Consider the following 288358-nt stretch of genomic DNA (forward strand, 5'->3'; position numbering starts at 1 on the left):
AGAGATCCTGGCCCCAAATTACTGTCCATTCTTCCCCACTGGTCGTGATCTTCATACAAGCAGCAAGAACAGTGCCCAATGTCAGCCACTACCCAAAAGAGGTTTAGTCCCTATGTGTTTACACAGAACATTGATTTTTTTATAGAAGCTGTGACCAGGACCCACAATTGGCATGCTTAAGACAATTGTTCAGGAGCCTGAAGGAGAGCACAAGAGGTGAAACATGTGTCTCTGGACTCCCCCCCCCCACCCCCGCCACCACAGCTGTCACATGGGGCTTAGCAAATGCTTTAAGAAGATGACCTTGAAAAAATTCAGGCCATTCTCAGAGTCCATGTAAACTTTCAAAAGTTAGAAAAAAATAAATGACCTTGCTATCTTAGAACTTGTCATGTATTTTAGGGTAGAGCTGGTAATCAAACCTGTAGCCTCACATATATATAAGGCAAATGCTCTTCCACGGAGCTACAGCAATCCAAGAAGTTGCTCAGGGCCTGAGAGATAGTACAGGAGTAAGGCCCTTGTCTTGCATGCAGCCTCCCTGGTTCAATTCCCAACACCACATACTGTCCTCGGAGCCTCATCAGGAGTGACCCCAGAGCTCTAGGCCAGGAGTGAACACTGCCAGGAGTGGTCCCCCAACCAAATCAACACAAAAACAATTGCTCTCAACAGATGGTTTTATATTGTATTTAATTAGGGGTTGCTGTTGATGATGCTATGATGATCCTATGATGATGCATTTATTTTTTTTGCAGACATTTTACTTCTACAATCTACACTGCTCAGGTGGTGACGCATATTGACGAGGTGACCAAGTTGCTCCTCTTTGCGGTGCTCAGACCAGAAGCCTTAGAACTGCAGGACTTCCCTCACCACAGACACATAGCGGCTGTCTGGGGGCGGCTTCCTTTGACTCCCAGGCTGCAGGAACTTCTTAACGTTAGGGATGTTACTGATTCTGGTTTTAAACTTCTGAAACAAGAAACAGAAAACAGGGCCCTTAGCAGCAGTCAAAACCTTTAGGAAAATTAAAACTGGTCGCCAGAAAACAATTCTTAGACTGTGCACTTAAGGATTAATTAAGCTAATTCCTCCGTACATGTTTGCCAAATGTTTTAGGGAAAACTTACACAATTGCTGGTGTGTTTCAGAAGCATGAAGAAATTTTATTTAAAATACCTCAGAGGAGCTGGGAGTGTAGCTCCACAGAAGAGCAGTTGCCGTGCATGTGCGAAGCTTTCCCTGGCTTCCCTCTCAGCACCACAAAACAAGAACAACAATCCAACAACCGGAAAACTGTTATAATTAGAAGTGTAATATCAAAGACTCTAAGAGATGCATAGCCTTTGATCTATAAAGTCCGGTTCTAGAAATCCATTATCCGTGAATAATAAAGGTGTCGTACTATATATAATGATTATCCAAAAACAGTCACAATAAGTCTCTCAATGAGAGACGTTATTGGTGCCCGCTCGAACAAATTGATGAGCAACGGGATGACAGTGATATGATATATAATATTATATAAATATTATATGTTTATAATATATGAGCTTCTAAGAGTTTCCTGCCCACATGGGATGGCCTTGCAAGCTCCCCATGGTGTATTCATATGCTAAATCCAGTAACAAGCTGGATCTCATTTCCCTGACCCTGAAAGAGCCTCCAGTGCTACATCATTGGGAGGGCTGAGTCGAGAGAGACTTCTAAGATCCTAGGGAAAGGACGAATGAAGAGGTTACTGAACCCACTCTAGAAATCAACGATTAACGGAATTTTGTGATCGTGATAATATTATATATTATTGTAATAATAAAGATATCATTATAATAATAAAGGAGCGAAGTAAGAATTGCAAGGATGTAGAACAATGGAAAATAGGATATGAACTGTTTCCAGGAAAAGAAAACTGAGGTATAACTTAAGGTGTATCCCTGCGAAGATCCAGCAATTCAAAGTGTTCTGTATAAGGGACAGAGAGATAGTGCAGGGGTTAAGGCATTTATGTGCCTTGCATATAGCCCACCCCAAGTCTATTCTCGGCATCACACATGGTGCTTAAAAGTGATTCCTGACTGTTGATCATAAACAAACATGCAAACAAAATGTATAAAAAGAAAAAACAAAGTCTTCTTCTTATTTGGCAAGAAACTAGTTCTAGAATTGTTTTGCAAAATAAAATAAAAAGTGTCCTGGAATAGAAAAGAATACATATGGTTTTCCATTTAGTGTTACAACAGGGAGAGGGGGGGAGAAACTAGTACTCAAATTTTCTTGTACCTGCGTGATAAAAAAGTCAGAAGTGTACAAAAGAAAACAAATGCACAAATATAAACTAATCATAAAACAAAATAAAAGCAATTAAGGAATAGGACGGTGGCCCAGCACCTATACAGTCCCCTGAGCCTATCAGGAGTAATCTCTGAGCACAGTGCCAGAAAGAAGTTAGGTCTGAGCACCACTGGTGTGGCCAAAAAATAACCAAAAAGAAACAAAAACAAAATTTTTTTTAATTGAGTATAATCTTAACTTGGGGAAAAAACATAAAATAAAATCCCAAAAAATCCATCTTGTTACATCTACATGGTTATTTTTCTTCCTTCATTGTTACAACAGTCTAATGCAGCTATGTAAACTTCCATTCCTTTTGTCATAAGGAAACAATCTCAGGTGTTGGAGAGACAGTACTTGGTACTCGGTAAGGCACTTGCCTTATATGCTGTTGACCCAGATTCAATCTCCCATACCATATGTGGCCCCCCAGCCCTGCTAGGAGTCATCCCTGAGCACAGAGTCAGGAGTAAGACCTGAGCAGGGGGACAGGAACTGGGGGGGGGGGCAGGGGGGAAGAGAGAGGGGGGGAGGGGAGGGAAAGGATAGGAAGGGGAGGAAAGGGAAGGGGAGGAGAGGGAAGGGAAGAGGAGGGCAGACAAATAAACCAATCTATTTTTAAAAATTTAATGTAGAAGTATGCTATTTATTCAGTCATTGATTAAGCTGATTGAATTGGGCATGAACTCCACATTACTTTTTTAAAAAAAATTTTTAACCAATTTTTTTTTTTTGGGGGGGGTTACACCCGGCAATGCACAGGGGTTACTCCTGGCTCATGCACTCAGGAATTACTCCTGGCGGTGCTCAGGGGACCATATGAGAGGCTGGGAATCAAACCCGGGTTGACTGTGTGCAAGGCAAATACCCTACCAGCTGTGCTATCACTCCAGCCCCTGACCAATCTATTTTTAAGCTACAAACACATACAGACACCTATGAAGCAAAAAGTTCCCGAAGAACTGAAAGAAGCAGGTAAGACCAGGCCAGTGTCAGTGATGGGCAGCACCATCTAGGGAGAAGTCCGGGCACTCAGGGGCCCCTGTGGAGAGCCCAGCATCTGGGAAGCTCTAGAAGACAGAGCTGTATCTGCAGCTAGGGATGGAAATCCCCCAGTCTGCTCAGCCCTGGGTCATCAGAAAAGATACTCAGAACACTTACAAAGGTAAGCATTCCTCGTTTGTGTGAGAAATCAAAATAACCAAATAATGGTTTAAACTTTCCTCCATGTTTCCAGGAAAATGGGAGTTTGGTTGGTCTGGTTTGTTTTGATTTAATTATAAGGGGCTGGAGAGAGAGAGAAGTGAAAGTCAATGTGTTTTTTATTCTGTTTTGTGGTACAAGACCCAGGGCCGTAGGAATGCAAAGCATGAATTCAACCACTGAACAACATTCTAGGTCCTTAAAAATGATCTGCTTTTTTCCCTTTTTAACATATATTTCCGAACAGTCCTGAAAGTGTGAACAGCAGAAAACGATCAAGACGGAATAAAGGAATGGGCCTTAAGACAGTCTTGTTAAACTTCTTTTGTGCTTGAGCTGGAAACATATTTTATTTCAGTCTGTGTGTCTATTGATTTATTCCTGGACTTTGCATGGATGTTAATACACTACCTGTAGTAGAGGAAAATCAGAAAGGACAGATGCATCGAGTTCTTCCACCATCAATATAGCTTCAAACAACTGTATGTCTGCCCAACTGAATTTGTTGCCAACAAGAAAATCCTCTCCGTGATCTTTCAAGATCTGTTGAAAGAAAAATCATTTTAAAAATCAAATTAATGATTATCTTGCCTGACTAGATACTTAACAATCATGGAATCTTTTCCTTGATAATATTCAACAATGCTGGCAAGGACAGGAAGAAATTACTCTCTTATCCATTTCTGTACGTGGACACAATCTTTGGAAAATTGTCAGTGATATCAAGACAATTTTGGGCGTGAGGTGCTAAACAGTCATTCCTGTGGTGAGCTTGAAACTGGTTCCCACCAGCAGAGGAAGACAAAAAAATTAGCTAGATGCTGGCTACTAGACCCCAAGTAGAAGCCACCAAGGAGATGTCAGAAACACGGTCCTGAGCATTATTACTATCCCGAGGAAATCAAACTACCATCCCGTGAGTTAAAAGATTCCTTGGATGCAGCTTTAAGTAGCAAAATAAGAATTTTCCCCACAATGGAGGGAGCTTGTCTTGCACTCGGTCGACCCGATCCAAGTTCAATTGCTGAAACCCCATACAGTCCCCCCTGCCCCACCAGGAGTGATTCCGTGATTCCTGAGCATAGAGCCAGGAGTAACCTCTGAGCATCACTGGGTGTGACTCAAGCAGCACACTGTAGTACGTAGCACTGTCATCCTGTTGTTCATCAATTTGCTCGAGCGGGCGCCAATAACGTCTTCATTGTGAGACGTGTTGTTACTGTTTTTGGCGTATCGAATACACCATGGGGAGCTTGCCAGGCTCTGCTGTGTGGGTGGGATATTCTCGGTAGCTTGCCAGGCTCTCCGAGAGGGATGGAGGAATTGAACCTGGGTCAGCTATGTGCAAGGCAAATGCCCTACCCGCTGTGCTATCACTCCAGTCAAAATTTGTTTTTGTTTTTTTTTTTGGGGGGGTCACACCCAGCGGTGCTCAGGGGTTACTCCTGGCTTTGCACTCAGGAATTACTCCTGGAAGTGCTCAGGGGACCATATGGGATGCTGGGAATCGAACCCGGGTCGGCCGCGTGCAAGGCAAACGCCCTACCTGATGTGCTATCGCTCCAGCCCCCAGTCAAAATTTGTTTTGTGTGACCCAAAACAAAAATAAATATCACTCAACATATAAAAAATAAGGAAAGAATTAGAGGAGTTCTCAAATTCTCAAATTATTGAGAGAAACACAGTGATTAATGAATAGTGTTAAGAAAAAAGTGTCTATCTTCCAAATGATTCTGAGAAAAATTAGGAGTAAAGATAATCGATTAATCTAACAGTACGTAGAAATGAAATGGGGAGCTGAAAAGAAAGAAAGGTGGGTTTGCAAATGTAAAGCAATAAGAGCAAACAAAACTAAAATAAATATATTAATCATAATAAAATATATGTAAGGATAATTTTAGAATGTAAAGTTGATTTTAAATGCAAGGTGTAGAATAGCTAAATAGAATGGTAGTGAGCACACAAAAATATTATAAGATCTACTTCAGTTAAAAATTTTTAAACCACACAAAATGAGGTCTCTATTTTTAAAAACAGACTTTGCTTCAAATTCCTGGCAGCAGTTGCCTCTGGAAAAGAGGAAAGGAAAAAATGTAATATTTGGTTATAGTCCAAAGGTGACTTCATCCATCAGTATAAATTTGTTTTAACGAGAAAGAAAAAGTCCCAAAGCAGGAAAATTAAAGAAAAAAATACTAGCAAGAAAACAATTGACATTTGTTAATAGTCTGCTTTTGAAAATATTTTAAATGAATGAATTAACAGTATATTTACAATTATCTAAATATGTGAAGATAAAATTATACTGAAAAGACTGAAAGGGAATACATAAAATAACTAATATTTGTATTTTTTGGGTGAGGATGTCACCACCTTTTAAATAATATGAACGTCTATTTTCTACAAAATAGTTGCTAAAAACCATAATGCTCAAAAGTGGAGAGTGAGTAAGAGGGTAATTGTCTGCCTTAGAGGCAGGGGGAGGGATGTATACTAGGGACATTGGTGGTGGAAAATGTACACTGGTGGAGGGATGAGTGTTCGATCATTGCATGACTGAAACTCAAACATGAAAGCTTTGTAACTATATCTCATGGTGATTCAATTTAAAAAAAAATAGTCACTAAGGAGCCAGAGAAATAGTTCTGGGGTTAAGGCACTTGCCTTGTACATATTGACTCAGGTTAGATCTCTGGCACCCCATGTAATCCCTGACCGAAGCCAGGTGTGACCACAAAACAAATTGTTAAAGCTTATTTCTTGTTTTCAAATATAAAATTAAATCTTTAACTGCAAGATTTGAACCTATGCAATTTTACAATGCAGCATTAAGTCAATGCATCAAAGAAAATATTTTTTTTAATATAGTATAATCAGTTTGGTTATCTGGGTACATAAAAGAATCTAATCAGGGTCTTCCTTCCTTCCTTCCTTCCTTCCTTCCTTCCTTCCTTCCTTCCTTCCTTCCTTCCTTCCTTCCTTCCTTCCTCCCTCCCTCCCTCCCTCCCTCCCTCCCTCCTCCCTCCCTTCCTTCTTTCTTTCTTTCTTCCTTCCTTCCTTCCTTCCTTTCTTTCTTTCTTTCTTTCTTTCTTTCTTTCTTTCTTTCTTTTCTTTCTTTCTTTCTTTCTTTCTTTCTTTCTTTCTTTCTTTCTTTCCCTTTCTTTCTTCCTTCCTTCCTTTCTTTCTTTCTTTTCTTTCTTTCTTTCTTTCTTTCTTTCTTTCTTTCTTTCTTTCTTTCTTTCTTTCTTTCTTTCTTTCTTTCCCTTTCTTTCTTCCTTCCTTCCGTCACACAGAGAATAATTCTATTCCAAAGCTGCAGAAAGAATATCGCTTATTTCATTTCAAAAGCCTATAGCTCTTTATAATAGAGTGCTATTATGAAGCACTAAAAAGTAGAAATACTGGGCCACTAAAATAGAACACTAAACTTGTATCTCTGATCTGTCAGGTGACATATAACAGAAATATTCTCTTTAAATTTAACACAAGGAAATTTGTGAATTTACATCTAAGATAATTTAAATTAGTTAGCACATCCTTGATGAGTAGAAGTGACATAGCCCTGAGCAATGAGTAGGCTCAAGAATATTAACATCTATTTACTTCTGGAAGAGTAAGTAGGATGTGAATGAATTAGACAGTTTCACTGTGTCAAAGGATTCTCTGGAGATATGCTAGATATGTTATTTTAAAAAATCCAATGCCACCTGATAGGTAACACAGGAATTAGGCACCGCCTTACATGCGATTGATCTGGGTTTGATCTCCCAGAACCTTCAGAGCATCTCCAGGAGTAATCCCTAAGCAGAGTCAAGAATAAGCCCTGAGCACAGCTGGGTATGGCCCCCAAACAAAACAAAAACAACTCCAACCAAAAAAAGAAAAAACTTCTAATTAAAAAAAAAATTCAACCACAAGTTAAATATAATAGTTCAACAACTGAGTGTTCTGAGTAATCCAACCTCTAATTCATGAAGAATGGCGAGGCCAAAATGCATCAACCGGAGTGTTAGGCTTCACTGCTGGGCATGAATGTCTAAGAATGTGAACCCCAGGGGAGAAAGGGACTCTCCTTCACTGCTGGTGGGAATGCCGACTGGTTCAGCCCTTATGGAAAACAATATGGACGATTCTCAAAAAGTTAGAAATTGAGCTCCCATTTGACCCAGCAATACCACTCCTGGGAATATATCCCGGAGAGGCAAAAAGGTATAGTAGAGATGACATCTGCATTTCCATGTTCATTGCCGCTCTGTTCACAATAGCCACAATATGGAAAAAACCAGAGTGCCCGAAAACAGATGATTGGCTAAAGAAACTCTGGTATATTTACACAATGGAATACTATGTAGCTGTCAGGAAACATGAAGTCATGAAATTTGCATACAAGTGGATCAACATGGAAAGTATCATGTTGAGTGAAATGAGTCAGAAAGAAAGAGACAGACATAGAAAGATTGCACTCATATGTGGAATATAATGTAACTGAGAAGTACAAGTTGGCAACGATGCAACTTCTGGCAGATATCTCTCTGGACTTAGTTACTAAAATACTAAATTACAGAAACCCAAAACTGAGAGGCCGCTAAGTGTGGTCATTCGACCTCACACTTCTTCATCCTCAGCAATGGAAAACAAATTACCTAATGCTTCCTTTTCAGCAGGTCTGACTTTAGGGGAGAGACTCTCCAAACAATAATAGTGAGTTTTGTTGAAATATTGTATGCAATCAAAGTGAAAGTAAAGTGAAATTTATTAGTTACACAGGCGGGGGGGGGGCTTAGGGTGGGGGGGCTAGGGGCGTGGGGGTGTTTGGGGTGTGAGGGGGCGGGGTGGAGCTATACTGGGATTCTTGGTGGTGGAATATGAGCACTGGTGAAGGGATGGGTATTCGAGCATTGTATAACTGAGATTTAAACCTGAAAACTTTGTAACTTTGTAACTTTCCACAATAAAAAATTAAAAAAAAAAAAAAAAAAAAAGAATGTGAACCCCAGGACCTGTCAAGCAAGGATCACAGTGATGGATTTACCGAGCAGTCTCTCCTGACTGCCTCTGTCTGCTTATCCTAGACAGTCCTACAAATGTTATCCTTCTCCAGAAGTATCATAATTTGAAAGACTCAGAAAGTATGAAAATAACCAGAGCTCTTGAAGAAATGGCTGACGATAGACGTAGAGATGGAAGTACATATACAATATATATACAAGGTTTTAACCTGGCTGTCCTGTCCTGTCACATAGTGAGGAAGCTGCAAAGAGAGTTAAGGAGTCAGAAATAAATGGCGACATACCATGGGTATGTCTGAGAACAGGGGTGATGGCCTTTAGAGGCAGGAGCCCTTGTTTGACTAGAGCCTATGTTTGGCATGGTCCCTGAGCGCTGATGGGTGTGGTTCCCTCCAAAACATTTTTAAGCTATGTTAGTAAATTTTGGAAGTCATTTTTATTATGCTAAGAGTTAATAATTAATCATTATAATTATCATAAGGGTTCATAAAGAATAAATTATCTCACATAATTAATTCACTGGCCTTCTTTGAAGATGTTAGATAGCTAATTAATTTTGAAAATTGATGAATTAAAAGAAAGAACTCAGTATTATCCTTCATTCCTACATAACCAGAGTAACCTCAAACATATCCTGCTGGGGAGATTTATTTCATAGAAAGTATTCTAGCTAATCAATGAAAAGAGACTGCCAAGATTGGGATGTCAACATTTTGCATTCACTAATAAATCAAAGGTCTAAACATTGTCATCGATCACAATAACATACAAGAATATTGAAATGTGAATTACACACCATACACACACACACACACACACACATACACGACAACTGAACAATATGCACTTTACTTCCTTAATGATGTACTTGGCATCACCAATAAAGTCTGGTCAAAATAATCAAACCCAAAACTGGTCAAGCTTTAAATTCTAAATTCCAGTCGAAGGAAAATCTTGGAACTAGAGAAGGATATTGCAATTAGTGAAATCTAGACTGTGAAAATCTCAACAAGCGTGAACGCAAATAAGCGAGAGAGTACAGTGGGTAGGGCGCTTGCCTTGCATGCGTCTGGTTGTGCTGGCTCGAGCTGCGTATGAACAGAGAGACAGCTCAGGATAAGACAGTGAATTTATTAGAAGCTCAGCGCTGAGGACCCCAGGTCAAAAGAGAGAGACTTGGAACCCCATCTACTTAGAGGGTCTCTTTTTTCTTCTCTAGGAGTTAGCTATAATTTACAAAAAGAAAAAAATGAAGCATCTTTCCCAGCCTCCAGGTGCCCCCCAAAACAAGCAAGAAATGTCTATGTCACTATCTCTTGCCCATTTATTGTCACCTTCTTGTGTGGCCTTCCATGCACTCCCCTAACTCTGGCAGGCCTCATGCTCTCCCATTCATCCAGTGGGCCTTTATCCTACCTGATTAGGGTCAGACAAAGCAAAAAATAATAATGATAATAATAAAAACCTCTTCTTCTCTTTTCTGGCTGACCTTGGGCTTGGTTTCAGTGTCTCAGTTCTCATTACAGTTTCATAATTCTCATTACATAGTTTCTTCATTTGCAATTTCTTATTTGCCATTATAGTCTGACCTGAATTCAATCCCCGGCACCCCATGAGGTCCTTTGAATCCCACCAAAAGTGATCTCTGAGTGTAGGGTAAGCTCTGAGTACTTCCAAGTGTGGCAAATGTAATTGAATGAGTGAACTTCACTTAGATTCTGACTTAAAAAAGTTATTTGAAGTGTCTTGGGAAGAATAGCATTAATACTGAGATTTCAAAATCTACAGTGGCATAGAGCACACGTAACATAGTTCAAGTAGTCATATTTATCTTTTTAATGAAAGGTGTTTCAGCATTGCCCTTCCCAGCATTACATGTTTCCCAAATAGGAACTTATTTTTCTACTAATCTGAAATGGGCAGAAGGCTAAATTATAACTTAGCTAATAACAAATCACTCTTTCCCAAATCTAAAACTAAAGCAAAAAATACCAGACTTATTTTTCCCTGAAAATATTTGTTTAGAGGACCCTATGCATGGTACAAAGACTTTCTTACTATGTTACATGCTTTTACTCCCTAGGTTTGAAAATTTATCAAATGTACTGAAAAAGGCTGATTTTGTAACTGCTCTCTTCTCCAAAATGACTTCAGGAAAGTTGTAATTTTTTTTTTTTTTTTTTTTAGTTTTTGGGCCACACCCAACAATGCTCAGGGGCTGATCCTAGCTCTGTGATCAGAAACAACTCCTGATGGTGCTTTGGAGACCATATGGGATACCTGGGGATTGAACCCAGGTCAGCTGAGCTCAAGGCAAATACCCTCCCCACTGTACTATAGCTCCAGCCCCAGAAAAGTTGTAACTTTAAGAGACTTTGGTTTTGGTACCACATAGTCCCCTGAACACAGAGCTAGGGGTAGCCCCTGAGCACCACTGAACATAACCCAACCTTCATCCCTCAATCTGAAGAGTCAAAATGGACACAAATCATTTCTTTCTCACACTTTAGCAAATATTTGAAAACCTTTTAACATATTTGTTACTGATTTTGCTTCAGAGTTGAAATATTACTTTTGAGAAAGATTAGATTTACAACATTTAACTTTTTGTGTCCAGAAGCTGGAGTGATAGCACAGCGGGTAGGGTGTTTGCCTTGCACACGGCCGACCGGGGTTCTATTCCCAGCATCCCATATGGTCCCCTGAGCACCGCCAGGAGTAACCCCTGTGCAACACCGGGTGTGACCCAAAAAAGCAAAAAAAAAAAAAGAAAGAAAGAAAGAAAGAAAAATGAGAATGGGCTTGTGCTCTCCTTTCATTGCACTTTGTTTGTTCTGTCTGTTGAAATTACTGTCGAAAGTTTCACATGTTTCCACTCCACTTGTCCTGGAATCCTTTGGTTCAAAGGCAGCAAAGTTCTAACACAATTTCTATTGTTCTCTCCCTGCCCCTCCCCCGCCCTCCGTTTGTTTGCATTTTTGTTCATTTTGGGAGGGACCACACCTGACTGTAAACCCCTGGCTCTGTGTTCAGGGATTCCTGGCAGGGTTCAGAGGGCCCTTAGTTGTACTGGGGATTGAACCTTCGTCAGCGGCATGCAAGGCAGGCACCTTACCAACTGCATCATTGCTCTGGCCCCAACAAGGCTTCTGTTTTTTCCGATATTGCTTCTCTAAATATTCTTATCAGCATGCTCCACCCCTGCTAGTCCCCACAAATGTAAGTGCCAGGTTTTTGCAGCCTACCTTTTCAAACACAGGGAAATACCGGGTTTTCGCTTTCTTCACTACAAGAGCCAGGCTTTCTTTCTTCTCCTCGGGGGTTTTAAACGCGGCCACTGCGATCATCAACATGAGGTCCAGGGTCCCGTCAGCGTACATGTCGATCCTGACAAAGCACCATGTGGCTTATTAGAGAGCAAACTTCAGGGATGGGGCTGTTCCCATTCATCCCTGCTGGGGTATAACTAGATACTGGAGCAAATGACTTTTAATGATACCCGCCCCCCTAAAGTTCCCACACTCAGAAACCAGCACAAACCAGGTGATCTCAACGTCTATTGAATAAAGTGGTGTGTGCCTCTTTAAGTTGAAATCTAAAATAAACAATTAGAGTATTTATAATTTTAAAATCTCAATAAATGACACTTATCAAAAGTACAAAGCTATTCTCACAGGTTATTTTCATTTATTTAGAGAGGATTTTTTCCTATAGCCAGGGAGTTAGTTCTTCCCTCCCGTTGTCTCTGTGGATTTTCCTCCTCCAAAATGGGGAAACGTTTGGTTTACTGACATATCTAAGTGGCCCCATCTGAATGAGTGTGGGTGTGATGCATCCTCTAATGGAAACCATACTAGAAATGTTCTAGAGGGCATTGAACCATACTAGAGGGCATTGAACCATACCCAGTGGTGCTCAAGTCTTACTGGCTCTTTGCTTGGCGATCACTCCTGAAGATGCATGGGGAACCATAAATGCTTGCATTAATTGAACCCAGATCATCCACATGCAAAGTAGTTGCTCTACCCATTGTACTAGCTCTGGTGGAAAATGCATGCATGGATGAATAATGTGTACAGATTTTTGTTTAATATTGGAAGTGTTTGTGGTCTTCATGTAGAGATTTGGTCATGTTTTTGTGATCAGAAATATATCCTAGGAAACTTTGTTTCTATTAATTCTTCAATAATGAAATGGGTGCCCTTTTGCCACTGCTGCGGCTCAAGCACGATCGAAGAGCCCAAAAGAGCTACTTTGGACACCAGCAGCCCACTGAAATACTTCCAGAATGTGAACTGAGAGTTTACGCCAGGCTGCGACAGCAGGGGCCGGGTATTTCTCTATTTTTTAACCTCTCTCTCTCCTCCCTCCTGGGCACAGCACAGCTTTCACCGCTTTTTGAGCACAAAATGGAGACACCGATCCAGCTGCGGCAGGACGCACAGGAGATCCCAGGGGGTGGGGGGGTACCGGCCCCCGACCACTGCCGATACTTAAACCCAGTGAACCCACATGCATGCCCCTTTTGCCGCTGCTGCCGCTCGAGCATGATCGAAGAACCCAAAAGAGCTACTTTGGACACCAGCAGCCCACTGGAATACTTCCAGAATGTGAACTGAGAGTTTACGTCAGGCTGCGACAGCGGGGAAGGGTATCTCTCTCTAGGTTTTTCCATCTTATGAGCATCATAAAAGGGTAAAAGTTTGCAGTGATGTAATTTCTGGCAGAACTTTCCCTGGACTTTATACAGAAACCCAAAACTGCGCGGCCGCATCAGCCGCATCAGCGGCCGCACGACCTAATGTCCTCTAATCATCAGCAATATGAAATGGTTCCTTTTTAATGGGTCGGACTTTGGGGGGAAATCCTAACAAGAATAGTAAGCCTTTTGTTGAAATATTGAAGGCAATCAAAGTGGTAGCCATCTCTCTAGAATGAGAACTAAGCCATATCCCCACACCGGCTGAGGAGAAGAAATATCCTTCTTTCTCGGGAAGAAATGCGGCATGGCGTTAGCCATAGTATGATGTCCATTAAGACCTGGTGGCGTGGGAACGGGATATAAGGAAAAAAATTATTATGTACATGGAACAGCGGGACTCTGGTGGAGTCTCAAGCCGGGGCCGATACCAGCGCACTACTTTTGGTTCCAGAAACTGCTTGCAGACATTCTGCTAGACTATCAACTAAGCCATAGCCCCACGCCAGCTGATGACGGGAAATAACCATCTTTCTCGGGTTTTTTCCCTTTGTCAGGCAGCGTGGCGTCAATTATACTATGAGGATTACCAAGCAGGCATGAACTCGGTGGCGTGGGAAGAGGGGGAAAAAAAAGAAAAGTTATGTAACAAACAGCGGGACTTAATATCTCTACATTCTCAGCAATGGAAAGCTAACTATCAAATGCTTCCTTGGCAGTAGGACTGTCTTTTTGGGGGGCGGGAAACTCCAGCAACAATAGTGAGTTATGTGTTGAAACATGGAATGTAATCAAGATAAAGCGTAAACGAAGTGAAACTTATCACTTACAAGGGCGGGGACTGGGGAGGCGGGAGGGGGCGGGAGGTATACTGGGCTGGTTGGTGATGGAATATGGGCACTGGTGAAGGGAAGGGTGTTTGAGTATTGTATAACTGACATAACCCTGAGAACTATGTAACCTTCCACATGGTGATTCAGTAAAAAAAAAGTAAGAAAACTAATAATGAAATGGGTTTTATTACACATCATTTCACTTGTAATTTCAAAAATTCACATTGTGGGAGGGGTTCACTATGCAGGCATGAGCCCCGCAGTACCTGACTCGCTCCTTCAGGTCCTTGCCATACAGGTTGTACTTGGCCGCAAGGTAGCTGAGAATGGCTCTGGTCTGTGTTAGCATCATTCCATCCATTTCCACCATAGGCACTTGACCAAAAAGCAGGCGTTCATCTGTGGTTTGAGCAAAAAGAGGTTAAAAGCTCTTCTTCCCTGGTGGGAACAAGCCTATAGGAGGGTCAACTTCTAATTTTGCAAATAATTTTTGTGTTTTCATCCAAACTGCCTCCACTTCAGATAAAGATATTCAGGTTCAAATGCATTTTGTTTTCTTAGTCAACTTGGATATTAGAAATGGCAAAATATTCACCAAAAGATAAATGGTTTGTTCCCCTTCGATTAGTTTAAATGTACGCTTTCTCTTCTATTACCAATAGCCCACCTGTTAAAATAATACAGAAACTATAATTTTGCATGTTATGGTTGGGGGAAATAGCTAAGTGAAATTCTGTGTTATCTTCTTTCTGTATGCAGCTCTAAACTTTATTTAAATTAAAAAAAAATTTTTTTTGCTTTTTTGGATCACACCCAGCAATGCTCAGGGGTTACTCCTGGCTTTGCACTCAGGAATTACTCTTGGCGGTGCTCGGGGGACCATATGGGATGCTGGTGATTGAACCCAGGTCGGCCGTGTGCAAGGCAAACACCCTACTCGCTGTGCTATTGCTCCAGCCCCTAAATCAAAAAAATTTTCAGTGAGGTAAAGTAATTTTATTGAAATAAGTTGAGAGAGAGAGAGAGAGAGAACTCGAGCTTCTCCACTTCTCCAGAGTGGAAAAAGAAAAGTCACAATGCTAAACTTTAACCCTAAAGTAAAAACTAAAATTTTCATTTATGCAGCAATGGTATTTTATTTTAGTTGACACTAATAAGGTAATATTGAATAAATCGGGCTCACCCTTTAGTAACTTCTCATACTGTTGTCTTGTTTCAAGAAATTCTTCTTCAAACTAGATAAAAGATAAAGAAACTGTTGTTATCTTAACTTTCAGATTTTCAGGAGAGAGAGAGAGAGAGAGAGAGAGAGAGAGAGAGAGAGAGAGAGATTATAACATGCCCAACAGCTTCCAGAATAAAAATTTTTATCTACTTCCCTCCATTGCCACGGTGGAGAGAAACGTATACCTTGGTGGCAGGTGTGGTGTTAAAATGTGTATGTGCTTAAACTGCCGTTAACAGTATTGTAAGTCACAGTCTCTCAATAAATATGTTTTTTTTAATCCCCATAGGGCAAACACTTCAGAAGAGAATTGGGAGTGGAGCGTGGAAGAGAGAGGATTGCAGCTGGCCCTAAGTTTCCAGTTGGCAGTCACAAGTGGAATAAGACTGAGGTACCATGGAAGAGGCGTCAGGAGCCCAAAAAGGCAGCTGATCCCTGAGAGCATGATCAGGCTGTGACTTCCTTTCTCCCTTTATCAAATTAGTCACCATATCACTGTATCACTGTATCACTGTCATCCCATTGTTCATCGATTTACTCGAGTGGGTGCCAGTAACGTCTCCATTTGTCCCAGCCCTGAATTTTAGCAGCCTCTCCTGACTCCTTTTTCCCGACAATTGGAGGTTCTTTTCAGGGTCAGGGAAATGAGACCTGTCATTATGAGTCACCATAATCTTTTAAATTCCTGTGATGCTTCCAGAATAGCTCCCAGGGCTCCCAGTCCCTAACTCCCATTAAAACGAAGGGTATTTTGGGGATGGAGCAATAGCACAGTGGTTAGGGCACTCGGCCGACCCGGGTTTGATTCCCAGCATCCCATATGGTCCCCTGAGCACCGCGAGGGGTGATTCCTGAGTGCAAGAGCCAGGAGTAAACCCTGTGCATTGCCAGGTGTGACCCAAAAAGCAAAAACAAACAAACAAAAAAAGGGTATTTCACCCGTCTTCCTTCACCATTTATAAAAGAAGACATTTTTTCCCTAGTTCTACTTTGTTGGGGTTTTTTGTCTTTACTGAAACACCATGAAATGCAGTTTCAAAGTTGCTCATGATTGTGTTTCAGTCATGCAATGTTGTAAAGCAAAGCATTTGATAAAGACAAGCACAGTTAGATAGAAGGCACTGACTGTACTAGGAAAGGGGGAGAGAATTATTTCTATCCCATTCACACTACCCAGCTTCCTTGTCCCACCCAGGAACCAACCTCCACTCCGGCGGCCGCCAGGAGCCAGCGGATTGACTCCATCCGGCCCCTGCCCTGGAAATAGTAGAGCTTGGGTTTGGCGGCCATGACTCCACAGGCTCGGGGGGCTCTGAAGGGACAAAAAAAAAAAGACAAAATGAGTTTAACAACAAACTCATGCACAACATTTCGTTGTTTCTGCTATTCCAAACAGACGTAATGAAACTATTGTTTAGGGCAGTACACAAGGTGACATCATGGGAAAAGCGAGAAAATAATGAGCACAGAAGCAAGACGATGGTTACCTGGAATGAGTAGAATGGAGTTACGACTGGGAAGAGGCCTGAGGGAAGGTGTTCTAATGCTTTTTTATCTCTTCTGGAAGGGGCGCACTTGCTGGTGCACAGGATTAGCTGCTATCTCTGTGTTTGAGAGTCACCCCTGATGGGGCTCTGAGGACCCTAGTGGGTACCAGGGGTTGAACCGGATTTAGTCATGTGTAAGGCAACACCTTACCTGCTGTACCATCTCTCAGGTCCAATATTTTCTATATTTTTTTTCTTAAACAGGACTAGTAAATAGTCCTTAGAATTGGTGGGAAATAGGGGGCTGGAGTGATAGCACAGCGGGTAGGACATTTGCCTTGCACATGGCCGACCCGGGTTCGAATCCCAGCATCCCATGTGGTCCCCTGAACACCGCCAGGGGTAATTCCTGAGTGCATGAGCCAGGAATGACCCCTGTGCATTGCTGGGTGTGACCCAAAAAGCAAAAAAAAAAAAAAAAAGAATTGGTGGGAAATAGTCCATAAACAGTTTTATGCTTTGATATACACACACACACAGAGACACACACACACATACATACTTTATTTCACAATTGAAGAAAAACAAAAGAACAGAATGAACAAGTTATACCTACAAAGGCATCAAGATGTTGTGTAGATTTGAGAGACTGTTCTTTTAAGTAAAGAACCAGGAGTCTGATGGCATCACAAATCACCATACGAAATAAAACCTTTTCCCTGAGCTGGAGAGATCCTATGGCGGATAGGGCGTGTGTCTTGCATGTGGCCCACTTGGGTTCGATCCCTGACATCTCATATGGTACCCCAGACACCACTAGCAGTAATTCCTGAGTGCAGAACCAGGAATAAACCCTGAACACAGGGTGTAGCCCAAAAACCAAAAAGAAAAGAAAATCTTTTTAAGGATGCCAAGGAGCCATTTGGGTGGAAATCGTCAATGGGTTTAGGAACTGTCCTATCTGTCACAGGTTTCTTGGGTGCGGAGACAAACACAAAGGCAGATCTAAACGGGACTAAAATTCTGGTCCCAAGCATGTCACAAAGAGCAACTGTCTATTTCCCAAAGAGAAAGCGTTGTCCAGGTGGCTCACTGCCTTTCACAGGAGAGGCAAGTGGCAATGCACCTGGACAGCACTTGTCACCCCGTTGCTTCAAGAGCACTGAGCTGCTCTACTCATGGTGTCAGCAGCTCTCAGAGGACTATTAAAACCAGCCAAGGAGCAGACATAAAGGCAAAGTGCTTTGAAAGCACAGTCACTTCATGCCAATTTAGAAGATCGTTGTCTTTTTGTTTCTCCAATCAGCCCTCTGACCACCAAGGTGACAAAGCCTGCTTTAAGGAAGTGAGCAAAATGCCAACTGCTGGCACAGAGCACGAGGCAAAGGTGTTGGGAGGTGCCGGGGGTGCATCAGGGCCAGCACGTAGATGGAGAGATGCTCCCAGCTTCCCTAGGCAGCGCCTCCCAGCATCCTCTGATTCCCAAACAGCCAAATGCCCTGAAGTTTGCTGCCAGCCCAGCAGGGCTCACAAGAAGGCAAACACAGCGAATCAGAAGCTCAGTTCATGGGGAGGAATTTAGCTGCTAATATTCACCATTGTAGGACGGCAGAGTCACTCCAGCTCAAAACATCTCATGGGTGGTTTTTTGTTTGTTTCATTTTGGCCCCATCTGGCAGTGCTCACGGCTTACTCCTGCTCAGGGGACCAGATGTGGTGCTCAAGATCTAACCTGGTTGGGCCTGGCTAGGCCGTGTACAAGGCAAGCACCCTAACCACGTACTATTTCTCCAGTCCTCACAAGTGCTTTGAAGTCACCGCCCCCACAGCTATACTCACAGCTGTACTTTATTTTCACTCTTGAAGAAATTGAATTCCTTTCTTCTTCTTCTTCTTTTTTTTTTGGCTTTTTGGGTCACACCTGGCGATAGACAGGGGTTACTCCTGGCTTTGCACTCAGGAATTACTCCTGGCGGTGCTCAGGGGACCATATGGGATGCTGGAATAGAAGCCAGGTCGGCCATGTGCAAGGCAAACGTTCTACCCACTGTGCTATTGCTCCAGCCCCCTGAATTCCTTTCTTCATGGTCTTATCATACCCTGGCTCTGCTTGTGTGCTTGTATTCCATTGCTGTTAAGATTCTATCCTTTCAGGGGGGTGGGGGGGGGTGGGGGGAGAGAGAGAGATAAAGTGTCTGCCATAGAGGCAGACTGAGGGTGGCGGTAGAAGGAGGGAAATGTACACTGGTGAAGGGAAGGGTGTTAGAACACTGTCTGACCTAAACTCAATCACAAACCACTTTATAATTATGTATCTCATGATGATTTAATTAAAAGAAAGAGAAAGAAAAAGATTCTCCCGTTTTAATTCACTTATAATAACTGATTCTTAGGTCACATCCAGCAGTGCTCAGGGGCTTCTCCTGGCAGTGCTCCAGGGACCATGTGCTGCCAGAAATTGCTCTCAGATACAAAGAATATTCTCCAAACCTTTCCATTCCTTTCCCTGCCTTTATTCACCTTCTAAAACTATGGCATGTGGAAAATATCAGGAGCTTCTTTGTAAAAACAACACTTTACCCATATCCTTAAAAACACACACAAGAAATATCTAGTCTCTGGAGACATGGTAATTAAAAAGGCATAATGCTCACCCAAATCCTGAGTGAGAGAAACAAGATTTAAGTACTGCACTCACTGCTAATGAACCTTAAAACAAGTCTTGAGCAAGGGAGATAGTATAGGAGTGTAAGGTCTTATATGTGGCTGACTCAGTTTGATCTCTAGTACTGTATGTGCTTCCCTGAGCACATCCAGGAGGGAACCCTGTGAATATAGTCAGATGCAGCTCAAGAATAAAACAGGAAGAAAGCGAGGAAGGAAGGAAGGAAGGAAGGAAGGAAGGAAGGAAGGAAGGAAGGAAGGAAGGAAGGAAGGAAGGAAGGAAGGAAGGAAGGAAGGAAGGAAGGAAGGAAGGAAGGAAGGGAGGGAGGGAGGGAGGGAGGGAGGGAGGGAGGGAAGGAAGAAAGGAAGGAAGGAAGGCAGGGAGGGAGGGAATGGAGGGAGGGAAGAAGGGGGAAGAGAGCAATGAGAGAAAGAAGGAAAGAAAGAGAGAAAGAAAGAAAGAAAGAAAGAAAGAAAGAAAGAAAGAAAGAAAGAAAGAAAGAAAGAAAGAAAGAAAGAAAGAAAGAAAGAAAGAAAGAAAGAAAGAAAAAGACAACCTTCTTCTACAAACAAGTCAATAAAATAAAGATGGAGAAATTATGGGAAAAGAAATAAAGAGAAAATGTAAGAGAAGAGAGAAGAGGGGCTGGAACGATAGCACAGTGGGTAGGGCATTTTGCCTTGTATGCGGCCAACCCAGGTTCCATTTCCAGCGTTTCATATGGTCCCCTGAGCACCGCCAGGAGTGATTCCTGAGTGCAGAGCCAGGAGTAACCCTTGTGCATCACCGGGTGTGACCCAAAAAAGAAGAGAGAGAGAGAGAGAGAGAGAGAGAGAGAGAGAGAGAGAGAGAGAGAGAGAGAGAAGAGAGAAGAAAGTAATTGTGCTCTCTTGTATGCCCTGACATGATTATTCATGAGTTCTCCTGTCTCCGTGAAAGTCCCAAGTAGGATGGTAAAGAAGCAATGCCAACAGCCCCTCACACTGTGACAAGTTCAAAGGAGATGAGATGCTTCCCAACACACCAAAGGCCAGTAGGATATTCCCTACACATGGGTCCTAGCCCGGGAGACATTCATGTTCCAGATGTCACTCACGTTCCAATGTCAGGAAAACAGCAAAACTAAATGGGGAATGAAGAAATGAAGCAAGGCCTCACTCACAAGCCTCCTCCAGGTCTTCATTCATTCTGCTGCCTTAGGCAAAAATAAAGCAATAGTGCCAAAGTTTCTCATCAGCGTCTTGGTTGGAACTCCATCTTTATACTCATCTTTAGTGCACAGAGACCAGTTATTTGGGAGAAAGGGTGAGAGGGGGCTTGTGAGCAGTGTTCAGGAGGCCCAGGGGCCTTTCCTGGTGATTCTCAGCAGTTTTGTTGGATTTGAGGACACACTCAGCTATGCTCAGGGCTTATTCCTGGCTCTGTGTTCAGGGATCACTCCTGGGAGGACTCAGGGAACGTTATGCGGTGCCAGGATTGAACCAGGGTGAGCCACATGCAGGCAAGTGCCTCAACCCCTATACTCTACCCTGCCAGCCTTAGGCCAGCAACTAAACCCAAGTGTCCAAGGATGAGTTGCTGCTCAGACTCTCAGGTGTTGGCACTGGGGCCATGCTGTCCTGGTGGTACTTGGGGGCCTCCAGAGCTGCATCAGGTAGTTCTTGGGGTACCATATGGTACCAAGGGAGAAGCAGAGCTGGCCACATGCAAGAGATGTGCTTACGCATGTGCGGCCCCTCCGCAGCTGTACAAGCGTGAATCCAGACCCAGCAAAACCTCTTTCGGTGTGAGCAACTCCTCGCAGAATGTCTCCAGCCTGAGAACTAAGCCTCGGCCCCGTGCCCGCCCAGGAGGGGAAAGGTATTTCTCTCTCTCGCCTCTTTCTCTCCGGAGATGAAGGGCGCGGTGGCCGCCATATTAAGACGACCACAGATTGGGTTTTCAAGCCTGCAATTATCTAATATCTGGAAGAAATCTCCCTGGACTTCTTGTTAAAGTACAGAAATTCAAAACCGCGCGGCCGCTGTATTTGTCTTCACAGTAGGTCTGAATCTAGTGGGGTACTCCTAACAACAATAGTGAGGTTTGTGTTGAAATACTGAATGTAACCAAAGTAAACAGAATGTAAAATGAAAAAAAAAAAAAAGAAAAGTTAGGTAACAAACAGCGGGACTTAATATCTCTATATTCTTAGCAGTGGAGAACTATCAAATGCCTCCTTGGCAATAGGACTGCTTTTCTTTTTTGGGGGAAACCCCAACAACAGTAGTGAGTTGTGTGTTGAAACATGGAATGTAATCGAGATAAGGCGTAAACGAAGTGAAACATCACTTACAAGGGTGGGGACTGGGGAGGTGGGAGGGGGCGGCAGGTATACTGCGGGGGTTGGTGATGGAAGATGGGCACTGGTGAAGGGAAGGGTGTTTGAGAATTGTATAACCGACATAATCCTGAGAACTATGTAACCCTCCACATGGTGATTCAATAAAATTTAAATTAAAAAAAAATAAAATAAAATAAAATAAAATTAGAAAAAAAAAAGAGATGTGCTTAACCCCTGTACTATCTGTCTCACCCTTCAACTACTTCACTCCCTCTCTCCTCCACCGTTAGAGGGGGTGAGGTGGTCCTTCCACCTGGGGCTGGTTGGTTGTTAACCCCTGTGTTCCACTGTCCTGAAACCTCTAGTTTCTTTGAAATAGAGCCTAGTGGAATAGTTTGCTGACAGGAAGTGGTCTCACACAAGTTCTTCACATAATGCCTGCAGTGGGTCGTAGGATGTGGTTTGCTCCTGTGAGAAAAAAACAGTTGGAATGCAAGCTGTTCTCCAAAGATGAGTGTGCTAACCTCTTACTCATACCATAATTCTACTATGTTAGTTAGCATGGGAAATAGCATATCTACTATAAGCCCCATTCTCTGAATCTTAAAGATGGGATTAGTGGTTGCATCAAGTGCCTCAGAGGGTGATTATGAATCATGAGGATGGATTAAGTATAATTGATAAAGTGCATAGCATAATATCTGACTGGTTTCCAGTACAGTCCTCTACACATCTTATTTTAAAATAGCAGAATGAGGCTGGAGCAATAGTACAGTGGGTAAGGCTTTTACTTTGCATGCAGCTGACCAAGGTTCAAATCCCAGCATCCCATATGGTCTCCTGAGCACTGGCAGTAGTAATTCCTGAGTGCAAAGCCAAGAGTGACCAATGTGCATCACCGGGTATGACCCAAAAAGCAAATAAATACATAAATAAAATAGCATAATTGATTGGAGCTATAGCACAGCAGATAGGACGTTTGCCTTACACGTGGTCGACATAGGTTCGACTCCTCCATCCATCTTGGAGAGCCCAGCAAGCTACCAAGAGTATTCCGCTCACACGGCAAAGTCTGGCAAGCTACCCATGGCATATTTGATATGCCAAAAACAGTAATAACAAGTCTCACAATGGAGACGTTACTGGTGCCCGCTTGAGCAAATCGATGAACAACGGGATGACAGTGACAGTGACAGTGACTTGAGCAGGATGTTTAACACAATGTACAAAAATATAATTCATAAATCAGAGTTTCTGGTGATCTAGGTGCTGGGGGGAGGGTAGCACAATGGTTAAGGCACGTGCCTGGCACGCATCTAACCTGTGCATCTGACCTAAGCCCTGGTATGTGTTTGACTCCTTGCTGGCCTCAGGCATCAGAGCTGTGGCATTGGGAGGCTCTGGCACCACTGAGGTGTCCTGGGTATCCCTGGCATCTCGGGCCTGGGCAACTCCACATTCAGTGCCTCCTTGCACTGAACTATCAGCCAGGTTGGCAAAGTTCCACTTGGTGTGGCTTCTGGAAACCTGAGCACTGACTGGGGTGCACCATGCTCCTCCTTGAAAAGCAAACAAAAACCCAGCAGTAATTTCATCGCCCTAAAGGGGCTGAGAAAACATTCTTTGTGACTGTCATGTCCAACTTTGCTCACATACATGGGCCTGTGAGAGTGGCAGGTCAGCCTTGATCCCCACCAAATGGAAGGACTCCTCCAGAATCGGGGTTCAGGTGATGGCTTCTCCAAAGTCTTTCTGGATCCCTGCTCACCACCTGGTAGAATCGATTACTCTCAGCAGAATCAATTAAAGGTACTTCAAGAAATACCTCCCAGTTGCTAAGTTATTCCACCATTTTAATTTTCTTTTTTGGGTCGTATCCAGCGATGCACAGGGTTTACTCCTGGCTCATGCACTCAGGAATTACTCCTGGGGGTGCTCGGAGGATAATATGGATGGGATGCTGGGAATTGAACCTGGATCGGTTGCGTGCAAGGCAAACGCCCTACCTGCTATGCTATCGCTCCAGCCCCTCCACCATTTATCTTTTAATAAATACCTGCGGCACAAATTAAGTAAGATGTAGCAAAGTATTGAAGAAACATAAAATGTATTCAGTAATAATCTTAAAAGTCTCACCTGTCTAGCCTCAGATCCAGTATAATTCCTATCACATCAAAGAATTAGACTTATTTGCCTTCTCGCACGGCAGAGCCTGGCAAGCTATCCGTGGTGTATTTGATATGCCAAAAACAGTAACAAGTCTCACCATGGAGATGTTACTGGTGCCCGCTCAAGCAAATCGATGAGCAACGGGATAACAGTGATGACAGTGATGACTCTTCTCAGCTCATTTACCAGCTGAACTTCACCAGTATAACCTCAGGAAAGAGCTTCCATTCTTATGTGGAAAAAAAAATCTTTTCCAGTAATAATTTCTAAACAATGTATACTTTATGGGAACTGAAAAACAAAACTCTATCAACTGGACAACCACAAAAAGAATGTTATGGTATGTTAGCTACCTGAGAGTAAATAAATATACTTTTGGCACACCTGAGAAAAGAAAAGAAAAGAAAAGAAAAGAAAAGAAAAGAAAAGAAAAGAAAAGAAAAGAAAAGAAAAGAAAAGAAAAGAAAAGAAAAGAAAAGAAAAGAAAAGAAAAGAAAAGAAAAGAAAAGAAAAGAAAAGAAAAGAAAAGAAAAGAAAAGAAAAGAAAAGAAAAGAAAAGAAAAGAAAAGAAAAGAAAAGAACCTGAGCCCCGCCCACCCAACCCCAGAGCCTTGTTTACACTGCTGGTTTGCAGGACAAGAGGAGTTGTGTGGATGGAACAAGTGTTTTCTTTGTTTTGGGGATTAAGATGGTCCTGCCCCTAAGTGTTCATAGTACAGGTGCATTGACATTTGCGAATAGGAGCTAAGACACTTGACTCAATGTGAGAAGACTAGGAATCTAAAAAGTCAAAGTGCTGCTTATACCTTCCTTTTGTGATTACAAGCACAGAGAGAGCTTTTCAGTGGTCTATGAATGTACCGAAGCCTATCCTGGCATTTATGGGGTGTCCATATGCCTCCCACAGTTCCGGCCACATTCTCAAGGCGCCCAGGAGACAGAGAAAGACCCTTTCGAATCCAGAGCCAAATTAGAAGGAACAGGACCTTGTCCCTTCCTACCACCCTACCGCTACCTCAGGGCCTTCTGGGGTACCCCAGGGAGCACTTCAGTGTTAAAAGAGAAGAGACCTCACCTCAGCTCAGCAGGACAGCATTCTCCAGCCTTCCTTTCCAGTCCACAAGAAAGAAACTTTTTCTCCAGCAGGTAAGAAACTGTCACGCTCTGGATCACCAGTCACCGCTTCTTATGAAAATCCCCACCAATATCTGGGTGTACCATAAATAACTGGCTTCGGCCAATAGGCTCCATCCCTCATTTCTCAGTCCAGACTGTGCCATTCAAAAACTGGAGGACTGACGGAGATTGTTCAAAATTCCTCAGCGGGAGTCTAGTTGCAGTTCCTCGAACCCTTCGAGAAGGAATTGTTCCTTCTAGAAGAGCAGCACACCTCATTTTATTACACTTGATTGAGCTGCACAGATTCTGGGTTTCTAAATAGGGCTGGGAGTGCTGGGCCACACCTGACAGTGTTCAAGGACTCTTCCTGGTTCTGTGTCAGGGGTCACTCCTGACGGAGCTGGGGAACGGTATGTGGTGCTGGGGATCAATCCTGGGCTGGCCACATTCACCTTAACCCTTATACTATTGTTCCAGCCCTTTTTGTTTGTTTAGTTTTAGTTACTTTTACTTTGATCAAAGATCTATGGCAATCCTGCATCAAGCCAGGCTGTGGACACCCTTCTTGGTGGTACATGTTCACTTTGTGTCTCTGTGTCACATTTAATTAGGTGTGTACCGAGACCAGAGCCAGAAGTAACCCCTGAGCATTGCTGGTTATGAGCCCAAATCCCAAAAGATATAGTGTGTTATTACAAGAATTATAGAATTTTAAGTGCAATACTATTGCTCAATTAATAGACTATCATATAGCATAATGTTGGGTGTTTTTGGTTTTTTTTTTTGGTCACACCTAGCAGTGCTCAGTGCTCTGCTCCTGGCTCTGCTCTTAGGAATCACATCTGGCAGTGCTTGGAGGACCATATGAGATGCCAGGGATTGAATCCAGGTCAGTCACGTGCAAGGCAAGTGCCTTACCTGCTATACTATGGCTCCATCCATAAGAGTAGCATAATGTGGGGCTGGAGAGATAGCATAGCCAGTAGGGTGCTTGCTTTGTACATAACCAACTCAAGTCTGATCCCGGGCATCCCAGGCCCCTGAACACTGCCAGGAGTGGCTCCCGAGACCAGAGACAGAAGTAACCCCTGAGCATTGCTGGCTATGAGCCCAAATCCCAAAAGGTATAGTGTGTTATTACAAGAATTGTAGAATCATTGGAATCGTACAATACCTTGCAGAGGCGTATATGTCATTGTGTGTATTTGTCTGACCTTCCCTATCTTATCTCATGACCTCAGAGGTTAAGGGCTTGATCCAAGTCATTTCAATTTCCTTCCTTGACCTAACAAATTTCAACAAAAATCAGGATAATCCACAGCTTGGTAATACAGAAGACCAAGTTTGCTTATGCTCCAAAAAGTAAAGCCAATCATTCTCATTGTTTGAAAAAAACAAAAACAAAAAGTATATTGTCATAGCATAAGGAAAAAAAAGGTGCAACGGGAATATTAGATCCAGCATGGGAAATAAAGCAACAGGGAACAAAGGAGCGGTTCTTTCTGGGTTTCATGCAGAATGAACAAAACAAGCCTTCTGAGAGTGTAGCTGCAGAAACACCTAGAACCCAAGGAGTCGAGCAAAGTATGAACCCATGGCCCCTCTTCAAGCTCTGCCGGCCCTGTCAGGTGTGCCCAAAAAGGAAAGAAGGAGCCTGAGTGGATCCAGTGCACAGAGACGCACCTTCCCCAGACTCACCAATCTCACGGGCGGCAGGTTCCCCTTAGGATGGATGCCGGTTGCAGCTGGAAGCCCTAGGTATTCAGGCCCAAAGGGACTGAGCAGAGAGCCTGAAGCAGAGAAGCAAGGTGGCCTGATAACCTCTGGAAAATCCCTGTGGTGTGTGGCCCATAGTAGCAACAGTTTTGGTTCTTGCCCAAAATCTTCTCAAAAATGTGGAAGAACTGGTTTCTGAGGTAGGCGCAGAATTAGGCAAAACAATGGCCAAGTTTCAAATGGCAGCTTTACCTCTCTTTGAAACCAGTTTTGTAATCACTCTGGCGCTGTTTCCTCACTGGCACATGTCTGAAAAGAATCTCTAATGCATTTGGCATGTGGAGAGATGTAAAAGATCATTTTTTGCAAACTGCTGGAACCTGTGTGAGTAAGGACTCCAAAAACTGTTCCTGCCCATGCACACAGAGGCACACATGCATATCTCCAAATTTCAGCAAGCGAACCTCTGAGAAAAGTGGTTAAACTTCTGAAGATGGGAATACTCTTCGGAAGTATGCTTTTTGGACCAGCAGTAGCTGCTTCAATTGGGAGCTCATTAGAAATGCAGAATTTGGGGGCTGGAGTGATGGCACTGTAGGAAAGGCACTTGGCTTGCGTGTGGCCAAACTAGGTTTGATCCCTAGCACCACACATGATCCTTCAAGCCCACCAAGAGTGATTCCTGAGCACAAAGCCAAAAATAAGCCCTGAGCAGAGCTGGATGTGGCACAATGAAAGAAAAACCAACAAAACAACGGCAAAAAGAAATGTAGAATTTTAGTCCCCCAACCAAACCTTGAAACCAGTCTCAATTTTTTTCACCAGATCTCAAGGTAATCCACTGGCAAATAAAATTAAGATTGAGAAGCCAGGTCTAGGGTGAAAATACAATTTAAAGGGCCAGAGAGATAGTCCCATGGGTAAGGCGTTTGCCTTGCAGGCAGTTAGGCAATTGACCCTGGTTTGATCCTCAGCACCACATGGTCCCCTGAACACTGCTGGGGGTGGCTCTGGAGACAGCCCACCTCCACCAGCACTTCTGGGCTGACCCAGGGGATCCTGGATAACTCAGGAGGCAAGCAGCACAGCACTCTCAGGCCCTTGCATTGAACCACCAGCCCCCAAAGCAGGTTGAGTATCACAACCAGGTGTGTGTTTTCCTGACATCCCAACAATGACAATGACAGCAACGTCTAATGAGATGAGCGTGGGATAAAACAGTGGGGTGGGCGAATGGTAAAATGCTGGGGGTGTACGTGGCTAAGAATTGAGAAAAGGAAGAAAGAGATGAGGGGAATTTGGGAGAACTGCATGTAGATGCCCATGCTAATCTCTATGACACCCTCCCCTTGCCTTTGAGAGGAGTGATTGAGATTCAATTCCCATCTTTAATTGCCAAGAGTAATAAAGTACCAGATGTGTAGGTTCCCACTCTAGAGCAGGTCTTAAGCTCTGTCTGGGCTTGGAAGAGAACTCAAAGGCCTGGGAGATGTCCTTTGCATGCACAAGGCCTGAATTTGATCTCCAGCACTGCACGGTCTTGGGTGCATCCCAGGAAGTAAGCCCCAGCACTGCGAGGACTAGCCTCCACTGCAGGGTGTGACCCCAAAACAAAGTAAACATGCAAAAGAGGTGGCTGGTCTCCAAATATAGCACTGTTGTAGCACTGTTATCCCGTTGTTCATCGATTTGCTCAAGCGGGCACCAGTAACGTCTCCATTGTGAGACTTGTTGTTACTGTTTTTGGCATATCCAATATGCCACCTGTAGCTTGCCAGGCTCTGGTGTGCAGGCGGGATACTCTCGGTAGCTTGCCAGACTCTCTGAGAGGGACAGAGGAATGTCTCCAAATATAAAATAAATTTTTTTTTCTATTTCTTCCCTCCATTCTTCCAGAGTTCTGCCTTTATGATCTTCTAATTTCTTGTCTTCATTCTTAGCCCTATGCTCCTATCTGTGAAATGCACACCCTGGGAAGCAGCCAATAGTTGGAGGGGAAATTCCACAGACAACAGAGCATTAACGGTGTTTATTAACAGTAATTCTGGATAATTTAGGCAAAAACCACACGTTCTTTATTATCTGAGTTGTGAAGAAAAAGCAGGCTGCTAGGAAGTTTCTAGATAATGCAAATTTTAAAGCATCAATTTTAAAAGGTTGTCAGAAGTTTAGCAGACATTTTGGGTCAGAATCCTAGATGTCAGTTACATACTTATTATTAAGAGAAACGTCCTTAAAAATTATGTTGTTGTTGTTGTTTTCAGTGGATCAAAAAGGCCTTTTGGAGGCAGGAGCAATACAGTGGGCAAGGCACTTGCTTTGCAAGCTTCTGATCCAGGTTCGATCCCCAACATCCCATAGGGTCCCTGAGTCCTGTAGGAGTGATCCCTGAGAATAGCCAGGTGTGGCCGGAAGAAAGAAAAGAAAGAAAGAAAGAAAGAAAGAAAGAAAGAAAGAAAGAAAGAAAGAAAGAAAGAAAGAAAGAAAGAAAGAAAGAAAGAAAGAAAGAAAGAAAGAAAGAAAGAAAGAAAGAAAGAAAGAAAGAAAGAAAGAAAGAAAGGGAGGAAGGGAGGAAGGGAGGAAGGGAGGGACGGAGGGACGGAGGGACGGAGGGACGGAGGGACGGAGGGACAGAGGGAAGGAGGAAACCAGATTTGTCAATGAGACTAAAAATTGTCCCAGAGAATCCTATATCCTTCAGAAAATTTAAATCTGCTCATTTGGAAAGAGCAGGATCATTTTAGCTCCATGCACATAATGTTTTCAAGTGACTAATACCCAGAGATGTAGAAACAAGGGCCAGGAGGACAGGTCCATGGCAGGAAGCTTGCCACTAAAGGGGAGGAGTAGTGCAGTCAGGACAGAGAAGGGACCACTTTGACAATGATAGCTGAAAATGATTACTCTGGGCAAAAACTGAGTGCTGTAAGGAGGTAAAGTGATATGCATGACACCCTTTCAACAACAGTATTGCAAACCACAGGCCTAAAAGGAAAATAAGAAAGAGGCAGAAAGAGAGAAGGAGAAGGAGAAGGAGAGAGAGAGAGAGAGAGAGAGAGAGAGAGAGAGAGAGAGAGAGAGAGAGAGAGAGAGAGAGAGAGAGAGAGAGAGAGAGAGAGAGAGAGAAAGGTGTCTGCCATAGAGGTGGGCTGTGGGGGACGGGGGGGGAGGGGGTTAGGGGAAGGGGCGGCTGTGCCGGGGCGGGTGAGAAAACTCAATCATTAACAACTTTTATTTTTTTGCTTTTTTTGGGTCCCACCCAGCAATGCACAGGGGTTACTCCTGACTTTGCACTCAGGAATTACTCCTGACGGTGCTCAAGGGGCCATATGGGGCCCTACCCGATGTGCTATCACTTCAGCACCTCATGTTTGTTTCTTTACCTACTTTGAGCACAAAAGTAGCAGGAAGAAAAAAAGTGCCTGCCATAGAGGCAGGCTGGGGGTGGGGGTGGAGGCGTAAGAGGGAAACTGGGGTCTTTGGTGGTGGAAAATGTACACTTGTGGAAGGATGGATGTTGAAACATGGTATGACTGAAATCCCATTATAAACAGCTTTTTAACTGTGTATCTCAAGATTCCTCAATAAAAAATAAATTTCAAAAAAAGGCTGTTCCCTTGCACATGGCTGATCCTGGTTCAGTTTACAGCATTGCAAATGGTTCCCTGAGGACTACCTGGTGTGCTCGCCCTTCAAAATTAAATCACTGTCACTGTCATCCCGTTGCTCAATGATTTGCTTGAGCAGGCACCAGTAACGTCTCCATTATGAGATCTGTTGTTACTGTTTTTGGCATATCGAATATGCCACGGGTACCTTGCCAGGCTCAGCCATGCAGGCGAGATACTCTCAGTAGCTTGCCGGGCTCTCCGAGAGGGGCAGAGGAATCAAACCCAGGTCGGCTGCATGCAAGGCAAACACTCTACCCGCTGTGTTATTGCTCCAGCCCCAAAATTAAATAAACGTTGGTAAGAGATTAGACATACTAAATTTTAGTTTGTTACGTATATTAAAACTCATTTTTAATTAGGGGCTCTATTGCTTAATTATGAGATCTTTCTGAAGTTTGCTTCATTTTACCTATTGTAGCATTTTGAGTAGGGGTAAGGAGATTAAAACATGGTAAAAGTGTAAATAAGAAAATAAATATTTAAAGAGAGTGATTATATTTAAGAGGACCAGAGCGATAGCACAGCGGGTAGGGCATTTGCCTTGCATGCAGCCGACCCAGGTTTGATTCCTCCGATCCTCTCGGAGAGCCCGGCAAACTACCGCTACTGAGAGTATCCTGCCTGCACGGCAGAGCCTGGCAACCTACCCGTGGCATATTCGATATGCCTAAATCAGTAACAACAAGTCTCACAATGGAGATGTTACTAGTGCCCGCTCGAGCAAATCAATGAACAATGGACGACAGTGCAGTGCTACAGCACATAAAAAAAAAAAAGGATACGTGAAAGTTCAAGAAGAGTAATATTAATGGCATAACCAAGATTTCAAAGCTAGAAAAAGTATACAGCTTATGAGTAGTTTGAGTGTTAGATTAACTTTTGGGTTTGTTTATGGACTACACTCAGATCCAGGGCCCAGGAGGTCACTCCTGGTGCTGCTGACCATCAAACTCAGGGCTCCCACCTCCAAAGCTCAGCCCTTTGAACTATCTCACTAGCAGTACAATCTACTTTAAATTATAAATGATTTCTCTTCTATTGTTCTATTTGGCTATGACCTATTCACAAAATAATTAGTGGGATTGATATGCTTATTGCTTAGATTTGATACTTGATATGTTACCAGAGAGAAATCCTTTCATGGAACTAGTCCCTCTGAAAAAAAGAGCTCCAATACTTATAAGGCATTTTTTAAAAATGCTAGCAGGAGTCCTGAAAGAAGTCTCAGTTTCTCCATGCCGGTGCTTCAAGGCAGCTTTATTTTAGCTGTCCCCATCCAGCCTACATTTTAAAACATTGCTGCAAATTCCTGGACTCCATCTGAGACTGGGGAAGTTTGTAGTTTCCCAAGACCATAAATTCTACCCCAGAACCTTGGGCTCACAGAACAGAAAGAGAGACAAAGGAGCAATCTCTGGGTGAATGTGGAATATATAACTTTAAAGGTCTTCAAGAAACAGTCCCACCAGCCTAAGTGGGAATTCGAGATGTTAATCTTATTTGAGCAGCAAAAATAGTCCCTAGATTATCCAGACATCTCTGGGAAACTAATGAGAATTATCTGACACTTTGTTCAATAAGTAACACACAGACCCAATTTTCCTGTAAAAGCCCCATAAATTGAGCCACATTCAATTCCATGCTAAATTTCTCTGTTCTTCCCCTACTGGGGGAGTTTTTTTCTCGTTTAACTTCTGAACTTTTCTGTCTTCAAACTCTGAGCACCTTTACCATGCAACATTTTCACTCTTGAACATTTTCACCTGGGAACCGCGGTGGCGGGCTGGGATGGGACCACCTGGTATCAGGAATCAGATCAAGGGCTTGACACATCAAAGGCATGGGCTCCATCATTTGGGCCTCATCCCTAAACCCAACAGAGCTTTTTTGTTTTGTTTTGTTTGCTTTTTGGGTCATACCTGGCGATGCACAGGGGTTACTCCTGGCTCTTCACTCAGGAATCACTCCTGGCGGTGCTCAGCGGACCACATGGGATGCTGGGATTCGAACCCGGGTCGGCCGCGTGCAAGGCAAACGCCCTACCCGCTGTGCTATCGCTCCAGCCCCCAACAGCGCTTTTTTAATACACAGAGAGTGGAGCCACAGTCCTACATAGAGACTATAAGAGAATAATTCATGGGGGGCTGGAGCAATAGCTCAGTGGGTAGGGCGTTTGCCTTGCAAGCGGCCGACCCACGTTCGATTCCCAGCATCCCATATGGTCCCCTGAGCACTGCCAGGGGTGATTCCTGAGTGCAGAGCCAGGAGTGACCCCTATGCATCGCCGGGTGTGACCCAAAAAGCAAAAAAAAAAAAAAAAAAGAATAATTCATGGAATTACAGGAAAGGTCTGCTCCAAGCCCATATGCGAAGCACCTTCTTCGTGGAGTCAGAGTCACTTCTTGAGTTTCAGAAACTCCATTTCCTCTCCAGCTAGGGTCTAGTGGATAGATTCATGTTCCCGAAACTTATAAAGAGGTTGATTTGTCACTTCTAGGCTTACCAACTTGCTGAAAGGAGAATTTTCCCTGAGCCAGACCTCTTTCACGCCACACTGAAGATGTTAGAAATACACAAAGTAGGGGCTGGAGAGATAGCATAGCAGGTAGGGCGTTTGCCTTGCACGCAGCCGACGGCCGGGTTTGATTCCCAGCATCCCATATGGTCCCCTGAGCACCGCCAGGAATAATTCCTGAGTTGTAGAGCCAAGAGTAACCCCTGAGCATTGCCGGGTGTGACCAAAAAAATAAAGCCAAAAAAAAAAAAAAGAGAGAGAGAAAGAAATACACAAAGTGGTCCCCACATGCCTCTTTTCTGTTTACAGACTGGGGCAAATGCCCAGAAACAGGAATCCCAGCTTGATTAAGAGCCCCCTGCTTTCCACTGGATTAGAACCCCAGCCTCCTTTGCAAATTAAATCCTGCAGGAGATGGACTCTCCCCAGGGAGCACCACAGGCAAGCCTTGGAATCTCTCAGTTCTTTTCAACTTCGTGCCAAACATGAGAACCGAGGAGGAAAAGTGTCATGGAAAAAGAACACATAGATAAAAGCAACACATATTTCAATTCTATGGAGCATACGACACCCAGCAATCAAGAGAAATGTCACCTGATTCCTACAGACTTATTTTTGAAATGACAATACATGAAATGTAGAATCATTTCCTGTCTGACATTGTATAGATAATGCCTAGGCTATAAAAGTCTTCAAAAGGTCCTGTGTAGAAAAGTGCAAAACCTCATTTTAGTTTATATACCAACTCTGCAGAAAAAAAGGAGCTTGTTCCTTTTTTCTGATACACTGGCAAGTCTGTAAATAAACGGCATTAAATTAAAGGCATAGTTAAAAACAACTACTATAAACTGCAAACACGGCCATGAAGCAGACCATTAACCACAATTGTGTAAAAGCTTTTTCACTGACCTTATCTCTTCCAGGTTTCTCTCTGTGCTTCAGGGATCATTTGGGGTTTATAAGCTTTCACTTTGAACTCAAAGCACTGCCCACTTTGGATATTAGCCACTAAACACTCCCGTGTTCTAACCTTTGGACCTCCCCTGGCAGCCACCGTTGGGCGGTCTTAAAAGTGCATCAGATTACCAAATGAAAAAAAAGCCTCTTGACCATTCAACAAATATTCACCGCTTGTTCTCTTTTAGGCTTGATTGCTCTCCCTGAGGCATCTATACTTTTTTAAATTTAAATTTAAATTTAAATTTTTAAATTTTACTTTATCACCATGAGCTAGAGCATTACAAAGCTGTTCATGATTGGGTTTCAGTCATACAATGTTCCAACACCCATCCCTAAACCAGGGTACATTTCCCAACACCAGTGTCCTCAGTTTCCCTCCCACCCCTGAAAACCAACCTCCAACCCCACCTGCCTCTATCTATGGCAGGCACTTCTCTCACTCTCTCTCTTTCTCTCTCTCTCTCATTTTAGGCATTCTGATTTGCAATACAGTTGCTGAAAGGTTATTATGTGCATCTCTGCTTTCAACACTCAGTTCTTGTCCAGAGTGATCATTTCCAGCTAATATTGTCATAATGGGCCCTCCTTTGTTTTAACTCCTCTCCACCCCCCACCCCCACAGAAGTTACCCCTTCTGGTAATTTCCAACCTCTCAGGGGCTTCTATCCTTTCGTTGTGAAAGATAGGCAAGCAGGATAAATAAATGAGTAAATGCAGTGGCTCAGTATCAGAGTAACAACAACCTCTTGATGCTGATGGCTTATGGAGAAGTGAAATTTGTGACGGCATTGTGAGAGGGCTAGGAGAACTGAGACAACTGTTAGAAGACCCTTGGTTAGCTAGTTGCAAAGAGATTCCAGGCTGATTTTCCCCACAGTGGGCAGGTAGCACTGCTCTCTGGGGACATGAAGCAGCAGCCTCGGTGCAACTGAAAGACAGTTTTTGTTTTTTTTTTGCCTTAAGGAAGGTAGATTTGGGGGGTGGGGTGGAAAATGCTGAGTAATTTTCTGTTTCCTGGAAAAAGGTTGATGGGCTGGCCAAAAAGCTTGGGAACCTCTGCTCTGGGGAACTTGTTAATCTTTCTTTAATTAATTAAATTTATTTAATTTTTTGTTTGGGTTTGAAGGTCACATCCCATGGTGCTTAGAGATCATTTCTGGCAGTGCTTGGGGGCCATATAGGATATCAGAGATCGAAACAGTGTCTACCATGTGCAAGGTAAATGCCCGACTGTACTATCACTCCAGACCCTTAACTTTTTTTGACTAATTATTTAAAATTTATTAATTATTTAAAATTATAAGCACTGTGTGACTTACAATACTGTTAATGATAGGGTTATATGCATATAGTGTTCCAGTGGGCTGGAGCGATAGCACAGAGATAAGGCTTTCATCTTTCACGTGTCTGACCCGTGTTCGATTCCTCCTCCCCTCTCAGAGAGCCCGGCAAGCTACCAAGAGTATCATGCCCGTACAGCAGAGCCTGGCAAGCTACCCATGGCATATTGGATATGCCAAAAACAGTAACAATAAGTCTCACAATGAGAGACGTTACTGGTGCCCACTTGAGCAAATCGATCAGCAATGGGATGACAGTGACAGTGACAGTGTTCCAGTACCACACCCCACCAGTGTCTGCTTCCCTCTACTATTCTTTTTGTTGTTGTTGTTTTGGGGCACACCTAGCAGTGCTCAGGGCTTGCTTCCGGTTCTGCACTCAGAAATCACTCCTGACATATGGGATGTCATGGATCGAACTTGGGTTGGCTGCAGGTAAGGTAAAGCCGTACCCAGTGTACTATTGCTTTGGCCCCTCTCGACTATTCTTCTTAAAGTGCCAAAATGAACACGCTTAGAGAGGAGAAAGAGCCTTACAAAACGCTCAGTTAAAACCAGAGAAGTCATAAGCCAGAGAGATGGTCCTGGAGGTGAGGCACGTGCCCTGCAGGAGAGATTCAGCCATAGCCACAGTTCAATCCTAGACTCCTGTAAAAGGTTATAAAATCATCAGGTCTCACTCCTGAGCAGAGTTCGGAGTAGCCCCTGAGTACCGTTGGGTGTGACCCCCAAACCCCCCCCCCCCCACTCCCAAACAGAAAAGCAAAATAAAAAATAAAGAAGGCAGAAAAGGAGCCGACGATAAGAAGAAAATGAATCAACAAATAAGCCCATGAATCCAGAGCACAAAGTACATTTAAACAAACAAACCACCAAAACAGTGTTTTCTACAAGAAACCGATTTTATGTACATTTTATTTTTAAATTTTTATTTTAGGCATTATGGTTTGCAAGACTACTGATGGTAGGGTTTCGTGCATAGAACATTCCAGCACCACATCTTCCACCAGTTTCCACTTCCCTCCACGCTGGCCCAGTGTACCACCCACCCCCTCCTGCCCAAGCATTCTTCTGAAGATCAGTTCTCAGTTTCTGTTGTTCATGGGCATTTGTTATTCCACTAAATTACTTTTTTTTTTAGTATCCCACAAATTAGAAGAATCATTCTGTGTCTGTCCCTCTCCTTCTGACTAACTTTCACTCAGTATGATACTCTCCAGATTCATCCATGTAGCAGCAAATTGCATGATTTCATTTTTTCTTATAGCGGAGCAGTATTCTATGCATATATCATATATCATGCATGAAAGAACTGGCAGAGGAACCCAGGTGTGTGGGACCTGGGACTGAGACCTCCAAGCTTCCTTGGATTGGGACTGGGCCTCTTCCGCCCAGATTCCCCATTTTCCAGTAGCTAGGAGGTCACACCCAGGGACTGCCCCCGGTGCCGTGTAATCCCACCAATGGCCAACATCCAGAGACTATAAAACCAAACTCTCAGAAGTGTGCGGCCCCTTTGTGGCCGTGCAACATCTTATAGCCTAGTTCTCCCTCTGGAAGAACCTGGCAAGCTACTGAGAGTTTTCTGCCCACATGGGAGAGTCTCACAAAATCCCCATGGTGTATTCATATGCCAAAACCAGTAACAATGATGGGTCTCATTCCCCTGACCCTGAAAGAGCCTCTAATGCGGCACCATTGGAAAGGATGAGTAGAGAGGCTTCTAAAATCTAAGGGCTAGGATGAATGGAGACATTACTGAGACCGCTTGAGAAATTCAATGATCAACGGGATGATGATGATCATTTCTTAATTCAGGTCATCTGTTCTTGAACACTTGGCTTGCTTCCAGATTTTGACTATAGTGAAGAGTGCTGCAATGAAGATAGGACAAATGACTTCGGAATAGAGTTTTTGAGCCCTTGGGTAGATGCCAAGAAGTAGTGTTGCGTTGGCTCGAGCCGCAAATGAACAGAGAGGGAGACAGCTCAGGATAAGAGAGTTTAATAGAGTTAATTTATTAGAGGTTCAGCACTGAGGACCCCTATCAAAAGAGAAAGAGACTTGGAGCTCTGTCTGCTGAGAGGGTCGCTTTTTTATTCTCTAAGAGTGAGCTATACTCTACAAATAGAAAGACAAATGAAGGATCATTCCTAGCCTCCAGGTGTCCCCCAAAAACAAACAAGAACCATCTGTGTCAGTATCTCTTACTCATTTGGTGTGACCTTCAAGTGTGGCCTTCCACACACTCCCCTAAATCTGGCAGGCCTCCTGCTCTCCTGTTTGTTGGGCAGGCCCTTATCTGGGCTGATTAGGCTCCTACAAAGGAAAAACTCTTCCTCCCTTCCCTGGCTGACCTTGGGATTGGTTTCAGTGTCTCAGCTATCATTACATTCTCTTAGTTCTCATTATAGTTTCTTATTTGCAATTTCTTAGTTGTCACTACAATAGAGTTGCTGAGTCATATAGAAGCTCAATTCCTAGGGTTTTTGTTTTGTTTTGTTTTTTTCTTTTTGGGTCACACCCGGCAATGCACAAGGGTTACTCAGGAATTACTCCTGGCGGTGCTCAGGGGACAATATGGGATGCTGGGAATCAAACCCGGGCTGGCCACGTGCAAACGGCCTACCTGCTATGCTATTGCTCCAGCCCTCAATTCCTAGTTTTATGAGAGGAGTCCTTATTGTTTTCAAAAAGGGTAGATCAGGGGCTGGAGAGATAGCACAGCAGGTAGGGCGTTTGCCTTGCACGCGGCCGACCGGGTTCAAATCCCGGCATCCCATATGGTCCCCTGAGCACGGCCAGGGGTAATTCCTGAGTGCAGAGCCAGGAGTAACCCCTGTGCATCGCCAGGTGTGACCCAAAAAAGCAAAAAAAAAAAAAAAAAAAAGGGTGGATCAGCAAATTGGTTAAACACAGAAGATTGTCAGAGATTTTCAGAGCCAGGAAAGACAACAAATAGGGCCTGTAAGACAGTTCAGAGTGGAGGTCTTCCACATTTGGTGACCCTAGTTCGATTTATATCGATGCACAGTGTTCCCTCTGTACCGCCAAAAGTGATCCCTGCATACAGAGCCAGGACCAAGCCCTGAACACTGCCGGATGTGGCACCAAAATGCAACTAAGTAAAAGTAGATGAAAAGGTGATGTAGGCAGGTAGATAGGGAAAGGCCCTCGGCAATGAAACAGGTCAGCAAAACTTCTGGGAGAAAAATTCCAAGGCTGATCCACTTTGTGGATATGGATAAGACCTTGAGTGAGCAGCAGATCTGAGGAGACTGGACCCCTCCCCCTGAAGGAAATTCCCCAAATACCCCCAGACCCCTGCCTTAATCTGATTAACTTGAGTGATTCAGCCCAAAGAAGACCATCACCACTCCCAATCCCCCAGGTAACCTCCTCAGCAACAGACTTTGACCTAGGTTAGAAGCCCCATGCGGGGGCAGGTTGGATAAACCCTATAAAGGTCACCTTGAACAGAGGGAGGGCGTGCAATGCTGCCCGAGCCCATCTGCTTCTTGCGCTCACGTGATCAAGCACATGTGACACCTGAGCACATGCATTGCCTGCATCTCCCCTCTTGAGATGTGTACTTTCATGCTTTCGTGTCTAATGCTAGGATGTATGTAGGGACCCTCTCCGCCCTTGGAGAAGCCCTTGGTTCTCTCTTGAGCGCGTTACTCTCTCTCCCTCCACACCTTAAAACCCTCCAAATAAAATCTATTTACTTCACTGCTTGTCTACTCCTGAAATTCCTTTCTGTGAGGCAAGACAAGAACCCAGTGACCCTGGGTCCCGGGTGGCAGAAGCGGATGGGGAGAAAGTGACCATTTTTCTCCTCCCCGCTTCGCATAAGTCACCCATGGGGCCCACTGACATCAAAGGGACTGTGGCAGTTTGAGAGAGATGCCACAGATATCAGCGCCAGGCGGTCTTGGCAGGAGCAGAACTCTGAATCCAGTCTATGGAGCAAAGGGCAAGAGCCATTTGAGCTGAGGGAATTGACATCAGCCAACAGAGGGGACGCCAACAACCACAACCACCTGCTGGCTGCTGGTGATGGCAGATGCTGTCCCCTGGAATTCACTAGGAAGCTGACTTCTCAAAGGGCCAAGCTGGGTGAAGGGCCAGATGGAGTGCGTCTTCCTGCACTCAATCTCCCAAAGTGTGGGTGTGAAATCAATAAATAAAGTTGTGCTCTTTTGCCATGTGTGTCCAGTGGCCATGAGCCACTTCCCCACTCCAGCCGGCAGCCAACCAAGAGGCGCACGAAGGAGGGGCCAGGGCCACCAGGCTGGTTGGTGCTCTGTAGCACTGTCACACTATCATCCCATTGCTCATCGATTTGCTCGAGCGGGCACCAGTAATGTCTCCATCGTGAGGCTTGTTGTTACAGTTTTGGGCATATTGAATATGCCACAGGTACCTTGCCAGGCTCTGCCATGCGGGCGGGATACTCTCAGTAGCTTGCCGGGCTCTCCGAGAGGGAGGGAGGAATCAAACCCGGGTCAGCCGCGAGCAAGGCAAATGCCCTACCAACTCTGCTATCACTCTAGTCTCTGCTCAGTTGTCGTTTATTCCAATCTCCGTCCCGCCTTTTATTTCATCTTAGGTTTACTTCCTTCTTAATAATCTTTCTAGTCATTTTGTATGGACACAGTAAGAGATATATTGAGTCTGTAGGGTGGCTCTCCTGGAAACATCTCGGTATAGAACAGACTACAGTTCTCAGGCCAGATCAGTCCTTCCTAACCCTAGCAGGGTCCTTGTCCAATCACTTTTCTTTGGGTCATGACAGAATTTGTCTATGACCGTGCTCTTAAATGATAAGTTTTATGGCACTTGGCCTGTCCCATTTCAAGCTTATAGCTTGCCCTGGGTCCCATCCAGTCCCTTCGTCGAGACTCTGCTTTTGGGGTGTTAGGAACTAAGGGCAACTGAGGCTTAAGTCGAGTAAATATGACAGATACCCAAGAATACTAGCTGGGTTCCAAAGGTCTTTGGCTGCCGGGGCTCTGCTCAGGGTGAGGAGGGAAACTCAACCCGTCCCCCTCTGAGGGGCCCTGGTGAAGACAGCTAGGCGCGGGGCCAAGACACTCTGCCCCTAGTAAAGAGAGTAAAGAGAGGCTGCCAAAATCTCAGGGCTAGGACGAATGGAGATGTTACTGGTGCCTACTCGAGCAAATTGGTGATCAATGGGATGACAGTGATACCCAAGAATAAATATTATTTGGAGTCAATGAACTCCCAAGTTACAAAAGCATAGCATTAACTGTCTTCCTTCCTTCCAAAGGACATACTCTGGATAAATCTACCTTCATATTTTCTTGGTTTTGAGCCACACCCAGTGCTGCTAGGGGCCATCCTTGTTCTGTGCTCAGGTCCTGGAAGTATGGGATTCCAATGAGGGTTGCAGCTCCAGCTGTGTGCGGGCTCAGCTCAGCTAACCTTAACCCTCAGACTATCTCTTCAGCCCTTGGTCCTCAAAATGCATCTCCTTTCAGCAAACAAACAAAAATGCACCTAAGGCCACTGTGTCTCCCTCCCATCTCATTGTTCTCTGTGTGTGTTCTCTCTGTGTTCTATGTGTGTGTGTGTGTGTGTGTGTGTGTGCGCACACACACAATCGTTGTGTGTGGCCATCCTGAAACACTATTTTTTGAGAATAACCTGGACTACTCCATTCCTCTCGGAGAGCGCAGCAAGTCTCACAGTGGAGACGTTACTGGTGCCCGCTTGAGCACATCGATGAATAACAGGACGACAGTGCTACAGTGCTAACCTGGACCACGGCTCACTCAGTTACTCTGTTGGCAACAGTTACTCTGTTGGGAGATGGAAAAAGGGAGAAAGGGCTTGAGACAGTAGGAATCTGGCCAAAGATATGATGGTGACAAAATTGAGGAGGAATGGGGAGAAAGGGAACGAGCTTCTTTCCAATGTGGGGAATGAACTATGTAAGTTAAGGGCCTGACAGCCTGAGAAGAAAAAATCTGGGAATTTGTCTTCAAGGGCAGTAGCTTGGCCTCTTGTATTTAATGCCCCTAATCTAATACAGGCAGAAGCCAACTTTCCTTCTGGGTTGCTTTCTTCAAGAGCGTCAAAGAAGTAGTTAAGAGGACAAAGAACCTCCCGCTCCAGGCACATCTGTTCGACTCCACTGTTCTTCCTGCACTAATATATGCCTCAGAGACCTGGGCCCTGTGAAAACAGGATGAGAACGCTATTTGGGTATCCCAAAGAGGAATCGAAAGAGCCATGCTAGGAGTATCACGTTTCACTCAAGTGAGAGAAGGAATCCAAAGTTCTGACCTCCATTGACGATCAAGAACCAGGGATGCTGCCTCGTTTGCCAAGGCGTCGAACATCAGATGGATCAGACATGTAATTTGATTTGAAGACGATGGCTGGACTAGAGCTGTTACCGACTGGACTCCATGGAATGTCAAAAGAACTCCTGGCTGCCCACCTCCGAGATGGTCAGACTTCTTCGTCAAGACCCTAAATGAACGGTTTGAGGTTCTTCGTGTTCCTGGAGTGAGCAGATGCCATTGGGCTACACTAGCACATGAATAAGGACGAATGGAGACATTATTGGCGCTCACTCGAGCAAGGGATGACCAGTGATACAAGTGATACAATCTTCTAACACAGGCAGAAGCCAGCTTTTCTTCTGCGTTGCTTTCTTCAAGAGTCAGTCTAGAGGGCCCCCTGGTGTCTGAAACAATTAAACTCCCAAAGGCAACCTTTGCAAATGACTTCAGATCTACCACTCACAGCAGGTTCTTGATTCATGAGCACTGGAAGGAGTGGCAAGCCAGAATGGTGGCATGAAGTAGCCCATCTTCATTAACGCCCCATGTACCCCAATAATACAGACCCCGGGGTATAATGAAGCCAGTGGATTGCTCCCAAGTGTCACTTTGTTCCCAGCTGGGTACTAAATGCTTCTACTCCAACAGCTTAGTCCAAAAGACAATCCTCATTTCTGCAAATCCTCATTACCTGCAAGTTCAGGGGAATTTCACCCCACCCCACAGTGATTCAATAGAAGAACTCAAAGAAGCTACAAAAGCGGTGGTACTCCTAGCTATGGTTTAGGTCGGCTACGAGCCTAAGAAGAGGCACATAGGGTGGAACCCAGGAGGGCCACAAACATGGAGCGTCCGGCTGTCTTCCTGTGGAGCCAGTTGTGGCCAACGTAAATTCCTCCCTACAATCATGTGTGCTAAGGAGCACTGTCAATTGTGAGAGTTTGGAGAGTTCCCTGCGGCCCTGAGGCGTGGTTTCCTGCCCCCTGCATGTCAGAGCTGGAATCCAGGCCCTAAGCCCCCATCAAACATGATGAGGTGGTTCCCCCTAACTCAGTCAACATCAGGATAGCCCCAGGCCCTCAGGCAAACAAAAACCCTCATCTCAGTGCGGACCTCCCAAGGGTTTAGATATTGACTCTTAGACGCCAAGGCTGGACCCAGCTCTGGACACATTTGCCTTCTACTGTGCCTCTCCCCCTTCCTGTCCTCTCATTGACTCTCCTGTCAGAGTTCCATCCTCCCGGTCAGAAGCAGACAGAAGCCCAGGCTGTCTCGCTGTATCTTGGGCTTGGCCACTGCTGCTCTGTCCCCTAAACTTTGCTCTCCCAGGAGTCCCAAACACTAGAGTGGTGACAGAATCACATGGGAAAATGTGAAGACAAAACGTTGCTTGCCCTTGCTGCCGTACTGTTTGTCTGCCCTGATCTATTTTTTTTTTCTTTGCTTTTTAGGTCACACCTGGCAATGCTCAGGGGTTACTCCTGGCTTTGCACTCAGGAATCACTCCTGTCAGTGCTCAGGGGATTATATGGGATGCTGGGAATCAAGCCTGGGTCAGCCAAGTGCAGGACAAACGCCCTACCTGCTGTGCTATCGCCCCAGCCCCCATCTGTCCTGATCTTACTCTGATAAAACACCTCCATGTTCAGGGCTGGAGCAAGTAGGGCATTTGCCTTGCACGTGGCCAACCCCAGGTTCGATTCTCAGCATCCCATATGGTCCCCTGAGCACCGCCAGGAGTAATTCTTGAGTGTACAGCCAGGAGTAACCCTTGTGCATCACCGGGTGTGACCCGAAAAGAAAAAAAAAACAAAAAACAAAAAAACCCCTCCATGCTTACGAGGACTAAGACCCACATTCACCATCTCTTGGCCGCTGCCTGCTTGATTTTGCACAGTGGAACATGAGATGCTTCCCACAAGGAACGAGGTTGATAGACCAGTCATCAAAACCAGGCCCTACTTCGGTTATTATCCGTCTAAGTGTATTATGGTCACCCAAAGCAACAAGACTTCTTTTTCCAAAATGACTTCTGTTGTTTACATGTCTGTCTCCCTGACAGTGCTATGGATTTTTCTAGATTAGGGCTCTGTTTTAAGGTTTGCCTCCTGGACCCCTGGTTAATGAGATGTAAATCAATGCAGGTAAAACAGCATGGATGAGTGATCCTTTTAGTTCTGAAATGCAAAACAATTAGAAGCCTATGAATAACCACTTGGGTATATTTATGTATTCCTATATGTGCACAAATATAACTGGAAGATGAGAACTATGTTTGTTCTCTAGGGAGCAAAAGTGGGTATCTGGGGGATAGAGCTGAAAAGAATGCATCTAACCTTATATTTCCTTACACTGTGTTGAATTCTAAACCAAGTGAACATGTTATGTCTTTTGAACAATTTAGAAACTCTAGCAAACCAGATAGTTATTTGTAAATTATTTTATTTTTGCGAATACTGAATACCATAGATTTAGCACAGTTGAGAAAAGAGCGATTCACTGGATAGTTTGTTGCTATTAGACACCAAAAATGAGGGTTTTGATAAAGAAAGGCATCATGTAGCTTGGGGAGAACATGAGGTCCTGCCCATTCTAGTCAGCAAGAATGAGTAATCACATCAAAAGGCCAATGTCTCCAAAACAGCTTACAGAAAAAAGTTCCATAAGAATCACTGGACATCCCCCCACCCCCCTCACACACACACAAACATGTCAATGTTTCTCAAAGAGTTTTTTTTTTAAATGCAAGACCCAGCTTAGGGACAAGGATGCATAGCACCATAGCAGAGCTGGGGTCACAGCAACTTGGCATCAATTAAGAGTGTGGTGGACAATGAGGTCTGCAGGGACAAGCTCTCACTCACAGATGAATACACATGTTTTTATGGCATAAAGATGTTGTAGACAGTTCTCACATAGATGTCATCAGGAGGGGGCTTCTTCTTGCTACCAGGCTCGAGAAATTTCTTAATGGTGGGCACATTACTTATTTTCACTGAGAACTCCTGAAAAAGAACACAAATGTTGAAGGTGAATAGCCACTAATTACTGTAACAATACCGTGATGCATTGTGGCCCAACCACATTCAATCAATATTTGTTGCAGCTGGGACCAGAGTGATGGTACAGCGGGTAGGGCACTTGCCTTGCACACAGACAACTTGGGCTCGATCCCTGGCACTGGTATGGTCCCTTGAGCACCACTAGGAGTAATTACTGAGTGCAGAGCCAGCAATAACTCCTAAGTGTTGCCAGGTGTGCCCTCCACCCCCCCAAAAAAAAAAAGAATAAATATTTGTTGCAGCGATCAAACCAGAACTGGAATCCAGCATCTCAACTTGAATATCTTGGCTGATTATATACAGACAATGGTTTTAGACCAAGCTTGCTGCAATTCTCACAATATGCCCCCAACTCGGTCTTCTTGCAGAGGGCAAAATAAAAGAAAATATGTAGACTGGGATTATTATACTTAAGGAAAGAAAAATAATTATGGGAAGAACTTCAAATATATTGATCTACTCAGAGAAAATGCAGGAGTCATGTATAAAAAAGGGTTTTATAAAGTCATCAGATGGAGCAACTTATATATCAGGGTTCAGTTTCCTTGGACTTTCCCACTCATTAACAATATTTTGGCTATGTGTAGAAAATGGCCAGTCACATTTTTTTTTGTAGTCTAAAACTCATATACAAGAACTTAATGAAAAAAAAATTCCTCCATTCATAGGGATAAATCTCACCCATTCTCAGAAATTTATAAGTTCACTAGATCTAGTGAAAATTCTAAACCATATCAAGGACCCATTAGCATATTTAACTGTTTTAATAAAACTTTCAAAGCCAACAGACCTTTACTTAAAATACTACCATTTATTGTCAAGTGAGTACAATTGGCTGTCTAAGTATACAAACACATGTAAACATATATGTCACTAATATTCATAAAAACTAATAATTATATCAATTAATTACACATAAATATGGGTTTATTAGTTATTTTAACTATCTATAATATCACATTTTAAATATCACACCAATGTTTAGAAGCTTGTCTCATAGGATTTATCATTCCAGGATTAAGCTATGGTTCACAGTTACCATGTGTAAAACAACTTTAAATACTATTTTTCAAACCCTTTAATTCATCTCATATATCATTTTAGAGTCAAAAGTCTTTTAATGCTGATTCTTCCTGTTAATTAGAGATTAAAGTTACACTTACATGCCCGGTGTTAAGAACAAGATGTTAGCATCGAAGGTGGAAAATATTAGTAGGTTTCTGGGCTATTTAAGAGACTTATTGGTATTATTATTATTTGGGGGTGGGGTACTTAAGAGCTAAATCTGGCTATCCTCAGGGGTTAGTCCTGGCTCTGCACTCAGGAATGACTCCTGACGATGCTCAGGAGACCATCTAGGACGCTGGGGATCAAAGCCAGGTTAGCAGAGTGCAAGGTAAGCTCCCCACCTCCTGTACTACCTCTCTGACCTGAATGAATGTTCAGTTTCTGTATATGCAAGAATAGATAAAGATTTTAAAAAATTATTATCGACGACTTGGTGGTGGAATATGTGCACTGGTGAAGGGATGGGTGTTTGAGCATTGTATAACTGAGACTTAAACCTGAAAGCTTGGTAACTTTCCACATGGTGATTCAATAAAAGAATAAAATTTTAAAAAATAAAAAAATATATTATTGATGATTTCTGTTCTCATTCTGAGAACATGCATTTAACTAGTGGTTGTCTCTACTGGTATAGCAAAATGATATGATAGGGAAAAAATTCTTTTAAAACTTTGTTACTCTGGGCTGGAGACTAGTGCAGAGGCTGAGGTTAAGGCACTTGCCTTGCACATGGCTGACCTGGATTCCATCCCCGGCACCCACCACCTCAGGAGTGATCCCTGAGTGCAGAGCTAAGAGTAGCCTCTGAACACTTCAAGGTATGCCCCCATAACTCCCCACCCCCACAATGTTGTTACTCTTTGGAAATTAAATGTATGTCTCTTTATTTTCTATCAAAGATGTGTACATATGAGTCTATATTGGGAATACCAATTCTTTTCTAAAAAATAGGGAACATTTATGGAAATATTCTAGGCTTTGAGGCTCTCTCCCCCTCCTCCTCTTTCTCCCTCTCTTTCTCCCTCTCTCTCTCCCTCTCTCTCTCTGAAAACCCAGGCTCCTCACAGCACAGAAGTAGTTACAAACATGACCCAAGGGAATGAGTGTGGCTTTGAGCCCATGAAACATATATATGGAGGCTGACATTTGAGCTTCATGTGTCTTAAAGTGTCACTGTTCTTTTGACATTTTTCCAAACACTTAAAAATGAAGAAACCGTTCTTGGCGTGCGGATTGTTCAAAAATAGCTGCAGAACCAATTAGGCCAAAGGGGTTCTGGTTTCCCAACCTCCCAGCACAGCGGCCAGCCTGAGATGGAAGGAAAAGATTCCTGACAGAACCCACTCAGGGAGTCACTTCAGCTCACACTTCACCTCCTCAGTGAACTTATATAGATAAACCAAAAAACTTATATATATTTTTCCTCATACATATATACTTTATTCCTCATATATATATGTATATATATATATACTTTATTTCCTCGTACATGAATTGAAGTCTTTGGATAAGGTTTCATTTTATCAAGCCCCTTTTGTCTTCAATATTCTAATTCCAGGGAACAAGTATATCGTTCAATGGTAGAGCATATACTTTGCGTGTACGAAGTCTTGGTTTCAATCCCTGAAACTCACTCTACTCAAAAAAAAAAAAATTCTAGGATTATCCAGGTACTGCTAGGGTGGTCCCAGAGGCCTCCAAAACCACCTTTGGGCCAGAAATACTGAACCACCTGATTGGCTAAGTATCTCCAGGAGTGGCCCCTAGGCCCCAGGAGCATTGCTTGGGAGCCACCCCCACCCCAACCTGTCTTTCATGAAAAAGAAGATAAAATTCTAGAATCAATTCTGCCATGCATTACTCAGGAGTGTGTCCTAAGTATTAATTATCACGATATCACTGTTATCCATCACTCATCGATTTGCTTGTGTGGGCACCAGTAACGTCTCCATTGTGAGACTTGTTGTTACTGATTTTGGCATATCGAATACACCACGGGTAGCTTGCCAGGCTCTGCCGTGCGGGCGAGACACTCTCGGTAGCTTGCTGGGCTCTCCCAGAGGGGTGGAGGAATCGAACACTGGTCGACCACATGCAAGGCGAATGCCCTACTCACTGTGCTATCACTCCAACCCCTGTTCTGATCTGAGGCAATTTTATTTCTGAGAACAGGAGTCATACCTCAATAGCGACACGAGTTTTGATGCTGACCCTCAAGTGCTCAGGTCAACATATCTGGCGCTAAGAGATGGCCAGACCTTTTGTCCCTATAATTACTCATATGGCGAGTCTCTTTGGCAAACTGAGTATGTCATTTGTTCTAAGAACACAGTTAAGGACAAAAGATAATGTACATGTTACATATCCTAACATGTACATTATCTTTTTAGCAATAATGATCTGAGGAGCAGGAAAACAATTTCAAATTTGTAGCTTTATAGTCAGAAAGATAGTACAGCAGGTAAGGCACATCCAACCTAGGTTCAATCCACAGCACTACACAGGGTCCCCTGCGCCCACCATCAGAGTTCTCTGAGCAGAGTCAGTGAACCCTGAGCACAGCTGGGTGTGGTACCCCTCTCCCAAAATCATACCTTTATCTCATTCTAATAACCAGACTGCAAAAAAAATAACCCAACCAATTATAGAACAAGGCAATTCGAGAGGAGTTTCCTTGCTTTGCTCCCAAGATGTCATATATGACAAACACAAAATTATACTCGATGATTTAAAGAAATTGAGTTTTTCCTCTAAGATTAGGAACCACTACTATTCAATACAGCAGAAGTCCTGGCAAGAGCAATCCGGCAAGAGAAGAATCTAGAAGGTATCCAAGTTAGAAAGGAAGAAGTAAAACTAACACTAGTGCATATGATATGAAAACATAAATAGAAAATCCCAAAAGACTCCAGTGAAAATGTATCAGACATACTAAATACAAAAGGCTATCAGATAGAATAGAGTAAAAGCACGGTAGCACTGTCATCCCGTTGTTCATCGATTTGCTCGAGCGGATACCAGTAATGTCTCCATTGTGAGACTTGTAGAGTAAAAGCAAGTTTTAAAATTAATTTCCAAAATACATTGGTCGGACTTCTTCGTCAAGACCCTGAATGAGCGGTTTGATGGTCTTCGAGTTCCTGGAATGAGCAGACACCATTGGGCTACACTAGCACATGACAGGGATGCCAAGACATTACTGGCACTCGCTCAAGCAAATCGATGAGCAACAGGATGACAGGTGATACAGGTGATACTGTGTTTGTATAGTACACAAATAATGAACTAGCAGAAAGAGAAATCAAGAAAATGATCCCACTTACAATTGCATCAGAAATAATTAAACACCTTGAAGTGAATTTAACCAAAGCAGCCAAAGTCTCAAACAATAAAAACTATAATATACTGTTTGGAGCAACAGAAGAAAACTCAGAGATAAAAAGAGATTCTGTGTTCAGAATCAAATGAGAAAAAAGAACATAGTTAACATGGTTATATTACTGAAAGTGATAATAGATTCTATATGACCCTTACCAAAATCACAAAGGCATTCCTCATAGAAATATAATTTAAATTTAAAGGGATATACTTAGTAACCCTTCAGTATCTGTATTGCAACCATAATGTCCAAAGTGGAAAAGAGAGAGAGAGAGAGAGAAAGAGAGAGAGAGAGAGACAGAGAGAGAGAGAGAGGGAGAGAGACAGAGAGAGAGAGAGAGGCCTGCTGTAGAGGTGGCAGGGGGCAGGGAGGGAAACTGGGGACACTGGTGCTGGGAAATGTACACTGGTGAAGTGATGGGTGTTGGAACATAATGTGACTGAAATCCAATCATGAACAATTTTGTAACTATGTATCTCACTGTGATTCAATTTAAATATAATTTTTTAAATATGATTTAAAAATTATAAAATTTATATGAAAATATATAAAGCCCCAGTAACAAAACCACCTGATAAAAAGTAAAAAATGGATGTGTCATTCTCTGTTCCTTGAAGCTGTACAAAACAATGATAGTTATTAAAACATCATGGTTGTGAAACAAAAACACACAAATAGATCAATGGAACAGTAATGAGAGCCCAGATGTTAAACCACACATATTACAGACAATAAAAGAACAAGTACTACATTTTTAATAAAAAGTGCTGAGAAAACTAGACAGCCACAAGCAAAAGAATGAAACCATGTAATTCCATAAACAAAAGTTAATTAAAAATGGATTAAATGGACTTGAATGTAAGACCCAACACCGTATAATGCACTCAAGAAAATTCATATGACAAGCTCTCAGACATCAGCCTTCCAGCTATATTTGGGCACTCAATTCTAACACAAAGGGAAACAAAAGCAAAACTAAATTGATGGGACTATTATGACAAACTAAACAGCTTCTGCACAGTGCAAGAAATTGGCATCAAAATGAAAAAATTTTCTACTGAATGGGAGAGGGTATGTAAATGCATAGTGTATACATACTATGTACATACATGTACATAGTAGAGGAGGTCAATATCCAAAATATACAAAGACTGGGGACACTGGTGGAAGGAAGCTGACACTGGTGTTGAAACTCTATATGCTTGAGCCTCAACTATGAATAAAAATCACGGTGCCTTAATTTAAAAAATACGTATGTGTTTATGTATATAAATAACTAATAAAACTCAGCAATAATAAAGGGGCAGAGGATATGAATGAAATATCATTTAAAGAAGATACAGATGGCCAACTGCACAGGGAGATATTGGCTCCTATTATGGAAATTCAAATCAAAATGACGAGAAGGGCCAGAGAGGTGGATAGGGTGCTTGTCTTGCAGGTGGCTGACACAAGTTCCATCCCCGGCACCCAATATGATCCCTTGAGTCCATCAGGAGTGATTGCCAAGCCAGAGACAGGAATAAGATGTGGGCACCACAAGGGTGCGGCCCCAAAACCAAAACCGAAACAAAACAAAACAATGAGATATCCCTTCACACCCATAACCATGGTTATGACCCCAAGGCAAGAAACACTCAGTGTCAGAAAAGACATGGCAAGGGGCTGGAGTGATAGCACAGCAGGTAGGGCATTTGCCTTGCATGTGGCCGACCTAGGTTTGATTCCCAGCATCCCATATGGTCCCCCAAGCACCACCAGGAGTAATTCCTGAGTGCAGAGCCAGGAGTAACCTCTGAGCACAGCCGGGTATGACCCAAAAAGTAAAAAAAAAAATTTAAAAAGATGTGTTTAAAAAAAAAAAAAAGAAAAGACATGGCGAAAGGGAACCCCTCCCCCCACTGGTGGTGGGACTATAAACCAGAGCAGCCTTTATAGAAAGCAGTATGGAAAGACATCAAAACACAAAACATGGAATTTCCGTACAATCCAGGCATTTATCCAAGTAGTAACAAAAAAGAATGCTAAGAGATATAAGCACCACCATATTAACTGTAGCATTATTAACAATAGCCAGGAACTGAAAACCACCTAAGGGCCCATCAACTGATGGATGGATATAGAAGATATGATATATAACCACAAGGGAATAATAAAAAATTCAGGTTTTTTTTTAAGATGGAGAAAAAGACTGCATGTTTTCACTCATGTAGAACAGATGAGTTAAATATATATAACAAAAAATGAACAATTTAAACTCTCTCAAGACAAAACAGTGGTAATGAGAAGGAAGAGAGAAGGAGAGTGGAAAATTTAAACAAACAGGGCAAGTGTCACTGTCATCTCTTTGCTCATCGATTTGCTCAAGTGGGCACCATTAACATCTCCATTGTGAGACTTGTTACTGTTTTTGGCATATCGAATATGCCACGGGTAGCTTGCCAGGCTCTGCCGTGCGGGCGAGATACTCTCGGCAGCTTGCCGGGCTCTCCGAGAGGGGCGGAGGAATCGAACCTGGGCCGGCCGCATGCAAGGCGAACGCCCTACCCACTATCCTAATATACTTAAGAATAAAATTAAACTTCTAGTGAAGAAATTAATGTACTATATATAAACATGTTGGTTTGCAGAGATGCACACCTGAAGTTTCTACGTGAATCAATGGGTATATCAATTCACATCAAGCAAAATAATAATAATAATAAAAAAAATACATCCCTCACATGCATGCATATCCACATACGTCAACCAATAGACACTGACAGAAGACCCAAGAGTCTCAGACCAATCTTCTAATAGGTGGTTTTATTTACCTGGAGGTGAGGAAATGCAGACAGGATGTTAGGAATTTTCTCTTCTAGAGCCAAAATGGTTTGGAGCAGAATCACATCTGCAAGGCTCAGCTGATTGCCAACAAGAAATCTTTGTCCGTGCTCTCGTAAAACCTGCACAATATAAATGTTTTTCTTACATAGCTTATAATACTCAATGTGAAGAATCTAACAAAGCCATTAAATCACTGCAGCATCTGAGAAGGGGATGAAATACTGGTCTTGTTCTTTCATCCTTCACAAAATCACTTCAATTCAGGGATTATTTCCTATGGTGGAGGAGTAGGAGTAGGAGTCAGAGTAAAAATAAGAGCAGCTTTGTACCACAATACACTTAATAGGGGAGAAGAAGAAAACATTAACTCTGGATTTAGTGTGTCATATTTTCAAAGAATATCTCTCCTTTACAATAGTACCTACAGGAATGAAAGAACCCTGATGGGACCAGAGAGGTTCAATCTCTGGCATCCCATATGGTCCCCCCAACCACCACCAAAGTAATTCCTGAGTGCAGAGCCAGAAGTAACCCCTGACCCACAAGGAAAAAAAAAGAACCCTAATAAATTCAGGGGATTGGGAGAAGTGATTATAAGAAGTGATTGATTCTCTTCATGGACTCCAATTTCACCCAACAATTGCGCGTTTCTAAGAACATCAGAACCCATAAACCAGAGCTGAGTATGAAAAAGTGCAGGATTGAAAAAGTAAACTTTGTGGGAATCCTGCTTAGGAGACCACCCCGCCCCCTACCAGCCACCATCTTACTGAAGGGGCTTCTGAAATCAGAAAAGGATGAAAGACAGACCTCCAAGCTGGAGCAATAGCACAGTGGGTAGGGCGTTTGCCTTGCACGTGGCTGACCTGGGTTCGATTCCTAGCATCCCATATGGTCCCCTGAGCACTGCCAGGAGTAATTCCTGAGTGCAGAGCCAAGAGTAACTCCTGTGCATCGCCAGGCGTGTGACCCAAAAACAACAACAAAAAAAGACAGACATCCTCTCACATCTTTTCAGACAGAAACCTAAAAGTATGAGAGTTCATCTTTGCTCTGAGAGGAATACTTCGGTGCAGACACTCATTGGACTAAATGTGGATCATAAGAGACAAGGGACCCAAGGTAAAAGCAAGAAGAGTCTCTACAGTGAATCCTGGGAAGCCCACGGGCGAATGTGTTGTGTGTCTGCCTGGCAGGGTTTACAAAAAAAAATTCAAATATAGCTCCTGGAGCCAGCGTGGGAGAGAATAGTGAATCTCAAATTCCCAGTCAGAGTCCACAGTTCCAATTCCAGCCATAGGCATGTTGCTCGGTCTCTGTGAGACTATTTAATTATGTGTCCAAGAGGGGTGAGTGTTTTTCAGCCCGTGAGTTACAAGTAACACCTATAAATATTCCTGCCCCAGGACACCTGTTCCTCCCTGTCACATCACATGGCTGCATAGCTGACATTCACAGAATGCCTATCAGCAAACGTCCTGAAAACTAGTGACAGAAAAGCCTAAGAACATTCCTCTCCTCAAAGTTTAAATCCCCGGTAGAGGGATGGGTGTTCAATCATTGGATGACTGAAACTCAAACACGAAAGTTTTGTAACTGTAGCTCACGGTGATTCAATTAAAAAAAATAAATAAAAGTTAAACAAAACTAAATCCATGATGGTGGCAAGAGGGGTTGGCTGGCATATTTGTACATTCTTTTTTTTTTTTTTTTTTTGCTTTTTGAGTCACACCCGGCGATGCACAGGGGTCACTCCTGGCTCATGCACTCAGGAATCACCCTTGGCGGTGCTCAGGGGACCATATGGGATGCTGGGATTCAAACCCAGGTCGGACGCGTGCAAGGCAAACGCCCTACCCGCTGTGCTATCGCTCCAGCCCCATATTTGTACATTCTTGTCTGATTTTTAGTGGAAAGATTTTTTTTAAATCCTCTTAGGTCTGGAAAGGAGGAATATGACTACCCAGAAAAAAAAGATACAGATAGTAATACAAGAAGGAAAAGAAAAGAAAAGAGTCAAACTGTCAAGAAGAGCACTGGGTATATATGAACAGGATAAATGCTAGAAGGAGTGAATGAGTGAGGGGATTTCTGCTCTCAATTATCTCACAGGGAGAGGCCACCAGGTGAATGCAAGAAGCTCTCAGGCATGGGGTGAGTTTTCCTGCCTCCTAGAAAATGCGGCTCTGCTCAGAGTCAGTGCTCCAAACATCCTGCTTCATGCTGATGGCAACTGTCAGGAGGTGAGAGAGACTGGGCCAGCGGGATTCGGCCTCCCTCTGCCCTGAGGACAGAGGCATCTGTGGCCACTCCTGGAGACCTGGTTATCTCTTTTGTTTTTTCTTTTCGGGTCACACCCAGTGATGCACTCCTGGCTCTGCACTCAGGAATCACTCCTGGCGGTGCTCGGGGGACCATATGGGATGCTGGGAATCGAACCTGGGTGGGCCGAGTGCAAGGCAAATGCCCTACCCGCTGCGCTACCGCTCTAGTCCCAGACCTGGTTATCTTATCTAGGGGCCAAGGTTCTCTGTAACTCACCTTTTCAAACACAGGAAAGTATCGAATTATGGCCTTCTGGGCCATGCTGACCACTTCCTTTTGCTGATCGTCAGGCTTCAGGAAGGGGTGCATAATCAGCAGTTCCAGCAGATCCAGTGTCCCCTCCACGTACATGTCAATCCTTAAAGAACAACCACAAAAAGCAACAGTTCGTCTCCCCTCCCTCAGAACTCTGACTTCCGCAAGTCAATGGAGTCAGAGTGCTTTTCTGCTAAAGGGTCTGTCGACCGAAGGACTCCTAAATTTTTTTTTTGTTCAACATTTGTCTCTGGAAAGCAACGATGCAAAGTCAAGTCCATTTGTGATTTAGAAAAATCCTCCAGAAGAATGTGTCAAAATTGTGGCCTCCTGGCCTCATATCTCTTCATTCTCAGCAATGGAAAACAAATTACCAAATGCTTTCTTTTCAGCAGATCGACTTTAGGGGGGAGAAACTCCAAATCAATAATAGTGAATTTTTTGTTGAAATATTGAATGTAATCAAAGTAAAGTGAAATTTACCAGTTACACATGCGGGGTGGGGGCCTGGGGAGGTGGGGGGAAGGGGGAGGTATATCGTGATTCTTGGTGGTGGAATATGTGCACTGGTGAAGGGATGGGTGTTTGAGCATTGTATAACTGAGACTTAAACCTGAAAGCTTTGTAACTTTCCACATGGTGAATCAATAAAAGAATTTTAAAAAAATAAAAATTAAAAATAAAAAAAATTAAAAAAAAATAGAAACTACAATAGTCACAAGCGCTGTCTCCCAGACTTTCTCCCCTTACCCACCACTCCCACACACATGTTCGGTGTGGGTGGAAACAGAGACATATAAAAATAGTGAGTGTCATTTGTGGAATGCTTGGGGGATGGCGGGCACAGAGCCAAACAGTCTGCATTCAGCATTTCACTAGGTCCCATGGTGTTAGGAGGCCTGTATAATATATTCTTCTCTTCTACAGAAAACTCATCAGGACGCTGGAGTGTAGCCCATTGCCCAGGGCCAGGCATCTAGAGATACAAGAACCCAGACTGGAGAGAGAATAAAGTGGAGAAGGTGCCTACTTTGTTTACAACTGACCCAGGTTCGATCGCTGGCACTCCATCGGGTCTCCTGAGCACTGCCAGGAATGATCCCTGAGCACAGAGCCAGGAGTAAGCTCTGAACATTGCCAGTGTGGCCCCCAAATCAACCTTCCCCAACAAAAGAAGTTAGAGATACAAGGACCCAATTCTGTGTTTAAACTGTAATAATGCATAGCAACCCAGGCCTTGGATGTCATAGAGATTCCTGTTCTTCACACTTTGTAATAATACATTTGAAGAGAAAGTATAAAAAAAAACAGTAAAAAGGGGGCTAGGAGCGATAGCACAGCGGGTAGGGCGTTCGCCTTGCACGCAGCCGACCTGGGTTCGATCCCCGGCATCCCATATGGTCCCCCAAGCACCACCAGGAGTAATTCCTGAGTGCAAAGCCAGGAGTAACCCCTGAGCATCACTGGGTGTGACCCAAAAAGCAAAAAAACAAACAAAAAAAAACAAAACAACAAAAAAAGGGGGGGCTAGAGCGATAGTGCAGCAGGTAGGGTGTTTGCCTTGCATGTGGCTAAACCCGGGTTTGATCCCTGACATCCCATATGGTTCCCCAAGCACTTCTAGGAGTAATTTCTGAGTGCAGAGCCAGGAATAACACCTGAGCATTACTTGGTATAACCCCAAAAGCAAAATAATAATAATAATAATAATAATAATAATAATAAGAAGAAGAAGAAGAAGAAGAAGAAGAAGAAGAAGAAGAAGAAGCAACCATCAGAGCTTGAAACCGAAACAATCCCACCCAAGATATGAGATCAATTCTCTTCTCTCATTTTTACCCAGATTTCCTATAGTACTCCCTTAACTGTGTTTCCTCCCTGTTTGCACTAAAGACACAGAGTACAGGGGTGCGCAGTGGAGGGCACAGAGTGAGCTAAGGCATCAGTAAGACAACAAGCCGGAACATTCTAGAGCAGCCACTGTACAGGGTTCTCTCCTTGAGGTCTCTGCCGAAGAGATGGTGCTTCTCCGCTATGTAGTGCAGGATGCTCCGGGTCTGCACCAACTTCATCCCGTCGATTTCCACCATTGGCACTTGTTGGAACAGCAGATGGTTTCCTGCGAAGGGAAGTGCCGAGTCTGAAGTGAGCATTTTTCTGCTCCTAATGCCCCAAGGCCCTATAGAGTGAGGACAGTGAGGCCAGGGCTTCTGAATAGGGCAGGAGGCACCGGCTCCCCTACAACAGTGCCACCCCAGACAGTAGCTTTAGCCTTACAAGCAGCCTACCAGCGAGCCTTACTCGCCACATCCCCTTTGGCTTCTCACCCTAGGGAAAAAACACAGCCTCAGGCGACGGAAGAAGAAAGAGAATTGTGAAGGCTCTGCAGAGCTGTCTGAGCCGATACAGCAGCCAGGAACTGCAAGGGTCTAAAGCCAACTTTAAATTTTGAAACATTTACAATGGAGTTCCTCATTGCAATCATGAAAGTCTGTAAGTCTGTAATTGAATCTCATGGTGATTCATTAAAATAAAAAAACCTTTAAAAAAAGGGAAAAAATTAAAAAATAATAATAAAATGCAGTTCCTTAGTTCCTTAGACACGGTGGAAGAGCTCTACAGGCACGTGACACCTAAGTCACCAACGAACACTGAGGTTTATGCACTGGCTTTTACCTTCCTTAGCCATGGGTCATTTAATGCCAAGTTGGCAATGACTGGATTCAAAAAGACTCATCCATTGCATCTCCCACAAACCTGGAGCAATCCCTTTCTACCTGCAAAACCCTAAGGAGAGATATCAGTGTTACCCCGCTCTCAGAGGCTTGGGAATGGAGGGTAGGAGAGGGGACTGAATTTAATTTTAAAACTTTCATCTTAAAGAACTGTCTGGCAATTTCTGCTTGTTACGTCCTCTAGCTTATTTGGCTTTAAAATAGAATTCCGATTATTTCATGTCAACAGCATCTTTGCACTTCTTTTTTTTTTTTTTATTGAATCACCGTGAGCTACAGTTGCAAAACTTTCATGTTTGAGTTTCAGTCATACAATGATGGAACACCCCTCCTTCCACCAGTGTACATTTTTCCATCACCAATGTCCCCAGTATCACTCCCTGCCCCATTCCACCCCTCCCCCTGCCTCTCTGGCAGACAATTTCCCTCTTACTCTCTATTTTTTGGGTATTATGGTTTGCAATACAGATAGTGAGAGGCCATCATAGTTGGTCCTTCGTCTACTTTCAGTGCACATCTCCCATCCCGAGTGATCCCTCCAACCATCATTGACTTAGTGATCCCTTCTCTATCCCAGCTGCCTTCTCCCCAGCTCATAAGGCGAGCTATGAATCATGGAGCAAACTTCCTGCATCTTTGCCTTTCTACATCAAGAACAGTTCTTTATAACAAAAAATTATCAGGGCTAGCACTATAGTACAGTGGGTAGGGCATTTGCTTTGTACACAGTCGGCCCAGGTTCGATCCCCAGCATCCCATATGGTCCCCAGCACCTCCAAGAGTAATTCCTGAGTGCAGAGCCAGAAGTAACCCCTGTCCATCACTGGGTGTGACCCCAAAAAAGCAAAAAATATATCATAATCAGTGACAGTTAATCATATTTCCATACTTACCATCCTGCAGCTTTTGCAACTGTTCTTTTGTTTCTAAAAACTCTTCATCAAACTGAAATAAAAAAAAAACATACCCCAAAGGAAGGTAATATTATAACAGTTTCAGGACTTGAAATACCAAATTAACATGCTGCAAATGCAGAGAGAACGAACACATTTAGTGTCCACATCTTGGGTTCTGAGTATGCACTGAACATGGCTCCCAGGAGAAAAGGATGCTTCTGGGTTGTCAGAAAGTAAAGGCATGTTCAGAAGTGATGAGACATGTCATAGGCAAGGATGCAGAGGGCTCTATGGGATGAAGCACCCTCGACTCAAAAGAAGCAACCCCAGCCAAGGGCTGTCTCACATGCCACCACCACCAAAAATACCTGGGCCCATTTTTAAAAGGGCTGGTGTTCAGGCAGGAGATAGTAAGTACAGCAGATCAGGTGCCTGCCTTGCAGAGGCCAATCCTAGTTCCCTCCCCAGTACCAAAGACAGTTCCCTGAGCATGGCCAGGAGGGACCCCTGAGTCAGGAGTAAGTCCTGAGCACAAGCCCCTGTGATCCAAATTGCCTCCCCTCCCCCAAAATGGAGACTAGTAAACAGAAAACTTCCTCAAAAACAAAAAGAAACAAACAAAAAAACACAACCCACCAGAATTATCCCAATTTGCAAGCTGCAATATGAATGATTCTGATAAGAATCAAAAGAGTGCTGAAATCATTGGACTATGAAGCACAAACTATTCAACCCTTTGAAGTCTCACCCCTCAAGCTCTCTATTTAATTCATCCATGTGAAAAACTGATCCACCAAGAGGAGTACTCTGAGATATGGGGTGCTTCCTGTTGTACAGAAGGGCCCAGTAACCATGCAAAAACATCGTTCCAAACATTTCACCTGAATCTTAGCATGAGGTTAAAAATTAGGCACTTACAGAATATGAAACATCCTTGCAATGCAAGTGGCTTGAAATTTTTCAAACCCATAGACAACTTAAAATAAAGCATTTTATTTTGGGGTGTGTGTGTGTGTGTGTGTGTGTGTGTGTGTGTGTGTGTGTGTGTGTGTGTTTAAGAGTCTGTAAGGTACACAACTTTCAGAAACTCTTTTGGGAGATGCATTTGCATCTGTCATCCTCACTCTGTCATTGTCACTTAACCAGCTCCTCTAATCCAGTTATCTATTCCCAACTGAGAGCGTGATCTCTGTGGTCCAGGATCAAATCTTTATTTAAAAAAGACCTAATGGACCAGGTATGTGGCTCAGCGATACAGCAGCTGTCTTGCATTTGGAGGGCCTGGATTTGATCACCACCAACACACATGCGCTTTAAAAATAAAAAGGAATTTTATATCAGCCTGGTATCCTCCTCTGAGGATCCTTTTTGATGTAAGTTCATTTCCAAGCCATGTAGCTGATGTATTTGTACAAAGTCCTGCAGATGCTCCCATTTCTCCTGCACATAATTCTCTTCACTGAAGTCAAGGGCATATAAGAATAGAAAGCAGGTACTGCTCCAGATGAGACTCGATTAACCATGGGGCCAGAGAGTGATAGTACACTGGGGAGGGTGTGTGCCTTGCACATGGCCAACCAGGGTTCGATCCCCGGCATCCCCTATGGTATCCTGAGCATGTTTGCCTTGCACCCCCTCCCCCCCAAAACAAAACCTAGAAAGAAAAGAAGAAATTAAGCACCTTGAGTCTTTTTTTTTTTTTTTGCTTTTTGGGTCACACCTGGTAAGGCACAGGGGTTACTCCTGGCTCTGCACTCAGGAATCACCCCCGGCGGTGCTCAGAGGACCATATGGGATGCTGGGAATCAAACCTGGGTCGGTCACGTACAAGGCAAAAGCCCTACCCGCTGTACTATTGCTCCAACCCTGCACCTTGAGTCTTAATTAGATCCTGGATGGGCTAGGGGATGCAAGGGAAACATATATGACCACTAAATCAACGTAAGTTAGACAGGTATTTGGGGATAGTTGGGACTTTTGAATATTGATAGTATATCATTTTATTAGGCTGCAAAAATGATACTGTGGTCATTAGAACAACTGTTCACTCTCAGGTGGTAAATGTTTGCAATTTACCATTTAAATAACCGAGCACACACACTGAGATAAAAATCAACTTTAGAAAAATGTTGACACTTGGTGGATTTAGTTGAAAGGTGTCCATTGAATTTCATTATTTTTCAAGTGAAAAACTTGATTGCCCATGTTTTCAAATTAAGAAGTTGGGGGCAAGGATGTGGCTCCAGGGTTAGGGCCTGTGCCAAGGTTTTAGGGCCAATCCCTGGCACTGCATGAAACACCCCCCACGCTCACCCCACCCTCACCCCAGCACCACCCAGAGTCGGCTAGAGGTACATGGGGAGTAATATTGTATCGGAGTAATATGGGGAGTAATATCCCTGCAACCATTGAGTAATACTGGGGCCTGGGAACATAGTCCATGAGTATAAACTACGTATCCACATTTCCAACGGCGGGGAGGATGAGTGCACATACTTTGCATGCCAGAGGCCCAGTCTGACCCCTGATTCTGCATGGTCCCCCAAGCCTGGCGTGGGAGCAAACAACTGTCCCACAAGCACTGAGTTGGGAGTAGCCTCTGAGCACCCTGGGTGTGGGCCCCAAACTCAACATTTTTTTAAGAAACAGTAAGTGGAGGGAAGGCGGAAAGAAACAAGCTCATCTTCTGGTCCTGATAGAAAATGCTCTCCGGGTCATCTCCACGAGAGGCGGCACCCTCTCACGAGCCCCCAGGTGGCACCCCTGGTGAGTGAGTGAGGCCCGGCTGATGGCCTGGGCAGCGTGGGTGGTCACAGCCCAGCACCACCTCCCTCCTCACTTCAGAAATCCCCAGCCATCAGTGGGTGGGAGAGACCAGAACTGCGTATTTTATTCATTTATTTATCCATTTATTTTCATTTGGAGCCACACCCAGCAGTGCTCAGCGCTGATCCCTGGCTCAGTGCTCAGCAATCACTCTTGAAGGTGTTTGGGGAACCAGATGTGGTTCTGGGGATTGAACTGGGTTGGACACCTGCAAGGCAAGAACCACGTCTTATACTATCTCTGGTCCCAGAAATACACCTTTTCTATGTGTTTATTTTGGGGTGGGGGCTTGCGGGTCACACTTGGCAGTGCTCAGGGCCTACTTATGGCTCAGGGATCTCTCCTGGCAGTGCCTTGAGGATCATATGTGGTGCCAGGGACCAAATCAGAGTTGACTACATGCAAGGAAAGGCCCAAGGAAAGCCACTGAACTATGGCTTGTCCTAGCACATCTGAAAAAAAAGCCTTCCAGATGGTTGATACTGACGCTGAAACAGTGCCTATTACTCTACCTATCTATCTATACCTACCTTCAGCTGTCTACATTCAAACATAGGTAAAAGGCTCAAGCATGATTCCTGAGGGAAGTGTTCTCTTCCACACTACAGCACCCTCTGCATCTCTTTTTTTTTTCTTTTGCTTTTTGGGTCACACCTGGCGATGCACAGGGGTTGCTCCTGGCTCTGTACTCAGGAATTACTCCTGGCAGTGCTCAGGGGACCATATGGGATGCTGGGATTCGAACCCGGGTTGGCCACGTGCAAGGCAAACGCCCTACCCGCTGTGCTATCACTCCAGCCCCACCTTCTACAACTCTTTTTTTTTTTTTTTTTTGCTTTTTGGGTCATACCCAGCAATGCACAGGGGTCACTCCTGGCTCATGGCTTATGCACTCAGGAATCACCCCTGGCGGTGCTCAGGGGACCATACAGGATGCTGGGATTTGAACCCGGGTCGGCCGCGTGCAAGGCAAATGCCCTACCCTCTATGCTATCACTCCAGCCCCCCTTCTACAACTCTTGAGAGAATTGCCCCAAAGTCTTGAATTAGGAGTCTGGAGCCCTTAATGCTTCTCTTTCACATGTGTTCAGCTGCCGTGTCTCAGGGAGGAATCAAACTCGGTTTCTGGAAGAAAATGAAGCCCCAGATAGCTGAAAAAGAGCATCAAGCAAGGAGGAAAGAGGGTTCTGAGGATTCAACCCAGAAGGCTGAGACCAAGGATTCCGAGTCCCCAGTAGGCCAGGCCACCTGCCTGCAGGCTGTGGTCACCGGGGTCCTGTGGAGGGTCATGACCTCTCTGGGGATCCGTCAGTCTATCCTCTAAGTGTTTCATAACTTTGTGAAAATATGCTTCGCTAAAAATGCCTCTTGGGGGCTGGAGCGATAGCACAGCGGGTAGGGCGTTTGCCTTGCACACGGCCAACCCGGGTTCGATTCCCAGCATCCCATATGGTCCCCGAGCATCACCAGGAGTAATTCCTGAGTGCAGAGCCAGGAGTAACCCCTGTGCATCGCTGGGTGAAAGCAGAAAAACAAATGCCTCTTGGTAAAGAAAAGGGGAGTGAGCACCAATGCTTTCGGGATCTGCCCTGTGATCCATGTGGTCAAAAGCAGTGGGCTCCAGACAGAAGCCCCCTTATCACTCAGCCCATCTGTCTATCCACAGTGCTCAGTCTAGCAGGGTTGGTGGCTCATGGCAAGCACCTTTATTTTTTTTCCTTTCATCTAGAGTTAGATTTCCACGTGAGACCAAGAATCTTGACTCAAAGGGGAGGAAGATGGACACAGTACAAAATGGGTCGAGAAGATAGAGGGCCCATTATACAAACACAGGTTGCATAGTCAGAACTGTCTAAGGCTGACAGAGATAACGTGAATCAGCTGACATCACTCAGGTCTGAAGACTAAGAATATTTGCAAGGGCCTCCTAATATTAAATATTTTTTTTAAAAAAAAGCAATCTGAGGAGCCAGGGAGATTTCTCAAAGGATTGGCACAGATGCACTGCAAGCAAGAGTCCTGGGTTTGAACTCCAGCATGGCTGGGAGTGATCCCTGAGAACCATTGGGTGTGGTCCAAAAGAGCAATTTTTTAAAAATCCAAAAGCCCTGAAGGGGGACTGAGCTGAAGGAGGAAGGTCTCTCGACAGGGGTGGTCCTAACAGATTCAGCAAGGTCTGCACTGTGGAAATGATGGGTCAGCAGCACCAACAATGCCAATTTCTTAACAGAAGTTGAAGGTGGGATTTATAGAACTTAGAAAATGATAAAATGGGGGCTGGAGAGATTGTATAGTAGGCAAGGTACTTGGTGGAGTGAGCCGTGGGCAGAGAGCCAGGAGAAAGCCCGGAGTACAGCCGGGTGTGGCCAAAAAACTTTTAAAAAGAGGGAGGAGAAAGAAGGAAGGAGGGAAGGAAGTGAAGAATGGAGGGAGGGAGAGAAGGAAAGAAGGAAGGAAGGGAGGAAGGAAGGAAGAGAGGAAGTGAGGGAGGAAGGGAAGAAAGGGAGGGAATGAAGGAAGGAAGAGAGGAAGTGAGGGAGGAAGGGAAGAAAGGGAGGGAAGGAAAGAAGGAAAGAAGGAAGGAAAGAAGGAAGGAAGGAAGAAAGGAAGGAAGAAAACATCATGTGGCAAATGAACCCCAAACACAACAATAATCATTTGTCATCCTTGGAAGTTGTTCATTCTAAAAATGGATAAAGACACAGTATAGAGTATTTTTCTTGCCATTATATGAGCTGCACTTCAGGGAAATGAAATAATTAGCACAAGAAAAATTACCCATTATAAAGGAATCTCTGCTAATAGGTTCAGATAGAAATAATCATGGTGGAAAAACAGCCATTTTGTGATTCCTAAGAACAGTGAAGACCAACAGTTGCTACAACCACTGGTTGAAAAGGGAATGGAAGAAACTTTCCAGCATGTGAATTAGGCTGACGTCACCTGAACACTCACTGACCATCAAGTTCGGCTTTGCTGAGAAGCGAGACAGCCAGACATGCATTCTCTGATGTCGTGCAATAAGACAAGTTCATGGTAAATCTCTGCTTTAATTTGGCAGGGCCTGAATGCAATCACATCTCTGGGTCTCGCTTAGCGGTTTAAAGAAAATATGGAGAAGGGAGGAACATGTTTAAAATGTGGGTCATCAGTCAAATCCAGAACGGGGAAATTCTATACGCAGTTTCTCCCACAAACAACTGGCACTAGAAATAAATGCAGAAAAGCAGCACCCAGATGGTGGCCGCTAGTACCATTTTTTAATAGAAGAGCCCTTGAAGAAATTCATGACTGTAGGGCCAGGATTTGGGAAAATAATCCCAGAGCATTTGGAACTGCCCTAAAGTTAGGAAGTGAGAGGAGTGAGGGGGAAGAAAGGAGAAAGACAAGAGGGCTGTTTTATGCCCAGAGCCGATCCCAAAATACAGTCTGGACAACATGAAGAGTTGCTGGATTATAATCCAGAGTACAAAATAATGGACATCTACTCTGATGTAAACAATGGCTAACTAAATAGGTGGGGTGGAAAAGAAAATTTTTTTCTTTTCATAAGAATTCTAAAACCAGATATTTTCCCTTCTGAAGGTCGGAGTTTTAGCAATCCTTTTGTGGGTTGAATTTCATGATTCACTTCCAAAGAACCAAGGTTAAAATAGTCCATTTCCAAAGAAGAAACTGCAAATAGGCCTTAATCAATGACCAAGATAAATAACACTACTAAGAACTCACGTAAATTTTAATTTGATGCCATCAGCAGGGTACTGTGCTTCTGAACCCCCATCTAATTAGGAGGGGGGAAAAACATCAGAGAAGTCCAAATACAGTGGATTTACAAAATAAAAATCCAAAAAAAGCAAACCATAAATTCCTGACAGTGTTCTAAATGGTCAAGGTTGTAAAGTAAAAGAGAAATTAAAAGACTGTGACAGATGAAAGGAGACGAAGGAAAAGTAATGATTCAATATAATGTCCGTTACTCTACAAGAAAGTTCATGGAAAAACTAACTGGGATCAGTCTGCGGTTGACTCAGAATCCCTGTTAATTTCTTAGCTGACATGGCTGTTTACTAAGGAAAATTGGAAGACTGGGCTAGTTTCCAAACTTGTCTATCATCTATAATTATTTCCAAGTATGCAGTTTATTATTTAAAAACACAGAGGAAACTGTTACCATTTAAAAAAAAATACTAAAATACAACCTGCGTACCTGATTTAGATCCAGATTGGATCAGAGTCAACAAGAAAAAGATCTGGTGAGACAGTGTTTGATAACAATAAGGAATTGTCCAGGCATTGCTGAGTGGGATAAAGATATTATGGTTATGGGTTATAATCGGCATTTTATAGAGGAAAAAACGGTACTGCTTTAAAACTGCCACAATACAAACGGAGTGGGTGGTGGGGTGGGTTGGACATTGATGAAACACTGATGGACAAAACATACAGCTAATTGATGATTGTTAGAAGTGGATGATTGGAAAAGAGAGAGAGAGAAGAGAGGAGAGAGAGGGGTGGAGAAAGGAGAGGGGAGTTGGGAAAGGGGAGAGGAGAGAGAGAACAACCAATCCCCCAACCCCAAACTTCCAGGATGGTGGGGAAGCAAAGCCATCTGTAGTCAAAACACAAAGCCTGAAGACAGTAAATAGGCCCCTCACCTAAGGGGCTGGTGAATAATAAACATTTAAGTCCTGGCAGTCGCTAGCAAATTCCAGATTCGGGGGAGCCAACCTCTGAGTCTCCAGCAAAAGTAAAAGAGAATTCCATCGACCGCACCCCGTTTTTTGCTTTTAAAACAGCAGGCAGTGGAAGGGGCGCATCTTCACCCCACCCCCCACCCCCAGAAGCGTTCCTCGGGGAGGCGGCCCCGGGAGGGAGGGGGCCCGCGAGCATCCACGCGAGCATCCCCGAATCGGTACCTCCACTCCGGCGGCCGCCAGCACCCAGCGCACCGACTCCATGCGGCCTCTTCCGTTCGGGTAGTGGAGCTTGGGCCTCGCTGCCATGCTGGCTCAAGGGCTGTCTGCAAAGCAAGACGCAGCTGCTCAGAAGCCACGGTCTTCGATTTCGGCTCCGCGGCCCAAGAGCTCAGCGGCTCGATGAATAGTCAAGATTTAGGCAGAAGAAACATCTCCCCCCGCTTCCCCTTTTAAATTGCATTACAATTTAAATTGCATTAATTTTTAAAAAAATTTTCTCGTCTATAAAAGCACACACATATTTCTTTTAAAATCAAGCAGTGGGGGAAAAGGGGGTGCTCTCTCTCTGTCTCTGTCTCTCTCATCCCTATCTAGTGTCAGTTGTAAAGACGTTTGTACTAGCAGGATGGGACTTCACAGACTCAAAGCATCATAGACGCCGACCTTGAAAAACCTTAACATTTTTCCCCCTCCCAAATTCTGCCAGTATTTACACTTGCCCCAAACCATCTCTGAGTCTCACACCCTCCGCCAGGCGGACGCGCAGGGGAGGACCATTGTCTGCCAAATGATGTGCGTCCCCTGGGCACATCCTTGGCCCGCGAAAGTGCCCAGGCAGGCAGCCCTGGACTCCGCTGGCCCAGCCTGGACCCGGGTCCGCGGCGCCTCCCACTCAGCAGCCCCCAGCGGGCACGGCCGTTGCTCTGCTTGCCCGGGACGGGGTGGGGGGTCGAGTCTTTGCAGGGGTGCACGCATCCGGACCCTGCAGAGGCGGTTCATGAAAATACGCACGAGCCAAGAAGAACTCCAACCTCCACCCAGGGGGCCCTGTGCAGGGTTGGGGGCTTTTGGGGGGATGCTGGGTGGACGACCAGGAGGAGGAGGACAAGTCGAGAGAGCACAGAGGAGCGGGATGGGGGACGAGTGGTTCCGAGAGAGCAGCGAAGCGACACTAGAGGGGAGGACGGGGGTGAGGGGGGAGGGGAGATGCTGGGGTGGGGGGGGCGACACCGACCTGGACACGGCGGGCGGCTATCGGGCCAGGGGTGCAACAGCGCACTGGCAGCCGCGGGCTGCGAGGCGGGACCCGGCCTCCGGGACGACGCCCACAGGGGCGGGCTCCGCCAGAGGTCGCCAATGGAGCGGTCCTATTTAGCATGTCCCACCTCTCTGCAAGGCATTCTGGATAACGCGGGAAGAGCGCCCACGAAGCCCACCGTACACGCGCGCGTGGGTCTCTAGAGGCATGTAGCACCGTGGACGGCGTGAGTGGGACTGTATCCGAGGCGGGACGTGGCCGCTAGAAGGCCACCTCGCTGGACGCAGGTCGCCCTATGCGTAAAGTTGGCGGCCGCACTGGCTTTATATACTCACAGTAAGCCCGTTTACTCTCGGATGTGAGGGCGATCTGGCTGCGACATCTGTCACCCCATTGATCGCCAGGGTTGATTCGGCTGATCTGGCTGGCTAGGCGGGTGTCCCCTTCCTCCCTCACCGCTCCATGTGCGTCCCTCCCGAAGCTGCGCGCTCGGTCGAAGAGGACGGCCTTCCCCGAATAGAGACGGACCGGTCTTCGGTCGAGGGTATACGAGTAGCTGCGCTCCCCTGCTAGAACCTCCAAACAAGCTCTCAAGGTCCATTTGTAGGAGAACGTAGGGTAGTCAAGCTTCCAAGACTCCAGACACATCCAAATGAGGCGCTGCACGTGGCAGTCTGCCTTTCTTTTGAGTTTAAAACTTCAATTTTTTAATTTTAATTTTAATACAATACGTTTAAAAAAGTTGTAACCTTAAAACACTTAAAAAAAACCCTAAAACATTAAAATGGTAACCTACAATAGTTAAAAAATTTAAAACTTTAAATTTTAAAGCTATTTTAAAAATAGTTAAAAAATTTAAAGATACAAAAATTCACATAATTTTAGAGTATTTACCTTCAAAAGTATGTTTTTTGGAAGAATTTTTTTTTAACATGAAATTGCAGCAAGCAAACATGAACAGATTTTATTTTCAGACTTTTCTACTAGAGTGGGGGTGTGTGGTGGAGTCGGGTGGAGAGGGTGCGTTGCGGAGGAGAGCCCTATTAATTGACCATGTGGTTTAAAGTAGCATGTTGAATTGAAAAATGGGGAGGTGTAGTATTGTAGGATAACATTGGTTTGCCCTTCCTCCCTGGTCCATGGGAGCTTGGGTTTGTTGATTGCTCCCCCACCCTGCCAATTACCTTTGCCTCCTGATCAGACTCTGTTGACTTGTAAATATTATTTTTCTCTTCTCCTTAATGTCCTTTGCATGGTTAGTTACTTCAGAGCAATTACTTTTTGTGTGGACACAGAGACACAGTTAAAAAGACATGCTTTTGTAACTTGGGAGTTAATTGACTCCAGATAATATTACCTCCTGGACATCTACTCCCTCGACTTAAGCCTCAGTTGCCCTTATTTCCTAGATCCCCAAAAGCAGGGCCCGAACGAGGGACTGGATGGACCCAAGGCAAGCTGTGAACTACCCTGGCACCGAAATGGGCCAGTCCAAAGTGCCATAATACTTAACATAGTCATGGATAAATTCTGTCATGATTCAAAAAATAATAACCAGATTCAGACCCTGCTAGGGTTAGGAATGATTTAATCCGGCCTGAGCACTGTAGTCTGAGTCTGTGGCAAGATGTCCCTAGGAGAATCAACCTACAAGCCTAAATGTGTCTATTACTGTGTAATAGAGAATGGCAAACATTAGGAAGTAGAATAAAGATCTTAATTAAGTTACTGGTCTAAGGAGAGGAGAAACAGGCCCTAAGTGCTGTTTGCCCGTGTGGGCTGCAGGTGGTCAGGAAGGCTTGGAAAGCATATTGAGTGCACTTGGAGTCAAGGGAGGCATGGTTTGGAAGGCAGGGGAGAGTGAGAGACAGAGTTGCGGCCAGAGTTGGGGGTAGAGTGAGAGATGAGAGGGGGACAGAAAGGGGGAAAGTTGGAGAGAGCATTGTGGAGCAAGTTAGAGATAGGGTTGGGGAGAGCTGGGAGAGAGTTGGGGAGAGTTGTGAGAGTTATGGAGAGAGTTTGGGAGAGAGGAGAAATGGAATAAACAGCAACTGACCACCAACCAGTTTGGCCCTCGTTCCTCTTCGATCTGAGAACATCCGTTAAGGTGTGATTTATTTCGGACATCTGTTAAGGTATGATTACTCCAAGCGTCACCGGAACAAAGAAGAACACACAAGTATTACGGAGGTGAGTTATACATTGCATAGAATTGAGTACGGAGAAGAAGAGGAAAAGTCTAGAATAATCCCCTCCCCACCACAACATATGCAAAGTCACACTCTTTTCTCTTTCCACCCTCCATGTCTATTTTGCAAAAAAAAAAAAAAAAAAAAAATTGCTTTCATAAAACACATTTATATCTGAATAGAACAAATTCCATAAGACTTGGGGATATTCATATCTTCATAAGATCTACTTTTGCAACTGTGCTCCTAGAATGATGTTTAACCCAGAGCAGGAATTTAGAAAATACCAGTTGTAAAATGAAGAAATGAACAGGGTCTTGGTTTCTAGCTCCATAAAAGGTGTTGATGGGGGACAAAGTCAGAGGGAGCTGATGAATCAGGTTGTCTCTTGTTCCTGGGAGCCATCTAAGCTGGAAACTCAGAACAGGGCACTGACATGGATGGATTAAACTGCAAGAAAAGGATGATTTCATCCAAAGCATGTAAATGAGAAGCAAAGTAGCTAGCCACCCCAAGAATCAGAAAAGTCACTTTCAAATAAGCCTAACACTCTAAGACCCATAATTCACTTTCTTTTTTCTTTTTTTTTAATTTTAATTAAAAAAATTTTTAACCATAATTCATTTCCATCCCCTTCCTTCTTATTTAACACAGATTACTCAGTTTAACATTAGCAGAAAATTAAATTTCAGAGCAGGTAGGCACAGCAGAGCCTGGCAAGCTACCGTGGCGTATTCAATATGCCAAAAACAGTAACAAGTCTCACAATGGAGATGTTACAGGTGCCTGCTTGAGCAAATCGATGAACAACGGGATGACAGTGCTACGGTACTATTTTTCAACCTTACTGATGGTTCTTTTTCAATCCGTCTTTCTGCAAGGATTTGCTGAAATTAAACTGGATAGGACAAGTACTATTATTCAATTTCTTGAAAAGCCAAACATTTTCCTCCAGTTCCTTACTTCTTATTGACGGAGTCATATCAAATTAATAACATTTTTACTAATTTTTTTCTAACCTATAAATCAACATTTTTATTTGTTCAACCTAATCTTGTTCACATCATCATAGCAATCTCCTTTACCTAACAGAGAATCATAAGTGATTGCACAGGTTTGAAGAAGTTAGGGAGAAAATGGGAGTCCTGTTATAATTCTTCTAGTCTGACAGGTTTTTCCTGTCAGTTTTCTTCTTGGAAGCCCCTGAAATAATTCTAGTCTTACAAACCTTTGGAGTTGTTCTCAGTGTGGGAAAGTCTTTTTTTTTTTTCATTTGTTTTGTTTCAGGGCCTCACCTGACAGTGCTCAGGGCTTATCCTGGCTCTGCACTAAGGAATTACTCCGCTTGTGGAACCATATGGGTTGAATGGAATCCCAGTCACCTGTGTGCAAGGCAAGAGCCCTACCTGCTCTACTCTCTCTCTGGCTTCCAGTCTGAGACAGTCTTATGTGGTCTGGATTTGTGTGTACTTGATGTATTTTCAGAGTCCTTCCTTGGGGAAGTCCCTTCAACCTTCTGAGTTATATTTCTAGTCATTTTGTATGGACACTGTAAGAGATATATTAAGGTTAAAGGTGGCTCTTTCTGAGAACATCTCGCTATATATCCCAGGCTACAGTCCTCAGGCCAAATTAGTCTTTCCTAACCCTAGCAGGGTCCTTTTTCGGTTACTTCTTTTGGGGTCATGACAGTGTATTTCATGACCACGCTCTAATTTCTTATACTTCTTTTGGCTCTTAATCTGTCTCTTTTCAGGGTTAGCTTTCAGCTTGACCTGGGTCTATCCAAGTCCCTCACCGGGACCCTCCTTTGGAATTGTTAGGAACTAAGGGCAACTAAGGTTTAAGTCAAGTAAAAATGAGAGATGCCCATATTATTCGGAGTCAGTTAACTCCCAATTTACAAAAGCACGGCATTAATTGCTTCCTGTGTCTATAAAAAGGACATTGTACTAAACTTTGCAAAGGACATAAAGAGAAAAAGCAGTATTTCGCTTCACTGTCACTGTCACTGTCATCCCTTTGCTCATCTATTTGCTTGAGCGGGCACCAGTAACGTCTCCAGTGTGAGACTTGTTGTTACTGTTTTTGGCATATCGAATACGCCATGGGTAGCTTGCCAGGCTCTGCCGTGTGGGCGAGATACTCTCGGTAGCTTGCCGGGCTCTCTAAGAGGGGCTGAGGAATCGAACCCGGGTCGGTCACGTGCAAGGCAAATGCCCTACCGCTGTGCTCCATATTTCACTTACATATAAAAAATCCAGAGCCCTTAGAATTTGACTTTACCAGTTACTGAGTCTGACTTAGGGATATAGGTGATTAACAGATAGGGGAAGCAAAGTGCAAAGGAGAGGTTAAAGATAAACATGGAGGATTGGGAGTGCCCAATCGGATTGGGTGTGATGGGTGTAACTCAATTAAACCTGAGCTTCCTGCAGGAGGAGCAAGGACAAACCAACGTTATCCAACAGCAGGCCAGACCCGTGACCTAAGCATTGGGAGGGGGGACACGAGGGCTGTGCCAGGCAGCTTCCGGCTCAGCTCCAGGGTAACTTTGCCCATAGCCTTGAAAGCCTCATCAAAGCTGGGAAGATGCTCTAGGATGCCCCTCACCCGTCATCTTCCAGCTTCCCAGAGGGGCCGTTGAAGTCTTTGGGCAGCAGTGATGGTGTGGATTGTTGTCATGAGGCCCTGTTGGTCATAGATGACCTTGTCACAGATATGGGCAAGCAGTCAAGGGTGCAGGAGGTATTGCTGACAATTTGTAAGTTGTCGACATTTCATGGCTCATGTTCACTATAAATGTGGGGGCAATGGCAGAGGGGATGAGCACTCCTTTGGCTCTACCCTGCAAGTGAGCCCCGGCCTTCTCCAGGGCAGGAAGGCACCACAGGACTCCACGACATAATTCAGCATCAGCGACACCCCATTTAATGTGGCTAAGCTCTAGCTCCTAGAAGATGAAGGTGGGTTTCCCACGGCAAGCAAGCCTCATATTCTGAGCCATGGCTAGTTCCGGGGCCCCTGAGCACTGCCCGTAATGACCCAAGTCTCCCCAACTGTCCACACCCCCCAAATAGTTTTGATTAACCTTATTTTGGTTATTTTGGTTTGGGGGCCACACCTGAGCATTGCTAGGGCTTACTCCTGCTCTGCACTCAGGAATCACTCCTGGCAGTACTCAGGGGACCATATAAGATGCTGGGGATTGAGTCCGGGTGGGCAGCATGCAAGGCAAGTGTCCGGACTCCAGACCAGGGCACATGGGAAATCTCGGGGTGGGGAGTAGATACTGGTGCTGCTCTATGCCCAGACGAGACCCCAAGAGGCCGCCCATGAACGGCTCCTCTGCTCCTGAATAGCCATGATCCCAGAGGCACACAAACCAATTTCAGAACCCAGTGGCTTCTGGCAGAAATCACTCTGAACTTAACTACTAAAATACCAGAAATCCCAAATCATATGCTCTTCATTATCAGCAATACCAAACAGATTATCAAATGAAGACTTTTTGTTAATTGTTAACAAAGGTCTAGTTGTTAGGGGGAAATTCCAAATAATAATAGTGGGTTTTCTGTTGAAACATTGAATGTAACCGAAGTAAAAAGAGTCAAGTGAAAATCATCTGCCACACAGGCAGGGTAGGGGGTGGGATGAGGGGTATACTGGGGTTCTTGGTGGTGGAACATGTGCACATGTGAAGGGACAGGTGTTTGGTCATTGTATGACTGAGACTTAAACCTGAAAGCTTTGTAACTGTTCTCACGATGATTCAATAAAAAAAATTTTTTTTAAAAAAAGAAGTTGTCCTTTTGTGCCGCCACTCGAGATCGACCCCAGAGGCAACTGAACTACTTTGGGCACCCCCAAAATGCCTCCAAACTGTGTGCTCGGAGCTACTGGCCCAGGCGCCGCCAGCGAGTGATGCAATTACCAAAAGAATTTTCCCTGGACTTCATATAGAAATCCAAAACCTCGCGGCTGCGATAACAGCTGCGTGACCTAATATCTCTTGATTGTCAGCAACGTGTAAATGTTCCTTTTTAGCAGGGCTTACCGTGGGGGGAAACTCCAAACAATAGTACTGAGTTTTTTGTTGAAGGGTAAAAGATTGTAGTGATAGAATTTTAGGCAGAATTTTCCCTGGACTTTATATAGAAACACAAAACCACGCGGCCGCGGCAGCCTAATGTCATCTAATCATCAGCAATATGAAATGGTTCCTTTGTAACGGGCTGGACTTTGGGGGGACCATAATAGGGTTAAAGTTTGTAGTGACGTGTAATTTCTGGCTGTACTTTCCCTGGACTTTATACAGAAATTCAAAGCTGCGAGGCTGCTGCCATGGCCGCGCGACCTAATGTCATTTAATCATAACCAATATGAAATGGTTCCTTTTTAACTGGTTGGACTTTGGTGGGAAATCCTAACAAGAATAGTAAGTCTTTTGCTGAAATATTGAAGTCAATCAAAGTGGTAGCCATCTCTATAGACTGAACTAAGCCATATCCCCACGCCGGCTGAGAAGAAATATCCTTCTTTCTCGGGAAGAAACTCGGCGTGGCGTTAACCATAGTATGATGTCCATTAAGCTGACACGGACCTGGTGGCGTGGGAATGGGATACAAGGGAATAAATTATTATGTACTTGGAACAGCGGGACGCTGGTGGAACCTCGAGCTGGGGCCGATACCAGCGTATTACTTTTGGTTCCAGAAACTGCTGGCAGACATTCTACCAGACTATCAACTAAGCCAGAGCCCCACGCCGGCTGATGACGGGAAATAACCATCTTTTTCTTTGTTTTTTTTCCCTTTGTCAGGCAGTGTGGTGATTACTAAACAGGAGTGAACTCGGAGGCACGGGATGGGGGGGGGGGGAATAGAAAAGTTATGTAACAAACAGCGGGACTTAATATCTCTACATTCTCAGCAATGGAGAGCTATCAAATGCTTCCTTGACAGTAGGACTGTCTTTTCTTTTTTGGGGGGAAACCCTAGCAACAATAGTGAGTTAGGTTGAAACATGGAATGTAACCAAGATAAAGCGTAAACGAAGTGAAATTTATCACTTTCAAGGGTGGGGACTGGGGAGGTGGGAGGGGGCGGGAGGTATAATGGGGTGGTTGGTGATGGAATATGGGCACTGGTGAAGGGAAGGGTGTTTGAGTATTGTATAACTGACATAATCCTGAGAAAACTATGTAACCCTCCACATGGTGATTCAATAAAATTTATAAAAAAAAAAAAAGAAGTTGTAAAACACCAAAATTCCAAGGTAGGAGTTAATGATGTTATCTGGTGGTGATGGTGGGGTTTTGTTTTGTTTTGGGGTCACACCAAGTGATGCTCAAAGGATTCATTACTCTGTGCACAGAAGGAACCGCTGGCGGTACTTGGGGGATCATACAAGGCGCAGGGGGCTGGAACCAGCCCGGGTGGTGTATACTGTCTCTAAAATCAACACATTCAAACCAGAACTGAGAGCTCAATGAGGTATTGTACATGTTCTTTATGTGACTGCAAGGTCTGACCCACCTCTTCCACTCCCCCCTTCCAAAATAAGAAAGAAAACCCACGGAGAGCATTACAAGCAATTTTTCTTAAATTGTTACTTTTTATTTGGAACAGGAGAATTTTTCTTAAGTTAACATTCTTCTTCTTTTTTTAAAATACATTAGGAGAAACTAATCAAAAAGCAACATTTTATTTCAGAAGGGATTTGCCTAAGTGGCTTTCTGTCCTCCTATGCTCCCATTTCAATGAATATTTTGCTTTGTCCCAGTTACTCTCTGGTGATCAAGACGAGATTTCATTGTTATCTGTGCTGCAAGATCTCACATCAGAAAACTGTTCAGGACATTTTTAACTCACACTGCAGTGTCTTTAAGAAACTGATAATACAGATTAATGTGATATATGCCTCCAGTTTGTCCTCTTAATAGTTCCCAAGAGAAGGTACTCAAAATCAATCATATATAAAATACAGTACTTTGGTTGGAAATTGTAAAAATAATTCTAAAAATTGACCAGACATATCAAACAAACAAATTGCTACAGTATGCCTTAAGTGATATAAAATATGCATCATGTTAAACATTTTCATATGAACAAACATATTGCTTTTGGTCATACACTGAGCTGAAACACAAAGCCTGCATTCTTTCTCTCTTCTAAATGGCACAAAACAATGGCATGATGGTAGGGAGATGCTATTTCATGAGAAAGCATGGTGCCCATGAATTCCAACAGTACCAGTATTTGTAATGAAAAACAAAAGAACGTATTTTTTTTTATATGACACACGTTGCCTTGGTTATAGTTTCTCTTTCTCTCTCTCACTCACTCTCTATCTTTCTTTGTACCCCAGCTCTGATAACTCTGGAAAATAACACAGCATCAATTGATTAGATGTATACAGTCCTTCAAACTACAGAGGGTCTAAAAACTGAACATTAATTTTCTTCCTGCTAAAATCTATCCAACATAAACTGGGTGAGGGTCTAGTCAGTAATGGAACTTTATTATAAAATAATGATCACACAAGAGTAGCTTTTGTGCCCAGGTGGCCTTCCCTGCTGTGTACACATGCATTCCTCAACACCCCACCCTGGTCTCTAAACCTTTGGGGGTATAGAATGAAAGCCAGCCCTTGTCTTCCTGGAAAGCTTTTAGACCAGAAATGAGGTACAGTGATGGAGAGGTACAGTTTATAATGCATCATTGCTACTGGTGTCTCGCAGTACCTTTTCATTTTGAAGTTACTAAAACTATATATGCAACTGGTAAAATGTTATTTTTACTGAACAAAAAATGGTCACTATAAAAATCCCTTCTGTAGTATACAGCATGTACACACAATCTGCCCTGTGCCCCTTCTGGGGGAGAAGTACTTCATGGGCTCTTACTAATTCTCTAACGTTTACATTGTGTTTTCAGTCTTCTAGTTTTCTCAGCTGCTTATCAGCATCACGAGTTTTCAATAAATAAATGTTAGATACTTCCCCAAGGGAAGTTGTTTGCTGATGAAGAGAGAGAAGAGTGAAATGAAGAAGAGTGAAGTATTTTCTGAGTTTGGGTCCTATTAAAGTTTTAGGGAAAAAATTGATAATGTGTAACTGTAATCATCTGAACATAAGGTAGAATGTGAAGAATAGGGAACCCACAATCTACTTCATTCTCTATTGGGTATTTATAGTTTAAACCAGCCTAAAACCAGAACAATAATGGGAAAGTTTCAGATTAAATTACTTTTTTATACATAATACAAAAAAGGAAAATAAATATTGTTAGTCTCATAGTAAAGAACTCATCTCTGAAAACATTTTTTCCTGTGTTTTTTAGATGAGCGGAGAATATAATACAGAAATAAATTCAGCTTCAAGTTGTGCTTTCATGTACATATTTATTTTCTGAAATTCTGCTGCCAGTTTGCTAACAGGAAAAGATTACCTAGCAAATCCACACCCACTGTGTGCTTTTCTCAGGCCCCCAGGAATCCAAGTGGTTGTTCAAGGGCATTCTTGAGCCAGACTGTCTAAAGCACGAACGGCTCTCTGGTTTTAGGATATGGCTCTCGGGGATTTATTTAGGTTGAAATACACAATTAATACATCAAAACAGTACTGGACCAAATTGTCAGGCTGAGCCATAATCCATGTGCTGATGATGTTCATGTTAATCTATGAAAATGATAATTTCATACAACTTCAACTTGTTCCATCCTGAAGCCTGGGAGCGAAGCAGAAGAGCAGCTAGAGTCACCCTGCGAGGATGTTTTGACACCATTGTGTTCAATGACTGACCTCCTCTCTTGCCTTTAAGGAAATTGTGTGTGGTGGCCAACATGCTCTACAGAGATGCTCGAAGTGCGGACCTTTTGTCCTTTCCTGTATCCATACTAGCTTTGTCGTTTTCAAAATTGCTGTAAACATTCCTCTCAGTGGACTTGCCTCTGTCTAACAAATAGAGTTTTGACGGTGGAAAGAAACTACACAAGGGGTAAGAGTCAAGTGTGGCACACTATGGACCCCGACATCTGGGTAATGGTGATGTCCCAGAGAGAGAAACCTCTGTCATAAATTTTTTTCTGCTCCCCAGATTGCCCTGAGAATTTGGCCGGAGTCGATTGTTTGTTCTTAACTAGACCCGGAGAACTGAATTGAATATAAAATCATACCAGTTATTATAAAAAAAATATATAGACTGACTGCTGCTTGGAAATTTAGCTTTTTCATGAACCTAGACAGGGATCCAAGTTAAACTGAGTATGTTGGCCAGGATGCCAGGGATCCTTTTAACTTGAAAAACTTTTTGTGGGAACTTTTACAACTCGATCTTAAAGATGGAAGAAAACGAATCTAGCATCGTATGATAGAGTTTGGCTTTATGAGATGGCTCCAAACAGCAGAAAGGGTGTCGAAAAAAATCCTCTCAAACCTTTATTTAGACTTCTTTTATCTGGGGAACAAAAGCAAAATGAAGAGAACTACATATGAGTTCTTTTAGAACAGCAGAGTGATTTCAAAGAAATCAAATCAGTAATAGAATACTAAGAAAAGGAAAAGATCATTTTTTCTAGTGAACTTGTCAGTTCAAGGAAGACTGAGGTACCTATGTGCCACATTTAAAACATAACTACTTCAAAAAAAAATAAAGTAAATTTTAAGCACTTTACAAATATCCGCACACCTTGAATAAAGAAGGTTTTACCACGTAGCCTTAAATTGCACCCCTGTTGCAATACTGCATCAATATTATGTTGTTTCTTTTTTTAAATCTGTATAAAATATTATCTGGAACCCCAAAGGAAAATCAATTAATCTTTAAAAATTTTGTTACAAAGCTAACTGTAGAAAATGCTCAAACATAATCCATATATACAAAATGCTGTTGTTTAAGAAAATAAGGGGACCCAGTTTTAGAACAAAATAATTTTGTACAAAAAAGGGTATTGCATTTAAATCAATATTTAAAAAAAAAGACCCTTAAAAAGAATATTGAAATGTCTTAGTTCTGAAGAATAACTATAAAGTGTCCATTCACTCTGACATCCTCCGAGAGTTCTTTGCGGGTGAAACACCAGTGGGCCCACAGCAGAGTCCGGCGTTCTGCCCCGTGAGTCCGTGAGTCACCGCCGAGATGCATACTTGGAAGCCCAGTCCGTCCGGCCGTGCACTGGCTGGGCAGCCGGAGGCCGGGGCACCAACCCAGGAGTGCTTCTAGGCTGGGTGTGGAAAAAAGGTCTCCCAGGATGAGGTCTCACAGCCTTGAGAGAAGAATAACCTGTAATGAAAGAGAAGGGTGGACTCGAGATGGGCAGGAGTTTGCACCAAGCACTGACCTCCTGGAGGGGCAAAATTCTGAGGTCATGGCTCATCTTTTTTTTTTTTTTGCCACACTTGGCGAAGCTCAGGCTCACTCTTGGCTCTGCACTCAAAGATCACTCCTGGTGATGCTGCTCGGGGGCCATATCCATGCCGCGGGGATTGAACCAGTTCAGTCAGTGGAAGGCGAACACCTTATCTCCTGCCTTATCTGTCTGTGCATCATCCCTCTTTTGCTTTTGCCCGACTGCCTTGTAACTTGGCAGCTTCTTCCAATGGGCTGCCCCTTCCAAAGCTCGCCAGAGGGGCTGGACCAATACCACAGCGGGTAGGGCGTTTGCCTTGCACACGGCCGACCCTGGTTCGTTTCCTAGCATCTCATATGGTCCCCTGAGCACTGCCAGGAGTGATTCCTCAGTGCAGAGCCAGGAGTAACCCCTGTGCATCGCCAGGTGTGACCCAAAAAGGAAAAAAAAAGCCAAAGGTCGCCAGAGACTGCCCAGCTCCACCACCCCGACCCTTACTGTGATCAATGCAACAGTCTCCCCATTGGTTTTTCTGCTACTGGCCTTGCTTCTGGCTGTCAATCTAGTGACAACCGGGGACTACTGAGGTGAGCCTGAAGGTGGGAGCCAGGTACCCGAGTCCTGCCTCAAAGCCCAGGCACCTTAGAATCCCACTTGTCCCACAAAGCCAGGTGTGCTCACTCACACCCTTCTGATCTTGTTCCTCAATGTCTCCCTTGCAATGAGGTCTTCTTTGGCTACTCTACCTAAGAGACAATCTGCACCCCAAACTCCAACACTCCAAGCATACTTTTTCCCCAACCTCTGGTCTAGCTGTCTCTGTTTTTCTCCTCTGCACCTAGCATGGTCTGTGGAGTACAAGGTCTACCAGAACAGAGAGACCTTCCTACTGTTACTTTTTCTGGTCCCGGGAATTGAACCCAAGGCCTCACACATGCAAGGCAAGTGCTCTTTCACTGAGCTACATCCCCGGTTCTAAGATGGGTACTTTATTTTATTTTACTCTTCTCAGTTTTGGAGCCACACTTGGGCTATGCTCACAGATGACTCCTGGTTCTGCCCTCGGGGATCACTTTTGGGGGGCTCAGGAGACTATCAGGGGTGCCCAGGATCAAACCCGGGTTGGCCGCATGTGAGGTCAGTGCCCTGCCTGCTGTTCTATCTCCCCAGCCCCTGGCAGTTTATGTTTTGGACTGTGTGTTTTCAATGTCTCAGTTTTATTTGCAGCATTGTGATTTACAATACTGATTTACAACGATGGGGTCTGTGCATATAATGACTGTTCCCACACCATACCCTCCACCAGAGGGTCGGCTGTCCTCCACCACTGTCTATGTCCGTTTCTCCCAAGCCCCCAGACCTAACTTCTTCCTGTTGTGATGCGTAAGTTCCTACATAGACCAGTTCTTGGGAATTCTGTCTGTCTGCATTTAGGGCTGCTAAGTAGACAGCAGTTGTTCAGTAATTGTATCCCGAACCCATTCATAAACTGATGTGAACACGTACTTACCAGGGGGAGGGTCTGGAATGGGCGCCAGGTGTACCCTCTGCACAGCAGAACCTATCTCTTTTTTCAGAAAGGAAGGGATGTAGTTTCCTGTCAGTCCGCTGGAACTCGGGGAGCCGGAACCTACTGATGCGTGGAAACAAAAGCTCATTATTACGCATAGACATGATCCCCACAGGCTTAATGGACAGCAGGGGGACAACCAAAGGTAACTGGGGGGAGGAGGAGAGAATGATAAAAACAATAAACTCTGAGCAGTTCACCCCACCCCACCCCACCACACCACACCACACCACACCACACCTTCAAGGAGCACAGGAGGGACCAAGACGGGGTTGCGACCCCCATCTCCCACCACCGTCCTCCCACACACATAGGGACGTGGGCTGGTTTGCTAAAGAAATAGAACACATGGACTTTTCTTTCTTTCCAGAATAATCAACATAAATTATTCTAAAATTTGCTCCCCTTTGCCATAGCACAGGACAGTTTACCTCCCAAGTCAACCTCTTATCCAATCAACACGTTATTTTGCTATTACGAAGGCTTCTACATGAAATATTCCTATCCATAATTAGAAGAACTTGCTATTCTTTTTTTTTTTTGGCTTTCTGGGTCACACTCAGTGATGCTCAGAGGTTACTCCTGGCTCTGCACTGAGGAATCACTCCTGGTGATGCTCGGAGGACCATATGGAATGCTGGGAATCAAACCCGGGTCGGCCGTGTGCAAGGCAAACGCCCTACCCACTGTGCTATCACTCCAGCCCCAAATTTGCTATTCTTAAACTACATTCATCATATATGATTTCGTTTGAGGGCCACACAGAGCAATGCTCAGGGCTCACTCTTGACTCTGTGTTGAGATCACTCCTGATGGTGACGTTTGGGGGATCATATGTGGCACTGGGGGATCATAAATGGCGCTGGGGATGCGACCAGTCAGTCTTACCTGCTATACTATCTTTACAGCCATATATTTGTTTATTTTTTAATGCTATTTCTATGGCAAGAGTGCCTTAAGGATTAGAATCCTAAGCTATTCATCTTCCTATTCTACGAAGGGATGCCTCAGATGAATGAGGATACGTACATACTAGATGGATGCCAAGAAGATCTTTCATAAGCCTTAGGAGTTAAGCTTAAAGGGATCCATAGAATACAGAAGGATGCTATCATCACTGTCATTCATCACTGTCACTGTCATCCCGTTGCTCATCGATTTGCTCAAGCGGGCACCAGTAATGTCTCCATTGCGAGATTTGTTGTTACTGTTTTGGGCATATTGAATATGACACGGGGAGCTTGCCAGGCTCTACTGTGCGGGTGAGATACTCTCAGTAGCTTGCTGGGCTCTCCAAGAGGGGCAGAGGAATCGAATCTGCGTTGGCTGCGTGCAAGGCAAACACCCAACCCACTGTGCTATTGCTCCAGGAAGGATGCTATCAGGGGCCATTAAACAAACGGAAGATGGGGGCTGGAGAGATAGCACAGCGGGTAGGGCGTTTGCCTTGCACGCGGCCGACCCAGGTTCAAATCCCAGCATCCCATATGGTCCCCTGAGCACGGCCAGGGGTAATTCCTGAGTGCAGAGCCAGGAGTAACCCCTGTGCATCGCCAGATGTGACCCAAAAAAGCAAAAAAAAAAAACAAAACCGGAAGTTACGGCTATTGGGAAAGGAATTCTTGCTCGGTAGAGTTGCTCTGTGCCTTAACCACACAGACCATTCTTGGCCACTGTTTATGGCAGAGTGGAACAAAAATGTGAGGAGTAGCCCTGGGCATCTGGAGCTCATTTTGCATTTCTGGTGACAATATACAGGAAGAAAAGTGGGACAGGGAATCTGGACAGGTAAGTCACAGAGGGGAAAAAGAAGCCCATATGGTCCGCAAACACAAGCAAAGATTCCCAGCCTCGTCAGTGGACAGGACATGCATGTTTAAGCCAGAGTGAGACGCCAGAGCACACCTACAGCATGAGCGCAGAGTTTACGATCTTGAGAGCGCCCAACGGCATCAAGGAGGCAGCCCCACGCCCGCACCCTGCCAGACAGCAATTTGGCCATATCTGTAAGGCTGGAGATGAGCACAGCTAATGGCTTTACGTCACTCCCAGAAAAAACTCACATATATACACAACAAGAGGCTACAAAGCAATGGGTCATTTCCACACTCTTTGCAGCAGCAAGACTCTTCTCAGCCACTTACATGTCCACCATCAAGAGAAGGGATGAATAAGCGAGGCGCTGTTTAAGTATCAGAGCCTGTATTAAATACTGTATGTTTTAAAACATAAACTGTGATCTATAGATGTACACAGACATATGTACGTTATTAAAATGAGTAATATAATGATTGAAAGTATAGTCAGAGAGCTCTTAGCTTGATGAACTAAGAGCATGATTTTTGCATGCCGGTTCAAGCCTGAGCACCTCTGGAAGAAAACCCCAAGCACTGAGCCCAGAGCGGTTCTTGCTCATCACCGGGCAGGGCCCCCAAACAAGCAGGTGAACAAACAAAAAATTACGAGTGACATAGAGATCCAGGGCTATGAGAATGTAAGTTTTATTTTATTGAGTTATTTCGTTTTGGGGCCACACCCAGTGGTGTTCAGGAATGATTCCCGGCTCTGTCTCAGGTATCACTCCAGGAGGGGCCTGGGGGAACCATGCAAGGTGCCAGGGATCAAACCTGGGGAAGCTGTGTGCAAGGCCAGCAACTGACCTGCTTCACCATCTCTCCAGGCCTGATATTTTAAAAGTTTACAATGAAAGTAATAAACACTGAAATGAGGTGTGTATGGGAGGGCCTGGATCTGGTTTCCTGTGTGTTTGAGGGTTAGACTCCTTAGGGGCAGATGGTGGGCACAGGGTGTCGGTGTATGGGCCTTCTTTTTAATATATCTCAAAGGAAATGAATGGGTGAAGGATGAGGGCTGTGTGGATGGGTCAGAGGTGCGGAGTGAAGTGCTGAGTGCGGGCGGCCAAGAGGTGCTACTCTGCGTAAGGGGCTCGTGTCTCCGGAAGTGGGGAGGTCCCCTGAGAGGCTGTGGAAATGGTTCCAGCTATGGAAGAGAATCAAGAGGAGAGGAAGGATAGGGTCTTCCAAACTATCCGTCTCACAAGCAGAGAGGGGCGGGGAGGGCCAGGCTGTGGTGGCTGCCGTCTGGATTGCTCCTGGCTGACAGAGCCGAGTCCCATGCCCACCTGAGGAGGCCACACACAGCACAGAGTCTCAGAAACTGGACTCTCAAGTTATTTTATTTTATGTTTTTGGTTTTTGGGTCACACCCGGTGATGTACAGGGGCTACTCGTGGCTCGGGTCTGTACTCAGGAATTACTCCTGGCGGTGCTCAGGGGACCATATGGGATGCTGGGAATCGAACCCGGGTCAGCTTCGTGTGAGGCAAACACCCTACCCACTGTGCTATTGCTCCAGCCCCTCTCAAGTTATTTTTGACTTCCCTGGAGCCTGGAAAGATTGCACACTACTCTCCTGAGGGCAGGCCTGAGGGAGCTGGCTTGTCCCCATGGGGGGTGGGAGAGGGAAAGAGAGAGAGAAAGAGAGAGAGGGAGAGACAGAGAGACAGAGACAAAGACAGCCAGAGACAGATACAGAGACAGAGATTTTTTGCTTGTTTATTTTGGTGCAGTGCAGGGGAGACTGTGGGTAGCAGGGACTGAACCCAGGGCTCCAGCATGCGAAGCACATGCTCCTTCCCTTGGCATCGTCTCCCTGGCACCCCAGGCTGAGGAATAAGACCCCTTGTCCTGCAGCTGGCACCCTCTCCACTCTTCACCACAGCTGGCCAGCCCCACCAGGATTTACCTGGGCTCACCCAGCAACTACCTTTCTTGTCATCTAGGCATTAACCAGCATTACTCACCAGAATTCATTTTGCTGATGACTGACACGGTCCCTGAAGATTTTCCAGACAACCCAGAACTAGACCACGGATTCGATGGAATGAAATCCTTGCCGGGATTTGGGAGGATGCCATTTCTTATATTTATTCCTAATAGGGAAGAAATAATTTTACAGTGAAAAAAACACTCATGCTTGACCTGGCATCAGATTTCAGAGATAAAATTTATGCAGAACAGAGCTGGTACACAAACTAGATGAGGTGAGAAAGAGAGAGAGAGAGAGAGAGAGAGAGAGAGGGAGGCACGGAGAGAGAGAGAGAGAGGGAGGTGGAGAAAAAGAGGAAGGGAGGAAGGGAGAGAGAAAGAGAGAACACAGCAGATAAGGTGCGGCGTGCCTTGGTTGCAGTGACCTTGTTCGATCCTGGGCATCCCCTACGGCCAGGAGTGGTCCAGGGGTAAGTCGTGAGCCCCACCAGGCTTCTGGCTTCCACACTCAAACTCCTCCCCAAACCACCAGCCACCCCCATCCAAAACAAAACCAAAACCCCAATCTCCTAAGGTTGACTAACGCTGGCTATGACGATGAAGCCTGGCAGTCAGCAGGGGCCAGATGGACAGATGCTGTCTTTGGGTCTACAAGGTTCTCCCTGGTGGATCCCCCGAAATTCTGCCAACGGCTCTGTCCACTGTCCTATGTCTTGATCCCTGGGGGCTGTCGAGACTGCAGTGCTCCCGGCTATTCCTGCGCTCCCCCTCACAGACCACAGCCTTTCCGCAACCCTTCCCCCTCCTACCCCTCCCACCCCACCCCTGCTATTCAGTCCTCGGGGCCCCGAGAGTCCACCTTCTCCCCTAACCTGGGTCGCTATCACTGATTCTGCTCAGGGCCCAGGGACTGTCCCTGACACCCTTCCGTGCCGGGCTTTGTGCCCTCTGCCCCATCACCTCAAGGTCCAGGCCCAGCACTTTCCCCAGTGCTCAGAGGGAGGCCGGCGGGGCAGCTGCTGTTCAAACAGAAAGACTGAGGGGGTTTTTCTTCGGCACTCCAAGGAAATAAGTCTCCTTGGTTCTCTCTCCCAGCCCTCACCCCCCATTTTCAACTTTAGGGATGGGTCCTCCTTAGTGGTCACCGGAAGCCCTGTGGTGGCAGGGGTCAAATGCGGTGCCTCACACCTGCAGGGCGTGCAGCTGCCCTGGGCCTCTCTGTTCCCCTTGCCCCAACCCTCCCAGCTGCCACCGGCCCATGGTCGTTGCACGGCAGCTGCCCTGTCGCCTCTTCCTCGGGTCTCTCGTCTTCCCTCCTCCAGATCATCCTGCTAAGCCTCAGGCCAACCTGACACCCCAATGCCGAGCCTGGCAGGCCATTCCCACCCCCAGCTGCAGCCCACGGGCCCCTCGTCCGCTCAGCACAGAGATGAGGGTCAAACCGTGACTAGCCTCCGATGGAACCCGTGGGAGCTGCCCAGTACTCACGGCCTCCGGTCCAGCTGGGGCCCTGGGAGTCCGGAGTGGGGCACATGTGCTTCCTAGGCATGAGGCCCCCCGGGCCTCTCTCTCCCGGGGTTCACACAGCCCCACAGCCACGGCTGGTGCAGCCCTGCTGGCTCCCGGGCAGAGGCACCCAAGTGTCAGGCCCACACCTCCAGGCCAAGTGTCTCGAGACATCTGGGGGTGCCTCCCCCAGTGAAATTAAGCACGGAGATGCCTCGCACACTGAGCTCGGGCCTTGCTGACGTTCTTCTGCAACGAGCCCTTCCCTGCCTCCAGGCCTCTGCACTGACCATCCCCTCTGCCCAGCAAGGCTGGCCCTCGGCCCTTCCCATCACTGGGGCCCAGCTTGCACGGAGGCCTTCCTGACCATCTAAAAGCAGAGCCTTCTCCCCCTCTTTCCACCGCCCCCCCTCACCCCGTCAACCTCACTCACCACTACCTGCACCATGGGCCATGGTTCAACTATTTCTGTGGGTCGGCCTCCCCTGCTGGAATCTACGGTTCTTGAGCGGTGAGAATTCTGTCTTGCTACCATACCACACCATCCATGATAAAACCCCAAGGACCCCTCCTTATTTTTTTTTTTTGGCGGGAGGGAGGGGGGCGACTGCTGGGCCACACCTCAAGATGCTCAGGGCTTACTTCTGGCTTTGCACTTGGGAATCATTCTCGGTGGTACTTGTGGGGGAACCACAAGGGATGCCGGGGAATAGAACCTGGGTCAGCCCATGTGCAAAGTAAATGCTGTATCCGCCAGCTGTACTGTGGCTCTGGCCCCAGGGGGTGGGGGGCCCCATGTTTAAAAATCTTTTTTTGTCTTTGCTTTTTTTTTTTTTTTTGCTCGGGGTTGACACTTGGCTCTGTGCTCTGGAAATCACTCTGAGTGTTGCTCTGTGAACTGTATGTGTGCTGGGGATCAAACTTGGGGGTGGGGGGGCTGGAGCAATGGCATAGCAGGTAGGGCGTTTGCCTTGCACGAGGCCAAACCGGGTTCGATTCCCAGCATCCCATATGGTCCCTTGAGTGCTGCCTGGAGTAATTCCTGAGTGCATGAGCCAGGAGCAACCCCTGTACATCGCTGGTGTGACCCAAAAAGCAAAAAACAAAAACAAAAACAAAACCCAAAAACCAAACTTGAGTTGGCCATGCGTAAGGCGAGTGCCTCACCTGATGTGCTCTCTCTGCTCCACCACCACACCCCCTCCCCCCCCGGCACTCTGTTCACTGGGACATATTCCCAGTGCCGAGAGCTCTAAATATGCTCAACAAGCATTTTCTGAGTGGATGCCTTTGAGAATGAGTGACCAGTGGGTGGCTAAAGCTGCACGACCGGGACACAGGGATTATGGAAGAGGATGCTGCAGAGTTTGCCCCTAATTCCCGGGCACTGCCAGGTGTGAGGTTCAACTCCCACTCTGGTTCCCAGGAGCCTGCAGGAATGCCCATTTTTCTCGAACTGGATCCGGCACAGACCTCACAGCACGGCTCTCAGCTCTGCTGCCCTGGCCAGGGGCGAGACCCACGTCCTTCGGACCCCTGTCTTACCTTAGGCAACGATACGAGACTAAACGTAAAGCCTGAGCCCCGAGCAGAGCTGCCGTGGCTGCATCTTCCAGTTCTAGGGATTCCCTCGGCCCCAGGCCCCGCACTTGCTTTTGAAAACAGAATCCCGGCGAGAAAGCGACGATGCTAGGGAAAGGACCAGCCCGGGTCACCGCCCAGGACAGTGTGTCAATTACCAGGCAGGTATCGGGAATGCTTCAAGTAGTGCTGCTTGGCTGCGGATCGCAGGGTGGGCGTGTCTCGCCTCTGGTAGGACGTCTGGGATGGGGCACTGTTTCCCGTGCCCACGGGCTCCGGGGGCTTCAGGTCCAGAACACTTTCAAACCTGCGAGGGAGCGAGTGGGGCGCAGAGAGGCTTAGGTGCAGGCGGGACAGCGGGAACCCAAGGGTCCCGGGGAGCCCAGCTCCCTGCGGTCCCATGGGGAGAGAAGGCACACACTTGCCTGCAGAGCGCCTCGTCCGTCTGTCGTTTCTTGTTCTTTACGTCGATCCTGGTGAACGACGGATTGAAATCCAAGTCATCCAAGTCGGCCCACTCGTCCGAATCCTTGGTGGACCGGGACACGAGACCCCACCGTCTCCGGCTCTTTGGCTTCATCTCACCATTTTTGGGCTCCAGGCCAGTTAGGATCTTCTGCGTCTAACGAGAAGGGGCATGTGTTTGGTGGAATTCTTGACACGAATGTGGCTCACCCTCAATTCGTGCCCATTCTGAAGCTTCACAGGGAGGATCCTGGCAGGATCATCATGCCCCAGCCTGCTCCACTAGCCCAGATGGGCAAAGGTGGCAAGGAGCCCTCTGCGCTCACTGCATTGCTCCCATTCATCCGGTGGGCCCACCCGGTCACAGAGGGTGGCATTAACACTGCTCTCCAACAGGGGCTAGTATAGCAGGTAGGGTGCTTGCTTTGCACGTGGTCAAGCCAGCTTTGATCTCCAACATCTCATCCCCAAGTTCTACCAGGACTGAGTACACAGCCAGGAGGAAGCCTAGAGCTGCACCTTGGATGTGGCCACAAAACCAAACATATATATTTTTTTTTCTCCCCCGCCCCCCACCCAAGAATTTTTCATATGCTAAGAAGGTGTTGGGTATTCAATCAGGGTTCATCTCTGAAAGAGTTTACATGATTATACAACTATGAAAAGAGATGTAAGAGACTCAGGGCTAGAGATACAGCACAGGGAAGATGGCACTTGCTTTGTACACTTGCTGGCCTGGGTTTGATCTCCAGAAGGAGATGTGACCCACTGAGCACCACCAGGAGTAATCCCTGAACACAGAGTCAGGATGAAGCTCTGAGTACTGCCAGTTATGGCCTCAAAATTAAAAAATAAAAAAGTTGACGGTGCAGAGAGATAGTATAGTGGGTCAGGAGCTTGCCTGCCTTGCTTGTGGCCAAACCAGGTTCAATCCCTGGCATCCCATATTGCCAGGAGTGATTCCTGAGTGTGGAGCCAGGTGTAATCCCTGAGAGTATTGACAGGTGTGGCCCAAATATTAAAAAAAGAAAAAAATTAAAAGAGCAAGAGGCAGAGAGCAAGAGAGCAAGAGAGAGGAGAGAGAGGGGGGAGAGATAGAGAGAGAAGGGAGAGATAGAGATGGGGGGGCACTAGAGCTAAGATTCGAGTCATTCTGCCCATAACAGGATAACAGGAACAGTGCAAATAATGCCTTGATACCTTCTTTTGTTTGTTTTTATTTTGGGGTCAACTCAGAGATGTTCAGGTCTTACTCTAGGCTCTGTGCTCAGATCACTCCTGGTGGTGCTGGAGGAACCATATGTGGTTCCTGCGATTGAACCTGATTGAACTGACAAACCTTTCTCGCTCTGTGGCTCCCTTAGTTACCTGCTGAGTTGAACTATCTCTCCACTAAAAAATGAGCTACAATAGGACATTTTCCCACACATATCACATCCAGGTCATGGGCTGGGATCAGGTAAAGTCCTCAGGCACATACCACAAGGAGAAGCGTCACAGAGCCGAGAGCTGAGAGCTGAAATGCTGGAGATCTGGATGCAATAGTCAGCTCCAACCTCTACTGAGAACTTTCCCCATGAGTGGCACCATTGTTTTTTTTTTCTTTTTCCAGGGGTGGGGGGAGGGAGGAGGGATCTTGGGCCCCCACCCAGTGATGCTCAAGGCTTAGCTCTGTGCTCTGGAATAACTCCCAGTGGGGCTCTGGGAGCCATATGTGCACTGCCCAGGCCAAACATGGGTCTGTTGCTTGCCAGGCAAGTACTCCACCTGCTGTACAATCTCTCCAGCCCAAGTAGTGCCATTCCTTTGTTTTTTCCATTTCCTTTTTGGGAGTTGGGGGTTGGGGGGGTGGGGGGGTTGGGTTATACCTGCTGGCGCTCAGGATTTACTTTACGCTCTGAACTTTTTTTTTTATTTTTGGGTCACACCCAGTGATGCATAGGGGTTACTCCTGGCTCATGCACTCAGGAATTACTCCTGGTGGTGCTTGAGGGACCATATGAGATGCTGGAAATTGAACCTGGGTTGGCCGCATGCAAGGCAAATGCCCTACCCGCTGTGCTCTCGCTCCAGCCCCCTATGCTCTGAACTTATGGATCACTCCTGGCAGGCTCCCGAAGACCATATGATATGCCAGGGAGGGAACTGGGGTTGGCTGACTGCAAGTGCTCTACCTACTGTATTATCGCACTGGCCCCAAGGTGGCACCATTCCTAGTAAATAGGATCTGTGTGAACTAAAGCAGAACCTGTCAAGTCCCAGGTTGAAGTTCTCACAGTTCCATAACCTGGAGTCACTGGGCTGGGCGTGCAGAAGAGAAAATCTTGCAGGTGATAAGCAGGACGGGAAGGGGACAAGGCAGGCTCAGGGCTCACTGGCTCGTCTCCTCTGCTTACCAAATGAGGATTCTTGGCATGCAGGGATGGGAAGAGCAGCGGGCTGGGCTTGTTCTCGGGAGCGTGGACGGGGTGGCCTGCCCCGGGGGCCTCTGCTTTGTAGGAGTAGGAGAGATGCTGGGAGGGCTGGCTGGCATGGTGCTGTCGGGCAGGGAGCCGCGTCTGTGGCTTGGTTGGGGGCTGGGCCGGAGGGACGGGTTTGACGTGAGGAGGCAGGCCGCCTGTTTTTTCCAGGAGGTCCTTCTGCGTCTTTCCTGGGTCCTCTCCGCTCTGAGTGATGCTGCCCAGCGGGTGCCTGATGTGGAAGTAGGGATAACGGAGTGCCTGGAACAACACAAGAGGCTACTTGAGGAGAAAAGTCTGAGGGAGAAGGCTGACCCCACGGCAGCAGCCTGGACCACGGGGGGGGTGGGGGGGGCGCGGGGTCAGCTGGCTGGAGCTTCTCAGCCCAAGCCAGCCGGCAACATCACCCTGATTGTCCAGGTAAGTCTTCTGACTTTCCTGATCTAAGATACTGCAGGATGTATGTACCCATTACAAGAATTAAAATGATCTGGATGAGCTTGCTGGTTACACTGCTGCCTTCGCTGTTTCCCTCTAGTTCAACAGTTATCCTTGCTTGGTAACTGACCCACGCTATGACTTGAACTCTGATAGTTTAAATTCCTTTCTGTGTTTGCTTTCTAGTTTGGGGGCCATACCAGATGGGACTCAGGGGTTCAAGTGCTTGGGGGTCACTTTCGGTGGGGGTCAGGGAAGGATGCAGTGCTGGGAACTGAACTTTGGGTTCCTGCACACAAAGCATGTACACTAGTACTCTGAACAGTCTCTCTGGACCAGTTTTTTGTTTTGTTTTTGCTTTTTTTTTTTTTTTGCCTTTTGGGTCACACCCGGCAATGCACAGGGGTTACTTCTGGTTTTGCACTCAGGATTACTCCTGGTTGTGCTCAGAGGACCACCATATGGGATGCTGGGAATCGAACCCAGGTCAGCCGTGTGCAAGGCAAATGCCCTACCCGTGGTACTAACAATCCATCCCCCAGTTTTTATTTAGTTTTTTAAATCTTTCTAAGTCCATTTCTTCATTCCATAGAAGAGAAAAATAGTCATATAAAGCTAACAGAGCTACGGGTTGGAGCGAAAGTACAGCGGGTCGGGAGTTTGCCTTGCACGTGGCCAACTCGGGTTCGATTCCCAGCATCCCATATGGTCCCCTGAGCACCGCTAGGAGTGATTCCTGAGTGAATGAGCCAGGAGCCAGGAGTAACCTGTGTGCATCACCAGGTGTGACTCCAAAAGAAACACACACACACACACACACACACACACACACACACACACACACACAAATAAACCCTTGGGGGAAAAAAAAAAGCTAAGAGCTAAATGCAATAATTCTGGAGGATTCTGAAGAATCAATTACAAAATAAGAAGGTCCATCCAAAGTCAGCCCAAGACTGCTAAGACCTAATACGTGGCAGAGTTAACTTACGGCACTTCCGCACCCCTCGTGGGTGGACTTTAGTCTGTCCAAGTGGCTTAGGAGAGGATGACTGGAAACCAAGAGCGGGTTGAGAGTGAAAGTATCCACCATCCGCAGAACTGGAGCTGGCTGAACGCTCTCTAGTGGTTACTGGATGAGCAGTTGAGGGCAAGAGTCACATGAAGCCACACCAGTGCATTCGGAGACAGCACAGTGCTGTCCAGCACTAGTCATGGTAAATGCCCTCGCTCTGTCCTGTCCATGTCTCTATGTCACCTCTACTACAGAGAGACTCACAAAAGGAGCATTTTATGGGACAGTTCCAAACTGCCTTTCAGCCAACAAGGATGCCTTATAAACAGACTGCCTTATAATTTGGACCCACAGAGAAAAAATTTGGAAGCACTCTCCAAGGAGCTAGAGATGGATCTGCTCATTTTCATTTCCACATACTGTATCTATGGTGATGGGTATCGGGTGAGCTGTATGCCGGTCTTAAAAGCAACTACACTATTTAAACCTTCATTTTATTACATGCACCAAATTTTAAACTATGTTTTTCTATAGATGGGGGTGGCTGGAGGGGGGTGGAGGAGGTGTTTCCCAAACAGTGCTCAGGAGATCTGGAAGCCCCTCCTGGGAGTTCTTGGCCAGTGGCTGGTGGTTCAAAGGGGCGGGGGGAGGCAGTGCTGCTCATGTCCTGTGGTGCGGGGGGTTCCCCAGGTTGCCAAGGCATTGCTGAAGACTTCCAGGGCTGTACCTGGCACTATCTGGAGAACCATGTCGTGCCACAGACTGAATCAGGGTGGGTCGCATGCAAGGTATGTGTCTCGATCCCTGCACGCTCTCTCCGGCCCCTTCCCTTCTACCTTAACACAGCACAGCATCAGTGGTATTCAACACTACTTCCACCCGCAAGGCCGACTGACACACGCCCCCGTGGGGTTTCTAGGGATTCCTCAGCCTACAGTACAAAGCAGGAGGACGCAGAAGACCTGACTAGCTGTTGGCCGTTTCTTGGGGTCCCACTGCAGCATGTCTCTCAGCAGCTGGACCGCTTCGCTGCTGGCGTTCGGAATCAGGGTCTTTAAGTTATTGGGGACACACTGGGGCCAGCGGAAGTTCATAGCACTGGACAGCTGGTAGCCTTCAGGCCAGTCCGTCTGAAAGAAGAAAATGAGAAGATTTCAGCTCTGCCCATCTTCGTGACAGGGGGTTGGCTTCCCCGTCAGTTAGCAGCAACGGTGTCGTGACTGTGTGTCCACATCCAACTGCTGTGGCACTTGGCGTGAGACCCAGGAGAGGGTGAGTCAAGAATGTGGCTGCTGGGGAAGAGCAGAAATGACACCGGTCTTGCTACCAACTGCTTTTATAAATTGAACGACATGGTTCATTTCCCGAGACCTGAACCAAATCCATATCTTCCCAACGATATTCCACAGAGCAGAGGTCTTAAGTCATTACTTTTCTTTTTTCATTTATTTATTTATTTATTTATTTGTTTGTTTATTTATTTATTTGCTTTTTGGGTAACACCCAGCGATGCACAGGGATCACTCCTGGCTCTGCACTCAGGAATCACTCCTGGTGGTGCTCAGGGGACCATATGGGATGCTGGGAATCGAACCCGGGTCAGCCTCGTGCAAGGCAAATGCCCTACCCGCTGTGCTATCACTCCAGCCCCAAGTCATTACTTTTCTGATAGCATGTGGGCTTACTCAAAGTGACCCTGCAACAGGATGACTTTCAATTTGGAATAGGAAGACAAAGTCATACACATTTTTTATTTGTTTTTTTGCTTATTTGCTTATTGTTTTTTGAAATAAATAGTGTTTTCACTTATTTCAGATAAATATCTGGAAACTGCTAGATCATATAGTAGTTCTGTTTTTGACCTTTTTGAAAGTTCCAAATTGTTTTCCATAATGACTGCATTAAGGCTGGAGCGATAGCACAGTGAGTAGGGCATTCACCTTGCACATGGCTGACTCGGCTTCGACTCCTCCGCCCCTCTCGGAGAGCTCGGCAAGCTACCCAGAGTATCTCGCCTGCACGGCAGAGCCTGGCAAGCTCCCCGTGACATATTCAATATGCCAAAAACAGTAACAACAAGTCTCACAATGGAGCTGTTACTGGTGCCTGCTCGAGCAAATCAATGAGCAATGGGATGACAGTGACAGTGCTTTTTGCTTATCTTAGGGCCACAACCAGCAGTGCTCAGGGCTTACGCCTGGCTCTGACTTTAGGGGTCACTCTTGGTGGAGCTGTGGGATCACATGCGGTGCCGGGGATCAAACTAGGTTGGCAATAAGCAAGGCAAGCACCCTACCCACTGCATCATCTCTCTAGCCAAAAACACATTCCTCTTATTGAAGGCAGGGGATGTCTCGTTCTAAACGAGCATCAGCACTTTCTGAAGGCCTCCATGAAAGTCAGCCCTTCACCACACAAAGATGCCCCAGAGCTAAGGGGGCCTGAGAGTATTCAATCTCTGGCTGCCTTTTCTGCCTTCCACCTCCTGCCCTCAGAACCGAAGTTTGAGGAACTGCTGAAGAGGTAATCTGGGAGGAAGAATAAAACAAAACACCTTGTTCCAAGTCAAAAGCACTTGCCAAAACTTTACCTGCTACACAGACCATATATTCATGTTAGTGATTCCAAGTCCTGAGAAGTGGGCAGGGCGGGAAAGGCTGCTGCTCTGTATTCTCAAGGTCGGTCAACATTTATCTATTTATTCTTGAGTTCTGGGTAGGACGTTTGCCTTGCAAGCGGCCGACCCAGGTTCAATTCCTCTGCCCCTCTCAGAGAGCCCGGCAAGCCACTGAGAGTATCTGGCCCACACGGCAGAGCCTGGCAAGCTACCGGTGGCATATTTGCTATGCCAAAAACACTAACAACAAGTCTCACAATGGAGACATTACTGGTGCCTGCTCGAGCAAATCGATGAGCAACGGGATGACAGTGACAGTGACAGTGATTCTTGAATTTGGGGGGCCATGCCCGGCTGTGCTCAGGGCTCCTCCTGATCTGTGCTCAGAAGTCACTCTAGGTGGTGCTCAGGGGGTCTTACGGTGCTGAGGATCTGAGGATCGAAGTGGGGTTGGCCTCATGCAAGGCAGGTGACTCCACACTGACCCCTGGCTCTCTCCCTGACATTTCTCTGCATCATATGCCTCACTGACATGCAGTGAGGGACACCGTTAAATGATGGGGTGAATTTAGTGGGACACTGGGTATCCCATAAAATTAATCAATTGTCTTTAATGTCCCTTCTAGTTCTAACATTCTACCGTTTTTCATAAGACATTCTGATGAAATTGCTTTTTTCCCCCCTTTTTTAAAGTGAAATGACACTATATATCGATTATCTCATTCATTCACTTAGTTAATAAGCCCCTCCGCTGAGTGTTGTTGGGTATCCAAAGACGATCCAATTCAACCCTTGCCCTAGAGGATACTGCCATCCAAAACAGAAAATAGCTATTTATTTGCAAACACAACAACCTTTTGTGCAAAATGACTATGGTTATAAAAGAGGGGCAGACACAGATGTCGAGAGGAGGGAGCGATTCCAGGGGGGACTCTGGGACTCTTTCTGAAGAGAAGGCATCAGTGGGCCATTCACTCTAACCCAGAAAGACTGTGAGTATAGTGGTCACTCCCAATGGTATTGGTGAGACCATGTGTGGTGAGGGTTGAATTTAGGGCCTCTACACTTGAGCCACATCTCAAGCCTGGTTTCAAAGACTTTCTTGAGTTTCTGATCTTGCCAGGACAGATGCCAGCACCTCGAAAAGCAAACACAGGGAAACACAGGACCAATCCTTGCCCCGAGGGAGCTGCCAAGCCAGAAACAGATGTGCAGCTAATTCCGTTCCTAACCCAGATCACAGCTGCAGAAGGAAGAGAAGATCAAAGGGACAGGGAGGAGGGAAATGATTCAGGGGTCTGAGGCAGAATCCCGCCTCGAGAGATAAGCCTTCTGACAGAGCACATCCACAACTGCATACTGGGGAGATGCCAGGACACAGAGCCAGGAAGGGTACTAAGTGTGTGGGGGGGACACTGGAGAGCCTAGGGGGGGGGCGGGCAATGGGAGCTGTTCTTTAAAAGGATGAGTCTGGCGGCATCCTGAAAAGGACAAGATTGACAGGAAAAACTCAAAGGCAGAACAAGGGAGACAATTCCCTCGGGGAGGGGCCAGCAGGACACAGGCAGTGGACCACTAGAGTCACAGGCCCTGTGTGAGCTGCTTAGCTGGAGAGGCTATCGGATGTCGGGCTCTGATGCTTGGAGAGGAGGCAAGGGTCAGAGAGGAGGGAAAGCAGAGCCTCAGGCTGGGGCTCTGGGAATCCCTCGCCAGGACAGAAACGGGGAAGGAACGAAAAGAGTCAGCGGGGGAGTGAAACGAAAGCAGTCAGTGGTGTCAGAGGTGCTGAGACTGAGGTGACTGGAAAGAAAGTGGGAGGAAATCTCGCCAAGTACAAGCCTGTGAATGAACTCTGCAGGCAGGAGGGCTGCAGTCAGAGCTCAGAGACCTCTGAACACTGTAAAAGTTGGAGCCGACCTGGGGCTGGAGCAATAGCACAGCAGGGAGGGCGGAAAACAGTAACAATAAGTCTCTCAATGAGAGACGTTACTGGTGCCCGCTCGAACAAATCGATGAGCAACGGGATGACAGTGACAGTGACAGTGACGGACGACCAGGGTTCGAGTCCCCTGAGCACCACCAGGAGTAATTCCTGAGTGCAGAGCCAGGAGTAACCTCTGAGCATCGCTGGGTGTGACCCAAAAAAGCTGGAAAAAAAAAAGTTGGAGCCAACCTTGAGGGCACAGAAACTGGGCATGGGATGGGGGATAGTACAGAGGAAAAAGAAGAAAGTCTCAGCAATTATCTGTTTGTCTTTTGGAGCCAAGGAGGGAGATACATGTGGCAGGGCTCTGAGAGTACTCCCAGCACTGTGCTCAGGGGGCTATGTGGTGCTAGGGATTGAACCTGGGCCCCCTGCAATGCAAGCATAAGGCCAGTAGGGCCCTCGGTGACTATGGGGATGGAAGGAGGAGAAAAGCCATTTGTCTGCAAACATAAGCAGTGAGGGATTTCTTGAGTCCAGAGAGATTCCACTAACATTTGAAATATGATGGTGGGAAGGTGTAATGGTGGTAGGATTGGTGTTGGAATATTAATGTGATAAATCACTGTGTACAACTTTATAAAAATTAAATTAAATTAAAAATATATATATTCCATTGTTGAAAAACTCAGGTATGTGGGTTTTGTGACCGAAATTCTAGGCTCTCACCGAAATCTCCAGGATAGGAGGTGACCCCATCTTCTAGGAGCTGGCAGTCACGCCCGTGAACTGCTCTGGCTCCACATAAGCTCACTAACCAGTCATGATTCAGAAGCTCAAAATAAATATCGAAAGAGATCAGCAGGCTGCAGAGATGCTTCTGGATCCCAAAGTCACCATCCCAGTCAAAATTTTTTTTTTTGCTTTTTTTTTGGGGTCACACCCGGCGATGCACAGGGGTTACTCCTGGCTCTGCACTCAGGAATTACTCCTGGCGGTGCTCAGGGGACCATATGGGATGCTGGGATTTGAACCCGGGTCAGCCGCATGCAAGGCAAACGCCCTACCCGCTGTGCTATCACTCCAGCCCCCCAGTCAAAATTTTAACTCCAGCCGTATCACCCCATTCAAAACTTTAGAGTTCCTGGAGCAACATCTCATTCTGTACACAACTGATACACCAGGAGTGGCACACCACACTGGGTGGGATGTAAAGTAGAAGGCAACCAATCTTAAGAAAATATTAACACACAAGGGTTAACTGGTAGCAACATGTTAGTAATCTCTTCTACAAGGGCTTAATGGCCCCAGGGTGAGATACAACAACAATCTTCACATACTTTCTTCTAAAGAAATCTTTTTTGACCATTTTTAGTGACTTATTCATAACAAGCAATACAAAAGAAATCACTTAAGGCCTGCTATTGGGGCAGATTTGGGTGGTGGTTGGGAAAATTGGAAATAATGGTGGTGGGAAGATGTAATGGTGGTGGAATTGCTATTGGAATATTGAATGTAATCAATCATGAGACACTTTATAAAAATAAATTTTAAAAAAAAGAGGGAGATTCCAGGAGGAGCGGGATGATTGTTAGCTGTGCAAAGCAGGCAGAAGCAGCTGGCTTTGGCCCTTATTGGTTCCACAAAGTTACCTTTTTCGGTGTCCCCAACACTTGGCAAATTTTGAAGATGGTGTCAATTTCGCTGGCCCCAGGGAAGAGAGGCCTGAGGGTGTACACTTCAGCCATGATGCAGCCTACGGCCCAGATATCAATGGGGGAGCTATAGTTGGTGGACCTCAGGAGCACTTCCGGGGCCCGGTACCTGGAGAGACAAGGGTGGCCACAAGTTACCGCCTTCAGCTGTTGGAAATCAAGCCAAGTAACACAACCAATTCTCAGGAAGAGAGTTCACATATTTCTCTGCTGTCTCTAGTTTGGCACCCCATGAGCATTTGCAAAGACAGGGCAACTGCTGTAGCTGGTGGGACACAGCCCTTCACCATTTCACAATGTTTTCTACTGAGGAAGATTTCTCTAGGTCTTTTTAATTTTTCTCTTTGCAAACCTGTTTGAGAAACACAGAAGTGTGTGCAACTGCAACCGAAAGGGGGCTGGAGAGAGAGAGAGAGAGAAAGAGAGAGAGAGAGAGAGAGAGAGAGAGAGAGAGAGAAAGAGAGAGAGAGAGAGAGAGAGAGAGAGAGAGAGAACGGAAGGGAGAGAGGAGGGAGAGAAAGAGAGAGGAAGGGAGAGACAGAAGGATGGAGAGGGAGAGAGAGGGAGGGAGGCAGAGAGAGAGAGGGGGTGTTTAAAAAGGGAAAGAGAGGGGCTGGATAGACAGTACAGTGGATAAGGGGCTTGCCTGAGGTGTTTCTGTCACAGGTTTGAGTCCCAGCACCGCCAGGAGTGATCCCTGAGCAAAGGCAAGAGTAAGCCCTGAGCACAGTTAGGTGTGGCCCCAAACTCAAAAATAAATAAATAAAAATTAAAAAGGAGAGAAAAAAATAAAGCTTGTTGTCTGTAGGCTTTTTTTTTTTTTTTTGTCATAGGCAACTACTTCAATCAAATTGTTAGGGTCTGAAAGTTTTTTGTTTTTTTTTGTTCTGCCACATCTCACAGTGTTTTGGGGCACTATGTTGGTGGAGGTGGGTCCATGGAATTGAGGGCAGGGTCCATGGGTGCAGGGGACCCACCTGCCGCTCCTATATGCATGTAAAACATGTGCTCCCATTCTTTTCAGCCATTTTTCTGGCTCTTAAGTTTTTTTTTTTGTTTTTTTTTTTTTTTGGTCACACCCAGTGATGCTCAGGGGTTACTCTTGGCTCTGCACTCAGGAATCACTCCTGGTGGTGCTTGGGGGGCCATATGGGATGCTGGGGCTCGAACCCAGGTTGGCTGCATGCAAGGCAAATGCCCTACCCACTGTACTATTCCTCTGGCCCCATTTGGCTCTCAAGTTTTGACGATACAATTAATTCAGTGTTTAAGTCTTGGGCGAAACTTTTACACAACTATCTTAGGAAATACTTTTCATGACTATCTGTATATAAAATATATTTACATTATGGAAAATCAAAATGGACTTCTTTCTTATTTTCAATTTGATTTGGGGTTCTGGGGTCACACCCAGAAGTGCTCAGGGTTTACTCTTGGATCTGTACTTTGGTATTCAAAGGACCACGGGCAGTTTTGGGGGTAGAACCAGAATTGGCCTTGTGCAAGGCAAGTGCTTTATCCCTGTACTATCTCTCTGGTCCCCTGGGAAATAATTTAAAATACAACTTTTAACTTTGTACAATGCCAACTTCTCTCCAAACATGTGTCTTAAACAACTGTTTCTCTTAGTGAAAACTTCTCTTGGTTTTATGATAGCAACACTACCCTCTCAGTATAATGCCTATTTTTTTCCCCAAAAAAAGAGATAAGGAGAAAGTAGTCACCATCGGGTGGATACATAGTCTGTGTATGGAGGTCTTGATCGGATCTCTCGAGCCAACCCAAAGTCTGCGATCTTTACCAGCTCTGGTCCCATGCAGAGGAGGTTCTCAGGCTTTAGGTCGCGATGGAAGAAGCCTGCAGGGCCGGGGAGAAGAAGCGTGCATGTCAGCCCACGTTGGCAATCCTCTCTGCAGCCGCGCTGCTCTTTGCCTGACAGCTGCCATCTCATAAGCCCTGTGCATGCTGCTTTGATGAAGCACAAAATCACTCAAAAGTAGATTTTCAGAATTTCCTTTTCTAAGAGAGAGACTTCTCTTATTTATTCATTGATTGATTGATTGGGGGTAGTGGGGAAGAGTCACACCCAGCTATGTGCAGGGCTTCTTCCTGGGATGATACTCAGGGGTCAGTCTTGGCAGGGCTCAGGGGACCACATGAGGTGCCAGGGAGATAATGTGAGTTGGTGCAAAGCAATCGCCTTACCCACTATACTATCTCTTTGGAGACTGTTTAAAAAAAAGTTTTAGGAGCCAGAGTGATAGTCCAGTGGGTAAAGCACTTGAGTACTGTGGGAATGATCCCTAAATGAAGTGCCAGGAGTTAGCCTGAGCACCACTGGGTGTTGCATCCCTAAGTTTTTTAATGATATAATTTACAGAGGTACCACAATTTACGAAGATGCTCACATCAGTGTTTCAGACTTACAGGGTTCCAGCTCCAATCCCACTACCAGTGTCAATATCCTGTCAATATCCTATCTTTCACAATGTCCCCAAATTCCTTCCCCCTGAGCCTGTCTCCTTTTTTATGTTTGTTTTCTGGGCCATACCCAACACTGCTTAGGGGTTACTCCTGGCTCTGCATTCAGGAACTAATTCTGGCAGTGGGATACCAGGGACTGAACCTGGGTCAACCATATGCAAGCAAGAGCCTTGCCCGCTGTACTGTCTCCCTGGCCCCAGCCTGTCTCCTTGACAGGCACACTATGAAAACGCCTTTTATTTGTTTGTTTGTTTGTTTGTTTTTTATTTTGCTTTTGAGGTCACACCCAGCAATGCACAGGGGTTACTCCTGGCTCTGCACTCAGGAATTACTCCTGGCGGTGCTCAGGGGACCATATGGGATGCTGGGAATCGAACCCGGATCGGCCGCGTGCAAGGCAAACACCCTACCTGCTGTACTATCGCTCCAGCCCCTGAAAACACCTTTTAAAATGCCTAACGTCAGTTCTTGTCTAAGATAACTAGGGAAGAAGGACTGTCACTCAAGGAAGAGAGGTCACATCCAGTCAAGTCAGCCAGAGGAACATGAGATTCACACCATTTTCACACCATTTCAAGAGGGAGTTCAAGGGCATTCCCCTGCTTTTTAAAAAATTATACTTTTTATTTTATAAGTTAGCTCACAATATTTGATTACATTTAGTATCCAAACCCCAATCCCACCACCATTACATCTTCTCACCACCAAATTCGGGATGTTTCCATCCCAAGCCCCAATCCCTGTCCCAAAACACAACCAAAAGAATATATTTTGTATTGTCTGTTATGAAGAACTGCTGAACATGCTTACAAAAAAGTTTTCATATAAAGAAACAGTGTGAACATTGTTCTATTTTGGCAGGAGCCATTAAGACATTCTATAGGGTATCACTAACATGTTGTTAAAGTTTGGGTGATGTGAGTTTTGGTGTATATGTCTGAAAATATGTATATATGCGTATTTTCCCCCTATGATTTGTTGCCTACTGTGTGACACCTATCAAATACGGTGTGGCAATTATGGAGAATGGGTAGGGAGAGTCTTATGATGTGTCACGCGACCAAGAAAGCGGCCCAGGAATATGTTCAGTCATATGTGAGACTCGGCCCAGGAGATTGGGGAGTGGCCTGGAGTGTGGCAGTGGTTGGGTTGTGGAGATCAGCTGCCGGGGTGGGGCTGGGTCCCTTGGGCGGGGAGGACCCTGACCTCCCCCCTCTGGAAGGGCGTCCCCTTTTCTTAGTTATCTCCAGCTGAAAACATCGTGGACTCACTCTCAGATACTTCGAGAAGGCCCACAATCACGTAACATTTATCATAATCAAAATTATATATATTATTAATTTTTTTTCTGGGTGGCAGCAGGAATGGAACCCAGGTGTTCTACATTCAAGACATGTGTTTGCCCCTGAATTACATCCCCACACATCAGATTTTATTTTTAACCTCTTACTGTGCCTAATTTGATTTATAATTAATATAATCAACATAATATTTATAATTAATATAATTAATTAATAATTAATTTAATCAAAATTAATATAAATCAATTATATAAATAAATCAAACTATCACATGCACGTATAACTACAAAAGAGCAGTGTGAGTGGAGGCTTCACTCTCCCCAGTTTCAGGGGTGTTTCAGCCGTCCCCAGGGGTGGTAAGGGGGCTCAAACATATATCCTCAGAGATAGCAGAGAATCACCATCATCTCAGGGGCACAGACCACCCACACCACAGCAGAAACAATTGCAAACGGATGCTGAAGAAACAAGGGGCAAAAAAAGAAAAGAAAAAAGAAACAAGGGGGTGTGAGCACAGCAGGATACTACTCCAAGGCCTCCAGCACTGCTGTGTGGAACCTTGAAGGTCTCTGAGCATGGCTGGGCTGGGCTGGCCTGGGTAATTCCTGACACCAAACAGTACCATATCCTCAGTTCTTGCATGAAACTGCAGGCCTCGTTGGCCAAGAATCACCAGGAGGGGCTTGCAGTCTGCCCAAGCATTGCTTGGCCGTCATTCCCCTGCAGACCCCAAACAAAAATCAAACAAGATATGTGCCCAGGGATGAGGCCCAGTGATAAAGGGCATGCCTAGCATACGACAGACCCTGAGTCTGATACAAGACCATTCTCTTTTTTGTTTTCAGGTCACACCCAGGAGTGCTCAAGGCTGACTCCTCACTCTGGTGCTGCCTGGGGAACCATCTGTAGTGCCAGGGATGGAACCTGGGTCGGCTGAATGCAAGGCAAGCTTTTATCCCTAGAGTGTCTCTCTGGCCTTACGGTCATTCTCTTTCAAGAAGAAACGGGAGTTCTGAAGATGACCTACTCGTATCTGAAATTCTGGTGTATGTTTGCAACACAGGTTTAACTGTTAAGGGCTTGCTGCTTTGCCTAAGGAAGAAGTAAAGAAGAATATCTGTAGCTCACGTAGTGAAATGCAAAGATAACTCATCTGATGGGAAGCCCACCTCAGCTTCAGCAGAGCTTTGGGAGGCATGCAGGAGACAATCAGCATGCCAACCCTCCAAGGGCAACCAATGGGGTGCACGCAGGAAGCGATTAGCACGCTAACCCTCTGAGGGCACCCAGACCACCACCAGTCGGTGATCAATGCCTCTGAAAGTCCACACCTTCCACTCACATGTGTGGAAAGTTCCCTTGGTTCTCCATCCCACTGGGAGGGCCAAAATGGGTCTGTGCTGCCATGCCATTAAGTCCTGACTCTCTGACTCAAATGAAAACTCCTAACTTAGGGTTCTCATCTGTTCCTATCCAGATTAGTGCTGTATTCTCCTCCGGGGTGCCCCTTTTCTGAACAAGGTAGGCTAACTCTGATCATCTCCAAACAGACATGGCCTTACTTTTATAAAAGTCATGGTCCTCCAATCCTCAATCCCCAGCGGTGGCTCCTCCGCCATGATGTGTAATGCCCACTTCAAGAAACGGGCATTTAAAAGAAAACTGCCTGCCATAGAGACAGGGGGTGGGTTGGGGTGAGGGTGGTGGGAGGGATACTGGGGACATTGGTGGTGGGAAATGTGCACCGGTGGAGGCATGGGTGTTTGATCATTGTATTACTGAAGCTTAGTCATGAAAGCTTTGTAAATCACGGTGATTCAACCACTGTCACTGTCACTGTCATCCCGCTGTTCATTGATTTGCTCGAGTGGGCACCAGTAACGCCTCCATTGTGAGATTTGTTGTTATTGTTTTTGGCATATCAAATATGCCACGGGTAGCTTGCCAGGCTCTGCCGTGTGGGCAAGATACTCTCAGTAGCTTGCCGGGCTCTTCAAGAGGGGCAGAGGAATCGAACCTGGACTGGCCGCATGCAAGGCAAATGCCCTACTCACTGGGCTATCACTCCAGCCCCAATTAAAAAAAAATAATAATAATTTTAAAAAAAGAAATGGGTATCTTCTCCCTGCTCCCTCTTCCAGTGCCACCACGTCAATTCATAGTCAGAAGTGAGCCATGTTCTTGCATTCTAACACCTCTCGTCTATCTTGCAATGCGCTTCTTGCTTCAACCACTTCCTCTCCTCAGCCTATGCTTTCCCTCACTAAGTCTTTGTTAAGCCGCTTCCACAGAGCACAGGCACGCTCAGGAATGAGAAGAATAAACATCCTGATTCGCCACGTATCTTTCTGCGCATTTTCCCTTTGTATAGATTATACTTCAGGGCCCTAACAAACTAACAGAGGGAAAATGGCTAGGATGAAAATCAAATATACACAAATTCTTAAACGTGAGTGGTGAGGACCCAGAGAGATTGGATAGGAGTCAAGGCATTTGCCATGCACACAGCAGACCCTGTTTGAATCCCTGAAACCGCCTAAGGTCCTCCTAGCACTGCCAGGAGTGATTCCTGAGCACAGAACTAGGTGTAAGTCCTTAGCACTGCTAGCTGTGCCCCCGCACCCCCCCCAAAGAAAAAAACAACCAAAAGCAAACAAACAAATTCACTTGGATATATAGGAAGATCCACTTTCTGTCAAGGAACCATGGACACATTTGTCTGCAGTCTCATGGAGAAGGCCCTGGTGCTATTAAACACTGCTGCAACTTTCTCAAAGCCTCCACTGGCCTTGTTTTGATATGTACAAAGATTGATCTGATTTCTCCAATCCCTGCTGAGATCTTCACAGCTACTCAGTATCACTGTACCACTGTCATCCCATTGTTCATCAATTTACTCGAGCGGGCACCAATAACGTCTCCATTCGTCCCAGCCCTGAGATTTTAGCAGCCTTTCCTTACTCGTTTTTCCCAATGATTGGAGGCTCTTTTCAGGGTCAGGGGAATGAGACCTGTTATTGTTATTGTATTTGGCATATCGAATATGCCACGGGGAGCTTGCCAGGCTCTTCCGTATGGTCCCCCAGCACTTCCAGGAGTAATTCCTGAGTGCAGAACCAGGAGTAACCCCTGTGCATCACTGGGTGTGACTCAAAAAGCAAAACAAAACAAAACAGCTATTCAGTGCATAAAATTTAAAAATAAAAGAAGGGGGGCAATAGTGCTGAAACTGGTAGCTTCAAACATCCTGGTTTGAAGGAAGCTCTGATAAATGGTCTAGAGAACATTGAGGGATGGAGGAGATTTGATGTTGGGGAGGAGATAGGTGAGAATGGCCTGGTGGAGTTCGGATGATCATGCAGTGCTGAGGACGGAGTCCAGGTTTTCCTCACACAAAGCATGCACTCTAGCCCTTGAGTTATGAGTTATCTCCCTGGCTCCCTGGCTTGAGATTAATCTTTTTTTCTTTTTTGGAGTCACACCCAGCGATGCACAGGGGTTACTCCTGGTTTTACACTTAGGAATTACTCCTGGCGATGCTCAGGGGACCATATGGGATGCTGGGAATGGAACCTGGGTCAGCCGCATGCAAGGCAAATGCCCTATCCGCTATACTATCACTTCAGCCTTGAGATTAATCTTTAACATCTGGTTATTTGGATGATTATTTGCATGTTTTGGACCATATGTGATCAATAGGACTGGCATTTGAATAAGACAAGATAAACATGTCCAAAATACAAAGGACTAGTGAAAAAATTGTATTTGTCAATGAGTCACTGTGTCAGTGGCATAACAACTCAATTATACTGCCACATTGTCATCTGTGTGCGTGTGAGTCTATGCCTTTATAGCTGGGAAGTCTTTGTGAGTGGTTCTGTAAAGTAGCTAGTTTTTTCTCATTACTGAATAACAGCAACTCTCTATCCACAAGGCTCTCATGAGTAGTTTTATTTCATTTTTGTTTTAGCAAAACATTCCTCTTTCCCTATGACAGGCAATACAGCATGGTGGTTCAGTGAACAGACCATCGGGTTGCCTGGTTGCAAATTCCTACCAAATTTGCTCACTGACTGACATATCACTCTTCTCTGTGTCTCACCTTTCTCATCATCAAGTGCAGATATAACAGCAATCTACCTTGTGGAGTTGTTTTAATAGAATTCAATGTGCCAATTTTAATAGAATTCAATGTGCCAATATTTTAACACTTTTCAGGGCAGGGCAGGAGAGATTATTATGGCAGGCAGGGTGTTTGCCTCGCATGCAATAAACCCAGGTTTGATCCCCGGCACTGTAGGTGATCTTCTGAGTCCCACCAGGAGTGATCCCCCAGTTCAGGGCCTGGAGTAAGCCCTGAGCACTACAGAGTGTGGCCCCCAAATGGAAACAAACCAAAAAAAAAGCCCCCAAACCAACTTTTCAAGGCAGTATTTGGCACCACAGCACCTTGCAAGAGCATCTCATCATTAGTAGGTATGAACCCTCTCATCTTACTCTCCCTGGAGGGAAGGTAGATATGGCTTCACTTTTTGCTGCTGGAAATTAGGCTCTAATCATGGGAGTCAGGCTCAGAGAGATTGTACAAATGGTAAGGCACTTGTCTTGCATATGGCCAACCTTGATCTGATCTCTGGCTCCACCTATGGTCCTCCAACCACTGCCTGAGCATAGAGCTACAATAATCTCTAAGCACTGCCAAATCTGGCTCCTAATCCCAAAAACAAATTAAAAAAATGCATGGAATTAACACAAATGCCCATCACATCACCAGGTGACTGGATGAAGAAGCTATGATACATATGCTCAACAGGCTGCTACTCTGTCATTAAAAAAATAAAAGACGAAATTGTGCCTGTAGGGATAAAATAGATAAATTTAGAGGTGATCGAGTTGAGTGATCTAATTGAGGAAGTGGAAGATAATTACCAGAGGATGTCAGTCCTATGTGGAATATGAATCACTAAAGCAAACGGGCAGCAAACAAACAAATTCCCAATCTCTTGAAAACAGTAGTGGTTCCCAAGGGAAGGAGGTTGAAGGAGGACATAGAAGGGTATTTTCCTGGGGCTGGAGCGATAGCACAGCAGGTAGGGTGTTTGCCTTGCATGCGGCCAACCTGGGTTCGATTCCCAGCATCCCTATGGTCCCCTGAGCATGGCTAGGAGTAATTCCTGAGTGCAAAGCCAGGAGTAACCCCTGTGCATCACCAGGTGTGATCCAAAAACCAAAAAAAAAAAAAAGAAGGATATTACCCTGTAGTGGGCATGACAAGTTTTATATATAGGCAGAGGTAAAAATAACGCTGATCCCCTAAACTCCCATCCTGTAAATATTAGAATAAATTGGAAATAAACGAAAAAAGAAAAATAAAAGCCCATGAGGCATCATGCAAGGAGGTGGCACTCAGCTCCGATGTGAGTCCTGGCTGGGTTCAGATTCTGTGGACACGCACGGTGCAGTTGATAACAAGGAGGCCACTTCTTCCACTGACTTCTGAGGTCCAGTGAAAACCTTCCTACCTGCGCCATTCATAGATCAGGCCACAGCTAAGGGCTGTTAGGATAAGAGTCCTCCTGTTTCAGACAGGCTTTCAGAAGACAGGAACACACCTTTAACTTAATTTCAGGGTACCATGTGCCAGCTGGATAACAGGAAAGTTTTCTCTTTCATGCTGACAGAAAATGTGCCCTGCTTACTCTCCATTAACAACCTCTGGGCCAGGAAAACATCAAAGCACAAAGAAGGCTTTCTTCTCTCTGCCCAGTCTGCTCCCAGTGAGCTGATGCATGCGAGAACTACCGAAGCACACTTCCCTATGTGGAATGGGGCCGGCTGACTTTCCTACTTGGGAAGCTGAACCGACACAGCCAAGCAAACCTTGAGCTATGGCGCTCTCAGTCGAGAGTCTCACAAAGACAGTGAACGACTCGGGGCCAGTCCTGCACAACTGATTCAATGGCTGAGGCCGAGAGAGAGCCACAGAGAAGGGAACCTTCTCAGCACACTGTCCTCCAGGCCGCCCAGTGCATCCAGGATTAGCCGCGGAGATAGGTATGAGCTGGGTATTTGCAAGGGCAGGTCAAGGATGAACCTTGCTCCGTAGTAATTAATTCCTGCAAAGTACATATGCTTTGGCATTGCTCAATCAGTACCAAGGAGCGTCGTGTTTCCATTCCCTGTGGGAGGAGAGCTCTCAGTGACATGAACTACGGCCATAGCAACTACCTGCAGTGCTGTTCTCCCTCTCAAAGGAATCCAGTCCCCGGGGGCTGGAATGCACCTTCTCATAGTGAGAAACTGCTAACAGGCAGGGCCCGAGACTCACAGCTGAATCTGTGGAGTGATGGAGATGATTATTTTTTCCATGACTGGAAAAGGGACTAACAGAGATTTACATGTACACTTAAGCAAAGGCCGGACAGTACCATCTGAAAAATCATTCAAAAACAAAAAAAAAAGCATCTAGTAATCACCCAAAAAGCATCTAGCAATAAAAATGAGACTTTTTTGTTAAACTTGCAAAAAATAAACACCCATGTCACCTACAATTATTATCACTACCTTCTTCACCTCTTATATTCTTGTTCCTTTGAGCACAGACAGGCTCTGTTTTTGTTTAATTTTTTTCTTCTGATGAAGCATGACAAATGGGCACAGATATCTGAGCTAATCTCTGCTCTGCTTTTATTAGAGTGGGCTTCCTGACAGGTGTTTTACCCTCAATTTCCTCTTCTTTGGAAGGACTGGATGCCCATCTATTCTTTCTATTTGAGACATCGGCAACGAAATAAACAAGGGAATAGATCAAATCTTATAAAGCTCAAACGAGATCTGAGTTCTGACAGTTGGAGGGAAATGTCAATGAAAATCTCTAGAAATAGCAGAAATGCCAGGGTTCTCAGACAAAGGGAGTCTGCTTTCCATATACGGAGCATCTCCTTGAGTTGGTTCAATGCACAACATAAGTGTGAAGGGTCTGGAGGGGCCCTTGTTCAATGCACAACTTAAGTGTGAAGGGTCTGGAGGGGCCGATGTCCAAAGAGCTGTCTGAACACAAGAGCATATGGATACTAAATTCCTGGACACAAGTATATATTGTGTGTGCTCTTGCATGGATATTTGTGAGTATGACTGTGGGAGTGTATGTGGGGGATTTATGTGTAAGTCCATGTGGATATGTATAATTGTAGATAATATTCAAAAGTATGTATGCATTGGTATGTTAGGTATATTAGTGCCAACTAGGAGGTTATATGTGTGTGTGTGTGTGTGTGTGTGTGTGTAACAGGACTTAACATCAACCTATATAAAAGGCTACAAAAATCTTCTCTTGTAACAATTGTCTGAGTCTCATGAAAATCAACAGAAAATGAAAAAGGGATAAAGCAAAAGAATAACCCAAATAGCCCAAATAACTGCAACACTGGGTCTGATTTCCCTATTTGCCAACATTCCGGGTTGGCCTTTCTCTTCTGGGGGCCCTTTGATTTTTCATTGTTTCTTTTTCCTGAGCTTTTAAATCTAGTAGTGACTTTAAGAAGCTTTTCGTTGTATTTGTCCTGAAGATACCTTATCAGAAGCTTTCTGTGCTTTGCAACCTCATTCCATTCCTTGTGTGTTCTTGAGAATAAAATTCAACATTTCAGTTCTATCCACGTCAGCTGAATCAGAGAGACCTTTTACTAGTACCTCTACAAGAATTGGTTTACAGTCTTGCCTATGTATTGCTGATTAATCAGCATGTGCCTGAGGCTGGCAAGGATTTGCACAGTCATTATTTGCCTACTTCATTTCACTCGTGACTAATGAAGGCACTACAAATGGTGGAATAGTCCTAGGCTAGGAATGACCCCAGATGTACCATACCCTCAACAGTGGCACAATAGCTGCTTACTCATTTTGGAGCTGAACAAACAGTATTATCAAACAGTACTCGGTAATGAAACCCACTAACTATTGCAATATTTTGCAATGGCAAACATCTCCTTAGACAAGGGAGTGAACATATTTCTGCCTGTGCAAGGTCAACTATTCTGCTGCTTCAAAGGCCTGCTCGGGGGACTTCTGGCTCTCTGCTGCCGGATGCATTCATCCTGCTGCCCTGAGCTCATGAGAAGGCTTCGGTCCAACCCTAGCTGGGACGATATCTAGTTAGTAATCAAGACTAGCAATGCCTCAGATACTTGGTAAAAAATAGAATCTCCCATCATTGCTCTGCAACATCTTTAAAAAGCTCAGATAAGGAGAACAAATTGATGAAGGATTTTCTTTTCTTTTCCTTTCTTTTTCCAATGTAAGTTTTCTTGTTTGGGATTAAAAAAAGTATTTAGTTTTTAATTGAATCACAATGAGATACACAGTTACAAAGCTGTTCATGGTTGGGTTTCAATCATATAAAGTTCCAATACCTGTCCCTTCACCAGTGTACATTTCCCACCATCAATGTCCTCAGTTTCCCTCCTGCCCCACCCCATCCCTGCCTCTATGGCAGACACAGGCTCTTCTCTCTTCTCTCTCTCTCTCTCTCTCTCTCTCTCTCTGTCTCTTTCTCTGTCTCTCTCTCTGTCTCTCTCATGGTTAGTTTGCAATACAGATACTAAATAGTTATCAGATATATTCCTTTACCTACCTACTTTCAATATTCAGTTTCTGTCCAAACTGATCATTTCCAGCTATTATTGTCTTACTGGGCTAAAGTGATAGCACAACCGCAAGAGATACAGTGACCAGAATCCAAAGACTATCCACAGAATGGGAAAGGATATTTACACAATACCCATCAGATAAGGGGTTGATATCAATGGTATATAAAGCACTGGTTGAACTCTACAAGAAGAAAACATCCAACCCCATCAAAAAATGGGGCGAAGAAATGAACAGAAACTTTACCAAGGAAGAAATACGAATGGCCAAAAGGCACATGAAAAAGTGCTCTGCATCACTAATCATCAGAGAGATGCAGATCAAAACAACTTTGAGATACCACCTCACACCACAGAGACTAGCACACATCCAAAAGAACAAAAGCAACCGCTGTTGGAGAGGATGTGGGGAGAAAGGGACCCTTCTTCACTGCTGGTGGGAATGCCGACTGGTTCAGCCCTTCTGGAAAACAATTTGGACGACTCTCAAAAAATTAGATATTGAATTCCCATTTGACCCAGCAATACCACTGCTGGGAATATATCCCAGAGAGGCAAAAAAGTACAATCGAAACAACATCTGCACATGTATGTTCATCGCAGCACTGTTTACAATAGCCAGAATCTGGAAAAAACCCGAATGCCCCAGAACGGATGACTGGTTGAGGAAACTTTGGTACATCTATACAATGGAATACTATGCAGCTGTTAGAAAAAAGGAGGTCAAGAATTTTGTAGTCAAGTGGATGGGCATGAAAAGTTTCATGCTGAGTGAAATGAGTCAGAAAGAGAGAGACAGACATAGAAAGATTGCACTCATCTATGGTATATAGAATAACAGAGTGGGAGACTAACACCCAAGAACTGTAGAAATAAGTACCAGGAGGTTGACTCCATGGCTTCGAGGCTGGCCTCACGTTCCGGGGAAAGGTCAACTCAGAGAAGCGATCACCAACTACATTGTAGTCGAAGGCCATGTGGGGGAAGGGAGTTGCGGGCTGAATGAGGGCTAGAGACTGAGCACAGCGGCCACTCAACACCTTTATTGCAAACCACAACAGCTAATTAGAGAGAGAAAACAGAAGGGAATGCCTTGCCACAGTGGCAGGGTGGGGTGGGGGGGAGATGGGATTGGGGAGGGTGGGAGGGACACTGGGTTTACGGGTGATGGAGAATGGGCACTGGTGAAGGGATGGGTTCCAAACTTTGTATGAGGGAAGTATAAGCACAAAAGTGTATAAATCTGTAACTGTACCCTCACGGTGATTCTCTAATTAAAAATAAATAAATTTAAAAAAAAAATAAAGTGATAGCACAGTGGGTAGGGCGTTTGCCTTACACGCCGCCAACCCAGGTTCAATTCCTCTGCCCCTCTTGGAAAGCCTGGCAAGCTACTGAGAGTATCTCACCCACACAGCAGAGCCTGGCAAGCTACCCGTGGCGTATGCCAAAAACATAATAAGTCTCACAATGGAGATGTTACTGGTGCCCACTCGAGCAAATCGATGAGCAACGGGGTGACAGTGACAGTGACAGTGATTGTCTTACTGATGAAGATTTTCCTGGAGTACGTGACCACTCATTCACCTAGATCAGCATTTCCCAAAGTGGAGGATAACACTCCCCAGGGTATGTTAGGACAATGAGGGGGTGGGGTGTAGGGCAATGAGTGGGGTAGGGGTGGGGCTGAGTAGTTCTTTTTCTGGAAAGGGGGTTGTACATAGAGCCAAATGAAACGTTCATTCTAGATTCTTTAAATCACTCTTTGGATTAAATAGACCATCCCTTGAGTAAATCATATTAAACCCCAGTAGAGCTGTCTCTATGGGCACAATACTGGTCTCTATGGAGGGACTTATCCTGAAACTGCCCTTTGTAAACTGTCATTATAGTTTGAATGGTTATAACTGACCATTCAATGACATTATGGACTATCCATTCCCTGAGGTAAAAAAAAAAACAAACCTCTGGTTTCAAAAAATACCAAAAATAATTCTGCTATTCTTGAGCAACTGGTATGTCTTTACTCTAGGGTACTATAGCACTGTCATGCACTGTCATCCTGTTGTTCATCAAGTTGCTTGAGTGGGCACCAGTAATGTCTCCATTGTGAGACTGGTTGTTACTGTTGTTGGCATATAGAATACGCCACGGGTAGCTTGCCAGGCTCTGCGTGTGGGTGGGATACTCTCGGTAGCTTGCCGGCTCTCTGAGAGGGATGGAGGAATCAAACCCGGGTCAGCCACTATAGGGTACTATATAGGTTATAATTGATCATGTTTCACATTTTGCTGTTAGCTAGAATCTAATATACAAAACTGATTAACATGCATTGTGAGGGCTAATTTTAACCCTATGGTTTCACGCCTTTCCCTCTTCCCTTTGTTAAGTTTTATTTCCTATGTTGTCTGAATCTTATTAGACCATTTCTTTTTAATGCCTCTGGAACAAACTGAAACACAAACACATTGGGAAAATGAAGATCCATGACAAAACATGTTATGGGTTAGAGATGAGATATGACGATAGAGGGTAGTGGTCACTAGGGAACGGACTGGTGCTGGAACATTGCACCCCTGAAGCTCAATCATGCGTACCTTTGTAACATACGGTGATTCAATAAAAATAAATACATAAATAAAAGTTGTGAATCTTCTCTGAGTTCTAATATAAGACTTCTTACACCAGTTAACGGTTAGAAGCCAATCTCAGATGTATCACCAACAAGTTTAATACTAAAGCCTAGAGATAAGAATATGTAGGGAGGACAAATAAGGAAAATATTCAGAAATCAAGTCACAAAATATATTTCAAAATTCACTATCAGCCTCTCAACTCTTTAATGTTTTCTTGGTGTCAATTATAAAAAACATCTAGACTTCCTGTCTTCAATGTGATGGTGATATTTTGCTGCTACTAAAAAATACAGAGGCTGGAGCAATAGCACAGCGAGTAGGGCGTTTGCCTTGCATGCGGCTGACGCAGGTTCAATTCCCAGCATCCCATATGGTCCCCTGAGCATCGCCAGGAGTAATTCCTGAGTGCAAACCCAGGAGTAATCCCTGTGCACCGCCGGGTGTGACCCCCCCCAAAAAAAAAGCAAAAAAAAAATACAGCAGGGGCTGGAGCGATAGCACAGAGGGTAGGGTGTTTGCCTTGCACGTGGCCGACCTGGGTTCGATTCCCAGAATCCCATATGGTCCCCTGGGCACTGCAGGAGTAATTCCTGAGTGTATGAACCAGGAGTAACCCCTGTGCATTGCTGAGTGTGAACCAATAAAGCAAATAAATAAATAAATAAATAAATAAATAACACAGCACTGGCCCTGTCTCAACTGTCCTTGGGTGTCAGTCTCATATTATGTTATTTTATATTCCACAAATGAGTGCAGTCATTCTATGTCTGTCCCTCTTACAGGCGGGGAGGCGTGAGGGTGGGGATACTAGGGACATTGGTGGTAGAAAATGTGCACTGGTAGAGGGATGGGTGTTTGATCATTGTATGACTGGAACTCAAACATGAAAGTTTTGTAACTGTATCTCACAGTGATTCATCATCATCATCATCATCATCATCATCATCATCATCATCATCACCATCATCACCATCATCACCATCATCCCTTTGATCACCAATTTTCTCGAGCGGTCTCAGTAACATCTCCATTCGTCCTAGCCTTGAGATTTTAGAAGCCTCTCTTTACTCGTCCTTCCCAACGGTGCCTCTTTGGAGAATCTTTCAGGGTCAGGGGAATGAGACCCATCATTGTTACTGGTTTTGACATATGAATATGCCATGGTGAGCTTCCCAGGCTCCCCCATGTGGGCAGGAAACTCTCGGTAGCTTGCCAGGTTCTCCAAGAGGAAGAATTAGGCTATGAGCTCCTTCTGGGAGTTTGGTTTTATAGTCTCTGGATGTTGGCCTTTGATGGGATTACACGGCCGCTGGGGGCAGAGTTTCTTGCCCCTGTGCCTGGCTGTCTTCACCAGGGCCCCTCAGAGGGGGAGGGTTGAGTTTCCCTCCCCGCCCCAAGCAGAGCCCCAGTAGCCAAAGACCTCCGGAACCCAGCATAGCCATGCTCAAGGCCCCTCTTCACACGTTCAGATGAGCCTCACGCGTGAAGGAACTGGCAGAGGAACTCAGGTGTGCGGGACCCGGGCTGAGATCTCCAAGCCTGCTCGGATCGGGACTGGGCTTCTTCTGCCCAGATCCCCCATTTTCCAGTAGCTAGGCGGTCACACACAGTGATTCAATTATACATATATATATGCATATATAACACAGCACTGGCCCTGTCTCAACTGTCCTTTACGATATATATATATATATATATATATATATATATATAAAACCCAACAGTACTTCAAATCACTTACCATGTTTGTGAATAAATGCAAGACCTTGTAATATCTGATACATGATATTCCTTATAGCAGACTCAGGAAACAATTTATTTCTGTATGGGACACAGGAAAAAGAGTTAAAATATATAGATTAACATATGAAAACAAAATTTGTGCCTAGTCTTTATGTTTCTTTTGTTAAAAAATAATAGGGGAAAAAAGGGGACCAGAGAGATAGTACAGTGGGGAATGTATTGGGCATGCATGTAGCTGATATCAATTTTATCTGCTATTCAGTAAATGGTCCCCTAAACACAGAGCCAGGACTAAGTCCTGAACACAGCCAGGTGTGGTACGAAACTCCATCCCCTAAAAAGTGCTCAGATGTTGGGGCTGGAGCAATAGTACAGCAAGTACTACAGTCCTTGCCTTACAAAAAGCTTACCCAGGTTCAATCCACAGCATCCCATATGGTCCCCTGAACCCACCAGAAGTGATTACGGAGTGCAGATCCAGGAGTAATGCCTGAGCATTACGAGATGTGCCCCCCAAGCAAAAAACTGCACTGCATTGTAGCACTGTGGTCCCGTTGTTCATCAACTTGCTTGAGCGGGCACCAGTAATGTCTCCATTGTGAGATTTGTTGTTATTATTTTTGGCACATCGAATATGCCATAGATAGCTTGCCAGGCTCTGCTGTGCAGGCAGGATACTCTTGGTAGCTTGCTGGGCTCTCTGAGAGGGACGGAGAAATCGAACCAGGGTCGGCTGCAAGCAAGGCAAATGCCCTACCCACTGTGCTATCGCTCCAGTCCAAACAAAACACAAAAACAAAAATTAAAACCTAAGTACTTATATGCTACTTTGACCAGATCCTTTGGTAAGAAACATTTATCCCTATGAGAAAAAGTACTGTATACATCCCCAATAGAGAAATATACCTATTTACAAAGAAGATTCAGTATCCTATAGTAATCTTCTCCCTCTAATATGGCAATTTTTTAAAAAAAATTTCACCTTTCCATAATTTAAACTAAAGTGAAAATTTTAAATGGGGAAAGTTTAAGGTTTTCCAGATGAATTTTTAAAAGGCAGGGAATGGTAAGGTTTTCTCTTGGTGGTCCCAACCACATCACCTCTCTGCTGTGAGGGTATTTGTTCACTCTCTCACTCTCGAAGAGATGCCATGAACGGCATTCATCTGGAAATTGCCCAAGAGGTTCTATGTGGTTCACTTGTAAAGTTCAAAATTACCATAGCAAGCAAGTATTTATAATGGAACTAAAATAGAGCTGTAAAGCATCTGTTGGGGTTCTTTGGGTGAATAACTCACTAAAGCACAAAAACAGTTGCATTACAAGTAATTTCCATGAAGTGACCACAAGGCCTCCGAAGTAGAAAATGTGAGCTGGGCCCCTCCTCTGATGGCAATTTAAAATAGCAAATAAACAGCGGGGTTGTAATAATCAAAAGCAGAAGGCCGACACTTCTATTTTGTACTATTTCTAACCATGCAAAGATCACACTGTACCTTTCCTTAATGAGCTGGTATAGGTTTTCCTTCATGTACTCAAAAATAAAATAAAGATGATCATTTTCTCTGATAACTTCTTTTAATTTTACTACATTGGCATGGTTGAGCTTCTTTAAAGACTAAAATGGAAGGAGGGAAAATACCAAGAAGTTAAGAAAAGATTTACTGCTGAAAAGAAAAGCAATCCCATGGATAATTAAAACAATTCTATAACCACAAGAATGTACAGACTATATTTTTTGCTTAGATTAATTAATTTGTGATTATAGCTTAGGTAGAACAGTTAGATGGTGTTCACAGTTCTGCTCTTGGCGTACAAAGTTACTGCAACTTCACCACCACCAAAGAACTTCAGAGCCTCCACCACTGACCTTGTTCCTCCTGTCGCCTGCTCCCTCCTCCGTCCCCCTCGCCTCCCTGCTGAGTAACCTCAGTTTCATAAACCAAATGTTACTGTCTGTTCCCTTTCTTAAAACTTTCTATAAAACCACTGGTGAACGAGACCAACACCTATTTGTCCTTCTTCCTCTCAATGACTTTTCTCGCTTTGATACTATGATCCTCCCTCCAGTTCCAACCACACTGCTATGACACAGTTCATAGTTCATCCACATTTTTTTCTTTTTGGCTGTTGGGCCACACCCAGCAATACTCGGGGATGACTCCTGGCTCTGCACTCAGGAATCACTCCTGACGGTGCTTGAGGGACCATATCGGATGCCAGGGATTGAACCCAGGTTGGCAGCATGCAAGGCAAGCTCCCTACCCACTGTGCTATCTCTCCGGCCCCTTTACTGACAATTTTACTCAAAAGTATTTCACTAAAGTTGACAGTCACTTCCTGTGGAAGCCTCTTTTGTTTGAGTCTAAGGTGAGTCCGGAGCTCACTGGCATTTCCAGTGCACCCAGCAGTGAGCCAGGACTAAGCTAGGTGCACTCTCTCCTGTGAGGAAGTTCATGCCATGAGAGCAGTCAGAGGGAACGAGTAAAGGAAAATGAGGCTTTGGCTGTTCTGTGTTACAGAAAGCAGCTGCTCAGGCTCAGATGACCAACTCACAGCCTTCAGCCAGCCTCAACAGGGAATGAATCACACAGACGCTTGCTGGCCTGCTCCTCCCAACTCTCACCTGACTCATAGGGTCTGTGGGTCATAGACCACTTTTGGTTGGGGGGCCACACCTGGCTCAGTGCATAGGGTTCATTCCTGGCTGGGCTCGGGGGACCATCTGTGATGCTCAGGATTGAACTGGGGTGGGCCACATGCAAGGTAAGTGCCTTAATCTTGGGCCCCCAAGATTCTAAAGGGGGAGAAAGAGGATCTTATCTTATCGATAAAAGTCTTCCTTTCATTGAAGACCCTGAAAGTGAGATGTAAGAAACGTAAGACAGATATCTGCTTTCAAGAACAACGGAGACAAAACAACAATAACTAAGTCAAGGAGTTGGCTCCGAAAATGGCGCGTGATTCTGATTATTCCCCCTTGCACAGAGGTAGCTTAGCTCGTCCCAGGACATACAATGCAGTCCTGCCATGTGTAAACTATTCTCTGTTTGCATTGTTACTTGTGCCAGGGGTGAACAAATACCCGTTTGTATCCGTGAGCGGCAGTCCGGTGGCACAGCCAAGTCAGCTGCGGGTCTGCTCACAGGAAGTCTGCAAGGGTCACCTTGGCTGGCAGGATGAACCCCTTCATTCCAAAAGCCCTTTCCCTATAAAGAGTGACCTTAAGGGTGGGGGTGGGCGGTGGAGGGTAATTAAGATAGAGGAGGGTCCCCTATGACAACACTACTTAGAAACGATCACTCTGGACAAGAACTGAGTGTTGAAAGCAGGTCAAGAAATATACATAATAACCTTTTAGCATCTGTACTGCAAACTATAATGCCTGAAATGAGAGAGAGAGAGAGAGAGAGAGAGAGAGAGAGAGAGAGAGGGAGGGAGGGAAGAAGGGAGAGGGAGAGAGAGAGAGAGAGAGGGGGAGGAAGGGAGATAGAGAAGGGGTGGGGGTGGCTTGGAGGGTTTGGAGGGAAACTGGGGCCAGTGGTGCTGGGAAATGGACTGGTGGAGGGATGGGTGCTGGAACACTGACTGAAACCCAATCATGAACAGCTTTGCTAAAAAATAAATTTTAAAAATCAATATGTCTAAGAAAAATTTAAAAAGAATGTGTTTGATAATAACTCATAAAGCTTTTTTAATCTGTGAATTCCCTTTAAGGAAAAAAAAACACTTTTTCACAAAATAAACACAATGACTAAAGATGATAGTGTTGAACTGAACATAACATGTGCGGGGACATTCGGTAATAATGAGGAGCCCCAGGGATCGGAGCTTAGGGATGCACGATGCGATCAAGTTACGTCCAGCAGCTGGGAAGAGAGAAGAAATATGGCCAGTGAGTGAGAACAAAGAATCCTTCTGGAAATTTGTTTCCTGAAGGGCAGGTCCCTGCCAAGACGCCTTTCCGGCAGGAAGTCCTCAGCTGTCTGGGCCAACTGGCCAGATCCTTCTAGAATGACCCAATGGGGCAGATCACTTCTTTCAGTTAAGAGTCCTCCTTCTCCAGGGCAACAGACACAAGTGTTGCTCAGCCTGGGAGTTGTCATGGGACTCTCAAGGACCTCGGCCATTTTCCTGACGAGGGCAGACTCCTCCAAGGGAAAAGACACTTTTTCAAGTTCTCCAAGAACAGACTAAGAACAGGCTTTCAATTCTTTGCCCAAAGTACATTTTGAGCATGGATCACTGGTCTGTCAGATGGCAGGCTGTGGCTCTAGTTTCAAAGTGGGTCCCAAGGGCAACTGATAGTCTCTATTACTTGCACATAAAAAAATAGGCATGGAGAGAGTGCAGAAGTCGGGGCGCATGCAAGGGGTTTGATCCCAGGCCTCACCTGGCCTTCTGAGCATGGCGGAAAGAAGTCTCGGGGCACCCTGGGGTGTGGCTTGCTTACAATAACAGATAAACCTTTTGCTTTTCAGGTCACACCCGGCAATGCACCGGGGTTACTCCTGGCTCTGCACTCAGGAATTACTCCTGGTGGTGCTCAGGGGACCATATGGGATGCTGGGAATCGAACCTGGGTCAGTCCTGTGAAAGGCAAACGCCCTACCCACTGTGCTATATATAGCTCCAGCCCCCAGATGAGACTTCTACGGACCAGGGCAACCCCATCTAAGGGACAAGCATGAACTCATGGAAGGGAGAAAAAAGTATTTTAAAGATTTTCAAGAGCAGAATTCTAGACAAGGGATAGAGGGCCTCCAGTTCTTAGCCTGAGGTATGCTTTGAGCAGGATTTTCAGGAGGTGAAAGAAGCCAGTCACAAAGACAGACAGACAGACAGACAGACAGAACGGGTCTAGATTTCTAGCAGAGTATAGCTCACTGGGACAAAGTGGGAAGGTGGACAGGCGAGAGTTCAAGGGGGTGGGGCACAGGCTCTGCCAGAATGTGGGTTTGACTGCGGGCAAAACCCCAGGCACCATCGGCAGCAGCACCTGAGTCCTGCCAGGTGTGACCCCACCAACTAACAAAAAGAAGTCAGAGGGAGGTTTTTTTTTTGGGGGGGGGGGCACGGTTGGGGATTCATGGCAGGGGAGGGTGGTGGGGGTGGTTAATGTCGAATGGGAACAGCTTCAGTTTTGCGACGAGAGGAATGGCTGTGTAATATGCTCACTGAACTGACTCATTTCAACAGGTCATAACAGAAACTGTTATATATTTTCAGCACAATTTGCAAGAAACAGGACGTCAGTGGGAAAGAACTGCAATCTGAATTAATCTAAGGTTGGAATTATAGTACTATACCCGGCACAGTACACTCACTCACATACTCTCTGGCATAGCACTTTCCTGCTTTCTGCTGTCAGCTACCGAATTGCTATGGCTTGTCCCCGTCTGGCTTCAGTGCTGTCACACAAACAGAACAATTCTACCAACTTTAAACCTAAGGATGTTTAAAACTATTCCATCAACTATGCATCTGTTTTCCCCAGAGCACCAATAAATACCTTGACCTCCCGAAGGTTCATGCATTCCTCCCAGGAATAAAACTTTCTTTTCATTCTGAAAGAGAAGAGACAAGTAACATCCTGAGTTCCAGTAACAGGCCAAATTTTATTTTATTTATATTTTTAAAATATGTGTTCATTCTGAACAGTGAGCAAAATTGGTTTCAGTTCACATCTGGATTATACTAAGATTCAGAGTAAAAAAAAACAAAAAACATTTTTGGCAATGCAATCAATTCTACATCATCAAATCACTTAGCAGAGGTGGTGCAGCACAGTGCAAAGAAAAGAGAGCTGGGTCGCAGGGAAGCCTACCTACCAGGGGCTGGAGCGATAGCACAGCGGGTAGGGCGTTTGCCTGGCCCTCAGCTGGCCTGGGTTCGATTCCCAGCATCCCATATGGTCCCCTGAGCACTTCCAGGAGTAATTCCTGAGTGCATGAGCCAGGAGTAACCCCTGTGCATCGCCGGGTGTGACCCAAAAAGGAAAAAAAAAAGCCTAACTATGAACCAGCCCACTTGATTCGGAGAGAACTCCTTCAGGCTTACTTTATTTAGACCAGACACATCTGACAGAAGTTTCTGTACAAGAGAGAACGCTCTACATTATCCAGCATGGTAGCCACTCGTTACATGCTGCCACTGAGCACTTGGAATGTGACTGTGCAACTTAGCAACTGAGTTTGCTTTTGTTTTTGGAGGGCTTACTTTTTCTTTTTATTATTATTTGTTTTGGTGTGATTCGTTTGTTTGGTTTTGGAGCCACACCTGGCTGTGCCCAGGGCTTACTCCGGACTCTGCATGCATGGATCACTCCTGGCGGGCTTGGGGGACCTTATCAAACCTGTGCTGGCCACATGCAAGGCAAGCGCCCCACTCTCGCACTATCACTCAGGTCCCTGGTTTTGTTTTCATTTTCATTACTCCCGGCTCTGCACTCAGGGATCACTCCTGGCAGGGCTCACCCATATGCAGTGCTGGGGATTGAACACATGTCAGCAGCATGCAAGAACACAGGCCTGGGGCCAGAGCGATAGCACAGCGGGTAGGGCGTTTGCCTTGCACGCGGCCGACCCGGGTTCGATCCCCGGCATCCCATATGGTCCTCCAAGCACTGCCAGGAGTAATTCCTGAGTGCAAAGCCAGGAGTGATCCCTGAGCATCGCTGGGTGTGACCCAAAAAGCAAAAAAAAAAAAAAAAAACAAAAAACAGCCCTTTAAACTTTTTAAACTCAACAGGTACTTTTCTGCCCTGAGTTTTCATGTGATGTTCAACCCTTATTGCACTAAATTCTATTTGTCCTTTAGATTGTGGGTGAAATATCCTTTCACTTTGGGAGGGTTTCCCGACACCCTGGACTAGATGAGGACACTTTGAGGTTTAGTCCTAGAAGACCTGCTCATGTTTCATTGCACACTGCACGAGACATGATTAACGGCCTGCTTTCCCGTTATAATGTCAGTCTGTAAGGGAAGCCCCATTCATCATTGGTTTTTAAGTGCCTGGTGGAGTCTCTGCACATGGGAAGGGCTGACTCATATTTGGGACAAGAATAAAGAATTTGTCACTAACCGGGAGACAATGTGACATTGGGACTGAGCATCAGAGTGGAGAGATGGACCTAGTTTGTCATTTGTCAAAGGTGACGTATTGGGGAAATCAGGTAACTTGTCTATTGGTTCCTTCTAGCCCTGTCCCATGGATTTTATAGGGCTGCTGTGAGGTTTACATGACAGCAGCGACAGGGGTTGAAGCACAGTCAAGATACAACCTTGAAATTTGGATTTCTGGTGCATTCCCTCTACTCAGTCTTTAGGTATGGAATGGATTGGCAGACTTTTTTTTTAATTGGAAGAAGAGAGAACTTTCGGGTCACACCTGATAGTGCTCAGGGTTTCTTCCTGGCTCTGTGCTCAGGGGACCAGAGAGGCTGGCAGCATGCACAAGGCGAGTGCCTTAACCCCTGAACTATCCTCCAGCCCAGAAAACTTTTTAAAATAAAGGGCCAGAGAGTGCAGATCTTAGGTTTCTCAGGCCACCTGGTCTCTGCTGCAACTCAGTTTTGTAGCTAGAGTGTGGGTGCACGCACAGACCAAATAGAAAGGTTTGTGTTCCCATGAAACTTCATTTATGGGAACTAACTTGAGTTTCTTACAATGTTCAATGTGTCCCATCCTCCTTTTGAGCCGCTTATCCCCCCAGCCATTTAAAACCCCATTCTTCATTCATAGGCTATACAGAACCATAAAACGGAGTGGAATTGGCCAATGGGTTATAGTGAGCCATGCCCGGAACAGAAGCGTCCGGTACTGCACGGCCCAACAGGGGAGTAAATAGCACTTAAATTCTTCATGGCATTTAAATGAAAAATTTTAGTTCTGGGGGGCCAGAATAGTAGTACAGAGGGTAAGGCACCTGACTTGCATGCAGGCATCCCATATGCTCCCCTGAGCCCACCACAAGTGATCCCGGAGTGTAGAACCAGGAGTAACCCCCCCTGAGCAAAACTGGGTGTCCCCCTGCCCCCCCACAAAAAAATTAGCTGAGGGCCAGAAAGATAGTATAGGGGTTAAGGTGCTTGCTTTTAATAAGGCCTAAATAAAGTAGGCAAAATACTAGTTATAGGAGAGATGGCTAGAGGGAATAAAGGGACCCATAGCAACCTAACTTGTTGCTCACATTAAAACTTGGGGGATTGGGGCCGGAGCAACAGTACAGTGGATAGGGCATTTGCCTTGCATGCTGCTGACCTGGGCTTAATTTCTGGGACCCCATGTGGTCCTCTCGAGAACTGCCAGGAGTAATACATCTGAGTGCAGGGCTGGGAGTTACCCGACCACAGTCACATGAGGTCAACCCCTACCTCCCCCCCCCCAAAATACTTGGGGCTTTGATCCTGAAACTGGGAGGAAGGTATTAAAAGTCACATTACTTTGGGTTCCCCTGAAAGTAGAGCCTGAGCTAAGGACTTGGGTAGAGGGTGTTGTTTGGAAGGTGTTGGCAGAATAGGAGAGAGCTGGCACAGAAAGGTGGGAACCAGTCAATGGGGCTTTACTGAGTTGGTGCCAAGGTAGGCAACGGGGTATGTGCCTTCTAAGGACCCATGTGAAAAAGAAGCCTTCGGAGTGGGGAGTTGGCTGTGGAAATACAGAGAAGTAGGTGTGTGAGACAAATATTCGGTAGTTAGCGTCTGCAGGACTAGGTGATCACTACATGATTGGTGACCACCGGTGGGGAATATGCAGGGAAGACTGAAGAATTCCTGGGTTTTGCTTGGAGCAAGAGAGGGAGGTTATGCTGTATCTAAGTTTAGAGATAGTCTGCAGGGCATCCAAGGGGCTACACTGAGAAGGCATCTGGATATCGAGAGGCTTTTTTCAAGGGTCCCCCCAAAGAGCCACACCCTCTGTTATTCTTATGCCAGGTAGAACCCATCCTTCTTCAAAGACTTGCTTCTAACCAGTAGCATCTGATAGCTTGAGGCCATGATGCTTCCACAGTTCATAAAAGCAAAACAGCGGTGATTTCCATCCTGGAAGAAGACTGACTCTCTGGAAGAAGCAAGCCAGTGAGCTATTCACGAGAGGCTCCTGTGGCTAGTCGGAGCAGCCTGTAGGGAACCGAGGCCCTCAGGTCCATACTGAATGCTGCCCATGACCAGGGCCATGAGCTTGAAGGGGTCCTCCCCCGGTCCACTAACCAGCACTCTGGAGCCTCCTAGACAGCCCCAAGCAGCAGACAGCTAAGCCATCCCCAGCCCCCAAAACGGCAAGCTGATAAACGTCTGCTGTTTGAAATGACTCATTATTAGAATCAATGTTCATGCAGCAACTAGTAATTAATATGATGCATCTGGGTTAATACAGTGTCAAGGACAAATGAGATGGGCGAAAGACAGTAGTTACCAGCCCAACGCCACATGTGTAAATGATTCCCAATTAAGTCACTTCATTTCTTCTAATTCCATTTTCCTTTCCTTCAAAATAATTTTGTTTTGTTTTGTTTTTGATTCTGGTTTTGATGACTCACAGTGGGGACCGTGTGATGCCAGGATTCTAACCCAGGGCTCCTGCATGCAAAGCATGCGCTTCAGCCTGTTGAGCTACCTGTCTGGCTCCTAAAATGATATTTCTTTTTTTTTTTTTTTTGGTTTTTGGTTTTTGGGTCACACCCGGCGATGCACAGGGGTTACTCCTGGCTCTTCACTCAGGAATTACCCCTGGCGGTGCTCAGGGGACCATATGGGATGCTGGGATTAGAACCTGGGTCGGCCGCGTGCAAGGCAAACGCCCTACCCGCTGTGCTATCGCTCCAGCCCTTAAAATGATATTTCTTAGCTTACTTGGTCACTCATTACTACCACACAATATGAGAACACTTCATCTTTTCTGAGTTTTGTTTTATTTTGTTTTTTTGTTTGTTTTGCTTTGTTTTGATGCCAGGGATTGAACCCAGAACCTCCCACAAGCAAAGCAAATACTCTAGCCCTGAGCTACATCTCTGATTTTAAAAAAGTTGTGAGGTGCCAGAGAGATATCAGTAAGGGTTTTGCCTTCCGTGTGGCTTCTGTGGGTTTGCTCCCTGGCACCCCACCCACTCCCCCATGCCCTGCTAGGAGTGATCCCTGAGCGCAGAGCCTGGAGTGGCCCACAAACCTAAACAACAACAACAACAACAACAAAAAACCAGCAACAACTATAACAGCAAAGCAGTTGTGGGGCGGAGGGGCAGCTCTGTGGCAGAAGGCTAAGCTGCAGGCGGGAGGCCACAAGTCCCATCCTTGTCACTGCCCCACAGGCCAAGCACGGACCCGGAGGCGCTGCTGCCTGTGATTCCCTGGCCCCGGCAGAGAGTGAGTGATCTCCAGCACGCCACAACCCGGGTGAGCACCGCAGCAAGCCAGCCCACGCGACCTTCAGTAAGAAGGGAGTGGGGAAAAAGGCCGCGCAGTATGCAAAGGTGTGGACCTAGAGCGGCAGCGCGTTCACAACCTCTGACGTGAGCAGCTCAGCGTCAACGAGCGTGCACTCCCCAGAAATCAGTGAGAGTCTTCTCCGTGCCGCCCACTCTTTTTTTTTTTTTTTTTGCTTTTTGGGTCACACCCAGCAATGCACAGGGGTCACTCCTGGTTCTGCACTCAGGAATCACTCTGGCGATGCTCGGAGGACCATATGGGATGCTGGGAATCGAACCCAGGTCAGCCGCATGCAAGGCAAACGCCCTACCCACTCCAGCCCCCGCGCCGCCCACTCTTTAGGCATGGATCCAAGATGGGAACGGGAAGCAGATGGCAAAGAGACCCGAGGACCCCACACCAAGGTTGGGACTCACTTTTTAATCGCGATCAGCTCTCCAGACTCGAGGCTTCTTCCCAGCAGGACGGAACCGTAGGTCCCATCCCCAAGTTGCCTGATTGTGGTGTATCTATTCATGGTGTGCCCCGCGCAGGCCGGACACTCATCTCAGGGCTGCGGGGGTTCAGTCCCGCCGTGGCAGCAGGCCTCCCCGGAGTGTAACCAAATTTTCCGATGGCAGCACCAGCACAAGGTATTCAGGAGGACGTGACTATCTCCCAAAGACATATTTCCAAAGGTCAGTCTCCTGCCTGGAGAGGAAAATGGGAGATAAGAATGAATGCGAGCGCACGTTGTGTGGTGTGTGTGTGTGTGTGTGTCTGAGACAGGGTGTTGAACCAACCCAGACGTCTGGAAGGTCAGTCTCCTGCCTGGAGAGGAAAATGGGAGATAAGAATGAATACGAACGCACATTGTGTGTGTGTGTGTGTGTGTGTGTGTGTGTGTGTGTGTGTGTGTGTGTGTGTCGCTGAGATGGGTGTTGAACCAACCCCAGCCGTCTGGAATGGCCAGGGACTAGGTCATGCTCACTCCCTCCCTGCCTTCTCAGTGGCTACTTGCATGCTCATAGCAGCGAGCTGAGCAGTTGTGACAAGAATCGCACGGCCTGTGAAGCCTCCAGTGTTTGCCATTTGGTGCTTTATGGGCCAAGTGTGGCCAGCGCTGGTCTCTCGAGCAGGCTCTTTCCTGGTTTTTGGTAAAGCTCTACAGCCTGAGGAAGGGACTTTATCACGGACTCAGAAATGAATCGACTCCACTGGAATGCTCCTCTGCTGAGTCAGGATGGAAACTGCTCACAAGAACGAGCCATAAGAAATAGGCCCCAACTGTTGTATGACAATGTGAACATACAACAACCAAGAAATGACAACATTCGAGTTGTCATGGAATGCTGCATGGAAGCTGCATGTGCTCTATGAACCATCTGTGGAGAGGCATGACAGTACTAACTCAGTTTTGGCAGGGAGATGAGGGTACACCCAACAGTGCTCTGGGACCACTCTTGGTACATGGTTTGCATTCTACGGAGACCCAGATTTGATCCCCAGCTGTACAGGGTCCCCCAAGCAGCCCCAGAATGATGACTGAGCACCAAGCTCCAGACACCTCCTGATTCTGTGCTCAGGTCATCTCTGGCAGTGCTCATGGCACCAATGGTACATTAAGTTATCTCTCCAGCCCAAGGACATTGATTTTTTCTTTTTTTAACTTGTAAAACTGAGAGTGTTTCAATTTCCCTCTAGTTAAACACGATCATCTACTAAGTATTTACATAAGCACTTTGTATTAAGATTATATGGTATTAAGAAACATAAATGCTTACATAAGAAGCCAATACACTAAATGAAACAATGTGTTTTTCAAATATTACTGTCAAACTAATTATCTGAAGAATTAAAACGTCAGAAAATCATTCTAAGTATGTGCCACTCTGCATCTAGATCCAAAATCTGCATCCTCTTCTTCCAAAAGAATTCCAATTCATGAACAAAGGATGAAATGGGGGCAAGGAAGCTTCACAGTGAGATTTATTCCAGAAAATGGATTAACAACCTCAGTATCAGATCCAAATCCATGAGATACACTGAGGGAAACACAGCAAGAGCACTCCATGATAATGATTTCAGAGGTGTCTTCAGTGATATCACCCCATTCAGAAAGAAAAATAAATCAATGAAAACATCAAAATAAATAATTTCTGCACTGAGGCTGGACTGGAGCGATAGCACAGTGGGTAGGGCATTTGCCTTGCAAGCGGCCCACCCAGGTTCAATTCCTCCATCCCTCTCGGAGAGCCCAGCAAGCTACTGAGAGTATCCTGCCCTTAGGGCAGAGCCTGGCAAGCCACCCATGGCTTATTCGATATGCCAAAAACAGTGACAAAACAAGTCTCACAATGGAGATGTTACTGGTGCCTGCTCAAGCAAATCAATGAACAACAGGATAACGGATGACAGTGCTACAGTACACTGGGGCTGGAGATATGGTAGGGTATTTGCCTTGCATGTGGCCGATCCAGGTTTGATCCCCGGCATTCCACTTGGCTCCCCGAGCACCTCCAGAAGTGATCCCTGAGTGCAGAGCCAGGAGTAATCCCTGAGCACTGCCTGGTGGGACTCAAAACAAACAAAAATTAAAAAAAAATAGTTTCTATACCCCACTGAATTAGAGAAAACATTTCCAGCCATACACTCAATAAAGTGCTACTATTTATATATACTTTGTATATAAAATATACAAAGCACTCAGCACTCACAAAGTTCAACAACAATAAATCCAATCCCTCTCCCCCTAAATAATTGGGAAGGAGCTGAAGACACTTGCTCCAAAGAAGACATAGCAATGTCAACTGGCGTCTAAAAACGTGCTCCTCAGCCCTGACTGAGTGGCAGGTCAAATGACAACGAGGTGTCATCTCACACCAGTTAAGAATGGCATATATCAAGAGAATCTAATCTAGAATAGACTTTTTTGATGTTACAAGGGATGTGGTTAAAATAAATAAAAAGGAACCACCCTCAGGCCAGAGAGATAGTGGTGTAGTGGTGCAGGGGTGAGGTACTTGCCTTGCTTGCCTCCAACTCCAGTTCTAACCCCCAGCACCACACAGGGTCCCCCAAGCACAGCCAGGAATCGCTCCTGAGCACCGAGCCAAGAATTTCACCTGAGCACTGCTGGATGTGGCCCCAAAACCAAAAGAGAAAACCTTTATTCATTCACTGCTGGTAGTAATGCTGTCTGGTGCAGCGTCTACAGAAAAACAGTATGGAGACATCTCGAAAAATTAAAATTAGAACTGCCATATGAAACCAGTGATTCCACTCCATGGCATCTCTCCCAAGAACACAAAACACTAATTCAAAAAGATATATGCACACTTATGTTCACTGCTGCGCTCTTTACAACAGCCAAGACTTGGAAACAACCCAAAGAAGTGGAAATGTTATGCCGCTGAGTGAAAAAGATGAAATCTTACCTTTAGGCTACAATTTGGATGAAACTAGAGGATGCCATGTGAAGTGAAATAAGTCAGAAGGAGGCCAAAGGCCAGATGACCTCACTCATAGGCAGTCCATATTGAAACAAGGAAGGGAACAGATAGTGTCCAATGAAAATAAAACCTTGGACTCTGACAACAGAATTGAGGTTATCAGGTGGAGGGCAGGGAGATGACATCATGACAGTAGTGGATGGACTCTGACACTTTGGTAGTGATGAATTGTGGTAACTTTATACACCAAAACCAGAAACATTAATACTACTATAAACCATTTAACCACAATACTAATGAAAGAAAAGGGAAAAGGGGAATAAAAGATTTGTTGCCTACAAGAATTCTTGATGCATGCAAATATTAGTAGATAGAAGTCAGAAGAGAGGGCTGGAGCAATAGTATAGCAGGTAGGGTGTTTGTCTTGCATGTGGCCGACCCTGGTTCAATCCTTGGCATCCCATATGGTTCCCCGAACACCACTAGGAATAATTCCTGAGTGCAGAGTCAGGAGTAGCCCCTGAGCATTGCTGGTTGTGACCCAAAAGGAAAAAAAAAAATTGAAAGAGAAACAGGTTATTTACATAGTTTTAAAGTATATCTAATAATTATTAACTTCCTAGTGAAAGATGGCAAGTTAACAGGTAGAGAGAAATCCAAGAGAAAGCTTCTTACCTGAATGATTCAACATCACCACTAATAACACTCATGACCTCGTGTAACCTGGACATCGAGTTTTGAGAAGGGCAGGTCACTTCTGCAGTGTTCCTGTCCCAACTGCAGGTCCTTCATCTACCCATGAGAAGATACCAGACAAACCAAATCTGAAAGTCATTCTACAAACAACTGACCAAATACTCTGCAAAAGCAGCAAGATCATAAAAGCACAGACTGTGTAATTGTCCCAACTTGAAGGCTATTAAGGAGACATGACAACTAAAATGCATTGGGACATCCTAGACAGGGTGCCTGGGACAGAAAGAAAGGACAGTCAGAAAACTTTGGGTGAAACTTCAGGCCTACTGTTCGGGTAACAGTACTGTACTACAGTGAATGTCCTGGTTTGCGCTGTTGTTCCATGATTATATAAGATGTTAGCACCAAGGAAGCTGAGTGAAGGATTTCTAGGAAGTCTTTGCATTATTTTTGAACTTTTCTGTACATGTGAAATGACTTCAAACCTAAAAGATAAATTCAGTCTGGTAAAAGCTAAGCCTAATCTTAGATAGCTTAAGAAATGAAATAGTGGGACTGGAGTACTAGTACAATGGATAGAGTATTTGCCTTGCATGCAGCCAACCCAGGTTCAAACTCTGGCATCCCATATGGTCCCTTTAGCACTGCTGGTAATGATATCTGAATGCAGAGCTAGGAGTAAGCCCTGAGCATCACCAGGTGTGCCCCCACCCCACCCCACCCCACCAAAAAAAATAATAAAATAAAATGGGTATGCCTAACTGCATACCCATTTCACTAGATATGTGAATCAAATCACTAGATCTTTCAGAGTTGAAGTTCTCACCATCAACTCATTCCCCTTCCCTTTGGGACTATTTTAAGATTCCTGGTTAAAGGAGCATCTTCCTGCCTCTTGAAGTCCTCCAGAATCACTTTTTTTAGCAGTTGAAGTTCTCCAGAATAATTTTCTTTATGCTGGGATACATCATTTATAAAGCAACAGCCGTGTGGCAGACTCTAGGTCATGGTTTGGGGATACTAAGACCAACTGAATTAGGTTTAATTCCCAGCACCGCATGGGTCTCTGAGAAACGTCAGGTTTGAGCTTGGAGGCCGATAACACAGCTGAGGTGGCCAGGGTATCCCCAACACCAGAGGGCCTGAGCAGCATCATATTCTTAAGCATGGAGCCCGCAGCCAGTGCTGGCCGAGAGTCACCAGCAGGGCCCCGATCACCTGAGTTGGGAGTTTCCCCTGACCCTCTGGAATGTCCTCCATCAAAGGAGATCAATGCCAATATGGCCCGTTTTCTCAAAAAAATCTCAGTCTTGTGGCAGTGGGTGAGGGAGATGAGTCAGGTGAGAACCTGGATGTGTTCTCAAGAGATTATCCTAAGGGTATGGAAAGTGGAGGAGGAAGCAATGGCAAAGTCCCTGGCTTTCCAGCTGGGTTTATCCTGTCTGAGCTCAGGAGGGCAGTAAAAAAAAAAAATGTCTTCATATACGACTTCCTAAAATAGGGGCCGGAGTGATAATACAGAGGGTAGGAAGCTTGTCTTGCACACGGCTGTGCCGAGTTCAACCCCCGACATCCCATATGGTCCCCTGAGCACTGCCAGGAGGAATTCCTGAGTGCAGAGCCAGAAGTAATACCTGAGGCCCCCGAAATAAATGAACAAAAAGGCTTTTTAAAAAAGTCTTTAAGGAAGACTTAAAGAAGGCTTAAAATTAAAAAAAGGAAGGGGGGGGATGTAAGTCTTTCATAAGATAAGGGATTCCAGTACCCCATGGAGTAGCAATAAAGACACAGGGCCTGAACGTGGGACTGAAGGAGGAATGGGGAGCTTGGAACACCAGTGTTTGTGAAGAGCCTTGGACTCTGGATCTTGCTGGGTCCTGTGTGAAAGGACAAACAATTCAACAAACAAATCAACACAAACAATTCTTCTATGTATGCTCAAGCATTCTATCTGCATTTACTTATTCTTTGAAAAGACCCCCTGAAGGATTTGTAGGTGAAGGCCCAAGTATGAGCATGAAATCAGTAATGAAATGTGTGCTTCTCAGCCTCCTCTGGTTCTAATTACCAGATCTTTCCTCATAGGACCTATTTTCCACTCCTTTAATTATCTTTGGCATTCATCTCTAAATCCTCACGCATTTATCCACCACCTTGACCAAACTCATTATCTATATTCTGAGAGCATGCAGGCTTGTTCCCACTTAGAAAAAAATTTTTTGCGATGATATTACACCACTGATTCAGAGAGAGAGCCATTACTAATCATAGAAGCCTTTTCTTTGATCGTTCATGGCTGCTCTCATCCCCTTACACTGTGTAGGTGGGAAGAGACTATCACTGAGAAAACTATTTGTGAAGGAATTAACAACTTTATTACAATACTCCTTGCTATAGCTTGCCATAGTGCATAGAACAAAATCCAATCATTTCTGGTAAGATTTAACTCTTATGCTGCAGTGGTTGCTTTGCAATCTGACACCTGCTCGAGTGACCCCGCGACGTACCATGAATCGGATGAATGTCTTGCCAGACCCTGGTGTCAGGCTGACAAGTATAATTATATTCAACTTTTACGGAGGCGCCAAGCCTTATGCAAGGATTTGAGGCGCATTACAGATGAGAGAAAGGGGAGAAGCGTCCTTCTTTGAAATATCTCACAATTGACAAGCACATGAAAAATGGAAAAAAAAAACTGTAGAAAGCCCTAGGAGAGTAACTAGTCAACTCTTAGGAGGAGGAAGAGAGCCGACAAACTCCTGAAGACAGACATGACACCAAGGTACTAAAGATCATGCAAAGTTTGCCGGAGTGATAGTGCAGTGAAAAGGGTGCTTGTTTTGCATGTGTCCGACCTGGTTTCTAGCTCTGGTACCCCATATACATGGTCCTCCGAGCCCTCTCAGAGTGATCCCTGAGCACTGAGTCAGGAATAATTCTGGAGCACTCTGGATACATCCCATTCTCCCTTATCCTCCCCAAACAGGGCAGAGCAAAGTTTAATGATAAAGAAAGGGACATAAGGGAATGGCAGCGGAAGGGGAATGTGTGCAAAGGGCTGATGGGTATCAGAGCTCAGGATTCTCACAAGTGGGTGAAAAGCCTTTGGTTTGTGCCCCCAGCACAATTACAATCAGTAGATGAACTTTTAACACTGATACTCAGGCCCCACCTCTGAGCGTCAGGTCACAGACGGGCACTGAATTTGGGTGGTGCTGAACACTTTCCTGTTAAGACTGTACCATGTAAGTAGCACTGTCATTCCGTTGTTCATTGATTTGCTTGAGCAGGCACCAGTGGGTTGTGAAATACAAGGGAAGGGCACAAAACCCAGGAAGGGCAGTAAGGAAAAGGCAAGAAATGACCAGAAACACAGGGTGGGGCCCAGAGATGAAGGAATGTATCTGCCATTCAGGAGTTTGGTCTTTATCTTGCATAGCAGGCGCTCCTGGAGGAGTTAGTTAAGAGGAGGTTATTTGTTTTAAACACACATACACAAAGACACACAGACACACAGACACACACACACACACACACACACACATATATAATATATATATATTTTAGACATCCTGGTTTATATTACTGTTAGTGACAGGACTGCATGCATACAATGTTTCAACATCACACTTACCAGCAGATTTCCCCCATTTTAGCTTCCACCTCCTGGGCACCCTCCCCACCATAGTAAGCTCAGGTCTGTGTTCTGTAGACCAGCTCTCAGGTTTGCCAAGATTTTACAGCATGGAAATGTTAATCGGGGGAAATCCCTCTAAATAGACCTGAGACTAGAGAAACTCAAGGAAAACTACCCAAAGAGGACTGTAATAGCCTGGGTGAAATATACTGCAGGGAGTGAAGGGAGGAACAAAGGCATGATGTGAAACTTAGCCACAGATGGAATAGGAAATTTGTGTGTGTGTGTGTGTGTTTATCAGACAATCTATACACACAAAGAACATGCTGCATTCTAAGGCATAGAATTTGATGTATACACAAAACTTTTCACTGAAGAAGCTCACTAGGCAGCCAGAACAATCCCTCCAGCCCCAAGCTCATACTTTAGTACACTCTTATTTCAGACTGCAGCATTCTGTCTGATGAGGCTGAAAAACACGTGCATCTCTGGGGAGGCGCCATTCACATGGACTGCTCCACGGACGGTGCCCACTCAAGGCTGACAACATGGCAACAGAGGGTCCAGAAGTTGGAACCTGATCATCTCAACATATCTTTGAGATACTGTTCAGCCTGTGATGAAACACTAGGAGAAAGAGAGAGGGAGAGGGAAGGTGGGCGAGAGGAAATGGAAGAATGATGAAGGACCTAAGTGAAATTGTGGGAGGGTAGCTGGAGGAGCAAACAACATGTAAAGAGAGGAAGTAGGGGTAATCACTTCAAGTCAACACTGATCAGAGAGACCAAAGTTATAATACGCAGAGATCTGGAGAACAGAATTATGACGCCCGTCTAAATTTTCTGTTCTTGGGCTGGAGCGATAGTACAGCGGGGAGGGCGTTTGCCTTGCATGCGAATGACCCAGGTTCGATTCCCAGCATCCCATATGGTCCCTGAGCACGACCAGGAGTAACTGAGTGCTAAGCCAGGAGTAACCCCTGTGCATTGCCGGGTGTGACCCAAAAAGAAAAAAAAAATAAATTTTCTATTCTCTAACCTACTGAATTATTTCCTATATTTATTTAGTTTAAATATTGTTTTTTTCTTTTTGGGCCACACTCAGCAGTGCTCAGGGCTTACTACTTGCTGGGTTCGGGGAACAATATGGGGTGCTGGGGATTGAATGCAATGCAACTGACCCTACCAATTGTACTACCGCTCCAGCCCCTCTTTTCTATATTAAAAAGAAATTACATATTAATCAAATAACCATTGACTAAAGGTATCACACAACCTGTTGTCAATTCTGAGCACATTCCAACAGAGACTTATCATATGCATTTGAGCTCACATACATTATTCTGCTGGTTGCCATTTCTGTGGTGGTCCCAAGATGATGACTCGGTCAGAATCTGACAGTAAAGGAACATGAACTCATTGACCTTCCGGAAAAGGAACACAGAGTCGGTTTGTGCATTAAGAAAAAAGAAGAGAGATACAGTAGGTGCCGTTGCTGATCCACCCGACAGCAGTGCTTCCCTTCTGGCTTGATTTACCTGATTGAACTCAGCATTCTAAATGACCAGAGCTGGCGGAAGCTGAGGTGCCCAGTCTCTGCTCAGTGTAAGCCCAGTCATTCTCCGGGTGAACAGAACACAGAGACTCATTCACCAGAGAGGGAATCCGACAACTTCTAAGTACAACTCTGAGTCTAAGAATAAACATGGATAAATCACTCGTTATCTAAACCACGCCTAGATTCCTCAGAAAGCCTCACCCTGGGGGCTGAAGAGATAGCACAGTAGGTAGGGCATTTGCCTTGCAGACAGCTGACCTGGGTTCGATTCCCAGCATCCCATATGTCCCTCGAGCACCATCAGGAGTAATTACTGAGTGCAGAGCCAGGAGTAACCCCTGAGCACCACCAGGAGTAATTACTGAGTGCAGAGCCAGGAGTGACCCCTGTGCATCGCCGGGTGTGAGCCAAAAATAAAAAAAAAAAGGCTCACCCCAAAAGGTAATAAGAAAATTACTGTGTACAGTAGTCATACTACCAGCATTTTCCTTAAATTAATCTTTTTAATCCTTCCCATTTTACCAGGCAGCTACTATTAATATTAGCCCCATTTCACAGATACAGAAACTCAGGCACAAGTTACTGGTTAAAGGTCACACAATCAGTAAGTTGTGGGACTGAGGAAGAACCCAGGCCTGCTGCCCTAGCCTGTAGGGAAAGATTGTGAAAAATCCACAGACGGGGGTCCAGAAAGAAAGTAGAGCAGGTAAGGTGCCGACCGTGCACATAGCTGACTGGGGTTTGATCCCCAGTGCCCCATAAAGGGCCCCGAGCACAGCCAGGTGTGTCTCTGAAACAACACAATCCAGAGAAGAGGAAACCTTTGGAGAAAGCAATCAGGAGAGAGAACCTGAAGTGGCTGCACCCGAGTGGGCTTCATTCCACCACCAAAGGTCCATGAGGCCACGAGGAGCACCCCAGAGTGGAGACACACAGGATCTCACCCCCAGAATGCCCAGGAGTGCCTCTCGGCCCTTGGTCATGGCCGCTGTGGAATCAGGGTGTGGACCTGAGGAATGGAGAGAGATGTTTCATGCCCCTGTGCCTCTGCATCAGGAATCGAGCTGCCATTTGTCTGGGGGGGAGGGGATGGATCAATGTATCCACTTTCCTGGTCATGAAAGCTGACGGAGAGAACACAAACACAGGACCCCAGGGAGCACGTGACATGACATGACTTTCTCTCTCCGAGAGGGACACGCGCCCTCCCCACCCTCAACCGAAGGCCGTGGCTCAGAATCGACTCCTCTCCTGCCCTCCTAGTCCAGCCTGGACCTCAGTCCACACAGCTGGCCAGAGCTCATGGTCTCGAGTCGGCCCCGGCACCCTGGCCTTAGCGCCTGGCCTGCACGGCCCCAAGAGTCAGGGACACGCGGCTGTGCCCTCGGCATTGGCCAGAACACTCACCGCTTCATCCTGGTTCTTGCATCTCACCCTCTGCTTAAGCAGCATCTTTGTCACGTTTTTTGTTTTGTTTTTTTTTTGCTTTTTGGGTCACACCCAGCGATGCTCAGGGGTCACTCCTGGCTCTGCACTCAGGAATTACCCCTGGCCGTGCTCAGGGGACCATGGGATGCTGGGAATCGAACCTGGGTCGGCCGCGTGCAAGGCAAACGCCCTACCCGCTGTGCTATCACTCCAGCCCCTGTCACGTATTTTCTGTGAATTCCACTCTTGGGCAGGATCTAAAAGCTCTCCGTGCTGGGCTGGGGAGACTCAGCTCAAAGAGGTGGGAGGCATGGGGTCCAGTCCCCGGCACTGAACGGTCCCCTGTGCACCATCAAGGAGTGAGCCCCAAGCACAGAGCTGGGTGCAGCTTGCAGAGCACTGTCAAGTGCATCCAAAAGTGATAGGAGAGTGGGGAGGGTGTTTGCCTCGCACGTGGCTAACCTGGGTTCAATTCCTGGCACCGCTCACAGTCCCCTGAGCACCAAAACAAAATCAAACAAAAAGCCAAACAAACAAAAAAAAGAAACAAGGGCCAGAGAGAGTACAGATTGAGACACTTTCTTTGCACCCCACTTTGACCCCCAACACTGCATATGGTACCTAGGCACTGCTAGGAGTGATCCCGGAGCACTGAGCGAGGAGTAAGCCCTAAGTATGGCCTAGTCAGGCCAAAACAAACAAACAAACAAAAGCAACAAGAAGAGACAAAAAAAATAAAAATTGTTTCTTCTCTTTTTTTTTTTTGTTTTGAGGGGCCACACCCAGAAATGCTAAGGGGTTACTCCTGGCTCTGCACTCAGGAATTACTCCAGGCAGTGCCCGCAGGGGGACTATATGGGATTCCAGGGATTGAATGGGGGCAAATGCCTGACCCACTGTACTACTGCTCTGGCCCTTAAAAAAAAATCATATATATATATATATATTTACATATATATACATATACATGTATATATATATATATATTTTTGGCTTTTTGGGTCACACCCAGCGATGCACAAGGGTTACTCCTTGCTCATACACTCAGAAATTACTCCTGGCAGTGCTCGGGGGACCATATGGAATGCTGGGACTTGAACCCGGGTGAGCCGTGTGCAAGGAAAATGCCCTACCTGCTGTGCTATCGCTCCAGCCCCCCCAAAAAATTCTTGATGCTTCTATTTCTTCCCATGCCAAGAAAGGATAAACTGAGCCGAGCAAAAATTTCATGACTTGTGAAGCTGAAGCACAACATAGACTAAGCGGCGAAATTCCCTCCCACTGCAAGGCGGCACGTCTCCGAGATCCACAGAGAGACTCTCGCGCTCTTCAGATCGGGCTCTGTTCTGTGGGTCTGCTGTGCCTCACAAGGAGTTTTATTTTGCTTTCAAAGTGTTCCAGGCAATACTGGAAAGAAATGTGATGATTTTCCCAGCGAGGTGACATTGGGGAAAACCTGCCTAGCACGGGTCCCAATTCCCTCCCCTCAGCTTCAATCCTCAGCGGAGGCAGAGAACATCTGCTTGTGCGAGGCCAGCCGCTCGCATGGGGTACCCTGCTCATTCACAGCCCGCAAAACAAGGCCTGGGGGCAGGGGCCCGGGGAGCCCGTTCCCTAGTTTGGAACCTTTGAGCGTCCCTGAGCCAACGCCACCGCTGCCCATTTTTTTAAAGATAGAAGGCAGGAAACTGCACGCAAACCTGGTGCGTGTCCTGGATTCTGGGTTATCTGCATCCTTCAACTGTTCAGATTTTAAGGCGGAGCTTTTTCTCCCCCAGCCCTAATCGGTTCAACACATCCAGCCTCACAGCAAAGCTGGATTAAGTACAAAATCTCATTAATGGATCGTTTTTTGTGGCACTTCTGAACTCTATTTCTGGCATTCTAGGTTTGAACAGATCCCGACTCTATAAGACTTAATATTGCTTTTGCCGTTGTTGTTCCTTTCTTTTCAAGAGGTGTTAAAATATTTATATTTTCTTTGGGGGGGTTGCTAATTCTTCTGTGCACATGCATTTGAATATAAATGTCTTTTAAGTACCTGTCTTTTGGAGTTCGTGTGGTCAAAACAAACTTTCTTCACGTGGAACTTAAACTGTATCTTTTTTTTTGGGGGGGGGTCACACCTGGCGATGCACAGGGGTTACTCCTGGCACTGCACTCAGGAATTACCCCTGGCGGTGTTCAGGGATCCATATGGGATGCTGGGAATTGAACCTGGGTTGGCTGCGTGCAAGGCAAATGCCCTCCCCGCTGTGCTATGGCTCCAGCCCAAACTGTCTCTATCTTGACAAAGGACTGCATTAGCGATGCTCTCAGCTATTCTGGCAACTGAAGTGATGGCAGAGAGCATGGCTGAGAGGTATGACCCCTCTCTCCCCTATATAATACTTACTGCCCTCACTGCCTTCAAACCCAGACAATCAGGAATGAGCACATTGTGCAACAGGGCCCTCAATCCCATAAGAAGGGCCACAACTTCAATATCATGATTCATAATATACATTTGGTGCTGGGCTGGAGTGATAGCACAGCGATAGGGCGTTTGTTTTGCATGCAGTCGACCCGGGTTCGATTCCTGTGCCCCTCTCGGAGAGCCTGGCAAGCTACCGAGAGTATCCTTCCCGCACGGCAGAGCCTGACAAGCTACCCGTGGCGTATTCGATATGCCAAAAACAGTAACAACAAATCTCACAATGGAGACGTTACTGGTGCCCGCTCGAGCAAATCGATGAGCAATGGGATGACAGTGACAGTGACATTTGGTGCTGGATAATCTCAGTTGTCTGTGGAATACAGAGATAAAACAAGGGAATAGATGATATTGGACAATGACAAACTCTTGGCCTTGGATTACAAAACTAATTAACAAACAGTAGAGGTGAGGGAAATGAAGGGAGGAACAAAGACCCGACCAGAGGTGTTGTGAGGACTGTGGTGGAGGCTCAGGGGCACTGTGGTAGTGGTGGGGTAGAGGAACTTTGTACATCAATACCATAAGTATTAGGGCTACTGTAAACACGTTACCTAAATTATAACTTTTTAAAAAGGAAAGAATATGGGAATAAGGGTAGCTGAGCAGAGCCTTTGGGACACTGGTGGAGGGAACTGGTACTAGAGGACGGATGGGGTGTTGGAGTGATGGATGCATGAAAAGTATGAGAAAATATTATAAATCCTAGTACCTCAACAAGGAGGGAGGGAGGAAGGAAGGGAGAGAGGGAGGAAGGGAGGAAGGAGAAGGAAAGGAAGAAGGAAGGAAGGAAGGGAAGAAGGAAGGAAGGAAGGAAGGAAGGAAGGAAGGAAGGAAGGAAGGAAGGAAGGAAGGAAGGAAGGAAGGAAGGAAGGAAGGAAGGAAGGAGAAGAAGGAGAGGAAGAAAAACAGATTTGGGGAATCAGATGACCAAAATATGTTTCTCATACCTCTTTGGTCTTTAACCCCAGTTACTGACTCACAGATCCCCAGAGCCTTAGAATTCCTAAGAGAACAATAAAGGAGCCTCTTGTTATGTGAGTAAGAAGACTTCTGCAAGACCTAAGGATGGGGGCTAGTTGCCAGGAGAACCATCCAAAGTTGAAATGGTAATGGGGGCTGGGGGTGCTTTCAAGAGACTAAGTTCAATTGTCAATGGACAGCAAATTAGTCATATGTGCGTATGCAATGAATCTCCCATAAAAACTCAAAAGGAGGGGCACAGAGGAAGAATCATTTTACCCCGGCTTAGGTGAAATTGGATGAGTGGGAGTGAAAAGTTCCCCCTTAATGAAGGTTGCTGGAGGTGCAGAAGTTAAGGACCCACCTTCTGTCTTAATCACTGGCTCAGGTTGTAAAGCTGAGCAAGGTACAGGAGGTGAGGGTGAGGGGGTGAATGACAATGCGTCATACACTCCAGAGTTCAAACATTGCAGAGGGCTACAAGAAACTCAAAAGCCAATCTCACTGGAAGGTATATTATCATAAATACTAACAAAACGTTAAACAACTCATCAAGAAACTGCAGATGTTTACTACCTTCATCTGCACTTTAGGCTCAAAGACTGTCTCCCCCATCACACAACTCTCCCATGGGAACACAAACATTCAGAGATCCCTTGCCTTGCATGTGGCTAACCCTATTTGATCCCCAGCATCTTCAATGGTCCCCCAAGCACCATGAGTAATCCCTGAGCAGAGAGTTAGGACTGAGCCCTGAACCGTAGGAATAGCCCCAACACCGGACTCCCCGCACAACAAAAAAAGAAAAGAAAAGAAAAGAAAAAAACCCAACATGCAAATCAACGGACTCTGCTGTGTGGGACACAGGTGTATGGATCATCCTTCAACAACCAGTGGATGAAGGACACGAGAAAAAGAGAGAGGGGGAGGGGAGAGGGAGAGGAGAGAAAAGAGAAAGAGAGAGAGAGAGAGAGAGAGAGAGAGAGAGAGAGAGAGAGAGAGAGAGAGAGAGAGAGAAGAAAAGTGCCTGTCATAGAGGCAGCGGCGGGGCGGGGAGGGGGTGATGGAAGGGAACCTGCCTGGGGACACTGGTGCTGGAAAATGTATACTGGTGAAGGGACGGGTGTTGGAATACTGTATGACTGAAAGCCAATCATGAACAGCTTTCTCACTAATGGGCTATCTCACTGTCACTGTCACTGCCATCCCGTTGCTCATCGATTTGCTAGAGCAGGCCCCAGTAACGTCTCTATTGTGAGACTTATTGCTACTGTTTTTGGCATATCCAATACACCACGGGTAGCTTGCCAGGCTCTGCGTGCGGGTGCGATACTCTCGGTACCTTGCCGGGCTCGCCGAGAGGGACGGAGGAATTGAACACGGGTCGGCCAAGTGAAAGATGAATGCCCTACTGCCTGCTACTGCTCCAGCCCCAGCTATCTCACAGTGATTCAATTAAAAAAAAATTGTCATCTGGGAACTACAGTCATGTAGAGAGCAATTTTCACAATGTTGTCAAATATACATTCTACCCTAACACATACTTTCTGGTCTGAGTCATGGTCTCTTACAGTAACCCAAGGATGGTCACATGTAACTTTATCACAAGTGAGACTAGGTCTGCACAAAGGTAAATGACTCACACTACTCTTCTCAAAAGATCCTTCAGGAGCTCTTGGATCTCAAGTGGCTACTAAGAGCCCCCAGCAGATGGGGAAAGTATCAGATGAAATGAAGCCCTTCCGTGGACAAAAATGAGCTAGAAGGACATCTTTAAGATCTAGAGATAGTACAGGGATTGAGGTGCTTGCCTGTATACGGCTGACCCTGACTCCATCCCTGGCACCTCAGGTTCATCCAGTTCCTCTGGGAGCAACTCCTGAACAGAGAACTGGGAGTAACCCCCAAGCACCATTAGATGGGGCCTCAATCCCACACCCAAATAAGGAATCATTTTAACTAAGATAATATACAACTGAATGCTAATTAGTATTGTTAATAAATAGCATCATAATATATGTCATCAGAATATATATCAGAATATACATATATATATATATATATATATATATATATATATATATAGCATCAGGGCTGGAGTGATAGCACAGCGGGTAGGGTGTTGGCCTTGTATGCAGCTGACCCTTGTTCGATTCCTCCGCCCCTCTCAGAGAGCCCGGCAAGCTACCGAGAGTATCTGCCCACACAGCAGAGCCTGGCAAGCTCCCCATGGTGTATTCGATGTGCCAAAAACAGTAACAAGTCTCACAATAGAGACGTTACTGGTGCCCGCTCAAGCAAATCGATGAGCAACGGGATGACAGTGATACAGTGAAATATAGTTTCAACAGAACCAAAGTGCAACATGAGAACACATAATGTTAAGGAAACTCCAGGCTGGAGATCTAGAATGTTTTGTTTTGTTTTGTTTCCTGAAAGGGTCCGTAATGGGGCCAGGAAAATGGTACAGTGGGTAGGGCACTTGCTTTGCACACAGTCAACACAGGTTTGATCCCAGGCACCTGATATGGTCCTTTAAGCTAAGGAGTGATCACCAGGAGTGACCCTGAGTGCAGGACCAGGAGTAAGCCCTGAGCACCACTGAGCATGACCCAAAAACAAAGCAAAGAAATGGAAAAGAACCCTTATTGACACAACATTCTCACTTTACAGACGAGGTTCGACTGACAGGAATAGAACCCTCTCATCTTCAGAATACAGAGCTTTAACAAGGAAATGCTTTCCCTGTTCCATTTTGGTTTGGACCACCCCTGGTGATGCTCAGGAGCTATTTACCGCTTGGTGCTGGGGGGGAGGGGCGGGAGAGGGGGCGGGCCTCAAACCCAGGTCTGCTACATTCAGAGCATGTGCTTCATCTGTTGAGCCCTCGCTCCAGCTCTGCTGCTCTAATAGTCTATTAAAGATGTTTTAGATTCTCCCCTTCTCCGCATATATATGGGCTGGAGCGATAGCACAGCAGTAGGGCATTTGCCTTTCACGCGGCCTACCCGTGTCGATTCCTCTGCCCCTCTCAAAGAGCCCGGCAAGCTACCGAGAGTATCTCGCCAGCGCGGCAGAGCCTGGCAAGCTACCCGAGGAACATTTGATGACAAAAACAGTAACAAGTCTCATAATGGTGACATTACTGGAGCCCGCTCAAGCAAATCGATGAACAACGGATGACAGTGATACAGTGATATATATATATATGTATATATATATACACACACGTCTTCATTTGTCCTAGTGTAGCCATATATATGCATATATGCGCATATATATACCCATATATATAAAATAGAAATATAGTGCTAATATTCAACTACGAATAGAAAGCAGTTGATCTCCAAAGAGGTGCTTTCTTCTTCCTGTGAGCCAGCCCAACAAGTTAAGGCACACGGGATGTGCCTGCAGCTCCGCAGGTGAGTCCTATTACGGACACTCTTTCGATGAAGGTTTCAACTTTCAAAGAACAGTGACTCAGGCACTAACTCACTGTGCAGGAATGCTTTGGTTTCCCTGGAAGGAATCAGAAATGGATACTTTCCCCTGGGACTGAGTGTTTCCTTAGGATTATGGAATTATTTTTTCTAGCATCAGACAGCACCTCACCTGGGCAGGAAAGCCCACATCATTCTTGGACGTCAACTAGAGACCAACCAGGGTGTCACTGTTTCTTCTTTGGCTGCAATTAAGGACACCTTTGACTTCTTCCTTCACTTGCAATTGGCCTAGAAAGTAATTTATTTCATCCATGGAACTGGAGCGACAGCACAGTGGGTAGGGCATTTGCCTTGCATGCCGCACTGACCCGGGTTTGATTCCTCCGTCCCTCTCGGAGAGCCTGGCAAGCTACCGAGAGTATTTTGCCTGCACGGCAGAGCCTGGCAAGCTCCCCGTGGTATATTCGATATGTCAAAAATAGTAACAAGTCTCACAATGAAGATGTTACTGGTGCCCAGGGCTGGATCGATAGCACAGCTGTAGGGCGTTTGCCTTTCATGTGGCTGACCCGTATTCGATTCGTCTGCCCCTCTCAGAAAGCCCGGCAAGCTACTGAGAGTATCCCACCCTCACGGCAGAGCCTGGCAAGCTACCCGTGGCGCACTCAATATGCCAAAAACAGTAACAATAAGTCTCACGATGAGAGACATTACTGGTGCCCGCTCGAATAAGTCGATGAGCAACGGGATGACAGTGACAGTGACAGTGGCTGGTGCCCGCTCAGCAAATCGATGAACAACAGGATCACAGTGCTACAGTGCTACTTCTTTTCGCAAGGCAATTTTTCTAGACAATTTGTAGAATGTGTATTGATAAGGAAGTCAAAATCGTGTTTTCTTCTTCTTTTGCTTTCTTTTTTGGGATACACCTGGGTAAACTCAGTGTTTATTTCTGGCTCGGTGTTCAGGGGATCACTCCTGGTGCTCATAGAGGACCATATGTTGGAGATAAAACTGGGGTTGGCCACATGCAAGGCAAGTGCCTCACTGGATGTACTTTCTCTGGTCCCCTGTAACTGTTTCAAAGCAAGCAGAACCACCATTTAGAATCAGGTCTCACTATAAAATAATTCCTAGGCAAATCACTGCACACACGCGCACGCACGCGCACACGCACACACACACACACACACACACACACACACACACACACACACCCTCTATTTGCACATTTTGATCATACTCTAGTTGTGGGCCCTTTTCAGAAGACTGTGGGGAGCCATAAAACAGCCCTAGTGAAGAGAATCAACAACAAAGTGAGATGCTGTTCACAGACTGCCAGATTGGAGTGGACAGAAAGGCCACTGTCCCTGGATTTCTCCACAGAAACCACCAGATGAGAGGTCCTGCCATAAATACATACACTCACACCTACCCTGCAAGCAGGAAAATAGAACAGTGAGGGAAAACTCCAATTCAGCAAGATCCTGCAAAATGAAACGAAGGAGCTTGCCTCATGAGCAGCCCAGGAAAAAAAATAAAAATAAATTAAGAGGCGGTAGTGTTCCTGGCAAGGTTCAGATGGAAAAACAGAAACAGATCCCAGAAGCAGAGCCTTCGCCAGAAATAACTGAAGCCCGAGTCATTTAAGTCAGAGCAGAATTATACTCACGGAGGATGCAGCACATGGCTGCCCTAGCCTCTGGGCCTCCACACTCAGCCCTGACTTGGAATCTGCCACTAACAGGTCAACACACATTTATGGGAGATTTGCTACATATTCAGGCTTCTGCAATTCATCGCCTGGGGAAGAGCAGAAAGAGGTCAGACACGGGCCAGCCCCTGTTGAGGCACTAGAGACCATCTTACTCCAAATACAGCTTGCTAGAGGAGGCATTTCTCCTACCTGACACATCAAAGAGCCAACACTAGGAGAATTCCACAGGGCCACGTGACTTATTAAGTCGAATCATGCCCTGACCTCAGTTTTTCCTGCCTCCAAAGCGCACACCACCATATTACCATGTATCGAATACAGCGCCTGCCCTAAAGCAGTTTAACAATCTAGACCAATTAGAGATCAATATAACCAATGTAACAAAACAAGGATCCTAAAAGCAGAAGAGGAGAAAGGAGAAAAGAACATGAAGGAGAAAAGAAAATGTCATGGTGGGGCTGGAGCAGTAGTCTAGCGCGGGTAGGGTGTTTACCTTGCACGTGGTCGACCCGGGTTCGATCCCTGGCATCCCATTTGGTCCCCCGAGCACTGCCAGGAGTAATTCCTGAGTGCAGAGTCAGGAGTAACCCCTGAGCATTGCGGGTGTGACCAAAAAAGCAAAAAATAAAATTAAATTAAAAAGTCACGGGAAAAGCTGCATGCTGGGCCTTGCACAGGGCAGTGATGAGAAGAGAAAGGGCTTCTAGGGAGAGAGAAATAAGCAAGGGCACCACATTGACATTAATCCTGGACCCCTTCGCAGGGCGGCAAGAACAAACTACAGCGCGGGCAAAGGCGGATGATGAACAGAAAAGGGGATTTCAACAGAAGGGTGTGGAGTCCTGATTATGAGAGGCCTTGGGAAATCAGGCAAATTATTTCAGACTTGAGATAAGAGAATGGAGAGGAAGGAAAGGTTGTAAAGCTGGGAGAGAGGCGGGCAGTGAGGCTTGGGAAAGATCCACAAGGCCAAAGAGAGGGAAAGGGGCGGGTGTTAAGGACCTGCTCAGGGGCCAGATAGGACAGCCGTGAGGGCCTTTGTCTTGCATGCGGCTGACCTGGGTTCAGTCCCCAGCATCCCATACGGTCCCCCAAGCAACCCCCAAGCACCACCAGGAGTATTTTCTGATTTCAGAGCCAGGAATAACCCCTGAGCATCGCTGAGTGTGACCCCCCCCCCCAAAAAAAAACCACCCAAAAAAACAAAAAAAAAACCCAAAACACAAAGGACCTGCTCAGTCAGTCAGCTATCATGCAGGGAGGGGGTGGGTTGGGGGCAGGAGTGGAGAGGCTGGCTGGTGTGAGGGTGGGGGGTGCTCCAGACTAGAAGGTGGAGAGAGGGCTCTAGGGATACCACATTCTAGGGCTGAAGAGACAGAACAGGCCTGTGGCCAATTCCATTTAAATCCCTGACACCACAGAGTTCCCTGAGCACCTCCTTGATGACCCCTGAGCACAGAGCCAGGAGTAACCCCTGAGCATTTCCAGGTATGGCCCCAAAACACTCCCTCCCAGGCCCCCATATAAAGAATTCACATTCCAAAGGTCTGAATAGCACTGATATGAAGGATGAAGGTAAAGAAGGAAAAGATAGTCAAAATTATTCCAAAATTTCAGAACCGATAGGACTTTTGTTACTAAAAATCTCAAAAAGAAAAAAAAAAATTAGTGGGCCGGAGCGATAGCACAGTAGGTAGGGGATTTTTGCATGTGGCTGACCTGGTTCCATCCCCAGCATACTGTATGTTCCCTCAGCACCGCCAGGAGTAATTCTGAGTGTCCTGAGTGCAGAGCCAGGAGTAACCCCTGAGCATCGCTGGGTGTGACCCCCAAAAGTCAAAAATAAATAAATTAAAAAAATTAATTTAAAAAAGAATGAAAGTATAACAAGAACTTGGGTGAGGTTTAATATCAATAAATAACTTCCCACCCCTCACCCCTCCACCTAGAGGCCTATTTATGATCCTGCTAGCTCAGTTATCTAGGTAAAACTGTAGGTAAAAAACTTCAGTGAGAACAAGACATTCTTGGCAACTGAATGCTCTTTCTGTGGCAAGGGTGACAGATTTCGCTGTTGTCTCATGGCTCCATCCACCCTCCCATAGGCTCCGTCCATCATCTAAAACTACAAAATTATGAAAGTACGTCAGTGTCATCCATCCTGCCCACACAGAAGACAAGTGAGAGAAACCAAAGAAGTGGTGAGGGCGACTATAAAGGGCTGTACCTTAAAGAAGAGCTGTAGGAGATATCACTTTCAAATTAAAAAAAAAAAATCCCAGCACTATCTTCTCTCCACACCCACAAATTACTGGTCCTCAGGATGACAGGAAAGCAGGAAAGGCTCCTTGAGAAAATTGCTGCGCTTTGTTCAGAAACTATTTCAAATGTGCATATTTCCGCATACATTAGCTCCCAGCACAGTTAGCATATGGTGGGGACACAAATTCTTCTTAATCATTTATATGTTGACTACACAAAATTCGGGGCTCATTTAAATTTTATATTCAGCAGGAGCACAATTCACCATTGGGCACCTCCAGGAAAAACCCACTCACAGGAAAATGTGAAAAATGAAAACTGTCGCTCTCCAACTTCTCTTGCTACCAGCCAATGCCCCTTCGTGGAGCTCTAGCCCCCCTCCGCCCATACAAACTCCCGGTGGCATTTCTTCCAGCACAGTTCAGGGCAGGGAATAACACGCTCATCTGCAGAATGATGCATCCAATTACTTTTTTAATCCTGAAAAGTAACAGCCTCCCGCGACAGTCGCAAAGTTTCCAGGTGCATTTTCACAAAGGAAAACGGTTGGTTCTGGAAAAATCCCGCATCCTTCCACCTAGCCTTTACTCGGTTTTAGGAGGAAGAAGAAGAAGAAAAAAAAAAACCCCACGGGTAAAAAAGAAAAAATGGTTGCACCGATTGGGTGCGGATTTTGACTGGAGACCCCGTGTGGGACAGCCCAAGGCCTAGTCGGAAACATTCCCGGAGCAGAGCCCACCCCCTCCGACTCCGACAGGCTCCGCATCGGGCGAGACTTAGTCTCCCCCCACCCTCTCTAAGGCGCCAAGGCAAACACCCATCAAAAGCGTCCAGACTCGGCGGACCCAGAGTTCTCCAGCCTACGGGGAGGCATCCACATGACCAAGGAGGAGAGAAACTAAATCCCATTAGCGACTCCCCCCCAATCCCCCCGTGGCACCACCCCCCAGCCCCTCGCGGGGCCCGCCGGACCTGGGGGGGGGTCCCTGCGCAGCGCCGGCCCGTCCCCCCCCACCCCCGAGTGACCAGTGCCCGCCAGTCGCCCCCCCACCCCCCGATCCCCGACCCCACTTACTGGCGCTGCGAATCCAGGCGGGGGCCCGCCTTGCGGTGAGCGGCGCTCTCGGCGACAGGGCGCCGCGGCCGGCTCAGGCGCTGGGGACCCGGCGAGCCGCGCTGGCAGCGGCCGAGGGCTCGGCTGGGGACGCCCGGCAGGTCCGGCCACTCGCTGGGGCCGCGCGGCGCATGGCACAGCAGCGGGAGTCGGGCCTCGGGCAGGAAAACAAACAAAAGGCAGGGAGGCTCTGCCGGGCCCGGCGGGCCGCTTTCCCGGGGAAAAGTTACCCTGCAGCTCCCCTCGGTGGCCCTGCGCGTCCCTGCACCGCGTCGGGGCCGCCGCAGGGCGCGCCGGCTTCGGCCCGCCCGACCGCGCAGAGCACCCGAGGCCGCCCAGGACCACCCAGGCGACGCCAGCGCCCGCCGCGGCGTCTCCTTACCGAGGAGCGGGCCGGGGGGCACCAGATACCGAGGTCTGGACTTGGAGGCCGTGGTGCAGGCAACGCCCGGAGAAGGTTTTTCGTTCTAGGTAATCCAAGTGAAACATTTCCCAATTGGAAAAAAAAAGTAAACTGAGGTTGGTTGCATGCATGAGAGGCGGGGGGTGGGGGGGAGTCAAATGAACGCCACTGAAGTGCACACTGAGAGATGATCAGGTGGGGAGTAAGTTATAATATTTCAGCACAGTAAAAATATGTCCAAGCACAACGGCTGCCTTCTCGTCTTCATACGAACGCCAGGCGTTCTATGGTGAGCACCCTTCGTTAAGATGGGCTAGGTATCCAGATGGCCAAGAGACAGGAAAGGCTGTACGCGTTCGCCTGTGCCATAAATTATGTTACAGACATAGCCTTAAAGCATCCATCTGAGCACTGGCTCTAAAGTCTTGTAAAAAAATGCCTTTTTTTTTTTTTTTAAATGTACACAATTGCCCTGAGCCCGTGATTTCAGACTTTAGCTGGAGGCATTAGGAGTCATCCGCAGGACTTGTTTTAAAAAGGATACCTGGCTTTGTCATAGATTTTGTTTGCTTTGGTTTGCAGCCACACCCAGCGGTGCTCAGAGCTCTGCATTCAGAGATCACTCCAGACTGGCTCTTATGGGAGGTTTTGGGGGGCGGGTGGGGGGGGGAGTTTAAGGCGGTGCCGGATCTCACCTGGATCCATCGCTGGCAAGGCAATAGCCCTGTCATCCCATTGTTCATCGATTTGCTTACGTGCACCAGTAACGTCTCCATTTGAGACGTTACTGTTTTTGGCATATCGAATACACCAGGGTAGCTTGCCAAGCTCTGTCGTGCAGGCAGGATACTCTCGGTAGCTTGCTTGGCTCTCCGAGAGGGACAGAGGAATCAAACCCAGGTCAGCCCTGTGCAAGGCATATGTCCTACCTGCTGTGCTATTGCTCCAGTCTAGATTTCTGATTCTGTTGCTACTCTGAAGCAGTTGTCCCAAGCAATGCAATTTTAGTTAAACTAGTCACCCACCAACACTTTGCAGATCCTTCTCCAAGGTTACAGTTCCCAGCTCGTCACAGTATGAATTTTCTCTCATTTTCTTTTAATTATTTCTGAATTAAAGAAGTGAAAGTGCGGTTTTTTTTTTCTTTCTTAAAAGAATCTATACCAAAAGCCCAAAGGCCTTTCCCTGGTCATGCCTGTTGAGGGGGGAAAAAAAAAGAGAGAAGGAATATAAGCCTGTCAAACTTTCCCAAATGGGAAAGTGTCATCTGGACATTTGGCAAATGAATGGCACTTTTACCATTCTGTTTACACATATCACACCTAAACCAGCTCTGAAACAAAAAGCCATTATTAATGAAGGGATGGAGGGGGCAGGGCATGAAGCTCTGAGTAGCATAATATATCATATGCTACTCTGGGAAAAGTGATTTAGGTATCAAAATCATCAGCTTTATTATTAAGCGGATGTCCAGACCAAGTCTACCAAGCAAAGAAAGAAATTACTTTTAAAAAACACCTAATGAGCAAGCAAATGGTTCAGGTCAGTAGTCCGAGCCTTGGGATAATTATAACATTGCAAATAGAATATGATGCAATAGTATAACCCTGTAAAGAGAACCAGTGTGGCTACTGATCTAAAATAGCAAATTAGTTGCTATAAAACATAACTGTTTTATTGAAATAGCTGCTCAATTTACCCTTACAAAAGCTAATTAATATTTTACTATGCTTTATTGCTTTTTGCTAGAATAATGAACATCATCTGAGCTAATTGACCTTGATATCTTAAATTAGCATTCAACTTAGGTTAACAAAATTGAGCAGATCTGAAAATATTTAAGTACACCATTATTTGTTTTCTAATTCAATGAGTCACTTTTATCATTTCATTGTATACTAAACCTTAATCTTTTCCTCTAATTTAAAATTTAAAAATCAAATTTTATAGGGGTCATTGAGAAGAAAAATCACTCTTAATAGATTGGCCCTAAAGTTTCCTTTAAAAACTTACTTTTTCTTTTTTTTTTTACCGTTCTTAAATATTAGGACACTTATTAACTAAGCTGCTGAATTAGGGACAAACCAAAAAAATCCATCAAAGGGCAGATTTTAATATCAAAAGAAAAGATTTGGGCTTCCTTATTGTAGTTCACCATTCTCCCCCTTCTCTTTCTTCTGTGTTTTCTGCCAAAGACGTACTACATTTCTAGAGTCCCAGAAAGAAAAAAAAAAAAACGGTTTCAGTTCTGGGAACTTGTTGAAAGTAGAGCATGGAACTCATAAGTAATAAACATCCTAGACATCTAGAAAAGACTTTAGAAACACCATAAATGTTTATTAAATAGACCATAATATATTCATTGTGTGGGTGTTTGATTTCATAGAACATGCAAAGCTCCATGCAAAGCTCCATCTTTTGAACGACTCCAAACTGCCAGTAACTGAGAGGTCATTCGATCCGGGAGGAATCAGGGGGTTGGGCTTTAAGAGGTTGGGCTTTAAGAGGCTCTGGTCTGAAGTTCCGGCATTCAGCGCAGACCGAGCGGACTACAAACCCCAGAGTGCCTCGCGGTCGCCGGCCCGCAAAACTCCGGTTTCAAGAACTTGGTGCGGCCGCGTCCTGCCCCACCTTGCATGATGGGACTTGTAGTGCGACCGTCTGCTCCGCGCGAGTCGTCGTGGCTAGCACCTACAACTGCCCCGCCGCTGTCTCGAGCATCTTTCCGCCCTCTGGCGGACCCGTTCTTTCGAAACGTTTATTTGTTGTAACAGCGTCTGGGCTGTGGCGAAGTTTCACCGTTACCCCCCGCATTCGTGGCGCGCGACTTTAGCCGTGCACCGACGGTCCCGACTGCCAAATTCCAGGCGCTCTAAGGTCCCCACCCTCCATGAGAAACTATTATTATTATTATTATTATTATTATTATTATTTTCAAGTATAGGAGTGCGCACTATGGAGCCTGAGTTGGGCGTGTCGCCAACTGGCGGCTGGGCCTCGCGCCCTTGGGTTCTCTCTGCCCTCGCGCCCCGTCGGCGGCGGCGCTGGCACCGCCACCAGCCGGCGGGCGACGCGGCACTGCGCGTGCGCGGACCAGGCAGCAGCGGCGGCGGCGGCGGCGGCGGCAGCAGCGGCGGCGGCGGCGCAGGTTACCGCAGCCCACGGGCCCGCTGTGCTGCGACGTCTGGGCTCTGGGGCAGGGCCCTTGGCGGCTATTGGTGGAGTTGTCGGCCTCGGCTGGCGGCGGGCGCGTCTCCGCTGCGCCGGTACTCGCCCCGACCCGGCCCCCTGGCCCGCGAACATGGCTGCCGTGCGTCGGGCCCGCAGTCACCGCCGCTGCCTGGTGCGCTTCTCCGACCGAGAACTCTGCTGAGCCCGGCACGCAGAGCGGCACGCAGGCAGGAGTAGGCGACACCCGCACACCGGCTCGGGGCTGGGCAGCGCACGGGGCAGCCCGCCAGCATGGTAACCTGGGCATGGTTGCGGGGGGGGGGGGGTCGCTAGCTGGAGACGGTGGGGGGCCAGGGACCCGTGAGAGATGGGGCTGCGGCGGTGCCAGGAGGGGCCAGGTCAGGTGTGTGGGGGGGAAGGAGCCGTTTTGCACCCCCCCATTATGCAGCCGGGATGGAGAGGGATGGATAGGGGCTGGCGGGTGGGGACCGCTCCCACTGCGCCCTGGGGTTCGGTCCTGCCACCCCCCACCCACAGCCCAGCCCGCTCGGGTGGTCAGTTGCAAACACATTTCCGGGAGCCTGTTGGGGAAGGGCCGGCTGGTGACCCCAGAACCCCCCTTCCCCTTCCATGGTCTGCTTTCCGAGGACCGCGCCCCATCTTGCCCCTCTTGGGATCCTGTCCCGCAGGCTCTGAGCGTGGAGGGGGGCGCGCGCGCTGCGGAGAAATTGGGGAGGCGAGCGCGGCGGGGAGGGGGGAGCAGGGGGAGCCTTAGGAAGCCGACGACGCACTTGTGGATTGCGCCCCAGCTGGAAGTCCTCGCCTCCCGAGGGGCCGCTGACTGCGAGGAGGCCCAGGTTTCTGGCACACCTGCCCCTGGGCGTCAGAGGAGCCTGCTTGGCAGGCCGCTCCGCTCAGCTCGACCCGCTGGGCCGCACTCCACCGCAGCGTCAGTGCCAGGCGGATGGGGAGCCCCGGCGCATCTCGTTTAACAGCTGACAGCGCCTGTGCTGGCAGAAGTGGTTTGCCCAGCACAGCCCGTTCACTAACTTCTACGGATTTGTCCTCGGAGACAAAAAGTAGGGTTGAAGGAGTCCCGGGTGAAAGGACCAAACCAGTGAGGACCTAGTAGACATGCACACATGTATGAATACATGGGGAAATAATTTTTTTTTTAAGTCAGGGAAAAGCTTTCACCATATGTCCAGCCTCATGACGTTTTATAATCCAATCTATGTTTGGGAGCCATTTTTTTAGTTACCAGATTGGCATAATGCTAGAACTTTGTACGATATTGTTTAACTAAATTTCTTAAAATGATGCTTTTCATCATCATCATCATCATCATCATCATCATCATCATCATCATCATCCCGTTGATCATCGAATTTCTCCAGTGGTCTCGAAACGTCTTATTCGTCCTAGCCCTGAGATTTTAGAAGCCTCTCTTTACTTGTCCTTCCCACATTGGAGGCTCTTTCAGGGTCAGGGGAATGAGACCCAGCCTTGTTACTGGTTTTGGCATATGAATGCGCCATGGGGAGTTTTTGAGGCTCTCCCATGGAGGCAGGAAGCTCTCCAGTAGCTAGCCTTTAATCACGCAAAAGACCTCAGAGGTCACTAAAGCCACCATTCTATAGATGGACACGCCTTGAATACATAGCAGGTGGTGTATTTGGTCCAAAGGTTGTAAAGATGACAGCTAATGACCATGTTCCCGGTGCACAGACTATGGCAAAGAGAAAAAATTAATCTCAATAGAAGTCTGAAAATGCGATGGTGAATATGTCCTATGGGCACACAAGATGTTTCATTCTGGTATAATCCTGGAATCTTTTTTTCTTTTTTTTCTTGTTTTTCTTTTTGAGTCAACCTGGCAATGCTCAGGGGTCTACTCCTGGCTCTGCACTCAGGAATTACTCCTGGCAGTGCATGGGGGACCATATGGGATGCTGGGGATTAAACCAGGCCGACTGCATACAAGGCAAACGCCCTACCCACTGTGCTATTGCTCCAGCCCTCAATCCAGGAGTCTTGGAGGGTGAGAAATAGCAAGGGAGGAGGAAAGCTGTTGCTGATGGAGAGAGCAAGGAGCATATAATTCTGAATGGGAGGGAACCTGGGAAGCTCTTGAAGTCAGTCTGATTTGAGGCAAGAGTTTAGGAGGCCAGATTATTGAAAGGCTACCCCCAGGGAATTCAGTTTCTCTTCCATTAACTGTGCTTAGATTTACAGCACTAAAGCACTTTGAGAAGAAAGAGACTTCTCAGTGTAATTTCAAATTCAAGTCCTTCATTATGTATTTACCTTCGAAAAGCTCCCAATTTAAAATAGATGCAAATATATGCATGTGTGTGACTGTGCCGAAATTTCAGTTTTCTCAAAATTCATCCAGAATTATGGCCTTTCTCAAGTATTTTTCATTGATTTTGCCTTTCGCAGTGTGCCAAGCACTTTATTTTATATTAACTAGTTGAAGCCTTGAAGGTACTTATGCTTTGAGTCTGGTTGCCAGAGATAAGAGAGAAAGCGCGGCTTATTTATGTTGTCCTCTAAAGTTCCCCAGGTATATCTGATGTATTAAAAATGTGTGGTTTATATAAGCATTTTTGCCCTGGGAACAAGTTACAGCTTACAGCCAGTATTTGCAGTTAATAAAACTTGCCATCTTTGAAGTGAATAAAATTAAATAACATTTATTTTTATTTCTAACCTTTAAGGTCATTTCCTGGATTTTCCACATTTCTGTATAAGACTGCGCACATTACATTATTGAGCAAGTCTCATTTGCTAACATGTCTATTAGCTAATAAATGCTATTGAGACCACATTTTATTTTCTCTAGAAGGTGAAATTCAGTTTAGCAAATGCTTATTGAAAGTAAAGAATAAAATGAAGGAATCTGGCCTGAAATGTCTGTTCAGCCTCAAGCCACTCAGTAATCCCATCTAGCTTTATTCTATTTAAGTCAATGCAATATATTAAAATTTTAATTCATAAAATAGAAAGGGCTCTTTATAAAAACATTCAGTATTACATGTTGTTGATTAATGAGCTTTCCTAGTCCAATATAGCCATTGTGTAAAGAAGGACTTTATATGACCTATGTACATTGACCTAATTAAAAAAAAAAGCCAATTGGCTGAACTTTGTACTGAAATTAAATGTTATTTTATGATGTCAAACTCTTAATTATCACTTAAATATTTACCAGTGAAGCTACTTATTCTACAGTGTTAGAAAGGTATTACCTAAGGACAGTATTGGAGAGTTTTTGACACTTTTGGTAGTAATGGTACAGTAAGTATGTACATCAAAAGGAGAAACAGTTAACATTATTGTAAACCCTGTTACCACAGTAGTTAAACAAAACATATTCAGTTTAACCTGATTGGGATAATCAAATTTGCTGGTGAAGAAGTTAACCATGAGGGAATCTAAGGAATGTTTCACTGGATCAGCAAGTGAGAAAAACTCTTGCTTACATATTACATATTTGTAATCAGTGTTTGGGTTTTCTCCTCCACAGGCAGAAGCTGAGGAAGATTGTCACTCGGATGCTGTCAGAGCAGGAAATGATGAGGAAAATGAAAGCTCTGCCGAAACAGATCTGCAGGCATGTTGTCTGTTTAGTTATCATTCATGTGTTAGCTAAAATCTCGTCACGATTTGTATTTTCCAAATTCTGTGGAATTGTTTTCACACTAGTGTTTTAGCATACTTGCATTGTTAGTGGAGTGCTGTACAAAAGAACATAGCAAGCCCAGGTTTGTAGACTAATGTGCGTTTAAAGAATTCAAACCAAGGTTCAAGTGAGACTCAGGTCCCTTAAATAAAAGATTGACAGACTGCACCTCCTAAGCATTTAAAATTTGTGTCTAGCAAAAGATGCACAGGGGTTACTCCTGGCTTTGCACTCAGGAATTGCTCCTGGTGGTGCTCAGGGGACCATATAGGATGCTGGGAATCAAACCCGGGTCGGCCATATGCAAGGCAAATGCCCCACCTGCTGTACTATCACTCCAGCCCCTATATAGAATACTCTTATAAAAAGAGGACTATTAAGATATGTTTGACCATGATAGGAAAAATAATATAGACCCCTTAATCATTGAAGGGATAAGTAGTCTCATTTATAATTTTGAGAAATAGATAATAATATTAAGTTCTTTAAGAACCAGACTATGAAAACAGTGCATTTCTCATGACAGCGTCAGTTGTAAATTTTTTTGGAGAGCAAGCTAATAATTGGATCAAAATGGAAACCTTATATTCTCTTTGATCAAGGAAATCTGCTTTCAGGAAGGTCTCTGGAAATGGGTAATTATACATGTGCAACAATATTTATTATATCATTGTTTTGTGGTAGAATGATATGCAAGCTAAAGATTCACTTTTTGCCTTAAGGATGTATCCATACAGTGAATACATAGTTTTCATTCAGTCATTTAAAGGGGCAGATGGAGCTATCTGTGTGGAACTTTGAACCCAAGTATAGAGCCCATCCCCCATCCCGGCCAGTTCGCCAGAAAAATAAATCAGTAAAATATTTTAATCTCAGCTGCTTTACAGCTAGACATGTAGCATAATTGAAAAGCACATCTTTGCGTAAATTTTTGTTGGAAGAGTGCTATGCTAGAATATCATTGATTTTATGGCATTAAAAAAAACCCTTTGGTTCCATTGTTTATACTACTGGCCTTCTGCCACTGATTTTAGCTCTTCATTATTTATTTCCTTTGACTTTGTTTTCTACTTCTAGTAGGCTTTTTTTTTGTTGCAGCTTTTTAGGGTAGAAATGTAGATCAGTGAATTTTGACTATAATAAATTCTAAATTCTTTAATAAAAGAATTGGGGACCAGAGTGATAATACAGTGAATAGGGAGTTTACCTGGCATCTGGCTGACCTGGGTTCGATCCATGGCACCCCTTTTGGTCCCCTGAAGTAAGTCCTGAACACTGTGGGGTGTACACCGCCCTCCCCCCCCCAAAAAAAAAGGAAGAAAGAAAAGAAAATCTGAAAATCAGAGTAGAGGTGATATGGAGTGGAGAATGGTGGGGTGTAGTAACTTTACACATCAATATAATAGATTTTAACATTATTGTAACCATGTTACCTATACTATAACTTTAAAAAAAATAATGGATGGGACAGATTTTTCTTCTTTGAGAAAAATTATTGCAGTTAGTTATGGGCATGTACTAAATTTAAGTTTTATAATTTTTTTTTTTAAATTTGAAGTGTATTGGGGCCAGAGCAATAGCACAGCGGGTAGGGCGTTTGCCTTGCACGTGGCCGACCCAGGTTCGATCCCCGGCATCCCATATGGTCCCCCAAGCACTGCCAGGAGTAATTCCTGTGTGCAGAGCCAGGAGTAACCCCTGAGCATCGCTGGGTGTGACCCAAAAAGCAAAAAAAAAAAAAAAAAAAAGAAAAAAGATTGAAGTGTATCATGTAGTAATTTAAAATCTAAAGTTTTTTTTTTTTTTTTTTTTGCGTCACACCCAGCGTTGCACAGGGGTTACTCCTGGGTCATGCACTCAGGAATTACTCCTGGAAGTGCTCAGGGGACCATATGTGACGCTGAGAATTGAACTCAGGTCTGCCGCGTACAAGGCAAACGCCCTAACCGCTGTGCTATTGCTCCAGCCCACAAGATTATTTTTTTTAATTTTTTATTTATTTACTGTTTTGCTTTTGGGGTCACACCCAGCGATGCACAGGGGTCACTTCTGGCTCTGCACTCAGGAATTACCCCTGGCGGTGCTATGGGTATCGTATGGGATGCTGGGAATCGATCCTCGGTTGGCTGAGTGCAAGGCAAACGCCCTACCTGCTGTGCTATTGTTCCAGTCCCAAAAATCTAAAGATTTTAAAGTTGAAACCAAAGTAGCATATAGAAGGAAAAAAAATGTTTTAACTTACAGATTTTGTATGCACTTTAAAAAGAAAAAAAGCCAGGAATAGTGCATATGATTTCCACAGTCCAGTCGGCAGTGTTCCTAAGAAGGTGGAGCACCCTAGGTTAGTCTTCCCAGAAAGCAGTTTCTAGGGTGGATTCAGTTATTTTAGAGGAAGCTTGTTGGGGGTGCTTTTGGGATCATCTCTATGAGAGAGAGGAAAGCTGGAAAGGGCAAAAAGTTAAGTTGCTCCACACTTTTTTAAGGGTGAGAGATACACATAACATGCTCCCATGTTTAGTGAGTTCCCTCCAACCCTTTGAGCTATCTTCACAGCCCCTGCTATGCAGGTTTGGTTGTTCTTTATTTTTATTTTGGAGGGGGGATGTAGGGGAGAGGGGAGTTGTTAGGCCATACCCCCGTGGTGCTCAGGACCTCCTGGCGCCTCACTCTGGAATCACTCCTGGCAGTGCCCAAGGGACCATGTGTGATTGAACCTGAATCAGCCGTGTGCAAGGCAAGCACTTTACGTGCTGTACTGTCTCTTTGGCCCCACTGATATGCAGCATTAATGGACTGTCTCAGCCAGTCCTGCAGAAGCTCTGCAGATGGACTAACCTTTCAGAGCTGGGTCAGTATGGGTTTTTGACCCATTTCACTTGGAGGCCATCGGGGGAGGTGTGGGGGCCAGCTGAGGCAGTATCCTCAAAGAGCAGACTGTGGAGGGCATCTTTGCTGTGTTTTTCTGTACCGCAGCAGTTAGGGTATTCCGTGCCTTATTCCTGCAGGAGCTGTCTAGGCAGCACAGAGAGTCTGCCACTTAGAGGATCTCAGTTTCTCCAGTATGAAAGAGTTTTGCAAGCAGGAGGCTGTAGGTCCACCTCTAGCACTGGCCTACATCTGCTGAGCAGGATCCTGGCAGCACTGCTCTTGTCCACCTTTGTTTGTTTGTTTGTTTATGGAATCACTGAGATACAGTTACAAAGCTTTCATAGTTTCAGTCATACAATGATCAAACACCAATCCCTCCACCGGTGCACATTCTCCATCACCAATGTTCCCAGTATACTTACTCCCCCCTTTCCAGCCCTCCCCCTGCCTCTAATGCAGAGAATTTCCCCCATACACTCTCTCAACATTTGGGCATTATGATTTGCAGTGTGGATCCTGAGAGGTTATCATGTTTGGTCCTTTATCTACTGTCAGCAAACATCTCCCATCCCGAATGATTCCTCCAACCATCACTTTCTTAGTGATCCCCTCTCTATTCCAGCTGCCTTCGCCCCCAGCTCATGAGGCAGGCTTCCAACTATGGGGCAATATTCCTGGCCCTTGTCTCTACTGTCCTTGGGTTCAGTCTCATTATGTTATTTTATGTTCCAAAATGAGTGCAGTCATTCTGTCTGTGCCTCTCGTTCTGACTGATTTCACTTAGCATGATACTCTCCATGATCATCCACTTATAAGCAAATTTCATGACTCATCTTTTCTAACAGCTGCATAGTATTCCATTGTGTAGATGTACCAAAGTTTCTTTGACCAGTCGTCTGTTCTTGGGCTCTCGGGTTGTTTCCAGATTCTATTGTGAGCAGTGCTGCAATGAATATACAGGTGCAGATGCCATTTCTAATTTACTTTTTCTCTGCGACCTTTCGTGCCCCAACAGAGTATGTGATCTCTGGGAGGCCACAATTGTGTGCAGGCGAGCACTCAAGCTGACGTAACCTCTCCAGCTCAGTTTTCTGGTTTTTAATATATTTATGACAATTTATGTTGGGTCCCTGTGGTGAGCTACTATTTCTTGGTGAACCCTGATGTTTTCTCCTGCTAGGCCCAGCTGCAGATCTTCCGAGCTCAGTGGATGTTTGAACTTGCCCCAGGTGTGGGCACAAGCATAGAAACTCGACCTGGCAGAGCAGCAAGAGGCTCTTTCCTAAAAGCAGCAGAAGGCAAAGGAAAACAAGAACTGGCAAAAGAAGAAAAGTTAAGTATTATGGACATCTCCTACTAAATTCACTTTTTTGGGGGGTGGATGGGGTACACATAAAAAAATTTCATGGACATTATGTCATTATTGTATCTAATGAAGGAAACACAGAGTTATATATGATAAAATATATCATGTGGGAAAAATATTGACCGTCATGCCAGTTTGTTTTATCCCTCACTGCTACTTCCGGGAACTTCGAATGATACTCATGGTCTTCTTTCGTATAGGCACACTGTCTTCTCGGAACTGTCTGTGGTAATTCCTACATCCCTGACGTTCCCGGGGTCCGCAAAAGATTGACGATGCTAAATTTTTTTGTTTTGGCAATGCTCAGGGCTTACTTCTGCCTCTGCACTGACGGATCACTCCTGGCAGGCTTGGGGGACCATATAGGGTGCCAGGGATCAAACCTGGGTTGGCTGCTTGTCAGGCAAGATCTCTACCCATTGTACTAAAGCTACAGCCCTAAACTCTTTTGCTTGTTTGTTTTTTACCTTTGCAACGCCTGGCGGTTCTCAGGGCTTACTCCTAGCAGGCCTTGGGGACATATGCAGTACTTTGTTACTGATCAAACACTGGTCAGCCACGTTCGAGGCACATGCCTTACCTGCTATGCTGGCCTCTAATTTTGATGACAGAAGTCCAAAAACGAGTCTGTGGGTCAGGGAAGGAAATCTTCCAATGTAAACACACATTTCCAATTTACGCAGCATTTTGATTTGGTTGGGTTGGGAAGGGGGTTAAGGGGGATTGGGGGGTATTTTTTGTTTTGGTCTGTTATTTGCTTTGGCTTTTTGATTTTGATTCACACCCAGTGGTGCTCAAGGGTTACTCCTGGCTCTCCCTGCAGGGATCACTTCTGCGCACAGGGGTGCATATGGGGAGCTGGAGTTTGAACCCGGGTTAGCCTTATGCCAGTCAAACACCATACCTGCTGTACTATTTGTACCAGCCCCTGTATTTTGATTTGAATACGTGTATAATAATGCACTATTTTCTTATTCTGGAAAATGTTGAAAGTGCTTACACTGGGAAAGGGTTTTTATTCTGTTTTTTTGATGGGTGGGGTGGGGGTTTGGACCACATCAGTGGTGCTCAGGGCGTGCTCCTGGTTCTTTGCTCAGGGATCACTCCTAGCAGTGCTCAGGGACCATATGGGGTGCTGGGGATCAAACCTGGGTGGGCCACATGCACGTCAAGAGCCTAACCCACTGTACTATCGCTCCAGTCCCTAAGGATCTTTAAATTCTGTTGTTGGCTTCCTTCATGGTTGTGAAGTAGATGTGGCAACTGTTACACTCTGTTATTTTCCAGTTTCTTAGACTCTGTGATTTCTTTATCAGTAGTTCCAAGTTTCTGTTTATAAACAGTTTGCCACGGATATAACTGATATTACCATGAAGTAAAACTATTCCCATTCTTTTTTTTTTCCTCTAGAAATAGATTAGAACTACCTGTGGTGTTCCCTGTATTGAAATTATGCTTCACAAAAAAAAAAAGAAAGAAAGAAAAGAAATCAAGTGGACCAGAGACATACATTAAACAGCTAATGTTTTTTTCCATGTGGGAGGTTCAGGTTCAATCCTCGATCTCAAAACTCCATGTAATCCCCTAAGTTTGATTTCTGAAGGTGGCCTCTTGCATAGGTAGAGTGAGCTATGAAATACTTAGAAATAGACATTGGTCCAACCCACAGCGCTTGTTCAGATTTCTTAGATCTATAAGCACCATTTTCTTTGTATGAGTCCAGCATTCTCTGCAGTTTCATTACTTACAGTGACCACCACAATCAAGATACCAGACTGCTTTATTACTACAAAGATCCTTCTTGCTGTGTCTTTATGGATAAGACTTTTCAGCTTTTCCTGACCTTTCATGACCACTGGCAATTACTTGTTTGTTCTCTTCTCCTATAATTCTGATATTCCAAGAATATTGTGTAAATGGCATCAATATGGTATAGGAACTTTTCAGTTAACTTTGTTTACTAATTCCTTTCTGAGTCTTCCAAGTCATTTGTATGAACAGTTTCTTCCTTTTTACTTTTACTTTCTTTTGCTTTAACTTTTCAGTAGTGTTTTATAGTATAATATGTCCAATTTGTTTATTCATTGGTTAAAAGTCAATTTGGTAATTTCTAAGTTGGAAACTAAATTACTTGGTTATTAAGAGCAGAGGGGTTAAAGGGGCCAACAATATAGCAGGGAAGGCACGTGCCTTGCATGCAGCTCCCCTTGGTTTGATCCTCAGCACCCCATTTGACCCCCTGAGCACAGAGCCAGGAGTGAGCACTGCACCACCAGGTGTGGCCCCCAAGCAAAAAAGAATAGAGAAGTTATAAATATTCTCTTCCTATTATTTTCACGAGCAACTGATTGCTTCTTTAAAACAAATACCAAACAAAGTGTACATTTGCTGAGTTATGTGGTAAGTACACATCTGCTTAAAAGAAATGGCCAAACTCAAAAGAGCTGTGTTCCTGAGTATCTGTGTCATTTTCTGTTCTGCTGCAATTTTTGAATTACCCAATGTGCCTATATCTTTGTCAACACTTGATGCTGCCACTGCTTTTTAATTTTAGAACCTTTCTGAGTAGGTGTATAATGAAATCTTGTGATTTTAATTTGTGTTTCCCCAGGAACTGAGATAGACTCTCTCTTTTAATGTGCTATTTTGTATCTTTAAATTCTTTTTTTTTTTTTTTGCTTTTTGGGTCACACCCAGCGATGCTCAGGGGTTACTCCTGGCTTTGCACTCAGGAACTACTCCTGGCGGTGCTTGGGGGACCATATGGGATGCCGGGGATCGAACCCGGGTCGACCACGTGCAAGGCAAACGCCCTACCCGCTGTGCTATCGCTCCGGCCCCATGTATCTTTAAATTCTTTCCGAAATATCTGTGTTTTTACTGTTGCATTTGGATACTTTATGTATTCAAAATATAGATCATTTGTTGAATATGAGAAAGTAGATTCTTTTTCTCAGTTGGAAGTTTTTCCTTTTCATTCTCTTAACCAAGTGCTTTACAGAACAAAAGTTTTTAATTTTGATGAGATACAAGTGATCACTTTTCCATTTATGGAGTTTCACTTTTAGTGTCTAATATGAAAACTCATCCTAGTTCTTAGTCTCTGACTTCCTTTATTTTTTTCCCCCTAAAAGTTGAGCATTTAAGTCCATGATCCACTTAAGGTTCAAGAGGTAGGTTCTGGTTTGTTATTTAGCTTACAGAGTTTCCAGTTGTAACATTATTCTGCTGTTTGTACTTATGTAAATATAGCTTTTAAAAAATAGTTTTTCACTTTTTTTTTTGTAGGCTCGTGAACTCTTCCTAAAAGCAGTAGAAGAGGAACGAAATGGAGCTCTCTATGAAGGTAAAAACTCAGGACTTGAATCATACTGTCATAACAGCACTAAATAACAGCTCTTTGTTATTGACCAATTTCAGTTTTTTTTCCTCCCCTAGAATACATTTTGTATATAATGTCAGTCTCCGGGTACTTTAAATTGTTCTTTTAAAAAAAAAAAAGTTTTTACAATTAATTGGGCCAGGGAGATAGCTTACAGAGTTAATGTTTTCCATGTGGGAGGTTTGTGTTAATTCTTGATCCCCTGCATCACCGGAAATGACTCCTGACTCATCAGGGCTAGGCGTGGTCCAGAACAGACAAACAAAATCTATACGGCGTTTCTCTCTTCAAAAAATATTTCTGGTAAATATAATATTGGCATAATGAGTAAAGTAACCTTTTTTTTTTCCAGGTAGGTTTAAGTGTTTATTAGTTATTCTTGTCTGTTTCTCTTTGGGTGTTCTGAGCACAGCCCTGGCACGTGATTCTCAGGGACGCCTCCAAGCCAGGTGCTTGGGATGTGCTCCCGGTAGTGCTTTGGGACAGTGTGGTGCTGGCAAACAAAGCCGGACCTGCGTGTCGGCCTGCTGTGCTCTCTGGCCTGGACCCTCATCAGAGTCACAATGGAGGCGAAGAGCCGGCCCAGTGGGCCCAGCGCACGGTTTGCATGCAGGAGTCCTGGATGTGATCTCAGCATGTGGTGGTGCCTGGGTCAGAAATGACCCCGGGGCCACATGCTGCCAGGTGTGACCAAAAGCCCAAAGAGAGCAAGAATTCTGAAAATACTGTTGATGGTTTTAAAATGCATGTGCTTTCTGAGGTAAAATTATTTTAGAGGAGGAGAGAGTAAGGGATGGAGTAAGAATGTATACATGTTTTCTAAATTACAATTTTCGTTTCAGAAACAGGAATACCCTGAGCTTTATTTGTTCCTTTCATGAATCCGACCAAAATGCATACAGTGATAAAAGTTATTTACTGCACTGGTAGTTTCAGCTTTCATTTTGTGATAGTAAAGCTAATACGTGGGGCATAAGAAAAATGCCAGGGCTTGAATCGTTTGACTGTGCCCCCAAAATAACATTTTCAAAATAACATTAAAGCTGCATTTAAATGACTTTTTTTTTCTGTGAAACGTTAAAAGGCCCAAATGGTCAAATTTCATCTCCTCTTAGAGTGCAGTAATTCACCCAGAAAAATAAAATAGGGGAGAATGTGTTGAATTGAGTGTTACTTTCACTGGTAGTGGGGACTTAATTGGGCTCTACCTTCTATTTATATATATCCTGGGAAAAACTAATAAATATTTTCTTTGTAAACACCTGACCAGGAAATTCACAGAAGACCTAACAGGTTTAAATAAGAGGCAATTGGACGAAAGAAATTTGGATTTTCAGGATTCACTTCAGAAAATTCATTTGGATTCCATTCATTAGGAATCATTTGACTTCCTTCAACTACGCATCTTAGAAAGGAAAGATTGGTTAAAAGTCTTTTTATTAGGGCTACAATGGTTGCATTTTCGAAGCCATCTAAGATTCAGTATACTTTAGAGAGTGAAGGAGAAGATGAGAAAAGAGTAAAAGAATAAAAAATAACATCTTAAGTTTTTGTAACATGACAGCTTTAGAATAAAACATTATTTTTGAGTTATAGTTTTGCAAATACGCTTGTTCACTGAACTGCGGTTATGTGTAGAAAAAGGGAATTTAGCTGCTTATGTAAGGACGTTTCCAAATTTAACCACAGTTAAGGGTAATCAAAGGAAATGATAAAAATGTGTGGTCATAGCTAATTTAGCTTTATTTCTTCTTTTAGCCATCAAGTTTTATCGTAGGGCCATGCAACTTGTACCTGATATAGAGTTCAAGATTACTTATACCCGGTCTCCAGATGGTGATGGCGTTGGAAACAGCTAGTGCGTATATAATTTGATAGACAGTAATACATAGTTTGTTAAAGTTAAGCATCTGTGCCCTGTTGATGTTTAACCTGATAAGGAGATGGTGCTGATTCTGTTAAGTTCTATAGTCCTTAGTATAAAGACCTGTCATTGTAAACATGTAGAAAATGTTAATGAGGGAAGTTTTAAAGTTAAAATCTAGAAATACACATTTCAAACAAAAGTCGGATGAAAAAAGTTACGTGTGTTTTAATAAAAGTGATTATCGAAAGAACATTAACACATTTTAACTTTTGGAATCCGTGTAAGTGATGAAAACCATTGGGGTGCAGTCTGGCTCAGCGGGAGAGTCCTTGCTGTGAAGGCATGCTTGAGACCAGGACTTCCTGCCAGGCGTCAACTGGGCGCCTGGAGCCAATTGTGTTCAACCCTCGTCACCGCGGCTGCCATAGCAAGAACAACAGAAGGGAAAGGAATTTATTAATTTATTTATTTTGGTTTTTAATTTTTCCCCCTTTTTTTTCTGGTTCCATGCAGTTGTGACATTTGTGATTTTTCCCCTTTTATTTATTTTTTGTTTGTTTTAAATATAGTTAAAACTGAATCAGGGTGGGAAGGGAATATGGGGTCATTGGTTGAAGGATGAGGTCACAGGGCAGTGGGACCAGAGGTGAGAACATTGAATGCCTGAAAACGGATTGTAAGCTACTATGTAAATCATCGTCTAAAAGGGGGGAAAAAAAGGGTTTAAATTTTTTTTCTGAACCTGTGACAGGAAGTCTATTTCATAAAATACCATTTTTAAGGCTGCTAGTAAATTTTCTAAACTATAAAATAATAGTTAATATTATTAAAATTAATTATTAGATCAGAGTTGACAGAATGTTGATAATGGTTGAAACTGACTGAGAAGGTACTTGAGATTTTATTTATTTATTTTTGGTTATTGGGACTTACCCCGCGATGCCCGGCAGTTACTCCTGGTCCTACGCTAAGGAATTATTTCTGGTGGTGCTTGGGCGACCATATGGAGTGCTTTGCCCTACCTGTTCTACTGTCTCTCCTGTCCTAACTGTAACAGTTGTTTCTGGGACTGGGGGTGTTATGGTTCTGTCATGGTACAGCGAGAGTACAGAGCATAGGCTCGTGGCTGACTCCAGTTTGGTTCTCAGCACTGCCTTTTGTCTCCTGAGCATTGCCAGGCGCGATCTCTGAGCACAGCTGGGTGTGTCCCCAAAACCGAAAACAAAACTATATATAAACACATAGAGATAGATAGATAGATAGATAGATAGATAGATAGATAGATAGGCAAATATTAGTTATTTGAGCGGAGGTTCAGGATAAAAGCATTCCTGTAGGTAAACCTGTTACTTTGAAGTTGCCAATGGAGTGGTCTTGATGGCCTTATCTAGATCAAAACATATATAATTCTCTAATTTTCTACTTTCAAAGTAATTTTTGGTTTGTGTTTATTTCTACATTTTGTTTTGAGGCCATACCTGGTGGTGCTTGGGGGCTACCCCCAACTCTACTGGGGGGTGGGGGTTGCCCCTGTAGCTGCTTGGAGACCTGGCGTTATGAGGGTCATCCTCCTGCATGTCAGAGTACTCGTGCAACCCACTGAGCTATATTGTCTTCAGTCCCTGGAGTATTTTTAATGCAATTATAAGAATTGCACTGCATTGGGAGTAGAGAGATAGTACAGTGGGTAGGGCACTTGCCTTGCATGTCTGATCCCTTCGCATCGCATATAGTCTTCTGAGCATGCTAGGAGTGATCCCTGAGCATTGCTGGTGACCTCTCCCTGCCAAATTATACTGCCTTGAGTACTCTTACTTACAAAAACCTAAGTGGCTGATATTCAAAGTGGAAGGAGTCAAATGAATCTGTCATTTGATTCTCCCAGAAGGCGTATCAAATTTAAAATGAACAATCCTGGGGCTGGAGTGATAGCACAGTGGGTAGGGCACTTGCCTTGCACTTGGCCGATCTAGGTTCTATTCCCAGCATCCCATACGGTCCCCTGAGCACAGCCAGCGGTAATTCCTGAGTGCAGAGCCAGGAGTAACCCCTGTGCATCGCTGGGTGTGATCCAAAAAGAGAAAAAAAAAAACCAATTCTAAAAACTAAAGTTTTGTGAATGAGATAAAGGTTTGTGAATGTGTTATGCAAAACCTTTGTCATATAATTTATCCTTTTTTTTCTTTTTTAAAAATAAAAAAAGCATTTTTAATTTGAAGCACCACAGTTAGTAATACTGTAAGTGAGAGGGTTTTGTGCCAGCACTACAGCACCCCTGGAGTGCCTGTCTGCCCCAGCCTGTCCCCCCCCCCGAGCCAGTTAAGCTCAGTACTGTAGGCCAATTCTCAGGCTCTGTCAAAGAGGGAACTTTTTTTTTTTTTTGGAAAGTTTCAAAGTTCTCAGGCTTATGTCTCAGTTATACAATATTCAAACACCCATCCCTTCACCAGTGGCCATATTCCACCACCAAAAACCCCAGTATACCTCCCACCCCCGCCCCCCCACCCCCAACTGCATAACTGATGAATTTCATTTCATTTTCTCTTTACCTTGATTACATTCCATATTTCAACACAAAACTCACTATTGTTGTTGGAATTTCCCCCAAGAAAGACAGCCCTACTGCCAAGGAAGCATTTGATAATTAGTTTTCCATTGCTGAGAATGAGGAGATATGTAGCCTCACGGCTCCAAGTACATAACTCTTTTTTTTCCCCTTTTTTCTTTTCCTTTTAAAGAGGGAACTTTTATTATATACATTCTTATTTATACACAGTTAGGTCCAATCTTTCAAACTGCTCTTGGTATTTTCACTTTTAGGCACATCAAAACATTACAACAGCACATATTATTGCCTTTTTGAACTTTGGTCTTATAGTATTCAATCAGTTTTACGGTGTGAGCTTGCACATATGCCGGGAAGCCTGGGCCTTTCTGAACAGTCTGTAAGTTTGGGTGGCCTGAGCAGTAGATATTACTGTGAGCCGAGTCTGAGTCTTTGCCTTGTATGCAGCTGACCTGGGTTAGAGCCCTGGAACCCCGTACAGTTTCCTGAGTCTGCCAGGAGTGATTCCTGAGCACAGAGCCAGGAGTAAGCCTGAGCACCACCAGGTATGGCTCAAAAACTGAAAAAAAGAAAAAGAAGAAGAAACAAAAAAGAAACTTATAAATAGATGGTACATACTGTTGAGAAGGGTTGTATTCAAATAGTAAAAAATCATTTTTTCCCCCTCTCTTTTTTTCTCTTTATATAAATCTAGATTCTGTGAAAGACATTAAAAGTAGTTTATCTCTCTCCCCCTCTCTCCCTCCCCCTCTCCCTGTGTTCCCTTTCTATCCCCCTCCCCGTCTCCCTCTGTCTGTCTCTCCCTCTCCCAATCTAATAATAAATCCTGAAAGACTCTGATGGTTTTTGCTTTCTGTGGAATGCCAGCCAGTAGCTGTTGAGTCCATCTAGTCTCAGCCATGCTTCCCCTTTTTGTATAACTCTAAATCATCCATGTTTTCTGACTTGAGTCTCATCCAGGCTTTTTTGTGAGTCATCACTGTAAGGTTAATTTCAGCAAAAAACAATAAAGCTAGAATATTCTTTTAGAACTCACAAGTACACTTTTTTAAAATTGGTAGATGATTTATGAACTTTTAGGTGATAAATTAAGTCATATCAATTAGAATATCCTTGGTAAGTAGTTGCTTAGAGGACATTATTTTATTTTTATCCACTTTGACTTATTGTTGCTCAAAAGAATTTTTTTATGTAGGCATTTGTAAGTCACTTGAAATGATTTTTTTGATTGGCTTATGAAATCTATTGTAAAATTGATTAAGACTCAGTTTCTGTGTCCAAAAATTTTTTTTTAGGTGGTAATCAAAATAACTGAAACTCCCTCCTTGCCTCCAAGGCAACCTTTGCAAGGTAGGATAAAGGTAAACTTATGCAAGGGCTGGATCACCAGGAATGACCCCTGAGTGCAGAGCAAGCTAGAATTATGCCCTGAACATCACGGGATGTAGTCCAAAACTGAAAAATAAACAAACAAAAAGATAAGCTAACATGCCAAAAAAAAAAAAAAGCCAGAAGAAAGGAAGAAAGTTTGCTTTGCTTGTAGGTGACAAGAGTGGATTTGGGAGCTCTGTGAAAAATCAGTTTCTGTGCTTTGTGTTTGCAGCAACATCTAATTTGTTCACTTCATTCTGTTTTTAGCCTTGAAGATAATGATGATGATGATGATGATGACGATAGTAAGATGTCGGATCTCTTGTCCTACTTCCAACAGCAGCTCTCGTTTCAGGAGTCTATGTTCAAGTTGTGTCAGCCTGAACTTGAGAGCAGTCAGACTCACATATCAGGTATGAACTCAAGTTTGTTACAACTTGGCCAGTGGGCTGGAGTGATAGTACAGCAGGTTGCCTGCGGCGGATCCAGGTTTGATCCCCAGCACCCCATGTGCTTCCCTGAGCCCATCAGGGTTGCTCCCTAAGTATAGGAGCCAGCCGGGAGTACGCCCGGAGCCCTGGGTGTGGCCCCCAACCAAAAACAAACCTTGTTGGGAATACTACAACCTCAGGATTAAGTTTTCCAGACTGACATGAGCTGATCACTTGCATGTTCTGGCGTAAAATATGGTGAGAGATGGGGACTGGTGGGACTGGGTGCTAACACGCCCCCCATGAAGATCTAAGGGGTTAAGTGGGTTTTGTTGGAGCAGTTCTAAAACAAATTGGAATTTTTCTGGCATCAGGTGTTTCGGCCACGCTAGACAGTAGTCATGAGATAGACCGAATGTTTAAATGAGTGTCGGGGCCTGGGAGGTAGTACTCGGGGCCTGCCTTGCATGAAGCCATTAGATCCCCAGCACTACATGTGGTCCCCCGAGCATTGCCAGGGACTATAGAGCCAGGAGTAAGTGCTGAGCACATTCAGGTGTGGTTCCCCCAATGCACAGAAATGAATTAATTAAATGAATGTAGTGGGACCCAGAAGTTGGCTCAGAGGGCTGGAGCATATCTTTGCCTCAGATTCGCTCCCTATTACTTGCTTGGCCCTGAGCTCGGAGTAGTCTCTGAGCACAGCCAGGTGTGTTCCGAAATGCTAATAAATAATGAGTATTGTTTTGCTATAACATTTTTCAAAAGAGAACAATTGAATGTTTTTAAAATTAAAAATAACACGTATCAACAGATGCAGTAGGAGTCCTGTATACTTGCATATCTAGTGGACTCTTTCTAATACACTTAATATGTCTTGGTAGCAGATGATCTTCCTGAGGAAAGGGGTGTTTTTTTAAAAGCAGCTTCATTACATATTTTGCTTGCAGGAGATCCAGAATGATCTCGGCATTGGGGCTGGTCCCCTGAGCACTCCGGGAGCAGCCCTTGGGCAGTGAGCCGGGAGCGCCCCTGAGTATCACTGGGTGTGGCCCCCCAAATCAGATAAATTAAAAAATAGCTTCAGATCTGTTCTGCCCTGAAAAAGCAAAGATACTTGTATCTTATATTAGGAACCAATATGACTTTTAAGAAAGTGTTTAAATATATTACTGTTGGTTTGGGTTTTGGGGGTCAAACCCAGGGTCTCATGCATGAAGGCAAACACTTTCCTCTTGATGGTCCTCCCTGATCCTTAAATACACGGTAGCCGTGGCTCTGAGCAGTGCTGCGGGAGCACACACAGGAACCTGTGCTGAGAGGGGGCAGTAAAGTGGCTCACCAGAGGACCTTTTTCTTCTGCAGTCTTGCCCATGGAGGTTCTCATGTACATCTTCCGGTGGGTAGTCTCCAGTGACCTGGACCTCAGATCCTTGGAGCAGCTGTCACTGGTGTGCAGAGGATTCTACATCTGTGCCAGGTACTTTGTAAAACACAATTCTGGCATGGGGGGGGGGAATATAGTGTATATTCTTCTCCCAATTTTGATAAAAAGAACGGGATGTCATGGCTTTGAGTAGTAAGCTATATGTGACTTTCTCACACAATTGCCATTTAAATGTAATGCTCCTGTTTCCCAGGGTAATAACGTAGTGCGTAGATTTGGTGTTGCCTCATTTAATACTTGCAGAGATAGTTTGCATGTTAGCTTAGTTGATTTGGAAAAAATTATTAGAAAAATAGACTGTAGTCATTTTTTCCCTTTGATTATTTTACTTTAGCCATTTTCACGGTTACTCTCCAACCTTTCAAGTCTGTTAAATTAGGTTACGGTGAGATTTTCTTTTAGGTTGCTAAAAGTCACTCTGTACTTTTAAAATCTTGCTATGAGGGCCGGAGAGGAGAGTGCAGTGTGAGTAGGGCACTTGCCTTGCATGTGGTAGACCCGGGTTCAGTCCCTGCCACCCCGCATGGTCCCCAGATCCCTGCCAGGAGTGATCCCTGAGCACAGAGCCAAGAGTAAAGCCCTGAGCACAGCCAGCTGTCACCAAAACAAACAAAAAATTGCTGTTAAAAATAACTATAGTATGTTATAAAATCATCTGAGACTAGGGCTGGAGGGAAAATAGAGCAGGTAAGGCACTTGCCCTGCGTGCTACTGACACCAGTTAGATCCTTGGCCTCTGAGCACAGAGCCAGGAGTAAGCCTGGAGTAAGCCCACTGTGGATGGTACCAAACCCCCGCTTTCAAAATAAAAAAAGGAATTCAATATTCTCTTTGAGGAAAGGAATTCAAAAGATAAGTCCATGCTGTTTTTTTTTTTAATTGAATCACCATGAGATACAGTTACAAGCTTTCATGTTTGAGTTACAGTCACACAATGATCAAACACTCATCCCTTCACCAGTGCACATTCCCCACCACCAGTCTCCCCATGCTGCTTTATAGTCTGAGAATAAGGCTTTAAATGGAAGGTGGGACCATAGAGATCATACAGTGAATAATGCGCTTGTCTGCAGTTAGCCAGACATGGTTTAACCCCCAGCACTACATAGGGACCCCTTGGGCACAAAGCTAGACTGCTGGAGCATCACCATGTGTGGCTCAGCTCTCCTCTATCCCGCAAATCATTTACATTTTTCATAGGTCTCATATAAAAAACATATACTTAGTTCTCAGCTTCTAGAATTTAGCAGGTAAGTTTTAATTCTTAAAATGTAGATGCATTATTTTCAAGTAATTAACGGGATGACAGTGATACAGTGACATTTTATTTGAGTCTTGCATTTTGGGTAAAACATTGGATTCCTTGAAACATGTAACTGTGTGTGTGTGTGTGTGTGTGTGTGTGTGTGTGTGTGTGTGTGTGTGTGTCTGATTCTGTGCACTGTTCTCTGTAGTAGCACTGTAATCCTGTTGTTCATTGATTTGCTCAAGCGGGCACCAGTAACGTCTTCATTGTGACTTGTTGTTACTGTTTTTGGCATATCGAATACACCACGGGTAGCTTGCCAGGCTCTGCCATGTGGGCGGGATACTCTTGGTAGCTTGCCAGGCTCTCCGAGAGGGGTGGAGGAATCGAACCTGGGTCAGCTGTATGCAAGGCAAATGCTGTACCGGCTGTGCTATTGCTCCAGTTATCTGTAGTAACTGCCCATTAATCACCTCATAGATTAATCACATGCCAGTGTTTTGTAGCACTGTTACTGTGCTAACATTTTTTTAAATTGTACATGAGGAGTATTATGAGGAAATTGACTAAGAATATTCAGGGATAAAAATTGATGTATTATGAAAGGAATCATTAAGAGGAAATTCAGGTAACATTCCAGTATCAGTTGAAGGGGGTATCTTTTATAGGCTGCTCCAATACTAGCAGAATTTACAACTTTAGAATATTTTAAGTCATAGATGGAATTTAACATATTTTAAGCTCTATCAGAATAACATCTATTTGTGGTACATCTTTTGCTTCACCATTCGGCACAATTTCTTAACACAGCCTTTAAAATCCTGGGTCAGAGAGATAGCACATTAAGCAAGATACTTGCTTTGCATGTGGTCACCCCGAGTTTGATTTCCCAGCACTATGTATGGTTCCCTGAGCATGATCAGGGATTACTCCTGAGCCCCAAACTAAGAATAGCCCCTGAGCACTGCTGAGTGTGGCCCAGTCACACTCACACCCCCCATGCCCCCTAAGGGAAAAACCTTCTCTCTCCCGTCTGACCATATCATTGTTTCCCTGGCACCTTTCTGGTGGGTCAGCTACCATGGCGCCTAGGCTGCAAGGCCTCCCTGTTTCTGCTCCTGCACCGCAAAAGCTGGTTCTCCAAAACCACTAGCGTGATCTTTTCTTCTACGTTTTTGGCCTCACCTAGTAGTACTTGGGTCACTCCTGACTCTGAGCTCAGGGGTCACTCCTGGTGTGCTCGGGAGACCAAGTGGAGCCAGGAACTGATCTGGCTCAGCCATATGTGAGACACGCGCCTTAAGCCCTGTGCACTGTCTGGCCCCTAGAATGATTTTTTTTTCTTTTTGGGTCACACCCAGCAATGCTCAGGGGTTACTCCTGGCTCATGCACTCAGGAATTTCTCCTGGTGGTGCTGGGGGGACCACATGGGATGCTGGGAATTGAACCTGGATCTGCTGCGTGCAAGACAAACACCCTACCCGCTGTGCTATCACTCTGGCCCTGGAATGATCTTTTAAAAGTGTAAGTCATGGCCCCAAATGCTGCCAGGGCATCCCTCTCTCAAGTAGCTTCTCCCGCCAGCCAGCCCCTGCTAATGTCTCATACAGTGCTCGAGACTTCCCCATCCTTTACTGCCCCCGCTCCATCCCCTCTGTGGGTCACACCAGCCCCACTCCTGCCTGAGGACTTGCTGCGGGTCCTGGCCAGTGGACATCACCATGGACTCAGACCTGGAGAGACCTTCCTTCTCTGCCAGCTCTGAAATAACCTCTTTGCTAACAAGTGCCCTTGCTGCTTTACCCTACTCGGTTGCTTTCCATCCTGAACACATTAGCCGGAACGTCGCTGTTCCATATTTCTGTTTGCTTTTCTATCCATGAAGGAGCAGGACCCCCGCCCTGTCCTTCTCTTTGCCTGGTGCCCGGGCCGGTGTTGGTGCTGGCACAACACAGGCACCCAGTGGAATGAGTACTCGCTGCTAGCAGGGATCTACTTCCATCTGCCAATGGGAACTTCACCTCTCTCTCTTGCGCCTTCATTTCTTAGAGACCCTGAAATATGGCGTTTGGCCTGCCTGAGAGTCTGGGGTAGAAGCTGTATTAAACTTGTGCCATACACGTCTTGGAGAGAGATGTTTCTAGAGAGACCCCGTGTGCGGTTTGATGGTAAGTGAAACCCTTTAGAACCTGGGGCTGGGGGGGGGGGGGGTGTTGCGAGGGGCGTGGGAAATGGCCATTCTGCTTTGGGGAAAGATGCAATGTTAATTTACCAGAACAGGTATAAGTTCTGTGAGCAAATTTGAAAGAAACCACAATGAAAATTAAAGATGGGGGAGGGGGCCGGGCTGGAGAGAGCCCAGAAGACTGACGCATCTGCTCTATGCTGAAGTCCCCACCCCCCATCCCTCCCCGCCAGCTCCTCTAGGAGTAGCCCTGGCATTCTTTGTGTGTGTGTCGTCCACGGGAACAGCAAAGTAAATGGGAGTGTGTTAATTGGTGGTGGTGGTGGTGGTTAAGCTTCTCGATCCCAACAGTTGCCTTTCTCCCTTGCAGGAGTGTATATCAGTAAGACCATATATATTCGTCAGGGGGAACAGTCTCTCGATGGTTTCTATAGAGCGTGGCACCAAGTGGAATATTACAGGTACAACTGTAGTAAACTGAGTGAGTGAAACATTCTCTCTCTCCATGTATTAGTTCATTATTTATTGGACATCTGTTCTCTGCAGTTTTTCTATTTATCTACAAGTCACTTCTGGGTGGGTTGTTTTTTCTTTTTAATCAATAGGATGACAGGAACTACACTCAGAGAACCAAAGGTCACTAGACATTTGTTCTTCCTGGCCTCTGAACCAGAGTCCCTTTACAGCTTAGAATACTTGCTCTTATTTTGCCCTTTGTATATGCCCATTCGCTATTTAAATAGCTTGTATTATTGGTCAGCTTTATTGTTCATCAGATACTGCTGTCTTTGAGAAATTAGGGAATTTGTGTGAACTACTATAGCCTGGAAGTAGATTTCACAATTGACATTAAGGCTGTACTTCCAGGGCAAACACAGAGCGCAGAGCAGGACTTAAACTCAGTGAGTAAAGCTAGGAGCTCAGCAGCTCCCTCAAAGGAAAAAGAATCAAATGCCTTAGTTCTTTGTTGCTGGCCTCGCAGATTATCGGTCTCACTCATTTTAATGTCTTTATTGTTGTTCTTTGGCCCCAGCGTTTCCCTTCTGGTGTTGTGGTCATGAACGGGGTTTGGCGGGGTCAGTAAGCGTGTGCTGTATGTTGAGTGGGTGGCATGTGGGTGCTGACTTTCTTTTCACGCAGGTATATGAGGTTCTTTCCTGATGGCTCCGTGATGATGCTGACCACCCCCGAGGAACCGCAGTCCATCGTTTCGCGGTTAAGAACTAGGAATACCAGGTATCATTTTTCTGCAGGTTTATTTTTTGTTTTTTAGTCCAGTGTACATTTTCTGTGGTTGACTGCGGGTTAATAGAGGCCTCTGCTTCCTTACCCAAGTACTCGATGATTAAAATCCCAGTCACTGGGGGACTTGAAAAAAATACTGATTCCTGGGCACCTCTTTCTAGAAAGTGCACTTCATTTAGGTGTGGGATCTTGGAAATTAGATGATTCTTCTCAGGCAAGTAGAGTAAAGACTGTTATAACCATTACTCTCCTAATGATGAAAGTCAGGAATAGATATAGATCTAAAGAGTATCTTTCAATTTTCAGAACAGATGCAATCCTACTGGGCCATTATCGCTTGTCACAAGACACAGACAATCAGACCAAAGTATTTGCTGTGATAACTAAGAAAAAAGAAGAGGTGAGTATGTAAGGTGGAAATTTGCCGTTTCGTTTTTACTTCAGTATCCTACTCGTGTCTCCCATAGCACAGCAGGTAGGGCTTTTGCCTTGCACGAGGCTGACCTGGGTTCAATTCCTCCGCCCCTCTTGGAGAGTTTGGCAAGCTACCCGTGGCGTATTCGATATGCCAAAATCAGTAACAACAAGTCTTACAATGGAGACATTACTGGTGCCCGCTCGAGCAAATTGTTGAGCAATGGGTTGACAGTGCAGTGCTACTCATGTCGGCATTTTGATTAGAAAGGATTAAAAGGTACTGTTTCATAGTTACTCTCTCTCTCTCTCTCTCTCTCTCTCTATATATATATATATATATATATATATATTCATGTACATGTATGTATATATTTTTGGGTTTTGGGCCACACCCTGCAGTGTTCAGGGGCTACTGCTGGCCCTCTACTCAGCAATCAATTCTGGCGTTGCTCAGGGAACCATATGGGATGCCAGGGATCAAATCTGGGTCAGCAGCGTGCAAGGCAAATACCCTATCTGCTGTACTATTGCTCCAATCCAATTAATTTATTCTGTTGTACAAAATGTGTATATTGACTTGTGGCATATTTCTTAAGAGAACTGAAGGGGTTTCTAAAATGTCTCTTTTTTTAATTGAATCAGTTTATCTTTCTCTAAATTGTGTATTTTTTTCTATGCCAGATGAGCATGTAAAACTTTACTTCTATGCTATAAGTAGTAAACACATGACCTAACTATGTTGTTTTGGCTCTTTCCATTTGGAATCTTTAGAAGGTTGGATCTAATGATCCCATTTGGAATCCTTAGAGGCTCATACAGATGTTTCTTTCACAAAGCTATTCTTACAGAGAATTTAAATTTTGACTGGAAATAAGCTAACATGACACCAGTTCTTTTTTTTCCCTGTTGTCTTAGAAGGGAGAAAACAGCTGCCAGGAAAATGGGATTGCTGGGTTATATTCGAGCTGAATTCTTTTGGGTTCTGTTGGCGCAGGGAGGGCTGTCAATCCAGCCACACCTGGTGGTCCCTGGGGACTGTCAGAGCTTCGGTGGTGCTGGGACCATCTGTGGTGCCAGGGATGAAGCCGGGGCTGGCGTCGTAGAAGCCAGCAGCCTTAAACCCTGTGTTCTCTCTCTGGCGCACCGGCCCACTGCTTCGCCAGCCTCTCTGACCACGGCCGCTGCTCTCTTTCCTCCTTCCCTCTGCTCTGTCCTAACAGTGCCCCCTGTTCTTGTGCTGTGCCTTCCCCGGTCATGTCACCTGTGGTCCCTTGGAATATCCCTGCAGATCCAGAGCTATGTGTCTGATGCCCGGTGCCCCTCCACTTGAGAAATGCTGCCGCAGAGCACTTAAGACTCTCTGAACACATTCAGGGCCTGATTGTCATTGTGACATTTAACAGCCATGGTGAGAGTCGGGAAAGTCAGGGTGAGGTGGAATAAAAAGTGGCCAAGCAAATTGCTAGTTTTGAAAGAACAATGTAGCCAGGGGCCAGAGAGTTAGTACAGCAGGGGAGGTGCTTGCCTTGCATGTGGGAGATTCTGGTTTGATCCCCAACCCGCCCATGTGGTCCCCAAGTGCAGAGCTGGAAGTAAGCTCTGAGCAATGGCAGCTATGCCCTCTCCCCCCAAGAAAAACAAAAGAATTTTTTTTTTTTGGCTTTTTGGGTCACACCCGGCGATGCACAGGAGTTACTCCTGGCTCATGCACTCAGGAATTACTCCTGGCATTGCTCGGGGGACCATATGGGATGCTGGGAATCGAACCCGGGTCGGCCGTGTGCAAAGCAAACACCCTACCCGCTGTGCTATCACTCCAGCCCGAAACAAAAGAATTTTTAAGTCAGTTGGTATCACATATACTTTGTTGAGTAATAAAATGGGTGAGCCTGAATTGATAGGGGTTTTTGAAAGGACTTCCCCCAGTGAACCCCCTCTCTTCCCAAGCGTCGTAACATTGAGATAGCTGGGGCAGGGTTTTGTCTGAGTCCCATTGCCCTGTGGCCATCTGTCGCCAGCCTCACTGCCTCTCTCTAGAAGGTTCCTGGAATCTAGCCCCGTGGTCTGAGGTGCAGAGACAGTTGCTTTGATGACCTGGCCATAGCCGTGAGTGTCCTGGGAGTTGGCCTATCTCTAGTATGCTCCCACAGTCTGCAGCTTTCTCTTTGGAACATAGCAGTGAAACAAGACATAGTAGGAAGTGTGTGTGTGTGTGTGTGTGTGTTTGCACAAGTATGATTCTAATGACCCATATAACCCTATTACATCTGTTTCTCTACTGATTTAAATGTAAACAGATGTAACCCTATTACATCTGTTTCTCTACTGTTTCTCTACTGGTACTGGAAAAGATACTCTTTTTTCTGTGCCCTTCAGTTTACCACTATCCCTCTTTCAGAATTCCCGAATGTTCCCAAGTAGAAGGAAGTGCTTGACTTAGAGATAAGAGAACCAATCTTTGAAACTGCTTTGTAACTTTGGTTAGCCCTTTTGATCTATGTTGGGTCTTCATCCTTCAACCAATGTGTTGCAGCCATAATTCACACACGGGCTGTTGTGATTATTAAATGAAATGCTGCTGCTGCTGCTGAAAAAAGCCTTGTTTTTAGAGTGCTCCCTATATTTAAAGGCACCCATACACTTTCTCATTTGATATCCCACACAACTCTTTACTATATACTGATACCATGTTCTAGTCTTGCTTTTGCATAATGTATTCCTATGTATTATATGTACTGTATTCATATATATATGAAATCTGTAAGGTAACACACCTTATAGGTTACACATCTTTTCTTTTCTTTTACAGAAACCACTTGACTATAAATACAGATATTTTCGTCGTGTCCCTGTCCAAGAAGCAGAACAGAGTTTTCATGTGGGACTGCAGCTGTGTTCCAGTCGCCACCAGAGATTCAACAAACTTGTGTGGATACATCACTCTTGTCACATTACTTACAAGTAGGTGAATGCAGTAAGAACATCTCGTGACTGAATGAGTATGTGCTTTCTATAAGGCTTATGAAACTCCCAAATAGGTTTCAGTTCCTCAGAGTTTACATTATAGAGCAAATAATCTTTTGGGGGGAGGGGGCGGGCCACACCCATCAATGCTCTGGAGTGACTCCTGGCTCTGCCTTCAGGGATCACTCCTGGCATGGCCCGGGGAACAGTATGGGATGTTGGGGATCGAACCCAGGTCAGCCCTGTGTAAGGCAAGACCCCTACGTGCTATACTATTGCTTTAGCCCCATTAATACTTTATAGTTTTACCTTATAATGTGTCCCAACTCATTTAGAAACTCCCTACAACAAAGAGCGTTTCTTCTCATACTAATCCCACCATTCTCTTTTTTGCTTTGTGAAGCGATTTCTTTTTCTTTTCAATGGAAAAAAATTCAGAAGTAGCATCAAGCAAGTGAAAGAAATGATACTTTAGGAAAACAAAGGATGTTTATAATAGGCATCATTTGAATATTTCACTTTTGTTTATGTCATCTAGTTTTTTGTTTGTTTGGGGCCATATGTGGCAGTGCTCAGGGTTTACTCCTGGCTCCGTACTCAGGTACCACTCTTGGTGGGCTCAAGGGACCATATGGGGTGCTAAGAATTTAACCTGGGTCAGCCACATGCCAGGCAAACACCCTACGCATTATATGGGTATAGCTCCACCTCCATATCTCCTGTTTTGGGGAGGGTGGGGAATAAATAATTTGCTACCTGTGAGCTCCCTCCTGGCCTCCCTACAGGTGAGTTGCTTTCATATTCTAAATTTTTCTACAATAGAGAAAAACTATTATTATTATTAAGAACAAACTTAGATGAGTTGAAATTTAAACAGCTAAGGTAAGAAATATACCCCTCCACCTGACCCCCCCTATAAAACGTGCAAAGATTTCAAGTAACTTGAAGTTTCCTTGTAACTGGTGATTTTTTCCCTCCTCTCTTTCCAGATCAACTGGTGAGACGGCAGTCACTGCTTTTGACATTGACAAGATGTACACCCCCTTGTTCTTTGCCAGGGTCAGGAGCTACACCGCTTTCTCCGAAAGACCGCTGTAGAGCCTCATGCCCAGGCCTCTGTCACTGTTGCATGAATCAAAATATAGAGAGCAAAAGAGTATCTAAGTTATACATGTACATACATATATATATCATATATATATATATGGAACTAGAACTTATTTTGCATTGTTGGAGTTCTTTTAAGGAGACTATAAATTGATTATTATTTTCTTTTTTTATTTAAAGGGGGAATAGCTGACTCTGGGGATGTTTTTGTTTTGAAGTTGAAAAGTTGAATTACAAATTATTTAATCACATTTATGTTGTGAGAGGGGAAAACATAAACCTTAATATGAGGTTTAAATCATCCCCCTTTCCAAGCAGGCTTCTGAGCAGATTTCTGTCCCACCAGCCGTCCTCTGCCTGATCATTCCCAGTATTTATGTACGTCAGGAAGAGTGCCACCGGAGAAGTAATTTATTTCACGCATGATGTAACGTCCTTGCACTGAAGGCTCACAATGTGAAAAATCTGTTCTGGATTTTGTTTGAATCTGTTTGACAATAAAGATCATAAATAAGTGTTTCTTTGAAAAAAGTAGATTGTGATGCCTCTCTTAAGTGTCACAGTCCTAGCGAGACCCTTCTAGGGTGGCTAGTGAGAGGAAGGCGCGTGACTGCCTTGTTTCAGCATTGGGTTTTCCATGCAGCCACAGCTGAGAGGTTCATACGCCAGCCTCATGTCATCACCTTTCACTGACATATTAAGTGAGAAAAACCAAAGTCCTCAGGACCGCGGGACCCATCCACAAACTCATCTGGTCCTCTTAAATCCTTAAGAAAGGAACGACTCAGGTAAGCCTAAGACCTGACTTTTTTCAGAATGAGAGTTGGGAGAAGGCCAACAGTACTATTTGTCTTCACAGAGTTTGTGTCTGGCAGGCAATTCAATTTGGATGTTTTTAGTATTTCAAATATAGGGGAAAAAAAAAACAAGAACTTTCAGAAATCAGCATCTGCAGCTACAGTCACTTTCACATTTATGGTATTATTATTAAATACCTGTTGCCACAGTCCAATATAGATGACCTTGTAGAGCATCAATACATGCTAAAGATGAAAATCATGCCTCCAAGGTGAGAGTGCAGAGGCTGAGTTGCCTGCCTTTTATGCCACCGACCCTCGTTAGATTCCACAGTATTGTACCAAGGGTCACTCCTAAACAAGCACCACTCGGTATGACCTCCCCAAACTTATACCTCCAGTGTATTGGACAAAAAGAAGAATCTTACAGTTGGCTTGAACATTCAGCTCTGAGAAAGAATGTTCATTAAGTTGGGAAATAAAGCACATGGCTAAAGTAAGGCAACTATTCAAGGACTGTCTAGATAGGCAAGTTAGTAGAACTACTTATTAGGACACAGTTCAATGCAGCTAGAAAGATTATTTCCCCAAGGGAGCTAGACTTTGAAGATGCTGTTTTGTGTTTGTCCCTGGATGAGATGACCTATTGCAGATAGTGGGCACCAAGTTCCAAATCTTACTTGCAAAAAAGTAATGGAGCTCACTTCTTAAGCCTCAAAAGTATTTTTCACATATTTTCTGTATATTATAAATGTCATACAAGTGCAGTGTACATGTACTGTGAGAAAATTAGTATATATATAAGAATGAAAAATAAAATATTCTTAGTACCCTAAAATAACTAACCAGAAGGACTTCTGTGTAACTTTTTCTTCCTGCTCTCTGCAAAAGCTACCACAGAAACATTAGGGTTTCACTAGTTTCCTTCCTTGGCTTTATCTGGTCGTTCCAGAAATCAGAAGTATAACAAGCTGACTAATAAGGTCAAGAGGTAGTATTGGGGTTAAAGTACGCCTTGCATGCAGCCAACTTGGGTTTGATCCCCAGCATCCCAATGATCCCCCGAGCCCCACCAGGAGTGATCGCTGAATACAGAGCCAGAAGTATGCCCTAAGCACGGGTAGGTGTGGTGCCCAAAACAACAAAACCAAACAAAAAGAAATTGCAGCCAAATTGAAATAGATTATAATTGCCACTGAGCTGAAGCAACAGCTTCGCCAACACTGCCCCATTCAATTATAATTTGAATAACATAACATTTGTAGTGTATTATTATATATTACTATTATATGGTATCATTATTATGTATGGCATTCTGATTACAAAAAGTTACATAGGGAAATGATTTAAATAATATACTTTGATTTAATGTCTCTAAAATAGTGTTCTAACATGTCAGTATGAATGCTGTGAATGGGACCTTTGTATGCTTTCCTAAGTGCTTAAAACCTAAGTGCTTTCCTAAGTGCTGAGCTGAAAGGATCCAGTGGATAGTGGTATAATCAGCACTCTGGTGGTAGGTGTGGAAACATCATACCCCTAAAACATAGACATTACCAAACATGATGAGAGTAATACTACATAATAGGGCCTGAGCAATAGTACAGCCCATAGGGTGTTTGTCTTTCATGCAGTTGGCCCATGTTTGATCCCCGGCATCCCATATGGTCCCCCGAGCGCACCACCAGGAGTTATTCTGGGTGCAGAGCCAGGAGTAACCCCTGAGCATCACCAGGTGTGATCCAAAAAGCCTATATATATCATATATAAAGGCCTATATATGGTCCATATATAATATATGTGTATATATTTATATACGTATATATTTATATTTAATAAAAAATTTATATTTAATAAAATATTTTATATTTAATATAAAATATATATGTACGTATATATAAGATGTATATAATATATAAATATATACATATATATATGAATATATATGGACTGGAGCCATAAGGCACAGTGGGTAGGGCATTTGCCTTGCAAATTCCTTCGTCCCTCTTGGAGAGCCCAGCAACTTACCGAGAGTATCCTGTCCGCACAGCAGAGCCTGGCAAGCTACCCATGGTGTATTGATATGCCAAAAACAGTAACAAGTCCCACAATGGAAATGTTACTGGTGCCCGCTTGAGCAAATGAACAACGGGACAACAATGCTACAGTGCTATATTATATATGTGTGTTAGCATTCTTTCACCACCAGATGGCACTCTTATCCAAATCTTTCATTTTGTTTGAATTTTCAATCCTGGGAAAACTAACACACAAGTTTTGGTTGGCCTTCAAAGCAATGAAATCTAAGACTTAAGCTGTGAGTGCAAAATGAAATGCCATTTTGATAATATCTGCTCAGAATCTGCCATGCGAACCCCTCAATAAGGCTCTCAATTTTCTGGACTAGCTTTTATCTGGCCAGTCTGTCTCTCCTAAGAAACTGTGGACCTCTTACTCAAGAGTGAACGAGGGAAAGGGGGCCTGGTGAAATTCTGCAAGGATAGTAGAAGTATATTGTTAAAAAGTGGTCCATATAAGTTCTTTAACTGGCTAGGATCCAGGGACTCATAATAAATCTTGAAAGAGATCAATAAGCTGCAGAGATGCTTTGGACTCCAAAGTCACCATCAGTTAAAAATTTAACTCCAGCTGTATCACCCCATTCAAAATGCTAGAATTCCTGGAGTGACATCTCAAACTCTGCACCACTGGTATACCAGGAGTAACACACCACATTGGGTGGTATGTAAAGTAAAAGGCAACCAATCTTGATTAAGGAACTATTAACACACAAGGCTTACCCTGTAACAACATGTTAGTAATCTCTTACAGAGGGGCTTAATGACTCCAAAGTGAGACATAATAACCTTCACACACTTTCTTCTAAGGAAATGTCTTGATAATTTTTAGCAAGTTAGTCATAACAAGCAATATTTAATAAATTATATAGTGCCTGCTATTGGGGCAGGTTTGGGTAGTGTTTGGGAAAATTGGAAATAATGGTGGTGGGAAGAGGCAATGGCGGTGGGATTGTATTCAATATTCCAATATTCAATTGGAATTTTGAATGTAATAAATCATCGTGAACAACTTTAAAAAAAAAAAAACAGTGGTCCAACACCCAATTGGAGAGAGAGAGATCAAAAGGGAGTACCCTGCCACAGAGGCAGGGTAGGGTGGGAGGGATGGGATTGGAGGGGGAGGGATACTGGGTTTATTGGTGGTGGAGAACGGGCACTGGTGGAGGGATGTGTTTGTGAACATTGTATGAGGGAAAAACAAGTTCTAAAATGTGTGAATCTGTATCTGTACCCTCATGGTGATTCACTAATTAAAGAATAAAATAAATTTAAAAAAAAAACAACAGTGGTCCATGCTTTAGGAAAGAAGCATCTGCTTTGTAGTTGCACGGGAACCAGATGCATAAACCAGCCCTGCTGGACACATTAGGATGGACGTTGTGAATGTCTCATCATCGGCCTTCTATCAGATTTCACTTTGAAATGTGGGTTATTTCTTCTGTCCTGGCTATTTTTCCTCCTCCTGAAAGGGGAAAGGAAAAGGCCTTTGGTGTTTCCCCGGGTATAAAGTACGGCTGCTGTCTATGCTTACTTCCCCATCAGCCCACCAGCTCTTGTGTTTGACACATCAGGGCCATGACCACCTATAGCAGAAAAAACATGCTGAGTCTGAATGGTAGCGTCTACTTTTCTCGAAATTCTCCTCGGCTTCAGTTTGATTGTTTTCATGCTTCTTCATTTAATAAGCAGATGATTTTGTGTTTTGGTTGGTTTCGGTTGGTTTGGGGGGACCACACGTGGTGATGCTTAGGGGGATTGCATCCTGACCCTGTGCCCAGGAGTGACCTCTGACCTTGGAATTCAAACTACTGTTGGGTGGGATGCAAAGCAAGTGTACCCACTGTAGATTATCTTTCCGGCTTCAAGAAGCAGATGTTGTGGGGCTGGAGCGATAGATAGTACAGCGGGGAGGGCATTTGCCTTGCACGTGGCCTACCTGGGTTTGATTCCCAGCATCCCATTAGGGTCCCCTGAGCACCGCCAGGAGTAACTCCTGAGTGCAGAGCCAGGACTAACCCCTGAACTTCACCGGGTGTGACCCAAAAGCAAAAAAAAAAAAAAAATAGGAGAAGATATTGTTGGGTTTGGGCTGGAGCCATAGTGCAGCAGGTAGGGCCTTGCACATGGCTGACCTGGGTTCGATTCTTCCGCCCCTCTCAGAGTGCCAGGCAAGCTACCGAGAGTATCTCACCCACCCGGCAGAACCTGGCAAGCTCCCTGTGGCGTATTCAATATGCCAAAAACAGTAACACTAAGTCTCAAAATGGAGACATTACTGGTCCCCACTCGAGCAAATCGATGAGCAACGGGATGACAGTGACAGTAATTGTTGGTTTTGTTTGGCTGGTTTTGAATTTTGAGCCACACCTGTCAGTGCTTAGGGTTCATTCCTGGCCCTGTGCTCTGGGCTCACTCCTGACAGTGCTCAAGAGGCAATATGCAGTGCCAGGGATTGTGTGCAAGCTAGGAACTTTCCCTGCTGTACTCTCTTTCTGGCCCCAGAAGCTTTTCAATAGTCAAAATGGTCCATGATCAGGAAGCGTTGGCGGTCCCTGGCTTTCGAGCACCTCAGAAGCCCAACTGCCATAGGCTGGTTGCTGATCTACGGACTCTGATTGTGTGATGACAGCTCGAGACGGAAGAGCTGTACCTGGTTCTTCCTTATGGATCAGTCCCACAGCAGACCTTCATGGAGACTGAACACCAGGTCTCATTCCCCCTCCGTCCTAATTAACCAAATAAAAGCAGCATTTGAAGAAGCTATCATGGTCCCAACGCAGGTAGGAAAAATCATCCTGAAGAACGCAGAAGACAAATATAAGATCAAGGCATTTAGTTTGGGGGTGGGGAGAGGGTTCGGTGGGCTGGCGCACATGCTCTGCATGCGAGAAGCGTGGCTTCCCCCTGGCACCACCTGGTCCCTAAGCCCAGCTGGCCCCCAGCACTGAACTAGGAGTAGTGGCACCCCCCACACACACTCCCACCAACCAACCCCAGCCTTAGAAGTTCCAGATGTGGCCCCCAAAGCAAAGCAAAACAGAACATGCTATTTTGTTGTAAGAAAGAATAAGTTTTATTTTATTTTTTAGTAAAGAATTTGATATATACTTAAAAAAACTATTTACTGCTTCAGAAGATTCTAAACATGCACAACATAAATGCTGATAGAATTACAAACTTAAGTTTTTTCAACTGAATCACAGTGATGAACACATTTGCAAAGTTGTTCATGGTTGGATCTAAGCCATACAGTGTTCCAACACCCGTCCCTTCACCAGTGTGCTCTCCCCACCACCTGCCACTGTGGCACGCACTTTTCTTCTCTCTTTCTCTCTCTCTTCCTTCCCCTCTCTCTCCCTCCCCCTCTCTCTCTTCCTCTCTCTCTCTCTCTCTCTCTCTCTCTGAGAAGTTGAGTAAGTTTTTGAACAAGCTTTTCTTCTCTCACTGAGGGGATCATCGAAAGGATTTATCTGAGTGTGAGGACAGTTGCCCATGTGGCTGTCACTTCACCTGCACCTTTCGGACAGCGTGGGTAGCTGTCTCCTGATCTCCCCGCAGTAGGCAACATTCTTTTGCCTTTTCTTCCTTCACAGACAATCTTTGGTTTGGGGAGAGTTCTATGTCTCGATCAGTTAGCAGAGTTCTAAAAGGACCAGGCCTGGGGGGACCTGCTGTTTGTCACTGGAAAGTCAAAGACAAATCCAGCCTAGTTCTGGCCTTCCACTTTCAACCTTCTTCATCTGAGACCATTTTCCTACTGATACTATTCTCTGTCTTCTGGTCAATTCTACCATCAACTGCTGGGTGCATCTTCCTTCCTTCCTTCCTTCCTTCCTTCCTTCCTCCCTCCCTCCCTCCCTCCCTCCCTCCCTCCCTCCCTTCCTTCCTTCCTTCCTTCCTTCCTTCCTTCCTTCCTTCCTTCCTTCCTTCCTTCCTTCCTTCCTTCCTTCCTTCCTTCCTTTCTTTCTTTCTTTCTTCTTTCTTTCTTTCTTTCTTTCCTCCATTCCTTTTTTTTCTTTCTTTTATTAAATCTTCATTTTTCAATTGAATCTCTGAGATAGACCCTTACAAAACTGTTCATGATTTTAGGTTTCAGTCATATAGTGTTCAGTGCATTTTCTATAAGAGATGCAACCAGGGGGTGGGGGTGGGGGGTATACTGGGGTATTTTTGGTGGTGGAATATGGGCACTGGTGAAAGGATGGGTGTTTGATCATTGTATAACTGAGACATAAGCCTAAGAACTTTGTAACTTTCCACATGGTGATTCAATAAAATAAATTTAAAAATAAATAAATAAAAATATTATTACATTGTCAAAAAAAGAGATGCAACGATTAAAGCAAATTTAGAGGCTAAATACAACATAAATATTTCATCTTGCAGCAGTGATGAAAGTCAGAAACTTGAACGTGGGGGGCAGGGGGTCTTGCTGCACAAAAAGTCAAGGCACCAAAAGGACAGTCGCACTTCCGGAGGTCAGAGGAAGAACCCTCCCCCTGGCTCTTCCAGTTGCTAGAGGCTGCCCATATCCCTTGGCTCATGGCCACCTCTTTCCTTTCCCAAAGCCAGAAATATTGCTTTGTTTCACCTCTCTTTCCTTTTGCCACATTTTCCTCCCTCAAATTATAACTGGAAAAACCACTTCATTTCAAGGGAGAGTGTTTGGGGGACCACATTCAGAGATGCTTATTCCTGGCTCTGGGCCACTCTTGGACATGCTTGGGGGAATTGTATGGGGATCAAAATGGGGGCTGCTGTATTTAAGTCAAGTAAGTGTCTTCACCTCTGGACTATCTCTCTGGTCCTGGGTGGGAAGAGAACTCCATCTTAAGGACCTCCATAATTAGACAGGACCACCCCTGGATCAACCCCAAAGAGCCTCTCCATATCAAAATCCTTAAGATAATTATATCTGAAAGTACTTTTTTTGTCCTTCGTCCTAGGGATTATGACATGGATAGTACCTGCAGTTTAGCACCTATGATAACTCACCCAGCATCTTGTATTTATATCTTCTTTTCTTCAGGCACCTATATCAATGACTTTAACTACTCTCCCAGCTCTCAATCCCATTTCTCTCTGACCCAGAAGTACAAAACTTCAGGCCTTACTTGCTAGGCTAGGGTGGGATATCTGCTAAATCATCTGCTAACTGCCATTTGGATTTTTATCTCCTAATCTGAGGATCACATAATATAAGCACAGGGCTGCAAGTGGGTGTGACTGCCAAGTTACTGGAAAACCGGGGAACTGGGGGGAGGAGGCCCAGTCCTGTTCTGAGAGAGTTTGGAGATCTCAGTCACGGATCCCGAATACCTTGTTTTTTTCTGCAGGTTCCCTCATAGGTGAAGCTCATCTGAGCTTGTAGCGAGTGGCCTTGAGCATGACTAAAGTTGTGTTCTGGAGGTTTTCGGCTGCCAGGGTTCTGCTTGGGATAGGGAGGGAAATTCAACCCATCCCCCTCCAGAGTTGCCCTGGTGAAGACAGTGCGGACATGCTTCGTGAGGCGGTCAGTACCTGTGCAGAGCTGGGAGAGGCCCCTTCAAGTAGTTTGGCAGGTGTCACTCACCAGCAGGCAGAGATGCAAGCCAGCGGGATAGAACAGGCACATGAGCCCCTCACTGTGATGATGGGGAAAGGGCAAAAGGGCTTTGTATGTAGGGATGAGTAGAGAATCCTGATGGGTGACTGCACTGAATCCTAAGACAGGACAAGTGATTCAGGGAGCATCTTCACCAGGGGTGGCCTACTGCTGTTCGGGCTTCACAGGTCTGTGCATGGCAAGTTCTTAGCAAGGAGTAGGAAAAATGGTAGCGAAGGAAGATGAAGGCTGAGAATGTTATTTGGTAAGTCTCTGATCATCTTGGGCATGAACCTTCTGTGAGACATGGTGCTATTAGGAGTGCTGGGGTTCCACCCCAACATGCTCAGTCCTATAAAACATTTGAATGTGGTTCTCAGCTATTTGGCATCACCTTAGCTAGCTGAAGGGGCCAATCTGTGGTGCTAGAGTGAAGAATACTCCACTGTGGAGAAATGGTGCTGCCATCCAATGAAGACGGAATGCACATAGCCCAAAAGGTTTTTGGTTTGTTGTTTTTTGTTTGAGGACCACACCCAGTTATATCCAGGGATTATTCCTCACTCTACCCAGAGCCCAGGGTTCAGGGGACCCTGTGGGGTTCTGGGGATCAAACTCAGGTCAGCCCTATGTGTGACAAATACCCGACCCGCTTTTCTATCGCTTCAGCCCTCTAAGGACATTTTCAAATAGATTTTTATGTTGATATTTTATTTATTTATAATTAGCATATTTTCTCCACCATCATTGAATGTAGTGATAAATGTTGCCACTTTGCTCACTTCAATAGTTGGCTCAAACCCTAGATTAAAAAATAAAGTTGGCCCAAAATGTAAAAGTAGAAAAGAAATCACATGACACGAAAGCCATCTGCTGACTTGGAAGCAGAGTTTGGTGTTTGGTATATGGGCGACATCTAGAGTCATTCGGGGCCAGAGAGATGGCCCAGGGGATAAGACACCTGGCACGTAACCAACTCCAGGTCAATACCTAGCCACCATAGATGGTCCCCTGAGCACTGCCAGTGATCAAAGAGGAGCCCCTGAGTACTTCCAGTTGTGATCCCCAAAACCAAACCAAAGCAAACAATGCCCCCACCCCCTGAAATCATCAACCTTACAACCTTACGTTCTTGGATAGGATTTCATCAAGGCTCACCTTCCAGCTCCCCCCTGCTCCAGGCTTCTGCTCATCTGGAGTAGGCTCTGTTCTCAGATACGTGGGGCACCTCCAACCCCCCGTCTCGGCTCTGCAGGCGTGGGAACACCATTCCTTTCAGCAAGTTTAACTCCACCTTGAACTTCCTACTCCTCCACCTAGAAGCCTTTCTGGATTCACCACAAGCCAAATGACTCCTTGGATTTCCTCCCCTGTGATCTCCCAGGCTTCCAGAAGTCTGATGTACTTTCCACCCGACTGTGGGACATATGCCCTATAAGCAGGCTTCAGAGAAGGGCTGTGATGTGAGAGTCATCATATGTGGGTGCACAAAGCCCCTGCTCCGCTTTCCCACCTCCCTAACCCAAGAGACCCCAAGATCTGTCTTACTGAGGCCACATAAGTGCCAAGACTTCTTTATGGGGGGGATGGGGAGTAGCGGGGGTCATGTCCAGCAGTGCTCAGGGGTTACTTCTGGCCTTGCACTCAGGAATCACTCCTGGCACCGTTCGGGGACCGTATGGGATGCTGAGGATCCGGTCTGAACTGGCTGCGTGCAGGGCCAGCGGCCTCCCTGCTGGACTATCGCTCCAGCCCCTAATGCCCAGACCTTCAGCCTTCAGAGCCTGAAGTGACTCAGGTGGAGCCTGGAGATGGGGGGTGGGGGCCATGACTGACAGTCTTTGGGGGTGATCCCCCCACTGCAGCCCTGCTGGCTTCTACTCAGCTTTCGGTGGGACTAGAGTCTCAGTTGCGTCCTGGGTGATTTGGGGGCCACAGGTGAGGGGAGCAGAATCAACAAAGTGCCTCATGCCACCTCAGGGGTGCTGATCTAGGTGCTTGCTTCAGACTGCTTGGTGGTGCTGGCCTCCTGGGGTGCTCCTCAGGAAGATTGCCCTGAAGAAGTAGCAACGAGATGTGATGAATCCAACTTGGCCCAGACGTTACCATCTGCTATGTAAGATCATGGTGGGGACGTGGGGTGGGGGTGGGGGGTTAACAGGTTCTTAAGGGGAAACTGAGGTGCAGAGAAATGGCAGTGTGGAAGGGCAATGCAGGGTGTGCTCTAGACAGAATGTGGGGGACCCAAACTCCAACTTTGAGAATTTGGCCCCACTCAGCCAGAGATTTGCTGCTGTCCTTTGAAATGGTCTGCTTAAGAACATGGATAGACTATCACAAGGTCACGATTTTCTTTTTCGTATTTATTTTGAAAGGGTGGGAACTTGGGGGGGGCATATTTGGAGGTGCTGGGGGAACCACATGCGATGCCAGAGATTAAACCCAGGCCAACTACAGGAAAGCCCAGAGCCCTCCCCCCACCCCTGCTGCCTCTGCAGCCTGAGGTCACTTCTGTTTTCAGAAGCTCGGCTCTTGTCTCAGGAGATGAAAGGCCCATCCCAAACAGCTAGGCCTGAGCCCTGTCATGTTAGCCATCCTTCTGGCCTCCAGAATGGCTCAACCAATCAAGACAACTTTAGATAGTGTTTAGATACAAATGACACTGTAACAAATGCTCTTTTATTTTTCTTTTGGGGTCACACCCAGTGTTGCTCAGGGGTTACTCCTGGCTCTGCACTCAGGAATTACTCCTGGCGGTGTTTGGGGAACCATATGGGATGCCGGGAATTGAACCCAGGTTGGTTGTGTGCAAGGCAAACTCCCTACCCACTGTGCTATTACTTTGGCCCCAATAAATGTACTTTTTAAAAAAAATCTTAGGGCGAGGGAGATAGTACAGAGTATAAGGCACTTGTCTTACAGGCAGCCAACCCTAGTCAGATCCCTGACATCACCTACAGTTCCCTTGATCCCTGCCAGGAGTGATCTCTGAGTGCAGAGCCAGGAGTAAGTGACTCCTAGGCATTACTGGGTATGACCCCAAATCCAACAAACCAAACAAATAAAAACCCCAAAACAACAACAAAAACTTATTTAAAAAAAGAAACACCTTGTTCTGGAACAGAGAGATAGTACAGCAGGTAGGATGATTGCCTTGCACGTGGTTGACCCAGATTCCATCTCTGACATTTTATATGGTCCCCAGAGGCCACCAGGAGTCCTCCTTGAGCACAGAGCTAGAATAATCCCTGAGCACTGCTGGGTATGTCCAGGAAACAGGAAAGAAGGAAGGAAGGAAGGAAGGAAGGAAGGAAGGAAGGAAGGAAGGAAGGAAGGAAGGAAGGAAGGAAGGAAGGAAGGAAGGAAGGAAGGAAGGAAGGAAGGAAGGAAGGAAGGAAGGAAGAGAGGGAGGGAGGGAGGGAGGGAAAAAGGGAGGGAGGGAGGGAGGGAGGGAGGGAGGGAGGGAAAGAGAGACTCAGAGAGAGAAAGAAGGAAAGGGAGAGAGAAAGAAAGAAAGAAGGAAAGGAAGAGAGAAAGAGAGAAAGAAGGAAAGGAAGAGAGAAAGAGAGAAAGAAAGAAAGAAAGAAAGAAAGAAAGAAAGAAAGAAAGAAAGAAAGAAAGAAAGAAAGAAAGAAAGAAAGAAAGAAAGAAAGAAAGAAAGAAAGAGAGAAAGAGAGAAAGAGAGAAAGAAAGAAAGAAAGAAAGAAAGAAAGAAAGAAAGAAAGAAAGAAAGAAAGAAAGAAAGAAAGAAAGAAAGAAAGAAAGAAAGAAAGAAAGAAAGAAAGAAAGATAACATTCTTCTCCAAACAAGTCAATAAAACAAAGGTGGAAAAAATATGGGAAAAGGGGTCTGAATTTTGCTCCACTTCATACTTTTTCCTACCTTTATCAGAGTTCTTGTTCATGAACCAGAGGATCTGTTTTTGGACTCTCAATCCTATTCCACTGGTGTGAGAGTTGTCCTTATGCCATGACTACTCCATTTTAATTATTACAGATTTATAGTATAGTTTGAAGTTGGGGAAAGAGAAGCCTCCCATCTTTGTTTTTTCCCAGGATGGCTTTGGCTATTTGGGGTGGAGAGTTAGTGCTCTATATCAATTTCAACAGCATCTGATCTGGGGCTTTAAAAACTGTCGTGAGTATTTTTACTCTCCTCCACATTCTATTTCTCCATCAGGTGAGTCATCGCTGATTGAGATTCCCCAGGCTGCTTGCTCAATCCTCTTTTCTTATCTACTCCTTTTACCCAAACATGATCTTGTCCCCACACTGGCTGCTGCCTGAAATATGCTCTATTTTGCGAGGCCAGGCAGTAGATCTTGATCTTCAGGGCCGGGGTTTCATACGTTTCTCAGCATCTCTCAGGGTCAGTAGCCCAGAGCAAGCCGCCCAGATCTCATCTGGATTGTAGCTCAACCGAAGGAAAATTGAAGCCAAAGAAACCACTTCAAAGGGTTTTTGTTTTGTTTTCTTTTCTTTCAACCACAGTATGATTATTTAGCCTTGCAAAAAAAAAAAAAAAGCCAGACTTTGATTTCTGAGAAATGCCAAGCATTGCTAAGGCAGCTATCATTTCTTTTGACCTTTGCTCATCAAAAGCAAGCCCAGTGTTCTTTCCCTGTGCCCAGAGTGCCATGTCCCTCATCCTAGGAGTGAACCTGGGTAGACTTGGCTACCACTGTAGCACTGTAGCACTGTCGTACCATTGTTCATCGATTGGCTCGAGCGGGCACCAGTAACATCTCCATTGTTAGACTTGTTGTTTCTGTTTTTGGCATATTGAATATGCCACGGGGAGCTTGCCAGGCTCTGCCATGTGGGCGAGATACTCTCAGTAGCTTGTATACTCTTGGGCTCTCTGAAGGAATGAAGAAATCAAACCCGGGTTGGCCGCATGTAAGGCAAACACCCTACCCACTGTGTTACTGCTCCAGTCCCTGGCTACCACAGAAATAATAAAATCTAGGAGGAGAAAGCATGATGAATACAGATGAGACTGACGGAGGAACAGCTTATCTGCAAAAGTGTATTTGTGTGTGTTGCAACTTTAAGGACATCACGGGCTATTGCATCAGGGGCTCGATGAGCCCCAGTGATGGAGCATGATAAATGCCACTCAATATTGTGAAGGTCCAGCTGCTTCATCTGAGTCCCTAAGTGATCATGTGACCAGGTATCATTCCAGGTTGCCTTAAACTGGCATGCTTGGGTGGCAGGGATTTTTGTTTGGGAGTCTGTCCCACCTGCTCTGTGGAGGTCCCTGTTCCTTCTGCTTTTGGGGCCAGGGAGTTCTCCTGCATCAGGAGCTCCATGAAAGTGGATCGGAGCCCTTCCATGGCTGGACTCCAGGGCATGCTCAGACATGACAGAGAGAGATCTGAAGAGAAGGGAAAAGGTGAACTACCAACGAGATTAACAGAAGATCAAGGGCCAAAAACACTTTCAAAAAGACTTCTCTGGGGGCCGGAGAGATAGTATAGTGGGTAGGGTGCTTGCCTTGCATGCAACTGACTTGGGTTCCATCTCCAACATCCCATATGGGCCCGCTGAGTCCGCCAGAAGTGATTCCTGAGCACAGAGCCAGGAGTGACCCCTGAGTATCGCCAGGTGTGGTACAAAAACAACAGAACAAAAATACAAAACCTAAAGGACTCCTCTGTTCACAGTTGCCAAGATCTGGAAACAACCTAAGTGTCTGAGAACAGATGAATAAAGAGATTGGTGGGGACAAAGAGACAGTTCAGCTGACAAGGCACTTACCTTGCACGCAGCCATCCTGGGTTTGATCTCCAGCACCCGAAACGGTCCCCTGAACCTACCAGGAGTGATCACTGAGCTTAGTGACTGGAGTCAGTCCTGAGCACTGCTGGCTATGGTCCAAACCAACCCCCCTCAAAAAAAAAAAAAAAGAAAGAAAGAAAAGTAAAAAAAGAAAATTGGTATATATCTACAAAGGAATGGTACCTTGCAACCAGGAAAGACAAAATATTGTAATTTGTTCCAATAGGGATGAAACTGGAGGGTATTCTGATGAGTGAAATGAGTTGGAGGAGATCAAGATGCTCTCACAAATATGTGGGATATAAAGACACATAGTAATAGGATTAAAAGTGACCAATGGAGCTTTGGAATAGGTGCAGCATTGGTATGACGTATGCATGAAAAGTGTTGTAAATCACTATATTTCAAGAAAGATGACTGCTCTTCTTCTTTCTTTTATTTCTTTTTCTTTAAAGGTCATGTGGGGCCAGAGCAATAGTACAGTGGGTAGGCGTTTGCCTTACACGTGACTGACCCGGGTTTGATCCCCAGCATCCCATACGGTCTCCCGAGCACTGGCAGGAGTAATTCCTGAGTGCACAGCCAGGAATAGGCCCTGAGCACGGCTGGGTGTGAACCAAAAAAACAACCAACCAACCAACCAATCGAACAAACAAAAAAAGACCAGTGTGGTTGGAAATGTACACTGGTGAAGAGTCGGGTGTTGGAACATTGTACGACTGAAACCAAAACAGGAACAACTTTATAACTGTGTATCTCACAGTGATTCAATAGATGAATAAATAACTAACTAAAATTTTAAAACAGTAAAGAGGCCAATGGTAAGGCCAGAGTGATAGTGCAGCTGTAGGGCCTTTGCCTTGCACACAGTCAAGCTGGGTTCAATCCTCAGAACTCCATATGGTTCCCCAAGCCCGCCAGAAGCAATCCCTGAGCACAGAGCTGGGAGTAACCCTTGAGCATAGTCCCTTGTGTGTCAGACTATAGAATTGGCTTGGCCGAGGAGGTGGGGTGGAGGGTGAGTGGAAGGGGACCTGGAGGTGTGGGGGAGGGATGCTGAAACTCTGGTGGTACATTGTACACTCCAACTTTGTCATTGACAGCTTTGGAAATTACAATGCCTCCAACAGATCTTGAAAAAAAAAAGATCTTTTGGGGCTGGAGCAATAGCACAGCGAGTAGGGCGTTTGCCTTGCACGCGGCCGACCCGGGTTCGATTCCCAGCATCCCATATGGTCCTCCCAAGCACCGCCAGGAGAAATTCCTGAGTGCAGAGCCAGGAATAGCCCCTGAGCATCGCAGGGTGTGAACCAAAAAAGCAAAAAAAAAAAAGAAGAAGCTCTTTTATCCATCAATAAATATTCATCATGTGAAAATACATCAATGAAAAGTGGAGCGCTGAGAGCACCAAAGCTGTGACTGCAAAGGAACAAGGCCGGAAGGTGGCACTGAGTAGCCGGGCCTGGGTCCGGGAGAAGCCCTGGGCAGAGAAAGCAGGTTCTGCTCCTCTCACGGCTGGCAGGCCAGAGTGCCCGAGAAGGCTGCCCTGCCTGCGAGAGGGCTGAGGGCAGCAGTGAGTGCTGGGGTGGCCAGGAGCCCCTGGGAGCTCCACCCTCCAGAGGAATAGGAGGCCAAGGACTGGTCTCGCTCCACACAGCTTGGCACATAGGGGCCTGCCAGCAGGATGTGGCATGAAATTGAACCCGAGCCAGAGAGAGGGGTCAGGAGCTGCAGACAGCGGCTGTATCATCTGCAGCCACCACTATCTTATCTGCCCAAAGCCGACCAACTGCCACAGAGCAGGCAGGCAGACTGCACAGTCAACTGTTCAGGGGAGCAACAGGACTGACAGGCCCGGGGCACCCCTGGATTTTGCTTAGTGACCAGAAATACACTGGGCAAGGGATTCTACTCTACATTGCTCTTCAGTAGGAACCCAGACAGATGGGGGGCTATGGAGAATTGGAGTCACCCAGACTTCTAATACCTAGTTGTAAAGAGTCAACAATTTAATGATCGTGCTAGGGGAAATTGAGGGGATGTGGGGGGCAGGATGAGGCACAGCAAAAACAATGCCTTGCATGTGTCAGAGCTGGGTTCAGCCCCCAGGACAGCAAATAAATAAATAGAAATATGTTCTTAAAAAGAAATAAGGATCATTGAGGCAGTCCAGCAGGCAAGACATATGCCTTGTACACAGCTAACCTGGGGTCTGACCCCTGCACCACATTCTCCTCCGGTTGAGAATGCTCTTATTAACTTTGATACATCTACACAATGGAATACTAGGCAGCTGTTAGGAGAGATGAAGTCATGGAATTTGCTTATCAATAGATAGACATGGAGAGTATCATGCTAAGTGAAATGAGTCAGAAAGAGAGGGACAGACATAGAAGGACTGCACTCATCTGTGGAGTATAGAACAACATCACATGAGGCTGACACCCAAGGACAGTAGAGACAAGGGCCGGGAGGATTTCCCCATAGCTGGAAGACTGCTTCATGAGCAAAGGGGAGAAGGCAGATGGAATAGAGAAGGGCTCATTAAGAAAATGATGGCTAGAGGAACCAGTTGGGATGGGAGATGCGTGCCGAAAGTACATAATGGACCGAACATGATGACCTCTCAGTGTCTGTGTTGCAAGCCATAATGCCCCAAAGTAGAGAGACAGTATGGGGAATATTGTCTGCCATGGAGGCAAGGGGAGGGTGGAAAAGGGGGGGTATACCGGGGATATTGGTGGTGGGGAATGTGCACTGGTGGAGGGATGGGTGTTTGATCATTGTGAGATTGCAACCCAAATATGAAAGCTTGTAACTATTTCATGGTGATTCAATAAAATTTAAAAAAGATAAAAGAGAGAATGCTTTTGTGAACCCGTCACCACAACTATCTGGCATACAGCAGCTTAGCTTTGGGTTGATATTTACCTTTAAATTTTATTTAATTCATTAATTTTATTTTATTTAGGGGGCATACCTGGTAGTTTTCTCACAAAAGCCCCTGTTGCAATGCAGACAGTAGGACTTGCGAGGGTGCTGGAGAGACAGTTCAAGGGTGAAGACCTTTTCCTTGCACGTGACCATCCTTGGTCAGTTGTCAGCCCTACATCTGGCCCCCTGAGCTCCGCCATGAGTGACCCTAGATCCCAGAGCAGGCCCCAAGCCCTGAGCACAGCAACTGTGACCCAAATCCCCACCCAACCTGCCCCTAAAAAACAATTTTGAAAGAGAAAACATTTTTTAGGTTTTTTTTTTTAATCTAGAAAAGCTATACAGGGAAATACCTACTTTCATTTTTGCTCCAACTGTCTACTGCTCTTCAGCCTGTCTCTCTTCCTCTGAAGTTCTGCCTTTCTCTGTTTCTCTGTCTCTCTGTCTCTGTCTCTGGCTCTCTCTGTCTCTGTCTATCTTTCTGTCTGTCTGTCCGTCTCTCCTCTCTCCTCTCTCTCTCTCTCTCTCTCTCTCTCTCTCTCTCTCTCTCTCTCTCTCTCTCTCTCACTCACACATACACACACACATACACACACAATGTTTCTGAGTTCCATACCTTTTCTGCTTTAAAAATAATCAAGTTGGGGCTGGAGCAATAGCACAGCAGGTAGGGCATTTGCCTTGCATGCGGCCGACCTGGGTTCGATTCCAGCATCCCATATGGTCCCGTGAGCACCACCAGGAGTAATTCCTGTGATGCAGAGCCAGGACTAACCCCTGAGCATCGCTGGGGTCTGACCCAAAAAGCAAAAAAAAAAAAAAAAAAAAAAAAAGCAAGTAGATAAAGAATGTGCACTGGAACTTTTTTTTAACATACAACAGAGCATATATGAACTGTTTTCCACTTTTCTTTTATCCTTTAACAATATTTTTGAAAATGTGTGCAAAGTGTTTTCATTCCTTTCCACAGATTCGTACTGTTTAGTTTAATGAAAATATTTGCTTAGCTGTGGCTTATTGAGGGTTGTTTTGGCTGTTTTTATTCTTCTGCTACTCAATGGTGCTGCAATGGAAAAACATATTTACTCCTTGTCTTGCACACATGCCAATGTATCTGAAGAATGAGACTATAAGTGGGATGGTTATATCAAAAACTGCATTTTTAGGGCATAATTTTGAGTATGTGCTATCACATTTCCCTCCCTGTAAGTTTACCAATTAATGTTCTTACCATTGCTTATAGAGTACTTTTCCATAGCTCCGTTGTCAATTTTGGGATTTTTGCCAATCAAGAATGTGAAAAAAGATGACAAACTGGGGTTTTACTTTGCATTTCTCCCTTTATAAATAAGTTTGGAAATCCTAAAAGGACCTTGAAAGGGATCCTGAAGTAAAATGTGGAAGGACTCAAAGATGAACGGAGATTCACAAATTTTCTAATCTAGCCCTGAGTTCTATTACTGCAGAAAGTGCCTCTGTAGTTTCCTCTACAAGCAAAAAATTTCTCCAGAGCAATAGCACAGCAGGTAGGGCCTTTGTCTTGCACATAGCCACCCCAGGTTGGATCTCTGACCCAGGAGTCATTCCTGAGTACAAAGCCAGGAGTAACCTCTGAGCACAGCTGAGTGTGGGCAAAAAACAAAATCCACCACAACAAAAACAAACAAAACCATTAGAGAGAGCTAGCTATGCTCTGGAAAGTTAGTGCATGTGTTTGCATGCAGGAGGTCTGGTACCTCCTGATACTGCATGGTTCCAGAGCAACCCCTAAATACCAAACCAGGGGTAGCACTGCTAGGTGTTACCCCTCTAAAATGGTTTAAAATAATAATGAAATTGAAAAATAAGGAGTCTGCACACACATAAACACAGGCAGCATGGAGTAATGGTTTTTGCTGTTTTGTTGTTGCTGAGTATTCCGGGACTAGCTGAAGAAGAGACTTGAGACTCAGCCCCACCTGGTCATAGAGCAGAGACTGGCTTGGATCATGTGGGCACCTCAGCAGTAGGGCATTTGGAGCTCTCCCTGGCACAGCTTGTGGGAGAGCCCGAAGTCCTGGCCTTGAGGAGGGTGAGCTGGTGCCAAAGGAGCTGGCATTCCCCAGAGATTAGTATAACTTGATGGCTTTACAATCACCAGCTGCAGGGGGTGAAACCTGGGAAGCTAGTTGCAACATTGCCACCAGAAAATAAATCAACAACAGCAACACACACACACACACACACACACACACACACACGGAGCTAACTCCTGTGGTATCTATCAGACTCATTGCTTTTCTTCTGTATTAGATCACAGAGACTCCGTACCATTCTGTCCCACATAGCCCATAGAGCCATAGATCGGACCTTCCTCTTCCCCTTTTTCCCATGCTCTCCCCTCTCTCCTGATCTGCACGTATTGCTCTTCCTTTGCCCTGTATAACCACTGTTCTCCCTGAATAACCTTTGTCATTGGGCCAGCAGTTGGTGACCTGCATGGATAGGTTCTCCCGGCCAATTCTTTGAAATATCAGCCCTAGACCATGCAACAAGACCTCCTTGCAAACTTCTCTTTGGAGAGTCACTGGGCGCTTTCTATCGGGGTGCAGCTTTCTTGTCAGCTGTCAGATGTGGGCTGTCAGGGGCTAAGTGTTTGTCAAACAGGTTGGAAAATGGTCTCTGGACACCAGCTAGGTATTTGCTAGGGGTAGGTGGAGCTCGTTTCAGGAATTTGTCATCAGGGTCTGTTGCTGCGATGATGGGGAACCACTGATGTGGTCAGCTAGGCTGTGGGAGTTCAGCAGGACAGCGCATGCCCGAGACACCCACCCTGCTTATTTCCCAGAGTTTCTTGCCTCTCAATCTGGTGCTGAAGTATGATACTGTGGATTTGGGGCACCAGGAGTGAAGTCAGCCCCATCCCCCGCCACCCAGGTAAAAGTCCTCACCTTATATGTCTCTTGAAAATATATAGTAAAGGACCCATGAGCTGATTCATTAGGCGGAGTGTATACTTCACCTCTAGGAGGTCCAGGTTTGATCTCTGGCACCACAGCTCCCTTGAGCACTGCTAGGTGTGACCCCCCAAAAAACAAAACAAAACAAAAATTTTGTTTTAGTGTTCTAGTAACACCAAACATTAACCAAGCGGCACGAATGCTGGCCGACTTCGACCGTGAGTCGAAAAGTCGGAGTGCAGCTGAATCTCATGAAGACAATGTTCATGAGAAACGGACTAGTTCCTGATATTCCATTTGCTCTCAATGGAACAAACATCTCTGAATGCAGCAGTTATGTGTACCTAGGTCGAGAACTCAACATGACAAACGACCTGGCACCTGAGCTGCGCAGGAGGAAGAGAGCAGCGTGGAACACCTTCAAGAGCATCGAAGAAGTTGTTAAAAAAATGAAGAACCTCTGGCTCCAGGCACATCTTTTCGACTCCATCATTCTTCCTGCACTAACATATGCCTCAGAGACCTGGGCCCTACGCAAACAGGATAAGAACGCTGTTTGGGTCACCCAAAGAGGAATCGAAAGAGCTATGCTAGTAATATCATGCTTCACTCAAGTGAGAGAAGGAATCCAGAGTTCCAACCTCTGTTGACAATTGAGAATCAGGGATGCTGTCTCGTTTGCCAAGGTGTCGAAAATCAGATGGGCCAGACAATGTAATTTGATTTCGAGACAACTGCTGGACTAGAGCTGTTACCGACTGGATTCTATGGGACCTCAAAAGAACGCCTGGCCGACTTCTTTGTCAAGACCCTGAACAAATGCTGCTTTGTGGCTCTTCATGTTCCTGGAGCGAGCAGATGCCATTGGGCTACACTAGCACACAACAGGGACGAATGGAGATGTTACTGGCGCCCACTTGAGCAAATTGATGAGCAACAGGATGATATAAGCGATTCAAGTGATTCAAGTGTTTAATGAATCACACCTTCACATCTTGGGGTTCTCAGGGTTTATCCCTGGCCCTGTGCTTAGGAATAATTCCCATGGGCTCAGAGAACCATATGGGGAGCTGGGCATCAACCCTGTGTTGGCTGCATGCAAGGGAAGCACCCTACCAGCTCTCTGGCCCCCAAAACAAAACAATTTTTTAAAATTTTATGTAATAATAAATATATAGTAGTGAATTTTTAGCACAAAGTATTCCCCTTGCCTCAAGGTTCATTAGGACGCCAGTACTTCAAACCTTTACTGGTGCTGATTTTAGCTAGCCCCCAAATTCTAAGATATTCTTATTCATCTATTTCTTTTTTTTTCTTTCTGGGTCACACCCAGTCATACACAGGGGTTATTCCTGGCTCTGCACTCAGGAATTACTCCTGGCAGTGCTCAGGGGACCATATGGGATGCCAGGAATCGAACCTGGGTTGGCTGCATGCAAGGCAAATGCCCTACCCACTGTTCTATGGCTCCAGCCCCTATTCATCTATTTCTTAATTTATCAAATTTGGATATCTATCAATTCCCTAGAATAAAAACCAAGATCTTAGCTCACTCCTTTTCCCTCCTCTCCAGTTTTCTCTTCTTAATTTTTCTCCGCAGAGTCTCCTGCCCGCCGTCCCCCAAGCCTGGCTGTCTTCACCCGGGCCCCTTGGAGGGGGGCAGATTGAGTTTCCCTTCCACCTCAAGCAGAGCCCCAGCAGCTGAAGACTTCTGGAACCCAGCCACAGCCATGCTCAAGGCCACTCTCCACATGCTCAGATGAGCCCCACACACTGGCAGAGGAACCCAGGTGTGCAGGACCCTGTGCTGAGATCTTCAAGTCTGCTCAGATCGGGACTGGGCCTCCTCCACTCAGATCCCCTATTTTCCAGTAGCTAGGCAGCCACACCCACAAACTGCCCCCAGCTCCTTGTAATTCCATCAACAACCAAGATCCAGAGACTATAAAACAAAACTCCCAGAAGCAAACGTGGCCACGCGACCTCTTATAGTCTAGTTCTCCCTCTCGGAGAACCCGGCAAACTACAGAGAGTACCCTGCCCACATGGCAGAGCCTGGCAAGCTCCCTATGGCATATTTGATATGCAAAAAAAACCAGTAACAATGATGGGTCTCATTCCCCTAACCCTGAAGGAGCCTCCATAGCGGCACCATTGGGAAAAATGAGTAAAGAGAGGCTGCTAAAATCTCAGGGCTAGGAAGAATGGAGATGTTACTGGCACCCGCTCAAGCAAATCGATGAACAATGGAATGACAGTGATACAGTGATACAGTGAATTTCTCTCCATCATATGCTGTTTGTTATATGATAATTCCCTGTGCTCTACTAGCTCTCTTTGCAATCTGAATCACAATGTTAAATGACTATTTATTATTCCATTAATCTCAGCCAATTTCTGTTGATTTTCTTTCATACAAGATGTTAATGATCTATTCAAATTATTTTCTGTCTCTTCCTCCACTCCCCTCCACTGTTTTAGAAATTTTTTGAGAGGACCGAGAGCTAGTGCAGGAATTAGGGTATTTGCCTTGCAAGTGCCTGGCTCTTGTTCAGTCCCTGATACTCTATAAATATATGTTACAAGGAATGGGTTGTGAAAACAGAGCCAAGAGCAAGCCCTGAGCACCACCGAGTATGGCCCATCCTTCCCCACAAATAATTTAGGTATTATTAAAAAAACATATTTATTTGATTTCTTTGGTTTGGGGGCCACTCCTGGGTATGCTCAAGGCTTATCCTGATTGATGCTGGGAAAGGGGGGAGGTCACATGTGGTACTGAGACCCAAGTCAACTGCTTGCAAGGCAAGCTCCTTCCTGCTGTACTATATCTCTGGTCCCAAGATCTTTACTTTGAAATTATTTTCTTTTTACCTTTCTCCGATGTTAGTTGCTGTTACTGAAATGGGCTTGGGATGGGTCAGACACATTTGCTTGTGGTGCTCACAGGAGATCATGCTCTCGGCTATGGTTCCAGGGCTCCTGGCAGCACTGAGATCTCAGTTGGAATGAGATGCAGTGACCATACAACAAATGTCGTGTTTTTTTTTTTTAACCACAACCACACCCAGTGGGCTGGAGTGATAGCACAGCGGCTAGGGCATTTGCCTTGCATGAGGCCGACCCGGGTTTGATTCCTCCATCCCTCTCGGAGAGCCCAGCAAGTTACTGAGAGTATCCTTCCCGCACAGCAGAGCCTGGCAAGCTACATGTGGCGTATTCGATATGCCAAAAACAGCAACAAGTCTCACAATGGAGACGTTACTGGTGCCTGCTCGAGCAAATCGATGAAAAACGGGAAACAGTGCTACAGTGCTACCACACCCAGTAATGCTCAGGAGTAATTCCTATCTCCATGCTCAGGAATCATTCCTGGAGGTGCACAGGAGTCCATATGCAATGCCGGAGACCAAACCTGGGTCAGCCGCATGCAAGGCAAACACCCTATCCACTGTACTATCACTCTGGTCCCAAACTTAAGTCTCTATGCATGTGATGCATGGACTCTGTCACTGAGCCATGTCCCCAATCCTTTCTTACCCTGTAACCTCTATCGTCAACTCTACTTTTACCTTCATGACACTGAGATTTTCATCTGTGATTTCTTTTCTTATTGGGACCACACCCAGTAGCGCTGGACAACTCCCGGCAATACTGTGCCTGATGGCTCAAGCCTGCTAGTACATGCCGGCTAGTTTGTCGTTTAGATCTAGCTCCAGAGGGCATGTAGTGCCTGGGATCGAGTTCAGAACCTTATGAATATTAGGCAGGTGCTCAACTACTTGAGCCATATCCCTGGCCCCTCAGATCTGCAACTTTCAAAAAACCTTCTGCATTTTATTTGTGGACTGGAGTGATAGCACAGTGAGTAGAGCATTTGCCTTGCACTCGGCCAACCTGGGTTCAATTTCTCCAACCCTCTCGGAAAGCCTGGCAAGCTACCGAGAGTATCCCGCCCACACGGCAGAGCCTGGCAAGCTACCTGTGGCATATTTGATATGCCAAAAACAGTACTAAGTCTCACAATGGAGATATTACTGGTGCCCGCTCAAGCAAATTGATGAGCAATGGGATGACAGTGATACAGTGATTTTGTTTGTGGTTAATTTTAAAGGTGGGAATTCTAGGGAAGCGGTGGACAGACAGTGCAGAGAGTACAGGGGATGAGGCACTTGTGTTGTACACAGCTGTCTCGAGTTCACTCAATCCCTGGCATTGTATATGGTCTCCTGAACACCACCAGCAGTGATCCCTGAGCACAGTGCCAGGAATAAGCCCTGAGCACTGCTGAGTGGGCCCAAAAACACACCAAAAAAAAAAAAGTTGTTCAGTGAATACTACTTAGATGATTGTGCTTATGTAAATAGCTCAGGGCAGGACCACATCTTAGGTAAGAATTATCTTTCCTTATCTGTGGGTGTAAGTTTCTAGCATTAAGATCAAATGCAAGGCCAGAGAAATAAGTCAAAATGAACTATAGGGGATGCTTTGCATGCAAAAGACCCAGGTTTGATCCCGAGCACCCCTGGAGGCAACACCTAAGCACCACAGGATATAAACCCCTCCCCCCCCAATCAAACATCAAACAGATTTTAATTTTAATTTAGTGTCCCTTTAGACATTGACTCCTAATTGGCAAATATGAAAAATGTTTTAGTTGGGGGAGGGAGATAAAACGTGCTGGCAACTGACTTGCATGCACCTGAGTAGGAACCTTAACACTCCAGAATGGTTCATTCCATTTCTCTTGAGAAAGGTTCGACTTTCACAATATTTGTTATTTTTCTTTTGGTGTTCCTTTGATATTTGGAATTTGATATTTGTGGCTGGAGCGATAGCACAGCAGTAGGGCGTTTGTCTTGCATGCGGCAGACCCGAGTTTGATTCCTCCGCCCCTATTGGAGAGCTGGGCAAGCTACTGAGAGTAGCTAGACCACATGGCAGAGCCTGGCAAGCTCTTCATGGTGTATTCAATATGCCCCAAACAGTAACAACAAGTCTCAAGATGAAGACATTAATACTGGTACCCGCTGGAGCAAATCGATGAGCAACGGGATGACAGTGACAGTGACAGTGATATTTGCCCACAGGAAAGAGTCTGGCTGTGAGGAAGTGATGTGTAGAAAGAACCTCAGCCACCGGCCATTCTCCGGTCCCTCTCCCCCAGAATTCCAATGTGGCAGCTTGGTGACATGGAACCATCGCAGGCCCAGGGACCAGCTTCGGCCACATGGCCACTTTTATGTCTTTCTTATACACCTCCTCCATTACCCACCCATCTCCCAGAAATTTCCTGGCTTTTCTTTTGGGGGCATGGAGGGGATTGGGCCACACCTGGTGGTGCTCAGGGCTTACTCCTGGCTCTATGCTCCGGGATCACTCTGGCAGTGCTTAGAGGACCAGATGATGTTCGAGGATGAAACCCAGATGAGCCAAGTGAAAGCCCAGGGCCTTAGCCTTCGCCTTATCACTCCACCCCTCCCCGGTGGCTTTTCTTATGCTCCTCTGACCCATGAGTTCATTCTTTGCTTCTCTCTCTCTCTCTGTATGTCATTTAAGAAGATCTCAAGAAGAAGACGTGACAAAGGCATCAGTCTGCTTCCCTGGACTAACTGATAAAAGACTTGAATGCCTTTCTGTGGAGCAACAGTATCAGGTCGAGGGGTCACGAGTCAGGGCACTGGTCTCCTGGGGGACCAGAATCTGATCCTGAGCACTGCATGGACCCTTTCCACCCGGGAACCCTGACATCACTGGGCCTGAGCAGCATCACATTACTGGGTGCTGACTTTGGATCAAGTATGTTGGGGAACGACCCCTTGATCTCCTGAACAATGCTTGGGAAATCCCACCTGGGCCTCTTTCAAATGAAAATAAATATATCACTGTCACTGTCCTCCTGTTGCTCATCGATTTGCTCGAGCGGGCACTAGCAATGTCTCCATTGTGAGACTTGTTACTGTTTTTGGCATATTGAATAAATAAGTAAATAAATAAATAAACAGTCCAAGGAGCTCCTACCCTGGACATTTGCTCTTGTCCCATGTTCTTTAAAGTCAGAATTATTTCATTATTGATGCCTTGGTTTCATAACTTAAAATTTTCAACTATCACATTCTCTGGAATGTCAAACTTACATAATTAGTGGAAAGACATTAACTTTATTTATTCATTTTTGCTTTTTGGGGTCACACTCAGCAATGCTCAGGGGTTACTCCTGGCTCTGCACTCAGGAATTACTCCTGGTGGTGCTCAGGGTACCATACGGGATGCTGGGGATTGAACCTCGATCGTCCTTGTGCAAAGCAAATGCCCTACCTGCTGTACTATTGCTCCGGTTCCAAGACATAACTTTAAGACTAACTCCAAACTGCATTTCAGGTGAGCAGGAACTTGGCAGCAACCCCTTTCACACAGAATGGCCTTTCAGGAGACTCCGTGGAATATGCAAAGGCGGCTAAGGAAAGGCAGGCTTAGAGCAGTCAAGGCTATGAGATGTGGCCATGGGAATAGCAGAGACTCTCCCCGCCCCCCCTCCCCCCCATGTCTTGAGACACTGATATACTGAAAGCACGTGCAAGAAACAGCAGTAGTCTGTGCAGGGACTTGAATTTTGATTGACTTGAGATTTTCCTAGAATTTCAAATATTCACACCTTTCCAAATCTTCTCCTACTCTAAAAGTCATATCCTTGATATGTCTCAAAGCACGAACATGGGCCTGGCTTTAACATTCAGGTTGTGCCACAGAGCAGATTGTGCCATGGTCTCTGTGCCCCTCCTGCCCCATCTCTTCCCCAGAGGTTGCATGAGGCATCCTCTTTTTAGCTCTTTGAGCTGTTTCCTCCAAAACAAAACAAAACCTCTCTACATACATTAGATCACACGTTTGAGCATATGCTTTACATTGTTCTACTTCTGTTGTATTTTAGGGTTTTAAACAGGGATATTACTCTCACCTCAAATCACTCTCCCACTTTCTAGGTTTTTAAAGCAGTTTTAATAAAGGACAGTTTATGCACAAGAAAACTCATTTATGTTACGTGTTCAGTTTTTTTTGTTTTGATCAATGAATACAGTCATATAAATCCATCCAAATCAAGAGATAGAGCACTGCCATTCCAGTCCTGGGGCAACAGTACTCCCAACCGTGGTTGATCCCCAGCATCCCATACGGTTCCCCAAGCGCTCCGGAAGTGATCTTTGAACACAGAGCCAGGAGTAAGCCCTCAGCACTACTGGGTGTGGCCCAGCCTCCCCACTCCCTAAAAAAAACTCACATTGTTATCCTTAAAGTTCTGCTTATGTCCTTTGCCATTAATTCCTTCTTCAAGACCTAGTCCCCTGCCTGAGTTTTCTATCAATATCATTTTTGCCTTTCTAAGATATCATATGAATATATGAATGCAATAAAGTATTTCATATCTCGCTTCTTTCACCCATTATAATGTGGTTTTTTTTTTTTTTTTTTGCTCTTTGGGTCATATCTGGCAATGCGTAGGGGTTACTTCTGGCTCTGCACTCAAGATCAAGAACTACCCCTGGTGGTGCTCAGGGGACCATATAGGATGCTGGAAATTGAACCTAGGTTGGCCACATGCAAGGCAAACACCCTACCCGCTGTGATATAGCTCCAGCCCCCCATTATAATGTGTTTTTTTAAGGTCATTATTGTATGTGCTCATTCCTCTTTGCTCCAGTGTAGTGATAGATCATATATTGCTTATCTTTACTTAGGTTGATGTACATTTGGTTTGTTTACAGTTTAACCAATTAGGAATAAACCTGTGATCAACATTCACATACAGGTCATTTTACAGAAATAGAATTTCACCTTTTTAGACTAAATACCTGGTTGTTAATGATCTAACTGCTTAATTTGTAATGGTTTCCTTGATTATCTCTGGGATTTCACATCTTTTTCTTTTTCTTTTTCTTTTTTTGGCTCTTTGGGTTACACACACCCATGATGCTCAGAGGTCACTCTTAGCTCTGCACTCAGGAATTACTCCTGGCGTTGCTTGGGGGACCATATGGGAGGCCGAGGATCAAACCCTGGTTGGCCTCATGCAAGGCAAATGTCCTCCCCACTGTATTATCAATCCAGCCCCTTTTTCATTCTTGGCATATTCTTTCTTTCTGATGGAACACAAACTCCACTGCTTCCCTACAAATACACATTTTTTAGTCCTTCCATGCTTGAAAATGTCTTAACTTTATACTCATACTTTTGTGGTAATGATGGCACTGGGGATCATATGCAGGAGGGTCTGGGGTTCAGGGATGGAACCCAGGACTTCACACGTGCAAATCTGGGGCTCTACCATTTAAGTCACACCCCTAGATGGTGCTTTTATTTAAAATTTATTTATTTTTTAATTAGTGAATCACCGTGAGGGTACAGTTACAGATTTACACATTTTCGTGTTTGTGTTTCCCTCATACAATGTTCATGAACCCATCCCTCCACCAGTGCCCATTCTCCACCACCAATAAACCCAGTATTCCTCCCACCCCCCAATTCCATCTCCCCCCACCCCACCCTGCCTCTGTGGCAGGGTATTCTTTTTTGTTCTCTCTCCAATTGGGTGTTGTTGTTTGCAATAGGGGTATTGAGTGGCCATCGTGTTCAGTCTCTAATCAACTTTCAGCACACATCTCCCTTTCCGCGCGGGATCTCCAACCACATTTTACTTGGTGTTCCCTTCTCTGTCTGAACTGTCTTTTCCTCAGCATGTGAGGCCAGCTTCCAAGCCATGGAGCCAACCTCCTGGTACTTATTTCTACTATTCTTGGGTATTAATCTCCTACCCTGTTATTTTATATTCCACAGATGAGTGCAATCTTTCTATGTCTGTCCCTCTCTTTCTGAATTACTTCACTTAGCATGATACTTTCCATGTTGATCCACTTATATGCAAAGTTCATGACTTTATCTTTTCTAACAGCTGCATAGTATTCCATTGTATAGATAGATGTACCAAAGTTTCTTTAACCAGTCATCTGTTCTAGGGCACTCAGGTTTTTTCCAGATTCTGGCTATTGTAAACAGTGCTGCAATGAACATATAGGTGCAGATGTCACTTCGACTATACTTTTTTGCTTCTCCAGGGTATATTCCCAGCAGTGGTATTGCTGAGTCGAATGGGAGCTCAATTCCTAGATGGTGCTTTTACAGGCATTTTCTTTGTAACCCCAATACATTTAATAGAAATTGTATGTACTCAGATAAAAGAACTTAGCAGATCCAAAGCAATATAAATGTCCATCAGAGGTAAGCTGAAATGAAATACAATGCAGTAATCTGTAATCTGTTGCACACCATTTAAAATGGGGCAGCCTCTGTCCAACTGCTTATAAAACATGGTGTGTAAATTGTGTCCTAAAATGGCAAAGGCCGTGTTGGAAAACAGGCCCAGTTTCAACCCACCCCCAACCCTGTAAATTAAAAATAATAATTTTAAAAGCTGAATTTTTTAAAATTTCAGTTTTATTAAGCTATGATTGAATGTAACACCATATGATTTTAAGGTGTGCAGCACCTTAAATAACTCATATAACCCTGTTATATGAGTAACACCACAAAGTGATTATTACAATAAGCTTAATTAAGCATTCACTCCTATGCATTTACAATTTCCCCCTGGGGTTGTGATCTAGTCTCTTAACTTTCCAGTATATAATACAGTATTACTAGCAATAATCTTTAGTTGCACATTGTATCTCCAGATCTTTTTTCTTTGAAACCCGGAAGTTTTGAGAACATTCCGCCCCCCACCACACTTTGCCTTCTCTCTTTTCTTCTGGCATTTGCAAATCAGCTTTCTGTTTCTATGCGTTTTTTTTTTAATCTATCAATCTGCACACATCACATTTAGGTGAGATCACAGAATATCTGTCTCTCTCCTCAACTTATTTCACTAAGCATAATGCCCTCAAGTTTCTTCCACACTCTTACAAAGAGCAGGATTTTCTTTTTTTGCATGATTAAATAATGTTCTAGCACAGGCATATGCTATCATTCATCACTTCTCAATAGGGATAAGTTCTGTGAAATGCATAGTTAGGTAATTGCATCCATGTATGAATATTGTCTAGTATACTTACCTAGATAGCATGACCCACAACACCTATGCTAGAGGGCATACCCTGTTAGGACCACCCGCATATGTGTGATGTACTGTTGACCAAAAATGTCATTATATGATGTTCACACATAAACACATGTATCTATACCTCTTTATTCATCATTCGCTGATGGACACTTAGGTTTTTCCATTGTTGCCATATCTTGGCTATCGTAAATAATGCTGAAACAAATACGGCTATATCTTTTCAAGCCTAGCATATATCTTTTTTCTTTTTTAATAAATACCTACAAGTGGCATACTTAAATCACTCCTATTTATGCATACTGATTTTTGGAGGATCCTCCCTTCTGTTCTCTGTGGAAGCCACATTGCATTCCCACCTGCAGCCCCCAGAGGTTCAGATTTGGGTCATTAAGGGACAGAGGTTTAAGAGCATTTCATTGTTGCAGTGATCCAAACCCACGCACCTCATTTCTTCATCAAAGCCCCATTTGTTGCCCTTGCTTGGCAGTGAGTACTGATGGTGAGGATGAGAAGTGTAGGTGAGGAGGAAGGGGTCTTCCTGGGGCGAGTGGCACAGGGTGGAAGAGCAGTAGGTGTTAAAATCCACATGCACCTTCTCTTCATAAAGATCACCCCCCGGATTGGGCCACAGCGGGTGGCAGCTTGTCTTCACCGCTGGTGTTTCCACTGCTATCTGCTGGGGAAAGGGCTCAGTGGTGTTCTGGGACGGGGCGAAGTCATAAGACCAGCTGGTCAGCGGGAATGGGTAATTGGGACAGCAGTTGTCGCCAAGAGGACTTCTCCCCAGGGTGGAGCTCTTATTCCACGCTTGGAGGTCACCGTAGTCGGGAAACACGCCAGGGGCGGACGACTGAAGGTCCCCGCTGCTGTAGCCCCTGCTGCTGGAATACTTGCATTTCTCATAGAACTTAGTGGGGCCCAGGGGGGAGGTGGGGTCCGCTAGGTCAGCAGGACCCCCCAAACCATAAGTCTTAGAGAAGGAGAAACAATCATTCAGGGACTTCTGCTGAGGAGCGTTAGCTATTAAATGTCCACCGTAACTGCCAGGCAACTGGACACCTTCCTGGGAAGACCAAGTTAAAGGTAAACTCCCCCAACTTGGTGTTTCGCCTGGAAAAGGCTGGAAAGGAAAGCAAAAGGCTCGTGGTTAATAAATGAAGCAACTGGACACAGCCCTCCTTGGCATCCCCAAGTTACTCTGTACAAATTAAGCACCTCGTCCAAGTTTCCTCATTCCTTACATACTTGAAGCAGAAACACACAAGGCAACTTGACTACAGCCGCTCAGGACCCGAAAGAAGCCAAGGCCGTGTCTATTCCCATTTTAAAAGCCCACTAGTCCCCATGAATGGGCTTCCTTGTGCACAAGGAAAACTCAGTGTGCTTAAAGTTTAAGCAAATCTGGTCTTCTCGTTTGCCTCTCCTTGTGAGAAACGTTAGGAAGTGCTATTTGAATAAATGTGATCCAGCAGGTGGGGCTGAGTGTGAAACTGCTGAGAGGAATCAACAAGCTGGAGCCCTGCGCTCAGTCACCCTGGTCCCCCTAAGCCCTACTAAGCACCTCCAGATGTGAACCCCAAACCCCAAATAAATAAAAATCAAGCCAGTTTGGGGGTGTGGCCCAAGTGGTAGAGCACAAGTCTTGAATGTGCAAGGCTCTGAGTTTGATCCCCAACACTGCCAGTGTGGCTCCAGGCCTGAGACAGTACTGCTTGTTAGGGAGCCACAATAGAAGGAAGAAAGAGAGAGAGAAAGAAAGAAACAAAGAAAGAGAGGAAGAGAGAAAGAGAGAGAGAAAGGGAGGGAGGGAGAGAGGGAGGGAGGGAGGGAGGGAGGGAGGGAGGGAGGGAGGGAGGGAGGAAAGTGGGAGGGAGGGAGGGAGGGAGGGAGGGAGGAAGGAAGGAAGGAAGGAAGGAAGGAAGGAAGGAAGGGAGGGAGGGAGGGAGGGAGGGAGGGAGGAAAGTGGGAGGGAGGGAGGGAGGAAGGAAGGAAGGAAGGAAGGAAGGAAGGAAGGAAGGAAGGAAGGAAGGAAGGAAGGAAGGAAGGAGGGAGGGAGGGAGGGAGGGAGGGAGGGAGGGAAGGAAGGAAGGAGGGAGGGGAGGGAGGGAGGGAAGGAAGGAAGGAAGGAAGGAAGGAAGGAGGGAGGGAGGGAGGGAGGGAGGGAGGGAGGGAGGGAAAGAGGGAAGGGAGGGAGGGAGGGAGGGAGGGAGGGAGGGAGGGAGGGAGGGAGGGAAGGAGAGAGGGAGTGGGGAAAGGAAGGAAGGAGGGAGGGAGGGACAGAGGAAGAAAGGAGCGTGGAAGAAAGGAGAGAGGGAGGAAGGGAAAGGGGAGAAAAAGAGAAAGGGAGAAAAGGAGAAAGAAAGCTGTCAAACAACAGCTTTAAAGATTTCTATTACATTCTACTCTCAGGACTTCTCTGCCTCTCATCCTCATCATCGCCATCATCGTCCTCCTCCTCAGCACCATTTTCCTCCTTGAAGTTTCCATTTCAGTCTATTCGGAATCTGAGAGACTGGAGGTTGCTACTGGCACATTGTTTCCCTCAATACAGTGTTTTCTGCCATCCTGGGAATTTTGCTGAATCATCCATTAAGCTTTTGGAGTGCGAAGTGGTAAGACCTTCATCAATGGGGCGAGTATATTGTCCCCTGAAAATCACTGGGAGAGAGTCTGCCTGAGGATTGCTTTCCTCTGGCTCAAGTAAAACATGGTGGAGAGACTTAACCAGGTGGAGAGGGGGAAGGAAACGGTCTTCACATGTCTCCTGGTGGAGGGAGAGGAAAGGGATTAGTCATTGTGGTTTATGGTCTTATATTTTCCTGCTAAAGTGTCAAGTTAATAAATTTCCTTTTATTTCTGGTAGGGGCACGTGCACCTGGTGGGGGCCATGCTTGGCTCTGTGGTCACCAGCAGTGCCCGGAGACCAAGCATGCACTCATTGAACTCTCTCTCAGTTCCTCAGGTTGCTTTTTTTTCTCTATGTAAATTATGTTTAGGTATTCCATCAATGAATCTGCTCTCTGTTCTTTCAAAAAGAAATCTGGAGTTCCAAGCAAGAGAAAGTGTGAGGAAATCATGATCGTGGCACTTAGGGAAAGAGCTTCAAGCCTCAGATATGATTCTTGGCACCGCTGGACACCCCTAATGCTGCCATGGGGAATGCCGATTCAAGCACAAATCAACAGTATAATCACCACAACTCAGCACATCACTGTCATCCCGTTGTTCATCGATTTGCTTGAGCGGGCACCAGTAATGTCTCCATTGTGAGACCTGTTGTTACTGTTTTTGGCATATCAAATATGCCACGGGTAGCTTGCCAGGCACTGCTGTGCGGGCGAGATTCTCTCGGTAGCTTGCCGGGCTCTCCGAGAGGGGCAAAGGAATCGAACCCGGGTCCGCCTTGTTCAAGGCGAACACCCTACCTGCTGTGCTATTGCTCCAGCCCAACTCAGCAGATAAACCTACAAATCAATGGTGTGTCACCAAAGAGGCAGTTTGGTCAGAGCTAAAATTCAACATCACCCCTCCCCCCACATCCATTATTTTAAGAGATCCCTATCTATTTCCTCTTGATAGGTTATTTTATGGAAATCATCTGTTTGGGGGCAAGAATAGAAATCTGGGGGCTTGGATGCTTGAGGTTAATCTTCGGCAAAGGTTATTTCAATGAATATTGAAAGGTCATTTCGGTGAATAATTTTACCAGAATTAATACCAGAATTAAAATATGGAGGGTCACCTATAGGTACTAATTCAAGTCTCTCCTTTAAAATGTAGTAGGGGAAGAATTGCTCAGTGGAAGTGTGATGGGCCCATGAGATGGAGGGAAGAGTGTCCTGATAACAGAAGCCTCGATTCCAGCATCCTATATGGTCCCCTGAGCACCCCCAGGGGTAACTCCTGAGTGCACAGCCAGGAGTAACCCCTGTGCATCACCAGGTGTGACCCAAGAAGAAAAAACAAAAAGAACTCAAGGTGGGTTTCTCGGGAAGTCACTTGCTTGCAGATACTTTTGTTTCATTCACTCTTCCCCACCTCCAGGGTGCAGTCTGCTTTCTGTTTTGATCAGCTGTGTGGGGAGGTGAGGGGGGAAGCATTACCTTTGTCTCTGGGCTCGCCTTGAGCTTCAGGGAGATGGAGGAAGGTGCCGTGTGCACCCTCTTCATGGCTCTCCTTGCTTCTGCTTCCAGTTTGGTTTCTGGCTTTGGATGATCATGCTCTCCCTTCGACTTGGAGGAGACAAAAGAAATCAGGAGAGGCAAGGAGTATGCCGGTTTACTCTGAGCCCTGCACGGGCCTGGCTGTCTTCACCAGCTGGATGAGCCCGTTACTCCCCAGCCCACCACTTCCTTGCATACCTGCCTTTGCTTATGATGCTTCTGCCAGTGCTGCCTCACACTCCCCCTGGCAAGTCAGACTCATCGCCATAACAAGCTGCAGTTGTCGTCTACAGAGGAGGCTCTAGTAAACACATGCTCTCACTCTGTCACAGTGCCACCTTGGCAAGGTACATACCGCTCCCAGAATCGAACTCTGAGTCCCAGACAGATGTAGGCCATTAGTGAACTATCCCAGGTATAAACTGAAAAGCCTGGATTCAAAATTTTAAAATGTGCTGGAGAAGCCAGAGCTAGTACAGGGCCTGAGATGCTTGCCTGGCATGTAGCCAGGCATGACCTGGTATAAGCCAGGTCCCAAAACCCAGAATACCCCCTTGAAGGGTGAAGCCTCAATTTCTCCCTTTGCCCAATGTTGCTTGTGGTTCCACTTGAGTGAAGTTAAGTTGAACTCAGACTTAATTTTAGACATTCCTACCGATTCCGGGACTCTCTCTGAAACCCATAAATTCTGTGCCAGCTTTTGGGCTCAAGAGAACCAAGAGATAATGGACAATACCCAGTGAGATGGTGAAGTAAATAACCCAGAAGACCCTAAATACATACCAAGTGCTAGTCTAATCTTAACAGCACAGGTCGGCCCTAAATTAACAAGACATCTCTGGGAAACAAATGGGACTCTTCCGATACTTTGCTTGAAAACTAACAAGAAGACTCAGTTTTCTTATAAAACCTCCACAAAATGAGGCATATTTCATTTAGTCCTTTACTAAATTTCTCCCTTGCTGAGGAGTTTCTTTCTCTTCTACTTATTTTCCCATAAACTTTCTTATTTTCTAACTATGAGTCTGAGCCTCTTTATTACTCAATATTTTCATTCTTGAAAATACTGAAGATCCCGGGAGCTGTGGACCAACACAGAGAGACCCACTGCCACAGCATCACCCTGAGCACTCTTGGCCACTGTCACTGTCACTGTCACTCTCATCCCGTTGTTCATTGATTTGCTTGAGTGTGCACCAGTAACTCTCCATTGTGAGACTTGTTGTTACTGTTTTTGGCGTATCGAGTACACCATGGGTAGCTTGCCAGGCTCTACCGTGTGGGCAGGATACTCTTGGTAACTTGCCGGGCTCTCCGAGAGGGATGGAGGAATCGAACCTGGTCAGCTGCATGCAAGGCAAATGCCCTATCTGCTATGCTATCACTCCAACCCCGCTGCAGGCACTTTTGTGAAGAAACAATATATAAAGTTGTGGTATGAATGCCAGAGCGAATGGGCTGGAGTGAATGACTTTTGTCCATATGGTACTGGTATTTGTATATGTCATGAAATGCTCGCTGCACGTAAGTCTAATTTATATCCATCAGAGTTTGAATTGAATAACTCAAGGCAATTTTTATTCAGTCAACCTCCATCATACCCTCCATTCAATGTAATTGTGCTGGACTGGCCCGTCTGACAGCCAATTATTAGATACCGAAGAATTACATAAACTGGTTGGGAGAGGCGACGGAGTAGTAGCTTGAAATCAACCACAGGGTGAAGAGTTTAGTCACAAAATTCAGTGAACCCTACATACACGTCAGGACTGAGCCTTAGAGGCCTGGTGTGATATGTGCAGTTTTAGAGAGCTGAGGGGTTGGAGCCAGGACTCCCTGTCCCAACCACTGAAGGCCACTTCTTTCTTCAGTTCTGCAAGAACCGGAGTATAATCTGGTCACAAAGTACTGCCCCTGAAGGGGTGCAGCCAGCAGCCAGCTTCCCTGCCTGGGGAGATTCTGCACCTCTGTCCAGATGTGGGGTACTGACATTCTCCTCCTCGTGCCATGGGGGCTTCCCTGAGCATCTCCACTTGGAACCACCTCCTCAGACTTTGGGAATATCCCCCCACACCAAAGACCCAGGGTCGCTCTGCACACTGATGTGAATCCAACCTGGAAAAATATGAAGCGTCCGTCATGCCGCCAGAAGTTGGTGACCGGAAAGCCCCCATGGCCTCGGCAGGGAATCAGCTTCAGGGGCCCGTCACAGTTGGGACAGCGTTTCCCTACGGAAGAGCAGAGGGCGGTAACCACCGGTGGCCCAGCGACATCACCTGAGTCTCGGCAGCCCCGGTGGCATTAGCCTGGGTCTCCGTAAGGGCAGATGATAAAGCTGGCCACCATTTTCTGAACTTCTGTCCACTTTGCCTGGCCCCTACCATGCCCTTGTCTTACACTCACACACGCCAAAGGTAAACTTTTGCCGAGAGCAGACCCATCCATGGGGCAGCTCCTCTGAGCAGAAAGGTCCTCCCTTTTTATTTTCTGATACTTGAAATGCTTTCCAGAGAAGAGTAAAAAAATAAATCCATCCCCATCAAGATTATCGAGAAGATTCAAGGGGCAAAGCACATGGGAGAGGGGCTGGAGCAATAGCACAGTGGGTAGGGCGTTTGCCTTGCATGAGGCTGACCCAAGTTCGATTTCCAGCATCCCATATGGTCCCCTGAGCACCACCAGTAGTAATTCCTGATTGCAGGGCCAGGAGTAACCCCTGTGCATCACCAGGTGTGACCCAAAAAAGCAAAAAAAAAAAAAAAAAAAAAAAAAAAAAGCACACGGGAGAGAAAACAAAGCTACTAAGTTTTAATGACTGATTCCAGGGAATTCTCTGAGAGCAAAAGGTGAAAACAAAGAACCAGAAGAAAAGAAATAACCAAAAGAACAGGAAGAAACTAGGTCTAAAGTGAGTTCATCATGAAGCATGCTGTATGCATTAATTTTGTGGAATTAGTTCTAATGAACATGACTGAGGGAAAACATAAATATCTCAGCATGTGATCATGGCATGAACCCAAAGGGTGTAGAATTGAGTCTCATCTCAAACTATTAAATCTCCTCTCAATTTTAATCCTACCATTACAACTCTGATCACTCACTGAGATCACGTAGGGACCCATTTCCCAATGGATATAGAGGATATAGAGCCAGGAGTAAGCCCTAACACTGCTAGGTGTATCCCCCAAACCAAAAACAGAGAGAGAGAGAGAGAGAGAGAGAGAGAGAGAGCTTGATACCTACCCCCAAAGTGTCACTATCCTTCCACCTTGCCCTGAGGTTCCTTATCCATGCCCTCTCTTCATTTCATTCTCTTCCACCTGCATCTCCCTTCCCCATTCCCTTTCACCATTTCCTACTCTCCCACCCTCTCAGTAATTTTAGCTCTGCTGTCAGAACCTAAGGGTTTATTTTCAGTGGACATTTTATATGCCTTTGTTTTATCTTCAAGAGACTCTCTAAGAAAGAAAATAAAATAAGAAATTAGTACATAAAATATATAGTGAAAAAATGTAACTTAACTTGAGTCTGATTCAAGAACAATGATCAAGAGTATTAATGAATTTAATTTTATGTTTGGCACTTAGTATCACTGTATCACTCTCATTCCATTGCTCATAAATTTGCTCAAGCGGGCACCAGTAACATCTCCATTGTGAGATTTGTTGTTACAGTTTTTGGCATATCAAATATATCACAGATAGCTTGCCAGGCTCTGCCATGCAGGTGAGATACTCTCGGTAGCTTGCCAGGCTCTCTGAGAGGGGCAGAGGAATTGAACCTGGGTTGGCTGTGTGCAAGGCAAATGCCCTACCCGCTCTGCTATCACTCCAGCCCACTTAGTATAGTTTGATAATGTTAAATAAAATTATATTCAGATAGAAGAAGGAGGAGACTTGAGGGCCAGGGAGCTAGGTCAAAGGGATAGAATGTGTGCCCAAAATGTGCAAAACCCACGTTTGATTCCTGGCACTACATGGATTCCCTGAACATTACTGGGAGTTGTCCATGGCCCCAGTACAGCTGTGTCCAACCAGCTACATATGATGGGGCTCAAGGAGTGGGATACTTAGCTTCCACCATTGGGCCTACTAGGTGAGCTCAGAGGGAGGAGGAGGATGAAAAAGAGGAGGAGAGGAGAGAAGGAGGAAAATGAGGGGAGGGAGAAGAAAGAAAAAGAAGGAAGAAGAGAGAAGAAAGAAAGAAAAGAAAATGAAGAGGAGGATAAGGAGAAGAAGAAGAGGAAGAAGAAGGAGAGGGAGGAGAGGAGAAGAGAAAGTAGGAGAGGGAGGAAGAGGAAAAGGAAGCAGAGGAGAAGGAGAAAGAAGGAGAAGAGGGAGAAGGAGGAGAAGGGGAAGGGGAGAGAAAAAAGAGGAAAGGAGAAGGATAAAGAGAAGGAGAGGGAGAGGGAGAGGAGGAGAAGAAGAAGAAGAAGGAGGAGGAGAAGGAGGAGGAGGAGGAGGAGAGAGAAGGAGAAAAGAAGAAGAAGAAGAAGAAGAAGAAGAAGAAGAAGAAGAAGAAGAAGAAGAAGAAGAAGAAGAAGGAGGAGGAGGAGGAGGAGGAGGAGGAGGAGGAGGAGGAGGAGGAGGAAGAGGAGGAGGAGGAGGAGGAGGAGGAGGAGGAGGAGGAAGAGGAGGAGGAGGAGGAGGAGGAGGAGGAGGAGGAGGAGAGGAGAGGAGGAGGAGGAGGAGGAGGAGGAGAAGGAGGAGGAGGAGGTGCCACCATTCTATATGCAGAGACTGGGCCCTTGTGGTTGGCAGGAGAAGCAGATGGGTGGCACTTCATTTCCTTGCCAGTGTGTCAGGGAGCCCCACTCACGCTGCTGCTTCTGCCGAGCTTTGTCACAGATGGCAGGTCTCAGGTAGATCTTGCGGCCCTCCTCTGCCGAGCAGTCGAGACTGCACACGACCACCCCCAGGCACGACTTCTTGAGGATGCGTGAGTTGTGGTTGTTGGTGTTGCGCATGGCCCAGCTGCTCAGGTGTCGCTGTGCGTTCCGGTCCTCGGAGCTGTAGATGTACTTCTCATAGGAATCCGGCCATTCCTGGAACCAGTCGGTCTTTTTCACATTCTGGTGGAGACCCAAAGAATATGAGGGCACTTTCAGTGAGAAGAACACAAGTGTCCTGGCCAAGGGATGTGTCTCTGTGGGACAGGACCTGGGTTTGTTCCCCAGTGCTGCAAAAGTGAGTAAAAGGCACCACAGGGCCAGGAGAGAGTGCAAACAGGCTGAAAGGTGGCTTTGCACGCGCGGGGCCCTGGTTCCATCCCTGTCACTGCACGCTCCCTAGAGTACCCCTAAGCACCTAGCTGGGAGTCGCCAATGAACATCACTGGAATGACACCTCCTGCCCCCACAAGGAAACACAAAGGTTGTTTTTACATGGGAGAGAAACCAAGGGACCTTTGACAAAGACATGCCTCGATTTATTTGTTTGTTTTTGTTGTGGGGGAGGGGAGGCACACCCAGTAGTGCTCAGGGGTTCCTCCTGGGGTCCAAATATGGGGATAGAGCCAGCTTGGCTGGTGCAAGGCAGGCACCTTAGCCTCTGTACTGTCTCTGGCGTGATTTAGTTTTAACAGTGGTCTTGAGCGACATTTGCTGTCCAGACCAAAAGGAGCGGCCAGAGTCCCCCTGAGTTCTTCCCGCTGGTGTTTTGCTAGTCCTCAGTGATAAGAGTTGAGATCATTTCTCACGAAGAATTTTTGAGGGTGAAGTAATTTTATTGTGCTCTTACACAAGCATGTGGAAAACATTATGGCGTTGAGATAATGTCTCATACCATACTGCAGCTCCCCTCGTGGGAATGCCGAGAGCTGGAGCCTGGGCAGCCGGTGCAGGAGGGCCGCCTGAGTCGGGGCCTCCGATGCAGGGTTGCTCTGCCACTTGCTCAGCTCCCATATCTGTGCACCTCCAGAGGAAGAAGCAAGAACTTAGTTTGGCTGGAAGCTTCTTCTTCGTGCTTTCCCAGAACTGGCACTATGCCCTATCCAGGAGCATCTGATTAAACTACAGCCTCCCTCTAAAAGGTCAGGGACACAGAACACCTAGTCCTGGTGACTTAGTCGCTGATGCGGCTCACATAGTTTTGACCCTGCCTTGGTACACGGATGCTGCATTTGACTGCAACGCTAGTTCTCGTAACAAGAATAATGAAATGCTCTTAGGAGTTAAACTTAGGCACTTAGTTAAACTATGTGTCATCCCCATAGTTTCCAGAGATTAGGGCATGATATAGAAACAGTTTTTCATCCAGAAGATTGTAGAAAATCAGATTAGACGATTTTAGAAGATTCATAAGGAGCCATCAGGGAGCCTTGCCTTTGCTTCACCAACAAAAGAACACAGCTTTAAGCATAGTAAAGGGATGGACAGGCATTTCAGGATAAGCAAAAGATAACATCAGTATCAAGAGCTGCGTGAAGAGGTTGGCGTATACTGAATTACAGCATAGAATGTGCCAAAGAATTTTTCGGCTGAGTGTGGGCAAGTAACTTGGTCTCTGGCACCTGATTTTGCCCCTCCCTAAAATGGGACATTGGTAAAACATACTTCATAAAAGTTTTGTAAAGAGTTGTATCACCAAATTTAAGTCCTATCTATTAATATTATGTCACGGGAGCTGAAGTGAGTCTGGAGAAATACAAATGAGAAGTATTACATACATAAGATTAGTGACTAAGAGCTCGGGTCTACAAATTACACCCCATGTACCAAATCCAGTGCTTTGGCTCTTGGCTTAAATAAACCCTGAGCATAATGAATAGATCCATAATCATCCATTTGTGTGTTGTCTGTGGATATCTGTGCACTCCCACCATGGAGGTGAGTATTGGAGGTAGAGACTGCATTGCCTACAAAAATGAAAATATTTGTTATCTGGTTCTTTATAGAAAGTTTCCTGATGCGTGTCTGAGAGGATGATCAATACATGGCTTGGGTAAGAATTTGTTTGTTCATAACATGAGGCTGACACCCAAGGACAGCAGATACAAAGGCCAAGAAAATTGCCCCTTAGCTGGAAGCCTGCTTCATGAGCAGAGGGGAAAAGGCAGATGGAATAGAGAAGGGATCACCAAGAAAATGATGGCTGGAGGAATCAGTCAGGATGGGAGATGTGTGGATGAACTGAGAGCCGCGGCACGAGAAGCAGAGCCTCCGCGCCTATTGACAGTGATCCTGAGTTCTCCTAACCCATTTTGGCACCAGAGCAGATGCTTGAGCCATGCATTTTGACTGTGAACTGAGCTACAACCTTGTGCAGCCCGGGGAGGGATTTTTTTCCCTCTCCACCCCATTTTTCTGAGCGAAAATGGCGGCAGCGGCAGCAGCCACGCGGTGAGAGCCACCCTCTAAGACCCCTCCACCAGGAGGTAGGACTTTCTTTAGTGACGTAGCCTGTAGGTGGTCCTGGGAGGGGGGGTGTTCCCGGCGCGCCTTCCGCCCAGAGATGAACCGAGAGCCGTGGCACGAGAAGCAGAGCCTCTGCGCCTATTGACGGTGATCCTGAGGTCTCCTAACCCATTTTGGCACCAGAGCGGATGCTTGAGCCATGCATTTTGACTGTGAACTGAGCTAAAATATTAGAAACCCAAAACCTCGCGGCCGCGATAGCGGCCGCGCGGACTCAAAATCTTCACTTTTACCAAGGAAGAGAAATTATTAGATGATGCTTATTCAGCAGGCCTGATTGTTGGGGAAAATTTCCAATCAACAATAGTGAGTTCTGTATGGAAATATGAAATGTACTCAATATATATAGAGAATAATGGGAATATCATTAGCTACTTAGATGGGGGGTGGGGTGGGAGGGGGGTGTATTGGGGTTCTTGGTGGTGGAAAGGGTGCACTGGTGAAGGGATGGTGGTTTAATCAGTATTTGACTGTGACTTAAAAATAAATAAATAAATAAATAGATAGATAGATAAATAAATAAATAAAGGATGGGAGATGTGTGCTGAAAGTAGATAATGGACTAAACATGATGACCTCTCAGTGTCTGTGTTGCAAGTCATAATGCCCAACAGTAGAGAAAGAGAATATGGAGAATACTCTCTGCCATGGAGGCAGTGGGAGGGTGGGAAAGGGTGGGTATACCGGGGATATTGGTGGTGGGAAATGTGCACTGGTGGAGGGATGGGTGTTTGATCATTGTGAGATTGTAACCCAAACATGAAAGCTTGTAACTATCTCACAGTGATTCAACTTGTCACTGTCACTGTCATCCTGTTGTTCATCAATTTGCTCGAGCGGGCACCAGTAATGTCTCCATTGTGAGACTTGTTGTTACTGTTTTTGGCATATCTAATATGCCACAGATAGCTTGTCAGTCTCTGCCATGTGAGCAAGATAACTCTTGGTAGCTTGCCAGGCTCTAACCCGGGTCGGAGGATCGAACCTGGGTTGGCCACATGCAAGGCAAACACTCTACCCGATGCGCTATCGCTCCAGCCAACAGTGATTCAATAAATTTTTTAAAAAAAAGAGTTGTTGTTTGTTTGTTTTGTGGGGCAGGGAGCATGGGGGCTCATACCAAGGGGTGCTCAGCTGACCATGTAGTGCCAGGGATCAAACCCAGGGCTCTGGTATGCAAAGTATGCTCTCTGGCCCTTTAAGTCACTCCAAGTCTTTTAGCCATTTCTCCAGCATACTCTGTATGCATCTTGCATTAAACATTTTTTAATTATCATTTTTTGGGGGGACCCACACTCAGCAATGCTTGGGGAACCAGGTAGCGTCAACAATTGAACCCAGGCCTTTCACATGTAACACCCGCATCAGCCCTTCAGCTCTTCCTCCAGCCTCAGGATGTGGGTCTTAACAAAGTTCCTTGACTTCTCATAGCCTGTTTCCTGCTCTGAAAACTGAAGGAAAATGGGCACGTGCCTCACAGGGATGTCATGAAGTCTAAAAGAGTCAACACATACAAAACACTCAAGACAGAGTGAGCTGACACACACAAAACTCTGCAAACAGCCTTCGTACATAGCAATTTTCAAGTCTGTGAGCAGATACTCTACTACATCCAGGGCCAACATGGCTTTCAGGAGCGTGGAGACCCCAAGAAACATCACTTCACGCTTTCAATTGGAGTTTAAGCACAAATGCAAAACAGGACTCAATGTCTATAAAACAAAAGCTTCATTAGGGAAGTCTTGCTCCATGCTCTTCCTTCAAGACTGGCTGGCGGGAATGCCCAGCACAGCAACAGCTGTAGATGGGAATAGAAAGGTGCCCAAGGAGAGAGGGAAGGAAGTCTATCATTCTCAGCTGTGAAGGAGTCCTCTCTGCTGCATTACACAGAGTAAGAGGGTAAATGGACAGTTGCTTTTCCCAGGTCTTTCCATCACTGCTCTCAGTGCCTGGCAGGTTGACCTGGCCAAGACTTGCTATCCAGGAGGGTATAACCCAGCTGGCAGGCTGTCTCCTTGCTCCAGCCATTTTCCTTTTTGACCTACAGCTCTAAGCATTGGTTTCCTCTCACAGAAAGTCAGAGAAATACAGAAGGCATGATATCCGATCTTCTGAAAGCATACAAAGGTAGGGTGAAACATTAAAACGTGTGCCACCCTTAAAGAATCGGGGCTATAAAAAGTCTACTGGTGAACCTGAGCTGTAGCTCAAGGGTAACACTCAACAGTGACTCCGGAGACCTGGGCACAATCCCTGGCACAGCACAGGGACTGAGAACAAGCCTAACCAGTATGAGGTGCTGAGTGTGACCCCCAGCACCACAGGGACCCCCTCCCCGCCCACCCCTTGGCCCTGGTTTCCCTGTAGCACTTCCCAGAGCCAGGCAGCAGCAGCAGCAGCAGCAGCAGCAAGGACAAAAGGTTAATGACCTCAGGCCAACCAGTTCTTGAAAGCCCCTAAATCAGGACGGGAAGGACCCTGTGAGAGCTTCTCAGATGCTCTGGTTAAAGAAAGACTCAAACCTTTGGAGGCAGAAGTGACCACTGCTGTATTATTTCTCCATTTTCTCTCAATGTAATTCTCTCCCTCTCCCTCTCTCTCTCTGTGCCTCTCTGTGTCTCTGTCTCTGTCTCTCTCTGTCTCTCTGTCTCTGTCTCTGTCTCTCTCTCTCCCCCCCTCCACTTTTGGAGTCACACCCAGCTGTGTTAAGCACTTACTTCTGGTGGGGTGTGGGAATTCTATACAGTGTCCAGGTTTGAACCGGGGTCATCCAAGATCAAGTTGAATGCTCTACCCACTAGTGAGATACCCACTATCTCACTAGTATTTAATCTGATTTTCACCTCTTGGAAGGGTCATCTGTGGGTTATTTAGAAATCGATTTGTTACTTTCCAGTATTTACAGATTTCCCTGTTGCCTTTTACTAATTCTAGTTTGATTCCATCATAATTGGAACCTCCTGCCCCCCATGCAGGCTGTCTTCACTGGGGCCCCCTTGGAAGGGGGTGGGTTGAGTTTCCCTCCCTGCCCCAAACAGAGCCCTGGCAGCTAAAAACCTCCAGAACCCAGCCACAGCCATGCTCAAGGCCACTCTCCACACGCTCAGATGAGCCTCATGCATGAAGGAACCGACAGAGGAACCCAGGTATGCAGGACCCATGGCTGAGATCTCCAAGCTTGCTTGGATCAGGACTGGGCCTCCTCCACCCCAACCCCCCATTTTCCAGTAGTTTGGCAGTCACACCCACAAACTGCCTCCAGCCAGGATCCAGAGACTATAAAACAAAGCTCCCAGAAGAGAGCGGAATTTCGCAGGGCAGAGCCTGGCAAGCTATCTGTGGCGTATTTGATATGCCAAAAACAGTAATAATAATGAACCTCATTCCCCTTATCCTGAACACGACAGGGATGAATGGAGATGTTACTGGTGCCCGCTCAAGCAAATCGATGAGCAATGGGAGGACAGTTATATTGACAGTGATAATTGGAACATGCACAAAGTGTGTCTTTATTTTTCCTCTTTAAAAAAATTGGGCTATACCTACTTGCTCAGGGCTACTCCCAGCTCTCAGCTCAGGGAAACATGGGGTGCTGGGAATTGAACCCAGACCTTCTGCAGACAAAGCATGCTCACAGTCCGTGGAGGACTCTTTCTGGCCCTGTTTCCATTTTGTTTTTAATTGAATCCACCATGAACAACACTTACTAAGTGTTTGAGCTTCAGTCATATAATAATTGAACACCCATCCCTCTACCAGTATATGTTTTCCACCACCAATGTCCCCAGTATTCCTGTTTTCAATTACTAAAAAAAATTGTGAGATTTAATTTATGTTCTCAATATGTCCCACATTACACTTTCCTAGTTGCTTTTTTTCTCCAAGAGCCTTCACAAATACCTGCACTTTCCAGTTCCATTAATAATGCAGAATAACCTTGGCAATGGATGACTGAGAAAGTTATAGGGAGTAAATGTGTTCCCGTCCAACTATTTTCTTGGTGTACTACATCCAGGTGTTTGCTCTGGGTGCTTTGTGGGATATTTTACACCTTTTCATTTAAAAATTAAGAGAATAGGGGCTGGAGTGATAGCACAGTGGGTAGGGCGTTTGCCTTGCACGTGGCCGACCTGGGTTCGAATCCCAGCATCCCATATGGTCCCCTGAGCACCACCAGGAGTAATTCCTGAGTGTAGAACCAGGAGTAACCCCTGTGCATTGCCCCGGGTGTGACCCAAAAAAAGCAAAAAAAAAAAAAAAATTAAGAGAATAAAGAGAAAGGCGTGTGGGGGAGGTTAGGGGTGATGGAACCTGGGGACACTGGTGCTGGGGAATGTACAGTGGTGGAGGGATAGGTGTTAGAACATTGTATGTCTGAAATCTAATCATGAAGAGGGTTTTTTTGTTGTTGTTGTTGTTTTCTTTTCTTTTTTTTTTTTTTTTTTTGGCAATGCACAGGGGTTACTCCTGGCTCTGCACTCAGGAATCACCCTGCTGGCGGTGCTCAGAGGACCATATGGGATGCTGGGAATTGAACCCGGGTGGGCCGAGTGCAAGGCAAATGCCCTACCCTCTGCGCTATTGCTCCAGCCCTCATGAACAGTTTTGTAAGGGTCTGTCTCACAGTGATTCAATAAAAAAAATTTAAATTAAGAGAATACTTAGGTCCTAATAAAATGAACCCAGGAGTTGAAGGAATGACAGCATTCTGAAAATCCTCTGAATTTCAAGCACTAGAGTTTGATTCTAGATTCTACAAGTTTGGCAGTAAGATTCTAAAGTTTGATAGTAAAGTTCTGGAAGAATCATCATTTCTTCATCTTCTTTAGCAAATCCTCACCATGGTTTTAATCTTTTAAGATCTTTTGTTTATTTTAATTTCTAACTTTTTATGAGTAACTCTTTATTTTTCCTCTTGGTTAAGAAGTTTAGAATTTAAAGGGAATATCCTTAAAGTTTCCAACATGTAGATCTAACTAATTTGTATTTTATATTTTTATGGGTAACATCATTGGTTGTTTAATTAATGTTTCTAGAATATCTGTATACATTTTACTGTGATTTAACTTCTAACTCATTCAAAACCTTTGAAAGTTTTCATCCGTCTTTCATTCTAATTTATAGAATTATTCAAAGTTTAGTTTTAATTGAATCATCGTGAGATATGCAACTATTCAAAGTCTTAAAGGGAGATGTTAAAGAATAAATACACACCATTATATAAATCTAATAAAATTCTGAACTAAGGTATCAAAAACATTTACATTACCATATTATATTAAATTTAATTTCACTGAGACTATAGCCCACTATCATTTAAGACAGTTTTCTGCCAAGTTTTTCTTAATTAAAAATATCTCTAATTCCTCACACATTAATATTTCCAAGTAAAACAGAAATCACACAGATACACTTTTGGCAAATCAGCTAAACAGGGAAAATCTTCTAGTCTCACTGGTTTGGGAACACAGACAAAAGCTCCAGCCAGTATTTTGACTCACACACAGCTTTTCAGGAATTTTTTTCTTCTGAACCAGTTGGAAACCAATCTGTTTCTTATGTTAGCAAAGAGAAAAATCCAACTTAAGAAAACCCTCTGGTGTGAACTCGAGAACTACCGCTGAGCCGAGTTGTCGGCGGGAGTGGGATAACCCAAGCTAGCCTAGGAAGGGCCTGGATTTGATCCCCGACCCCTCCAGCACAGCCAGATGTGACTCTGGCACCCCCAAGGTAGGGGTGGAGGGTCACAGAACCTCAGGCTGAACATCACTAGAAGTGGCCCCAGCTTGACCCCAAATCCTAGGACTGCTGATGGCTAAGGTTACTATCAAAAGAAAAGGGAAGAGAGAGAGGGGGGGAAAAAAGGAATTATTCCCTAGGCTAACCCTGAAATTTCCTACCTTTGTTCAAGAGTGAAGGCTCAGAACCAAAAGCTCTTACTGATACACTTAAGTGAACCTGAGTCCCCAACTTTCAAATTCTCTTTTCTGTCTCACTTTCCCACTGCACCTACGGAGCGAGGAGCTGCTGGGGGTTCAGCAGAGAATGTGCACCCCATAGACACAGTTCTGCACCACCCCCGCTTCTGGCCAGCAGTGCAGGGAGCAGAATAACTGTGGCCCCAGTAGCGAGGGAGCTAAAGACCAGGGACCCAGGAGATGAGGTAGAACGCTGATCGGGAAGGATAAAGTGGCAGGGGCCAGGATAACAGGCTGAGCATGCGCTTTGCATGCAGAAAGCCCAGGTTTGATCGTCAGCCCTGCTTGGTGCTCTGAGCACTACCAGTGTGTGCCTACCTTGCCCTGCATCGCCCATGGTGATTCCAGGCAACACAAGTAGTATCCGATCTCTGGTGAGTGTGACCAAATGTGTGCAAGCACCTAGCCAAGGATTACAAACATCACCTAATAGACAACAAAGGGGAGGGAGAAGAGTGGGGTGGAGGTGGGGGGGCGGTACTGACTGGGAACCAGAACCAGCTTTGCCTGTTCATTCCTGAGCACCAAGACGCAAACACCATTTCGAGATTATTTCATCGAGCCACATAAATGCTCAGAAAAGGCTCAACTTCACCTTCACTCACCCTCTGGAGGGGCCCAGGAACTGTTGCTAGTTAAAATCAAGATCCGGGAGGGAACGCATCGGCAACAGGGCCTGTCTGCAGCTGACACCAAATTTTAAGCTGATCTACATCTGTGTTTAGTCTAGGCTTATTTTCAGTTTTCTCTAACTTCGCCCCATCCTCTTCCCCCACCAAAAAAAAAGTTCATTTAAACCTTGGAGGATTGGGAGCTAATGACCAAGTATGGCTTTGGCCATGGATTTAATTTGAAAATTGTTTATGCTTAGAAAGAAAATGGTTCAGGGCATTTGCCAGTTGCTGGGCTTTTAGAACATTCTGGACTTCTGCCTAGAGAAGCTGGCTAATGTTAACCGTGGGTGAGTGCGCCCATCTCCCTCCTGAAATGAGTACTATTTATGAATGGAATTGATTTTCTTTCCAACTTTCAGCCAATTAAAAAAAAAGACATTTCTGAAAAGTATATGCAATTAAATTTTTAAGGCCCTTTGGAGTACTGTAGCACTGTAGCACTGTCATCCCGTTGTTCATCGATTTGCTTGAACAGGCTCCAGTAATGTCTCCATTGTGAGACTTGTTACTGTTTTTGGCATATCAAATATGCCGCGGGTAGCTTGCCAGGCTCTGCCGTGTAGGCGAGATACTCTGTAACTTGCCGGGCTCTTCGAGAGGAAGGAAGGAATCGAACCCAGCTCAGATGCATGCAAGGCAAATGCCCTAACCACTGTGCTATCACTCCAGTCCTTGGTAATGATTTACAATAGTATCATCATAATCATTTTATACTTGCAAGTAAAGATAACTAAAAATGTACTTTTTGGAGAGATCCCCCAAGCAGTGCTCCAGGGATCGGTGGAAAGCTCCAGTGTACTAGGGACAGTGGTGCTGGCCTAGTGACCCAACTCAGCCTCATCTGACTCGGCCACCACAGGGACACCCGAGCACAACTGATCTTGCTGTGCCTGGGATCTGACCCAGGGCCTCGAGCACGCCCAGCACAAGCCCCAGGCCTCTGAGCGCCTTCCTGGCCCCGACAGGCGAAGTTCATGAGGCTGTGGCACTCTTTGGAATCATGTTGTGAACATCTTTTACAAAGCTAAGACTAAACCAACATCAACTCTTCACATCTTAGACCAAGCAAGCCCTAAAGCAAATATATTGAAGTAGCGAAACAAAAAAGGAATTTAGGAGTGGTCCCTGAACTCAGTCAAGAGTAAGCCCTGAGAGAGAACTGCCAGGTGTGGTGATTTCCCCCCCTCCAAAAAAATATTTTAAAAGAAGGAACACTTAATCAAAAGGGAGAGGAGAATCTGACTGGGGGTATGGCTCCTTCCTTCCTTCCTTCCTTCCTTCCTTCCTTCCTTCCTTCCTTCCTTCCTTCCTTCCTTCCTTCCTTCCTTCCTTCCTTCCTTCCTTCCTTCCTTCCTTCCTTCCTTCCTTCCTTCCTTCCTTCCTTCCTTCCCTCCCTCCCTTTTTTGTCTGGGGCATTGGGGTTGGCCCAATCTGGCAAATCTCAGGTTGCTCCTGGCTCTGCACTCAGGAATCACTCTTGGCGGTACTCAGGGGACCATAAGGAATGCCAAGTGCAAGGTGAATGCCCCTTCCTGCCATTCTATCACTCCGTCCCAGGAAATCTGCTTCCAATAAACTCTCTAGCCACAAACCTCTCATAGCATCTTGCTGGAGGCTTGCACACAAGGCCCTCCATAGAAACTCGAGACAGCTTCTCACTTTGCCGCCAGCTTTCTCTGCCTGTCCTAATCCTCCCATTTACAGCATCCTCACCCCGAGACAGCCTGTGCCTGCTGTTCTGTGCTGCTCCAAAGAATCAAACATGCTGAGTTTCATCAGCCACTGACGGGATCCAGGCACTGATTGTTTCCTGTGCCCAGATAAACAGGAGTACTTCCAGGAGCTATGAGCTCAACGGCTGCTGTCTCCCTGCACCTGCTCTAGCATCTGGCATGTTCCACTCAAATGATTTGATGTGCTGGTAAGTTTTCACTATTTGCTTTCACTATTGTCAAAACAAAAATTAGAGTGAGAGAGATACCACAGGGGCTAATGTGCTTGCCTTGCACACAGCCGACCTGGGTACAATCTCTGCACTGCAAATGGTCCCCTAAGCCCTACTAGGAGTGAGCCCTGAGCCCTGAACACTACCGGTGTGGCCCCAATGCCTCCTCTCCCTCCAAAAACTATAACCAAAGAGTATAACCCATGGGTTTGATCCCTAGCACCAGTAGACCACAGAGGTGATTATGCTCAGTAAAATAAGTAGCACTGTAGCACTGCACTGTTGTAGCACTGTCGTCTCGTTGTTCATAGATTTGCTCGAGCGGGCACCAGTAACCACTCCATTGTGAGACTTGTTACTGTTTTTGGCATATAAAATATGCCACAGGGAACTTGCCAGGCTTTGCCATGCAGGCGGGATACTCTCAGTAGCTTGCCGGGCTCTCCGAGAGGGATGGAGGAATCGAACCCGGGTCAGCCGTGTGCAAGGCAAACGCCCTACCCACTGTGCTATGGCTCTAGTCCATAAAATAAGTAAGGAAAAGAAATACAATTGTTGGGCCAGAGAGATATCACAGCAGATAGGGCATTTGCCTAGCACACAGCTGACCCAGATCCCATCCCCAGCATCCATGTGGCCCCCAAGCACTGGTAGGAGTGATTCCTGAGCATCGCCAGGTATAAGTCCAAAACTAACAAACAACAAAGAAAAAGACAACTACAAATACTGGATATATCATATGTGGAATATAAATAACTAAGCAGACTGACTTAATAAAAAAATACCAAAAACCCAAAGCAGCAAAACTGACTCTTAGAGTAGATGAAAAAAGAGGTTAATGGGAGATGAGAAAAGAAGTGGAAGAACAGGGAGAGAAGCTTGCATTAATGGGATAACTCTGAAACTTTGGTGAGAATGTGGGGTTCTAGATTCATATAGAGGTGCTAAGCTACAACCCTGAAATTCTAGGCTACTGCAAACTGATGAAAAGAAACGAAAGGAGGACAGTCACAAAGCCCTCCAAAGTCTGAAATGTATCAAGGGAGACCCGGTTTCCAGAACCAGAAGGTCCAGGCAACATTCATGAAGACACCCTGAAATCAGAAGCACGTGAATATACTTCGAGGATCAAACTTGTCTACGATGCCAGGGACTGGCCTCTTGTAGGAGAATTCTGACATGAACATACAATTGTGAAAAGAGATAAGTTCTTTGTATAGAGGGAACAAAGAATGAAACTGGGGAAATGTTAACAATAACCATGCATTGCATTTACTCCTTTAACTCACGTTATTATTATTATTATTATTTTTTTTTTAGTGCTCAACCCAAAATAATAATAATTTTATTTATGCCGAGGAAAGTGAGAATAACCCTAACAAACACAAACTCTTTTTGGAAGGATCACCTGAGTACAGGAGAATGGATTGCATAGAGAAGGATCTGTTTATCGGGGCTGGAGCAATAGCACAGTGGGTAGGGTATTTGCCTTGCACGCGGCCAACCCGGGTTTGATTCCCAGCATCCCATATGGTCCACTGAGCACCGCCAGGAGTAATTCCTGACTGCAGAGCCACGAGTAAACTCTGCGCACCACAGTAACCAGGTGTGACCCAAGAAGCAAAAAAAAGAATCTGGAGTAACCCCTGTGCATTGCCAGGTGTGACCCAAGAAGGAAAAAAAAAAGAATCTTTTTACCTTGTGGAACATGCTTTTCTTCCATTCTTTATGAAATCCATTACACTGCCCTGTAACTTCTACTCTACTGAGCACATTTTGGGAAAGACTTCTTTGAACAGCTTAGAGATTTAAGCAAGGTAGATGAGAAACTACTGTGTTCACTGTACCAAAGAAGTAAAAGACATTTAAGAAAATCTATTTGTTTGGGCTGGAGTGATAGCACAGCGGGTAGTGCGTTTGCCTTGCACACAGCCGATCGAGGTTCGATTCCTCCCTCCCTCTCGGAGAGCCCAGCAAGCTACTGAGAGTATTTTGCCTGCACAGCAGAGCCTGGCAAGCTACCCGTGGTGTATTTGATATGCCAAAAACAGTAACAACAAAGTCTCACAATGGAGACGTAACTGGTGCCTGCTCGAGCAAATCGATGAGCAACAGGATGACAGTGACAGTGACATTTGTTTTGAGTCACATAGATATAAGCAACAAAAAATTTTGCTACTGAATTCCAATTTGGCTTGGCTTAGAAGCTACACCTGGCAGTACTCAGGGATTACTCCCTTGCTCCGTATTTAGGGATCACTCCTGGGCTCAGGAGACGGCATGTGGTGCCCAGGATCAAAACAGAGTCTGCCAAGTGCCTTAACCCATGTGCTATTTCTTTGGCCCTATTCTGGTCTAGAACTACAAAAAAAAAAAAAAAAAAGGAAAATAGAATTTTTGTCTACTGTTTAGTCCATGTTGGGCTGGAGCAATAGCACAGCTGTTGAGCTTTTGCCTTTTACGTGGCCAACCTGAGTTTGATTCCTCCACCCCTCTCAGAGAGCCCAGCAAGCTACTGAGAGTATCGAGCCCGAGAGGCAGAGCCTGGCAAGCTACCTGTGCGTATTGGATATGCCAAAAACAGTAACAAAAAGTCTCTCAATGAGAAACATTACTGGTGCCCGCTCAAACAAATCGATGAGCAACGGGATGACAGTTTAGTCCATGTTATATGCAGCATAAGGTGCCAAGACACAGCTCTCTGGTGACAGGACCTCAGATTACTAGACATAAAGGAGATACAAGAGATCAGTTAGTTCGATGACATCAATTCAAAAGAGGAAAGTCTCAGAAAGGAAGCCCATAAGCCATTTTTTGCTGGGATGAGACAGAACTTTTCCTCTGCTTTTTGGGGGGTTTTAAGGCCACACCCAGCTGTGCTCATAGATTACTACTGGTTTTACAATCAGGGATCACTCCTGGTGATGATCAGGGGACCATATGGGGTGCTGGAGTTTGAACTCAGATCGGTTGTGAGAAAGGCAAGTGTCTTTCCTGCTCTACTACCTCTTTGGCCCCAGACCTAATATTTTTATGGAAAGACCAGCCCCATGTTCCACCATAGTATGTATGTTACTATACTGTGAGTTTCTGGAGACCAAATTTTCTAAAGTCTCTTTTGAACTTTGGCAGGTAGTTTTAGATTATGATCTCCACCATGTTCTTTCAAAACAGTACACATATTTTGTAAAAGAAATTTGTCATCTGGGGCTGGAACGATAGCACAGTGGGTAGGGCCTTGCATGCGGCCGACCTGGGTTCAATTCCCAGCATCCCATATGGTCCCCCCAGCACCACCAGGAGTAATTTCTGAGTGCATGAGCCAGGAGTAACCCCTGTGCATCGCCGAACATGACCCAAAAAGAGAAAAGGAAAAAAAAAAAGAAAGAAACTTGTCTTCTAAATGCTATATTTGTGCTGTAAGAGTTGGGTTTGTTTTTTTTTCTTTTTGGATCACACCCGGCTATGCACAGGGGTTACTCCTAGCTCTGCACTCAGGAATTACCCTTGGCGGTGCTCAGGGGACCATATGGGATGCTGGGATTCAAACCCGAGTTAGCGGTGTGCAAGGCAAATGTCCTAACCGCTGTGCTATCACTCCAGCCCTGAGTTTTGTATTTTAAAAACTGAAGTCACTGGGAGAGAATGGGGATGACGCTGATAAGAACAACTGTCAAGGGGCCAGAGCGATAGTACAGCCAGTGGGGATGGCATTTTCCTTGCACGCTACAGACCCAGGTTCAATTTCCGGCATCGAATACAGTCCCCTGTGCATTGGTATGCTCAGTCCTGAGTACAGAGCCAGGAGTAACCCCTGAGCAATGCTGGGTGTGGCACCCCTCTCCCCCTATCTCCCCCACACACACTGCCTGCAATAAAAAGAAGGCTCTTCTTTTCGCCGTTTTCCTCAGCTGGTTCTAGAGATGATTCCAGAACCAACATGAGCCCAAATGTAGATATTACTTATTGTCTCTTCTCAGAGAACAAGAAGGAGCATTGGTACTTTAACCATTTCCCTGGCTCACTGAACAGATTGAAAGGTACTTCTATTTATTGTGAGCAATGGTGATTTTTTATGAATAATAAATGATATACGTCAAGAAACCATAAAGATCTAATTTAATGTCTTAAAAGCTGAGATTGATTTTGTTCTAGGAAATTTACGTTGGAATATTCCTTTCAAGGAAGTGGGTGGTTCTATTCTCTTCCTTGTTTTCCCTTGGTCTACACAATGATATGGATCCTTTATTTAGGGGTGGGGGGAGTACGGGAGAGGAAAGCATGCCACTTCTGGAACTTCTCAGACTTCACTTGGGCCTGGGATACGGCTCAGTTGTAAGCTCATGTCTTTTTTTTTTTTAAATTTTATTGAATCACCGTGAGATAGTTACAAGCTTTCATGTTTGGGTTACAATCTCACAATGATCAAACACCCATCCCTCCACCAGTGCACATCCCCCACCACCAATATCCCAGGTATACCCCCCCCCTTTCCACCCTCCCTCTGCCTCCATGGCAGACAATATTCCCCATACTCTCTCTCTACTTTTGGGCATTGTAGCTTACGGCACAGACACTGAGAGGTCATCATGTTTGGTCCATTATCTACTTTCGGCATGCATCTTCCATCCCGACTGATTCCTCCAGCCATCATTTTCTTAGTGATCCCTTCTCTATTCCATCTGCCTTCTCCCCTCTGCTCATGAAGCAGGCTTTCAGCTATGGGGCAATACCTTTGGCCCTTGTCTCTACTGTCCTTGGGTGTCAGCCTCTTGTGATGTTCTTCTATACTCCACAAGTGAGTTCAGTCCTTCTATGTCTGTTCCTCTCTTTCTGACTCATTTCACTTAGCATGACACTCTCCCTGTCTATCCATTTATAAGCAAATTTCATTACTTCATCTCTCCTAACAGCTGCATAGTATTCCATTGTGTAGATGTACCAGAGTTTCTTTAACCAGTCATCTGTTCTAGGGCACTTGGGTTGTTTCCAGATTTTGGCTATTGTGAACAGTGCTGCAATGAACATATAGGTACAGCTATCATTTCTACTGTGCTTTTTTGCATCCTCGGGATATATTCCTAGAAGTGGTATTGCGGGGTCATATGGAAGCTCAATTTCTAGTTTTTGAAGGATTGTCCATATTGTTTTCCGAAAGGCTGGACCAGTTGGCATTCCCACCAACAGTGAAAGAGCATCCCTTTTTCCCCACACCCATGCCAGTAAGCTCATGTCTTGCATGTGGAAACCCCTACTTAATTCCTGCCACCGCAAACAAAACACACACACACACACACAACAACAACAACAACAACAAAACCCAAAACTTGCTCTAGGATGTGATATTAAAATTTTTTCTATGAAGCTGCTTAACTTCAATTCTTATTATTTTATTTTATTTTTGCCTTTTGGGTCACACCCGGCAATGCACAGGGGAAACTCTTGGCTCTGCACTCAGGAATTATTCCTGGCAGTGCTCAGGGGACCATATTGGATGCTGGGAATTGAACCCAGATTGGCCGTGTGCAAGGCAAACGCCCTACCCGCTGTGTTATTGCTCCAGCCCCAACTCTTATTTTTACATATATTCCACTTCTATTTAGGAGCTGCCACCATGAAATTAGGAACAAGCACAAGAAAACCCTCAGCTGGGAGATAAGATTTACCTTAAAAGAACTGGAAAGAGGGCCAAAGACGTAGCACAGCAGACAGGGCACTTGCCTTGCACGCAGCCAACCTGGGTTCAATCCCTGACATCCCATCTGAGCCAGGTGTAATGCCTGAGCATTGCTGGGTGTTGCCCCAAAACCAACCAAACAAAAACCAGATAGAAAAGGGCTAGAGAAATAGTACAGAGATTTAGGCACTTGCCTTGCATGTGGCTGACCTGATTTGATCCCTAGCACTGAGCCCTACCCAAAGTCAGGAGTAAGCCCTATGCACCAAAAGGTGTGATCCATGCCTTCCTTCTCCACTCTCACAAAAAAGAAATGATTTACCTCAAAGCTCCCCCTATCATAGCTTTAATTATGACTGTAATGATTAAAAGGAGCAAACATTGGGGCTGGAGAGCTAGCAGAGCAGGAAGGGCACTTGCCTTGCACCCGGCAGACCAGGCACCTCCTGTCGTCACCCAAATGTTGCCAAAAGTGATCCCTGAACACAGACCCAGGAGTAAACTCTGAGCATTGCCAGGTGTGGCCCCCAAAGGAAGAAAGATGAAAAGACGAAAAGAAAAAAAGGAAGAGAGAGAAGAGAAAGAGAAGGAAGAAAGGAAAGAAAAATGAATAAAAGAAGAATGAAAGAAAGAAAGAAAGAAAGAAAGAAGGAAGGAAGGAAGGAAGGAAGGAAGGAAGGAAGGAAGGAAGGAAGGAAGGAAGGAAGGAAGGAAGGAAGGAAGGAAGGAAGAAAATAGTAACAAACACAAATTGCTTGATAGAACTATGGTTCACTTAATCATCCTCAAATGGACAGAAAGTAGAGCACATTTTGTGTCTTCCAAGATTATCAAAAGAAAATGTAGAAGAAATTTAGGAGAAACATAAAGAAAAACAAAAGAAAACTTCTTTTGGGATAAAGTACAGAATGTTCTGGAACTGTTATTAGAGGGAACCTGGAGGGACTGCAGAGCCTCCTTCTTTCTTCTCCGCTGGGGCTAACCCAGATGCTTTGTTCCCAGAGTCAGGCAGACTCCTCGACCTTTTCAATGCTTTGTCCCAGTGAGCAGCAGTCTTAGCTTTTTCAAGCAACTCCCAGTGAAAAGCCTTTCAAATGCCAAAAAGGAGAGGGCAAGGTAGTACATTTTAAATAATGAATTTCCACCAATGGAAGTTTTATTCAATGGCCAAAAATGAGGGCAAAGAAGACATGAAATGGGGCCAGCAAGATTCTCAAAAGGCTCGAGCACATACCCTGTGTGCTGGAGGCCAAGTTCCATCACTGCACGCCCTACCCCCCCCCCCCCCCGCCCACCAGCACAGCCAGGAGGAGCCCAGGTGGGAGAAGCCTCCAGCACCATGGGTGTGACCCAACATCTAGTAAAAAAAAATCAGAGGAAAGCATTAAAATGAAAGCCACTCTCTAAGTGGAGAGCTGACCAGCATCTCACACTATGTATTATTTACGAAAGTCCTGGAAGGCCAAGCTGTACCCGCTAGACTATTCTTTGGACTTAAGACTTACAGTGTATTTTATTATTTATTGGGCACGAGGACTCTCAGGCTGTGCTCAGGAGTCCCGAAGGCCCCACCAGGAGAGTCTCAGACAACCAAGCCGGTGGTTCAATGCAAGGGCTTGAGGGTGTGATGTTGGGGATACCCTCTGGGCACCCTGGCAGTGCTGAGAATTGAATCTGGGTCAGACATATGCTCAGTGTTATAGTATAACAGCCCTAAAAGTTATAGTATATCCTGGCTTTGAGAGTTCATTTTAAATCATCTCTTAGAGCAAAGAAGTTTGAATAAGAACTTGTGCATGGTGGAGAGTCAATGTATGGGCGAGAATATTAGTGTGGATTTTATTTGAGTAGCCAGCCAAAAATAGGTGTGACCTGAAGCAAGCCAATTTTGGAAAAGTAAGGAAGCAGAATTTTCTTTGCCTCAATCTATACCCAGGAAATCTGTTGGGTAAAGGTCCCTCCTCCAGACCCAGAGAGATAGTACAGGGGATAAGGTTCTCGCCTTGTACACAGCCAACCCTGGTTTGATCCCCGGTACCATATATGGCCCCCTGAACACAGCGAGGAGTATATCTCAGAGCACAGAGGAAAGAGTAAGTCCTGAGCACTGCTGGGTATGTCCACCTCCAAGAAAAAGAGGTCACCCCTCTTCAAGTCCCTCAAATGATATTCCCTGTAATGATTCTCTATTGTCATATATCCAGCTGCAGAGCTATTCCCTTCCCTGGGACCCTCACCAATTTCCTTCCAACTTTTAGTAAGTTAGTCAGCAAAGCTCTGTAGTGGAAGGCTGAGGGCAGATTCTTCCAGTAAGAACCTACCTGTGGCAGTTTCATGTCATTGATATCCCAGCTTAGCACCTCTTTCTCTTCAGAGCCAGTATCTTCAGGTTGCATGATAAATCAAGTTGTCTGTGGGTGACCAGTGGCTCTTGTCACCTCAGTTCTTGGCAATGTTGCTCTCGAAGGCTTTAGTAAGGTTGGACTGGTCGACTTGTACAGTTTGCACCAAGAGACTGTTTTCTGAGACTAAGAAAATGAAGGATAATACCACTGATCACTACATGAGATAAAAATCTGCCAGAAAAACCTGTTTCAATGACTTTTTTTTTTTTGTAAGCACCACTGCATAAAAAAAGGAAAACAGACTCCGCTGGCAAACTTACTGAAATAAAATTTGACCTAGTGGAATCAGGCACACTGGTGACCCTGGTTTTCTGTCTTGGGTACAGAGTTTCTCGTGGCTAGACCCAGGCTGATAAGCTTTCAAGGGGCCCGTGTTACCTCTATCCAATGGCTAAGACCTTTCTTGCCTTAAAGCTATAGTGTTGGGGCAGAAGGGACAGCTGGCCTAGAGTTGCTTCTACCGAAATGCTTTCATAAGTGAGTGAGCTAGTGTGGGGTTGAAGTTACTGTAACCTTGAAGGTCTGGTTCTACTGTCGCTTCAGGGTCTGTTAATTGAGGGAGAGGAGGACGAAGAGAGAGTTTTATGGACACTGAGTTCAGGTCCCAAAATCATCTTCCAACCTGCTGTTCTCTTCTCATCAAAGCATCTTGATGGAGTGACCATGAAAAATGCAACCTTCTCTGTTCCCATTTCCAGAGCCAGCCGAGGGCCCCAGGACAGGATTGAGAGATGGTCCCCGTGGAGGCTGCAAGGATTCATCCCCACATATGCCCAACCTAAGTTGGCTTACTGAAATCCCTTCCTCTTCTGGCTGGGCTGCGTCTTTGTGGTTGGGGCCACCCAAAAGGTCACAATCTTATGCCAAATGTGCCTGAGAGGTAAATTTATTTGAGAACTCCGCCCAAAAATAACATTTCTTGACTTTGTTCAACCCAAAGAATGCTTATGCCTCTCCCACTCTATTTTAGCCAAATTTTCTATCTCCATCCCCACAAGACAGTCCTGTCTCATTTTATTTTGACTTATACTATGTAACATATCTGCTGTTGGTGGAAACTGAAAAATACCATTTCTAACTACAATTGGTTAAAAGGGTTTGACAGGAATGGGATGGGGAGAGAGAGAGAATGAGTGAGAGGAAGAAGGGAAGGAGAGAGACAGGGAGGGAGAAAAGGAGGGCAGGAGAAATTTAAGACTATCTACTCAGAAAAGTGTTAATCATTTTGCAGATGAACTGTTCTTGTTAATGAATACGAAGGGAAACATATTTACACATGTGACATTTCCATTTCCCGGTGTTCTTGCAAAAGCAAGGGACATGATAATGTTACATAGAACTATTTAATAGTAAACTTGAACTACAAGTTAGATTATAGTCCTAACCCATGAGAAGACCTTTTTGATTTTTGATTACTTTACTATTTTATTTAAAAAATAATTCTGTGTATGTGTGTCTCTGTGTGTGTGTGTATACACACACGCATGCATGCTGAGGTTGACTTCAGGGCTTCACACCTGTGAAACAAGTACCTACCTCTGAACTACTTTCAGAGTCCTTAGTTTTTGTTTGTTTGTTTGTTTGTTTGTTTGTTTGTTTTATGCTTTTTGGGTCACACCCAGCTATGTTCAGAGGTTACTTCTGGCTCTACACTGAGGAATTACTCCTGGCGGTGCTGGGGGACCATGTAAGATGCTGAAAATTGAACCCGGGTCGGCCGTGTGCAAGACAAACGCCCTACCCGCTGTGTTATTGCTCCAGCCCCAAGTCCTTACTTTTTTGACTTTGTATACTCTAATGTTTCAGTCACTGGCATAGGTAGAGGGAATGTGTGTGAGATAGAAGACAGCTCTTGGTTATGAAATAACAAGAGTCTCTTTCCTCTCTCTCTGGGGTCTCTTTCCTCTCTCTACCCTCTCCCTGCCCTCACCAACCTAGCTACTGCAAACTCAAAAAGTGGGAAGATCCTATTCCTCAACTCAAGCACTGATGTGCCATTAAATCCCAGAGTTTGAACTCAAATTCCTACATTTGGCAAATAAATACTTGGTTATGGGTGAAATGATGTAACAGATTCGCTTGACTGCAGAATAATGATATAACCTATACTAGTTCAGGAATGTTGAGTGTACTTGTAACAGTTTTATGTCCTAAACCAGAATGTGGCTCAAGTGGTAAACACACGGCTTGCGTGAGTGAGGCCTTGGGTTTCCTCCCCAGTACTGGGGACACTGCCAGAAGAGGTCTCTGAGCTGTGACAGCCATGCAAGGTGCAGTCCCTGGCACCACAAATAACACCAAATAGTTTTATGGGCCGGGAAGGGGGACTGGGGTAGAACCTCTGCCTCCCAAGCATAAGACCTCAAGACTAACCTGTGGTACCACTCCACAGACCCACATCACCGAATGAGATGTGATCCCTGGCACTAAAACAAATATGCAACCCACGGCAAGGACCAAAACCAAGAGTATGACCACCTACCCTCACCCCCCAGCAAGCACCACAACCAAATATATAGCTTTCAGAAATCCTGGCACCTAAGGATATGATGCCCAGGAAGCAAGTGTATGATATCACACAGTAATTGACAAAAAAAAAAAAGGAAAGGACGAGAGAAATTTAAGGTTTCTTCACACTCAAAAAAGTTAAGGAAAACATTTTATGTTCTTACCTGTTTGAACATTGACAACAGTAACCAGAGTCTGAAATGTGTTAAGTAAGAAGATTCACATTTCAAAAATTCCAAGACATTGTGTTAAGCCCAGGCAGCACAGATAAAATCCTTTGGCTTTTAAATGAAAGGGAGGAGAATTAAAAAAAAAAATACATGGTAGAAAAGATACATTGCTTAAAAAGTCTTTTTTCTGATTTTTTATTTTGGCAAACGGACATTAATTTAACATTTCCTTGAAACTTAAGAACAAATTATGGAAAAGAAGAAATGACTGTTTTGTAGTCCCTAAAACATAAGCAAGTACACTCCGTTCTCCTCTGGGATTAGAAAACTAAATTTGCCAGAACTTTCTTTTCTGGCAAATTTAGCAACTGAAGCCAACACGCATTCAGTTTCCATCTTTCCCACAGAATACCAGCTGGAACGAATGAAACCTAGACGCAATGAGCTGCCAATGACCGCATCCCTTCCGCGAGGCTCCCCTGGGGATTTCTGCCTTCCTTACCTCTGATTTCCAATGGAGATGCAGACCAAACCGTGTCATACAAATCTCATCTCTGCTGCAGGTCCCAGCAGGCGCTGGTCATTTTCTACAGAGTGGCTGTGCCCCAATCCAGGTCAAGGTACATTATGTTAATGAGCTCTGACCATGGTCCAATCAAAGTGGAGATGCTCTCAGCTCCGGAATAGGTAAGAGTGACCCAAGAAGCCACTTAACCAGCCCAATTCGTTGAACGCCAGTAATGTAGATGAATGAATATTCTATGGTGTGCGTCTGCATTTTCTTCTCCTCTGGGTTTAAAGGGCCTTGCAACTGAAACGGATGTTGATGGAGAACCACAGGAGGAAATACAGATGTTTTTCTTCTCCTAACTTCCTAGGTCCTCCCTAGACAAACTTATTTTCCATAGATTCTGATTCGACCCCCATTTCCTCCTGCCTGTGTTTAAGGGGGGGGGGGAGGTTACAGAAATAACACATTCATGGAATTTATATAGGAAAAAATGTTTGGAAACCAACAACTCTTTTTTTGTTTTGTTTTGTTTTTTTTGGGTCACACCCGGCGATGCACAGGGGTTACTCCTGGCTCTTCACTCAGGAATTACCCCTGGCGGTGCTCAGGGGACCATATGGGATGCTGGGATTAGAACCGGGGTCGGCCGCGTGCAAGGCAAACGCCCTACCCGCTGTGCTATCGCTCCAGCCCCATTTTTTTTTTTTTTGGTGGAAACCAACAACTCTTTAACTAGAAACTTTAAGAAGGTTATCCTTCCCCTAAGAGTGATACTCACAAATTCGGTGCTCAGGAATCTGTGCGCAGCAATAACTCTTGGCAGTGCTCAGGGGACCATAAGTGGTGTCAGGAATTGAACTTGGGTCACCTGTGTGTAAGGCAAGTGCCCTGCCTAACGTGCTGTCTCTCTCTGGCTCTGCCCACAAATTCTGAATGTTCTAATCTTGCGCTAACACCACCACCCCACCCTCCTCCCCAAATTTTCCCTTAAGGAATTATGCTTAGGCGTCTGGATACAGACCTAGTGAGTTCAGTTCACTTGCTATGTTCCAGGCATTCTGGAAATACAAAAGACAACGCAAGTCTTAAGAAGTTTAGTCTGGGTGGAGGAAGCAGGGAGATGGCTCAGAAGTCTGGAGCACAGATTCTGCACACAGGCAGTTCGATCCCAGAAAACCACTCGGGAGTGGCCCCAAAACAAAACAATAAAAATTCAGTGGAAAAGATTTACCCAGATGATACAAGAGCCCAAGATGCCCTGGCGGGCAGATACGAGGCAGTGTGAAGGGGACATAGAGGGACGTGTCACAGAGCAGAAAGGTGGCGATTCCGAGGAACTTCTTCCTCCAAAATGATGCTGACCAGCCATTTGGGTGATGTTTGTCACACGTGTTAAAGCATCAGGGAATAGGGGGGTGTTCGGGTATTAGATGAGGAGTATGGTGGGTCCTGAGCCACAGGAGGAGTTGTTCTTGTCTGATTGCAGACCCTGGGAGGTGGGGGAGAAGTAAGAACAAGTCTGAAGGTGCAGCGCTGGGGGCTGGGGATGGCTCTGACGCTGAGCTTCTGCCTTGCAGGCATGAGGCTGGCCCGGCACCGCCCTGTTAGCTGAGAACAACCCTGGGGCCCCTCAGCAAATCGCTCAGTCTGCAGTGCTCTGCCGCCAAGAGTGCGACCCTGGCTACTGCTACAACAACAACAACAAAAACAACTTCTAAGTTTTTTTTTAAGTTTTTATTTATTTTGCTTTAGGGCCACACCCGGCGGTGCTCAGAGGTTACTCCTGGCTCTGCACTCCAGAATCACTCCTGGCAGGGCTCGGGGTTCAGAATATATGGGATGCTGAGGATGGAACCCCAGTTGGCCGTGTATAAGACAAGTAAGTGCCCTGCCTGCTGTACTCGTTCTCTAGTCTAACAACTTTAGCACAGCGGGTAGGGCATTTGCCTTGCACATGGCCGACCCGGGTTCTATTCCTCTGTCCCTCTCGGAGAGCCGGCAAGCTACCGAGAGTATCTTGCCCATGTGGCAGAGCTTGGCAAGCTACCTGTGGCGTATTTGATATGTCAAAAAACAGTAACAACAAGTCTCACTTGGAGATGTTACTGGTGCCCGCTCGAGCAAATCGATAAGCAAAAAGGATGACAGTGATATAGTGATTTTTTTTAATTTTTATTTTTGTTCTAGAGTCACACCCAGTGATGCTCATAGGTTACTTCTGGCTCTGTGCTCAGGAATTACCCCCACTACTCTGGGGACCATGTGGGATGCTGGGGGTTGCCAGGTGCAAGGCAAGATCTCTACCTGCTGCCACTATCTCTCTGGTCCCAGAACTCTATTTTATTATTATTATTATTATTATCATTTTGGGTCACACCCAGCGACATTACTCCTGGCTCTGTACTCTGGAATTACTTCTGTCGGTGCTCAGGGGACCATATGGGTGCCGGGGATGAACCCGGGTTGGCCATGTGCAAGGTAAATGTCCTACCCGCTGTACTATCATTCCAGCCCCAACTTTTTTATTTTTAAGGGAAGAGAAGCCGTAGGGCAGGGGAAGTTCCGTTCTTGAGAAGTCTCTCAGGCTATTGGTCCACCCCTGAGACAGTGTCGGAGGCTGGCGGGGAAGTGGGAGAGCCTCCCCACAGCCAAAGACTTCCCCACCCTGCTGAAGACTTCCTTTGCTCTTGATCTAATCCTGGTCTCCTGCATGCAGTCCCTGCCAAGCCCGCTCTCCCTCTAGTGCCGCCAGATAAAGCCCAGAGTTGTACCATGCTAGGTTATATCTAGAGAAATCCCCCCAGGACTGAGCCCCTGGGTCACAGAGCAGAGTCAAGAGCAGGTTTAGGGAGGCGATGAACTGGTGACTGGCACACCTGCTACGATGGTTTTCTTATTTGAGTCCCCTTGCGACAGGACTTTCTCCTGTCAACATTTTATCCATTCTCAAGAACCCAAAATCTCTTTTTTAAAAATTTAATTTAATTCATTTTTTTGTGTGGGCTGGAGTGATAGCACAGCGGGTGGGGCACTCTCTTTGCACGCGGCCGACATGGGTTCAATTCCTCCGTCCCTTTCAGAGAGCCCGGCAAGCTACCAAGAGTATCTCGCCCGCACGGCAGAGTCTGGCAAGCTACCCGTGGTATATTCGATATGCCAAAAACAGTAACAACAAGTCTCACAATGGAGACGTCACTGGTGCCCGCTCAAGCAAATCGATGAACAATGGGATGACAGTGATACAGTCAATATTTTTTGTGGGGGCCTACAGCCGGCAGTGCTCAAGAATTTTTCCTGGCTTTGCTTAGGCAATCATGCAGTGCTGGGGATTGAACCTGGGCCTCCAGCATGCAAAGCATGTAATCAAGCCCATTGAGCTCTTGGGGCTGGAGTGACAGCACAGCGTGTACGGCGTTTGCCTTGCATGCAGCTGACCCAGGGTTTGATTCCCAGCATCCCAGATGGTCCCCCGAGCACTGCCAGGAGTAATTCCTGAGTGCAGAGCCAGGAGTAATCCCTGTGCATTGCTGGGTGTGACCCAAAAAGCAAAAAACAAACAAACAAACAAACAAACAAAAACAAGCCCATTGAGCTCTTTCTCTGGCCCTAAAATGTCTTTATGAGACTCCCACCGTTCTCCCCACCCCCTCACACCGCACTGGTCTAGAGCACATAATTTCTCAGTTTCTGTGATGGTCCAGAACTCTGTTTAGGGGGCCCTGGAGATTCCCAAGTGTAATGCTGATGTTACATTGTTAATACTTTTTCACTCTTGTCCCAAGAACCAGCTATTCTCTGACGGAAGAGAGAATTGGGGATCTCTGATTGATTAAGCCGATAGCTGAGGGCACAAACTGATAACAGAACTTCTACTTCTGCAAGGTCCAAGCTTCTTGTCCCGGGTTCCCTAACTGGATCTCTATTCATACTGTTAACAAGAGTTTGGGCTGCTTCCCTTGACTGAAACTTCAGTGTTGCCAGAGCAAGCTCAGTACTTCATCTTTCCAGCATCTTCCTAAAGGTCCAAGTTTATCTTCCCTCTACCCCTTTGAAGGAGGAGGAAATCAAGACTCAAGACAACTCACTAGTGTTTAGGTGGCAGAGCTGTGGGAGAGCTTAAAGGAGTGTTCACCTCTTGGTTAACCATAATCCGGTTTTCCCATGTGTTCAAGCATTTAGAGAGGCCCAGGATGGCCAAGTGACATTGTACCATACCTAATCCCATAACAACTATAACAACCCTCCAAGTTAAGGTGTTTACCTAGACTGCACTCATTTGTGGTGTATAGAATAACATCACGTGAGGCTGACACACAAGGTCAGTAGATACAAGGGCCAGGAGGATTACCCCATATCTGGAAGACTGCTTCATGAGCAGAGGGGAGAAGGCAGATGGAATAGAGAAGGGATCACTAAGAAAATGACGGCTGGAGGAATCATTCGGGATGGGAGATGTGTGCTGAAAAGAGGTAATGAACCAAACATGATGACCTCTCAGTGTTGCAAGCCCTAATGCCTAAAAGTAGAGAGAGAGTATGGGGAATATTATCTGCCGTGGAGGCAGGGAGAGGGTGGGAAAGGGGGGTTATACCAGGGATATTGGTGATGGGGGATGTGCACTGGTGGAGGGATGGGTGTTTCATCATTGTGTGATTGTAACCCAAACATGAAAGCTTGTAACTATCTCACAATGATTCAATAAATTTTTTTTTTAAAAAAAGGTCTTTACCTAGAATGCAGCTGGTAGCTTTCAACTCATAGCCTTGAGACATACCTTGTCCCACTAAATGGATGAACATGCTTCAGCATCTTCCCTCTGTCTGTGTGTCTGTCTGTCCTCCCAGTACCTACCTTATCTCAATCAATGGGGGAAGCCCTAACTCCTCCTGCATTTGGATTTGTCTAACTTCTCTAGTGTGGATTAAATCGTGGGTCTAGGGGCTGGAGAAATAACAGTGGGTAGGGTGTTTGCCTTGCACGCAGCCAACCCAGGTTCGATTCCCAGCATCCCATATGGTCCCTCGAGCACCGCCAGGAGTGATTCCTGAGTGCAGAGGCAGGAGTAAACCCTGTGCATCACTAGCAAAATAAATAAATCTTGAGTCTAACAATTACTGTGCCTTAGGGATTGTTCCAGATGTTCAATCCTTACTCCCACCTCACGATACACAGAATCGCAATCAGTGCAGGTGTGGTTCTAGACCACTACAATAAAACATGCATTGCTATATGTCCCATGAATATTTTGTTTTCTCTGTGTTTATAAAAGTCCTGTTGACATGATATAGTTGCCTATTAGGGTGCAATAGCATTATGTCTAAAAATGTGTAAACTTTTATTAAGAAATACTTTTCTTGCTGAAAAATATTAACATTTAATGATCAGTTCCACAACAAATATATTGAAAATGCTAACCAGTCACTCAAACCTTCAACAAGTCTTTGTGTGTGTGTGTGTGTGTGTAAAATATCTGTGAAATGCAGCAAAATGAGATATGCCTATATTTTAAACAATATTAATAAGAAGAAACTGGGACACAGAGATATTAAACAACTTAATCTTTACAAGACCATGAAGCAACCAATCTTTTTTTTTTCCTTTTTGGGTCACACCAGGCGATAAACAGGGGTTACTCTTGGCTTTGCCCTCAGGAATTACCCCTGACGGTGCTCAGGGGACCATATGGGATGCTGGAAATCGAACCCAGGTTGGCCATGTGCAAGGCAAACGCCCTACCCTCTGTACTATTGCTCCATTCCCATGAAGCAACCAATCTTGAAGCATAAACAAACTGGCTTGGTCAAGGAGAACATCGACTTGAGAAGGACTGTTAGAACATCTTGCCTGCATGTCTACCTGACACAGGGACCCTCTCTCATTTTAGCATTCCCCTGCCTCCTTGCTTCACCAGGCTTTAGGAAACTGCTGTTCTTTTCCTCCAAGGCTGAGCATCAGAATTTTCTGTCCTTGAGTCAGAAAGGTGGTCAGAGGGCTGGGGCACATCCCTTCCAGGTGGGAGCCCTGGGTTTGATGCCCACCCCGACCTGGTCCCACCAGCACTGCCCCAAGCTGGCAGTAACCCCTGAACAATTCCAGGTGTGGCTCAAAAAGCAAAGCACTGTTCGTTCTGTCACTTATGGTACGGGACCCTATCTGCCTCACACAGGTCTTCCCTAGAGCTTTCCAAATCAAAGGTGGAGGAATTGCTTTTTCATTCAGATGCCAAGGGAGGGAGAGAGAACACAGGGGTGAAGTGAGGGGCTTGCCTTGCATGCAGTGATCCTGATTTGATTCCTGACACTGCTGAGATCCTCTGCACAGAGAGAGCCCCGGTCCTCCTGGGTGTGTCCCTCCGGGATTACAAAGGCTAAACTGTAAGTCTGTGGTAGTTATCTCTGCTGCTGCAGGGCAGAATCTGAGAGGTGAAACCAACAAGTGGGGGTGGGCAAGAGGAAGGCGGAGAGACCTGGTTACACTTCAGTTTGAAGTTACCTTCAATCTGGTTTCCCACAAGCCCTCCGACATGTTTCTTAAATTTCCACTTATTAGAGATCTATTTTTAAGTGTTTCAGTTTAGGAGATTGAACCCCAGGACTCACATATGCAAGGCTGGTGGTTTACCATTAAGTCACGTATCCAACCCTTACATTTTTCATCAAGACTTCGGCTCCTCCTTGTATTTATGTGTAAAAGGTAGGCACCCCTTTGTTTGACACCCTTAAAAATCAGTAGGTGGGGACGGAGCGATGTATAATGGTTAGGGTGCTTGCCTTGTACATGGTTGACCGGGGTTCAATCCCCAGCATCGTATATGGTGTCCTGAGCACTGCCAGGACTGATCCCTGAGTGCAGAGCCAGGAGTAAGGCCTGAGGACCACTGGGTGTGGCCCAAAAGCCAAAAAAAAACTTTAATAAAATCAAATCAAATCTCAGGAGGGGCTTTATAATGTCTCACCTGAATCAAAGTGCAGGACACAGAAATTATCTTTAGCTTCATCTTGCTCAGAAATTGTTTGTTTCTTGTTTGCAGTACCTGGAACCGAACCCAGGGCCTCCTGCACGAAGCTATGTGCTAAGCTGCTGAGCTACAGCCTGGGTCTGCAGATACTGTTCTTAAAGCCGATAATCCAGGGACCATCAAAAACAAAATAGTTACTTAACCCGACTTTGACTCCAGACTGGTCTCAAATGTCCACTGAGGGAAATTGCCAGAGAAAGGTAGCCGCCTCAGCCTATCTCAAAGGATTCATTAAAGAACTTCAGTGACTTAGCTCTCAACCTGAGAACCAATTTTCTGTCCCCTGTACCAGAATATCATCCCCAACAGCAAGACCATGAAATGACCTTACGACAGAGACCCCCAAATAACTCACTGGCAAAAGCACCTGCCTTGCAAGCGTGAGACTGAAAGTTGGATCCCTGATGCTGCCCCCATGAACTGAGCCCCCCATTCCTCACAGGGAGGAAGGGCTAGAGAGATCAACAGACTGAAGCACAGATTCTGAATGCAGGAGCCACGGATTTTATCCCTGGCACCACTCGGTCCCCTGAGCACAGCTAGGAGGATGATTGAGCACTGAGCAGGGAGTAACCCTGGAGCACCACCAGGAATGGCCCGAACTCCCTTCCCCCCAAATTAAAACTAAAGTGAAAGGAGAAAGGAATAGTGACCAGAACACTCTGGGGACTGATAAAGGCCTGTCATACAAGGAAGGAGCTGATGACAGCTGAGAAAGAACCGAGAGAACGTGCAACACAAACTAAGACCAGTCTTCTCTGCTTTGAGAAATTTGGGTTTGGGTTTGGCTGGGTTTGGGTTTGGCGTCACACCCAGCAGCCCTGTGCTCAGGGGTCACTCGTGGCAGGGCTGGGGAGCCATATGTGGCACCTGGGATTAAACCAGCTCAGTGGCAAGCAAAGGAAGTGCTTTAAACCCTGTTCTATCTTTTTGTTCCTGCATTCCCCCTTTCCCCCTTCCCCAACTTGATCTCTATAAAATAAGAGTCTATAGTTTGAATTCGACTGACTTCAATGTACTCCAATTTTGATTTAGCATAGACTGCCCCAGCAATACACAGGGATCTGAGGACCACCAGAGACGTCCCTAGTGGTGCCAGGGGGGAGGAGAGAGACATGCGTATCAGGCATGAGCTCTAGTTCTTTCACTTTTTTTTTTTTTGCTTTTTTTTAAGTCACCCCCAGCGATGCACAGGGGTCACTCCTGGCTCTGCACTCAGGAATTACCCCGGCGGTGCTCAGGGGACCATATGGGATGCTGGGAATCAAACCCGGGTCAGCCATGTGCAAGGCAAACGCCCTACCTGCTGCGCTATCACTCTAGCCCCATAGTTGCACTTTTTTACCACTGAGTCTCATGCTTGTTTTTCCTTTTTTTCATAGTGCCCAGGAATCGAACCCAGGGCCTCACACATGCAGAACCTGTGCGCTGCCACTGAGTCACAGTCTGGACCCTAATTTCACTTGTTAATGCAACCCAAAGAGCTCAGACAGGCCTCAAGTCCTGCCTGTATCTCTTAGAAATCTGAAACCAGCAAGATGAAACACAGCACAGGAATTTGAAGCAAAGTCAGTTGTGTGAGAAAAAGGTGAAAAAGCACTGGGCGGTTTGGCTCGGACAGAACTTCTGAAACTTTCCACTCACAATCCCTCTCCACTCAGGAAATTTTTACACAATTCTTCATATGTAGGAATATAAAATGGGTATACAGAACTCATGCTGAAAATAAATCATGAAGGGAATTATTGTCAAATGACCCCCACATTCAGCTACACAATCCCTGAGATCAAGATCCCTGGTTTAGAGAGCTAGGGACTAGAGCATCATCAAGGTATATGCTTTGTAATTATGATGATGATGATGATGATGATGATTTAAGGGGAGTTTGGACCACACCTGGAGCTGCTTAGGGGCTGCTTCCAGAATGGAGCTCAGGCGCTACTCCCGAAGGGGCTCAGGGCTCATGCGCTGCTGGGGACAAAATCTAGGCTTCCCAGCATGCAAAGTACGGACTCCAGGCCACCGAGCCACCTCCCCATCATGGCGCTTTAAATAGATTTCTTGGTTCCTCAAAATTTGTAATGAATTTAAATGTGTTATTTCAATCCCTAGTAGCAAATATTGAGCAGGTGTAGGATCTTGTTAAAATCGGTATGTTTGAGCACATTAAAATAAATGATATTTTGAGATACATTTATGAAAGTAATAAAAATGTTATGCATTTGGGGGTTTGGGGATGGATTCCTTTCCGTACTTCAAATAATATAAAAGTTTTTGTAGCTTTTTGGGTCACACCCAGTGATGCACAGGGGATACTCCTGGCTCTGCACTCAGAAATTACTCCTGGCAGTGTTTGGGGGACCATATGGGATACTGGGAATTGAACCTGGGTCAGCTGCGTGCAAGGCAAACACCCTACCTGCTGTACTACAGCTCTAGCCCCTGATATAGATATTTAGGTCTACTAAAGGCTATCATTCTGAGTGAAGTCAGTCAGAAGAAGAGGGACAGAGGCAGAAGGATCTCTTTCATATGTGGGACTCGAAGATACACAGCATGGGAGCAAGAAATAGTCAGAGGCAACATAAAAAAGAGAATTGGTTCACACAACAGGGATTGTGATTCTTCCAGTGGCAGGCATGGTGTGTGTTTGTGTGTTTGGGGGGCAGGGGGATATGCAGGTGTTGGAAAAGAGGCACTGGGGTCCTGAAGGCAGGGAGGTGGGTACACAGTGATAGGCTTGGTATTGGAATTCTATACACAGAAAACGGAAAACTATTATTAACATTATAGAACATTATGCAACTTCAATCAATAAAAGATAAAAATAAATCTACACATTAAAAATGGTTTAGTTCTAATTTCTAATATGACAAACATTGGCAGTAGCTTTGACCACATAAACAAGTTAGTTGAAGTGCTCACTCATTTTGTTTCTTTTTTTTTGGGGGGGAGGTGGGCACACTTGGAAATATTTAGGAGTTACTTCTGGCTCTGCACTCAGGAATTACTCCTGGCAGTTCTGGGACCATATAGGACACCAGGGATGAAGACCCGGTCAGCCAAGTGCAAGACAAGCATCCTACCTGCTGTACTATCGCTCTGGCCCCAGGTTTTACTCATTTTAAAGCGTGAAGTGGGTCCTGAAAGCACCTATTGTGAAGTCCTACACTCTCAGTCTCCAAGGCTGGGCCATCCTGCAGGCGAGGTTTCTGATGAGATTCAGCCCCTCAGAATGTAAGCTCCCATCCTAAGTCCCTAGGCCTCTCTCCACGGCTCTCAGCAGTGGAAAGATGGCAGGCATCAAAGAAGGGCGGATGATAAGACATGAGCAGCTTCGGGCACCCCAGAGGGGGATGGGTGCGAGCCTTCCCCACCCTAAGGGTCGGAGCCCTGGCAGCCGACCTCCACAACCCACAACCCAAACATCGCCACACTCCAGGCTGCTTTCCACATGCTCAGGCCGAGCCTCACATATGAGTAAACATATTCCTGGACCGCGTGACACATCATAAAATACTCCCTACCCATTATCCATCATTACCATACCATATTTGATGGGGTTCAGGCAGTAGACAACCAATCATAGAGGGAAATATATATATGCATATTTAAATATTTTCAGATATATATACCAAAGTTCACATCACCCAAACTTTAAGAACATGTTAGTGATATCCTATAGAATGTCTTAATGGCTCCTGCCAAAATAGAACAATCTTCACACTGTTTTCCTACATGAACACTTTTTTGTTAGCACGTTCAGCAGTTCTTCATAACAGAGAGGAGAGCAGGAGAGGGAGAGATTGCCAGCTTGATGCTCTGAGAAGATTCTGTGGTCACACACACAGAGAATGTGGAGCCCCCGTGGAGGGGGTGAGGGTTCAAGACTAGCAAAAAAAAAACAAAACTTCCCCAGATTCCTCATGTCACCCCAATTTAAGCTTTGAAGTCAGGACAAATCCCAGGTACAGTTCAAGAATCCTGAGGAGGGTGAAGCAGTTTCAGTGGAAACAGCTGTTTCTTGTATAATGCAATTCCTGACAAAGCTCGTTTTCTTCTTTATACCTCTAAGTTTCTAAATTTTCCATAAGAAACATGTATCCTTTAAAAAATGTTATTAATATGAATTGTGTGGATAAAGATGCTCTGGCTACTCTCAAAATGCCTGATCTTTGTTTTTCCAGGAAACTTGCCTCACGGTGGAGGGCGAATTCCTGAAGGTGGGCAGCATTCAAGGTGGCAGCTACACATGGGCTGTGCCCGAGTTAAGGCAAGTTTCTGAAATAAATGCCTTTGAATAAACTGTTGAGTTCCTGTACTTCTCTCCTGACGCAAAATGGCTGTCTGTCTGTGGAACCCAGCAAACCACCTTGCCTGTGGCATTTTGGACAGAGTGCTTACTGAACCCTAGAGAAAGTCACATTCCTGTGACCCTCTCAGTCCTGTATTCATGATGCTGCAGTGTGTCCTGGACCCCAAGGAGACGAAACAGGATGGCAGTGATGTTCTGAAAAGGCTCTTTCAAAATACAGGGTTTATCACCTTCGACATCCCAGCTGAAATGACTAAAGGCGAAATAGTCATTAGAGCAAGCAGATCACAAGCTTCCTGCTGCCAGTTCCCATGGGGAGTCCTATTTGGATGGGAGTCAGTGACGGGAATATGATCGCCTTTGAGAGAGGCCCCTCCCTGTTCCTCTTCTCCATCAACGGCCCCCTGAGACGACAATTTGCACACCACCAGAATAACACTAGCAGCTTATGGACAGATTCGGTCCACGTACTCGCCACAGCCATGGGTGATTCTTTCCACAAGTACATGTGGGAGAAAGGAGACCATTATCTATATCTCAAGAGCCACTTTCATCTCCAATACAGGGACCCTCATGGTAACGCACCAAACTGCTATGTCTCCAAAGCCATCTGTGATAATGTGAACTTAGTGTATGTGGTGCCAAAAATCCATGAATCCAACATGTTGTTGATGTATTCCTCGAAAAAGAATCATGAACACTACTGAAATGAACTTTGTAGCATCTTCAATGTAATAAAGAGAATCCTGTCAGGCTGGAGCAATAGTTCAGTGGGTAGGGCATTTGCCTTGCACACGGCCAACCTGGGTTCGATTTCCAGCATCCCATATGGTCCCCTGAGCACCGCCAGGTGTAATTCCTGAGTGCATGAGCCAGGAGTAACCCCTATGCATCACCGGGTGTGACCCCCCCCCAAAATAATAAATAAATAAATAAAGAGAATCCTGTTTGCAAAAATTATATATTATTAAGGTCAATAAGGAGAAAACATGTACTGCTTATACAGTACTTCAGAGCAACTGTTGCCAAAGTTTTGGTTTCAGAATAAGTTTATGCCTTTATCTTCTTAGTATTTAGAGCTTTTTAGTATGTGAGTTATCTGTTAATTTTCCATATTGAAAACTGGATTAAAACTGTGGGATATAGTTATTGATGATTTGAAGAGAATAGGACGAGTCTATTACATTTTGACAAAAGTCATCCTTTTATTAAAAATATACTCAAAACAAAACCAAAAAAAACTCTTAAATTTGTTTGTTTAACATTGTTGCCAGTCTGTTTTCTATCTGACCTAATAAAAGACACCTGAGCAGTTTATATCTATTTTTGTGCTTAGTCTTTTAAAATACCATGTTGTGCCTCCTTAGAAACTCCACTGCACATCTGCGAAGATTTTCAGAGAAGAAAGGCAAGTAATATCTAAGTATTGTCATGAAGAGAGCTCTTGATCATGTAAAGTTCCTGAATGAATCTGGAAGACCCTCCAGTCTCCTTGGCCCCATCTTTAGAAACCATTTTCTTTACACTCTATAGACTATAGTCACAACCAAACCTCACTTGACTCACCAAAAAACAAAAATGAAAATAGAAAACTTTGAATTGGGCATGTTTTCAAACAGATGAGGAATCTGAGATTCAGAGAGGTTAACCAATTCATCTAAGATCACAGGCCTGGATTCCAGTGTTTAGACCCTGAATCCAAGAGTAGATTTCAGATAACATATCTCTTCCATAAAAGCTTTCAACTACCAAGTTTTTCCCAACAACTCAGAGAACTAAATAGTATTGAGGATGACTGATGTCTTAACTCTGGACCATAAGATGAAAAGGGAGAAGTTAGACAAAACAGACCAAAACAAGCAAGCGGCAGAGGTGACTGATTTCTGGATACCCTTCCTCCTTGTATTGTATAACTTGAGAATCTTCTTTGCCTCTCTGCAGTAAGATTGCAACATCTGCAAAATGGGCGGATGATACCTTACTTGCCCCAAGGCCTGGGCTAGATGAGACAATGATTGCCCAAGATCCCTGCTAGTAAAGGCTATCAGGTACCAGAAATTCCAGTCACTTAGAAGACTAGAAACTCAACTCTGTAGAAATGGATTCTCCTTTTGAAGTCTTATATGGTTCCATAGTCCCCGTAATTCTCCTCTCTCCTCTAACATGATGTTTAGCACTTGGCATTTATTTCAAACTCAGTCATCGTTATCTTTCTTAGAATATACTCAAGCACTGTCCCCCAAACTCAGCCTTAAAAAGAATTCATGGATTTTCACTATGAATACTCCAAACAGATAAGGAAACCCCTATACCCCACGTTAGCTGAAGTCAAAGCATGAAAGGCCACAAAAGCTGCTCTGGGAGGGATCCACACCCCACGCACCTTTCTCCAGCCCAGACTGTGTTTGAGGAAGGAGCCCTGAAATCCTAAGAGTGCCCAGGAGAAAGTAGATGGATCACTCCGGCATCAACTTCCTCCTAACCTGTGAGTTAGCCATGAAGATAGAAGACTACACACTTGTGTTCACTGTGGATGTCCAGGCTGCAAGCACCAGACTAAACCATCTGCAGAAGTTGTGGTAACAATGAGGTCCAAGTCAACAACCTGGTCACACTGCATAAAGAGGAAAAGCCTTGTGCTGGCCTGTCTCTGACTGGGGTCTAGGATGTCTCAGTGCTGCCAATAAAACTGGCATCATCTAAGCCAGTATTTCTCAGCCATTTCCCCACTGTGTCCTGCTTCTGATCTTGTTTCTTCTTGTGGCCTCTATCCTACTGGTTGGTCCCCTAATTTTGTATCACAGCTGCCCCATCGATGAGATATTTTTACTTGTGGTTCTTTGGAATATCCTGGGGACCCACAAAGAAACATATGGTCTAGGGTCAGAAACATTGATCTAAATGAAGTTCAGCTGACCATTGGGAAAAAAGGGGGGAAATTTATGGAGGGACCCATAAATATGGCTTCAATGTCAAGAATCTGCCTTGCATTGTAGAGGCCACGAGTTTGATCCCAAGCATTATACCACATCTCCAAGTGGGAACTCTGGCTCCGTCTGTGAGATCTTTAACCACAAGAAGTACAACTTCTGGCACACCACAACCAAGTAGGAGATCCTGCACGTTGCAATATTGTCCACAACAACAAAGGGAAGAGAAGGGGAAAGTTTAATTACCTAGGTTGGGGTGGGGGTGGGGTGGGGGTGGGGTGGGTGGAGAACAATCAGTGGAAATCATCTGAAAAGTGTGTATGTAGCAACCAACCAAGGCAGTTCAACTAGGCCCAGGACGTGCTGATTGGATGCCAGCCCTCGGCCCCCACCTGCCCTCCAGCAGCTGGGGAAGATTTAGGAAAAAAGGCATCCCAGATTTCCATTTCCCAGCTTGCTGCTGGGTTTACATGTTTTCAATGCACGTAGGCTACCCTTCCCTATCTCACTTTTTTTAATTGTGATAAAATAACTATGGCCTAAAATTGTACCATTATATGTTGTACCTTATTTTTGTTTGTTTTAGATTCACATCTGGAGGACTGTAGCGATAGCACAGCGGGTAGCGCGTTTGCTTTGCACATGGCCGACCAGGGTTTGATTCCTCCGCCCGTCTCTGAGAGCCCGGCAAGCTACCGAGAGTATCCCACCCCCTCGGCAGAGCCTGGCAAGCTACCCGTGGTGTATTCTATATGCCAAAAACAGTAACAAGTCTCACAATGAAGAAGTTACTGGTGCCCGCTCGAGCAAATCCATGAACAACGGGACGACAGTGCTACAGTGCAGTGCTTTAGAGTCACACCTGCGGTGCTCAGAGTTTTGGGACCATGCAGTGCCAGGGATCAATTTGCAACCTCCCTCATGCAAATCCTTCTTTCCAGACTTCTCACCAGCCCGTGTTTTATATTTGGGTGGTGGCCAAGCTGACAGTGCTCTACTCTACTCCCGGCTGTGCTCAGGGACCATGTGGTGCTGGGATCAAGCCTGGGTCTCCTATGAGCAAAGCATGTGCTCAGCCCATCGAGTTCTCTCTCCTGACTCATTTTAACAGTTTTGTTTTGATTTGTTTTGTTTTGTTTTGTGGTCACACCTGGAGTGGAGTTCAGGACTTACTCCTGTCTCTGTGCTCAGGGATCACTCCTGGTGGTGCTCCTGGGGGAAATCACACATGGTCTTGGAGACTGAACCATAGTCAACCACATGCAAGAAAAGTGCACTACCCACCATGCTATCACTCCAGCCCCCATTTTATCTCCTGGAGTTTTCATTTTACAAAAATCTGTAGCCATCAAGTAATAATATTTTTTATTTAAAAAAAAATGCCTTTTCCTCCTGACCCAGACCCCCACCATCCTACTTCCTGCCTCTATGAATATGATTATTCTACATGCCTCAGTGAAGTGAAAAATTATCCGATGTTTATCTTGTTGTGGGTTTATTTTACTTAACAATGCATTTACTTAACAATGCTTTCAAGTTTGATCCATATTGTAGCATGTGCCAGATTCCTGTACTTTTCAAGATAGAATAATATTGAGTGTATGTGCCACGTTTTGTGAATACATTCATCTACCAAGTGATATTTGCATTACTTTCACTGCTTTTTTGTTGTTATTTTGGGGGGTTCGTTTCATTTTTTTATTTTATAAAGTTGTTTATGATGATTTATTACATTCAATATTCCACCACCATTATTTTCAATTTCCCAAACCACCACCCAAACCTGCCCCAAGAGCAGATCCTAAATAGTTTAATTTTTATTACTTGTTATGAATAATTCACTAAAAATGATCAAAAAAGTTTTCTGTAGAAGAAAGTGTGTGAGGATTGTTATATCTCACACTGAATCCATTTAGCCCTTGTATTCAAGATTGCTAAAATGTTGGTACATTGTGCATTAGTATTTTCTTACTCTAGTTTGGTTACCTTCTACTTTACTTCTCATCCAATGTGGTGTGCTACACTTCCACAGGCTCAGGGAGAGCCTCATCCAGAAATAAATCTGGTTTTTAAGTTTTTGTTTGGGGGCCACACCCACCAGTACTGGGGGCTATTCCCAGATCCCAGCTCAATTTCTGGTGGTGCTTAGGAGACTAAGCCATTTGGGAGATGAAATCCAGTCCCCTGTACAATACACTCCAGCCCTTGGAGTTATCAGTCTGGTTCTTTCCACTGCATTTAAGCATTTGGAGATTTCTTTTCAAAATTCAAGTAACTCTACACAAAAGAAAAAGCAAAATAGAACTAATGTCAGTAATCCTGGATTAGAGAAGTATGCACTGAGTTATTTCAAATTTGAGAGCAAATTCCAGGGTTTTTTTCTAAACCTAGATTTTTGTCTTTGTTGTTTTCGTCTCTGAAGATATCTTACTAAATTGTAAGTTTCATAAGATCAGGGAATGTACTGCATTTAACTTCACATTCCATATAATACACAGCAAAATTCCTGGCAAATTCCATGAACTTATCTTTGAATGCACCAGTACAGTGTACAATAAATGAAATATTTTCATATGGATTACCAAATTTGATTTTACAACAGCCTTCCAAGATGGGTAAGGCAAATATCTGTGTGATTTTATAAACGAAGAAGCTGAGAATCTCAGCTCATCGTCAACAACATGCAATTAGGGTCACCGCCAGAAATCTTATAACACCTGATTCAAGGGACAGTTCATCTAACTCCCCTCTCCAACTATCAGCAGCTAGGAAGGATGATCTGAGCACAATTTCTGAGCACAATTTCTCGATGAGGCACAGAAATATAAACTGAGGAGCTGAGAGCTAGTATAGCAGGAAAGGCACTTGCCTTGGCAAGCACCATCCCAGGTTCAAACTTGAGCCCTACCAGGAGTGGTCCCTGAGCACAGAGCCAGGAGTCAGCCGATAAACATATATAAGACAACTTCTTCTTCTTTTTTTTTAATTTATTTATTTTTAATTAGAGAATCACCGTGAGGGTACAGTTACAGATTTATACACTTTTGTGCTTATACTTCCCTCATACAAAGTTCAGGAACCCATCCCTTCACCAGTGCCCATTCTCCACCACCCGTAAACCCAGCGTCCCTCCCACCCTCCCCAATCCCATCTCCCCCCCACCCCACCCTGCCACTGTGGCAGGGCATTCCCTTCTGTTCTCTCTCTCTATTTAGCTTCTATGGCCCGCAATAAAGGTGTTGAGTGGCCACTGTGCTCGGTCTCTAGCCCTCATTCAGCCCGCAACTCCCTTCCCCCGCATGGCCTTCGACTACATTATAGTTGGTGATCGCTTCTCTGAGTTGCCCTTTCCCCAGAACGTGAGGCCAGCCTCGAAGCCATGGAGTCAACCTCCTGGTAAGACAACTTCTTAATATCTTTATAATCTTATGTGACTGACTTTGATGACAACTAGCATTTTTAAATTTTTTAATATTTCCCCCTCTGAAAAAGCAGTTCTTTCTTGAACACATATCTTTTTCTTTCTCTCCTCTCATACTTCTCTGAGTGAATTTCTTTCAATAAAAACTATTTTATTTCATCCCAAAAAGAGAGAAAGTGATAACTTTGTAAGAGCAGGCCTGCTAGCCTATATATTTGGATATTTTTTAATGTGATTTTATTAGCAAGCTCCCAATTCATGAGTAGAAATCAGCAAAAAGAGCTAGTGGAAGGCTGGATAGTACATGGGTTGAGGTGCTTGCCTTGCATGCCAGGGGTCTCAGCTCAATCACCAGCACTGCATATGGACCCCCAGGACCACCAAGAGTAGCCCCTGAGTGTGGCCTAAAACTCCCTTTACAAAAAAAATGGAGGACAACTGAAAAAGGTTGGGGAGAAGAAATATTGTTCTTTGATGCTCAGGTTTGTTTAGAAAAAGTAACTTGAATGTTGATCAAATGTATGGTGGTTGGTCCTAGCAAGAGCACCCATACCTAAATTATAGGGGTCAAAATTAGCTTCTTCTCATGTGCTGACATGTCCTCTTGATACCCCTTTGGACTGTGTGTTTCTCCCCTCTCCCCAGGGACTCAGTCTCTTCCAGCCACCCCGTGCACCCAGTTCTATCATAGACCTTTGAGCCCTCCCTCCAAAAATTTCTCTTCTCTGCACCTTTTCCTCCATGTCCTTGTCAAAAATTGTCCATTTAAAATCTAATTACAAATGGCAGTTTACTCCTGGATATTTGTTTCCCTTCTTACTCCAAACCTGATCAAGTAACCACAAATGCTTTTTGTTTGTCTCATTGGAGGGATGGAGGAAGGAGGAATCAGGTTGGAGCGATAGAACATCGGGTAGGCGTTTGCCTTGCATGATGCAGTCAACTTGGGTTCAATTCCTCCATCCCTCCTGGAGAGCCCAGCAAGCTACCGAGAGCATCCCACCCTCACAGCAAAGCCTGGCAAGCTCCCCATGGCGTATTTGATATGCCAAAAACAATAACAACAAGTCTCAAGATGGAGACGTTACTGGTTATCAATGAACAACCAGATGACAGTGCTATGGTGAAGTGCTACAGTTGTTTCATTTGAGAGCCACAACAAGTTGTGTTGAGAGTATACTCCTGACTCTGAATTTCAGAATCATACTCTGATCTGGTAGGGCATGCGCAAGGCAAGGATCTTATCCACTGTACTTTCTCTCTGGCCCCACAAAAGCATTTGTTGTTAGGAAAGAAACAGACCAGAAGGGAAGAGGGAAAGGAGCCAGGGTATGGACAGGGAAAGGGAAAGGGAAAGGGAGGGATACGAACAAAGGAAAGAAAAAGAAGACAAGGGAGAGCATAGTAGAAGAGGGAGCTCAAGGGATTCTTAACAGACACAGCGGCAGATTATCAGAAGAACTGCCTTAGCAAAAGGAGACAGTTCTGGGGGCTGGAGCGATAGCACAGCGGGTAGGACATTTTCCTTGCACGTGGTCAACCCAGGTTCGATTCCCAGCATCCCATATGGTCCCCCAAGCACCGCCAAAAGTAATTCCTGAGTGCATGAGCCAAGAGTAAACCCTGTGCATTGCCAGGTGTGACCCAAAAAGAAAAAAAAAGAAAAAAGAAAAAGGAGACCATTCTAACCTGAATAGTGAGGGATCTTGAAGAAAGTGTAGCAACTCACAGGGTTAGTGCCTGGAGACCCGAGACACCAAAGGGCACCAAAATGAGTGAGACAAAAATCAGTGATTAAGTATATAAGTACTGACTAGTTGGGAGTTGGGTCAACCTCCAGCCCCCCATCCCAATACCTCCTCGCCACCCCAGGATCATCAGACTGTTGGTCCTCCCTAAACCACAGGACAGCTGAGATTTGCTCTCTTGGAAAACAGATTCACTTGGAACTTGGGGCATAAAGAGCACGGGGAGGTTGGGACACATTCCACGCTGACAGAAGCATGGTTACAGTGTAGATTTTCTGTGGGGACATCCAAGCCCTTTTATAGCCTGTGTTTGATCATCGTTTCCTATTCCTGCCTGTAGAAAATGGGTGCTCCTTTTCTGCAAAAATAGACCAGCTTCTTTCTAAAAAGTGCACAATTCCATAATAAAAACCACAATTCAAAGATTTCCTAAAAGTGAGCCCTTGAGTCCCGCCCCAAAAGTGCTAGAGGTGGAAGCTTTATATAAAAAGTTCAGTTTTTCACAATGATTTAACTCTTGGGGCAGAGATATAGTACAAGAGGTAATGGACTTGCCCTGCATGCCACTGACCAGGGTTGATCCCTGACATCACATATGGTCCCCCTGAGTATCGCCTGGAGTCATCCCTTAGCACAGAGTCCGGAGTAAATCCTAAACACTTCCAGGAATGCCCCCCTAAAACAAAACAAAGCAAAAACAAGAAAAAAAATTTAATTCTTAAATATGGACAGGTAGTTGTAAATGACTGTACTTTTAGTCTTCCACATGAAAGAGATTAAAAATCAACCCACCAATCAATCAATCATGGTTTGGGGAAGCAGTGTGCAGGAATTATGCCATTAAGGTTTCTAAGAATGGCAAAACCAAGAGGCTTCAAAAATAAATTTAAAGTTAAAAGGCAGACTGGAGGGATAGCTCAGCGGGCTCAGTACATACTTTGCATGCAGGTGGCCCAGATTCAATCCCTGGTACAACCTGTTCCCAGAGCACCACTTGGAGCAACCCTTGAGGAGAGCCAGGAGTAGGCCCAACACACACACACACACACACACACACACACACACAGAGAGAGAGAGAGAGAGAGAGAGAGAGAGAGAGAGAAATTGAGTGTAAAGAAAGGGCACTGGTTTTCAGGAGAAAGCTTGTCACTTGGGTGGGGTTGGAGGAGAATAAGTTAGGAAAGGAACGCTAGGGCAATGGTGGAGGGGAAAAGTGTCTTCTATAGAGGCAGACTGGGGGACAGAAGGGATACTAGGGACATTAGTGGAGCAAAGTGGACACTGGTGGAGGGATTAGTGTTGAGCATTGTATGCCTAATACTTAATAACTAACGACTTTAGAACTCTGAAATTCTCAGTGATCAAAGAAAGAAGGAAGGAAGGAAGGAAGGAAGGAAGGAAGGAAGGAAGGAAGGAAGGAAGGAAGGAAGGAAGGAAGGAAGGAAGGAAGGAAGGAAGGAAGGAAGGAAGGAAAGAAAGAAAGAAAGAAAGAAAGAAAGAAAGAAAGAAAGAAAGAAAGAAAGAAAGAAAGAAAGAAAGAAAGAAAGAAAGAAAGAAAGAAAGAAAGAAAGAAAGAAAGAAAGAAAGAAAGAAAGAAAGAAAGAAAAAGAAAGAAAGAAGGAAGGAAAGCTCTTGGTGTGTAATGAAGAAAGACCCAGGATGGCAGTGCAGGGGAATTCCGTCTGCCAGACACAGTGAAGACCCTGGTCACCAGCAGAGGAATCTGGAGAGAGTTTGGAATGGCTAATTCTATGTCAGCTTGGCTAGGCTAAGATCCCTAGGTACTCGATGAAACCTGAATCTAGATATTACTCTGAAGGCATCTGAGATAAGATTCACATTGAAATCATTTAATTTTGTACAAAGCAGATACCTCCCATACTAGTAGGTGAACCTCATCTAATGGAGTGAAGAACTGAGAAAAATAAGGCTGATGTGCCCTGAAGAAGAGGAATTCTATCCTAAACTGGCTGCAAAGTGGAGCAGGGACCTCACGTTTCCCAGGTCTCCAGGCTACTGCAACGTTTAGATTTGCTGGACTCTACAGTCACATGAGCCAGTTCCTCAACTAAATCTCTGCAGTCATGTGTTGCTTCAGGACAGAGACACATTCTGAAGATGTGTCTTGAGGACATTTTGTCATTTTTCCTAGGCAATAGTAGCAGTGAATGTTGTGCACTTTGGGGCCATGTTGAACACAGGAACAAAACAACCCAAGATTAAATCAAGCACAAGGGAAATTATGCCACCAGGAGCTACAGTAAACAAGAGATGTAGAGGCTGCCACTGACATGAAGCACTGTTCCTATGGCTCTGAGGTCACTAGGCGAGAGGAACCTGAGAGCCCTGGACTGTATGTGATCCCTCAATGACATTATGGGCCCTAGGAGATGGTACAGAGGTTAAGATACTTGCCTCTCATGTGATCAACTAGGGTTCAATCCCAGTATGGCATATAATCACCTAAGCACTGCTAACAGTGACCCTTGGGCACAGAGCCAGGAATAGCCCCCGCTAGGTGTGACCCCCCCAAACCAAAACAAATAAAAATTTTAAACATCATTATGCATCATGTTACATGTACGTGTATATATACAGAAAATATCCCAATTTATGTTCCTATAGAATTATAGCTAACACAGATATCCAAGGGAAAAAATAAGACACAATATTTTTTGGGGGGGTTGGGTAAGTTTTGGTCTTTTTTTCTGTTTTTTTTTTTTTAATGTATCACCTTGACGTACAGTTACAGACTTACAAACTTTCGTGCTTATGTTTCAGTCATACAATGATCAAGTACCATCCCTCCACCAGTGCCCATTCTCCACCACCCATGATCTCAGTATCCCTCCTACCCTCCCCACCATTGAGTTTTAGTCATACAATGTTCCAACATGCATTCCTAATACTTTCTCAGGTATGGAAGCTGTTATTGATAAGTGTGTGACAAAGACTCAGGAAAGCAAACTAACGATAGCTATACAGAGCATGAGGCAAATGGAAAAAAAACAAAGCAATTATTAATTCTAGATGAAACAAAGGAGTGCACTGCAGCAATGAGCAAGTACTGCACATGCCCACCGGGGGAAGTAAAAATATTTATATAGTAATAACTTTATTGAGATGTAATTCAAATCAAACCCAATACACTCTTTAAACTGCATAATTTGTGGGTTTATTTTCATATCTAAGTAGAAAATATACTCATAGTTCTTTCATTTTAACTACTAGTACTTGAATCTAAGAAAACTGAGTCATTCTTATATTCCAAATGAATAGTTAGTACTTTTTTCCCTTATGTACACATTTTGCAAGTTGTAAGGATTATTTTAGGAGGTATATCTAGAAGTGAAATTACTGAGTCATCACCCATGCGAAGTAAAATGGATTGGTTTTATCTTCTTTTGGCCATTTTAAGCAGTATAAATGACATGGACTTGGTAGGGCAGAAAGATGGTACAGCAGGTAAGGCACTTGCCTTGTGTTTAGCTGATCCTGGTTCAGTCCCCACCACCTCCTATGATCACCTGAGTGATCACCAGGAGGGATTCACTTATACCACTTGTCATCCCGTTGATCTTCGATTTGCTTGAGCAGGCGCCAGTAACATCTCCATTTGTCCCTGTCTCATGCTTGTATAGCCCAGTGGCATCTTTCTGCTCTAGGAACAGGAAGAGCCTCAAACCGTTCATCCAGGAGTGATTCCTGAGCACAAAACCAGGAGAAATCTCTGAGCACTGCAGGCTGGAGCCAAAATATTTGGAGAGCAAGTAATAAATTGGTATTGTCTAAAGTAGTAAACACAGCAGAAGCATAGTTTTCAGAAATACAAAAATAAATGTTAAGGAAAATTGCCAAAAGAGATGAGTTATTTCCCATAGATTCAGGATGAGGCGATAGGAAGACAGGTCAGCTATTTGCAGTTTCTTCATCATAAGCCTGTTTATACCATTTGAATGAATATTCAAGTATTACTTTGATAAAAATTCAAATTGACCTAGTGCTAGAGAGACAGTACAGGGGTGGGGGCACTTGCCTTCCATGTAGCAGACTCCAGTTCGACCCCCAGCACCACTCGGTTCTCTGAGCACTGCTGCATGTACACTTTTCATGCAGTTTGTCTGATTTAGGACTTATTTTTGTATTTATCAAACTGGCTGAAGTGTTGTTGCCTGCTGAAAGGTAAGTGCCTTTCTAAGAGTTAGGGTTCAAGCCAAGATATGCTAAGATCTGAAGGAATTTTAGTCTTATCTTTATATCTTCATATTATCTCATATATTTTGTGTGTCTTTTTTTTTTAGGCTTCGGGCCACACCCATTGATGCTCGGGGGTTACTTCTAGTTTTGCACTCAGGAATTACTCCTGGTGGTGCTCAGGGAACTAAACGGGATGCCAGGGATTGAACCTGGGTCGGCCACATGCAAGGCAAGTGCCTGACCCCCTGAACTATCGCTCCAGCCCCTTATTATCCGTATTAGCAAGAAAAAACAAAAACAAAAACAAAAACCTATCAAAATGAGATTGGAGAGTACGTTCAAAAAGTAAGGCAAGGCCCGTTAATATCTGTTCACCAAGAACACATGACTCTGACCATGATATTGAAACCAAGCCCCTGCATAGTCAGGCACCATCAGAAGAGTTGAGACAATCAGAACGCAGCTGTATTTTAGGTTACTTCAGGTGTTGAAACAGAAGTACCTACAATCACATTATTTCAACAAGTTTGCTTCTTGGTCAAGCCTATGCAGCAAAGATTAAAAAAGAAAAAAGGGGAAAAAATGGGGGAGGTGCAGGCACTGCCAGGGTGGCCTGGCCTGGGTGCTCCCTGCTACTGCAGGGCCGAGGCAGATGGCATCCTGGGGTCCTTTCGGTGAACTTGTGGCCCAGTTGCCCAAAATTACAGGGAGGGGCACCTGGATTTGGGGGAAATCTCACAAAATAAAAATGAAATGGAATGAAAAGTTCAATGATGAAAGATTCTTACCTTCATCTATACATTAAGAAGAACTCACACTCCTAAACATATATGCACTTAATGAGGCACCATCAAAATATTTAAAATAACTGGTAACAGACACAAACAAACAAATTAATTGTAGGACATTTTAACATGTCTCTCTCTATTGTTTGGTAAGTAAAGGAGGTAAAAATTCAATAAGGAAACACTGGCTTTAAAGGAAGAAATGAAAGAGATGGGCCTAAGAGACATGTATAGAGCCCTTCATTCCCACCCTTCTCCCCAAAGTTGAGAAGTTGAGTCTACAATCTTCTGTGTACACAGAATATTATCAAAGATAGACCACAAAACATGTGGTTTTGCTGGGTCACAAAATATAACTCCATAAAGTCAAGAAGATAGAAATCATATCAACTATCCTTAGACCATGAAGTTTTTTTTTTCTTTTTGGGTCACAGCCAGTAATCCTTAGGGTAATCCTTAGGGGTTACTCCTGGCTCTGCACTCAGGAAATACTCCTGGTGGTGCTCAGGAGACCTTATGGAATGCTGGGAATTGAACCAGGATCAGCCATGTGCAAGGCAAACTCCTTGTGGTACTATCGCTCCAGCCCCTAGACCATGAAGCTTTGGTATTGGAAATGAATCAGAACAAAAACTGGAGAAAAATGCAAGCACTTGGAAATGAAACAGTTTACTATGAGCAACCAGTGGGCCAAATAGGAAATGATAGAAGAAATCAAGATTCCTGAAAACAAATGAAAATGGGAACACAAATAACCAGAAGAAATGGGACAGGGCAAAAGTGGTAGTAAGAGGGAAGATTTGGGGCTGGAGCGATAGCACAGTGGGTAGGGCGTTTGCCTTGCATGTGGCTGACTCAGGTTCAATTCCCAGCATCCCATATGGTCTCCCGAGCACTGCCAGGAGTAATTCCTGAGTGCAGAGCCAGGATTAATATCGCCGGGTGTGACCCAAAAAGAAAAAAAAAAGAGGGAAGATTGTAGCGATAAAAGTGTTCATCAAGAAATAAGAAAGGGCCCAAATAACCGAACAGCACAGCTTAAGCTACAGGGGAAAAGCCAACCAAGAGAATTCAAAGTAAGCAGAAGGAAGGGAGTAGTAAAACTGAGAGCAAAAGTCAGTGGAACGGAAACTAAAAGAAAAAAAATTTTAAAAGATCAACAAAACCAAGGGCTGTTGTTCTTTGGAAAGAATAAACAAGATTGACAAACCACTAATTAGATTCACAAAGATAGAGAAAAAAGTTGGATAGACCATATCAGGAGCGAAGGGGAAATATTACCACAAATACTACAGAAATTAAAGGAATTACTAGGGATTACTATGAAAATCTTAATGCCATTTAACTATCCACATGACAATGGAGAACCTAGAAGAAATGGATACATTTTGGCTTCTTGGGCCGTGAGTGGGTAGGGCATTTGCATTATACATGTCCAACCTGAGTTCAAGCCGCAGCCCCAGATCGGTCCCCAAGCCCACCAGGAGTGATCCCTAAGCACAGAACCAGAAGTGAGCTCTGAGAAAAACTGGGGGTGGCCCTCCAAAAAATAAATTTTCGGGGGCCTTTTATGACCTTCCAAGACTGAACCAAGAGGAAACAGAGACCGATTACGATTACTGTTGAATTACTATCAAGAAATTGAAATGATAATCAAAATTCTCTCCCCCTGGGGCTGGAGTGATAGCACAGCGGGTAGGGCGTTTGCCTTGCACGCGACCGACCCGGGTTCGAATCCCAGCATCCCATATGGTCCCCTGAGCACCGCCAGGAGTGATTCCTGAGTGCAGAGCCAGGAGTAACCCCTGTGCATTGCCAGGTGTGACCCAAAAAGCAAAAAAAAAAAAAAAAAATTCTCTCCCCCTACCTAAAACAACAACCAAAACAACAACAACAACAGCAGCAACAACAACAAACCAGGCCCTGATGGGTTTATTAGCAAGTTCTCTCAAACTTTCAAAATCAACTTGCAATTCTTCTCGGACTCTTCAATCCTTCTCGTACTCTTCCAGAAAGTTCGAGAAACAGAGTTTCTTTTTTCTTTTTTTCTCTTTTCGCTTTTGAGCCACACCCATCTGTGTTCAGGGCTTATTCCTGACTGTGCTCAGGGAGCACTCCTGGTGGTTTTGGGGGACTATATGGAATACTAGGGATCAAATCCAGGTTGGGCATGTATCAAGGCAAAAGCTTTATCCTCTGTACAATCGTTCCAGTACCCCCCAGTTTTGAGACAAACCTGATCACAAAAGCATCACTAAAGAAGAATACCATAGAATTATATCCCTGATGAACATAGACACAAAGAACCTCAACAAACATTAGCAAATTGAATCCAACAATACATCAAAATATATACCATGACCGAGTAGGATTTATCCGAAGGATATAAGGATAATTTACAATGTGCAAATCAGTCAATGTAATACACCATATCAATACAAGGGAAGATCAAAATTATATGGCCATATAGTTGCAGAGAAAGCATTTGACAAGATCCAACATCCATTCATAACAAAAATTATTTTTAAACATATTTATTTATTTGTGGTTTGGGGGCCACACCAAGAAGTGCTCATGGCTTATTCCTTTCTGGCTTTGCACTCAGGAATCACTCCTAGTGGGCTCAGGGCACTGAGTTGGAGGGGTGGTTTATGGAGCATGGGGGATTGAACCCAGGTCTTAATAAAATGGGTATAGAAGCTCCGTCAACACAGCTAAATACAATGAGCACAAACCCACAGCTAATAATGTACTCAGTGGTGAAGAACTAAAAACCTACACTCCAAGATTGGGCATAAGACAAGTCTTCCCACTCTCACTACTATTATTCAACATAGTATTGGAAGTCCTTGCTACAACAATTAGGCAAGAAAGAGATATTAAGAGCACTTAGATGGGAAAGAGTTTAGACAATAACTATTTGCAGATGACATGATGCTATAATTAGAAAACCCTAAAACTCTACCCAAAAAACACAAAACCTCTTAGAGAGAATAAACTTGTACAGTAAAATTGCAGGCTACAAAATCAGCATGTAGAAATCCATATATGCAAAAAATAAAGCAAGAGAGAGAGAGAGAGAGAGAAATTCCAATCATAATCGCACCTCAAAAAACAAAAATAAACAACCAAGTGACTGGGAATCAGCTTAACAAAAACAAATGAAACAAAAACTCATACAAAGAAAACTATATATCACTACTGAAAGAAGGAAGAAAAACACACGGGAATGGAAACACACCCCTTGTTCATAGACTGGAAGGATTAAGATAGTTAAAATGACAGTCCTCAGTCCTCCTCAAAGCACTATACAGGTTCATGCAGTCCCTATAAAAAGACCTATGATATTTTTTAGACATAGACCAAAGGGACTGGAGCCATAACACAGTGGGTAGGGTGTTTGCCTTGCATGCGGCCCACCCAGGTTTGATTCCTCCATCCCTCTCAGAGAGCCCAGCAAGCTACCAAGAGTATCCCACCCACATGGCAGAGCCTGGCAAGCTACCTGCGGTGTATTGGATATGCCAAAAACAGTAACAACAAGTCTCACAATGGAGACGTTACTGATGCCTGCTCGAGCAAATTAATGAGCAATGGGAAGACAGTGCTACAGTGCTACAGACCAAAGACTGTTGAAATTTTTATGAAGAAATAAAACCCACTGAATAGCCAAAGTGACACAAAAGGAAATAGAGGATGGGAGGCATATCTATTTTCCTGATTTTAAATAATACTATAAAGCTAAGACAGACCCTCAGACCAATGGAATAGAATTGAGAGCTCAAAGACTGATTCTAAGATGTATGGACAGTTAATCTGTAACAAAGGAGAAAAGAGAATGAAGTGCATCAAGAAAAGTGGCTTCAACGAGTAGTGTTATAAAGCTGATCAGTCACACCTAAAAATTGAATTCAGACCCCTATCTTATACCATGCACAAAAGTTAATGCAAAATGGATTAAAGACCTCAATATCAAACCTGAATCCATAAATTATATCAAGAAAACATATGCAGAATCACTGTACCACTGTCATCACTGTCATCCCGTTGTTCGTCGATTAATTCAAGCAGGCACCAGCAACATCCCTATTACACTCAGCCCTGAGATTTTAGCAGCCTCTCCTTACTCTTCTTTCCCAATGATTGGAGGCTCTTTCAGGGTCAGGGCAATGAGACCTATTGTTACTGTTTTTGGCATATCAAATATGTCATGGGTAGCTTGCCAGGCTAGCTGTGCGGGGGGGGGGGGTGGGATACTCTCGGTAGCTTGCCAGGATCTCCGAGAGGTATGTATATATCTGTTATTGTATTTTGGATATGAATATGCCACGGGGAGCTTGTCAGGCTCTCCCAAGTGGGCAATATGCCTTGTGTTATTGAATTAGAGGTATCATATTGTTTGTTTATTTTTATGGGCCACACCAGCTGTGTTCTAAGATTACTCCTGGCTCTACCCTCTGGCATCACTCTTGGTGAGTTGGGAATCATATGGGGTGCCAGGGAAAGAACCCTGGCTGGTCCCATGCAAAGCAAACACCTACCCACTGTATTATGGCTACAGACCCCTGAATCTAAAGATGTCTTTAATGGATCAATGATATTGGCCAAGCAAACAGAAGAAAAGATAAACAAATGGAACTACATCAAATTTAGAAACTCTGACCATAAAAGAGACAGTGATAAGAATAAAAAGATACTCCACAAGAGAAAATATTTGTTCATCACTTATCTGACAAAGGGTTAATATTCCAAATATATAAAGCACTTGTAAAACTTAACAACAAAAATCCAAACAACCCCACCCAGAAATGGGAAGAAGAGATGAACAGACACTTCCTCAAAGAAGACATACAGATGGCCAATAGGCATATGACAAAATGCTCCGTATCACTTATCATCAGGGAAATGTAAGTCAAAACAAGATACCACCTCACACCAGTGAGACTGCCACATATCACAAAGAACAAGCACAACCAGTGTTGGCGTGGATGTAAGGAAAAAGGGACCCTTATCCACTGTTGGTGTGAATGTCAACTGGTTCAACTTCTATGAAAAACAGTATAAAGACTTCTCAAAAAAAAATAAAACTTGTGGGGGCTGGAGAGATAGCACAGCGGGTAGGGCGTTTGCCTTGCACGCGGCCGACCTGGGTTCAAATCCCAGCATCCCATATGGTCCCCTGAGCACGGCCAGGGGTAATTCCTGAGTGCAGAGCCAGGAGTAACCCCTGTGCATCGCCGGGTGTGACCCAAAAAGAAAAAAAAAATAAAAATAAAACTTGAGCTTCCATATAAGCCAGTCATTCCACTTCTTGGCAACTACCCTAAGGGTCCAAAAACAGTATTCCCAAAAGACATTTTCAATTCTTATGTTCATTGTAGCACCATTTACAATAGCCCAAATCTGTACACAACCAAAAATGCCCATGAACAGATGACTGGATAAAGAAACAATGGTACATACACACAGTGGAATACTATATGGACATAAGAAAAGATGAAATCAAGCCAGAGCGATAGTATAGCAGGCAGAGTGCTTGCTTTGCATACAGCCAACCAGGTTCAATCCCTGGTACCCCATATGATCCCTCACACCCCACCAGGAATGATCTCTGAGTCCAGAGCCAGGAGTAAGTCACAACTGTATTGGAGAGAAAGAGAGAGAGAGAGAAAGAGAGAGAGAGAGAATAAAAGAGAAGACAAAATCACGAGATTTTCCACTACATGAACAGACCTGGAGAGTATCATGATGAGTGACATTAGTCAGAAGGGGAGGGACAGATACAGAATGATCTGTTTCGTGTTTGGGATATAACAAAATATAGTAAAGGAATAACAACACATGGCCAAAGGCAACAGAGCTTAAGAACTGGTCTATCGAGGGGCTGGAGCAATAGCACAGCAGGTAGGATGTTTGCCTTGCACGTGACCGACCTGGGTTCGATTCCCAGTATCCCATATGGTTCCCTGAGCACCACCAGGGGTGATTCCTGAGTGCAAATCCAGGAGTAACCCCTGTGCATCGCCAGGTGTGACCCAAAAAGAAAAAAAAAGAAAAAAAGGACTGGTCTATCGAACTGAGTTTATCAAGGGTGGAAGGGAGGGTCCCTTGAGAAAGCGATGAGGGAAGTGAACACGTGGTGTGTGGTGTTGGAATGTTGTCAGTATGAAACCCTGCCATTAAACAGCACTAAAATCACAGTGCTTCAAATACAATTTAAGAAAAGATTATTTCTCTCTTGCAGCTCCATGCCCTCTGGCTTCAGGTGGAAAATCTGACAACTCCGTATTTAATCAATACAGGAGGTATATGTGAAAAGTGGGAAATAGTCAAGGTTCCTTCAGTCATTGAGTGATAAGTACATTATTTATTTTTAAGTACTTTATTAGAAAGCAGTATGTAAAATATAATGGCTAGACAATATGGTATGCTCTTACATTCCTAAAGAAGTAACTAGAAGGACCAAGATCACTCTGATCAAGGACACATGCTGGCATATGCAAGGACCCAAGTTCCTTTCAGACTGTTTTCTCTGTTAGGTGGTTTTTCATGTGTTCCGTGTGTCTCATCTTGGAGCTCACGATCTTTTCCTCAGCAGCTGTGATTCTGCTGCTCAGCCTTTCCCTTGCAGTTTTTAATAAGAGAACACAGTTTTTACTTCCTTTCTGATTGTAGTTTTTTTCCATCTTGGCTTTCAGACTTGTGCTTTGCTGACTCACTGCAACATTGTTTCTTTGACCTCATTGAACATCCTCACCAGGAGGTCACTAAAGTAACTCTGAGGATTTAAGGAGCAGGTTGATGCAGGAGGAACCTTCCCTGTCATTGTTCCCACTCACTAAACTGGGTGGGCTTCTCCCACTGCACTTGCTGTGCAGTCGCAGCAAAACGTGTTTGATGTCAGTCATCTAGATTAATCTCACCTGGAAGAGCAGGGGGGCAAGTTCAGGCGATGTGGAGCTGGGCCTATGGAGTGATAAGTCCATTATTTGCAACATCGTGTCATCTCAGTAAAATCTAATGTGAATTGCGATAGACGAGTACAACATGCACGTTCAGGACTTCTTGGAATGTAATGTCCTGCGGCAGTGGTAGCTTGGGGAAGGGGAATTAAGGCGTTGACCCTTTCTTCCAAAATATCCCTGCATTGGTTTTCGACAGATGCCTCAAGCCATGCCATGATGTGTTCTTGTCATGACACTTTTCTCTAAAGTGTCAGGAATGGAATCCAGAACCTCACACAAATGTAAGGCAAATACTTGATTGCAGAACTATGCCTCTGGCCACTTCACTGGCTCTAGGGTTTTGTGCAAGCCTGGCAAGCTACCCGTGGTGTATTCAATATGCCAAAAATAGTAACAACAAGTCTCACAATGGAGGCATTACTGGTGCCCGCTTGAGCAAATTGATGAACAATGAGACGACAGTGCTATAGTGCTATATATATATATATATATATATATATGCAGTTATATATATACACATATATATGTATATATATATATATACACACACACACATTGGGCTGCACTAGCTCGAGACAGGGACAAATGGAGATGTTACTGGCTCCCGCTCAAGCAAATTGAAGATCAACGGGACTACAAGTGATACAAGTGATATATATAATTTATGTGCAAATATACATTACATATCAAAAATAATATAATTTGATATGTAATAATATAATTACATATCAAAAATATAATTACATATGTACATACATAATATATAAATATGTGTATATACATATATGGGCTGGAGAGATAGTATAGCGGGTAGGGCATCTGCCTTTAACGCAGCTGACCCCGATTCGATTCCTCCATCCCTCTCAGAGACCCCAGTAAGCTACCAAGACTATCCCGCCTGCATGGCAGAGCCTGGCAAGCTACCCATGGCATATTCAATATGCCAAAAACAGTAACAAGTCTCACAATGGAGACGTTACTGGTGCCTGCTTGAGTAAATCGATGAACAATGAGACAACAGTGCGACGACAGTGCTACAGACAGTGCTATACATATATATTTATACATACATTTATACATTATATATGCATGTTATGTGTGTGTGTGTGCGCGTGCGCACATTTTTGTTTAGGTGGTAATTATGGTGCTTCCTAGCCACCAAGATGACACCTGGTATTTCTCATGGGGCACACGGTATCCAGGATCAAACCTAGGGTCTCACACACTCGAGACATGTGAGACTTCCTTGAACCACCACGTAAGTCACATACCCAGCCTTGGGGGGTTGGATGTTTCATGTTGCCAACGTGGCTGAGAGAAAACTCAGTGTCCTGGGCACATGTTTTGCATGCAGAAGGCCCATGTTTGACACCCCCAACCCCCACCTCACCCCACCCCATACCATGGTCCCTTTAGCACCACCAGGATCAACTCCTGAACACAGAGCTAGGAAAGAATAGCCCCTAGCCGTGCCAGTGTGTCCCCACCCCCAGGCAAGTCGTCTGCTCTCAAGCGAGAAGACCCCGTTAGAGGAATCATCTTGCTTGCTGCTGAGAAGGCCAGTGGCACAGTGAAGGGAGAGAGAGGCACAGGGAGGCCTCCAGATGAGAAACAGGTGTTGGTTTTGAGTTGTGCGTGAAGGCGTAGTATGCTTGCAGTGGCAGACACTGGCCAGGAGGTGGCAGCCCTGTCTTATCTGGGTCCTTACGCAGGGTTCTGCCCAGGACCTTGGGGCGCCAGTACTAGAGCAAACAGGGGTTTCTAGGCTGACACAGACTTGACAACTCAAGTCTGTGTCAGCCTAGAAATGAGGCAAAAACACAGTTTTGTTGCATTGCAGTAGTGATTACGGATCATTCAGTAAATATTTATTTGAAGCAGTCAGCTGGGAGGCCAGTCATTAAGAGCTCTTCCCTGAATCCATACTTCGCCCACCTCTTCAATCCCAAGTCTATAAATACCCCTTGACCGCCCTGCCTTTCTTCACTCTCACACTCCCTCCTCAACCACTATTCCACAGCTTTAGCTCCCTCTCCCAGGCCTCGCTCTGCTCGGGGATTTCCTTCCCGCTTTCCTGAAAAACACCCAGAACCTTGACTGTGCCCTCATCTGAAGCCTCTCAACTGCTTATGAACTTGACTCCGTGACCTCCCACCTCGGCCATTGTCAATTTTCTTCTCTCTATCCTGTTATTCTCACTAGTACACGAAACTGCTGCTTTTTATCCTTGACATGATTGTAATTCCACTTAGTTACAATCATTGACCAATTCTGGCCTGCCTCTCTCTCCCTCTCCCTCGCTCCCTCAATCCCTCTCTCTCTCTCCACCACCCACCCCCTTAAAATTCCTGGAATTCCCCATGCCTAATAATACAGTCTCCAACTTTTCCTGCCATTCTCTGTTCAACCCACTGCAAGCAGACCAATGAAATTCCTCTTGACCCCCAATCACCAAAATTTAATCATTAACTCTTTTTTTTCTAATCTTTCTCTACAGAAAAAACTGAACAAAGTCGATCATTTTCCTTCTCCTGAAAACATGTGCATTGGCTTGCAGTTCACCATAATTTGACTTCTCTTCCCCAGCCTTACCAATTCTTTTTTTTTTTTTTTTTTTTTGCTTTTTGGGTCACACCCAGCGATGCTCAGGGGTTACTCCTGGCTCTGCACTCAAGAATTACTCCTGGTGGTGCTAGGGGACCATATGGGATGCCAGGAATCGAACCCGGGTCAGCCATGTGCAAGGCAAATGCCCTCCCCGCTGTACTATCACTCCGGCCCCACCAATTCTTGATTAGCACCCTTTCCTCATGCCATCCCTATTTCTTTTGATGGAGCCCTTTGGCTGTCTTCATTCTGATCCTAATACAGTCTCACTGCATTAGTGAGCAATGCCAGCCTACAACTGTAATTACAGCGGGTAGGGCGTTTGCCTTGCACACAGCTGACCCAGGTTCGATTCCTCCGTCCCTCTCGGAGAGCCTGGCAAGCTACCGAGAGTGTCCCATTTGCACGGCAGAGCCTAGCAAGCTACCCATGGCGTATTCGATATGCTAAAAACAGTAACAAGTCTCACAATGGAGACATTACTGGTGCCCACTCGAGCAAATCGATGAACAATGGGACCGCAGTGCTACAGTGTTACTGTATATACAATTCCCAAATTTATACTCTAATTCGGACTTATCCCCCATCACCAAACCCAACTTTCTAACAGCCCTACTCAGTCTGGCCGAGTCCTTGCCACCCAGATGGAAGCCTGAGTGATGGGTCTGCCTGCATGCTAATGTTCCCGTGCTCCCGGGTTATCAGGCCCAATTGGCTGCGGCCATCTTTGCCTCCTTCTTCCTTCGCATCCCTGTTTCATTCCATGAGAACTTCTGTCTGATCCCAACCACGTCTCACCACCTCCTCCACTGAGCCACCATTGTGTCACCTTTATCTCTGCTCTGAATTTCCTCCAGACTGACCACACCTGAGCTCTTACAATTTTACTTGAGAATAACACACACACACACACACACACACACACACACACACACACACACACACACACACCTTTTTCATTTTTGCCATGCTGACTCACTTCCAGTTTGCTCTCCAGTCGCAGCTTACATGCCGTGTGTGCAGTGGAGACGTGGCAGCCAAATGTGTGCTGGGGTAGCAGAGACACTCAGAGGGCTCCTTCCCTCTTTTGTGGGTCCTGAACCTCAGACTCTGTTCAGATCACACACCCCTGATCATGAAAACAAGAAGCAAATCATATTTCCAGTCTTCCCTTCTCCACTTCCAGTCCCACAGTTACCACTTTCATTCCCAGCAAAGAGTCAGCAGGAAGGGGCCCAAGAGATAGTACAGTGCGTAGAGCATTAGCCTTGCATGCGGCCAACAGGGGTTCAATTCCTGGCATCCCATATTGTCCCCAGAGTACATCAGGGGTGATTCCTGGGGACACAGGTAGGTGTAATTCCTGAGCATTGCTGGGTGTGGTCCAAAAATGAAAACAAATTTCTCCAAAGAAAATTGTGCTCTTGAAGGCCACAGTTGTTACCAAATCTCATTCTGACCATGCCAATGAGCTCTGAAGCCCCTGCAAGCTCAGCCCAAGGCCCTTCCCATTCTCAGGTTCCTCTTTTATTTTTTTTTCTTTTTTCTTTTTTGGGTCACACCCGGCGATGCACAGGGGTTACTCCTGGCTCTGCAGTCAGGAATTACTCCTGGCGGTGCTCAGGGGACCATATGGGATGCTGGGAATCGAACCCGGGTCGGCCGCGTGCAAGGCAAATGCCCTACCCACTCTGCTATCGCTCCAGCCCCTCCTCTTTTATTTTTTTTCTCCCCTTTTTGCAGGGATGAGGCGGGACATTGGGTGGTGCTCAGAGTTCCTCCTGGCTCTGTGCTCTGAGTTTGCCTCTGGAGGGGTCTGGGGAACCATATGTGGTGCTTGGGCTTGAACACAGCAAGTGCCCTAACCACAATACTATCCCTGTGGCCTTCCCGGGCTCCTCAGACCTGAGCAAGCACAGGCAGCATGTGGCTTCTGCGCCCATCCCTCTCTCTGCCCTACAGCCCTTTCACACAGGTCTCCGTTGCCACACCCTCTGCATCCTTCTCCTGCCTATCAGGCCCTTCCTCCTAGCATCCGATTTCATTCCTCTTTTTCTCCTCTTGTTTTCCCACCCTGGCCCTCCTCTTTTTTAATTCCTGCTCTCTATCTCCCAGCTTTAAAATATCACTGAGAGAGACAGACAGACAGACAGACAGACAGACAGAGACAGAGACACACAGAGAGAGAGAGGCTGGGTCGGGGGCATGGCAGAAGGGATACTGGGAACACTGGTGGTGGGAAACGTACACCGGTGGAGGGATGGGTGTTGAAACACTGTATGACTGAAACTCATTCATGAAAGCTTTGTTACCGTTTATCTCACGGTGACATGGTGATTCAATTAAAATTAAATACATAAAGTAATTTAAAAAGTAAGAAATCGGGGCTGGAGCGATAGCACACAACAGGTAGGGCGTCTGCCTTGCATGCAGGCGACCCAGGTTTGATTCCCAGTATCCCATGTGGTCCCCTGAGCAACGCCAGGAGTAATTCCTGAGTGCAGAGCCAGGAGTAACCCCTGTGCATTGCCAGGTGTGACCCTCAAAGGCAAAAAATAACTAACTAAATAAATAAAGCCCCTTAAAAAAATAAAATAAAAATAAAAAGTAAGAAATCATGGGGGCTGGAGCAATAGCAAAGCAGGTAGGGTGTTTGCCTTGCATGCGGTGGACCTGGGTTCGATTCCCAGCATCCCATAGGGTCCCCCGAGCACTGCCAGGAGTAATTCCTGAGTGTAGAGCCAGGAGTAACCCCTGTGCATTGCTGAATGTGACCCCCCCCAAAAAAAAGCAAAAAAAAAAAGTAAGAAATCAAAGCTCTCTCTCTGTCTGTCTCTCTCTCTCCCTCTCTCTCCTACTTCTGACTCCTGCTCAAATCCCCCCAGCTAGTCCCTCTCCCGAGCTCGAAGTTTCACCATCCACTCACATCTGCAGCTCCATCATGTGAACAGCTCGCCCTATCGACATTCAGGCCCCAACACTCAGAGCAGGACAGAAATCCACGTTCTTCTCCAGCCCCGGCTCATCTCACCAACGCTTCGGCGATTGGTGAGCACCGCCTTCCTTGGAGCCTAATTCTTTACACTCATCCTTGCTCCCTCTTCTTATCTCATGCTCCGCCTGGAAGCTTGGAAGATTCTGTTGGCTCCATGTTGACTGTTTATCCCCCAAGAGACCATTTCTTACCTGAGTTCACCTCGGCTCCTCATCTCTGGCAGGGATCACTGAGCCCCGCCCCCTCCCGCCTCCCCCAGCCTCTACTCTCATCTGGTGATTCCTCCTCTCAGTCTGGCAGCCAGTTAATGTTGTTTCGAATAGAAGTGACATCAAAGCCCTTCATGCCGAGGAGCTGGTCCCAAGGGCTAGATGCCCTGCTGTGCTGGTCCCCAAGTTCCATCTCTTAATCTCTCAGGCGCTGTATGGCCCCGAGCCCTAGCGGGGGTTGGGTCCTTCTGAGCACTGATTGGGAGCTCCCCTTAAATAAATAAACCCATTAAGCACAAGAGCCCAAATCCCTTACTAGCCAACAAAATCCTACTTGATCTGGCTCGCAATCTCCCTAGCCCTCCCCTCTCTGACTCAACCTCCTCGCATCCTCCCGACACTCAGACACAGTCTTGTCTGCTGTACTAGACAAGATGGGGCATGTAGCCTTTGCATTGCCTCTTCCCTCTGCCTCTAACGCTTGTCCCCTCAATAGTTGCACGGCTTACCTGTGACCTTCATCTTTGCTCATATGTCCCCTGCTCACTGGACCCTGTCTTGACCTCCTGATCCCTCAGCCCTACTCTCCTGTATAACATTGCTCTCCTAATTTATCTAACCCAGCATCCTGTGTGCTTAGTTACTGTGCAATCTCTCTCTCTCTCATACACACATATAGATATATGTATATATATACATATATATATGTATCACACCCTATGAAAACAGGATGAGAATGCTATTCGGGTATCCCAAAGAGCTATGCTTGGAGTATCACGTTTCACTCAAGTGAGAGAAGGAATCTGGAGTTCTGACCTCCATTGACGATCAAGAATCAGGGACACTGTCTCGTTTCCCAAGGTGTCGAAAATCAGATGGGCCGGACACGTAATGCGATTTAGAGACCACCGCTGGACTAGAGCTGTTACCAACTGGATTCCACAGGACATCAAAAGAACGCGTGGCCATCCACCTACGAGATGGTTAGACTTCTTCGTCAAGACCCTGGATGAACAGTTTGAGGCTCTTCATGTTCCTGAAGTGAGCAGATGCCATTGGGCAACACTAGCACGAAAGAGGGATGAATGGAGACGTTACTGGAGCTGCTGTAGCAAACCGATGAGCAACAGAATGACAAGTGATACATGTGTCACATATGGTCCCCTAAGCCTCTCCAGAAGTGATCCCTGAGTGCAGAGATAGGAGTAAGCCTTGGGTATGTCTACTCCAAAATAAAAAAAGGAACCATAGAATGATAGCCTCTTGAATCTAAGTTTTCCATGCAGCATGATGTTTTCATATCATCATTCATATTGTGGCTTTTCTTGATAACTACTTCTTTTTATTGCTGGGGAGTATTCCATGGTATGACTTTATCTGCTGTTCTATTAATATACTTGGTGTTTGATTGGTTTGAACATGGAGTAATTATAAATGAAGCTGTTATAAAGAATGAAAGGATAGTACAGCAGGTAAGGCACTTACTCAGCACATGTTGAACCCGGGTTCAATCCCCGGCATCCCACGTGATCCCCGAGCATCACCAGGAGTAATTCCTGAGTGCAAAGTCAGGAGTATCCCCTGAGCCTTACTGAGTGTAACCCCAAAACTGTCACTGTCACTGTCATCCTGTTGCTCATTGATTTGCTCGAGTGGACACCAGTAACGTCTCCATTGTGAGACTTGTTACTGTTTTTGGCATATTGAATATGCCACGGGTAGCTTGCCAGGCTCTGCTGTGTGGGTGGGATACTCTTGGTAGCTTGCCAGGCTCTCCGAGAGGGACGGAAAAATTGAATCCGGGTCAACTGTGTGCAAGGCAAACGCCCTACCCACTGCACTGTCGCTCCAGCCCCACCCCAAACTAAAAACTATATTTAAAAATAAAAGCTGTTTTAAACATTTGCAAATGTGTATGTTTGAAAATTGATAGCAAAGGAGTACACAAAGTGGGGACAGAGAGACTTCTAGCAGGACTTCTCTTTTGCTGAAATTCAATACTGTCAAAATTGTACCATGCCTCCACACCAGATTTTACAAGATTTTTACCAGATCACTGCAGCCATATCATAGCCCTACTTTGCAGTAACACTGGTACAATTTTTTTAAAAGCTTCACATAATGGTTGCACTCCAATTTTTTTGTGAAAATATTTAGCATAAAACCTGTGAGAATATGTAGTAAAACACCATCTATCTCCTTTTTGCCACAGTATGTTAAAGAAGATGTGTAAATAGGGAACTCAATTCTCAAAAGGCAGGGCAGATCCTGAAAGCATTACATTTGCTTACAGAACTGTATCACAGTATCACTGTCATTATCCTTTCTGAGTAAATTACAACTTTTCCTTACTAGTGTCTACTATGTTGCCTATAATTAGATTTCCTTGTTTACCTCGAAAATGGGCTGGAGTGATAGCGCAGTGGGTAGGGCGTTTGCCTTGCACGCGGTGACCTGGGTTCGATTCCTCCGCCCCTCTCGGAGAGCCTGGCAAGCTACCGAGAGTATCCCGCACACAAGGCAGTCTGGCAAGCTCCCCATGGTGTATTCGATATGCCAAAAACAGTAACAACAAGTCTTACAATGGAGATGTTACTGGTGCCCGCTCGAGCAAACCGATGAGCAAGGGGATAACAGTGATACAGTGATTCCTTGAAAATGTCCCCTTTCGCCTGGGCAGTCTCGGGCCGGGGCCGGTGCCGGCTCGAGCTCTGCCGAGATTCGACCCAGGTGGCCATGCCTTTGCACAGCCGCTTTGCTGCTGAACGACCAGGATCCAGAGCCAGCTATATGACTTGGGGTTCCAGCGAGTGCTTGCAGCCATGTCTCCAGACTGTGAACTAAGCTTTTGCTCCATGCTGCTCCAGGAAGGGAAATGATTCAATTTCCAACTTAAATCTCCCTGGACTTAATTACTAAAATACAGAAATCCTAAAACCGCGTGGCCCCTACCATGGCCGCGCGACTTTGTATCTCTTCATTCTCATCAGTAGAAAGCTAATTATCAAATATTTCCCTGTCAATAGGGCCGTAATCTTGGGGGATAAATTCTAACAAGAATAGTGAGTTCTGTGTTGAAACTCCAACAATAGTGAGTTTTGTTTTGAAATATGGAACGTAATCAAGGTAAAGAGAAAAGGAAGTGAAATTTATCAGTTATGCAGGGGGGGTGGGTGGGGGGTGGGGGGTGGGATGTATACTGGGTTTTGTTGGGGTTTTTTTTGGTGGTGGAATATGGGCACTGGTGAAAGGACGGGTGTTTGAGCATTGTATACCTGAGACATAAGCCTGAGAACTTTGTAACTTTCCACAAGGTGATTCAATAAAGTAAATTAAAAAAAAATAAAGAAAGAAAAGATGTCCCCTTTGCTGTTATTGCTGCAATGACACACAGTTGCGTGGTTGCAGTGCTGAGGCTCGTGGTCATACTGCCCACCAGGGGTCGCTGTCTTTCCTTGCAGTGCCCAGGTACATTCCCACGGCTGGGTTTGCTAGAGGTTACCCACACGCAGGCTCACACACAGCTCTTAGGCAGGGCAAACGGGGCTGCGCACACACATTTGAGTGGTGATGCTTGCTGAGAATCAAGCTCTTGTACACGCCTAAGTGTGCGCTGGAGATGGTATTCCTAGTGGTGGGACTGTCAGTTGCAAACTCTTGAACCTCCTGGGCCATGACTGGCGCGTGTGGGTGGAACTAGGGATCAAACTTGCAGCTCACAGTGGAAAGGCAGGAATTTTCACCACAGAGCCATCCCTGGACCCTTCAGAGATGTTTCTGTTTAGTTGGTATCTTTGAATTAAGCCTCATACACGCAGATTACTTCTGTTTTTTTTGTGGGGGGGTAGGGAGGGGGCTGCTTTTTTGGTTTTTGTTTTGTTGTGTTGTGTTGTGTGTGTGCGTGCGTGTGCGTGCGTGTGTGCGCGCATGTATTTAATTAGAGTAGGGTCCGCTCTTCCCTATGGCAGGAACCTGTAGAATCAGATTGGTTTTTTTTTTCCCCAAAGGTTTCCATGCTCTGGATTTGCCTCTTGGTTTCGTTGTGATATCGTTGAGCTTTGGGAAGAGCCTGGCAAGCTCCCTGTGGCATATTCGATATGCCAAATACAGTAACAATAACAAGTCTCATTCCCCTGAACCTGAAAGAGCCTCCAATTGTTGGGAAAAAAACGAGTAAGGAGAGGCTGCTAAAATCTCAGGGCTGGGACGAATGAAGACATTACTGGCACCCTCTCAAGAAACTCGATGAACAACGGGGTGACAGTGATACAGTGATACAGTGAACTATTTCCTTAGGTAGATATAAGACTGACTATGATTTGATTGTCGGGGTATAAAAAGACTACCAAACACATTTAAAACTTTAAGAATTTAAGAAAATGGCTGCAAGGCTAGTTTTGCAGGAAGCTGACTTCTGCAGCGGATCCTCTGCTTTCAGTTTTGTGGTATTTTTTTCCCCTTCTAGTTCTGTGATAAAAGTTCCCCGCAGAAGGGAAAGACCTGCTTCCCCCTCAGTGAATGTCTATGAGTAGCTCTGGAGCTGCAGTCAGAGGAGGTCTAAGGATGCCTTTCAGCTCCTCACCTAAACCCCCTCCCATTTCCCCAGCCCCAGTACAGGACCAGGCTATTCAGGGAGCCCTGGGGTGTGCTGCCTTCTGGAAAAGGTTTGCTCATTGAAACCTGACCCTAAGGGATACATAAATTTACCCTTTTCCCATCAGCCCTGACAGCAGAAATACAACTTTCCCTGCAGCCAAAGTATCTCCAAAATTACTTCATTCAATTGCAAACAGACCCTCAAAAGATAGAAGATAGGAGGCCAGGCCCCTCGTAGTACTGATTAACTGCTACAGAGGCAGCTGAGAATAATCCTCTGTGGGGGAGAGGAGTTAGGAAGGAGCCCAGGGTCTCATGCATGAGAAGTTGTGGCTCCCAACCCTCTTGGAAATCACCTTTACAAACACACACACACACACACACACACACACACACACACACACACACACACACACACTCTCCTGTAGTACTGACCTATTTATTTGTTTTTTGTTTTGGAGGTCGCAGCCAGCAGTGCTCAGGGCTTACTCCTGGCCCCATGCACAGGGATCCATGCACAGGGATCACTGCTTGGGTGAGCTGTGAGGACCATCTGAGGTGTCAGGGATTGAACCAAGGTCGGCCCCATGCAAGACAAGCACCTTACCCGCTGCTCCTGCCATCACGTGCGTTTGGCGCTGTCAGTATCCCCTACTGTGATTTACTTTAGTGGAGGTGTAGCGGCATCTCACTATTGTTTTAATTTGCCTTTCCCTAACGATATATGATATAAAACATATTTTGTGGGGTGGTTTGGGCCACAGCCAGCAGAGCTCAGGCCAACTCCTGGCTGTGCTCGGGGGACCTTGTGGTGTAAGGGATTCCATCAGGACCGTGGCCACAGCCACAGGCGAGGTCAGTGCCTTATCTCCAGCCCCCACACGCTGATTTTTAAAAACAGAAATTATATAGTGTTTTTTTTTCCAGTTGGACAAGGAATGTGACTTTAACTATAGTCAAATCTTAGATAAGATTATTAACTATAATGTGACAGTCCAGCTAAAATTTTACCTAAAATCCATTATGGCATGTTAAAAATGGTTGGGGTGTTTTGTTTTTTGTTTTTTGTTTTTGCAATGGCAGTTTTCAGTTTGGGTAATAAAAACGTTGCTCTCATGATATTCCATTCAATATTTATTTATTGAGCATTTACTATAGATTAGAAAAGTTCAGGGACTTTTCTAATCTACATTTAGGAAGATGGTGGAAAGCAAACCTGTCATAATACTCCTCCTGGGGACATGGGGAGGTCAGGCAGGGGGGAGTTTTATGACCATAAAGAAGGAAAAGAAAATTCTTGTACTGCATCAAAAATACCATCACAAGCTTTCTTGTCCCATCTTCGATTTTCTTTTCTTTTCTTTTTTTTTTTTTTGCTTTTTGGGTCATACCTGGCAATGCAGAGGGGTTATTCCTGGCTCTGCACTCAGGAATCACCCCTGGCAGTGCTCAGAGGACCATATGGGATGCTGGGATTTGAACCCGGGTCGGCCACATGCAAGGCAAATGCCCTACCCACTGTTCTATTGCTCCAGCCCCCATCTTCGATTTTCTAGGAACCCATTTGAGTGAAACCCAGGCCAGCTTCAGGCAGGCAAATGTCTTATCTACTATAGTATCTCTCTAGCTCCCTGCAGCAAAGACTCTTGGCCAGCCAGACTGGCAGTTTTGTGTAAGGGTCTGAGGATGCAGCAATGGGTCTATATGGACCACCCCAACTGAGCCGTACCTGGTGATGCTTTGCGACCATGTGGTACCGGATCAAACCCAGTTCTCCTGAAGTCCCCAGACAGTCTCCCATAGAGGCTGAACCAGATGCTATTCCCAACCATGAGGGAGAGTTCCTTTTCCACCACCTCCTCCTAACACTGGCACATTCCAGTTTTTTTAAAACTATATATGCCATTCTTCCTGGTGTAAGATGATACTTCATTGCTCTTTTAATTTGCATTTCTCTCATCATCAGTGACAAGGAAGTCTTTTTCACACGTCCATTGACCATCGAACTCGGCTTTGTTCACCAGAAATTGGCACCTCTGATATTTTCCAGAAACCGTTAGTGACGGAGTCCATTGTGGTTTGCTGGTTTTGGTTTTCTGGTTTGTTTGTTTTGGGCCACACCCAGCAGTGCTCATGGTTTACTCCTTGCTCTGTTCTCAGGAATCACTCCTGGGGGTTGCTCAGGGGACCATATGTAGTGCCAGGGATTGAACCTAGGTTAATAGCATGCAAGGCCAGTGCCTTCTGTGCCGTACTATCTCTCTAGTCCCTGCAGTTTTCCTTTGGCTTTATGTGTGTGTGTATGTGTGTGTGTGTGTGTGTGTGTGTGTGTGTGTGTATTTCAATACAGTTTAGGAAGGTACAGTAGTGTTAAAGCTTATGGTATCCATAAAATTAGGTCACTGTGAACTCTCAATCACTGTCACTATGTGCCTTCTAGTCTGGTCTCCCCACACCCCTCACTCAATTGCAGTCTGAAGCATAACCATCATGTTTGTCTCATTATAATATGACACTTGAATGAAGATTCAAAGAGGGTTTGCTTTAAGAACTGAGTGGCTTCGGGGCTAGGACAGAGCGTCCCTGCACAGAGAAAGGTAGAACAAAAGCTCGATAGTTGTCAGGCCTGTCTTGTTATGGAGCAAGGAAAGTTGTAAGAGACAAGCTAAAAAGGAGTATCCTGAGGTTGAAGTGGTTTAGTCAGCTGGTAGGGCTCTTCCCTTGCCTACAGTTGACCCGGGGTCCATTCCTGGTACCACACTTAGTCCCCTAAGCAGCGCTGGGTCACGCCTGAGCACAGGGCCAAGAATAGGCTCAGAGCATCACTGGGTATGGCCCCCAAACCAAACACAGGCAAACAAAGCCCAAAGTAACTGAAATGAAGTAAGGATGGGCAGCATTTGGGAAGTATAGCAAAGGTTAGAATTTCCTGCCATGATTTGATCATATTTTGAGGCAGAATGATTGATAGCTTAGAGAATTAGGATGAAAAGTATCCTAGTCTTGAGTGAGATCAAAGACTCATTTTGACCGAAACATTTATTGTTGGTTCCGTGAAATCCTAAGAGGATCATTTTCATTTCCAAATATGCTGACCCAGAGCTTCTTTGAGCTGCTAACACAAGACTTGCCACAGGAAAAGCAATCATAAGAGCGTTTAAAAAAAAATGAAGCAATTAGTGAACACATTTCACAACGGCCTTTAGGCAGGAATATAAGATTTAAAAAAATGCAACACACTGGGCCTGAGCAATAGCACATCAGGTAGGGTGTTTGCCTTGCACGAGGCAACCTGGGTTCGATCCCCGGCATCCCATATGGTCCCCCCAGGGCTGCTAGGAGTAATTCCTGAGTGCAGAGTCAGGAGTGACCCCTGAGCATCACTGGGTGTCAGCCAAAAACCAAACAAAGAAAAAAAATTGCAACACCACCAAGAACAATAAAACATTGTTGGTATCAATACATCATGCATATAATTTCATATGTATTTACATTTGGAAATACAACCAACCCCACTGGTACTATTAAAATTTAGTCACTTGCTCTTGTTTAAAAGAACGGACAACAGGGGTTGTAGAGATCCCCTGAGAACCACATACGGTACCATAACACTGCTAATGTGGGTCACATGTTCTTGTTTGTTTGTTATTTTGTTTGGAGGCCATGTGCAGTTCCAGTCAGGGCCCATTCCTGGCAGTGCTCAGGGGGCCATATGCAGTGCCAGGGATCGAACCTGTGTAAGGTCTGCCTGTGTAAGCCTTCACCTCTATACTATATGTCCAGCCCCAGTAGTCACTTCTGAGCCCAGAGCTCCTGAGCACTGCTGGGTGTGGACCCCACCCCTCCAAATAAAAGAAAATACAAGAGAGGAAACCAGACAAGTGATTTCTTGTTGTTGTTATTATTATTTTGCTGCAAGAAACTTTATAGCTTCCATTTAGTTTATAACTTAGGAGAGGGGCCAGGGCGGTGTGGACACAGCCTGCTGGCTGCAGGAGAGACTCAATCGGAGGGTACCAGAGGGCTGCCATAGGGTCCCCTCCAAGTCCGGAGGCTGGGGGAGCCCAGGCAGCTGGGATGCCCGTAGAAGGGCTGACCCTGTCTCCCCCAGAGACCCTGCCAGCCCTAGCTGGTGGCTGCACAGGAGGCCCCATCCTCCGGCTGAGTTTCAGCCCCGTAGCCTCAGACCCTCAGGTTCAGCAGGATGGGGAGATGAACCCCAACTTCACAGGAGACAGGGCGGGAGCATCTTCCACTCAATGCGAGCATGAATATTTGCTTTTTTTAGATTCCAGGTTTTGACACAATGAAAAGAATGAGCCAATGAACTTTAAACCGCAGTTCAGAATAAGCGAGTACCTCTACAAATATTAGAATAGCTCGATGGACTGTTCTAAGTGCTGGGCTCTCTAGTAAGAAAGAAATCAGGGGCTGGAATGATAGCACAGCGGGTCGGGCGTTTGCCTTGCACATGCCCAACCCGGGTTCGATTCCCAGCATCCTATATGGTCCTCTGAGCACTGCCAGGAGTAACCCCTGTGCATTGCTGGTTATGACCCAAAAAGCAAAAAAAAAAAAAAAAAAAAGAGAGAGAGAGAGAAAAATCAGTAAGTTCCGGTGAAGAGAATTTCAGATCCTCTGAACTGTGAAGAAGACTATAGGCTCTGAAGGGATTTCCTTCCCAAGCTAGTATGGGAAGGGAAGTTTCTCCAGACGTTGACATTTGACTGAGATCCAGGTCAAGAGGAGGGAGCCCCTTGATTGGTGGGGGGAACATTCCAAGAAGACACGCTAATTGGGACCACCCCGCCTTGAGGAAGCTGAGATGTTGCTCCAGGCCTGTGTGCACTGGAGCTAGCCGGATGAGCAAGAGAGGAGGGCTGAGGACTGGGTGGGCAGATACCATCGTAGATTAGACTCAGGGCTTGGCTGTCCCCCAACATGTACTTGTAAGCCATAAAGCATAATGGTGCGATTAAGCAAGCGCTTATGAAATGAAACCCAGATTCTCATCTGAGGAGGAGACAGGAGGAGAAGGGCAAGGATGGAAGCTCGGACAGAGGTGTTTCTCAAACTTGTTCCCACTTCGGTCCCTCCCCCCGCCACTCGACCCCTTATCCTGTTAGCTGCCACCCTTAATCTCAAGTCCTGGGTCCTCTGAAATATCCCTGGGGGCTCACTGGAAACCAACAGCCCCCCTCACCCTGCCTCCCTGTTGAGAAACAGTGGAGTAGAGGAAAAACAGGTTTTCCTCAACCTGCTTAGGGGTCTAACCCCCAGCCTGGCTTGAATATTAAACCAGGACACATTTAACGCAAAATTAAATTTAATATTTAACATTAAATTAACATTAACATATGATTAACATTCAATCAGGACATATTTAATAGGAGGAAGATAGCCGCCTACTTTAAAAAAAAAACTAAAATTTTGACATATCCGTAAGAACTTTCGGAAAAGAATGAAAAACTGGGCCCTAGAGATCTTATGGTGGGTAAGGCACGCGCCTTGCACAGGTCCTAATTGGGTTTGATTTTGAGCACCACATATGGTCCCCTAAGCACTGCTAGGAGTGATTACTGAGCACAGAGTCAGGAGTCAGCCCTGAGCACTGCTGGATGTGGCCCCCACAAAAAGCAAACAAGGGGCTGGAGCAGTAGCACAGCAGATAGAGTGTTTGCCTTGCAC

The 288358-nt window shown here is 45.3% G+C and overlaps 6 protein-coding genes across 8 annotated transcripts; 1 reads left to right on the top strand and 5 right to left on the bottom strand.

Annotated features, from left to right (window-relative positions):
- Window positions 1-696: 696 nt before the first annotated feature.
- LOC101559037 (glutathione S-transferase A4) lies at window positions 697-33900 on the bottom strand. Of its 2 annotated transcripts, none has more exons than XM_055136301.1 (7): window positions 33878-33900; window positions 16507-16615; window positions 15262-15313; window positions 14345-14477; window positions 11792-11933; window positions 3949-4080; window positions 697-975 (listed from the first exon to the last, which is right to left on the bottom strand). In XM_055136301.1, the coding sequence occupies exons 2-7, from the start codon at window positions 16591-16593 to the stop codon at window positions 853-855; spliced, it is 669 nt and encodes a 222-aa protein (XP_054992276.1). In that variant the 5' UTR covers window positions 16594-16615; window positions 33878-33900; the 3' UTR covers window positions 697-852. The 2 variants fall into 2 exon arrangements, with proteins under 2 accessions (XP_054992276.1, XP_054992277.1); XM_055136302.1 differs by lacking the exon at window positions 33878-33900 and adding an exon at window positions 26765-26789.
- Window positions 33901-44013: 10113 nt separating this feature from the next.
- LOC101559303 (glutathione S-transferase A4) lies at window positions 44014-66971 on the bottom strand. Its single transcript, XM_004605860.2, has 7 exons — window positions 66886-66971; window positions 65871-65974; window positions 58126-58177; window positions 56484-56616; window positions 54459-54600; window positions 51905-52036; window positions 44014-44587 (listed from the first exon to the last, which is right to left on the bottom strand). Exons 2-7 carry the CDS (start codon window positions 65955-65957, stop codon window positions 44465-44467), a joined length of 669 nt encoding a protein of 222 aa, XP_004605917.1. The 5' UTR covers window positions 65958-65974; window positions 66886-66971; the 3' UTR covers window positions 44014-44464.
- Window positions 66972-74700: 7729 nt separating this feature from the next.
- Window positions 74701-125427, bottom strand: CILK1 (ciliogenesis associated kinase 1). 2 transcript variants are annotated; one of them, XM_055136834.1, is made up of 13 exons: window positions 125180-125427; window positions 119849-119903; window positions 115833-115954; window positions 114335-114414; window positions 99252-99384; window positions 97465-97636; window positions 92234-92401; window positions 89756-90079; window positions 87320-87516; window positions 87053-87201; window positions 83843-83971; window positions 79960-80079; window positions 74701-78382 (listed from the first exon to the last, which is right to left on the bottom strand). In XM_055136834.1, the coding sequence occupies exons 1-13, from the start codon at window positions 125278-125280 to the stop codon at window positions 78228-78230; spliced, it is 1905 nt and encodes a 634-aa protein (XP_054992809.1). In that variant the 5' UTR covers window positions 125281-125427; the 3' UTR covers window positions 74701-78227. The 2 variants fall into 2 exon arrangements, with proteins under 2 accessions (XP_054992809.1, XP_054992808.1); XM_055136833.1 differs by having other exon boundaries at window positions 79960-80082.
- LOC129404407 (uncharacterized) lies at window positions 125311-147912 on the bottom strand. Its single transcript, XM_055136835.1, has 2 exons — window positions 147446-147912; window positions 125311-125453 (listed from the first exon to the last, which is right to left on the bottom strand). The coding sequence occupies exon 2, from the start codon at window positions 125428-125430 to the stop codon at window positions 125311-125313; it is 120 nt and encodes a 39-aa protein (XP_054992810.1). The 5' UTR covers window positions 125431-125453; window positions 147446-147912.
- Window positions 147913-151213: 3301 nt separating this feature from the next.
- On the top strand, window positions 151214-179737 carry FBXO9 (F-box protein 9). The gene is made up of 13 exons (XM_055135526.1): window positions 151214-151352; window positions 154588-154674; window positions 158792-158942; window positions 162264-162323; window positions 164118-164217; window positions 168431-168576; window positions 169960-170074; window positions 173338-173456; window positions 173844-173934; window positions 174614-174709; window positions 175025-175118; window positions 177945-178096; window positions 179089-179737. Exons 1-13 carry the CDS (start codon window positions 151350-151352, stop codon window positions 179195-179197), a joined length of 1323 nt encoding a protein of 440 aa, XP_054991501.1. The 5' UTR covers window positions 151214-151349; the 3' UTR covers window positions 179198-179737.
- Window positions 179738-209812: 30075 nt separating this feature from the next.
- On the bottom strand, window positions 209813-237686 carry GCM1 (glial cells missing transcription factor 1). The gene is made up of 5 exons (XM_004605967.2): window positions 237612-237686; window positions 218421-218673; window positions 215718-215830; window positions 213543-213671; window positions 209813-210559 (listed from the first exon to the last, which is right to left on the bottom strand). Exons 1-5 carry the CDS (start codon window positions 237684-237686, stop codon window positions 209813-209815), a joined length of 1317 nt encoding a protein of 438 aa, XP_004606024.2.
- Between the last annotated feature and the right edge of the window lie 50672 nt (window positions 237687-288358).

This window comes from Sorex araneus, chromosome 4 (assembly GCF_027595985.1).
Source record: "Sorex araneus isolate mSorAra2 chromosome 4, mSorAra2.pri, whole genome shotgun sequence".
In the NCBI taxonomy this organism is placed as follows: Eukaryota; Metazoa; Chordata; class Mammalia; order Eulipotyphla; family Soricidae; genus Sorex; species Sorex araneus.

Coding starts and splice junctions, on each gene's coding strand:
- LOC101559037 (XM_055136301.1), bottom strand. CDS start 16,593: ATGGCCGCCAAACCCAAGCTCTACTATTTCCAGGGCAGGGGCCGGATG. Junction 15,314..16,506: donor TGGCGGCCGCCGGAGTGGAG/GTTGGTTCCTGG, acceptor TCTTTTATCTAG/TTTGAAGAAGAATTTCTTGA. Junction 11,934..14,344: donor GACCTGAAGGAGCGAGTCAG/GTACTGCGGGGC, acceptor GTGCTTTGTCAG/GATCGACATGTACGCTGACG.
- LOC101559303 (XM_004605860.2), bottom strand. CDS start 65,957: ATGGCAGCGAGGCCCAAGCTCCACTACCCGAACGGAAGAGGCCGCATG. Junction 56,617..58,125: donor GTTGCAAAAGCTGCAGGATG/GTAAGTATGGAA, acceptor TTCCCTTCGCAG/GAAACCATCTGCTGTTCCAA. Junction 54,601..56,483: donor GACCTCAAGGAGAGAACCCT/GTACAGTGGCTG, acceptor TTGTTCTTTAAG/GATTGACATGTACGTGGAGG.
- CILK1 (XM_055136833.1), bottom strand. CDS start 125,280: ATGAATAGATACACCACAATCAGGCAACTTGGGGATGGGACCTACGGT. Junction 115,955..119,848: donor TGAACCTTCGGGAGGTCAAG/GTATTTATTGGT, acceptor CTTCCATTTTAG/TCTTTAAAGAAGCTCAACCA. Junction 78,383..79,959: donor CATTCCAGACCCTCCCCCTG/GTAAGTACGTGT, acceptor CTTTCATTACAG/GTTATTCTTCTCTCAAGGCT.
- LOC129404407 (XM_055136835.1), bottom strand. CDS start 125,430: ATGTCTTTGGGAGATAGTCACGTCCTCCTGAATACCTTGTGCTGGTGC.
- FBXO9 (XM_055135526.1), top strand. Junction 158,943..162,263: donor AGAACTGGCAAAAGAAGAAA/AGTTAAGTATTA, acceptor TTTTTTTTTTGT/AGGCTCGTGAACTCTTCCTA. Junction 170,075..173,337: donor GGATTCTACATCTGTGCCAG/GTACTTTGTAAA, acceptor TTCATTTCTTAG/AGACCCTGAAATATGGCGTT.
- GCM1 (XM_004605967.2), bottom strand. CDS start 237,686: ATGCAACCTGAAGATACTGGCTCTGAAGAGAAAGAGGTGCTAAGCTGG. Junction 218,674..237,611: donor ATGACATGAAACTGCCACAG/GTAGGTTCTTAC, acceptor GGTCTCCACCAG/AATGTGAAAAAGACCGACTG. Junction 215,831..218,420: donor AGCTCGGCAGAAGCAGCAGC/GTGAGTGGGGCT, acceptor GCTCTTCCGTAG/GGAAACGCTGTCCCAACTGT.